We start from the raw sequence: 281,461 nt of genomic DNA, 5'->3' as shown, positions 1-281,461 counted from the left end.
CGTAGAAGCTTACGTTCCACACTCTTAGTTCAAGAAGACTTACCATCATACTTCAAATTGTGATTAAAGGATTAAAGACTCAAAATCAGACAAGTTGACGTGTTATGTCTATGGGAGGTGATTTTTTTAAAACCATGCATTGACTTGACAACGTTTAAGCACCTTTATCTCAGCTGATTTTGCTCCATCTCCTCTGTAACTTAAGTATGTGGTAACTGAAACAATAAGCTGCAGTAATCATGCATTTTATTTTTTCAAATCTCCTCATCAGGTTGATAATTTTGCAGCTAAAAACTGCAAATGAGAATGGAATGCGGACTAAACGATTCTTGAATCATCTTTCACATATAAGCTTACGTTTCTCATATTTTCTCGTCAAGACGTACATGGCCGAGAGTATAAAGGCGACGTCACCAGAGACGTGAGGTTGCACACGTACGGGTTCGAACCCCATAAGAGCACGAAACAAAATACTTATATCTTTTACTTTTTTCTATATCTTTTCACTCCGTTTGTTTTTGTTATACTGCAGATGGGAATGATAACATTAGCATAATCCAACTTGAAGTAGGAATGAAAATTGAATTAATTAACTCTAGGCCAGGTGTATAGCGTCTCGCTCATCTCTTTGAAATTTTAGGTTGTCATTGTTCGACCAACGGAGTTGTAGACAGGCTTTATGTTGCTATAGGGTATCTCGCGCCATATGAGTGGAATGCATATCCTGCTTAGTATTAGTAATGAACTTTTTCTTGTCACTCCCTGCCAAAACATAGTGTGTTTGAAGGGGTTGTGTGTCGTTCTGCCAAAGAAAAGGTAAACTTTTATTTTCAGCATGGCTGTTTCTCTATACGTAGCCGTAGGTGATGAGTGCTGTTGGCATCTGGGCAGTGAAGAACAGAATATCAGGCTCAAATCTCCCTGGGTTATACGTGCTAAGCGTTCAATTTGATATAATCTTTCTTTATGTAGTCAATCACTGCAAACGGAGTTGCAGGATCATTTTTTGAAACGTCTCACTGAAAGTTTGTAAAGTTTATGGAATATGAAGCAATGGTGCATGATTAATACCATTGATTTCAGAGACGAAATTATGGTATGCCTCAGGGGCTGATCCAGGGAAGACCGCAACCGGCGCACGCCCCCCCCCTTATTTTTTGTTGAAACAAAAGAAATAAAAAGGAAAAAATGGGGGAGGGTTGCGTGCGCCCCCCTTTAATTTTGTAAACGCGCCCCCTCTTTACGGAATTCCTGGATTCGCCCCTGTGCCTAAATGTAAGTGTGACATTGTTTTGGAATTGCTGAGACAATATGCTTGGCACTCCTTCCACTTCTAATTATCCCTTTTGAAGATGAGTCGGTCACGGCTGATCGTCATGATTCATCTTTCACGTAGAAGCTTGCGTTCCACAATCTTGGTTCGAGGAGACTTACCGTTTAGTTACGTGGTTAGAAGCGATGTCTCTTTCTTTATTTTGATAGAGGTAATACCGCTTTCGTCCAGGTACAATTCACATTGTCATGTAAACAAACACACACTCTACTTATTTTTGTTTTGTATTGGACGCTTCATCGCTTTTACTGCTGGAAAATTTCACAGGCTTGTCGCTGTAAGGGCTTTCATTATTTTTCTTTTTTCTTAGGCAGTTCAGCTTCACTCCGATGTCATTTATTTCACTATTTCATCAAGTATACACATCCCACCAACATAAACACGCAATTTCCCTTGTTTTGTATCAGAGGTTAGAGTTTTTCTATTGCTCATGGGAATTTTTGGTTATCGCCAAATAACAATTCATTTAGCTGAACATAGATACTCAAGCAGCAGAGCCCTTAAAATGGGTCAGTAAGTAGTTACAATATGTATAGCACCATATTTCGTCCAGGTATAAACCTCATTGTCATGTAAAGACACACATACTGTACTGTAATATGATGTAACAGGATAGGTAGGAATGTGGACGTTTACATAACTAGCAGGAATTGGTACTGAATTGCTGAACTCTATAGTTCAGGTGTATGGCGTCTCGCTCATCTCTTTGAAATTCCAAGTTGTTATTGTTTGACCTAATAACGGAGTTGTAGACAGGTAGGAAAGGAATGGGCTTTATATGGCTTCAGTACGAGGTATTTCGTGCTACAATATGCCAAGTTTGGTGCTTATGACGGGGTTCTATGTCCTTTATTTTCGTCATGTCTCTTTCATTAGTATCCGTAGGTGATAATTATGTATTGTTGGCATCTGGGGCAGTAGAACAGATCAGTATCAAACTGGAATCACCCTGAGTACAGGCGCGGTGGAGCACCCCAATTATCTCGCAGAAATCCATCGGCAGCCGAGCCTCATTTGCATAAAGTAAACAACATGAACTCGCGTAGTTGAGAAAAAGTAAACAACTTCTCAAGCTAATAACAATTTAAGGAAACCTATCTTCGGATTAAAATTGAGTTAGTTTGAATTTGAAAACATGTCTGAATATGCACATATAACTTATTAAAGAATTTGACAATGATAAAATGTGAAATTTTAGCGAAAACCTGGCGAGCAAAATTACCAAAAATATGCCTCGAAAATCATCCTAAAATTCACGAAGTGTGATTGTGGAACCAAAGCGCCATTCGAACAAAGTACACTGATATTTATTTATCTGCTTGCATTTTGAATTTCATACCGTAATATTCCCGGCCATGGTTGTGTCGTAAAAAAAAACCAGAAGATGAAGTCAGAAATGACACGAACGCAAAGCGTACAGGGCGGTCCCATGTATATATAATCGCGTCACTGTAGCGTTGCATGTCACAGCACACATAACGCATTGTTGCATGCAGCGTGCGCGGCAGCAGCTCAGCAGTCACCGCCGTGCGACACTCAGCAAAATTGACTGCGTCACATGCAAACCAACAAGGAGCACGAAATCCTTAATCACGTACCACGCATGCCCAATATTACAGGAAAAGAAATGACGTCATTTTCAATTGTTTCGCTGACTACAATTTTCTATTCCAAACCCTGTAGAAACAAGTTGTTTTACTCAAAAAAGCACAGGTGGAACCAAGCCAAAACTTTCACCATATGTGGATTGAGGCCTGATGAACTTATGTTGCCAATTTCGGACACATTGGAGCCCGGCCATAGTCCAGTCGGAAAAAAAAAAACAGAGAGCATGTTTTGCGAGAGGTGATTTTCAAAACGCTTTAATATCTCAAGTTCTAATGCAGCAAATTTCATAATTTTTCATCAAAAGGAAGGTTTTTAAAAACTTAGATAGTGTGGGAAGTTTGAGTTTACTAGCGGCACGCATAGCGGCACAAGGAGAAGGTAAAGATTTGACTTTTTCACGCACACAGTTTCGGGCAGCCGTGGATGCCCGTTGGAAATTCAAATAGAACGGGGCGATAATGAGATGCAAATTGGGGTGCTCCACCGCGCCTGAGTAATGAGGTAAGCATTCAATTTGATACATTATAATTTCTTCTTTAAAGTCAATCACTATTGATCGAAATACACAATATTATGATATGGCACGTTCGACTGGTAGTTTAGGAAAACGGAAGTTAATGCACCATGAAATCACATGTGCATGAGTGCTGCCATTGATTTCAGAGACGTCATTGTTGCGTGGTAATGGTGGTGGTGGTAAAGGAATCATTGCTTTTAAATCAATGAGACAACCATCAATACCATACGTGTTCTTGCGGACACGTTTGTTATCCTGATGCGAACATTTTTCCTTTTTCTTTTCCTTTTATCAAAAAATGGTTATATCTAAAGTTGTTTCTTTCCCTTAACATGTGTGTGTGTGTGTGTGTGTGTGTGTGTTGTGCGTGTGTTTGCGTGGATGTTCCTAGGCAGAGTGGTAGACCAGCGATTTACGCTACGGTTTACTGCATTTTTAATTGTAAGTTAGTTTCTTCTCTGACATTAAGTTGATGGTTTTTGAATTAGACATTGCCTATTTGTCAGTCTGTGCTTAAGACTATGCTATGACATCTGAAACATTTCCTTCACTTGTATCATGCAAGGATATAAATTGCAGTTGCGCAGTTTTCCTCTTCCCACTTCTTTTTTCCCCTTTCCTCTACTTTTGTTTAAGTTATACTGCAGATGTGAATGTTTCTACTAACATAATCCAACTTGAGTATTGGGAATGAAAACTGAATTAATTAACTCTAGGCCAGGTGTATAGCGTCTCGCTCATCTCTTTGAAATTTCAGGTTGTTATTGCTCGTCTATCGGAGTTGTAGACTGGCTATCTGTTGCTATAGAGGTATCTCGTGCCACATGAGTGGAAGGTATACACTGTTAAGTATTAGTTAAGACCTCTTTCATGACACACACAGCCAAGTACAGTGTGTTTGAAGGGGTTGTGTGTCATTCGGCCTATAAAAAAGCAAATCTTTATTTTCACCATGGCTGCTTCTCTATTCGTAGCCATGGATGATGGGTGTTGTTGGCATCTTGGCAGTAAAGAATCGAGTATAATGCTATAATCCCCCTGGTTAGGTTCTAGGCGTTCAATTTGATGTATCTTTCTTCTTTACTATGTTAATCACTGCTGATGGTATTACAGAATTATGTTACGACACGTTTTACTCATAGCTTACAAAGTTTATGCACTATACAAGTAATGGTGCATGAGTCCTATACCATTGATTTTAGATGCGAAATTATGGTATGCCTGTATGTAGGGGTGTCATTGATTAGGAATTAATGAGACGATTAAGCACTCCTTCCACTTCTAATTGTCCCCTTGGAATGTGTGTCTATCACGTGGGATCGTCAAATAAATTATCATTAACGTATTAGCTATTTTAGAATAACCTTATAGGATGATAAGCAAGAATAGTTGAAGAGTTTGTTTGCAAAAACCGATTAGACCATATTTGCCAAATGGAGATATTTGCAATTAAAGGTAAAGAAAAATAAGGAGGATAATAAAGTTTTTACTTCTTCTGACCATTATTTCAAAAATGTACCTTTATTATGTGGTGACCAATATATCATTTAAACGGTATTATTTTGTACTCTATGACAGAGACCGTACTTCAAAGTCGTCAAAAATGGACTTATCGGGGTTTTTTTGGAACAAACCCTTCAGTTTTTCTTTTTCCCTTCTTTCTTCAATTGAGGTAATGCCATTTGATATTCGTCCAGGTATAAGTCACATTCTCATGTAAACAGACACACTTGCTCTATATGCCTTTGTTTTGTATGGGAGGCTTCATTGCTTGTACTACTGGTAAATCTCACAGGCTTGTACATAACTGTATAAGAGCTCTCTGAACTGACCAATTATGGTAACAAGATTAGAGGGAATCATATTGGTTATGTGAATAAGTGTCAAAGGTGATGTTTTAAAAGGCCAATGTTAATACCAAGATGATTATTAAAACACTCGTCATGTTTAATTTGTTCGTGTCGAGGATCACTGGGTGAATACACTGTACGTACTGAAAAGCCTGTAAATCGACTTAGTGGCACACGCACAGAATTTCCACTTAGTTTGTGTGACAGAAAAAAAAATGATCTGAATAATGTAGGTCCAAAAACAGTTCCACTAAATATCTCGATATAACTTCAAGGTGCTATATCACATTCTTTTCTTTGTCGATCACAGATGACCGACATCTGATGACCCCAGCGTATCACCTAACTCGTCCTCACGGTGACGAGTTACATATCTCGTGTTGGGAATTGGGCTCTTTTGGCATAGAGTTAGGTACGCTGAAACATAACAAACAAACCCACAAACAAGTATAATTCTCAGTGCAAGACCAATAATTGGCATTAAAAAAAATGGCTACCAAATCATCACCTTTCCTCCCATTCTTGCAATCTATCAGCTGTTCATAAAGTCTCGACAGAAATGACAAGATAACACTAATAACATCCACTAACAAGAAGGTGACCAGGGGCCGCAGAAAAGAAGTTGATACTATTCAATCCTTTGTCGTATTATCTCACAATATAGGCCTGTTGTATAGTAGTCTCATATTCTACAATGTTATATTTACCTCATTCTCTGTTGCCTGAGAAATTGAAATGTACATCACTATGTTTTTGTCGAAAGACGAAATAAACTTTGAAATTAATTGAATCCATAATATTTATTAATATGCAAATTATGGGCAAAATATTCAAAGTAGGTACTGCCATGTAGCAACCTACATATAAGGACAGTATATGTGACCCGCTACAACAAAAAGGTCCTAAAGTCGCGCACGGTCGAAGCCGTGAAAATCGAGTTTGAAGTCAGAGCATTAAAATTGGTCAAAACTTACGATTTTCTGATTTTGATATATTATTGGAGTCTAACATGTCTTCTATCATCTGTCAAAATTTTGAAGCAAAATGGTGAAAGAAAAGACCAAAAAATAGCGTTTTTCTGAGCCATGTTTTTTGGCGTTTCAACGAAGCAGAAACTGATTGGAAATTTGGATTGAGCGCCACAGATAGGTTCCGCCTCTAACAACGACCAGAGTGATCTCATTGCACAGTTTCCTGCTTGCTGCCAACCGAAGCGTGAAGCTCGCACACTGCCCAGTCGACTAGTGCGTGCGGGCGGGGTGCGCTATGCTCAGCCACCTCTCACATCCTGGTCACTGATTGGTTGGTGAGGAGACCGCCGACGCTGGTGTGCTTGAATGAACTCTTCGGGGGTTGCAAGGGCTTACCTTCCATTGTCCAGAGGTGAAAACTGACTTGCGTGTGTTGATCGCGATTGCGTCGAAAGGAAGACTTTTAGGGCGCTTTTCTCGAAACAGTGATTTTCCAGACGTCTCGACATGCTCTCTTTTAAACATCGATATCTCCGCAGCCGATTATTTTTATAAAATGTGTTATATATCAATTTAAAGCAGAAAGATTAGGGGATTATACCATGCAATTTTCAAATAATCGACCTCTCCCGACTTTAGGATCATTTTGTTGTAGCGGGTCACATATATATATCATATTGCCCATGTATGTTTTCACTATTTTTATTCATTTATTTTTTGCACTTCATCGTATAGAGAACAAACTTATTATGGTGTTTTCATGCATAGTCATAAGAAGATCAGGTATAGATGTCAGCGAAGTAGGAAATTAGTAACACTTAGTAAAGCATTTATGATAATAATAGGTTTCACTTCTCAGCTTGAGAATGATGAGTTCCTAATACGGTATGACATCTTTAACCACATAATCTGGACGAATCAGATCATGAACAAAAGATTATTCAATTCGATTTAATTCAATTCAATTATTTTCATTCTTCTTTTTCCAACAGAACATAACACAGAATAAATCAGGAATTACATCATGAATGTAAACATTCGCCCCTGCAAGAGATAAAATTATACAGATAAACATAAGAATGCATACTGACAAAAATGCAAAGTTTTGTTTTAGTTAAGAAAAAAAAAAAGAATTAAGAGGTCCACTAAAAAGCAAGCTTGTATACTGTGAACCACTCAAAAAAAAAATCTTATGAATTACTTATCCACAAATACTTATCACAAATATAATTTACGACAGGACGGAACAAAACAGGAGAAACACAACACGATTTGACAGAATTGATGGAAAGAACGGAAGGAAAAAAAAGAAGAAAAAAAAGGATGCCTATACACGCTGAACAAGTGAAATGAAACAGGGAATTGGGGTGCTTCAGAGAGCTGGTGCTGCACACAGCTGTGCAAGTATTATGATGGCTAATTCATTATGAAATAATGAATTCAGTGACTGATTGATTGATGGATGTATAATGAACCCTGAGGTTGATGAGACCTAGCTAATAAAAAAAAAGGATATCAGAGAGGATTTAACAGAAAGAATTTCAACTTGCACTTAAAATAATACAAAGATGAAGATTTTTTTTATTTCACAGCTTCATGAATTCCAAAATCTAGGACCAGTGTATAAATAAATGTATTCTGAGCCAATAAAGTTCTCAGGAGGGTAAATGAAACTCATTAGATTCCCTAGTGGGATATTTATGGGGAAAAAATGGTTTCGTGGCAACATTGAATTGAAAATATTGGAAAGTACATTTGCGTTGTAATCAAACATAAAACTGACCAAGATGAAAAAAAAGTACAAATCTTTGATTTTCAAAATCTTATATTTAGTAAATAATGGATATCAGTGAGAACGTGGCGGGACGCCACAAAATTATAATACGAAGTGTTTTTTTTTTTTTTTGGTAACAATAGTTTATCTAGTAAAGTTTGATTGGCACTACCCCATGCTAGGAGTCCGTAATAAAGATAAGGTAAAATTTGAGAAAAAAAAAAGGCAACAAACAGGATAATGTAATATGAAACTTGAGTTTATTAATGATACCAATTTTACTCGATATTATTGTAGTAATGTCAATAATATGCGGCCTCCATGAAAATTTATCGTCCACCGTGATACGTGCAGAGTCATTAGAAATTATATATGTGCGTAAAGCTTCTGTAAAATTGCTTAAAAGCATATACTCAGTTTTCTGTAGATTAAGTGATAATTCATTAGCTCTTATCCACTGAGTTACTTTTTCTTCCATTCGGAATTAACGATCCGTACGAGAGTATCTGGATTTTGGTGAGAAAAGAATATATTTGAATCATCAGCAAAGAGTATAAATGAGAGTATGTCACATGATTTGCAAAAGTCGGTAATGTAAATAACAAAAAGTAAAGGTCCTATAACAAGCTACCCTGTGGGACGCCACATTTAATGAATCCTATTGTTGCGGCATGAATGAGATGGGTCTGTAATGACAAGACTAAAACTATGAGTTTATGCAAATTTATGCAAAGAAGACCCATTTTCTCCCCTGGTAACAGTCCCCTCAAAGTGAAATAGGCATACAGTTGGTCAAGCCCGATCTTAGCAAGGCCAAGTCCACATAGCAACAGTTTGCTCATTGCATAACACTTTAGGCAAACATGCAAATTAGCCCAAGGCTGGTAGGAGATGCCAACTCCTCACCATAGCCACATCACTAAGACAAAGGAAAGTCCAACGGCCAACATCATCTTTCATGTTTAGGAACTTTTACACCAAGAATTTGTGGAAACCAAGAGGCCAAACAATTGGTGAGTCAAACATTGAATTTAATATATGTCATCTTCATTATTGATGTTAATTGTAGCATTATGTTGAGTGTAATTAATGAGAATTAGTCCTCAAAAAGTTGGTAAGATTCCACCAGAACATAAGAAAGTTTGCATTAGTTATGTGTGCACGGACGGTCAGTGCACTCTGTGTGTGTAAATATTATGCCTGCACTGTGTTGGTATATACTCTCCAGTGTGGAGAGAGAGAGAGAGAGAGAGGCGGAAGGAGAATAGGCCAGTGCAGGACTTTGTTTGTTGCCTAAGTTAGGGTTAGTACTGCATAATTGTAGCTGTGACTAGTAGAATACACTATTATGTTCATTGTAGATATATTCCAATCCATATCCCATGTTTATGAGAGTTTGAAGTAGTTTTAAGAAGTTTCAAAGTTTGTTTGTAGCTTTCTATGAACCTAACTGTGTATGTCAGTGTATTTGTGTGCGTAGTGAAATTAGGTACATGTATTCAGGAAGGAGTACACACACACAGGGGTTCGTTGTTCGGTGCACTGCGCTGTGGTAGAAAGTCCAAGAAAGATACTGTTGCCATAGGAACAGTTCTCCTCCGCAGTGAGGGTTGTTCGCACAGTAGCTTAATCGGGATTAAATTTAGTCTCGTTTTTAGGTGCGTGTTAATTTTAGGATTAAGCACTTGATTGCAAGGTGCATAGTTAGTTGTAAGTAACATTGTATATATAAGTGTTATATACCTCAGACATGTATCAATGCTGTGATACTATTTCATTTATTAGTTATAATTAGTAACTTCATGGTTAATATGTACGTTACATATTAAGTGGTTGTAAACATCCACTTATGTTAGTACAAGATGTTGTATATAGTGTATATTACACGCTGAACTTGCATTAATTATGTTTAACTTCTTTATTGCATTTCAGCGAACCACTCCAATACACTCTACTACATTCCGTGTTTATACTCCATTACGCTCCACGCCATATGACACTTTACGCAACGTTTACACTCCGCGTTTCATTCCATGTATGACTTCCAACAAGCACGTGTTTATTCCATGTTTCATACGATGATCAACGTTTACGTTCAACGACGATTAAACGGATTGGAACCGCACTTGTTGTTGTGATTGTTTGTTATTGAAGGAGTGCGTTCGAATCAACCTCCCTGTAGCTTATTTACGTTGGAGAAGCTACATTAGTTCGCAATTGTTTGGGGACTCTAGTTTGTGATTTCTTGTTCATAAGCTCGCGAATTGTAGTGTTTACTTCGCGTGAAGATAGAACTGAATTCGCAATATGACAACCAATACGGAGCGACTTCCACAAACTGACGACCAAGGTGATGATGATGTCACGACCCTCAAACAGTCGTGCCGTGCTTATGCTGGCAGCCTTACAAGAAGGTTCAAGGAACTGGAAAGCTGTATGTTAAGCACGGACAATTATGAGGCCGTTGTAAATAAGGCTGGCCAGTTAGATGACACCTTCAAATCGTATAAAGAACGCTTTGGGGAGTATCATGCACGGCTAACTGGCCAGGAAGCAGAATCTGCGCTGGAGGAATTCCAATCCAGGCGGAGGAACAAGGAAGAGTTTGACGTCAGGCTGGCGAGCTGGATGGCGAAGGCCAAGGAGAGCGTGCGGGAGACGACGCAACTGGACGAAGGCGGGGACGACGATGACGACAACGCGTCGCTGCAGTCTTCCGCGACCAGGAGCAGTAGGTCATCTCGGCGCTCAACAAGCACCACATCCAGTGCCAGACTGAGGGATGCTAAGATCAAGGCTGAAGTCGCGAAACTTAAGCTCGAACAAATGAAAAGGACACAAGAACTCAAGATTGCTCAAATAAAGCTTGAGCAAGAACTTGCTGCCGTAGAGGTGGCAAATGAAATGCAACAGGCGCAAGTAGAGGCTCAGTTACTTCAAGAAGAAATTGAAGGTAATTGCGCCAGTGAGGTGAGTGCCTCCATAGTACGTAGTGTACGTAACGTAGATGTAAAGAAGAAATTAAATCCTAATGCCCCTGTTTGGAATGCAAATGATCAATCAAATGCCCGTGTAAATGTTGATGTAAGCCCAACCCCCGTAAACGCTAACGTGAATAACTCTACATTGCCTGATATTTTCTCAGCTGTTGATCTGGCCATGAACATGCCCAAGTCTGACCTGACACAATTTGATGGTAATCCATTAAAATATTGTAGTTTCATTAACAAGTTCGAGGCTACTATTGAGTGCAAACCAGTTAATGATAAAATGAAATTGATGTATCTAATACAGTTCTGTGCAGGGAAGGCCAGAGATAGCATTGAGAATTGCACATTTCTAGGTCCAGAGGGGTACAGAAAGGCCAGAGAAATCCTGCATGACCAGTTCGGGCAGCCCTTCCTGGTGACCACTGCCCACATGAGGAAAGTGCTGAGTCGTCAACAAATAAGACCCAACGATGGAGCTGCTCTGTGGGACCTCACCAGGTCCATGCGGCGATGCGAGATGGTCTTGTCGCACATGGGATTCCGGGCTGATATGGACAGCTCGGATAACCTGCTGCAGATCCAACAGCTTCTTCCTATGCACATGCAAGCAGAGTGGGCAAAACGAGCACACATCATGATGAAGCAGCGGGTGTCACCGACATTCTCGATGATGGCTGATTACATCGAAGAGTGTGCCCAGCTCTCCTCTAACATGTTTGGTCAGAACATAGGCAAGGGCAAGACGACTACCCCCAAGGATGGCAAGAAGTTCGCGAGTAGTGTCAAACGAACAACGCTAACCACGCAAGGGCAATCACCAAAACAGGCATCACAGTGGAGGTGCACATGCTGCTCTCAGTCACACAGCTTGACATCATGCCAGCGCTTCAAGCAAATGTCCCGCAATGAAAGGTTGAACGTGATACGACAGGCAAGACTGTGTGACAATTGCTTCAAGCCAGGCCACCTAGCCAGGGAGTGCAAGCAGGACAGCAACTGCAAGGTCGAGAGCTGCAAGTGGAAGCACCACACCCTCCTTCACTTCCACGTCTCAAAGAGCAGTCAAGAAAGGCCACAAGGGCAGAAATCGAGCACAACGACGAATGAAGGTGCCACATCAGCAGAAGAGTGTTCGATAACTGGGGCCGGTAACCAACCAAAGCAAGCTGAAGAATCCAAAGGCAACAATTACTCCAACAGCAGTCACACCAAGCAGTATAAAGTGTGTTTACGAATTGTGCCCGTGAAGATCCAGGCAGGAACGAAGGAGATTAAGACGTGGGCGCTGCTCGATGAAGGCAGCGACGTATCTCTGTGTGATGCAAGCCTAATAGAGGAACTTAACGTAAAGGGGAAGAAAAGGCAGTTCGAACTAACAACCGTAGATGGTGTCAGCTCCAAGAAGGATGGCCTCGAGGTGAGTCTGACAGTGCAGAACCTCAATGGAAGGGAAGAAATCGAGATACCGCGTGTCTGGACGGTAGACAAGTTACCGATATCAGACGTTCTTATTCCTAACAAGGAAGATGTCAAACGATGGGACCACCTCAAAGGAATAACATTTCCATCGATAGATAGAAGAGAAGTCAAACTTCTGATTGGCGGAGACACCCCAGAGGCATTCTGGGTCCTTGAACAAAGAAAGGGAAAAAGAAAAGAACCGTATGCCATACGTTCTCCGCTCGGATGGACACTGATGGGACCGATGTCAACGCGACAAGGGCCTTCCTCCGCCAATGTTCACTTCACATGTCATGATGATCCACTTCAACAGCAGCTAAAGCAGTTCTGGGAGTCAGACTATGGAGGTTACCTAACGGATGAGAAAATCGGCGACTCACTCGAAGACCTCCGCGCACAGAAGATCATGGAAGAAAGCGCTTCCATTACCGGCGGTCATTACGAAGTAGGCTTACCATGGCGCCACTGGCCTCCAAACCTGCCAAACAATCGTTACCTCGCAGAAGCAAGACTGCGGTACTTGAAGAAGAAACTGGAGAAGGATGACGCCCTCAAAGAAAGGTACACGAAAACTGTCGAAGACTACATAACAAAGGGTTATGCAGAAAGGGTACCAATACAGACACGAGAAGCAGGACATCAAGAAGAGAAAGATGAGAAGCCTACCTCAAATACGTGGTACCTACCGCACCATGCCGTTGTTCACCCTCGGAAACCAGACAAGGTCAGAGTCGTTTTCCACTGCGCCGCGAAGTACCAGGGTACCTCTTTGAACAACGAACTACTTCAAGGACCTGATCATACTAACAACCTGGTGGGCGTACTCCTGAGATTCAGACAGGAACCAGTTGCTGTGGTTGGTGATGTGGAGGCCATGTTCCATCAAGTAAAGGTCCCAGATAGAGATTGTGATGCACTTCGATTCCTCTGGTGGGAAAAGGGAGAACTTGCAACAGAGCCAAAGGAGTACAGAATGAAAGTTCATCTGTTTGGAGCAACCTCCTCTCCGAGTTGTGCAGGCTTTGCATTGCGGAAGACCGCAGAAGACCACCAGAGCGAGTATGACGGAGATGCAGTCGACACTGTACGGAAGAATTTCTATGTCGACGACTGCTTGAAGTCTGTAAAGACCAAAGAAGCAGCCATTAAGCTGATTGAAGATCTGAGACGGTTACTGAATGAGGGCGGTTTCCGGCTCACAAAGTGGATGAGTAATGAGCGTGACGTCCTGGCTGCCGTACCTGAGGCTGACAGGGCAGCATCCATGTCGAGTCTAGACATTGAAGAGCTACCAGAAGAACGCACGCTCGGAATCCTTTGGGATGTACAGATGGATGCTTTTGGGTTCAAGGTCAACGTAAAGGACAAACCAGCAACAAGACGCGGCATTTTGTCTGTAGCTAGCTCCCTATACGACCCACTAGGGTTTGTAGCTCCATTTGTACTTCCAGCAAAGGCACTGATACAACGGTTATGTAGACGAGGTCTGAGCTGGGATGAGCCAGTCTCCGCAGAGGAAGAGAAAGAATGGAGAAACTGGTTGGAAGATCTACCCACGTTGACAGACCTAAAGATCAACAGGTGTATCAAACCAGAGGGTTTCAAGGAAGTAGCCTCAGCTCAAATCCATCACTTTTGTGATGCATCCGAAATAGGATATGCATCAGTGGCGTATCTGCGTTTAACAGACGCCACAGGTAAAGTGCACTGCTCCTTCATCATGGGGAAATCGAGACTAGCACCTGTGAAGGCTGTATCCATATCAAGGCTTGAGTTGATGGCAGCGGTCCTGGCAGTGACGTTGGACCAATTCATCAAGGATGAACTTCAGATCAAGGTCACAGACACCACATACTGGACCGACTCCACATCAGTACTACAGTACATAAGAAACGAAAGCAGGCGTTTCAAGACCTTTGTTGCAAATCGTGTCGCTAAGATTCACAACGCCTCCACGCTATCTCAATGGCGTCATGTTGATACAACATCCAACCCAGCAGACGATGGATCTCGTGGCATGAAAGCGACAGAATTAATCAACAACCTACGCTGGCTGGAGGGCCCCACATTCCTATGGGAAGAAGAAGAAAATTGGCCATCACCCCCAGAAGTGCTGCAGGAACTGCCACAAGAAGACGTAGAAGTAAAGAAAGCCAATGTCAACACAGTGGTTTCAACTGACAGCCTAGAGGAGCTGTTAACCAGGTTCTCTTCATGGAACAAACTCAAGAGGGCTTTCGCATGGATACTGCGCTACAAGGCATTTCTGCGACACAAGGGTGATGCAGGAAGTGTGAGAACGGGACACTTCACAGCAAAGGAGCTAGAAGACGCAGAGCTGGAAATAATCAAGCGAGTGCAGAGAAAAGCCTTTCCAGCAGAAATGTCAAGTGAAGGAAAGAAAGGCACACCACCAAAGTCAAGCACACTAGACAAATTAAACCCCATCAACGTTGAAGGAGTGATGAGAGTTGGAGGAAGACTAGGGAAATCCCCGCTCTCAGATGATCTGAAACACCCACTGATTCTCCCTCATGATCACCACGTGACTACCTTGCTCGTCTCCCACTACCACCATGATGTTGGACACTCAGGTGCCGGCATGACGTGGACTGCACTCAGAGAAAAGTACTGGGTAATCCGAGGTGGTGCTACTGTTCGCAAGGTATTGGGAAATTGTCTGCATTGCAAGAAGAGAAGCTCACAGCGAGGTCAACAACTCATGGCTGACCTTCCTACTGAACGGGTCACTCCAGATAAGCCTCCTTTCACCTACACAGGAATTGACTTCTTCGGGCCATTCCGAGTAAAGAGAGGTCGCAGTGAGGTGAAAAGATACGGATGTGTGTTCACCTGCCTTGCTTCAAGAGCAGTACATCTGGAGGTAGCACACTCCTTGGATACCGATTCCTTTGTGTTCGCTCTGAGACGATTCATCAGCCGTAGGGGTTACCCCGCAAAGATATTCAGTGACAACGGAACAAACTTCAGAAGCGGACACAAGGAATTGAAAGAAAGTCTTGCATCGCTGAACAGCAGCAAGATTGGACGATTCCTAAGCCAAAAGGGAATCGCATGGCAATTCACCCCTCCAGGAGCAAGTCATATGGGGGGAGTTTGGGAGCGTGTAATACGTTCGGTTCGTAAGATTCTTGAAGGCCTCCTGAACCAGCAGCTCATCACAGACGAGGCGTTGATGACGTTCATGACTGAAGTAGAAGCCATTCTAAATGCCAGACCCTTGACGCAACTGAATACCGACCCACATGATGACGAACCACTTACGCCCAATCATCTACTACTGCTGAGGAAGAGTCCATCCCTGCCCCCTGGAATATTTACCAAGGATGACTGTTACACTCGACGAAGATGGCGTCAGGTGCAGTACCTTGCAGACCAGTTTTGGAAACGTTGGGTCAAAGAATATCTACCTCTCCTCCAACAGAGGCAGAAATGGACAAAATCCAAACGAAACTTCATGCAAGATGATCTAGTCCTGGTCGCAGATGACTGTGCGCCTCGTGGGCAGTGGCCTTTAGGTAGGATTGTGGCCACGTACCCTGATAAGCTTGGTAGGGTCAAGCAGGTTGATGTACGGGTGGGTCTGAAAAGCTTCAGGAGACCCATCTCAAAGTTGTGCCTTTTGGAGGCACGAGGAGAATCGTAAATTGACATAAGCATCAGTAAACAAACGGTACATCTGTTATGTTTATCAAGTTGTTCATGTAACATTGTGTGATGTACAGTTTGTAAAATAATGTTGAAGCATGTGTTAAGTAGTGATAAGACAATTACGTCCTTCGTTGTGTAATTAAGATGATTTGGTCTTGGTCGTGGCCGACAACCTTCCACGTGGACAATGGTCATTGGGGAGGGTTGTTGAGGTTTTCCCAGGAAGGGATGGTGGAGTGAGACAGGTGGAGGTGAGAGTTGGCCACAAACACTTTAGGAGGCCTGTAGTGAAACTGCATGCTAGAAGAAGGATCAAAGAATTGACCGCTTACAGTAATTGATCTAGTAAATTGAAGTGTATGATCAACACAAAGTCCTTCTAGTATGAATTATATTATTTGAGATTGTTATATTTCTGTATGCTACAAGTTTAATTGAGTTTCATTCATGCTGTGAACGAGGTATGAATTAATGAATGAATGTAATCAGATTTAATATGTATGCCGCTAAGTAAATTTAGGAATGATCTAAATTGATAGTTAGCTCATTGGGGCCGGTATGTTGCGGCATGAATGAGATGGGTCTGTAATGACAAGACTAAAACTATGAGTTTATGCAAATTTATGCAAAGAAGACCCATTTTCTCCCCTGGTAACAGTCCCCTCAAAGTGAAATAGGCATACAGTTGGTCAAGCCCGATCTTAGCAAGGCCAAGTCCACATAGCAACAGTTTGCTCATTGCATAACACTTTAGGCAAACATGCAAATTAGCCCAAGGCTGGTAGGAGATGCCAACTCCTCACCATAGCCACATCACTAAGACAAAGGAAAGTCCAACGGCCAACATCATCTTTCATGTTTAGGAACTTTTACACCAAGAATTTGTGGAAACCAAGAGGCCAAACAATTGGTGAGTCAAACATTGAATTTAATATATGTCATCTTCATTATTGATGTTAATTGTAGCATTATGTTGAGTGTAATTAATGAGAATTAGTCCTCAAAAAGTTGGTAAGATTCCACCAGAACATAAGAAAGTTTGCATTAGTTATGTGTGCACGGACGGTCAGTGCACTCTGTGTGTGTAAATATTATGCCTGCACTGTGTTGGTATATACTCTCCAGTGTGGAGAGAGAGAGAGAGAGGCAGAAGGAGAATAGGCCAGTGCAGGACTTTGTTTGTTGCCTAAGTTAGGGTTAGTACTGCATAATTGTAGCTGTGACTAGTAGAATACACTATTATGTTCATTGTAGATATATTCCAATCCATATCCCATGTTTATGAGAGTTTGAAGTAGTTTTAAGAAGTTTCAAAGTTTGTTTGTAGCTTTCTATGAACCTAACTGTGTATGTCAGTGTATTTGTGTGCGTAGTGAAATTAGGTACATGTATTTAGGAAGGAGTACACACACACAGGGGTTCGTTGTTCGGTGCACTGCGCTGTGGTAGAAAGTCCAAGAAAGATACTGTTGCCATAGGAACAGTTCTCCTCCGCAGTGAGGGTTGTTCGCACAGTAGCTTAATCGGGATTAAATTTAGTCTCGTTTTTAGGTGCGTGTTAATTTTAGGATTAAGCACTTGATTGCAAGGTGCATAGTTAATTGTAAGTAACATTGTATATATAAGTGTTATATACCTCAGACATGTATCAATGCTGTGATACTATTTCATTTATTAGTTATAATTAGTAACTTCATGGTTAATATGTACGTTACATATTAAGCGGTTGTAAACATCCACTTATGTTAGTACAAGATGTTGTATATAGTGTATATTACACACTGAACTTGCATTAATTATGTTTAACTTCTTTATTGCATTTCAGCGAACCACTCCAATACACTCTACTACATTCCGTGTTTATACTCCATTACGCTCCACGCCATATGACACTTTACGCAACGTTTACACTCCGCGTTTCATTCCATGTATGACTTCCAACAAGCACGTGTATATTCCATGTTTCATACGATGATCAACGTTTACGTTCAACGACGATTAAACGGATTGGAACCGCACTTGTTGTTGTGATTGTTTGTTATTGAAGGAGTGCGTTCGAATCAACCTCCCTGTAGCTTATTTACGTTGGAGAAGCTACACCTATAATAGACTTGAGTTGTTCTCGTTCAGAGTTACGTGTTGTTTTCGATTTTGTAGGTAATTCCTGAACCACTCAAAGGCCTTCCTCCGTATTCCATAATGAGACAATTTGTAAAGTAAAATGTCATGATTAATTGTATCGAAGGCCTTGGAGAAGTTCAGGAAGGTACCAATAAGATGAGAATGATTATCAATAGTATGCGCGGTGTGGTCAATAAACTTCAAATGGGCATGAACGGTGCTGTGTTTCTGACGAAACCCAAATTGAGAATTTGTAAAAACATTATGAAATTAAGAAAATTCATTGTTCTTGTAAATATTATAAACCTAAGACCCTAAGAATATGAACCTAACCAGGGAGGCGTCTCACCTCCCTGACCTAACTATTATAGTGTTGATGAAGAAGTGAATATGTACAACATGCATCTTATTCACTTCTGCCCTTGATTAGTTGGCACCTGAGAAACGGCTAAAGGTTGCAATGCACCCCAACGCTTTATGGTACCATACCCCAGAAATAGCCCGAGCAAATCTTCGCAGACAGTTAAAAAGAAATATAAGGTCCACAAAACGTGAATTTCACAAGCAGATATAATGTAATCAAAAGCAATATGTAATACCTTCATTAAGTCTGCTTCGTCAAATTACCATTCAGAAGTATTACGGATTGTGGGGAAAGACACAAAGAAACTGTATAAAGCTGTTATTGCTTAACTTCACAGAAAACACCGATCTCCTTTACCAAAATATCTCACTCATGGTGATCAGACTGAGCTTGAAAATTGTTTTAATCAACATTTTGTTGATAAAATCCTGGCAATTCAACAGTGTTTCCAAACTTCCATTGCACAGTCAGATGACATTGTCTCTGAGACCAAGTAAGAATTGAGTGAGTTACAGTATGTCAGTATAAATGAGATAGAACATTAACTTATTAATTAAGAAGTCACCAAATAAATCATGTGAACTCAATACAATCCCAACAGATTTGGTTAAGAATATGTAGCACAGTTTTGGTAATATACCCGTTATCATAAGAATCACACATGCTAGCCTGAGATAAGGTGTATTCCCACAGGATTGTAAAAGAGTTGCTATTATTCAAACTTTAAAAAACAACAACAGGTTTGGATTTTCTCAAGGACTACCGTCTAATCACACATTTATTCTTTTTGAGTAAACTGCTTGAAAGGGTTGTTTTCTCAGAATTGACTACTATCTGCAAGATTGTTTTTTGTATCCATTTAGATCTGCTTACAATTTGGCCTGGTCGAATGATGTGGAAACACTGTTAGTCAATTTAACAAACATTATTGTGCTCAGAGAATTGGATAATGGGAATAATTACTGCTGATATCATGCTTGATATGAGCTCAGCTCATGGCACAGTAAATCACGCTATTTAGACTCAAAGGTTGAAATATTTGGGTATCGAGGGAACCGTCCTTGATAAATCCCATTTCTCTGAAAGATCTCAGTGGTATGTCAGAATCAGATTTGTTATTTTACCCCTGGTGATAAAGCTAAGTATCCTGCACAAGTTTGGCAATGTCTGGTTTACCAAAGGGTATTGTTGGAGGCCCGCTATTCTTTTTACTTGTGCGCAATAAATCAGTAAAGTATATTTCGCAAACATTGTATTAGTTATCATTGTTATGCAGATGATATAAAACTCTTTTTGTCTTTAAACCTACTACGTTTACCGTGTCATCCGCCATTGCAAAACTTGAAGAATGTTTTCCAAGACCTTTACATCCAATGACCTTAAGCTGACTAATGGTAAAGCTTAATTTTTCTTATTAGATTTAGATAACATGCTAAGTAAGAACGACTATCAATGATGCCATATATGTTCAGACTGGTAGCAATTTTACACCATTCCATCAAAAACAGTCCGTTATATAGGTGTTATAAGGGTCAGAGAAATGTCTTTTCGAAATCAAATTATGATTCAAGTTCAGCGGAGTATCAGATATCATGCAGTTGCATAATTTAAGTTTCATAAGAAAGATTTTCTCTAAATCCGCAGCTTGAATGCTTCTTTCTTTCTTTCTTTTTTAAATATTTTCTCGTTTGGATTTTTTTCGAATTCGCTGCTATGTAATCTCCTCAGAGAGATGTTACAAAACTTCAACAATACCAAAATTATGCCTACCGCCTGTTAAGTTTTACTAAAAAGTTTGATTACATATATATCATCAATCTTCCGTTCTTTACGTTGAAAAAAAAAATTAGGATTCTGTTACTAGTACATCATTTAGTTCACTCTCTTTCCCCGCATACTTGCAAGACTATACGATTCCCATAATACACATTGAAGCCGAGACGAAGCCTATACGTTCTTCATGTGAGATGCACTGTCCATTCTAATACCAAGAAATAAACATGGATGGGGATCGCTCTCTCTCTCTCTCCCAGTTATAGGATCATGCAAACTGTAGAATCAGTAACATATTCCACTGCGCCAACTTTCATCTACAGGAACATTCAGATCTGAACTAAAGACGTATTACATGTTCCTCGCACATTGAGGATTACATAATAACTGCAATCCATAATAAATAGAAAATTGTGTTCTTTATCAGGGGTTATGTTTCCTTTTTGTTTTTTGCTTTTGTCATTTACTTCCCAGTTATGTTTTGTACATGTAGGCCTTTGTTTATTTTTCTTTCTTTCTTTCTTTTCGAAGCGCCTTTGGCACCGAAATTGAACATGTGCGTTTTACAAAATAGTCACTACAGGTGTATTATCATTATCATTTTTTTCAAAAAGAATTCACGAGAGGTATACCCATGGTTGCATTCAGAATGCAGACTTAGAATTTCTGAAACACTGCAGTTGATATGCTAGAACTGCACAAATTCGCGAGGTAGTGAGGGTGGGGTTAACTTTGACCCCCACCCCTCCCCCCCCCCAAAAAAAGTGTAAGCACCAGTAAATAACACAGAAACATACTCAAGTGATACAACGTGTACATACTAATAATGTAATAGGACGATTTTCATGCCCTGCAAAAATAGGAATGTGTGGGACTGAGTGTTATGTAGAACGTAGCAACTTAGTCACCACGTAAGTCTGGAATCAAACATTAATATTCGGTTATGAAGTGTAATTTTGTTATCCAAATCACATCAGAATTCCCACTCAACTATCAATAGATACGGTCATGGACATCAAACAGACAACACTTGATCTGCAGATTTAAAATGATTAAATTTCGACCCAATGTCCTGTACTGTCGCAGTACATAATCGGCTGCTGGCGCTATCGCTGCTGGCAGATTTACTGTGTGGGAGTAGGGACACTATTTCCTGACAGTGTTGAAAAGACCTAGGACCATATCGCCGGTTGAAATCAGGATATTACATAGTAAGACATCAAATCCTGAAATCTGACACGGAGATTTGGCCCCCCGGAGTGTTTCTCCAGAGGGGACATAATCGCCTACTACACCGGAACGGATCGCCTGTGACACCGGCCGCGACCGCGAATCATCAGGTTTTCTAACTGAAGCGGTGCATGGAGCAAGAAATAAGCTGAAAGGCCAGCAGAGACCGCTATCTTCATCAAGGAAAAGCTTACAAGGAAGAGAGCCAAGCTGTTTTGGAAAGTCAAGAAGAGCAACTACGAGTATGTGGATAGAGTTTGGACTCAAGACGGGAGAGTAATGGCCAAGAACAAGAGTGGAAAGAAGGTAGTTCTAACAAGTGAAAGGGACTTTATCAAAATTGGACCAATTGAAAGAATGATTAATTCAATTACAGAAAAATCCATGATATGACTAAAAGTTGGTGGGAGCACACAGGCAGAAAAACTCTGTTTGTCATTTGCTTTTGAATTAGCTGACATTTTCAAACATTAATTTCTTTGCTTTGAGATAGAGTTCTATAAGTTCTAATATAGCCGAGTCATATCTGTATTGCCTGATTTTCAGTCACTGTTACTGTCTATATATCCATGTTTATCCATCTTACTGCCCTTTTCCATCAAGGAAATTAGATGTTATATTATCTATTTGTATCAATTGTTCCAAATTTCTTTAGTTACATGTATTGTTTCGTTTTTTTTTTTATTATAGTACACATGTTCAACATGCTTTGCATCAAAATGAGTAGTAATAAATGTAGTAATGTAGTTGTAGCTTACTGAGAGAGAGAGAGAGAGGGAGAGACAGACAGACAGACAGACAGAATGCCAATCTTAATTTTACTTCAATTGTAGTAAATCGGTAAGGCTTTTTTTTTTAAAACGCAAGATATGTACACAGTGGGTACACATAGTTTGTGGACGGGATCTAAGAGAGACTTATGATTCACATGCACTCTTTGAACACTGACAGTGCCCAAATGTCATCTGCAACCATTACCTTTTTGGAACGATTTAGATACGACTATAGAAATTAAGGATAATAACACTGACAATAATGATTTGGTAATCGATGTAAATGATAGTTCAACTGATGTTAATAGTGATTTTACATTAAACAAATTAAAGGGTATAAAATAAGCTCACCTCAAGAAGCCCAATCAATGAAATTGCTGATTTGCATAATTAACTCAGTAATAGCTGTACGACGTGCTAGGTCTGTCAGAAACTTTGTTGACAGAAGACATCCTGATAGTTTGTTTTCTGTAAAAGGACATGCGTTTGAGAGGAGAGATAGACGCACCCATGGAGGGGTAGAAATAAGAGGCTTAGCGAAATACAATTACGTTTTTTGGGAGTCCAGTCAAACATTGCTATCACCCACGATCCCTGGCGATGTCATTGACATCGACGGATTTTAGCTCACTTGACTGGACAGATCACAGGCGACGACACGGAAGACGAAAGGGGCGCGATCTGCATCTACATGAACGAAATCTTGTGCGGAAACTACACTATAAGATCACAGGTGTGTGAGCAAAATATTGCATACTATGTATATTGTTTCGACTTTCCCTCGAGAGTTTGGCCACGTTCACGTTCTTCTTGTTTATGTGTTTCCTGATGGAGATGCAGAGAGCGCTTTGCCCACGATCTTGGTTAAGGTCAGCCTATTAGCGACATCATCCCCGCACGGACATAAACCACATGATAATAGAAGACTTCAACCACTGCCGACTGGAGAGCACGCTTACGAATTATCAGCAGGTTAATAACCTTGCAACACAAGGTGAGAACGTCCTCGACCGCGCTCGCGCTTGTGCTGTTCCGTACGTAACGCCTACAAGGCAAATTTGTGTCATGGTATTGGCACGTCTTATTATTTGATCGTACACCTTCTACCGAAATATAGACAAATGATTAAAAGGGAGGTTATTACAAAGAAAATCCAAGTGTAGGACAAAGAAAAATGTGAAAATCTTCAGACATGTTACGATATCACAGACTGGGATCTCCTTATTCATTGTGCCTCAAACGTAGACGAAGCAGTCGAAATCATTTATGGTTACACATGGAAGTAAAGCTGTCCCCAAATCAGAAACTATGGGTCACGAAGAATTTAAGGGATATGTTTGTACAAAGAAATCAGGCTTTTTCAAAGAATGATTTTCACGAAGTAATCCATGACATTCGGAAAAAATTGCCAATGCTAAGGTATGTGTTATATAAATATATGTATATATATATATATATATATATATATATATATATATATATTTTATACATATATATATATATGAATATGTATGCCTGGAAATATATGCATCCAATGTCGGGTTATAAAAACAAACAGAAATTTCCCATAGTGTCTGACTCTAGGTCTGCTCTTGACACGGCAAATGAACTCGATGCCTTTTATGCTTCATTTGATGACAAATGTTTTGATGTTCAAAGAAGCAATATCATAAATGCTCTGAATCTAAGTAATGACCCACCAATTGTATTATCACCTCAACGATCCTGCTTTGTATTTCACACGCATCAAACCAAGGAAATCTATGGGACCCCGGGAAGGGACCTCGGGTGCCGGGATGAGACCAGAAGGGATTTGAGGGAAAGTGCTGAAAACATGTGTTTGGCAATTAGCCACTCCATTAAATTTTGTGACACTTTTTCAAGAGTCTTTGAACCAGAACCATGTCCACTATGCTGGAAATCATCGACAATAATGCCAGCAGCTAAAACATCCCAGGCTTCTGAACCTAACGACTTCCGACCTGTATCCCTTACATCACTGAGGCCCCAGTCACATAATGCCCTGCGTCCGGAGCTACGTCCAAAAGAGTCATTTTTTTTTTTTTTTCTGCGGACTCTCGCGGACCCCTTGCCGTCACCAGAAAATTTTACAAAACGTACGAAAAAAAAAAATGCGGGCGATACGGACAGATAAGATCAGATGTGGATACTTGCGTCCACTTGCGGATAATCTTACGAATTGACAGGTAATTTGTTCTTTCGACTTGCGTAAACTTCTGAATACTTGCGGAGAGTTGCGAATAATTACGGAGAGATGCGGATGTTTTCGGATAGTTACGGATAGTTACAGATTGTTATGAATAATTATGGACAATGTGGTTTTTTCTGACGATCCCTGCTCAGTTAGTGTATCTATGACTGCAAGGTTGTCACCTATCGGACTGTCTTATATTGTGCAACAGTCTGAATGCGTGTGGTTGGTCGTACAGACGTCATAACGACATAGTAATTTAACCAATACGACGTCAAAAAAATGACGTCGGTTTGGTTTCTACGTCGATAATGAATATTCATGAGAGAAAATCTGAAACAAAATAAGCTAATGGAAATAAATGATGGCATTAAAAAAGTATTTTTGGTGGGTTTAAACTTAAACTGTGTTAGATATTGTACACTTTATTGTAATGTTATTCAAACTTCCAACTTGAGTTATGAAGACGTATTTGCGTATTTTAATTGACCTCATTACAAAAAAAATGTGATCTAGTTTAGTAACCATGTAAAAAAGCATTACAACTTTTTGCTATAAAAACGTGAAACAGTTTTTTCGTAGCTAATAATAGGATGTAGGATATAAGTATAGGAGTTCGGACTTTAGGAGAGAGACTGGTTAAATACCTATATATCCATGTTTATCCATACCCATAGATCCATAGGCCTATATCATGTTTTCACCTGTAGATGCCCACAACGATAATTAGTTGTTGCAATTGAATCAAACAAATTGTCACGACTAAGAAAAAAAAAACGACGTATAAATGACGTGATATACCTACCAGTCTGAAAACTCGTCCTTGATCGTAGGGACGTCATAAAGACGTAATATTTTAACCAATAAGAGATAAATAACCGTAAATACATGACGACTTATTTTACAAACTGTTTTGCAAACTGTTGTCTTGAGGACGTAAATATTGTATGAACATCACGTCTTACATGACTTAAAAAGACGTAAATATGAAGTCAATATGACGACGACACGACTATGGAAAGATTAAATATGGCGTGTTTTTTACATGTCTGAATACCTGTTTTGGTCGTAAGGACGTCACAATGACGTCTTTTTTAAAAAGACAAAATATAATGGGTCAACTGGTTGATTCTATGACACATTGACAGAGATTGATTATGCTACCTCACTCATACGACTTCAAGCACGATGGAAAAATATGGCACGATATAATTTCATAAACTCATCAGAACCAATTTGGTAGAATTTTCCGACTGTATGAAATAAGAGCTCATCGGCACCGATTACCTCATGAGTTCTATTAGTGCACAGTCGATCGACTTACCTGGTTGTTCCCATTCCCTTCGAGCAGCATTTTCTGATCAATGATTTTCACTCGATCGCCTCCAAGATCGGTCTCCTCAATCACGACTTCCTCCATCATGAATAGATGCGACTCTCATGAATTCACTTGAAATATGACAAAATAACTGGATGGTTTGAAAGCCTTCTCGCCAATTTCAATGCACGCCAATAACAAGAGACAATCGGAAGATAAGATGTCATGTGAGTAAAGAGACAATATGGACCTTTTTGGGTCTCCCTGTAATGTAGACTTTGAACCTCATTACGTAGAAAATGATAATGATTATAAGAGGTACTATAAGGCTCGCCTAGTTACCTCCTTGATAAGATGAAAGCCGGTCGTGAATCAATATTACGTAACAGCTTCGGTGGATCTGGAGGGGGTGTATGGAATGACGAATTCAAGTTAAAGGGTATGGCTAGTAACTAATCAGTGGGAATCAGTGGGAATGCTGGGGGATGACTGTTCCAAATCTTGTGGGATTCATTTAAGAGTACATTATATATCTATTGTTGTTTGAAAATTATTTGCTTCAGAACGGTCGCATATTCAAGTAATGTGCAGTTTAATGCCCCGTCACTGTACAGGCATGCTAATCTGGAAACATTAAACTGCACATTACTTGAATATGAGACCATTCTGAAGCAAACAATTTTCACACTTAGATATACGATGTACTCTTAAATGAATCCCACAAAGATTGGAACAATCACACCCCAGCATTCCCACTGATTAGTTACTAGCCATCCTCTTTAAGCACGTAGGCTTTTTGCGTTAGTAATATTACCAGCCAATTTGTTAGCTTGCTTTTTTTTCTCTCTTATCTATTCCTAGGTGTGTGCGACCAAACGTCCTCCTACTGTGCTAGTTGTTTGTGGAAGTTTGTACAGTATACGGTATATCGCTAACATACTGATGAGACGTATATTCCTAGTTTTTACGTTTATACCAAAGCTCGACTGATAGAGCGAAAACATCTATAAGTTTGCATGATTGAGGAATAGAAAGATGACTTGATACTGAATTGAATTACATTTTCATATTCCACAATGATCGAAATACAATGAATATCACAGGGGAAATAATGTTATTCTCGGCAAAGTTCGGGAATTTTTCATGCAAAATCATTATTATTGTTTTGCATCTAAATTAGTGGAATGTTGCATTGCAACCAAACTCATCATTCCATGCAATTCATGGTCTTACTATTCATTTTGGTATTTTGTTGAAACGAGTATGTATTTTTTTTTTCAATACAGGGAGGCCAAGTAGCATTAGAATTAGAACGTGATATTCAAATTCACATTTACTCAGTGTAAAATGGCAGGAAGGGCCATCGATCTACGGTTGGATCTGTACGTCCTAAAATGCATGGTTCAGGATTCACCGATCATACCCTAACGGGCACTTCTTTCAGTCAACCAGTTCGCAGGATAGTCTATCGCCAGCAGGGCAAGGAGAGCAACGTAACGTTTAAGGTTCTCTGAAATACAAATGCATGTTGATTTGTGTTGATTTATGATACCGTCAACATCACTTCTGCGGTGAAACGAATATCTAGAAACATTCCATATATTTTAAACTAATTTTTTTCTTCTATTTTTCTTCAGGTTACTTGGATACGCCCACAAAAAAATCCTTCCAAACAATGGACTTACTCCACACTGGATCATGTGCTATGAACGGAGGTCTTTCTTTGATCCAGTGTTCACCACCGCCACCTGATTATGTGCATCTTAATGAGTACATTCAGACGTTTGGGCAATGACGTTTGTGTAACCGTGCATAGTCACTGTCAAAAGAACCGTTTCCCTCATTTCGGTCCTATTTGGCTGAGGCGCCTTTTCAGACTCAACTGCCTTTGAATAAACACCAATGATGGGGAGCAGCAAACCTCAAACAAGGACAAATTTTGCGTCACAAAATTGGTAATTACTGAAGCGGACACTTGCGGCCACGCATATAACGCCCCTGAATGGCGAGACAAGCATGTCCTTTACTGTTACTGTCCATGTTTACTCTGAAACAATGTGCGACAAATGGGGAAAAATAGATTACAAAGCAAAGTCAGCCTGCCTAATTATTTGCTTTTTCTTGTAAAGTACTTGTATTTCGCAAATGAAATTGCTTTAGCGATGATTTCGTAATATACACTACAACTGCACATGCATTTTTTCTTGATTTAAGAGAGTTATTATCTTCTGCGCATGTAGTTTTCAGATTTCTCAAAGCGCCGTCTTGTTTTTATCCAGGCTGGCTGTCGGTGGACAACACTGGATCAAAGCAGGAAAGCATGTTCAAAATGTTTTTGTGACGCCTTTGACAGAAACAGGTGCACGAATTAATTAACGAGCGATGAATGTCCATGTGCAGTAGGTCCATGATCCGACAAACATCGTCGAAACCTGATTATAATATTGTGCATCTTGATGAGTACATTCAGATGTTTGGACAATGACGATTGTGTAATCGTTCATCATCACTGACCAAAGAACCGTTTCCCTCATTTTGGTTTTATTTCGCTAAGGTGCCTTTTCAGACTTAACTGCCTTTGGAAAATCGACAATGATGAGGAGCAGCAAACCTCAAATCATGACTAATTTCGTGTTACAAAATTAGTAATTACTGAAATGGACGCTTGTGGACGCGCATGTAACGTTGCTTAATGGTAAGACATACACGTCATCTACCATTACTGTCCATGTTTACTCTGAAACAATATGCGAAAAATGGGAAAATTAGATTACAAATTACAACAAACCTGCCAAAGTACTTGCTTTCTCTCGTTAAGTACATGCATTTCGCAAATGAAATTAACTGAGCGATGATTTGCCAATGTATAATACAACTGCACATGCATTTTTCTTGATTTAAGAGAGTTATTATCTTTTGCTTTTTTTTTTTCTACTCCAGGCTGGCTGTCGGTGATGCACAATGAGATCAAAGCAGGAAAGCATCTTTAGAATGTTGTGACGCTTTTCACAGAAACATGTGTTTGAATTAATAAACGAGCGATGAATATCAATGTGTTGTAGGTCCATGTTCCAAACCAATATTCCTGTTGTGACCTCATCTGTCAATCATTGCTAAAATACTGACATGTAAAAGAGTTTGAAAGCTATTTAACAGATTTGGAATCAGTGGTTTGGAAGGATGCACTAAAATCGTCGAATTCGAATGCAATGAACCATTTCAAATACATGTATTAGATTTGGTGTCTTTAGCGGCAAAAGTAATTTCAGTAATTTATGGGCGGCACCAGGAGGGGTCCGTTGGGTGCGAACGCAGCCCCTTCAGACCCTTAAAAAAAAGAAAGAATCATCACTTCAGTCTGTGATCGACCTCAACGCCGGACGCTAAATAATTATTCTTGCTTGTTTACTTTTTTTATTTTTTCTTTTATTTTGCACCAGGGACAAAAAATTCGTGGGCAAAAACCAATTCACAACCCGGGCTCTGGCAGCACTAATTTTATACATATCTACTAGTATTCTACAGTGTTTACTATCTATCGACCGTACTGTATACATCCGTACGGTACGGAGCACACACACGTTTGCATGTACGTGTGCTATACTTACAAGTATGTAGGGTCAATGCACAGCACGTTACTTCTGACCAATCCATATTAATAATGCGAGCCCAAGTGCGAGCCTTAGCCTCATTAAAAAAAAGAATTGGAGGGGCAAGTAAAATCAGGGTATTAAAGTACCATTCAGTGACCCGTCGAAAACTAGTGACGAAAAATCGAAAATTGCGTGGAAATCCAGTTCCCCGTCGCCTATTCTAACGGGCAAATGAACCAGATGTCAATATCTCAATGTCGACTGAAAACGGAAAATAGAATTACGGGTTTTGTCTGAAATTCTATTTTCCACGCTTCCTCATGATGAAATGTCGAAAAATGACTTAGAATCCCATTTCCTTCACATTTAAAAAAAAAACCCGAAAATGGAAAATAGGATATCGGTTCGATATTCGTTTTCCCAAATTCGTTTTGCAACGAGCGACGGGATATTGAAGACCGCCCCCAACGGCCACTTTATTTCCATACATAATAATAGTGAGAATACAGTAGATCAGTGGTAGCGATTCGACATTGTTTAGTGTCAAGGAGACTATACCTTGGCTAGGATGCACACCCACATAACTCTACCCTCGGTACTACATCAGCATACAGGCATTGAATGCGGTGTAGTCTTTCATGGCGATGTGCAGCTCTGCTGCGAAACGACAAGTTTGTAGAAACTTCCGATCGTAATTACGCGATATTTCATCTACAGAAAACCCTTTTCTTCTCCGACTGAAACTAAGATGAACTGAGAAAATAGTTTCAGATGAAATCCTCAAATTTCAACAACTGCATCATAATGTTGGTGAAAACCGTGAGAAAGGAGTTGCGTTTCGCTTGTATGAATCCGTTGTCACTGTGCCAGGACAACAGGAATAGTACCAATCATAGCTTTTCGTGTTAGCTATTTTTCTAGTCGAAGAACGTAATGCAATGTACTTGTAGGCTTACTCTTCAAAACCTCTTCAGCAATTCTACATTATACAGTTTCTGTTTTGAGTTTGTGTACAGTGTACATATATATATATATATATATATATTAGATGGCTTAGACAGTTTCTGGTATGTGATTGGTCAAGAGCGCGTCACATGCTACTGTTTGCGAGGATCGCAAATGTTATATTTTCCCAGCTCGTTATTCACCAACTGGTCAAATGAATATATTTTTTCCATGGATGTCGCCCTCTTACGGTTGAAATAAGAACAATTACACCAATATAAGGGTGTGGGACCACATCGGTAACTGGGACGAGCAAACGTTTACTATCGATAACTGCAGTCTGGATCGATATAATCTGTTCCCACCCCCCCCACACACACACACACACACACGATGTACGTGAGAGAGTAGACGGCATGCACGGCGCGACGCGGAGTAGCGTCATGCGCTAGGCTTGCCTGGTTGGGGTAGGTACCGTACCAATGTACCGTTTACTACATGCACGTATCACTCGGCCCGCGAAGTTTGGATTCACACTTCCAAATGGAACCCCGTTTTGTCTATAAACGACGACGAGCTCGATAAGAATTTGGAGGATAAGGATTCTAACTCCACTAAACATCTCCTAAAACAAGCGAGTTAATAGTCTGTGAGACATTTTGTTCAGTTCAGTTCTTAGAACGAGGACAATTCATTCATCTTTGTTGACGTAGGCCTAACTTATTTAGACAGTCTAGATCTTACTGTTGGCCTAACGTTACAACGAACAAGTGGAGGACTACGACACCGAATAGACTGGTTTGCAAATCACTGTGTTTCTACAATGTTCATCTCTGCGACAGAGGAAAAAGGAGACTGATTTTGAAATTGCTGCAGATTCCTGATGACAGAAGGTGATTGGTAGGCCTAACGTTGTAATGTCTATACCGGTCCTGGCACAAGACAAATTTACTAAAAATCACGGGGTAGAAAAAGATGATGCACTGGGCATGGGGAGCCAATTTGATTCTAACGTTAGATCTAAATTAGGCCTAACATTTAACAAACATTAGAATCTAACTGTTAGGCTACCTGTACTACGAAACAAATGTCAAATGATAAAAATTGCCCAGTAAGCCATAACGTTAGGCCTAAGAGTGAAGTTAGAATTGTTTTGTGAGTAGACCCTAGAACATCTGCTGATATCTTTTGGACCTGAGCCTAACTTAACTATAAAGCGCCGTTACTGGACTTGAGCCTAACGTTAGTAGGGCCTACTGTCGTCAAAGGACTACATGAGCCTAGTCGCCGCTGTACAAAATCGCGACAGCGCGCACACAGCGTCTGGTCGGGCTAACATGAGCGTATAAACGGTTAGGCTATGCGTCGTCAGTGTAGGCTCTTCTGTAAAGCATAATCAAGGGCAAGGCCATCTAATATAACAGATATCGACTGGTAGGGGGTGGAATGTAACAATCTTTGGAACGCCAGGGAGTTATATTTTCCCTCGTGATCATATTTTCCCTCAGCGCTGCGCGCTTCGGGAAAATATAATCCCTTGGGAAAATATAACTCCCTGGCGGTCCAAAGAATGTTGTTGTAGTAACGGTAGTACTTACCGGCACTACTGGTGAGTTGCAACTGTAACTTGTCTTGTAGCTCAGTCAGTATGTCTTTCAATCAGGTTCCAGGTCACAACTGGCGGGCGCCAGAAGATGTTGCCCCTTTTATATGCTCCCCTTGGGTAGGGAGGGTTAACCAGCAACCACCAGGGGGCGCTACTACTACATTCCTCCCCGTTTTAAAAAAACTAGGGGCATAATAAAAAGAATAAACCACCCGGGGGGGGGGTCTGGTAGCCTCACTTGGCTATGACCGTTAATGGTGGCAGCCACCACTATCTTTACAGGTATTGGGCTGAATCAGCACCAATCAGGCAGGGTTGTACTTCTTACACCCAAGAAAGGTGATGGGATCTTCCTCATCGCCTTTTAAAAATGAAAAACATTCCTACTCTTCCCTAGTGTCCCAACCACCAGGGAGCTACTCGCCCAGTATACTGGGGAGCAATGCAGGGTAAACCCCTACCTAGTAGGTGTGATAAATCCACCTTCCACAATCACAGGAGAAAGCATAGAGGTGGTTTGTTACACCTCTGTTAACTCCTTACAGGGGGGTGGCCCTGATATATATGCCTATCCTATCCCTTTCACCTTACTGCATAAGTAGCGTGGGATACCGCCACGCATACACCCTGCGTAAACTTAATCCCAAAATCTTTCTCTGGCTGGTGTATCACACCAGTAATCCTCTTCAAGGTGTTTGGAGGGATGATTGCGCGTTTCAACAAGCACACGCAAGAAGCTCGTCCATATGGTGACTGTTCACCATGCATCATTGGGATGTGAACATTCCCAATTTCTAGCCGTGAATGTTGTAGGTGCAGTATAATTCTATACTTACGGAGGAGATCTAACCCCAACAGCATTTCACCTTCGATAGGGGCCACATAAACCTCCGTCAAGAACTCACAACCCCCTAGCTTGATCCGAATGGGGTCTACAATCATACCTGGCATCCTCAAATCACGGCCATCTGCGGAAATAAACACATCCCTGATCTTTTGTGGACAAGGTTGTAACTTTTCATACACCTTGTGGGATATGATTGATATTTCCGCCGCAGTGTCCACCACTGCCTTTAGAGAATGGTTACCTACCTTTATAGGTACTGCAAACAAGGGAGTTGATCTCACCTTGCATACAGTCACCTCATCTAGGGGTGTTAGAGGGTCCAACTCCCTCAAGGGACTCATGTTGAAAGGAACTGCCCAAATATGTCCAGACCTAACAACAAGAAGGTGCCACTCAGGAAAACCACAGAATTTATCTTCATCTCTTGACTGACCTGTATTTCCTTTCTGACTAGAGGGTGCATCGCCTACCTGGTTTACTCCCTCTCTGTCTGGTGACAATATAGGAAATACTGGGATAAATTCAGGCTGGCTACTGCCATCCTCATCTCCAGCAATGTACTGGATATCAGTGGAAGGTTGGCCCTCAGTTGTGCAGGTCGGAGCAGGGCCTAATCCTCCGACCCCGACGAGTTTGACTCCTTGGTTTTCCTGAGTGGCACCTTCTTGTTGTTAGGTCTGGACATATTTGGGCAGTTCCTTTCAACATGCCCTTCCTGTCCACAGTGGACGCAAAGGGGTTGCTGTCCTGGAGAGTTTGGAGCTCCCCCAGAATTACAGGGGTTCTGTCTCTCCATTTGTTGATTCAACTGTTTTCCTAAGGAGGACAAGTTGTCTAGCTTCCTTCCCATGGATCCCAGTATGTTTTCCATGGATGCTAGGCGATCCAACCTCTTACTCAGTCGCTCAACAGAGCCTTCCAAATTTGATAATCGGCGCTCCATTGTGGGCAAAGGTTGGCCATTTCGTGTACCTCCTTGACCTGAATGGAAGGGGGCATTTTCCACCCTACAGTCCTGGAATTCTCCCTCATCTTCTGGGTTGAGGGCCATGGTCTTGACTTGGCGTGGCCTGCCATACACTGCTATACGGGAGTGTTGATACCACCGTAAGGCTTCCACTGCGTCATCTACATTCAGGGGGTGTCGGTCAAGGGCATACCACCCTGCCTCGTTGTCAGTACACCCCTGGCATAGACGGAGTACCACCTGTTGCTGCACCGCTCTCTCTGGGAGTTCTGGAAATGCGCGGCTTCCCAGTTTGTTCAAACGATCTGCCCATTCGCACAGAGATTCCTCCGCGCTTTGACGGGCAGTGCTGAACTCTAATTGCGCTGCCTCCGCAGGCTCCTGACGATCAAACCGTTTTGCAAAGCGATACATGACTTCGCAATATTTCAACTCCGGTTCGCGACTCATCAGAAGCTCAAAGAAATTGCTCGCCTTCCCCAACAGGCACCAGCATAATTGATCTAAACGCTGGTCCGGGCTCCAGTTTCTCGTATTCGCGAATGCCTCAAATTTGCGGTAAAACGCCCTCCAATTACCTGTTCCATCGTAGGTAACAGTCTTTGGGAGGGGTTGGTAGCTCCAGTGGTCAGACAAGTCCGTTCCCTGCCTACCCTCGGAGAAGTCAGAAAACTCACTCCTCCTGACCGGGCTAGGATGGCGCGCCTCCTGCCTACCCCACTGGGCCTCGCTATGATCCCACCTCGCTGTACGCGAGTGTGCACGTTCCTTTGGTACGGAGTGAGCATTCTCCCTATCCCCGGAGTACTCTCTATCATTCCCACTCCTCCACCTAGGGGTACCGCATCGCTGAAACCCTCGTCCCACTCCTTCACCCTCGCATTCTTGGGAGTCGGAGGCCGAGGTGTCGTAGCCAACACCACCTTCGCGTGACTTCCCATAACAGATATCTTGTGAGACCCGACGCTGCACGGAATGGTGACTATTCACTGCGGCGCGCGCCTGACCGACCTGGGAAGAAGTGGTCTTCCCTGGCTGTCCCTCCCTGAGGGGAGGATATACATAAGGGTATGGGGAAGTCCCCCGAGACTGGACTCCTCCCCTTGATGTCTCAATGGGATCAGCAGTCGCAGTGTCTGAAGGTAAGGACTCTTCGGGCTCTAACTGCGGACAGAACACAAATTTCGGGATGAGATCCTCGATCCCTGGGATGTCAGAGGACTCCAACAAGTCCTGAGTGACATTTCCATGCTCATTCCGGAGCTTCAAAATGTCATTGACTTGGGTTAATGACAATCCAAGACGTACAAACTCACTACGGGATAAATAATTAATGGGCATCGCCATGACTAGCACCCATGCAAACAACCTATTCACTCAACGAATATGTTTAAAACAGGTACCAATAACTAAACTAAATCAACATGTACTAATGAAGAAAAGACCTTGAACATATACTCACTGGTACTGACCAATGATATACCAATTACCACAATCTGTAATTATCATAATCAGTGACACATCATTTGACACACAAATTATTACTCACTTTAGTTTTTACTACTCAAACACTACCAAAATACTATTCAAAACAAACACCAGATACAATTGTACACATATATGGCTACTAATTACGAACCTAAAATGTGTGGCGCTCCGTCGGAATGAGTCAAAAGTCGCAAAAAATGAAATCGTAGTTATGCCTATAAGTGAATTCTACAGACTCTAAGCTTTACACTGATATGTAATACAACTCATTTCGACATCCCTATAGATCATAAAAACGAATGTTAACCACGTTTGTTATGTCAGTTGATTTTCTAAATAACGGAGAAAATCGCTCTCAAAGTTCAGGCTATGGTCATGCTCACAACCTGTTTCTTTCACGGGACGAAACAATACAACTGTCCTGCTTAGCGACGGCGTTTACGCTCCATCGCACGCACTACCGTATAAGGCGATAGCTTGGGTATGTAAGATAATCAACCAATCGCAGGACAGGTCTATCATTAACGATTCTGACCAATACGGCAGCCCGAATGTAAACTTCGGCGCGTTTGTGTCCGTGCCGATGCCGCCGCATGAATGAGTCGGTACGCGTTGTGTGTCGGCTGCGTTGTGGTTTGCCGCAATTTTTAACTCACAAACAATAGGAAACAGTAGAAAGAAAAGAAGGCACGCAATGCGTCTTACGAGAAGCGTCTTTTAGCGAGGGCGTTGATCGCTTCCATTCTCCTCCCATGTTGTTGTCAATGGAAACTAAAGAGGATGCGTTTAACAAGTACCAATACCTAAATAGAACCTGAGAACCTATTGTAGGCGGGCACGCAATGCGTCTTACGAGAAGCGTCTTTTAGCGAGGGCGTTCATCGCTTCCATTCTCCTCCCATGTTGTTGTCAATGGAAACTAAAGAGGATGCGTTTAGCAAGTACCAATACCTATTAAATAGAACCTGAGAACCTATTCTAGGCGGGGGTTCAAAAGACAGCATCGGTAGAAAAAGTCAATGAAGTTGATTAACGATAGTCGTCTTTTGAGATCGTGTTCTTTGCGTGTACTTAAAACCCTCAAATTACGCACATGGTCGTAATGTTGCAGAGCATCAAAAACTGCTTTCGCGTCTTTTCTGCTGCAACTGTATACAGCCGTAACATTATGAATTCCCGCCATATTAAAGGCACATTTCCTTTATAGGCGTTGCGTGCACAGTAATTATCACTTATCACGCTTGCCAATGCTGCACATATTATACGTATCAGAAGCAAAGGTTGATGTAGGCTTGACAGCTTCACGTTGGGTTTACAATGATTCGCAGTCACTTTTTTAATAGCATAGCATATAAAAAACAATTAACTTGTAGCTTAAGCGGAATTATTTTTTTTTTACATCACATGTGCAGTTACAATCTTTCTGCGTTTGAGAAGTGGATCATAAATTATAATACTGAAAAATATTCGGAATTAATACTTAGGCCTTCTTCACTTCGTTTTGTATTCACAAACCTTATCAGAAAAAAAAAATGATTGCTTGATTACTTTCGGGTAAAGGAACTACCGGAAAGGAACCGCATTTAATTTTCTTGTTAACGAGCCTAAGCTAATAGCAAACCATATTTCATTGTGTGATTAACGAACCTTCAGAATAATCAATTGTATTACCCCCCCCCTCCCCCAAGGGAAAAAAAAAGCATTTCAATATCATGCGTTGTCAATAGCGATAAAAGGCCCGTTTTTATTTCGTAGTGTGTCTCAGTACTCCTGTGCTTATTTCTAAGGATGTGCCTCTCTTAATGATTGCGATTGATGTTCAACTATTTCTTTCACGCGAGCTTGAACAGGAAGAAGCTAAAATTCAGGCAAGGAGACGAGTTTTCTTCCATGAGATGCAATCATTAAGACACATCTATTCACGAAAGTTGTGTGATTGCTTATGTGCTAAAGAATTGTGTCCATTACATGAATCAGGCACTATACAAAACGGTTGAAATCTACTGAAAGTCGAACTTCGTTTTTTTTTTTTTTTTTTTTTTGTTCAATTTCATTTCAATTTTAAGCGGGGATAGACTAGAAATTAGTTTGTCTATACTGGCAGGAGACATTACAGTTTTCCAGTACATGCTCCGCATTTAAACAGTCGCCATATTTTCGTGGTCAGAATCAGATAATGGACACGTGATATATTATAAAAATGAAAATAGCAAACAACGAACACGCCATATGTACAAACATTATGAACTTCAATGAATTAAACTTACCTGTGATATTCTGCATAAAAAACAATCACGCCGATTAAATGATTTAATATAATTAATAGAGCACACAGCGATATCATGCATGGCAGATCAAATCAAGTTCTCAAGCTGAGAAAGCTAAATGAAGTTAAAAAGTTGACTTCTTTTCGTTTCTCTTTCAATTCATGAAAGCAGAATTACATTGTATATCTATTGAAGAGGATTGTCTCTGTTGAGAACGATCGCCATATATAGCACTGTTAGTCTCCTGCGCAAATCCGAATCCCTAAATACTTTAATATTTGCTTGATAATGTAATAACCCTGCTCATAATTTCATAAAGGACTCGCAAATTCAAAGTTTCAAACCGTATACTAAAACATTATATTGTATACAGTGTATTTCAAAAAAACATTTTGAATGCGTTGCGTGTTAGCATGTTAATAGCACCAATCTGCCTTTTATTTTCCGTATACGTAAAGCGCACAGAAACGTAACCAAATGTTACAAAATACAGTGAAATGCATTGTACGGCGTGGTACTATCATTAGAAGTATATCCCATTCCTTTTTACTTTTATTTGCTTGAACCAAACCATGTGTCATTTTCGTAGCGACATCACTAGGAATTAGAATGTATGAAGATAATCGTTACTCATTTTTTTTTTTTGCGCTACTATTATAGCATTTACATTTTCCAACTTTTATTGACATGCAGTACTATGTTACTGTATTGTTACGATTACGAATGTTGTTATGAATTCAAAAGACTGGTTTATTAATCGAACTACAAAGGTAATAGCTGTTTTGAAAGTAGTTCGATACAAGTTCAAAACGCGATCGAAGTCATTGTCATATGTAGGGGAAACTGATAGCTCTAGAAAACTTGTTTAGGCTAGTAAAGATTGCCGTATAGGCAATCTTTGTAGAAAGTTATGACTTAGGCCGTCTATTGAGTATTTTGAGAAATTTAATAAAGAATTATTTGTTTTGATTATGTCAAGAATTAGTTTGAACTATGAGAATAAAAAGGCGCGGTTACCCAAACAATGTCGTAGTTCGATTAGACAGTCATGATGGGTAAATTGAATTCATGACTTGACTAATCCTTACTGAATTGATGATCACTTCTGTAAACCATCAGTTATGTCTTGTAATCGTAGTCAAAATTCTTTTGAGCGATGAGACGAAAACCAACAAACAAAATGCCGTGTATCATCGCTCGAGATTCCAACATTTGGCGTCACCCGACCAACAATAAGTGACAAATCAAATGGAATATTATGTTGTGGGATAGCAGACTGTGTTACGATTTTTAAATGTTTCGAGCAATTGTCTAAAAAAAAGAGAGAAAATGAGGCAAAGTTCAAGAAATTAGAAAAAAGCACGTAAATGCAGGCGATCATGTTTGATAATCAAAGTAAGAGATTACAATCGGCCGTGCGGATGTATATGATTGCCTTATTTACATGTCTGATTTCTGTAAACTGTACTATATTTAAATTTATGTTCCCTTCCCTCCTTGATAAAAGTTGTGTTGGGTTTTCGCTAAGGGCATTTATTAGGAAACGCTGTACAAACGACAACAAATGCCTACTATACATCAAGAGATGACCTATACATACATGAAACACACACAAAAACAAATCTCTACGTTCTGATATAAATCAACTGCTTGTTTGTTTGTTTGTTTGTTTTGAATTACCATGGTCTTTGTCGGGGGAAAGATGAAGAAAAGTAGTAGAGTGTATCACTCTCAAATCCGGATGATTGCGATAAGTGTGTATCCCCGCCCTTTCTATACAGGTAAACGATTTAAGCTTGGTATGCTATTATAAAAGCCTGCATGTGTCACGCGGAAGAACTGATTCCGTAATCACTTTTAGCCTTTCATAAAATTCACGTTTTAAGATGGTAACGATAGCTTGTAGGAGATAGAGTAAGTTAGCGTCACTGACTGTGGTTCTGAACACAAAAGGAGACTGAAAAATTCCTTTACAAATTAGCAGACATAATGCCGATCCTCCAACACTGTTGCTCCATTCCGTCATTGATTCTGCTATCAATGGCGAAGAAAGAATACTGGTTGCGTGATTATCCACCCCTGGCGTGAACATTGCCGTCCGAGTTCTTTCATTCGAAATTCCTCAGAATACGCAATTCAATGGGCAATTAGCGCTGCTACTTGGCAAAGCTGTTAGCCAACCCAATTCTTTGCAGACTTGACCTCTCACATGTCAGCTACACGCAATACACGGCAAACAGCTATCATTACAAACATTCTGATTAAAAAGCAAAACAAAATGAAGAAGCACACTTTTGAGTAGCGACACAGCTTTCTGTCCCTTTCTCAAATAGGTCCTGCTTCTAAAAAAATACACAGATGACTAGAGTCAGAATATCCTCCAAAGGGAACACGAGCTATCTGGGCATTAATAATGTTTGTCTTCCGATTTCTCTCCATGCCGTCACGGCCCAAACCATCATAAGTAATAAGGCAATAAGTTTCATTAACCAGGGAAATAATACTACGCATTACATACATTTGGCGAATTATCACACAAATTGTCGACTTTATAAAAACGAGAATAATTGACAACTTAGGCCCTACTATATCTCCAGAGATGAACTTTAAACAGCAAGTCACATACCAGGGAACGAAAGTTATGATTATTTGAACAAATTCATTAATGAGGCCAATTAATAACCGTTGTAAAAGTACACACACGCATAAAAAAGGTTTCGAGTTCGATATGTGATCATTGTATTAGCTCATAGATAAAGTATCATAAATTTTGCGTGATCGTTCGTTGGAATTATTTTTTTCAGTGCGATTTGTGCGTCATGTCAATCACCACTCATTGAAATGGAGTGCATGTATCAAACGAAACTCGTGGTCATGCAATCAATAGCCTTGGTCAGCTCACTATTATTGCGTAATTCTATAGCCTTCGCCGCTTGGCCGCCGACGCCGCCGCGCGCACCATGCTTTGTTTTGTCTTCAAAGGGGTCAAGAGCAATGCCTCATTAGCATACACCCTAGCAACGGAGGCGGAGTCTCGATCTGGCAAGAACAATAGGTGCGAAACGCAACGCAAAGGCGAGCGTTCGAAAAAAATGTAACCGAAAAAAATTGTCTCAGAAAAACGGTGATTTGGGACACTTGTACTCATTTTCACACGCTGAAATTTTTTGTACAAACAGATAAAACATAAAGGAATCAAAATCCGTCATAAAAAAATTTCGACCCGAGTAGTGCTTCCCCTTCATTTTCGGCTCATTACGGGAAAACTCCCCGTGCGACTTATGACTCATTTTGTCGGAGCGCCACACAAATGGGAAATTACAATTCGTTTGTGTTGCCTGATGACACCTGAAATATAATCACAGCTGTTCCGATCTCACTCCTCCCTTATTATCACAAAAATAGGGAGGTCACAGTAACAACTCAACTTGGGTAAGACTCGGGAGTCTAGGACCTACAAATATAAAACCAGAATAGAATATGGCAATGCTAGAGAAATAAATCTGTGCTTGCAGGAAAACAGATATTTATGAAAACACAATCTCTTTACGCTTTAAGTTACCGTACAAACACAAAAGCAGAAGCAAAACAATCAGTCACAATTAACTTTACCAGCACCAGTGAAAAGGACAACACGCAATCAATGTATGCGACACACCCGACACACAGCAGCAATCCAGCACATGAGCAGTAGGCCTAAGCCAGATGCGGTTACGGATACAAAACTATTTTCGTATCTGCAAAACAATCCAAAATGACAGTAAAAGCATGAAGGTTTATACACTACCGATATTCAAAACAAATAGTTATCCGGATAAACAAATCAAAAGTTAACGGAGCTATGTATCAGATAGTGAGATACAGTGTACTCACCGGAATGATGTCCTTCAACCACGCAAAATGATGCAGAATGAATAAGCCAAATTGTAGCACCAGTCAGTCGAAGAACAGTCACACAAACAATTAAAAAGTATTGTATAAACGGTTGCAATTCCGCACAGCAAAAGGAGAAATGCAATCCAATCCTCCTAAGTAAAGGAGAAAATAATGACAGGCCCTCCTCACCAAAGAGGAGTGAATGGTGCCCACCAACTTCCTCCCTCCTTCCCAATCGAAAAGCTACCGTTACTACAACAATGTTTTATTCCACCCCGTATCAGTCAATATCTGTATAATATTTTTTTTTATTTTTTTTTTATAGGTATAACCAATGTAAAGAAAGCAGAATTGGTGACATTGGAATCAAACTTACTAGTAAAAGTTAACCGCGCAGCAGAATTTTGCAACCGCTGAAATTTTGTGACATCTTTTTTTTTTCTTCTTTTTTAAGATTACACAACAACGAATTTGAAATATAAGTATATCCCCCCTCCGAACTGGACCGCCACGTTTCCTAAAAATACATATGCCCGTGTGTGTGTGTGTGTGTGTGTGGGTGTGTGTGGGTGTGTGTGTGTGTTTATTTGAACAAATATTATGATCGCCTTTTTGGGCCGCAAATCATACCCCCCCGGTCTATGGACCTGTCTACCCCGTTGGCAATGTATTCCAATTTATAAATGTTTTATTTCCGGGAACATGGTTACGAGATATTCCACTAACCTGCTTTTCTTAAGTGATATTCAAATGCTGGAATCCAGTTTGCATATTGCACTTGTTGCCATGTCGGACAAGCCCAAGACAAGCTTTCAGGTTGTCTAGAACAACCTTTGTTTAAAAGGTATGCAAAAAATATGACTATGTTATGTTATAATTGATCTATTGGAATTTCATCAAAATAACGTTTGATGTTATCATAGCATGGTTTTCTGTTTTGCTTGTTTTTTTTTCTTCAAAATATTCAAAGATAATCTAATTACAAACAAGCTAATCATAATCGGAATTATACTATAGACAGCACAATATTAAACTTACTGACCAAAACCTGAAAATTTTAATGCGTGGGAACAAAGGTTGTTTCATCCACGTGTAAGACAGAAACCCGGGCCCCTCCACTTTTAAGGTGAAATATATGCAGATTTTTGTAATTTATCTGAGAGAAATGAAAGCGAAGAAAGAGGAAAAGGAGGAGAAAAGAGAGTGTTTTGTAGTCCACGACCGAATTATAATTTTATATTTTGCCCCCCCCCCAATCAAGGGAAATGTTATGTTATGCACCATGGTCGTAGAAATCCTCGGTGTCTATATCAGATGCATTCAAATGACAACAATGATAATGTTGAGGTTATTGAGACAGTCAAAGAGGAAAAGAATCTCGGGATGTACTTTTCTCCTAACCTCAATTTTACTCTTCATGTACACAAAGTAGCTGCAAAGGCGAATAAAGTTCTTGGTCTGATCAAAAGGACTTTAACTCATCTGACTAGGGAAGAGTTTGTCCTACTGTATAAGGCCCTTGTTAGACCACTCTTGGAATATTGCTCTTGTGTATGGAAAGAACTTTCAAAGAGTGATGCGAAAAAGCTTGAATCAGTTCAGAGGAGAGCAACAAAGTTGATATCAGAAGTTAAATCATTGTCATATCCCGAGAGACTCAAGTATTTGGGGATTCCATCCCTAGAGTATCGACGTGAACGTCAGGATTTTGCATGATATGGAAGACTTTGATCGAGCTGTTCTCTTTGTCATCAATGATCAAGTTACAGGCGGTCATAAGTTTAAGTTGTATAAAGGAAGGTGTCGAACTAGTAAAATGTTGAACCCTTTCAGTCAGAGAGTAGTAAATACTTGGAATAGCCTTTGCGCAGATGCTGTCGAGGCAACTTCAAGTCCAAGCTAAATGATCACTGGAAGCAGAAACATAAATTTAATCTAGATTGCATAAACTGATAATCCCGTGGATACATCACATGGATCTCCTCAGGCTCAGGGTTGAATCCATTGAATGGCCCTCTACGAGTTTTCAACTATACTAGGCGTCATCGTAGGTAATTTAGGTAATTCGCGTAAAAAAAAAAGAGAGACTGAGAAGCAGATCGCAAAGTCCGGACAGGTTTACGTATATCGAGGAAGGAGTTCAGGATATATATAATTGACAAGGCCGTTGGTTAATCTGTAGAGCGGTGTCTGTTTCTTCAGGTATGTGCTTGTGTGAATACATTAATATCCAACATACCGATACGTTTACAAAAATCAATGCAATCGTTTGCTTTTTTTAATGAACGTTAAGTAACACCTCAGAAACACATGACAACTTCCACTTTTATCAAATCAAACACGTTTACTTTAATAATGCGCAGGACAATTTCGCCTTGATGGATTAATGAACTACATCGCAGAATGACACTGAAACGATGATACACCTGATACAATTTGATAGGACCATGCTGATAGTTATCTGTCGACCCTAGAGATGTCTGGCGTCAATGACTGCCTGTGCATTATTTTCCATAGAACACTTTATGATCAATGGAAAGAACGAGACAGTAGTTTTTCTTATTGAGGAGAAATTCAAGGAAACACGTCATAAGCTTAGGGGCCATATCACATTACATTCTCTTAAGGATTGTGACTTCTAAAAAAAACAAAAAAAAAAAACACCACAAAAAAAAACAACAACCCCAAATTGAACAAAATCCCGTAGGTCATAAGTTTGAGCCAATAATGGAAAATTGGTACAGCTAAGACACCAAAGTCTTTGTTCCCTTTAAGTTGGTTATGGCGCCGACGTAGCGCGATGAGCCCATCTGTTATTGCTCTATGGGAAACAAAATGTTTGTGAAATTTTCGTGTGTTGATCAGTACGTACGTGACACTTAGACGGAAGCCGTACTACATCCACTCTCTCCAGGCTTGTGTTATTCCAATGAGACAACAACCGATTGGGGCGCTGTTCGAGTCCCGTTCCTCGTAGATCTGAGTTGTCAAAAGTCAAAGAAGGAAGTTGTATATAAAGCATATAAACAAGGAAACGCGAATGAAAGAAGAATTAATTTGATCATATTTTGAATATTCCTATAAAGATCGTTTCATACTAAAACAAAATCAGATAATTTCACTTCAAACCTCGTCACATTTGAAGACTGAAGTCGGTACTATCTTTAGGAACAAGAGAACAGGTTATTATTCAAGAATTACATAAATCAATGTACTATAGACCCACATTAAGAGCTTAAGAATCTCTGTATTAGTAGTTAAGCGGTGTGGTATATCAAGTGTCGACATGTATTTATCATACCTTTCGAATGCAACCATTGATTGATATATGTATAGGCCTATATTTTTATGCTAAGACCGAGGTGGTCGTTGCATCTTGGGAAGAATAGGGTCCCATGAAATTGATTCACTGACCCACTTACACAGTTCTTTCCTCGTCAACCACAATACAAATTTTTCATCAAGAGATGACATGAGCCATCAAGCTCTCAGCAATGAGAAATGAAACTATTCCTCAAAGGACCTTTCATTGTTTTGCCCGGATGCTATCCCAGTTGTGTTTCATATTACGCAACGATGAATCCATTCTTGCTCATTAATCCTCCATTCCATCCCCACATGACAACATTACAGTTAATATTTTCTTGTTCCTACGGCCCACTGCTTATAGAATCGTTTGTGTCATGTTTTAAACCAGGAAGGGAATTACACCATCTCGGAAGCAACGGGGTAAAAATAATTTACACTTCGTTGTTTTGAAAATACCATAAAGAATGTACGAATGAAGAAAAATTACTATTGATTCTCAAGATTGGACTTTTCATTGACCAAAAATGTAATAAAATAGACAATCTATATCATACATTAGTTGTCTTACCACCATCGACCGCCCCACGACGTTGTTAACTCCAGATAACTCAAACTCTCCGATATCGATTGAAGACCTGAATTCTGCGAATCCTGTATCGTCTTCACTTACTAATGTCAACTGGCCAACTGGTCTAAAAAGTAATTTCAGAGAGGACAGAATATAAATGCTGATCAATAGAGGTTATTCGAGGTGGATGTGAATAAGAATAATGGTCAGAAATGGCTATTTTCGCGAACTACTTGGACCCTCCAATTACTGCTCGAGCCACATTTCTGTATAAAAGTATCAGATGGTTTTAGAGCAAGAGCCTGCGACTGCTCAGTTTACCCCACTAAGCCCAAAAGGTTTCGAACCTTTAAATTTCGATTTCAATTTATTTTCACAAACCATTCACATGTAACACAAACCCCTTGTGGGGACAAGTACACTGTTTTGTATACTTACAAAAAATTGAACTAGGTTGATGTTTACATGGAATGTTGCGGTCCCCCAGGAAGGGAAGGGGTCCTCAGGAGGTGGCGGCGTGGTACCCATTCGTATCAAAATAACGTAATTATTCTCTCACCCTATAATGGATAATGCCTGCCAAGTTGGATGAAAATCTGGCCAAGTGTTTTCACGAGGAAGATGGAAAGTAGGACCCCAATTCCGACCACCATCCGACCCACTCCCTGATCTGCCGAAAGCAAACTTAAAACTGCAGTCGCCCATCTGCTTTCTTGTAGCACTAGCTTGGCTTATCACTTCTGGTTCTATGAACTCACCCCCCCCCCCCCCCGAAGCATTTTGCCCTTGGGGTCCCCAAGCATGCCAAGTGGGGAATGGTTTCCATTTATGCAGTATAAATTCCACACTGTAGCAAAGTTAGGTGAAAACCGGACCACGCTTTTCAAGAAAAAATTGAAAAATTTGAGAACTGGACCAAAACTTGGTTCCCCCTCCCGCCCTAGCCCATCCCCCAATCTGCCTTGAACTTACTTCTGGGGTGGTATTCTGTAAGGGCAATCCTTATTTCGATCCAAGGAGAGCGCGAAGGACAGAAAGTAAGATATCCCTAGGACAGGCAAAATCCGTATTCTGTAAGCCTGTCCTTAGCCTCTCCTAGGACAGTCATTTATAGATAATGAATATTGATAAGAAAAGACAGGCACGCCCAACGCAGTATCTATATTCCAAACATTGTGCTAGTTTACACGCAATACGCTCCCAAGATCGCATTGCTCGAACACGCGCTGCACGTCATAGCTACACTGCGATACGCGATGCATTACTAACTTGCCAGTCTAATTTTACATAGTTATACAATTTCAAAAGTTAATGCACCTACTCATAAAAATAAAGTTATACAGTACCTAATACTGAACAGCGACGGTTGCCTGCACCATTAGTATGGACTAGCATTTCCACCACAATCATAATTATCATACACAGATCGAAGTAACAAAACGAAAACATAACGACGGATCTAATAGCCTTTATACATACATATGCATTTATGTCTTTATGGTAGTATAGATCCACATGCAGAGCAATTATAAAAGAAAATGATGGATTTCATGAAAGGAGATTAATAATTACATAAGCACCCATATAAGCATGGAGCTACAAACTCCATGAAATCCTAAACATATTAGTCCACTTCATTTTGTATTGCAGGGGCGTCACCAGCTTTTTTTTTTTTCAAGGAGGTGCGTTTTGACACTAAATGTAACTAACGAGATTTCTTTTGTATTTTTTTTTTATTTTGATTTATTGGTTCCTGTATCATCATTGTACATGCACATACACTGATTATTTAGGACCTATACTACATTGTTGGTGCCATACATATTCATAAGCATAAGTTGTTTACAAAGTATTTTTCTACATTGCCTTTACAATGTAGGCCTACACAAATTTGGGATGTGAAATTGTGGGATCTGGTGCACACTTGATAGAGTATTAAAACATCATAGAGACATTATTTTGTATTTAATATAGCATTGGATACTTGTCACGGGAAGTTTACATGTACTTTATGTATGGAACTGAAAATTAGCCATGGTTTAACAAACACACATCTAAGGACTACCTTGTAATGAACAAACATGTACAACGAAGAAACAAAACAAAACACAACAATATGATATTTTTCTAACAGGTTGTGGGCACAAGATAGAATGCTCTAATAAATGTAGAGGGCACCCTATACCATGCATAATTATATGCAATTATACAATTATATACAATTGACCAATATGATAATATATTATATACCTTTATATTATATAATTATTGATGATATATCAGTGTGTCCCCAAAATCTCCCATGCATTCGCCCACACACACACAAATATAGATGATATATAAACTGATCATCCTAAAGTCCCGTAATCACTGCCTCTCTTATTCTTCTTAACCAAATTCAGTAGACAACACCACCAAATTAACTGTTCTGTTTTGTTTTTCCTCATCAGTACTTTATTGATTCATATTGTTTGTTTTTGTTTTGCATTTGTTTTGATTATCAATAAATTGCAATAATAGTATATGTAAAACACACATATTGACACAATTAATTCGGATTTCACATTTTCATTAGAAAAATGATGTAATGTATTGCGGTCGATCAGAAGCACAAGCCGCTTAGAAATTAATAATTTCAAGCAAGTGTCAATGAACTTTGGTTAGTATATTTGCAGACACATAGTAAGTGGCTGCTAATTAGTATCGTGCTCTATGATTTTTGGTGAATAGGGATAGCTCTTTAAAAGTTGTTTCTTCTTCTAATAATTCTCACAATAATTAATGATGAACCTTTCATTTTAAAACATTTTTAGCACATGACTTTCTCTGCAGCATCCATCCCAGCAGCGTCGATCCGTTTTCACGATTGGGGGGGGGGGGCAAAATTTGGAGTTGGAATATCTGTACGAGGGAGCGGAGCGACCGAGCCGGGGGGGGGGGGGGTGGGAAGGGGGTATCCCGCCAGGGAGATTTTATATTTTCAGACCTGTTTTCAGACCTGTTCACTGTTTTTTTTTTTTTTTTTTTTTTTTTTTTTTTGGGGGGGGGTCTCCTATAAAAAAGAGGAAAAAGATAACTGCTTAACTAACTCGCGACATCTAAGCTCTTGTTCCACGACCATTGTCGTGTGCAACATGACTGTAGAGGCTTATAGTGATACATGGAAGTTGACAGGGGAGGGTTTTTTTGTTTTTTTTTTAGAATTGAAATAGAACGATCTGATGCACACTTCTGTGGAATATTCCGAAAAATGGTCAGTCCCCAAATGTGCCCAGTCTAAATCTGTGGGTAGGAACCGAGCGGAGGAAACGTGAATCAAAGAGGATGAGGCAACTTTTGAATATAATTTGAACTCAAGTGACAGATATCAAACATGCTTTTTGATGAAATATTCTGCAATTTGTCAATCCCCCAAGTTCGCCAAGTGTACGGATGGGAACCTAACGGAGGAGGGTGTGAGAGGGGGTACCCCCTCCCACGCGACGAAGATTTTGCATTTTCAGAATTAAAATTCAACAATCCGTTGCACAATGAGTGAAATATTTGGAGAGTTTTCTATCAAAAAAGCAAGAAAATTGTCTCATCTCAGGAATTATATGGGTGGGGGAGAGCAAAATGTTTGTTTACCCCTGTAATAGTTTTTTTTTTTAAATTCAGTTCAATTCAATCTATTTCACATCTCTTAAAAATGCACGTAGACGTATGATGTGTATATGTATATAATATATATATGTATATACATATATATATATATATATATATATATATATATACATATATATGTGTGTGTGTGTGAGGGTCACAGTAATATCAGCACTCACCCCCCCCCCCCCTTTCCTGTATGTTTGCACCCGCTCATTGTATGTAATATTTATATGTAAGTTTTATTTATTTCCTATCCACACAATAATGTGTAAGATATATCACAGTAATCTAGTTGGATGGTAGAGGTACATCCACTGTGGTGTAAGGTCAGAGGGTAATTTGCATAATCATGGGGAACATCCCCCCCCCCCATAAGTGGAATCTCCCTGTGAGGGGTGAAGCGTGTCCTGAAGTTGTTCAGAAGGGGCACTTCCTTTGACCATTCTTGAGAAGGCGTCCATATAAGCAGTCAACGTCATTTTAATCAACCTGCTCCTGTGGCTGTAGCAATAGTCCAGTCCCTCATCCTTTGTACTAAGGTATGAACATCTATATGATGTGTCTTTACTATTTTATATTGATTAACATCATAATTTATGTGGCGTTCATTATATTATACATGACAATTTGAGAGTGTTTGGTTCTGCCAATTCACAAACGAGTAGTTAATGAGGATGGCATTTCAGTTGCCCATGAAGTGCATTAGCAACTAAGAATTTGTAGTTTTGTTTGTACCGTATATCTATGCTTCAGTGTTATTAATAATATGAAGTGATATTGGTAGGGAACATCAATTACAGCAAGCTTAATGAAGGACTGTAGATGTTTCTTATTTCATCTTTATTAAGCCTCAGCTTACAAAGGGTGACTGCCTATGCAGGGGATTAAAGCAGTGGCTACATTCAAAGGACTGTGCTTTTTACCTTTACTGCTCGGCAAACTTCCTCTCTCACTATTCCAAAGACTTGGGCTGATGTGTGCTATGTGCTGTGCACCCCTATTGTTGAAGATGTAGACAAGCTACTCTTTGTTTCTATAATATAGGTTCTCCCATCCATTTTCGCACTTTTGTCGTTCAATTTCAAAAATTTATAATTCAATTTCGTCCCGAGAAGCAGGTGGAACGCAAATCCTAACTTCAATTTCGTCAATTGTCTTTGTAATTCGTTTTTCGTCAAACATTTTCGAAGACATAGCATTCAGAATCGTCATTTTTCATTCAAATTCGTCCCTCCCGCTCATGGATCGCTGAATGTGAAGATCAAATTCGTCTTTGTTCACACAATTTCATGGATTTTTCATTCAAATTAGTCAGATGTTGCCGATTCTTTATTTTGATGGTGAACCAACCTTTCTCTCGTAAATAGTATCGTTACACATTATTCCCTAACCATTTGCTTTAACAATACACACGAAAAACAAAACGGCCAACCAAAATTGATTGAAGGATAAACGACAGTCAAGGTCATAACCCAGGACAGTATGTCAGTGTCACATTTTGAACTTTAACTCGTAATGTTCAGGTTTTCGCATCATAATGCATAGAGCAAACTTTAAATTTTGTACCCTGGAAAACAGCAAGCACAATTATGTTATCCATTCTTTGACATTAAACAGGCGACAATTCTACACTTAAATTTTGTCTTTAATCATGTTTGCCTAGAAATCGTTTTTCCGTGTTTTCGTTTGCAAGACGGTACGTCTGTTTGTATCAGTGTGTACTCGGATTGCTTGTGTGTGTGTGTCTGTATCTGCGGTTCTGTGTGTGTGTGTGTGTGGGGGGGGGGGGACACTTGTGTGTGTAGTTTAACTCCTGAATGTAAAATGTGAACGGTTACAGAAAAAAAAAAACAATACAGAATGACTGGAAAATCACACCGGGTAGATATATGAGACGAATATGAATGAAAATTTAACGAAAATTATTGACAAAAGACGAAATCGACCCTGCTGTTTTGAGTGCTGCGAGTGAGACTGACGAATTTGAACTGTAAATGACGAAAATGTATGCCAAATGACTAAATTGAATGGACTTTATTCGAAAATGAACGACGAAAGACGAATTTGAAAGTAAGATTGGCCTACTCCCGACATTCCACGACGAAATTGAAGTAAAAATTTGTGAAATTGAATGAAAAAAGTTTGAAAATGAATGGGAAAACCTATATTAGTGAAGGAGGTAGCTACCTAGATTTAGTTCAGGCAGGAAAGCCTCCATGCCCATTGACACATGCACAATATATTTCAAGTTGTTAGATGGTGGAAATAGAAGCACATATCTCTTGCACACATGCATCTGTCTCTTGTACATAATTTACTGCGCTATTTTAGCGAAGGCAGCTGATCAGTCCTTCGAGTAAATTTTTCAGACTGATGTATATGATGTATTATTGTATAGGTTAATATAGTAATAGCAATGGTTTATTAGTAGATTGGACGATGCTAGGGTCGAATAATTCGCTTTGTTTATCATACACACAAGCACATGTCGTGGCTTCATTTACAGACCCCTAACATAGAGAAAGATTAAAGAAAGTATATTCATTCACATTGTCCATTTTAGAAGACACCAAGACTTCTGTCAAGTGGATGGACCCCAGCCCACTGCACATGCTGTAATGTCAGAGGTGAATACTTTTTCTCAATATTGTGTATCATATGGTAATGAAATCAACAGGCGGAATATTACTATGACATATGTAGTATTTGTTTTGCATTTTTGGAGTTTCTTTTCCAGATGGCTTTACCTTCTTGAATCAAATTATTTTGTTACTGTTGTTAATGAAAGATATAGAGTTTGCTTGTCCTGGAAGTTTGACGATAGCGCATTAACGCTATTGAATTCACGTGACATATGTATTTGGTTGCAGGCGACAATTGCGATATCATACATTCAAATATGCTTCCGCAAAATGAATTGCTTGTTAACCAAAGCTTTAATAATGAAGATATTACCAGCTTTAATTCAGACGATATACTATAATGTTCGTATGTTGAATGTAAATACACTTGTTATAAATCTTAGTGATATGTCGCTGCATTATGCGAGTGTCAAGTAACAATATGATTAATTCACCCTTGTGTTATGTTATGTAGGTTCTGTGGGAAAGGGACACGGACTTGCTGTATTCTGCGTCGGACAGTGTTGCGTTGCCTCTTGTTGTTTTTTAACCGTTGAGTTGTTTTAAAATTTGCTATTAGTTGTTATTAGTTTTAACCGTTGCGTTGTGTTAGTTGTGTCGCTTTTAACTGTGGATTTGTTTTAGTTGCTTTCCGTTTCTTTAAACTCGTTTGCTCAGTGTTCAGTTTAATGTTATAATTTTGGAGTTGTTTGGATTTTGGTTTAGTTTGAATTATTGCAACAAAGCGAAGTAATAAAGACACCTGTTTCTGTAACGGAAACAAACTAAAAAAAAAATCATCTTTGAGCATTCCTTCTTTTCCCAGTCTTTATTAAATTGAACCAGGTGATAGATTTTGTCTGATTGAGTCCGAGCTATTGTAGGTCAACACTGACTGGACTGATCAATTACAACTCTTCATAAAACAGGGCCCTGCACGCGTAAGCCTGGCAGTATACGGCACTGGGGTCTGGTCGCCGCGGGCGCCGCTGCCGGTGAGCTGAGGCTGAGGCCCGCATTTGGGTTCGCATTCTCAATTTGGATTGGTCAGAAGTAAAGTGTTGTACATTATTATACAACCGACATCCTTGTAGTACACGTACACGTACACGCACACGCACACGTGTACGTGTTCCGTACCGTACGGGTGTACAGTACGGTCGGTATAAGTAAGAGTAAACACTGTACTATGTATAAAATCAGTGCTGCAGAGCCCGGGGTGCGAATTATTTTTTCCCCACAAGGTTTTCGTTCCTGGTGCAAAATATCAAATACACTGTAATTATCTAGCGGGGGTCACTCGCAGACTCAGGTGGTAATAAGGTTTTTCTGGGTTTTTTTAAGGGTCTGAAGGGGGGTGCGTTCGCACCCAACGTACCTCCCGTGACGTTCCTGTATTATCAGTAAAAATAGGTCGTCGTGTTGCGTACGTCTACACAATAGATGTGCGAGTTATTTTACTTCTTTACCTAAACTATAAGGGAAGCACTTTATAGAAGCGCATTGCGTACCCTTCTAATTCTAGACTAGATCTACATAGCAACGACTTCTTCGAAGATCACGTAATGTCGGCAGCGAACTTGCACTAAGTTGCATGACGTTCGGGCCGACGTCGATTACGATTCGTGTATATTGAATGGCCATAAATGGGATACCAGGGAATATTGCACGAGTTAGGGCCAATAATGCACAAATCGAAGATGATGAGTGCAATATTGGACCTGATGGGTGCAAAAGTCTCTGGTATTCAATGAAATTAAGCCATCCAATATGGTTATTATCATCTACAATCATTATGTACATAAACTGCACAAAAGTACCGCACTTCTACTCGTCATTGAAGTTGACTCAGCACTACAGTGTATCCTCTACGCAACTATACTCAACAAAAAAGTATAGAAGAGCTAAAAGGGCGTACTATCGCGATTTCGCACGGGTGTAATACGCCATGGAGCTCAACGGAGGCCATGGCGGCCATTTTGGTAACAATGTCGCAAATTGGTAACAATGTCGCGCCTTTACCTACTGGACTTCGCGGTGAAGAAGTTGCCGCCCCGCGAGGAAGTCGCCGTCTTTGCCGAAGGCAATGGCGCAGGACAAAATCACGTAAACCTACTCCAGTTTTCGACGTTGAGTGCGTCAATATCCTGTATAGCGAAATAGTACGAGCAGAGGGTCTGGAAGCCAGACTAGGTCAATATTTGCATAGGCGCTGTGTGTAGGCTGTGTGGCAACTATTCGGAGGACTCAAATTAGTTGTGTAAACATGTTTAAGGCGTTTTTTTGTTTAAATTTCTGGATTGCTTTATAAAATCAAGAATTACTTGTACGGTAAAATGAATTAAGTTGTTCATGAAATGAAGGCTTGAATTTAGGCATAACACTCACCGGTAGTTAGGCCTAGTGCTTCAGTTACTTAACAAAAGCAGGCCAGATCCTGAGTCTGTCTTATTGCTTCTGTCAGCAGTGCCGGATCCAGAGGGGCGCACCGGAGCACCCCCTCTTTATTTGTTGTTAAAACAAAAGAAATAAAAAGAAGTGAGGCGAAAACCGGAAGTAGCACCAGAAATATTGTTCGCGCCCCTCCCCCTCACAGAATTCCTGAATCCGCCCCTGTATCAGTGCTTCCACTTTTCAAAGTCAGTCCTCCTGAAATGAACACTAAAAACTCCTGGAATATACAAAAGTATCCCGCAATTTTTCAAACAGGCTACACTAACGCGATATACTGTTACCATGGCAACACATTGTTCAACAATTATGAAATATGAAGTTTGCGCATGTATGTACTATATTGTGGTCGCATGTGCCAAATTTCAACGTAAATGCTCAAAGACTGAGGGAGTTAACTGAATCCACAACATTTTTGCATGATTTTCATTCAAAATATGCTGTTACCATGGCAACGCATTGATCAACAGTGACAAAAGAGTATGCAAATCATGCAAGTATGCGAATCTACGTACCATAGTGGTCACATGTGCTAAATCTCAAGCTAAATGCTTAAAAACTGAAGGAGATATGTCAATCCGCATATTTTTGTATGATTGGTAAAAAAAAAAAACACCTGCTGTTGCCATGGCAACAGATTTATTCACACACACATCAAAGGTGTCTTGCACAACTACGCCTTATATTGATCGCATATCCCAAATTTAAACTGAATTGCTGCAAAACTGAGTGTACTTCGATCCACATTTTATAAGATTTTCATGAAAATCTGCCGTTGCTATGGCAACGCTTTGTGCAATATTAATGAAAAAGGTGTCTTGCATATCTGCCTGTGATAGCGGTAACACATGCCAAATTTGGAGTTAATTACTCAAAAAATGAGAAAGTATAGTTCGATCCACAAGTTTTAACAAAAATTTGCCGTTGCCATTGCAACACACTACGCGATATTACAAAAAAAAAAAAAGAGCGTCTTGCATATCTATCTTTGATAGCGGTCACAAATGCCAAATTTGGGGTCAATTGCTCAAAAAATTAGAGAGTAGTTGGATCCACGAGATTTTGCAATGGATCGACCGACCTGCTTGAGCGTGCACTGCGTGAAAAATTGACCTAGCAAAATGGCGGTGGTCACGTGCGGGAAACAAGTTTCACCGGCGATGTTATAGCTAGGTGAACACGCATTCCACGTTGTTCGAGTTCGGTGAGTGTAACGCTTTTTTATTTCGCGCTTACTTAAAGGGGCATAGTCCCGGTAGTATAGATGGCGCTGTTGATGATATTGCCGATCACCGTTAGCATTGATACGAAGATTACCGAAGTTGAGCTGTCATCAAGAGTAAAGTGCGTAGGTGTTGCTAAGTAACGTTGCCTTTGTTGTCTTCTTTGCGCATCGCGCAGTCTGTAGTAATGCCAGGGTGCGTGCATATGTGCTTGTTATTATGACATCACAAAAGAAGTTTGCTTAAGCTGTCATCCTCCTCAGCCGAATCATGAACCGAACTGTGATCGGACCACTGACTTCAGTGAATCGGACTTCTTCAGACTCGGGAAAGTGGGCCAAAGCGTAAGCGCCAAAGAGAAGTCGATAGCGTACGTAGGTCTCTATAGGAAACTTGCGCAGTGCGCCCGCGTACACATTTGACTAAAACACCGGGACCATGCACCTTTAAAACTGTAAGTGATCCAAAGAGATTTTCCCCAGTGGTGGGGAGGAGAAAAATCTCTTTGAAGTGATCATGCGTTAGGACTGTGTGGACTGAAGAGATCAGTGAAACAAAAGGGACTATCACCATAGAGTGTAACGAACTTTTCTTCTAAGGTGACGTGATGGGCAAAGCTACGCTTTATCAAGTGATCAGCTCTTGACCAGTCCTATAGCAAGATTCTTAGCATGTCGAATATAAAATCTGATAGCCCCGGAGTCTGGGGTTCTGTAGAAATACATAGTACCGTTAGTGCACCAGTTTTCGACAGGACCCAGATTTCGACATCCAGCAGATAATTCTTATTGAATTTTATACTCAATACAAACGTCTGACTTCAACAATCTAACAAGTTATCAATCACATTTCTAGTCTTATATAAACACCGTTTGTCACTTGTCATCATAATCTGACGGTAGAATATTTAGGAGAAAAGCAACACAGTGTCAGCAGAAATGTTGATGTCAGCCATTTTTAGGGGTTCAAAACAATATGACGCATTTTGTATACATCGCCGTAAAATGAAATTCACCCATGCCGATTATCTTACTTTAGTATCAGTTTGTTTGCCAAATCCTGATGTTTGATTTCATAATCGTATTTAGTAATTTCATGGCTGAATTCGTGATAAATGAGCAAACTTGTAGAAAGAGTTGGCTTTGAGAATGTGGCACCAGATTTCGACTTTCCTATATTAAGACACGTTATAGAGGGTATGATTGCTGGTTTGCGTCCACAATGCAGCGTACGCGTACTGTACGCGCCATGTGATTTATGTGTGATGCGCGCTGTGATTGTGTCGAAAAATGATGCTGGGTGTCAAAATCTGATGCCAGCGACGGCGTGACGGAAATCGCTTAAAAATTGAACACAAGTGCATTCAAATGGGAATTCGTTCAAGGCATATCATTATTGGCCTTTGTAGCTCAACTTCATATCGAAATTTCTAGGTAAAACGGTGCAGTATTGATGGTAAACAAGGAAATGTGCTAAAGTGTCGAAAACCGGTACCCAAACGGTAACTGCGCATGAAGCAAGCAACTCGGAAGATGTTTGCGCGTTTGTGAATTTACAAGATTTAAATTCGCGCACTAGTACCAAGCGTTCGCGCACTCAGTAAGCGCTCGCGCAACAGACGGGACAAAATACTAGTACGGTGTATTATTATCCATACAGAGGATTTTTAGAGCCCAAATACAAGTGTTATTTTGTCGACGCACCTCATAACCTCCGACCCACTTAGAAAGATTGTTGAACTCGACCAATATTTTTTGCCGAGGCGACCAATATTTAAAATATTGGACGGTAAGAGGGGGATTCCCCAAAGTTTTTATAAACTGCAACGTGATTGGTTGAGATATACGAAATGACCCGAAATATGAAGTGAAAACGTCTGTGATTGGTCAATCACGAATTAACCAAAATATAGTTTTTTTTTCTAAAATTCTGTGTTCATTCAAACAAATTTTTTATGTTAGTTAGTTAAAATTGTTTTTCATACTATTTTTTCAAAATATCATTTTCATAACAGGAAATTAGATTTAGGTTTGATGAAAACAAGTTACATTTTTTGTGCAGGCGACGATCGATCAGCTCAGCGCTACTGCTAGATAGCCCGCGATATACAAATACATATAGCCGGCCGCCGCTTGCATTTGCATGCATGTTACGTTACGTGTTAATTCGATCTTTCACAATCTACGGTAGATGTGACGTGAATTGTGTCTCAGATCTCGGATACAAGAAAGGGTAAGTGAAAATATTCTTTGCTAGAATCCTCTGTAGGATAATAATGATAATATTGGATGTCCTATTTTCGGTCAATACAAGGAAATATTGGACTCGCTAAGCAAAATATTGGACTCGTCTTCGACTCGTCCAATATTTGTGCATAGCTCGTCCAATATTTCCTTGTATTAACTTCAAGACCATCCAATATTATATAATTATTGAACGGCAGGTAACAACGGTAGCATAGAACATAGTTCTGGAGACCGTTTCATGAAAGTTGTCAGCCCTGACAAGTTGTCAGTCACTGACAATTACCATGGTAACAGTCAGTGACAAGAGCTTCTCAGCCAATCAAAACCGAGGATTTTGCTGAAATTGTCAGCGCTGACGAAATTGATGAAACACCCCCAGGTTGTGGGTCCCGTTTTTTCATCGATTGTGAAATCAATGATGAATTTGATCGACTTATAATCAGCTATAACTTTCAATCGACTGTAAGTTTCTGTTTTATGAAGTTCGATTTGATAGTCGATTAGGGGTGCTATATAGTTCTGGCTTATCACCATGGCTTATCATTGATTTAGTCACAATAGAAACCACGGGACGAGGCTGGTTTCCGGTACTGTCTGCTTAAAAACAATACAATACATAAAAAACACACGAATGTTCATGACTGTTTGCCACGACCACGGAAGCGTAGTCTGCTAGGACGCCGCAGTAGCGCTACAGCCGCTGCAATTAGGTATGTTTGCAACGGAACCGCAAAATACGTTTTATGTTGTATTGACGAAAGTAGGTCAATAGATGTAGCACACCTCGAGCTCGACAAAAATCTGCGTCCGCGCGTGATAATGACACATGATACCAAAGATCCTACACACTACATAGGGTCTTTGATAATACTATATTGTACTGGTATTCATTGACATGGATAATCTGACACAGAGGATTTCTGCAGTGGGACTGAAGGTGAAGGTCGCCGTGTATGCATTAAGTCTTACTACTGTGATAGGTTTATGGAAACTTGTGAGAGTGTTGTGACCTATTTTTTTTTTTGACAGCTACGGCGCAGATCGGCTTTGTAAAGAATAGATCGCGAGTCTACATGGCGAAATTCTGGACCTAGTACTGTTAGAAATCTACTGTAGTAAGTACAAACGACCCGCTGTAACGTTATAGGCCTAGATAGATCTATATAATAATGTCATACTCGTTGACGTTGTACTATGATAGAACTAAACTCTTTACTTTTTGTATAGACCTACCAAACAATTAAGTAGTATATATTGACAAACTGGCTCTACGTATAGGCCTAGCATACACACGTCAGAAATCACTGTTAGTTTTCCTGGTATACTCTTGGCTCGGTTGCTTGTCCTTGCTGGCTTGATGGGCGGGCGCGCAGGGTGGGATTGAGGCTGCTGTAGGTGTTTACCTGCAGCATTCGCGTGATGAGCGATGCATGTTGACAGTGAATTTCATGCAAGGAAAAGACCATAACAAGATGAAAGAAATTTAACTAAATGTTAGAGAAAGTGAGCGGTTTACATACAAACATAATAATGTGACAAGACCCCAACTAGACTAGGAGAGCGTGACAGTCATCTTTCTTCTGTTAATTGCCTTACAATTGAGTCTACCTAGACTGTCTCTACTCATAGTTGATTTTTTATCCACTATAAAGTTATCATGGATTTGGAGAACTTGTGAAAACTTATAGTTGATTTCGAAGGAATTTAAAATTGATTTCAACTTTGGTTCTCTTCATAAAACGGGTTCACAGTTGATTTGGAAGTTAATCGTTGATTTATGGACTTATAGTTCATTAGGGAGATTAATCATTGATTTTCTGGACGTAAAATTAATTTCATCTTTTGATGAAACGGGACCCAGAACCCGTCTCGTACCATTTCATATTTGCTTGCAATATATCGAAAGAGTCTATCAAAAAACTTACCTGGCTGGCGCAATTTGCCGGGATGATGAGTTGTTTCGGAGTATTTTAAGATCAAATATAAAAGTCGGTATACCGACTTTTATTCAAGAAGGATCCAGGTTAACTCGGTCTCGGGGACAACTCGGCCCTATTTCAGACAATTTATACGCCGTTCGTGATCGCCATATTCTATACAAGGGGCGCACGTTCATTTTGTAGGCGCGCCAAAATGGTTCTTTGATGCGTGCGTTGTATCAACTCGGCTCATAACTGCGACCAGCCAGAACGCGAAACGCTCCCATAGTACAACACTGTAATCCAGAGGGACAACTCGTCCCCGCCATCAAAGTGAGGCCGAGTTGTCCCCGAGTCCGGGTTAGCCTGACCCCGATCGGGTAAGTTCTGAGATGCGAACATTTTTGGATTAATATATCGCATTTTCGTCGTTACCTAACGAATATCTTGTTAATTTTGCACTATGTTTTACCTTTAATATATTGGCATATACATTTAGTTCAATATGCTCTCATATTGAAACGTAAAAATCGAGAGGACCCATACGGGTTTTTAAAGCGCCTTTCGCAAGCCGAGGAAGTGCGATTTATCCGGACTTTACCGAAATAATCCGAACGGAGCGCGAAAAGTGCTTCGTATCGTGACGTAAGTTAAGGGAACTGTACATGTACCAGCATTCACAGCGTTCACTTGTTCATACAGCCCAGATAAAGCCAAATTTCTGAATCACCGTGAAAATGACCAAGCCCGGGCCGGAAATGAAATGATCAGAGTGTCAGCTTTCTGGACATCTCACTACAGGGGCGACACCAGCTTTTTTTCAAGGGGGTGCGTTTTGACACTAAATGTAATGAGATTTTTTTGACAGACATTTGGAATTTAGGAAGCTCTCAATCCCCACACTTTTAGTGTTTTTTAAGGGAAACCAGGCGGGGAAAGGGCACCGGTGTAGCTAGGATTTCATCTTTTTTTAAAATTATTATCATTATTATTATTATTATTATTATTATTATTTTTTTTTTTTTGGGGGGGGGCTGTTAGTATGTGAGGGAGCGAAGCGACCGAGCCCGAGTGAGCGGAGCGCGAGCAAAGGCGGGGGGGGGGGGGGAGTGTGGGAGGGGGTTGTCCCCCCTTCCCATGGTGAAAACTCTTTGCATTTTGATGTTGTAAATGGTGCAATTTGATGCATGTGTTTGCTTGTTTTATCGACTTGCAACAGTCCCACTTGTTTAAGGTAGCAGTATTATTTTGATGTACATTATCATTGAAAAATTTGCCTGTAAAATAGTGTCCAAATAAACTTCCTGTTTTAATATTTACACTGAATATCATGAACGTGACCAAGCAAGAGCGAGCGGAATGAGCGGGGGGGGGGGAGGGTGGTGTCCCCCTCCCACGTGAGAACTTTTTGCATTTTGATGTTGTAAATGGTGCAATTTGATGCAGGTTTTTGCATGTTTTATCGACTTGAAACAGTCCCACTTGTTTAAGGAAGTAGTACATTTTGATGTAAATTGTTATTGAACAATGTGCCTGTAAATGATATCATTAAACTTCTTGTATTAATTCTGACACTGATGTCATGAACGCAACCGAGCCCGAAATTTCGTGAACGCGACCAAGCAAGAGCGAGCGGAGTGAGCAAAGGGGGAGGGTGTGGGAGGGGGCGTCCCCCTCACTGAGAACTGAAATTGCATTTTGACGTTGAAAATGTTGCAATTTGATGCATGTTTTTGCTTGTTTTATCGACTTGCAACAGTCCAACTAAGTCTTGTTTAAGGTAGCAGTATTGATTATTTTGATGTAGATTTTTACTAAATAATTTGCCTATAAAATAGTATCATCCAAATAAGCTTCCTGTTTTAATATTTACACTGAATATCATGAACGCGACCAAGCAAGAGAGAGCGGAATGAGCGAGGGGGGGGGGGGGTGTGAGAGGGGGTGTCCCCCTCCCACACTGAGAACGTTTTGCATTTTGATGTTGTAAATGGTGTAATTTGATGCAGGTTTTTGCTTGTTTTATCGACTTGAAACAGTCCCACTAATTCTTGTTTAAGGTAGCAGTATATTTTGATGTAAATTATTATTTGCCTAGAAAATGGTATAATTTGAATATACTTCTTGTATTGATTCTTGCAATGAATATTATGAAAGCTGTCTGTTAAGCAATCAAACAGAGAAAGCATGCACACGAGGGTATACATAAGGGGCATATCTTCTCCCACACGAAAGTGATTTTGTATTTTCAGACCTGAAATTCAGCGATCTGGTGCAAACTTTTGGTGCAATACTTGAATTTTTTCCAGCCCCCTCCCAAAAATGATAATCTAAACATGTTTTTTTTTTTTTCATTGAAGTGTTAATGGCTCTTATTCCGAGTGTGCATCATCTCTGTGTATGTACAAAGTGTAGCGAGGTAGAGCTTAGGGGAGGAGCTTTTGATTTTTTAGAATTGAAATAAAGCGATCTGAAGCACACTTTTTGTGGAAAATTCGGAAATTGTCATTCCCCATAGTGTACTAAATCTATAGAAGGGACAAGACAATGGGAGGGTTGCAAGATACCTCTCCCATATGCGATTTTTTTGCGCCTTCCAAATCCCCGGTCAAAATCTTGGGGGGGGGGGGGCGACTACCCCATCCCCCCTCTTGGCTACGCCAGTGGGAAAGGGTTAATTGAAAGGAGATAATAGGGAGTTTTCGCTACACGACGCAGCCGGTAGTTGAGCGTGCCGTGTGCAAAATTTGCTTCTGCGCATGATCAAATCCGAGAAACGTCCCGTCCTGGGGATAACGAGTACGGCACTCGGCCGAAATAGTACGGAAGCCCATTCGTGCCACGCAGGATAAAACTTTCAGTGGAGCTAACTGGCGGCCGCCACTTCATTATTATGGCGGCCGCCACATAATTTTCTGGCGGCGGCCGCCACATGATTATCGATATCGATATTATCGATATCGCTAAACGATAATTATCTGGCGGTCTCCACTTAATTATCTGGCGGCCGCTACATAATTATCTAGCGGCCGCCACTTAATTTTCTGGCGGCCGCCACTTAATTATCGTTTAGCGATATCGATAATTATGAGAAATATGAACCACAAGTAGCGTTACAGATCTCAATTCAGTCTACAGCTGGTCGATCGCCTTTATCACCACTCAGACGTCTTTTATATGACGAATTGCTGTCCCGTAAATTTTAATAATTAGATGATTTATTGTGAGTTTTATACACCTTACAAGAGGTATGCACATGTAGGAACCTATATGATTATCATAAAGCATAATAGGTCGTAATTGACATGGATACAGAAATTAGGATTTTGGCTATCAAATTTCAACTGCAATGATAACAGCTAGCAGCAATGAAATTTTGCAAACGGATACGCATTTGAAACGAAATTTTACTTACCAAATAATTACGCAGGAAAACTGTGCAATATCTCGAAATATTTGCGTACTGTAGTTGTAAGCGATATTTGCGATTCGTGTGTTATTCGTACAGTCATGTTTATGATAAGTTTCAATAGCTCGACGTCTAAAAATAAACTTCAAACAAAATTACTGCACGTGTATTTTGAAAAGTATAAACGGACTATGCAACACTTTTACTAACATATGATGCATGAAATCTAGGTTTGCAATAGGTTCCATGACATTTGCTCCGGCGACATATGCTCCGACGAAAAATGCGACAAATGCTCCGCGACATTTGCTCCGCGACAATTGCTCCGCCGAAATTTGCTCCGCCGACAACTATGCTCCGGCGACATTTGCTCCGGCGACAAATGCTGCGGCGATATTTGCTCCAGCGACATTTGCTCCGGCGACGTTTGCTCCTACGACAAATGCTCCGGCGACATCTGCTCCTACGACAAATGCTCCTAAGGTGCGACAATTGCTCCGGTGACATTTGCTCCGACGATATTTGCTCCTACGACATTTGCTCCGACGTCATATGATGCAAAGGTCTGAAAGTACACACAGGTACGACATTTGCTCCTACGACATTTGCTCCGACGTCATATGATGTAAAGGTCTGAAGGTACACACAGGTACGAAATTTGCCCCGGCGACATTTGCTCCGATGACAATTGCTCGAAGGACATTTGATGCAAATAAGGTCTGAAGGTACAGACAGGTACGACATTTGCTCCTCCGACTTGCTCCGGAGACAAATGCTCCGGCGACAGTTGCTCCAGCGACAAATGAAATGTAAGAACATCAAACACGACACCGTCAGCGTTGGAATAAAAATTAAATTAAAATTGAAATACATTAATATTAAGCGCCCCGTCCAGCAGGGGCGAAAATTTTGCAATTTAGTTATATTATTGACAAGTTTTAGACAAGAAAAGTGCCTTATTGTTTAATTTTGTCTTTCATTGACTGATTTATCAATTATTTCTTAACCTTCCGGGGGCACATTCGTTCCCCCCGAAGAAAAATTCTTGGGGGGGGGGGGGGGGAGGCAAGGGCCCACTCTGTCTCCCGCTCCGGCGCCCATGTGTTCAATTCAATTCAATTCAATTCAATTCAATTCAATTCAATTTATTGATCTCATCCAAACAAAAAGGATTACAATAAATACGACAAATTACGACAAATAGTATATGACTTTCATAATTGAGGAAATAACGAAATAATATGACTTTCACAATTTTCAAAATAACAAACTAATATGACTTTTACAATTGACAAAATAACAAATACATGAATAGCAAAATCAGAAAATACGTATCGATGAAACATTACCATTAACATAATTCAGCGAACTGTAACATTGCTAAATCAATTATAGTGTTATCAAAGTAATAAGTGGGGTATCATGATGATTAACTACCGAAATAAAATCGTAGATTTCTTCTGGCCATGTTTTAACACCCCCCCCCCCCCCAGAAACCCAATAACAAATCTATTATCCACGTATTCTTTTTCGCACTAGGAAATAATGTAAATTTTAGATCCACATATGGGTTTATAATCAGGGGGCAATCTTTTTTTTTTAATCCTCGCTCTTTCTCTTCTCCTTTCCCTTTTCTTTTTGTTTCTTTAGTTTTTTTTTCTTTCTCTTTCTTTCTTTTTTTTTAAAGCAAAATCATTGGGGCGCCTTGGCGCCTCCCTGCACCCATACATAAATAAAAACAAACAAACCAGTAAACAAACAAAACAAAAAACCCGTTAGGGATGTTTTGGATTGCGTGTACGCTTTAAACAAATAACCTTGTCGCTGGCTATTTTTTTCAATGTACTCCTGCTCTTAGCATGAAAGAGAGATATCACAAAGGGTTGTTGTTTTTTAGGGTTAGCTCAATGAGGTTATTAGGTGATCTCTTTTAGTTGCAGGATCGTTGACCAGAACAATTTCTATCGACATGTTTTGTGTTGTCTCTAATTCAAATCAACTTCGGATCCTGAAAGAAATTTTGAAATGGTCTTGTAACTAACAAACAGTCAAACAACATCCCAATTTGAGGAGAATTTTTGCTTTGCATTCTTTGGACTGTGTTTCTCGCATATGTTTTGCTTCTGCTGAACGCATTTTTGTAATTTGTTGACGACACCACGCTTCATTCCGAAAAAGAGTACTTATGGCAAAGAAGCGAAGGAGTAGCAATTGCAATGGAGCCATAGCCAGTCATGGACACTCAGCGTGCGGCAACCCTGATGGACGAGAAAAAAGAACTGTAGCTTTTTTTCTTTCCTCTTTCCTTTTATATTACATTTTCCTTGAAAAAAATATTTTCCCTTTCTTCTTTCTCATTTCGTCCTTCAGTTTTCCTCTTCTTTCTTTTCCCTTTCCCTTCCCCTTTCTTTCTTCTTTCCTCTCCTTTTATTTTCCCTTGTGAATTTTTGAATTTCCCTTGTGAATTTTTGAAATTCATTAGGGGCAGTCTAGAAGGAATTAAAGAAAGAAAGAAAGAAAAATAGAAAAAAAAGAAAAGAATGAGTAAAAAGAAGAAGGAATTCAGAGAAAAGAAAGAAAGGAAGAAGAAAGAAAGAAACAAAGAATGAACGAAATAAATAAATAAAGAAAGAAAGTAAAAAATGAATGAAGAAAGAAGGGGAGGAGGGAAGGAAAGGAAAGAGAGAGAGAAAGAAAGAAAATGAATGAAGAAAGAAATGAAGAGGAAAGAAAGAGAGAAAAAGAAGATAAGAGAAAGAAAGAGAAAGAGAAAAAAGAAAGATAGAATGAACACTATCTTAGCATGTATACAAGTTTGAGTTGATGTGAATTACGTGTTATGCGTTGCGCTACGTCATCGTGCAAAACAAATTTGTTTTGTGTGTGTGTGGGGGGGGGATGCGGGTGTGTGGGGGTGTGGGTGTGTGTCAAGGAGGGGATTATCTGCAATAATTCGATATACGTGCGCTATATATCGTATAGTCTTTTCCAAACCGTTACGAATAATGTCCTGAAACAAAAGCTTGACAAGCACACAGTTTGAATATCCAACGACGAACAATAATGGGGGAAATGTGACAAGATTGAATTATCACGTTACGCAGCTTATAACAATGCAATATACATGATTATGAGTAAGGGAGTATACAAAATACGAAGATTACATTCCTGCAATACCAATTATCAATAACAAGAAAATACGATCTAACATTTTTCTTGAAACATTGACCTTCAATCTATTGTGTCACTTTCCGGAAAGTTCCAGAGACTTGGATCAGTATGTGAAAGCGTAATTTGAGTTAATGATATTGTGAGAAGAAGAAAATATGGGTTTCCTTGTTTAATTGTGTATTTTTGTTATTTCGTTTCATTCGTTCGTTATCTTTATTAAGGATTCTCCATTTGATCTTTCAAAAGTAATCAAAAAAGAGTCAATATGCAATAACTATGAATAAAACAAACACAGAAACAAAAACATGTATCATTCTCAGAAGTCCAGGAAGATTTTTTTTTTTTTCCCCGCCGGAGAAATTGTGAGGAGGGCATTTTTCACCCTTGAAATTGTCTCATCTTCTAAACAAATTTCGTCTGATGTAATTTCACCAGATCAATTATCGAACCGTTGGAACGAATTGCCGTCGGAGGACCGTCCGAGCAAATGTCTCTGGAGCATTCGTCGCCGGAGTAAATGTCTTACCTTTGTATAGCAAAGGTGGTACAAGAAGTTTTCGTAGGAGCAATATTGTCGCTGGAGTAAATGTCGCCAGAGCAAATGTCGTACCTATCTTTACCTTCAGACTTTTGCATTATATGACGTTGGAGCAAATGTCGTAGGAGCAATTGTCACCGGAGCAAATGTCGTACCTGTCTGAAGGTACAGACGTACCTTCAGACTTTTGCATTAGGCCTATATGACGTCGGAGCATTTGCGGTAGGAGCAATTGTCGCCGGAGCAAATGTCCCCGGAGCATTGTCGTAGGAGCAATTATCGCCGGAGCAAATGTCGCCGGAGCATTTGACGCCAGAGCAATTGTCGCCGGAGCAAATGTCCCCGGAGCAATTGTCGCACATTAGGAGCAATTGTCATAGGAGCAATTATCGCCGGAGCAAATGTCGCCGGAGCATTTGACGCCAGAGCAATTGTCACAGGAGCAATAAGATTGTCGCCAGAGCAATATCGCCAGAGCATTTGTCGGCGGAGCAAATGTCGGCGGAGCATTTATCGCCGGAGCAAATGTCGCCGGAGCATTTGACGCCAGAGCAATTGTCGCCGGAGCAAATGTCCCCGGAGCAATTGTCGCACATTACCAGTATGAGCAATTGTCGTAGGAGCAATTATCGCCGGAGCAAATGTCGCCGGAGCATTTGACGCCAGAGCAATTGTCACAGGAGCAATAAGATTGTCGCCAGAGCAAATATCGCCGGAGTATTTGTCGCGGAGCAAATGTCGCGGAGCATTTGTCGCATTTTTCGGAGTAATTGTCGTCGGAGCATTTGTCGCAGGAGCATATGTCGTGTCACCTTGCAATAATCATTGTTAATGGGAGCAGAGTTCAGTGTTATTCCATCATTTTTGTGAATGGTGATGTAACAGTTTCCGAGAAATAGTAATAGGGAGCTTTAGATTTGCGGCGCGGACGTTAGAGACGAGTGCGTTGGACATTCTCCTCTCGGGATCTCCTTGCGTCGTGCTGAAAAGTAGCTTTAGATTACGCGGAGGCGCAACCTGTAAAAAAAAATAATAAAATGGCGCCCTTATATTATGATCGGTTCATCAGGTAGCTCTCTGCGTCTTGAATTGAGCGGACGTAAAAACAGCCCAGAACGCGTAGTGAAAACTCAGACGACGCAGGCTATAAATAGATCGAGTTTGATAAGCGATTTTGCGCATGCTCAGAACAGGTTTTTTTTTTTCCCTCTGAGCGTCCCCGTCGCGAAAACCTAAATCTCCATAATATCGGATAGTAAACAGAGAGTAAGAACAAGGGGCCTATAATGCCAGTCTTGAGCGCCCAGTTGTCGCTTTTATCATCATTTCGCTGGATTTTTTCTTTTTTTTTTGTCTTCAATGTCAAAATTCAAATTCAAATATGTACGATAAATGTACTTTAACAAAACACGATCCCTCCATTATAAAAGTTGCTGTGCAGGTAGTCATGAAATTTGTATTAATCTTGTATCTATGACAACGTAGAGTGAATGATACACTGTGTTAAACGAGCGGTCTTTTTGATAGAAATATGATTATATCTGATAATAGCGCTGAGATTTCATTGCACTCGAGTTGTACAGCATAAGCCAGTTCATAGTTTGCTCACTTGAACATTGGCACAAATGACCTCTCTATTTTTTTCCTCAGTTGGTTAGGTACTTCAGTCTTTTTCAGAGTGACATAATGAATCAGAAACTTGCCCAACGTAACTATTTACGGAATTCATCAATCATGTTCAAACAGAGTCCGTCTAATAGCTACCATTTGGGATGGCATCAGTTTCACTATTTTGCATTGAATGTGCTGTACTGACAATCCTTTTCCTATCAATATTGGCGTTTGCTACATACTATAGCTTGCAGTCAGGTCGATGTGTTGGCAAGCGCAATATATAAGGATTACAGGAATAACCATTTATATAAAAATGCTTATCACAGTGAATTTAAAAACCAACATGCCCGTTGGTACAAAAAGATAACCCTTTTCTCCACATGTGCAAAATGTTACTCTGAACTGGCTTATTGAAAACTTTTCCCCTTTTCTTATTCTCTGTGTTGGTTTCACATCGAGAAAACTTCATATTGGTTCCACAAAGCAACATTTAACAGAAAGATGTGCGTTTACAATCTGACAGGACTCGTAATACAGTGTAAACTCAGTGTAACGAGATCCTTTGGACCAAGACAATTTGTTCTTTATAGCAGGTATTTTGTTATATCAGTAGTCAATAAACAATACAAAACAAAGGAAATAAATTCATTGGGACCGGAGAAATTACATGTAGTTTGTTATATTTGGTATTTTGTTACATCAGATCTCTCTATGTCAAGTTTCCACTGTACCATATTTTATCTAAGTGATGGTTACGAAGCATATCCGTTTACAAAATTTCATTGCTGCTTGCTGTTATCATTCCATTTGAAATGCAGAAAGCTTGATGTTTGATAGCCAAGTCCTAATTTCTGTATCCATGTCAATTACGACCTATTTTGCTTTATGATAATCATATAGGTTCCTACATGTACATACCTCTTGTAAGGTGTATAAAACTCACAACAAATCATCTGATTATTAAAATTTACGGGACAGCACTTCGTCATATAAAAGACGTCTGAGTGGTGATGAAGGCGATCGACCAGCTGTAGATTGAACTGAGATCTGTGAACGCTACTTGTCGATATTTCTCATAATTATCGATATCGCTAAACGATAGTTAAGTGGCGGCCGCCAGAAAATTAAGTGGCGGCCGCCAGATAATTAAGTGGCGGCCGCCAGAAAATTATCTGGCGGCCGCCACTTAATTATCGTTTAGTGATATCGATAATATCGATAATTATGTGGCGGCCGCAAGATAATTATCTGGCGGCCGCCAGAAAATCATGTGGCGGCCGCCAGTTAGCTCCACTGAAAGTTTTATCCTGCGTGGCACGAATGGGCTTCCGTAAAATAGCGTTCGGTCCCGATGCTACGCAGGAGTGAGCCCAGCCATCCAGCCAGCCAATCAGCGATCTTGTCCCCACGCCTCCGTCATAACAGGACAGCGAAACTGCTTAGATACTGTATGGGGACGGGAGTCCGAGTACGGGGACTGTCACAGCTGATTGCTTCTGCATATCTTTATTAAGTAAAGTGACAGATCTGGTGCACACTTTCGATGAAACATTTGTAAATCTGTCAATCTATAGGTGCATTAAGTCCATGGAAAATAGACCGTACGGGGGAGGGTGTGGGAAGGGGTATGCCCCTCCCACACGAGAGAGACTTTGCTTTTTTAGAATTGAAATTCAGCAACCTGCCACTTGGTGCACACTTTTGGTGAAATAATTGGACAGATTTCCGTCAAAAAGCAAGAAAATCTTCTCATCTCGGGAATCATTAATTATAGGGGGGGGGGGGCAAAATTATGATATGCGTGCCCCTCAGTGTTTTTATGGGGGCAACTTTTTTTTTCTGTCAAAAAAGCAAGAAAATCTTCTCGTCTCGGGAATTATGGAGGGAGTGGGCAAGGCTTGCCCCTCCAATACTTTTTTTTTTTTTTATAATGAGGCTAAGGCTCGCACTTGGGCTCGCATTGTAAATATGGATTGGTCAGAAGTAACGTGCTGTACATAGACCCTACATACTTGTAAGTATAGCACACGTACATGCAAACGTGTGTGTGCTCCGTACCGTACGGATGTACAGTACGGTCGATAAATAGTAAACACTGCAGAATACTAGTAGATATGTATAAAATCAGTGCTGCCAGAGCCCGGGGGGCGAATTTGTTTTAGCCCACGAATTTCTTTTTTTTTTTTTTTGTCCCTGGTGCAAAAAAAAAAAAAAAAAAAAAAAAAAAAAGATTTAGCGTCTGGCGTTGAGGTCGCTCGCAGACTGAAGTGATGATTTTTTTTTTTTTTTTTAAGGGTCTGAAGGGGGTGCGTTCGCACCCAACGTACCCCTCCTGGTGACGCCCATGAAATATCATGACCATTGATACAATAATTGCAGGTTTATATTTATGTTTATGACGATGAAGCCATTGCGAGTGCACGGGAAATCGATATAGTATAATGTGTGCATCCTATAGTGTGTTGAAGCGAAACTCGTCACGATATATGGATCTCCAGCTTTTCAGGTTAGACTGAATCATACAATTGTTGTACATACATGTGGATGTACGTGTGGGACTATTATCACAGTCGAATCATCGCCCGGCAAGTGTCCAAACCTCCTCAAAAACTGCGGCAGAAAATCCAAAATCGAGCACTCCGTACAGCTGTAGATAGCACCCACAAACAGGCAGCACATGAATGACGTAAAAAATATGAACAATCAAATTTAATTTACCTTGGTATAGTTCTTCCTTCCGTAAATTCCAAATGAATACCAAATTCGGCTCGTGAATTCTGGCTGTCCACAAAAAAAAAATGCAGCTAATCCTAGTCAGTGCAGGTTCGTCGATATCGGAGTCGGAGAATGAGACCGAAAACACTCAGAATGCCGCAAAATTCAGCAAATCAACACGTCCAAGGAATGAAATGTCACCATAAACAATACAACTGCTGGCGTGTGGCAAATTGTTCTCAGAAATAATTAATAAAATCAAATGTAAATGCAAACACTGAGCGAGCTCACATTGACTTGATTTACGAAAAACAATGCACTTGCAAAATGAGGAAAACAAATGAGATTGAGCAGGCTGTGAATGGCTGGGCGCGCGGCGGTCGTCCTCTCGCCGTCGTCAGCTAGGGCAATTTAGGTCATTTTAAGTCAATATTTTGGATAATTTAGAGGGCATGGAGGGAAGGAAACTAGGAAATATCCAAGGTACACTTCAATTGAAATATGATAATCGACCAGTAACTATTTTTTTTTTTTTTTCTGGAGATGGAGGTTCAAAAAGTTGATCTTTGAAGGTAGGGATTTTGATGGATTTACTGTGAACAGCATGTAGTGTAATGACGTCGTGTTCTGCACGACGTCATTCCCTTCAGTGACGTCATTAAAAAAAATCTACCGGACTGTTCCAAAACCGATATACGTGCAATGCAGAAACGAGTCCTAAAATCAGGTTTTCTGTTTTACGTGACTGAATTTGATGTGAAAGCGTTATTTAAACATAATATTCATTAAATTACCTTTCCATAGAGGTATAATATGTTGGGATTCGTGCTTTTTTCAAGATTTCATTTTTAATGCCGCGCTAGAACGTCCTATAAGCCTATATTGATATGATAATTATAATTCTTGTTTATGAAAACACATGTATATCATACGCCCGGCCGGCATCAAGCGCCTGAGAAAGAATGCGTATAGAGACTGTACTTAATTTTGCTCCTAAGGTTGATCCTACTTGCGCATACGAATACTACTTATCTTAGGATCTCATTTACATGTAATAAACATATCAAGTTACGCCTCTATCGTATGCTAGGAGAGAAATAAGAATCTCTGACGTCATTATTCTAGCTCTCATCCTACTCGTAGTAACTATTATTATAGAATACCAGTCGAAGAATACCAGTCGCGTACTTAGGAGCGAGAGCTATCCTAGCATCCTTACAGAAAACCACCCATGAATCTAGAGAAGAAAATCTATTCTTTGAATCTGGGGCACCGGGGGGATAAGTGCCTTTTCGTATATTGTATACAAATTGAGATCATATTTCCCAAGGGATGCTGCCTGCTAATGGTTTAAATCCGTTATGGGGTTACTGTATAGCTTTGAACCTACATACTGTACATGTGCTCGATGTACCAATTCATTCAAAAGGGAGAGGCATATAGTAATGATAGATAACATACGTGTTTGTTTTTTTTTTTCATACAAGAAGGATACACCAATCTACTCATGTGTAAGTGACCCTGGCTGAGAGTGTAGGATTATCATGTACTTGAGAATAATATGTGTTTGTGTGTGTGTGTGTGTGTGTGTGTGTAAGAAAAAGAGATAGATAGAAGGGATTGGGGGTTGGGGTTTGGGGGAGAGCGTATGTGTGTGTATGTGTGTGCAAGTGTTACAACAGCAAATGTATTAACACAATTAAAGACCCCATGGGATACCATGGGGTGTCAAGGCTGGCCCTGCAGGGATATAAATCCCTGTAACGAATAGTGTACAGCTTTATACCTTATCTGTATGGAAGTGCACAAACAGCCGACGAATCTCGAATGGAATCGACCATTACCGATTACCTATTGCTTCGATGCACTTCGATGAGGCTTACGTCGCTAAAACGTGTCATCAACTTGGCCTTTCTGACCATGATAGCAACATCCATCTGATACCGGCATTAGTATGTGTGCCAGAGGCTGAGCCTTGTTTTACCGTCCACCCAATGTTGTTCTTGTCAGTAGTTGTTTTTTTTTTAATAATAGTTTTCGAGGGTGCTGAATCCGAATCTGGATGACGCAACTTTTGCATTCATAAGGATTCGAAGATGATAGAAGATGGCCACCAAAAATCTAAATTCCCATATATTTCCTTTGCTAAAACGTGTCATCAACTTGGCCTTTCTGACCATGATAGCAACATCCATCTGATACCGGCATTAGTATGTGTGCCAGAGGCTGAGCCTTGTTTTACCGTCCACCCAATGTTGTTCTTGTCAGTAGTTGTTTTTTTTTTTAATAATAGTTTTCGAGGGTGCTGAATCCGAATCTGGATGACGCAACTTTTGCATTCATAAGGATTCGAAGATGATAGAAGATGGCCACCAAAAATCTAAATTCCCATATATTTCCTTTGCTAAAACGTGTCATCAACTTGGCCTTTCTGACCATGATAGCAACATCCATCTGATACCGGCATTAGTATGTGTGCCAGAGGCTGAGCCTTGTTTTACCGTCCACCCAATGTTGTTCTTGTCAGTAGTTGTTTTTTTTTTAATAATAGTTTTCGAGGGTGCTGAATCCGAATCTGGATGACGCAACTTTTGCATTCATAAGGATTCGAAGATGATAGAAGATGGCCACCAAAAATCTAAATTCCCATATATTTCCTTTGCAACGGTGAAAAATGTGAAAATATGATGGTCTTAACCTATTTTTGGGGTGCTGAATCCAAATTGGGAGGAAGCAACTCTTTGATCCATGGGATATCCTAAATGGCCACCAAAATTTTAAATTTTGAAATAAGTATTTCCTTATTAAATGCGAATGAGTGGGAAATAAATTGATGGTTTTTTCCTATTTCGAGAGTACTGAATCCGAATCTGGTTGACGCAAGTTTTGCATAATTGAGGTTTTTGAGATATAATCAAGGTGGCGGCCAAAATGAATATAAAAAATCTTGAATACCAAAAAAAAAAAAAAAAAAAAAAAAAAACCGTAAGGATTTAAGGGTTGCATCAACCACATGCGGATTCAGCATCCTCAAAATAGAGTAATACCGTTATTTTTGTATTGATTATTTCACCAATTATGAGGAAATGCTCAGATTGGAATTTCGATATTTGGCGGCCATCTTGGATATGAAAAAAAAATGATGATATAAGAGTTGCATCAACCAGATTTGGGTTCGGCACCCTCGAAATAGGGTAAACCCGTCAATTTATTCTGTATATAGGTCATTCTGCACAAATTTTACAGAAATACTTCATATTATAATTTAACATTTTGGGCACCCATTTACGATATCTTACATCCTCAGGGATGCAAAAGTTGCCATATCCATATTCGAATTCAGTACTCTCAGTTCTATTTGTAGTTTATTTTCACAGAGTGCACTGCCGTTATGATGAACAGGGTTATAACTAAGTTCCGGTTTCAATGAAATAAAAATTCATACTGCAGCATATTATCCACTCTATTAATCTTTATCATTTGATCGTTTGGTTACAACAAAATTTCGATATAACAAAAGAAAACTGCCAGTCCCGAGGACTTTGTTATAATGGGAGTTGTTACTGTACCGTTTATTGTATTGTGAAATATTTTTTTTTTCTTTGAACAGGACTGAAAGGATTAAATACTACAAACATGCACAAAAGGCAAGGAAATACCCAGAGAAATACATCAGCATCATCATTGATGGCATGGATCAAAAGTCAACAAGTATACCCAGATTCTACCGCATGTCGAAGTCCTTGTCAGCAGCCTGGAGACTTCCATCCCACATTACTGGAACTATCGTACATGGAAGGGGGCAGCACATGTTTGTGGACACCAAAGAGTATCCACATGACTCAAACCTCACTTCAACTATCCTTCTGCAGGTTAGTCTAAGTCTGAATACCCTAAAGAAGATTATATCCACTGTTGGCAAAAAACAAACAAACAAGCAAAAACAAAACAAAAACAAGACTTTATCCTTTACACAGATTCAGTCAATGGCCATATTGTATAAAAGAAAAGTGTCAAGAAATTGTTATGGCAGGTACAATTATTATTTTTTAAAAAATGTATAATATGGAGTATTACACAATAAAAATGTCAAAAAAGGGGTTATGTCTTGCCCAGGTCACTTCCTTGGACATGACACGTACTATGTTCAATCATGGGCAATACCAATGATTTTTCTGTTGAGCGGCATGTCTTACGGGTGCCAAGCACTGTTACTTGCTAGTTGATCAGGGATCAATAAGCCAGTTTAAAGTTACACTTTGAGCATGAGCAGAAAACGGTCATCTGTCAAATTTGAGTTTTTAGCCGCCCTACAATGTAGGTCTAAGGTAAAAACTCACAGCTCATATATCCGTCAAGATATCTGTGTGTTAACTTCAGAGATATTGTACAGATTTTGATAATTCTTGTTTATGGAAAGGTTGCATCACTCTGAACTACTGGTCAGGTTCGAATTTAAAGTCTGTATGGGAAAGGGCAAAGGACACAACCACTTATCTATGCATGCGCTCTGCATGGTTTACCCCACAAAAACTTGAAAAATATTAAATGGATTGTGATATTTTTATGTTTAGGTTCATCACACGAAAATGCAGGGTGTGATGATCACATCTAGCAATGTCATCTGTGTCTAAAGGACACATGATATGTCCTTTTCATGCCTCCGCCTGGAAGTGAAGCCGGAGGCATTATGTTTTGGGATTAAATTGTCCATTAATTCGTCCATCCGTCCGTCCGTCTAAATGAATTATATGGACTGCGCAACTAAAAAAAAAAAACATTTGAGGAGGCATCCCAATGAAACTTGGCATGTGTATGTATGAGTAGGCAAAATTATGCCTATCAACTTTTGGGTGCACATGCTCATGGTCAAAGGTCAAAGTTTGAGGTCAAATTCTCAAAATATCACTATTTCCTCCCTACATTGTATATCTATGCAATGCCTGAAGGTGTTTTCTTGAAACTTAGTGTATACATGTATTACCCATAAAGATTCTCCCGAGAAAGTTTGGCCTGACAGTGAGTCTCTTGGGAATTTTAGGGTCATGGGGTCAAGGGTCAAAGGTCAGATAAAAATCTTTCAATTTTACTATTTAATTCTGAAATTATACTTTTCTCCATGCCTTGGAAATCATTCATTGCATAAACTTATGAAATGATCAAAGGTCCAGTTAAAATCCTCAAATCCCCAAACACGTGCTCTCTGATAGCATAGCCATCAATCCAATTAAACCTAGTTCAAGGAAAGTGAACACTCAACACATTTGTGACAAACATGTCATTTTGATATCTTGCCAATTATGGGAAACTTTTAACACATTGTCACGATGTACTATATACCTATTAGGAGAAGCATGCATTATGGCAGAGGTAGCCAGTCGCCATGGCGACACTTCTACTTTTTTTTTGTATCATGCTAATTGGTGTCATTATTATTATCATTATTATTGCAGGTTCTTCATAGATATGCCACTACGCTTCCAGATACTTTGTATCTTCAGATGGACAACTGTGGACGAGAAAATAAGAATCAGTGCATTCTTGGACTGTGTGCTCTGCTGGTGGAACTTGATGTCTTTAAAAAGGTAAGATTATATGAGAAGGAGAATTTCAATTTGTTAAGTAATGGCTTTTATGATTCCCCTTAAGGAAGGAAGAAAATAATAGCCAAAAAAAAAATGATTACAGAATACTGGAGAAAATGTACTTTTTTTCTTTTACTTTATTCTTTTTAAATTAATGATATATTTCCCCCCCAAAAAAATTCACTCTACCAAGATACATACTACCCCGAAGTTTTGTTTGTTAGCCTGCAAATGAAATTGGTATCACCAATTTTTATCGATGACATTCAATCATGCATGAGGTAATCAAAATTAGAGCAGAAAAGTATTTCATTTGTGCATATTTCGTTCAGAAAAATTATGAAATACAACAAAATTTGTTGACAATCGAATCTAGTTTTCTAAAGCTGTATACTTTTCATTCAGAGATACCACCAAAATATATCATGTATATTGGTTGTGAAGGTAAAGAATGAGAAGAAAAGATTTTTGTGGAGGAAGAGGAAATTTTAGTTACTGCAGATATGAAAGCGCAATTGGTTGACATATTTATTTTTGCTTTTGTTTTATTTTTAGGTGAAACTTTGCTTTCTGATGAAGGAGCATACACATGAAGACATCGATCAGCTCTTCAGCCGCATATCAACCCATACATCAAAGCACAACATACCGACACTGTCTTCGTTGTTATTACACATTCCAAAGTCATACAGCAAGCCAAATACTACTGCTGAGAGAATACACATCATCTTCAACATAAGGGACTGGTTACAAACACACATCAATAGGCCATCACATTACAGTCTTCCACACCAGTTCAAGATTACCAAAGTAGATGGAAAGGCTGTCATTCACACAAAGAAATGGAGTAATAGTCCCGAATGGCAGTCAACAACGGGCTGCAGCCATATCCTTTCAGGACACCCCTCTGGCATTCCAAAAGCTGTCCAATGGAAGTTGGAGGAGCTGCACATCACCCGTCTCTACAGAGATATGACCAAGTACAGGCCCTACCTTACTGAACCAGAGCATCAGGAATGGATGGAACTTCTTGGCTCCTTGGAAGCAGATGATAGTAAGTATTATAGGAAACAAACTTCAGATAAAAAGCAGCCAAGTAAGAATGTTTTGTCAGTTGCTCTAAAAATTTATCAGCATAAAGCCTGGTAATTTATGCATATGTTAAATAAGTAGCATGCTTCTCATGCCTAAATAAAGCTTCTAAAATGCCGATTTTTGGTTGAATGACCCTTTGTATTGATATTTGCTATAAATTGTTTTTCCTATGTATTTTCTTGTATTTGAAGCATCTTTTGTACAGTGCGCTTCCATTAAACGAGCATAGTTATAACAAAATTCTTGTTACAAAGAAGGAAAAAATCAGGTCTCCAAACATTCACCTGCACATCTTTGTGTTTTACTGTTCAGCTATAACAAAATTTGGTTTGTATAACTAAAGTAAAACTGCTGGCCACAAGGAGTTCATGAAAGGGAGTGCACTGTATTCCTTTAATTTGTAGACTCATTTTGTTTATTCTGTATGCTTATGAAAAAACAAAACAAAACAAAACAAAACAGATGAAGGGGATTGTTCTGCCCCATCAATAATTCTGGTCAGTCATATTTCTAGTGGCCACTATAAGTCATCCGTAAGGACTATATTATGTGTCTGATTGTGAAATTGTCTTTGAGTTGTAGCAAAATGTGTAAAATTAATGTTTACAATTGTTAATATCTTCATAGATTCCCACCCCCGTTGGATACTGCTGGATATTTCAATGGCCAAGGACTCTACACAGACAGATCAGCCTAGGGAACCTCATTCCGACGTCAATGTGTCCAATGATTAGCAAGATCCCATCCCTCCAGTGAGTTTCAATTTACGGTGAAGTCTCAATCATGAATAGCAGAAATACTTTATAATGCATTAATCATTTATAATCATTTATTCAATGACCAAACTTAATTCACAGCAGATTGAATTATGTCTTTTAAGAGTTAATGAGATGTAGTCCCGGTAACAGTCCATCCTGATAGATTTAAAGTGTAAATCATCTTTTGAAGGATGAATCTCCGTAACATTTCTCCTTTAAAGGGATGGTACAGTTTCAGTTGAGATTGGGCTTTAGGTTTCCAATTTTCGATGATTTTTTTTTTTTTAAATATAGATAATGTGAAAACCCTTATGAAATATGAAAGAGATTATAATTCTTAGACAAATTTAAAGTTTATTTGGTGAAGATTCGGTTTTAAATCGCTGAGATATCCAAACCAAAGCAATCCTAATAAATGGTAAGACCCACCTTTTATTGGGATCATTTTGCTTTACTTTGTTCATAAAGTGGTTTGTAAGTATCTTGCAGAAAGTTAAAAGCTGAATCCATATCTCGACCAATACTATACAATTTCTTTAAATGAGAACATGTCAACAATTTTACAAATAATGGGCAATTTAATTTGATTTGGTATCGTAGGTACAATAAACTGAGATACAGGCTGACAGGTGAAGTTAGCATTCTAAATCCACTGGTCAAAACTCACTGCCCACTATGCAAAGACTACCATTCAATGCTATGATGATTTGAAAAAAAAGTAAAGTTACCTCAGCAAAACACTGAAAGTCTCATTAAAATTAGATTTGAAAAAAGTTATACTAATAGTTTCTGCTTCACCAGCTGTGAGAAATATGTACATGTTTACATGCAAAGTACCTAAAATCAACTGTTTAGCTTAGTGTAGGAGACCCACTACAGAGGTATTGATTTTTTAGCAATAATTTAAAAGATATTGGACAGATTTTATCGATTTTTGGTGTATTGATAAATTACACTAACATACAGGTCAAGTTTGAATCCGAAATTCGCAGGTCAGCACTCAAAGGTCACAGTTCAAAATTTACCAGAATGTGCGTTCATTCCTTGCAATAGCAGCTGGACTTTGATGAATCTTTGGCATTTAAACACAACACACTTAAATACAGGGATTACTGACCACATCCAGCAGGGATTTCTGTATCCTGTAGTATATGGACAGATGACATGTCAGGCTAGATCATCATCTACTTTCACCTTATCTTTCAATATTTTTTTGTTTTTCTTAAATTTGCTCATGTTAAGTTGTTCAGTACACTTGTGTATCCACATTTGTAAATCTTATTTGTTTCTTCTGTGAAATATTAGGTCAACCTGGGGCGCAAGATCGGCCAGAGGGGACAGGCTGTGACTCCTGAAGTTGGAAAGATGGCAGCAGTCTTCCTAGAAGACTTCCGCAATGAATGGCCCCAAGTTGGAAAGATCACTGCAATACACAATGCTACAGTAAATGTCCATTGGTTTACAGGCACCACAACTTCACACTGGGATGAACTCAACAAGCTGGGACGAAACGGACAAAGTGAAGCATACATCTCCACGATTCCAAAGACATCATTTTTAACAGGCTCGTTCAATTTGACAGGACATGGCAAATTACCACAGGAAATTCAACGGCAGTTAAGAGAAAAACGGGAAGAACTGTACAATCAGTGAACATTCAGACTGTTTTTGGACTTGGGCATGCATTGTGACTTTGACACTTGTTTTTCATAGATTTAGCCTCAATACTATAGGGGGGGGGGTGATATTATACAAATATGGAATGGTCATGAGTGTGATGGTACAAGATGTCGCACAAGGTGAAAGATGTAGGTGTTCTATTCAATGAGGCGAAGCAGAGTTGAATAGTGAGCCTCTCTATAAATCTGGACCTGATGTTTATGTATTTAAACCAAACAATTAGACCCAAAGACCCTAATCTCTCAGATCCCAATGTTGAGGTTCTATGCTTTGTCCCCTGCACTTGCTTTGAGATATTGGCATTCAACTTTTTCTTTTTCTCTTCACTGGTTCTGGCAGAGCTGTTTTAGAGACAATTCAGATTATTGCCCCATCACCGCCATTTCATTGCAACTCGTGATACCCGCCGGATCTAGGGCTGTTATTGTCTTTGCGTAAGCCGTGATTTGTGTAGCAGTTGACACATCCAGCAGTCTCACAGATATTCTTCATCTTATTTGCCCTTAAAGCAGAATACTGAAAGAAAAGCTAATATTGTTGGATTATATACCCATTTCAAGCTTAGAGCATGATAAACACAGCGGCTTTTTAATTCATCCATTTAGAAAATTGCGTTTTGGAGAACGGCTGCTTAGAAAAATTGTATTCTGAATCATGTTCAATCGGAAGATCCGTGGCTATTTTGGGGGCGTGTCCATGACGTCATGGGGTGAAGGGCAATCCCGGAAGTATCACACAACAGCCTGAGCTTACCTATGTATGCTCCCGATGAGAGCGAGATGTCGAGGCTCGTACCCCGAAATCCCAAGACATTTTTTATCAGAACGTCACAAAAAATAAAATAAAATTGTTTTCTACTTCAAGTCTCGTGTGAAATCATACATTTCCTCGTAAAAATAAAGTCTGTTACGTGTTATTTAGGCCACGAATACAGAAGTTGTCAGGCCTAGTGCCTGTAGTAGGTGCTTCGTAGTCGATCAGTCACATGCATGCGCCCATCGCCGGCCGCGTATGTCGCAGTGCAGTAGCCTGTGTGTATCAAAGAGCGGAGAAGACTGGGCTTCGTACAAAGAGGTTCTATAACCTCTTTGGCTTCGTACAAAGAGGTTCTATATGTAATAGAGTAATCGCTCACCATTCAGTGCGTACAAATAAAAACGTGGCCAATTGAACAGTGGCGCGCGCACGAAAGAGGTCGACTACCAGAAGCCTGAACCCGGAAGTGCCTATAGTAATACACGTAAAGTACAGCTTCGAAGATGGGGTTGGGTTGGAAAAATCATTCTAATTTTAAGGAAAATCAATATTTGTCCATATGCCTCCGGATTTTATAAGAGAGATACATTCTCAACACAGTATACGTGTTTTGATGAAAAAAGGACTTGCTCTAATGTGTCAAATATGTACCTTAACATGAAGCCAAAATTGCCAAACAGGCATTCATGCATTCATACTACATATAAAGAGTGCAGAAAGGTACAGTGTATACTCTTTGGTTTGGGAGTACTGATTTCACATAATATATGTCACTTAGAAACATCAGACACACATACAACACACACTCCCACACACATACAACATACACTCCAACACACATGCAACACACACTCCCACACACACCCACAACAAACACACACACTCACAACAAACACACACATACCCACACACATGTATACACCAAACCACATTTTTTTCCAAATTCCAACACATACACACACACACACACAACACACTGTACGTGTGTGCGTGTGTTGGAATTTGAAAAAAAATGTGGTTTAATTGGTGTGTACATGTGTGTGCGTTATCAGCGTATGTGTGTTTGCTGTGAGGGTGTGGGTGCTGCAGTCACACACTCTCACACACTCCCACACACACCCACAACAAACACGCACTCACAACAAACACACACATACGCACACACATGTACACACCAAACCACATTTTTTTTTCAAATTCCAACACATACACACACACACACAACACACTGTACGTATGCTCAAATATGTCAACAAAGAAGAAAATGGCGAACAAAAAACAAACAATACCAAATAAAGAATGGAATACTTGGGTCAGATCTGGGGCCTGTTTCACTAAGCTCTGGGATCAATCCTAAAATCAATTCAATTGATCCCAGGGGCAGTTTTGGGATTGATCATTCCCAAAAAGTTAGGAACTGTTTCACTAAGCAATTTAGTCACATTAATATGACGGAAACATGCAAGTTATGCTGAGTCGAGGGGAAGGTGCATTCCAACATCTTTTGTTAAAACATTTCAGCACTTTAGCAATGATTAACAGATGATGTCATCTCAAGAATATGAATATTGATTGGTTTGGAAGGATTTTTTGTGGACGTTCCCAAGTAATCTGAAGAAAAATAAAAGAAAAAATCATTAAAAATGTATGAAATGTTTCTAGATATTCGTTTCACCGCAAAAGTGATGTTGAGGGTATTATAAATCAACACAGATCAACATGCATTTGGATTTCAGGGCCCCCTTAAGATGCAAAATGTTATGACAAAAGTCCCTACGTGGCTACCAGCAATTAAACATCCTTCAACTTCTTTAGCAAATGAACTCATGTGTATCATCTTGTTGAGAAGACGAAGATGAGTAATGATAAAATAACCAGACTATCAACTTTCCTTAACATGTTTTACATGAAATCATTATTGCCTTCTCGTAACGAAATTGAAAAAAAAACCCAGAACATCTGAAATTGTTCAAAATCACTTCTTGATAACGATGAAAGCAAAGGAAACTTAGTGTTTGTAACCACTATGACACGTGTCTACAGATCTGTCATGCTCATAAGAAACGTAACTCACAGGAATATAATTTTATACAGTAAGTACTTGGTTTGGAGGACATTTAGATGCCAGCTTTTCAAGAATAATACACCAGCACTGACATTAACTGATGAAAAAAAAGAAGGAATGCTCAGCTTCTTTATCCAATTAGCTCATAGGTAATTCCTTGTAGTTGAAAAAAAAAAGAGTACACATAAAAATATAGACTTCCCGTAACATGTATCACAGGTCATGATCTCCACATTTGCTCCTCTTAACTTAAAAGAAATAAATATATATTTAAATTTGTTTTAAATGACCTTTAAACAATATGAAGAAAAAAAACTATGTGTCTGCAAAGGCTTGACACGTGTCTAATACTGGGTCACGCTCATATTAAACGTAGCTCAGAGGAACAAGGAATTCACGTGTGTATAAAATAATACTGCAGAGAGGGTGCAAAGTTGAACCCTTTATTGAGGGTGCGAAAATGTTCCCTTGGGTACATCTTTCCACCCACACTAAGTGGTGCTAGATTGCACCTCTTCTCGAGGGTGCATCTTTCCACCCACACTAAGTGGTGCTAAGTTGCACCTTTCTTGAGGGTGCGATCTTGCACCCTTTACCTTTCGGCGCACCTTTGCACCCCGTGCAGCCTTTACATCTTGGTGCAACTTTACATCCTTTCGTGAGGGTGCAAAGAAACACCCAAAGTTCCAAGATTGTGCCTTGTTTTGAGGGTGCAATCTTGGAACTTTGGGTGCTACTTTGTACCCGCAAGAAAGGGTGAAAGTTACACCCTCGGGAGCAACTTTGCCCCCTTGAAAAAGGCGCAACCTCATACCTTTAGGTGCAACTTTATGCCCGAAGGATGCAAGAATGTACCCTCTCTTGAGGGTGCATTCTTGTGCCTCATTGGTATGATGTTGCACCTATGTGGTGCTTATTTGCTCCATGTGTAATGAGTGTTCATTGGAATAGTTCATTAAGCACAAATTCAGTCTGGAAACAAAGACTAGCAATGACATTGAGATGACCTTGAATGCACACAATAAGTAATGATGAGCTATACTTTGTAGTATGGGTGTATATAAAATTTGTGTATACATGTGCTGCACATTAATGTTACACATTCATTGTCTTGGACACACACAAGGACACACAAAGGGCCAGATGAGGATGATGGCTGCTGTATCTTCACACCTAAGTTAGTTTGTGGAAGAAAACTTCATCAGTTTCTTGCATTTTTAATGCCTTTGATTTGAAGAACCTGTGAAGGAGGCAAAGAGGTTTGTTACTAAGAGTTTACTGTGTTGTTTTGTGATGTACTACGTGTATGCAGAAAATGAGATCAGTATTGTTGAACTTGAATCGTGCAACTTTCACAGACAGTAGAAATGTAGTACCTTTCTGGAGAAATGTATGTACCACACATTGCATGCACTCTGAATAGGGTCTAATGACAGTTGCTCAGTAACTATTGTGTATATGTAGCATGCAGATGCATTGCTAGAGCTGAGTACCGAAGTTGTTTTACAGTGCATAAGGCTGCCTGGTTGATTGTGACTGATTGCATACTGTGATTAGTGATATGTTGTTTGGAGACTTTTGTGTGAGATCTTCAGAATACTTACAATAGTTACATGCAATGAGTAATTGTATTGATGGATCAAAGTATTTGTACTGTAGGCCTAGAGCTACACTAAAGGTAAAGTAGCTAGTAGAATTTCTACTAGGTTCTGTGTAGTGATGTGTTATACCTGTATGAATATGAAGAGGCATTCTTAATGATCAATAGCACGGAGAATCTAATTGTTGCTTGCACGAATAGCTCCTGCCAAGGCTTCTGCTTCTGAAGGTTAAGAGAATGATTAGTTACACACAAGTGTATGTTTAAGTACTGGCTAATCAAAGGAATATCACATTGCATCAGTATTGCACACAGTGAGAAGGTTATAGGTATAAGTCTACACATACCAGTATCTCAGTATCTGTAAAGAAAGCAGTGTTGAAGGCATTATAGTGTTTCAGTTATGTGTTAATGTTTGCATGGCATAATTTATATGCAATAATTGCAGTTGTTGTGTTTGCCTTTGAAATTCCAGTTTTCACGGAATGTAACACCGAATGAGTACCAAGTTAAGGTAACAGAGTGTACGAGGAGTACAAACAACAGAAAGAGTGACAGAATAGAAGGAATTGCACACATGCATTGTTACCAGATGGAACAAAGGATAGGGAAAGAAATAGAGAGAGAGAGAGGAAGGTGTTTCTGATTGCGATCCCTAATAAAGTACACTGCGACATTCCCGTAAAAACATTTGTCTGCTTGGAATTCTTGCGATCGACCACAACTACACTTACAGTGAAAACTCTTATCTCAGTGAAAACTGAATAGTGAATACTCTCCCTGCGTCAATTGATATTACGGAGACATCATGGCTGCGACTGAGAGAGATACAGCAGTACCAGTTGATGAGACTCTTGAGAGAAGGGCAGAAGTGCAAGAAGAACGTAAGAGACAGCCTACAGAAAGGGGAATACAGTGGAATTTGGATGTGAGAAGGAGAGGCTTTAGGAGTTCTCTAACCAAGTGGAGACGTTCCTGCAGTAAATTGAGAACGCTGTTGCTGGAAGATGATTATGACGTAACACACTGCAGGATTGTATGGATAAATTGATCGATGCACAGGAACAGTATTCAGCCATCTGCACAGAAGACAATGACATACTGGCTCAATTCGATGAGGTCGAGGCAGATCATGCATCTGTTATGAAGGAAACCTTCAACATCCTCAAGAATCTGCGATGTGATACTTCAAGTATGCATTTGGACTCACCTCATGAGAGATCCAGATCTGAAACCGTCCAAGATGTTCAGATGAAAACTTCAGCGCAAGTTGTGCGTGATGATGTGACTCCTCTTACCCCAGAGACCAAGGAGACTCCTTTGTTAGAAATGGAATTGACCAGGAATCTACAGGATACTCTCCATCTTCATCGGCTTCCATTGCCGGAGCCCCCTGTCTTCAATGGAAAGCCGCTAAATTACCCAGCCTGGAAGTTGAGCTATAACCTTCTCATCGAACATAGCAAGGTTCCACCCCATGAGAGGTTCTTCTACCTACTTAAATATCTGCGAGATGAACCAAGGGAAATGGTAGAAGGTTATGCCTTAGCAGGAGATGACATGACCTACAGAGATGCGATAAAATCCCTGGATGAAAGATATAGCAACACATTTGTGATTTCAAATGCCTTCAGGGATCGATTGGACAGTTGGCCCAAGATAGCGCCAAAGGATTCTGCAGGACTGCGAAGGCTCTCTGACTTTCTGCGCCAATGCCACACAGCATCCAAGACGGTACATCATCTGAATCATCTCGACGACGAGAGGGAAAACAGGAAGATCACTTCAAAGCTCCCGGACTGGTTGATAACTCGATGGGGGCGAACTGTAGTCCAATGGAGAAAGGAAACTGGTGCATTCCCTCCATTTGCAGTCTTTGTCAAGTTTGTTGAGGATGAAGCTGCTATTGCTTGCGACCCAGTAGTTTCATTTGGGAGCTTGAGGGACGACAAAGTGAGCCATGGAAAGCAGTCCAAAGCAAGATCGATGAACACGATGACTCAAGCTCAATCTGCAAACACGGAAGGTCGTAAATCACCCACCTGTTCATTCTGCGGGGCTGCTCATCACACAGACAAGTGTCAGTCCTTTGCGAAGTTAGATCTTCAGGCAAGGAAGGAATTCATCCTAAAGAATGGACTCTGCTACGGCTGTTTGCAGAGAGGACACATGAGCAGGAGTTGTCGACGCAGGCTGAGATGTGCGAACTGCAAAGGGCAACATCCTACGCTGCTTCACGGTGACACCAGACAGACGTTCAGCACTGAGAGCACAAATACAGAAACACGGGTAGGACCTGACAAAACAACGAGCAACCAGACGGAGCACAGGTCCACAAGCTCCTGTTCAAGAAGTGATCACAGCCACATTTCCAGCTCAATGATTGTTCCTGTCTGGCTGTCCCACAGGAATGATGCAGGAGAGAGATTGACGTATGCCTTGCTGGACACACAGTCAGACACGACCTTTTTACTGAAATCCATCAAAGATGAGATAGGGATACATGGTACTGAGGTCAACTTACAGCTATCCACACTTTCAATGAAAAACCAAAGGATAACCAGTGAACGTGTAGAAGGATTGCGTGTACGAGCTCACGATGGCAAGAACAAGATAGCTCTACCACCAACATACACACGTGACATCATGCCTGCAGACCGTTCTCATGTGCCGACTCCCAAGACTGCGAAGTCCATACCCCACCTGTGCAACCTTAGCAGCAAGCTCATGCCTCTCCAAGATTGCGACATAGGCCTCTTGATCGGCTATGATTGCGCAAGAGCGTTGATGCCCAGAGACGTGATTCCTGCACCGTGCAACAACGGACCATATGGAATTCGCACGGATCTCGGATGGAGCATCGTGGGAACGATGCGTAATGACCACATTTGCGAAGATGATGATCACATCGGTACCAGTCACAGATTGATGGCCAGGGAAATCCCAGATAACTTGGTCATAGACAGAAAGGAAGTTTTCCTTTCTGAGAAGACAACAACTAGGGAACAGATCACACCCCATCAAGTAAGGAGCTTCATGGAAGCCGACTTTTCTGATGTGAATGACGAAGGAACAGTGCTCTCACAGAATGACCTCAAATTCCTTGATATCTTGGATAAAGGAATCCACAAGAGTAGCGATGGTCACTATGAGATGCCACTTCCTTTCAAGGATGAGAGGCCTCAGCTTCCAAACAACAAAGCCCAAGCAAGGTCCCGGCTTATTCAACTGGAGAGGAGGTTCAGACACAACATGGAGTATCACAGGAAGTACACTGAAGTTATGGAAACACTCATCAGCAAAGGGTACGCTGAGTGTGTTCCAGTAGGCAATGATGAGAGTACTACGTGGTACATTCCACATCATGGAGTAATACAACCCAACAAGTTGAGGGTTGTATTTGACTGCAGCGCCCAGTACAGGGGACATTCTCTGAACAGTCACCTCCTAACGGGCCCAGATCTCACAAACAAGCTGACGGGAGTTCTTTGTCGCTTTCGACATGAGAATGTTGCATTCGTATGCGACATCAAGGAGATGTTCCACCAATTCAAGGTCAATGAAGAGGACCGAGACTATCTCAGGTTCCTGTGGTGGAAAGGTGGAAACCTTGACGAGGATCCCAGCACATACCGTATGAAGGTACATCTCTTCGGGGCTGGGTCATCACCTGGTTGCGCAAATTTCGGTTTACGAAGATTGGCAATAGATCTTACTCAAGAGTTTGGAGAAGATGTCAAGAATTTCATTCATCATGACTTCTACGTTGATGGACTCCAGTCGATGCCCACAGCACAAGTGATTCAGTTGATCACCAAAACCAAGCTGTTATGCGAGAAGGGAGGTCTGCACTTGCACAAGTTCGTATCCAACAACAGAGAAGTGCTCAATGCTGTGCCTGAGGAGGACAGGGCCAAGAATGTGAGAGAGATCAACCTCCAACTTGACGACCTGCCTATTGAGAGAGCCCTTGGCGTACAGTGGTGTGTCGAATCGGACACATTCAACTTCAGAATGACGCTGCAAGACAAGCCTCTCACCCGAAGAGGCGTATTGTCCACGGTCATGTCCATATATGACCCATTGGGACTGATAGCTCCACTCATTTTACCGGGCAAACGAATTCTGCAAGAGCTATGTAGCCTATCAGTCGACTGGGATGACCCCCTTTCTGAGGAACTGAGGACACGATGGGAGAGGTGGAGAAGAGACCTCCTCACACTTCCCACCGTATCGATCAACAGATGCTACAAGCCAGCTGACTTTGGAGAGGTGAAGTTCTCAGAGTATCATCACTTCGCTGATGCCAGCACCAGTGGGTACGGCCAGTGTACGTACTTGAGAGTTGCCAACCCTGAAGGACAAGTGCACTGTTCTCTTGTGATCGGAAAGGCCAGAGTGGCACCATTGAAAATGGTGACTATTCCTCGCTTGGAATTAACAGCTGCCGTTGTTGCGGTCAAGGTCAAGGCCTTCCTGGATACAGAATTGCAACTTGAAGGTGCTACTCACACCTTCTGGACTGACAGCAAGGTGGTTCTCGGCTACATTAACAATGATGAGAAGCGATTTCATGTCTTCGTAGCAAACAGGGTTCATCAGATTCGAAGACATTCATCCACGTCACAGTGGAGACACATCGAATCGAGGGAAAACCCGGCTGATGATGCCTCAAGGGGTTTGACGGTAGCCCAGCTGAGGGATTCTAAGTGGCTACGTGGACCTGACTTCCTGTGGAAGAGTACACTCCCCGCTCAATCTACAGGAGAGAAATTCATGGTACACACTGATGACCCGGAACTGAAGAAGTCACATATCCATACTTCTCATGTAAGCCCAAGTCTCCTACACTCAAGTAGACTGGACCGATTTTCGACTTGGCACAAGGCCAAAAGAGCAGTTGCCAACTGTATGCTGTTTATCGCTCGACTGAGGCAGCGGTATGAGGAGAAATGCAACAAGAACCACAACCAACGTTCAGAGGAAGAGGTCATCAATGTAGAACGCCTAAAGATTGCCGAGATAGAGATTGTGAGACTGGTACAGAGGGAAACCTTTCCAGAAGAGATCCAGGCCTTGTCAGTGATAAGCAGAGGAGATGACCTGACTATGCGGCAGAAGACGCGTCAAATGAAAATGACCAGTCGTCTTCGCCAGCTCGACCCCTTCTTAGACGACAGAGGAATGTTGCGCGTTGGAGGACGCATTCACAAATGCGACGAGCCATACGAGAAGAAACACCCGGTCATTCTTCCTCGTCAACACGTGACCGAACTTGTCATTCGTCATTGCCACGAGCAGACTGCACATCAAGGAAGGGGTACAACACTTAATCAGGTCAGGCAAAGCGGGTACTGGATCCTTGGAGGCAGTGGCAGAGTGTCCAAGTACATCCGGTCATGCGTCACCTGTAAAAGACTCCGTGGTCCTGCCTTGACCCAGAAGATGTCTGATCTGCCTCCCGATCGAATTACTCCAGCACCTCCATTCGCTTATTGTGGAATGGATTGTTTCGGACCTTGGATGATCAAGGAAGGCAGGAAGGAGCTCAAACGATACGGACTCTTGTTTACGTGCATGGCATCTAGAGCCGTGCATATCGAGACACTCAACGACATGAGCACAGATGCTTTCATCCAGGCGTATCGCTGTTTTGTGTCAATCAGAGGTTCAGTGCGTCAGCTCAGATGTGACAGAGGCACAAATTTCATTGGGGCTGCGTCTGAATTCCAGAGAGCTGGCAGTGGGATGGACCGGACCAAGGTGAAAGACGTCCTACTGAGAGATGGATGTGACCTTGTTGAGTTCAAATTCAATGTTCCCTCTGCCAGTCACATGGGGGGAGCGTGGGAGAGGTTGATCAGATCTGTCCGCACTGTGCTGGATGGGTTGCTGAACCATGCTGGGTCACAGCTTGACGACGAATCCCTACGCACCTTGATGCATGAAGCCGCTGCAATCATCAACAGCAGGCCGCTGACAATAGATGATCTAAGTGACCCCGCACATCCCGCACCGCTGACCCCGAACCAGCTCATCACGATGAAGACCAGCGTCATCCTTCCACCACCAGGGTGCTTCCAGCGGGGCGACGTATATTCAAGGAAGCGTTGGAGGAGGGTGCAGCACCTGCTGAATGAGTTTTGGAGCCGGTGGAGGAAGGAGTTCCTGCACAACCTGCAGACCAGGCAGAAATGGACCGTTCCGCAGTGAGACCTAGGAGTCGGAGACGTGGTGGTGAAGGATGACAACGCTCCTCGCAATGCCTGGCCCATGGGTAGAATAGCCGAAACTTATCCTTCAGGCGACAACCATGTTCGAAAGGTAAAGGTCGCGATGGGTGAGCAGAACTTGAATGGACTTGGTAGGCGGACCACTCCATGTTCATATCTTGACCGTCCAATTCATAAACTAGTCTTGCTCGTCCCCCAGGAAGACCAGGAGTGATTCCCGGACAAGGAGCCAGTGCATTGTTATGCTCTAGATCGTTTCCTGTCAAAGAACCTTAGTTTGAGAAACTGTGACATCTAGTCAAGTTGTTTCATGCATGAATGAAAGCGTTTGTTTTGGACTTGTTTATATATTCAAGCACATATAAGTAGAATTCTTGCTAATGAACAATTCAAAGGCTAAGGAGTGAAGAACTCTGTTTTATGACGCATTTGAACATTGTCAGCTTCAATTCCCAAAAATTGTGTTTGAAACCATACAAACACATTGGAAGTGTTGCGGTAGTCCCAACTAAATGCAAGGTTAATAGGAATCTCACTGTTGTTTATTGAAGTGTATGAACAATTTGAAGAGATTGCAAATGTTGCGTTTGTCATATAGAGCATGTATGACATGTTCCAGATAACGGAAGTTATTGACAGTTCGAGCATAAAACTCAAAGCATTGCTTGATGTGTTATCTTTACAAGACTTGAGGAATGCACACGAGATGTATAAATTGAGTAATTCTGTTACTGGAGAGATCGATTGCAAATAGCAATTTGTGTCGAAATTGTGGACATTTGGTCCAATTTGTGCCAAGGGTTCCAAAATTGTGTGAATAAGTGCAGACGTCTCTAAATTGCATCAGTTCATTTGTTTAGAGATTCCAATTCACATACTTATTGAGTAAATTGCTGTCCAATTTAAAGGAGCCATGTAATGAGTGTTCATTGGAATAGTTCATTAAGCACAAATTCAGTCTGGAAACGAAGACTAGCAATGACATTGAGATGACCTTGAATGCACACAATAAGTAATGATGAGCTATACTTTGTAGTATGTGTGTATATAAAATTTGTGTATACATGTGCTGCACATTAATGTTACACATTCATTGTCTTGGACACACACAAGGACACACAAAGGGCCAGATGAGGATGATGGCTGCTGTATCTTCACACCTAAGTTAGTTTGTGGAAGAAAACTTCATCAGTTTCTTGCATTTTAATGCCTTTGAATTGAAGAACCTGTGAAGGAGGCAAAGAGGTTTGTTACTAAGAGTTTACTGTGTTGTTTTGTGATGTACTACGTGTATGCAGAAAATGAGATCAGTATTGTTGAACTTGAATCGTGCAACTTTCACAGACAGTAGAAATGTAGTGACTTTCTGGAGAAATGTATGTACCACACATTGCATGCACTCTGAATAGGGTCTAATGACAGTTGCTCAGTAACTATTGTGTATATGTAGCATACAGATGCATTGCTAGAGCGGAGTACCGAAGTTGTTTTACAGTGCATAAGGCTGCCCGGTTGATTGTGACTGATTGCATACTGTGATTAGTGATATGTTCTTTGGAGACTTTTGTGTGAGATCTTCAGAATACTTACAATAGTTACATGCAATGAGTAACTGTATTGATGGATCAAAGTATTTGTACTGTAGGCCTAGAGCTACACTAAAGGTAAAGTAGCTAGTAGAATTTCTACTAGGTTCTGTGTAGTGATGTGTTATACCTGTATGAATATGAAGAGGCATTCTTAATGATCAATAGCACGGAGAATCTAATTGTTGCTTGCACGAATAGCTCCTGCCAAGGCTTCTGCTTCTGAAGGTTAAGAGAATGATTAGTTACACACAAGTGTATGTTTAAGTACTGGCTAATCAAAGGAATATCACATTGCATCAGTATTGCACACAGTGAGAAGGTTATAGGCATAAGTCTACACATACCAGTATCTCAGTATCTGTAAAGAAAGCAGTGTTGAAGGCATTATAGTGTTTCAGTTATGTGTTAATGTTTGCATGGCATAATTCATATGCAATAATTGCAGTTGTTGTGTTTGCCTTTGAAATTCCAGTTTTCACAGAATGTAACACCGAATGAGTACCAAGTTAAGGTAACAGAGTGTACGAGGAGTACAAACAACAGAAAGAGTGACAGAATAGAAGGAATTGCACACATGCATTGTTACCAGATGGAACGGAGGATAGGGAAAGAAACAGAGAGAGAGAGAGGAAGGTGTTTCTGATTGCGATCCCTAATAAAGTACACTGCGACATTCCCGTAAAAACATTTGTCTGCTTGGAATTCTTGCGATCGACCACAACTACACTTACACCATGACTGCTGCAAAATTGCTCCTTTAAAGGAGCAAGTCAGTGTCACTGCCTCCTCCTTTATAGGGACAATATTGCCCATCATCTCAAGGTGCAACTTAGCATCACATAATCGGGTACGATTTAGTTCCTTAACTACTCTAAACCTTGAATAGTGCGAACTGATGTAAGCCTATTTGCTCAGTATATAACTTATGTTGTTGTTGCACTCTGCAAAGTAAATAGGATTAGTGTAACTTGGATCTTGTGAATCATGAAATGTGTGTGCGTGTGGAATTTGTGACTTGTGAAAATGTTAAAGTAAAAGTTAACTTAGTTGTGTTTGAATAATATACTGAAACCAAAAATTTACCCAATTACCTTTTCAATAAGGTGAGCACTATATCTATCAAACAGTTAACCTTCTCGGCAAGAGTATACATCTGCATGAAGGAAGAGGTGAAAATATGATATGCAGTTGTCTGGATACGTTTTATTCAAAACGTTCTTGAATGCGTACTTATTCACATAATCTATAAGAATAACATATGCTTCTTACCAGAACTCAAAGCCTCTAAAACAAGAGCATGCTTCTTACACTTCTAAAGTATACACCATATCTTAAAAACAAAATGGAAGAGGATTTAAGAAGCTGTTTGTATGCATTCAAACGAATCCATATTTCTATCTAAAATCTAAAATGTGTCTTGTAAAATGGGAATTCGTTTTATAATGATGCCAATTGTCTTAAAGTCCTTATCACGACATGTCTTGGAGTTAAGGTTATTGAAAACATGAGCTTCTTGGCACGTAGATTACAACTATGGTTTAAAGAGTTAACTGAGATACGCATACCGTACACGGGCATTTCGATGAAAACATTTAAATACAAGGTACTCAGTGTAAATAATATGAAAATCAAACTTGATACCAACCCTTATCGGCAACCAATACCGACCATGGAGGACTGCAGTTATAATTGTGTTCAGATATTGTTTTGGGTGATACACGCATGCCGACTGATTTGGGATCAATTCGAGTCCCTCGAGCTGAGATTCCGGAACTGCAATGAGCAGACCATCATTATGCATAACAAAGTGACTGAGAACAATGCGAGCACCAGTTTCTGTTTCGTTGTTCTATACACAGAAAGTTGTTTCGTTTTCCAATCCTGTGCAGGCACACAGAGATTTACAGAATTCAATCATCTTTGGCTATAACGCCATGGTCGCGTGCAAAATGAATGCAGCTTATCTAACTTAACCTGTAGTTACTGAATAGGGGACTACTGTATATTCAATTTATACATTATTAATCGGATGATAGAACATGTCAAAGAGTAAATTGCGGATATCATATACCATTGTCAAATTCACTTTCTGTTCTATACATAGTATCAATGGAATGTTATGAACCACTTCAGCATTACCAATCATTATTTCCCTGAAACGGCTGCATTTGTATGAGCGGGAAGAGTTTGGCATCATACATAGCAAGAGTCGTGACTACAAAACTAAATATGGCCTACATGTATTATACAAGGTTTTAGGACACTTTGAATCATGCCCCCCCCAAAAAAAAACAAAAAACAAAAAAAAAAAAAACAAAAAAAAAAAAACAAAAACAAAAACAAAAAACAAAAAACCAACAACAACTTAGTGAAATGTTGTACAATGTATGCCCTACTTCCATTAACCTATGATCTTTGACCTTTGAATACATGGCCATACATTTTTTCAACGAATAGGCATTTGGATGCAACGTAGGTATTATATAAAAGAAAAAATGTTTTAGGAAAATACATTTAACCACTTCAGAAATAATTATGGAACAAATAGCAAAATATTGACACGTTCACTTCTTCCGTAATGACATGACAGAAAACTTTCCTCACCGAATCGTTCTGCCGTAATTCATGAGCAAGTCATGGATATATACTTAGTTCGATTAAAAGTATTATATACATTGAGTCATTGCAAAAGCATCTAATGAAAAGTATGCTTCAGAACTACATCATTGTCATTTTATTCTATAACACTAATAATATAGAGCTATTGGTCCGCCATATTGCCTAACAGGTCGTTGTCCTCCTACTACGTTTGTTTAGCAAATAAGGCACAGAATTTAATTTTGCACTTGTTGCCAAAGACTCTAATCTTCTTTACCGCTATTCTCAGACATGTATGCTGGTGCTGTATGAATTAGAAACGGAAGCTTACAAATATTCACCATCTAACAAGGCAAAAGCGAAGTGATGTCTCGTCCACGTATCGACTTTGTGATTACAGAGATTTTCAAATGGCATAGGCCTAGTTCATTGACTTTTTGACTGTTGACGTAGTCGGACTTCACCAATATTAACACTTGACAGCAATCACTAGATGATCTGAGGAGTGAATTTGGTGGTCATAATATAGCTCAAAAGTGTGGAAAGTTATTGAAAGAACACCAGAATACTATGTCGACAGTGTTTATCACGTGAGATACAAACATAGAACACGTTCCAGTGGGTTTCAGGAGGTTACTTTTCCAGCCAGGGCTATAGTCTAGCTGGTAAAATTGGGTCTTTGAGGGCATCTGGCGGCTACCCCCCACTTCTTAAAACGTCTGGCAACGGCCATGCACACATGTATATCCTGTAAGTGCAAATAACAAGTTCCAGTGGGTTTCATTAGGTTATATTTTCAGCTAGGCTAGCCTAGCTGGAAAAAGTTGGGTCTTTAAGGGCGTCTGGCGGCTACCCCCACCACTTAAAACGTCTGGCAATGGTCATGCACTTATCCTGTAAGTGTAACAAACAAGTTCCAGTGGGTTTCATGAGGTTACTTTTTCAGCTGGGCTAGCCTAGCTGGAAAAAGTTGGGTCTTTGAGGGCGTCTGGCGGCTACCCCCCACCACTTAAAACGTCTGGCAATGGTCATTCATTTATCCTGTAAGTGTAACGAACAAGTTCCAGTTGGTTTCATGAGGTTACTTTTTCAGCTAGGCTAGCCTAGCTGGAAAATTTTGGGTCTTTAAGGGCGTCTGGCGGCTACCCCCCACCACTTAAAACGTCTGGCAATGGTCATTCATTTATCCTGTAAGTGTAACGAACAAGTTCCAGTGGTTTTCATGAGGTTACTTTTTCAGCTAGGCTAGCCTAGCTGGAGTTGGGCCTTTAAGAGCGTCTGGCGGCTACCCCCCACCACTTAAAACGTCTGGCAATGGTCATTCATTTATCCTGTAAGTGTAACGAACAAGTTCCAGTTGTTTTCATGGGGTTACTTTTCCAGCTAGGCTAGCCTAATTTTGAGGGGTCCTTTTTTTGGCCCTCCTGGCCACACCCACGACCGATGACCAGCCAGACGTGCATTTCCATACTTAGGGGCATATGTACTAAATTGCTATATACAAAAAAATTGGTAACCTTTTCAGCTAGGCTGACCCCCGCTGGCTCCCGGACTATATGCCATGGTAGACGATATCTCGTTACAAAGCGAGGAGTCTTACGCAGTTCTCATGCAAGCGCGTGCAATTTTATTATTTTTTTTTTTAACAGCACGTTCTGCTATTACACAAATTGCTGCGTATAGATCGCTGTCTTTTCAAGTCTTTCGCGCTGAACTATATGGAAATGGCACTTTCAAAACCATTATCCATGGGCTTCTTGGCAGAATGATTTCGGCGAGAGCTTAATGTCGTATTTTCGCTCATCGAAGCATCTTGCAGGCATGCCAGCATATTTGTCACTATGCAATGACAAAGCAAATTTGGCTTTATATAGCAACGGAATATGAGTGGGAAGTTTCACATCCTCATTCAGTCCCATCTCTCTCTCCACGCACGCACACGCACATACACAGGCCCATCACCGGTGTAAATCCGTACCTAGGAGTGGAAGGGGGATGATTGGCGATAGTCATCACATACAATCACTATTACGAGTCAATAACAGGACCGGCGGGGGGGCATTTAAAAAAAAAAGATACATGGATTGAATGTTTGCATCCCTCACCGTCTTTTTTTTTTTTTTTTGCATGAAATATAAGGTGGGAGGGAAGTAGACGGAAAAAAATATGAAGACTTTTTTTATTCTTGTTTTGTTTTTTTGCTTCTCAGCCGACATTTTTGTGGAATATTGCACCTCAAAAAGATGAAGACTTTTTGTTGTTTCTTGTTTTTCTCGTTTCTTTTGTTTTTCATTTTGCTTGACAGACGATTTTGACACCCCTTCCCCTCTTTCAAGAACGTAGCGTCACCTTGTATAATGCGCAAATGAAATTCTATTTATATGGATATCCATTTCTTTGTAACAATGTAGTATATAGATATTGAAATATCTATTGGATTTTTGAATTTTCTTGATTTAGGTCAATTAAAGCACTCATCCTCATGCAGGGGCGTCGTTCCGTTTTAATGTTTCGGGGGTGAGGCAAAACTTCGAAAATATGTGCGAGAGATCGGAGCGACCGAGAAGGGGAAGGGAATGGGTGGGGGGGGGCAGGAGTGTAGATCCATTTTAACGATGGGGGGCTTGGAGTTGGAATACTAGCATCTGTGTGAGAGAGCGGAGCGACTGAGCGCAGGGAGAGTGTTGGAGGGTATCCCGCGCCTATCCCACACGAGGTAGATTCTGCATTTTCAGACTTGAAATTCAGCGATTTGGTGCATGCTTTTTGTAACATTTTTGATTTTTTCCCATCAAAAAAAGTAAGAGAAATAATGTTCACGGATAATTGAATGAATATTTCGTATTTCCCGAATCATTGAGCGAACGATGAAGACTGATGATTCAGTCTGGATACATCTATGGGCATAAAATACATGTACTTAGGGATGATCAGGGGTGTTGATCGTACAGGGGGGGGGGGGGGGGGGCAAAGGGACATTTTACCAGCCTCCATGGAAATGTTGGGGGTAAACATATCAATTGTCCCCCAAACAATTCCCGAGGTAATTACAAATCACAAACCTTTTTTTTTTTTTTTGGTGGAAAATTGGCCAAACAGGTAGGATGTCTGACATTTGTGGAGAGCATAGCAAGGAGACCTCTCTCTGTGTGCGACCTGGCAGATCCGGAATACGTATAAGCAATTATGGGAATCAGCCAGTACGTGTGTGCGTCAGTGTGTGTGCATTTATGAGAGTCATTTCATCGGTAAGGGGACCCATCTCCCCTCCAACTGCACATCTCCCTGAATATGATTTTTTGTCCCCTACTATCACTTTTTTGATAGAAACAAAAATCAAATATTTCACTAAAAGCGTGCACCAGATCTCTGAATTCCAGGTCTCTGAACTCCCTCATGTGGGAGGGGGTATCCCACCCACACCTTCCCCAGCTCGGTCGCTCAGCTCCCTCACACATATCTTCCAAGCTTAGCACCCCCTCCCCCCCCCCCATCATCAAAACAGATTGACGCCCCTGTGAAAGACCATTTTAATTGACTTAATTCACAGAAATTCAGAAATCCGGTAGAAATAAAGAAATAGGAACTACACAAAAATATCAATATTACTACATGTATTTCATTCCATTGAATTTATGAACATACACATTGCACGGTTGTACAAATCTTGTACTCTTGCTAGTAAGCGATAATGATCATTGATCAGCCCCCCCCCCCCCCCACTCCTAAGTACGGATATACACCGATGCAGTGTTGTGAAGTTCAAATGCAGTTCCAGTTGGGACCAGAACACAACAGTCACTTGGCTGGCCTTCATTACATGTACGATGTACACACCAGGCCTGTAACTAGGCCCCCCCCCCCCCCCCCCCCCCCCCGGCTAGCGAGCAGGGTCCAAAATATACCCCTTCGAGAGTGAGACCCTATCCCGCTTGGTTGCTTAACCCCCTCAGAAAGTTCCACTATTTCCAATTTTGAACCCCCCCCCATAAAAATCTTTGACCAGGGTTGGGTTCTAGTGGGTTCTAAGAGCTGAGAAGGCTGGCAAAGTAAAGCAGAACCAGGTGTTCTCAGCTAGTGACATGGGCATAACTTGCATACGCTGTATGTGGGATGACATTTAGGAATAAACAATGTAGTGTCCACCGAACGAAAAAGGGTCTTTTTGAATCCAATTGAATTATATCTTCACACTTGGAAACACATGAGTTCGGTTCAATACAGAAGCATAATTCAGTAGTAACTACGTAGATTACCAGGACCACAAATGCTGCAAAAACAGCTAACAGCAAAAAACATAGCTATGGCACATAGGAAATACTCTCATCATGAATGTAGGTGATCCAGACATATTCAACACTTTTTTTAATGCAGTAAATGCCACATGAAATCCCCTTATACAGGTACAAGTAGTTCTAAACAGCTCACAAATAATGCGTATCAATAGTGTCAAGGCAAACTTCTAATAATCTTGAGAATGCACTAAACTCCCTGAAAAAGAAAGCATCACAATATGTAGAACTGATAATTCAGTGTATTGAACCGATACCACGAACATACACATGTGTGATTGCAGTCAAAATGTCCCATAGCCCAACATACATGTACTTAGAATTCCATATAAAATGGAACAAAATCTAATACATACTTTCTACTTTACAAACAAGGACTGTTTGATTGATCTTGTCAAGTCTTAAAAACACTTCATGTGTTCAATACTGCTGGTTGACAATATCTGAAACCAAGTTCCCCAGCCTTCACAGGTCACTTTTTTAAATTTAATTTTTTTTTTTTTTTTTTTTTTTTTATATAAAGGTTAGTAGCAAATGAGCTGTACTGCACAGCACACTTTTAAATTACAGTATATTGGACATGTAAGTACCGATGAGAAAAGAATCCAGTAGGGACAATCATTTCTACTCTTCATGACTTTAATTGTGCATTTTTATTGATTTTTTTTTTTTTGCAAGAAAAGAACCAAAGCAGTTTTGATGCCTGTCTACAAATACAAATATACACGTGTATGTACATGTACTGAGAGTACTAAAACCATAAACCCTATTAATTTCACAAAATACATTTTCTCAAAAGATTTCTTGAATTTATGAAACACACACTCATGAGCACAAACCTAGGTAACATGATGATTAAACAGTTTTCATACAGGTAATAGATTAAAATACATCCAACTTCTCTTTTCAAACATGATAAATAATGAAGAGTGCTTAATCTTGTACAATTGTACCTGAAATCAGACACAAATTGGCATGAGTGACAGTTAAATACACGTTGTGGGATTGACGCCAAGAAATCACTATCCTCTCGTACAGTCCAACCTAACTTGGTATCTATTTCCCCCCCCCCCATTTTTACTTGCATCTTTCTACATGCAATTTATTACTTACAAACTTATATAGAACAGTCAAAATATGTTGGAACACAACATCATTGCCACATCAATACTGGATATCATCTTTCCTCAGTCACTAAAATGATCAATGGAAACATATAATCATTTTATACAAGTACAGCACAGTTTAACATTCCCAAAAATCAGTAAGTTAACTGTAAAGCAATTACAATAAGACATAGTTGAGAATCTCACTTCTGTACATCGTGTGCAAGATTTGAACATATAACGGGACATAAAAAACTACAGCCACTACACACATACACAAAAAGGCATATTTTGATGATAAAAGTAAAATGTATTTGTACATATGTGTACATCATATATTTTTGTTAATCCCATAACTACGGAAAGTTACTCAGACTTGATTTTCCAATGAAAATGAAATAATCAACTTAAAGACATGGTACGGAAGAAATGCAAACAGAACTACAGTATATTACAATGATATATGTGTATAAATTGTGTAAAATGGAACATGTGAAAAATACTGATACTGGTACAATACAAGAGACCCAGTGATTCTACCCCTTGGCTGAATGGGGTGCCCCAAAGCAAGGGCATGGAGCCCATGTGAACATATTGAGATCCTATTACCCAAGCGATGCTCCCTGCCAACTTTTAGTCAAATTCCGGCATGGGATTTTCAAGAAGTTGAAAATGGAAAAAGTTTAAGCATGATGCATGATGAATGATTCCAATTAATAGCCCACTCCAGTCTTTCAAACATGTACTGGTCATTGATATAGACAAAGGAACAAGCGGTTCTTCCCTAACTAATTCAATTGGCAAAGGCATGAGTGTGTTTCAGTATTTGTGTGTGTATTTGAAAGCCTTGAGACAAACATCAGTCAAAGTTACAACTTGCTACACAACTTCAGCTGTGCAAAGTCTAGTTGGCCTGTGTAACCTAGTTGTCACTTGGAAAGAAGTTGTCAAGCTATCCTTGGTTTATTTTCTTCCCTAGACTCCCGACTTACAAATGTCACTCCACATTTAACCTATTGAGGACGGACTGATTTTGCTACAACACGCATTTCCCATAGACACCTGCACGAGTATACTCGGGACTCGTTCTCAACGGGTTAATACCTAAAAGCAAAGTGTAGCAAATGGCTTGGTTATAGCTGGTACTTGAGAGCATATATGTGTTTACAATTAAGTGAATACAGATGAATGAAAATTTATAAAACACTTCTTTGAAGCATGCAAACACAAAAATATGTTTAAAATTAACCAGTCCCTGTGCACTGCTATACGTACAATATATCCTCTTTGAGGGCACAGGGCACAAGCCATCTGCTGAGAAAATACAGAAATGGGCAAAAAACTTAACAGGGTTGCATCACTCATGCAACCTTAACAGCTAGTAAAATCCAACAAAATGCTGTTGAATTCAAAAGTACAGCAAGCTGCCATTGGTTGCTTAACTTAACAGATTTTGTTTTACGCACAAACGAAGCTGAAGTTAAACTGCTGGCAATACATAGCTCCTACAGTTCTCGTTTCACTCTTATGATCTCGAGATTAGGTGAATGCTGCAGATGCCTTCAGGAAAGATATTCAGGAGGGGGCCCTGGGGGTACTACCGTTATTTGTATCTTGAAAACTATAACCCCTCACCATAAACAATTTCTGGCATGTTTGGTCAGTATTCAGCAACCAGTTTTGAAGAAGAGGCAAATGAATTGGGTCTTCCTCAGGGGCTCCCCTGAGGTCACATCTTTGATTTGTACAATCTGATTCTCATCCCCTATTGACGAATCCTGCAAAGTAAGGTCAAAATTCAGCTACTATTTTTTTTTTCAAACAAGATAAAGAAAAAGAAAAGATTTAGCTCCTTCATGGTATTTGGGTGCTGTACAAGGGACCCCTGGGGGGGCATCACTATTTGCACATACTATGATCTCCTCCCCTCTTTGTTGATTCCTGTAAAGTGAAGAGGGAAATTCCCAATTTGACAAAATTTAGTTCATTTGGGGTATTTGAGCCTGCCCCAAGGGGCCCAACTGGGTCCCCCTCCCACTAATGGCAATTCCTGCTAAATTTGGTTAAAATCAAGCCATCAAATTCTAGATTTTAATACATTCACAAACATATACAGTGAATGATGGACACTGAATGATGGACAATTGCAACAGCTCACTTCAGCAGTTTGGCTCAGGTGAGCTTTAGAATAATCTTAAAACACTTTTTAAAGCATTTTTTTTTCTGCAAATTTGGGATGGAGGGATTCAAAAAATGTAAAACTTTGAAACTTTCCTCATACAAACAATTTTAATGAAGTTTTTAACAAAATTAGATAAGAAAATGAAAGGTTGGTAGCAACATGAACACTATATGTTCATATGTATGCATGTGCAATGACAAGTTTAATAATTGGCAGCTCTCCTCTACATACAACACACTAAACATAATGGTTAACACCACTTAGGCCTGGCATGCATAAAAGTGCTGACAAGTTTAGGAAAGGTTCTAGAGAATCAACAGCACATTTGTTCTGGATGTTCACTTGTACAGAGGGTATAGAAATCTTCATCGGCGGTCAAGCCAAACGTCAATGAAACAATGAAAGCACATAGTACACCAACAAGTGAATAAGTCTTTAAAAACAAACACATATCTGACTGTGCAGGACATAATTATGAAAAAGGTGATTTACTTTTCTTTAAACAAATTCACTTATGCAGCAACATGATCACATGACTGTATATGAGTCATACAGTTTCTTCAGTATATGCTGCAATAACATTTGTGGACAGCATTTATATCTTTCTCAGAATATAATGAAATAAAATAAGCTCTTCTAAATGTGAGGGGAAACTCCTTCAACATGCTCTTCCCTGGCAAAGGTTGCTGGTGTGGCTTCCCCCGAGACAGGCATGATGTACAGGCAAGCTTGCCCATGACTTCAGTAAATGGTGAGACTCATGCTCCTGTTGACTCGGTTCCCAACTAGTCTTGATCCTGTCCGTTTGGATGCAGGTGGATTCATGGCACAGAGATTATGTTGATTGGCATCACGGGCTTCAGTCAACTGCCTACAACAAAATAAACAGGAATGTTTATAGTGTAGAACATGACTACCTAACATGGTTAAACACTGAAACACGGTTGCTAGCAAACTGAAGTAGAGAATGCCAAATCATATTCTGCAAAATCATGATTAATGATTTTTTTTGGAAAATTTTTTTGAAAAAAGAACTAGACGTAGAAATTTGTCAAGACTGACATAATTACGGTTGTAGGTGATCCGTTCAATTCATGTTTGGGAGAGATTGGCCATGCAATGTCTGATATACAGTCAACCTCGCGTAAGTCGACATAATCGGGACTGAGCAAAACACGTTGACGTACGCGAATGTCGACTTACGTGTAAGTCGACATTTTGTCGACTTATAAATGAAAACTAATTTCCCCTGTACAGAGTAAGATTTGGATCACGTTGCGGATCGCTACACAAATCTTACTCCTTTTGCCGCCAAAACATGCCTACTGACATCAACAACAATAATGTTTTAGTTCATGCATAAATCTCGCGCTGGTTAGTAACGACAACGCACAATTCCCAAATCTCTAGAGAGATTTTGAGAGAGCGGGATCGGAAACCTAGACCCGCTTCTAGACACTTTACGTTTTAAACTTGATTTGAAATATCAAACGTAAATTCCCCAAATTGCATTAAACTTTGCGATTTAAATTCAAGTGCGTTGCTGCGAAGATATGCGTGTGATTTCATATGATTCTGTCGAGATAATTTTTCAGTGCTGACTGAGTTGAAATATGTGTGATTTTCCTTCCCTAAGTCGCTATATTTGTTTTGCTTAAATTTCTATTGCCATACTCTGAAAATGAATTGTTCTCGCGCTCCGATTCGCAACATTACCGCTCTGTACGGCGTGGGCCCGTCTGAAAAAAAAAAAGAAGAAAAGTTTGTTCATCCAAAAACGACATCTTTCGGACTACTAACCTTCGTAAAAACAAACCTCTTTCCATTGTCGGACTAATTTAACTTTGGACTGAGATTTAAACCTTCGGCATAGCGAACTTTAACAATAATTCATAATTTTTTCATTGACATTTCGTGAAGCAGCATGCGTTTCGGTAGTTTGAAACGTGTAAATGTTGCGATGTCTTTCCCCTGCAAGTGCAGACTAAGTTCGAACATGGCGAAAGTTCCGTTACGAAATAAAGAATAATGCGAGTCTTTTCAACAATAACGCACTTCCATAATTTTTTATGCGTTTAAACACAGTTTCTAGCTTCGGACAAAAACCGCAAGTCTTCTCTGCAACGCTCTTGCGTTTAGATACAGCGTTACATGTGATTTGATGGACTTGCATTTGATTTTTAGAGTTGCGTTTAAACGCAATTGAGTTAAAAAAAGCTTCCTACAATTTTCTAGTTTTGTATGATTATCAAACACAAGTTTTTTCAGCGTTCCGTGTGATTTGATGGACTTGCATTTGATTTTTAGAGTTGCGTTTAAACGCAATTGAGTTTCAGGTTCGTACAATTATTTTCTAGTTTCATATGATTATCAAACGCAAGTCCTTTCAGCAACGCACTTGCGTTTAAATGCAAAAGTTGCGTGTGATTTGATACACCTGCATTTGATTTTTTGAGTTGCATTATTAGTTACATTTTAATAAATTTTCTAGAAAGGGCCAGGTTTCTTATACCACTTCGGAGTAATTAACGTAGAATATTCGGATTAACAAAAACACCTATTTCATGTTCGGATAATGAATACCTACTGGGACATATACTAGTAGGTGTACAAAATTTGTGTGTTTTGAGAATAACAAGAGGGAGAAAAGGGGTAAAGTGAACTGCCTTGGGTACTACATGTAATACTCCAGTGTAAATGAGTGTATGCCCTTTCTATTCTGGCATACAAGACAATGGACGCATGGCGCGAACGCTACCGCGCCGTACACTAGCGAATTACCGAGTAGATATGCAGCGAATCGGAACGGGAAAACAATTCTTTTTCAGAGAATGGCGACAAGATTTTGAGCGAAAAATTATGTCGACTTAGACGAGGGAATTAACACGTATTTCAGCTCAGTTGGCACTGAAAAATCAGGTCGACTTACGCGAGTTGTTGACTTATAAATGTCGACTAAGACGAGGAAATTTTCAAGGAATAACAAAGGCAAAAATCGGGACTTTTTTATCGTGTCGACTTAAGCGAGTTGTCGTCTTATGCGATGTCGACTCAAGCGAGGTTTACTGTATGTATATTAGAAAGCAGATATTCCAACCTGGCATCTTAAAGATGATAAGTTACAGGTTCTGCCCATACTATACATGATGAGTATTACAAAATCTCTGTAAATTGAAGCCTGAGTTTTGTATTCAACCACGTTCTGAAATGTGATTGCAACATCCTAATCAATGGCCACATGACAACAGTCCAAAGTGCCAGCTACAACATATCAAAATCTGGGAGAAATGTACCCTGGGATAGCTGAGCAACTTTGTACTGCTCAATAGATAAAATCATGTCAATATGCATTTTGCCAAAAAATGGACTGCCATAGAGATAACACATGTAAAATGGTCAAGTTTTTAAAGGGTAAGATCAACTGATTTTGTCTCCATGATGAAGACATAAAATTGACTAAATGTTAATAATTGTAATAGAGAATCTTATAAGCTACAACATACTAAAAACTAAGTACAAATTGCTTTAGGATAAGAGATACACGCTTGATTGAATTTGAAATCTGATGACATCAGTATGAAATTTCATATTTTTTATTTCATGCAGAATCTGACAACTTTAAATCCTTTTGAAAGAATTACAGACCCATGAGCTGGCATTTACAAATCATCAGCTTTCAGAATGTGCAAAAAGTAATGTGGGGTCATTGCCCATCCTAACGAGCTACAACAGATGTAAATAAGATTCGCTCAATTCCACTCTTATATTGCCACAGACACATACACAAAAATTTAAAATCTCTGTAAATTACAGCTGAACTTGCAATTTCAACCAATTTCAAGACATGATTAAGATGTTTACTCAAATGTTCAAATACAACTGTAACTTACAACATATCAAAATCTGGGAGAAATTCACAGAAAGATATGTGAGCTACTGCTTGATGAACACAGTCATCTCAATTGGCATTTTGAGAAAAAAATAGACTGCCATAGAAATAACATGTAAAATGGTCAAATTTTACCAGGGTACCTTCCACTGAATTTTTGATGTCATCATAACACTGAATAATATTAATATTATAGATAGCTATGATATACTGAAATTTGGGTACATTGCAAAATTTTAATGCTCAAAATGGTCTGATATATATACAAAATGATTTCTAGTGTGATTGAGACATTTTAAAATTCTGACGCCCATAAATTCCAGTCAGGTCAATTTTTTGTATTGGACATATAGATCATTACATGATCTATATTATGCATCTGACAATTTTTATTGAAAAATAATAATATTATTATTAAGAAATGGAGCTAGAGGCAAAAATACCAATCTAGAAAATTATGTTTTAATAATGTCACGGTAGAGTGATCACTTCAAAAAATATGTTATGGCATCTTGAAATCATGAGATATACATGTTAGGGTGGGATTTCACGGAGCACGCGAACGATTTGCGAGGGACGCGAATGACAAAATCCAATATTTTTCCTCCGAATGTTTTCCGACAATGAAGCCGAAAACTATTCTTGCGAAATTTGTGCGAAGTTTCCACGACGTATGTGCGAATGTCGTGTGTATCATTGCTAAAGTACAGCATGTTACGTACACGAAGAACACGCGACGGAAATGCGAACAACGAAAAATTTTCAATAATCATGGGAGAAAATGTACCCAAGGAGAGGTGGAAGCTGTCTTGAGTTGATTTTTTTTCTTTCCTCTATTTCTCCTTTCTTTTTCTCTCATTTCTATATCGTGTGCTTGCCTACATTTTTTTCTTGGACCATATCTCCACTAGTAAAGCATTTGATCTTTTTTTTTGCACATAATCTTTATAGTTCAAATGAAATTTTACATATTTTAGATTAATTTTAAGTGTATTCTGCGATTTTTTTTTGTATATCAAACATTTATTTCTCTTTGCTAGTCTTTAATTTCTTTTGTTACTATAGTTGTTAATAATTGTTTGATGTTTAGATGTATGTTACGATTTTTATTTGTAGAAAACGTATAGGTCATACATCCCCCAAACGTGCGCTAAACGTTCACGAGAATGTCTCAAAAGGTACGCGAACAGTTCGCGATTATGTCGTAAAATGATCGGAAAAACTTCGCAGATTTCGCGTAAGATACGCGAGACATTCTCCAAAGTTTCGGAGTCTGTTTGGGGTTTCACAAACATTTTGCGAACATCGCGCGTGTCTTGCGAAGGTCTTGCGCATATGACGAGGCTTTAAAGACACTTTCAAGAACAATTCACGAGCAAATCACGACCAAGTGTGCGGAAAAGGTTCGCAAAAAATTTCAAACTTTTTTGAAATTCTCGCCGAAGTAAAAACGACATTCGCGAACAATTGACGATGCTTCCGAACCCTCACGTTCGTTTGGCGATCTTTTGCAGACTAAAATACGAATGCTGGATTTTGCTATTCGCGTCCTTCGCAAATCATTCGCGTGCTCCGTGAAATCCCACCCTAAGTGCTGCAATTTGTACAATAACAACAGGCGCTCAGTGAGCTTTCACAAATCACCTTAGGCCAAGAAAAAAAAGAATGTATTGGCGTAACAGGCCATATGAAAATAGGGACGGTAGGTCAATTTTTTTTTTTTTTTCTGCCTCACTTTGCAGTGAAGCAAACACTGTACAACTCCATATTATGGTGAAGAATCAAAAAAAAAATGTTCTAAAGAAGAAAAAAAAAATCATGCTACAGTGAAACCCCGTTATAACGAGGTCTGTGGGACCAGCGATATTACCTCGTTATAACCGGTACCTCGTTATAACCGTACACATCAAAAACAAAGAAAAACATAAACACGACGTCATAATATACCCAACAATGAAAGTTAAGAACATCCTTTGCGTTGTTATTACACAATTATGGATCGTTGTTATCGAGAGAATAAAGGGAAATTATTTGTGAATTAGGCGAAAAAGTCGGGGTTGAAATAGGTTAATTCTTTATTTTTCTTCCGAAAATCTCTTCGCATAATAGTGCACGTTATGTTCTTGAGAAGTAGGCCTATATTATATTAAAATCACACTGTATAAAATGCATTGTTTACCGTTTTACTTGCGAGGTATTTTTACGTTGTTGGTGTCAAGTGGGAATGCGATAATTTCATGAATCATTTCGGCTGTATTCTTATACAAAGTATGATCGTTGCGCCCGAAAGGATTAAAATGCGTTGTTTATTTTCTTCCGAAAATCTCTTTGCGTTTTGTACATCTGTTCTTGAAAAATAAGCGACAGGATTGAATTTAGAAGGTTGTGATCCTTTTTACGCAGATCTGTTCCTCATAGACCATTCTGAAAGAAAGAAAATCTTCATTGTGAAATGCGTTGTTAAAATTGTGATAATGAACAAACCCAGATCTATTCAAATTGTTAAATGCGTTTGTTTCTTTTTCTGAACACCGACTAAGTATGCGTTATTCAACTATTCTTACGCTACTGTCGACCGGCGAGATCGCGATGATTTCAGAGTAACATTCGGGCGTCGTTTAGCATAACTTGCGGGGTATTTTTACGCTGTTGGTGCCCAGCGGGAATGCGATGATTTCATGAATCATTTCGGCTGTAATCTTATATAATGTATGTTCGTTGCACCCGAAAGGATTAAAGATGCATTGTTCATTTTCTTCTGAAAATCTCTTCGCGTTTTGTACATCCGTTCTTGAAAAATAAGCGACAGGATTGAATTTAGAAGGTTGTGATCCTTTTTACGCAAATCTGCTACTCGTAGACCATTTGAAAGAAAGAAAAATCTTAATTGTGAAATGCGTTGTTAAAATTGTGATAATGAACAAACCCAGATCTATTCAAATTGTTAAATACGTTTGTTTCTTCTTCTGAACACCGATTAAGTAACTAAACATGCGTTATTCAACTATTTTTACACTACTGTCATCCGGCGAGATCGCGATGATTTCAGAGTAACATTCGTGCGTCGTTTACCGTAACTTGCGAGGATATTTTACGCTGTTGGTGCCCAGCGGGAATGCGATGATTTCATGAATCATTTTGGCTGTAATCTCATGCAATGTATTATCGTTGCGCCCGAAAGGATTAAAGATGCGTTCTTTATCATCTGCCGAAAATCCCTTTCCATTGTATACATCCGTTCTTTAAAAAAATGCGACAGGATTGCGTTATTCAACTATTTTTACGCTACTGTCACCACGCGAGATCGCGATTTCATTAATTATTTCGGCTATAATCATACACTCGTATTTGCTAACCAGCAAAAGAACTTGAAGTTGGACTACAAATGGAAAGGATATAATGTTGAGTTGCACACGCATTCCATTCCATATTTGCCACTAATGTCGCTACATGAAAAGTCTTTGGGTGCGTTATCTTTTTTCCCTTGTTGCGCTGTGGTCTGACCTATAACATTACGCACGCGTGTGATATCGCGAAAAAGAAAATCGGGTGATTATGTTTAATAATTTAGTAGGAACATCGAATGGTATTAATGTGTTTTTTGCGTGGTTTAGAAGAAAACATGGAAGGAACCATTCTCTGCAAAACGGGAAAAAGACATGGATAGCGTGAATTCGATTTTCAATGTTTCATTTGTCTCGTGTTTGAAAAGCGGCAAGTCAAGAAATGGTACCTCATTATATCCGATCATATTTCTTATGTTTTTCTTTATCATGATGCGCGGAAAATGTCCTCGTTATAACCGGAATCTCGTTATAACCGAACTCGTTATAACCGATTCGTTCTGCCATAGGTTTACACGCAAAGGAAAACGGGACCGACGCGATCACCTTGTTATAAGCGGTTCCTCGTTATAACCGAACTCGATATAACAGGGTTTCACTGTATTACACTCGTGGATTGAATAAAAACAAGCAGATAAATCATTAAAAAAAAGATGGAAGTTGTGAAACTCAAACGAGAAAAGATGGCGACTGTGCCAAAGCGATGATTGTACTCTCAATATCAAAATATTGTGCTATTGTGATCGCGATAGCGAAGTTTTTTTGTTTTGTTTTTGTTTTTAATCTCTAGGGTCAGGGACACTTTTAGGGTTGGTTGCATTATGCCAATACAGTCTATTTATTTCTTCTTGTCCTTATCATAAGCCAGAGCTACTGTTCAACAAGTTTTTTGTACGTTGTGTTTTAGAGGCAACCTCACCCGTGACATCAATGAATGAGATATAATCTATTTGCAGACTGCATACATCTCTTCTTGGCAAAAATTGCAAATCATCCATTAACGTGAGTGTGCTGCTGTTGGTGATGAGCACAATTAATGCAAGTATGATTAAAGTTTTTTGCTCTCTACCTTGAGAGAACAGCATTCTGAAATTTTGCCACATTTAGCTCTCTTTTGAGTTTAGTGAAAGACTGCTTGCTGTCTGGACACAGGAGAGAGTGCTGGACCAAGGCTGAAGCAGATGGACGCTGGGCTGGGTCAGGATGGATCATGCTCTGAGCAAAAGAAAAAAGATAAACAGAGCAATAAAACATTAAACTAGAAATGTCACTATGGCGACTGGTATGCCTCCGCCATAATGCATGGTTCTCCAAATAGGTCTATAGCAAAATGTCTTGACAATGTGTGATGGCAAGTTTCACATAACTGGCAAAATATTAAAATGACAGGCTTGTCACAAATGCATTGAATGTTCACTTTCCTTGAACTAAGGATGAATGGCTATACTGTCTAAGAGTACAGGTATTTGGGGATTTGAGGATTTGTACCCAACTTTTGACCCTTTTATAAGTTTAAAGAAGAAGTGAAATTTAGCACTTTCACTTGACCTTTGACCTTTTGGCATGACACTTTCAAGAGAATCTGTATTGGGTAATACATGCATACACTAAGTTTCAAGAAAAAAATCATGCAGGCATTACATACATGTAGATAAGAAGGAAATAATGACATTTTGAGGAGTTGACCTTGACCTTTGACCCATGACCCTAATCTGAAACACACAAATTCCCTATACCTAGAGGTTTGTTAATCCAAAAATGAAAAAGGGTTCGTTAATCTGAACATCTGTGGCATTATTAAATTCATGAAATTCTTCCGTCGAGATGAAAAAAAAAAATTGATCAGTGTTTTAGTAGTAGCCATGATAAAAAAATCATGGGCGTACATACTCGAGCGGGATTCGAACCCACGACCTCCTGATCACCGGACAGGCGTCATCTCCACTAGACCACCGAGCTTTCGCCCGACAGCAAGTGTTGGTTCCAATCCTTATAGCATGCAGCGGGTACTGAGTATGTACGCCCAAAACTATATGTGCAAGCATTATGAAAGACGGTGTTCTGATTGAGGATAAAGAAAACATTGTGAACTCATTTAACAATCATTTTAGTAAATAGGTTCTAAATTGGTGATAAATATGCCTTCATGTTCTATTGATAATGATTTTTCAGAGTATTTAAGACAGAAGATATCACATACTATGTTGTGTTTTTTTTTAAACCCCATTTCTGAATCTGATTTAATAGCAGCTGTATTAAGTATAAAGGATAATAAAAGTCCAGGGTATGATGGCATAGATGCATTTATTGTCAAAAAAATGCATTCATTTTATTGCATCCCCATTATGCCATATTTTTAATACTTCAATTGAAAAGGGTAATATGAAGATAGCAAAAGTCATCCCAATCTTTAAATCTGGGGATGATCGTCTTTGTTCTAACCACAGACCAATTTCAATCTATTTTGTCCACATTTTCAAAGGTTTTCGAAAAGTTGGTACACAAACAATTTCATTTTTGGATAAAAATGCAATCCTGCATCAAGGGCAATTTGGTTTCAGACAAGGATATAGCACATTCATGGCCCTTTTAGAATTTGTCAATAATGCTACTTTGGCTTTTGAAGAGAAAAATATTATTGGATTATTAACCTTTAGATTTATCAAAAGCCTTCGATACGATTGATCACAAAATTTTGATAAGTAAAATGTATAATTATGGAATCAAAGGCAATGTATTAAACTGGTTTGAAAGTTATTTGTTAAACAGAAAACAATATGTGTCCATCGACAATTGTACTTCACAATTTCAATATATCAATGTTGGTGTCAAGCAAGGACCAGTCTTAGACTTTTAGAATTTGACTCAGCCTCGACAGTTAATGGTCATATTGCTAAGAATTACGACCCAGCTGAATTGGATTCGGACGTCATGCCCTCACAACCTAAGCCTGATACCAAGTTTGATTTTGACGACATATACGACTCCAACTCTGATCTCTGTCTGGCCAAATTTGAAAAATTGGCTGATTTACTAATGAAGGTGGTCACTCTGCCGCATAAGAATGAAAGTCTTGATAAAACGACATTGAATGCTCAAGCAGCTTGCACACCAAAAATTGAGAGCAAAATTTGGGCGACTCTCCCCGGCATGGCCGGGTTCTTGACAGGAGCTTTCAAAAGCTGCAACAAAATGTTGTGAAGGGTCTTCTACCTTATGGGGAAATTCTATCTGAGATTCACAGATCATGCACACAAAATCATCCCGTTGACACAAAGGGAATCAAACAACTTGCCATCGATGGCCTGACACTTTCAGGCTTTGCTTCGTATAAACTGAGCACACGCTGACGAGCTAGCTTGAGACCCTTGAGACCCTTTCTCAACCCCAGATAAAAAGGTTTGTGCAGAAGTTGATTTCACTCGATAGTAAACTGTTATGAAAAGACATCCGAGTGTCACGAAAGCATACAACGTGGATCAGAAAGTATCTACCAAAGCTGGCAAGTTGCAATGACCAAAAAGGATGTGAACCAATCCTTTTCAACCCTATTATGGCTACAAACAGCGACCATCCTGGCAGAACCAGAGGCCCAGCCACAGATTTCCTAAGCAGTAGCATTGCCCCCAGTCTTGGGCAGTCTCAACAGCGCCACGCCCACCCCCATCAACCCAGCACACTTTGACCAATACACATCGCAATATGGTGCCCGCAGCCTTGGCTAGCTTCCCGTCATAAAACTAGTAAGTCCTAAACCGTTCAGAGCTGGAAATCTCAAGCTTTTCAAAGATGATTGGTCAAAAATAACTTGCGATTCTTGGATACTGGACACAATATCTGGCTACAAAATTGATTTCATTTCAACCCCATACCAATCAATTACTCCTCCACAAAGTCTATAGGCCATGGGCTGGTGGGGGTCAACCTTCACCCCTCTGCACCTAACATTCATTGTTTTTTCCATGTAGACCTTGGTCTATAGGGTCAGAAAAGTGATGTTAAAAGGTAAGAAAATGGGGGAATGGGAATTGGGTATTAGTCTATTTCAGTGGTCCCCATGCCTTTATTTTACAATGATAACCAAATATTTTGTTATTTCTAGATACCTCAGAATATGGGAAATATGATGCAAAGCAAAGTTTGGCACTAAAAGCCCTCAGATTGTCGTCATCGACAACAAAATTGGGCAATTATATCGATAAAATTCAACAAAATTTGACAAACTTTGTGCAATCTGTCAAGTTTAAGCCTTTAAAGGGGATGGCTAGTAACTGATCAGTGGGAATCAGTGGGAATGCTGGGGGATGATTGTTCCAATCCTTGTGGGATTCATTTAAGAGTACATTATATATCTATTCTAGTGTGAAAATAATTTGCTTCAGAATGGTCTTATATTCAAGTAACTCTGTACAGGCATGCTAACCTGGAAACATTAAACTGCACATTACTTGAATATGAGACCATTCTGATCGAAGCAAATTATTTTCACACAAGAATAGATATATAATGTACTCTTAAATGAATCCCACAAGGATTGGAACAATCATCCCCAGCATTCCCACTGATTCCCACTGATCAGTTACTAGCCATCCCCTTTAAAGGCTTAAACTTGACAGATTGCACAAAGTTTGTCAAATTTTGTTGAATTTTATCGATATAATTGCCCAATTTTTAAATTTGTATGTTTTGGTGAAAATCAGTTAAATGGCTTGAAAATTGGTCTGGATATCAAATAAATATCCCTTTATAAGAAAATAAAAATTTCTGGCCTAATTGTAATCCTATCATCTTTTCTTGACATTCAAGTGCACATGTGCAGTATCTGGAAATAAGCCTCCCAAATGCCCCCCTTTTTTTTAAATGTCCAAATGTACCAAAATTCCTTTATTATGTAAATTCACAAATTTAATTATGTTTTGCAATCAGCAATCACCTGATTTAACAACAGTTGCCTTAAAATGAGAAATAAGAAGTGATCACAATTCTTTTTAATGATGATGTTAGTCACCAAATTGAAGACGAAGAAGACGTCCAAGACTAGAATTACCACATAGCACGGATTCTTTTAAATCTCTTTTATAGGTACTGTTTACATACCTCTGGGAGCAGTGATTTAAAAAATGTTTGACTTATCACATTTGATGCATATGTGTAGGCCATTTGTGTCACAAAACATCCTACCACTATAAAAATTTGCAATAAAGCCTAAAATATAAGGAGATAACACTATTTCTCTCACTAAACTGTAGACTCTCACTAAACTGTAGACAGTTTAGTCTAGAAACAATTTTATCATAACAATTGTTCACATTTTATATATTTTACCGTTTGACGTTTTGAGAGATATTTAGAAACCACTCTATGAGATATCAAAGAGCATGCAATTCTAAGGGGTATCAAAAATTTATCTGATGTAAATAGGTTTAGAAATGGCTGAAATATCGAAAAACAAGGTGAAACAAATAGATCCTAATAATAGAGGTGGGCTATGAAGGTCAATTTTAGGTCACATTTTCAGAACATGCTCATCACACCTTAGTTTGATGACTTTGTGCCTACTGATGACACCATTTTTGAAAAAAAGAACGAAAAAAATGTGAAATCCGAGGTGCCCCGGCCGAAATCGTTAAAAATCCAAGATGGCCGCCGTTTCGGCTTTAAAAAGACATTTTTGGCTATAGCTTGGCTATTTTTTTGTCTATTGTGATGGTTTTGGTGTCTAACCGCATGTTTTAGGGGTCAAGGAAGTGGATTATGATGATAATTTTAGTGTAAAACCTAATCTTCCACATGATACTAACCTTTTCCCCATATTTAGGGTAAATTTTCCTTGTCCATTACCCCTAGATGTTCAGGAGAGCCAAAAAACATGGCGGCTAAAGCACTATAACGAATGGGACAGCCGTTGCTTTGACGTGCCATGGTGGCTTCATTTTGGGGGTAAGACAACTAGAATTTGGACAGGACATCACTTAACCGCTTATTTGACCATAAATGCAAAAAAGTCATTTTCACCAAAATTGCAGATACAAGGTCTTGTCACCCAAGCGACGATATGTGGCTGGTGCATTCAGGATGCATGGTACAGTGTAACTGTGAAGCCAGTGCTAATACTGTATCTGCTTTGTAGTGCTAATTAACATTTGGTCATTAGACGTGTAGTCATACACTGTAATGCACAGTTCTACTGGAGGTGCACAAACTGAATTTTAAAATGACTTGAATAAGCCTTCTATGATATGCCATTATTATCCAGCTCAAAGGTAATGTTTCGGCTGGATGATGCATAATCCCATGAGCCAATATATTATACAGAATCTGCATCAGCAGTACTGTCTGTACATCAGCTTGCTTTAGGCATCACTAGTGCTGAAACTGATCTGTGCCTTTCATTCTTTCCATGTGCTCGATTCCATATGCCTTATGCTCTTGGTCTCAACACATACCAAGGTACCAGTTTCGTGCACCTTTGTATGTAATCCAATATCACAATGCGGAATCATTGATGCCCAGTTCACTATCAAGAGTTTCTTCAACGTTGGAATGGGCAGTTGGTTGTATGATGCCATTGGTTGACTTTAGATTGAATGCATTCACCATGTCATCTTCAGTAGGCAGATCAGGGGCAGGGAGATTACCAGACTCTCCTCCAGTCACTAGAAGAGTCAAGTTCACCTTCATTTCCATCTCAGAGATTTGGTATCAAGACCTTATACACATGTGGGTGCACAATAAGGCCAAAAAAAAAAAAAAATTGTTTGTTTGCCCTTAATTGTCAAAACCCAAGAGGGTCAGTAGGTCGTTTTTTTGTTTTTTTTTTTTAAATACAGGGTACCCTTTTTTCCATGTCAATGCACTCAAAACTCCAAGAGATTCATTCAAATTTACGTCTTGCCAGGGCCCGGTACGCGAGGCAGAAACACTCACTGACAAACACTTATAACGTTCATCTTTGTTAAATTTTGCAAACAGCTCCAAAAAAGTACCTTCCAGTGAGATGCTGGCAACTGAACTCCAAACAGTTTTGGTGCCATGACAGCTGGTAACGGATGCTGCAAAAGTAGCCATCTTGTGAAGGGCTGCACACTAACCCATTTTTTCTGCTGGTCCGACATGTCTCTGTCGGACCGCTAAATGCCCCGTTTTACCATTTTTTACAGGTCCGAACAGAAAATTTACCGGTCAACAACGACAACATAAAAAACATTAAATGACTTGCAAACTTATTTTCTTGTTTTTTATGGATGTACCCCCCCCCCTCATGTACATTTTACAGCTTAATATTTTTTTTTTTAAACTTGCATTATTTATTGCACAAGAAATTTAAAAATAAAGACAGAAAAAAATTAGAATGTTTGTTTGTGAATTAGTGTAAACTGATAATGAACAAAATCAAATTGTATTGTTTGTGGCTTTTTCCAAACATCAGCGCACGAACTTGCTGCGTAACCTGCTCTTGGTGGTCAGTTGGATTCCTATGATCTAATGAATTATTTTAGCTGTGATATTTTCTGATGCACGTGATACAAGGGGTTCTTTATTTTTCTCCTGATAATCTCTTCGCATTTGTGCATGCGTTCTTGAAAGGTACACGACATGCAGGGCCGAATTCGCAATCCTTTTTGCACCCATTCCCACCTCAAATATTAGCGGGATTGTGACGATTTCATAAATTACTTCGGCTGTAATATTTTACGATGCACGCGCCAAAAGGGGTTGAAAATGCGTCCTTTATTTTTTCCCGATAAACTCTTCGAATTTCGTAAGTGCGTTCTTAAAAGATGTACCACACGGCCGAATTCACAATACTTTTTTGCGCCTATTTCTACCTCAAATGTCAGCGGGATTGTGACGATTTCATAAATTACTTCGGATGTAATCTTTTGTGATGCACGCACCAGCTAGAATGGTTGAAAATGCGTTCATTTTTCTCCCCATAATCTCTTCGCATTCCGTAAATGCGTTCTTAAAAGATATACGACACGGCCAAAAATCATGATTCTTTTTGCGCCTATTGTTTCCTCAACTCTCCTCTCAACTTTCCTCAAACTTCAACGGGATTGCGATGATTTTATGAATTATTATTCGGCTGTAATCTTTATGATGCCTGGGCCAAAAGGGGTTGAAAATGTGTCCTGTATTTTTCTCCCTATAATCTCTTCGCATTTCGTACATGCATATACGACACGGCCGAATTTACGATCCTTTTAGCGCCTATTTCTACATCAAATATCAGCGGGAATGCGATATTTCATTAATTATTTCGGCTGTAATCTTTTGTGATACATGCACCAGAAGGGTTGAAAATGCGTTCTTTGTTTTTCTCCCGATAATCTCTTCGCATTTGTGCATGCGTTTTCAAAACTATACACTGCATGCAGGGCTGAATTCGAGATTCTTTTTGCGGCTATTATTGTTTACTCAAATTTCAACGGGATTGCGAAATTTTCATGAATTACTACTCGGCTGTAATCTATATGATGCAAGCGCCAAAAGGGGATGAAAATGTGTCCTTTATTTTTCTCCCGCTAATCTCTTCCCATTTCGTACATGCGTTCTTAAAAGGTATACGACACGGCCGAATTCACGTTCCTTTTTGCGCCTATTTCTACCTCAAATATCAGTGGGTTTGTGGCGATTTCATTAATTACTTCGGATGTAATCTTTTGTACTGCACGCACCAGAAGGGTAAAAATGTGTTTTTTATTTTTCTCCCGATAATCTCGTTGCATTTGTGCATGCGTTTTGATAACCAACACGGCATGCAGGACTGAATTCAAGATCCTTTTTGCACCTGTTATTTCCTCAAATTTCAACGGGATTGCGTTGATTTCATGAATTTTTATTCGGCTGCACGTACCAAATGTGTCCTTTTTTTTTTTCTCCTCTATAATCTCTTCGCATTTCGTACATGAGCTTTTGAAAGGTGTACGACGCGGCCGGCCGAATTCATGATCCTTTTTGGCACGATTTCTACCTCAAATATGTAAGTGGGACTGCGATGATTTCATGATTTTTTTTTTCTCCCTAGTATTATCTCTTCACATTTTGTGCATGCGTTCTTAAAAAGTACACGGAAGGGCCGATTTCGTGATCCTTTTTGCGCCTATCTTCATTGTGAGATCATTCTGAACGAATGAAAATATTCATTTGTGAAATGACTGTGTAAAATGAAACTGAACGCAATCAGATCCATTTACTGTATCGCTGAATATCGAATATGTTTTTACTTTTCTAAAAATCGACACAAGTAAATTAGTTCTAACATGTCAACTGCCACACTGCGGATCGGATCGTGAGTAAAATGACCCAGAAATGCGTGCGCTTCTAATTCTATCAATGCTTCTTGTCTGGCATGACCGCCGATCGCAAGCAAACGAAAAGCAGTTACACTGTACATGCTTTGCATGTATTGCATGGCATGGCAGTGCGTGAGCAGCGCCAATGCGCAAGCTAGCACGAATAACTGGTCGCCAGTGTGCAGCCCTGTACTAAGTGCATATATACATGCATTGATTGGATTTCGTGCATGTGCACGCATGTGAGCCAAAAAGGTAGCTACATTGTAGCATGCAATGCATGCTATAAAACGTAGCCTGTGGACCCGCCCTTCCCGAACACAATTACGACGGGTCGATGAGATGAAAAAAAAAAAAAAACATTTTTAGACTTTTTTTTATTCTTTCTCTAGCTTAAAATGGATAATTTTGGGTTTAAAACCATTCACAAATTTGTAGAAGATGAAATTTGTGGAAAAAAATAAACTTGAAAGAGCAAAAAAAAAAAAAAGAAAAAAAAAACGCGATCCGAAATTTCCGTGATTTTCGGTCGGTCGCGAAGGGCAAACAAACCATTTTTTTTTTTTTTTGGCCTAATCTCGATGGGATATGAGTCTGTGGTATTACTATACAGCTCTCCACATAAAATAGCTTTGAATTTGGTGAGATCTCAGGTATCCAGGCATTCCTTGAATTCGTCAGCCTATGCACATACTTAACTGCTTGTTGTGCTTGGGCCACATTTTGGAATTGGAAAAGAGAACTGGAAATAACTGATAAAGTCTTAATTACGTACCTCAGCTTTAGGCACTTTCAGTCACAGAGAGTGAGATGATGAATTTACCATTATGATGCTATGTGAGGAACATACATCGTACATAACATTTGTTTGTCATAGATCTGGTTGGATAATCACTCAAATGGTATCAAATTTCCCATCAAACGTGAGGACTCTTGCTGCTTTACGAAAGTACAGCAATATACCGTACATGGAAGGGAAAAGCAGGCATGAGAAATAAGTGGTGATGGTGAAACACAAAAACTAGGCTAAAAGATGAAAAAAATGACTGAGTTATGGAAAAAATGTGTTTTCTAGGCAAGACGGCAGATACAATGTACATGTACATCATCCAGTCAAAACAGATACATGTACCTTTGTGCTGGACAATTCTCGCTATCGCCAATGACGTAAAAAACTCCTGCGCACGCTGAAGAGCTCTGTCACAGGTGCACTGTGGGATTCCTCAGTCCCTTGTTCGCTTCCGGTTGTCTCACGCGAGTCGCAGTTCCCATACGATTCAATGGAGTGCTTTGTCTACTTTTCCGTTGTTAGCCCTTTTTTCCTTGGCTATAAGTCAGCTTAAAAGAGTTGAAAGTGTCTAAGCTTTACTGATTTGCGGTCACTAGAGTCATGGTTCACTACTGCAAGGCTTCAATGTGCTGGTCACATGATGGAAAGTGAAGAAATCTTCAACAAAAAATACCTCTTTATAAAGACAGAGCGTGATGTAAAGTGCATGTGCAGCCAAAACCGGAGCAAGTTTGTCCCATGAGCTATCCCATAATGCATCTAAAACGCTGCTCTGCGCACGGCACCTACGTATTGGCGATACCCTCAATTGGCATATATCATAGGTCTATTCAAGTCATTTTACAAAATTGTACACCTTACAGTAGAATTATACACTTTGACTATTGTTAAAGGTCTAATGACCAACGGTCAATTGGGCACTATAAAGCAGATACAGCATTAGCACTGGTTGCACAGTTACCATGCATCCTGAATACACCAGCCACATACCGGTATCTGCATGACACATACACGTATAACGTAAGTTATTTATAAGTATATTTCTTGTTGTATCTTTGGTAGAAAACACCAGATTGATAGCTAGAACTTGTTATTGAGAGTATGGTAGATAACATGACTTTTAAAAAGAAAATACAGAAAAAAGTGCAAAAAATGGCGGGTGTGGTAGGGGTAAAAGGACAAGGAAAATTTAACCCTAAATATGGGAAAAAGGTGAGTATCATGTGGAAGATCTGGTTTTACACTAAAATTATCATTATATTTCATTTCCTTGACCCCTAAAACATGGGGTTAGACACTAAAACCATCACAACTGACCAAAAAGTAGCCAAGTTCTGGCCAAAAATGTCTTTTTTAAGCCGAAACGGCACCATCTTGTATTTTTAACGATTTCGGCCGGGGCACCCTGGATTTCGCATTTGTTTTTCAAAACTGGTGTAAGTAGGCACAAAGTCATCAAACTAAGGTGTGATGAGCATGTTCTGAAAATGTCACCCTCTATAGCCCAACTCTAATAATAAAAGACGTGGCCTGTTGCCTTTCATTATTATCACTTTTTTGGATATCTCAGCCATTTGAAAACCAACTGTCATCAAATAAACATTGAATCCTTCTTAAAATTACATGCTCTTTCATATTCCATAAGAGGTTTCTCATTATCTCACTAAGGAATGTTATAAACTGGAATCCCCACCTCAATCAGTACTGTACAGTCCCTTTAACCCTAACTAGGCCGGGGGGGGGGGGGGGGGGGCCGCGCGATGTATCGCTAACGTGGAAAGCTATTGCCGCGACGTTTCATGATTTTTTTCTGTCGAGTCTCCCGCATCTTTTGACACCAAATTTGCGATGCCCGGGCGCGCAGTTCCAAAGTTTCGCATAAATATGTACATGCATGTCAGACCAAAAATTGCTCAAAAACGTGAATTCGTGTATAATTTCAATATGGAAACTGTGCTCACAGTCAAATTTCATAAAAGCATGATTATTTTGGGGTTTTATTGATTAAAATCAATTAATAACATATTTTCTTGTTCGGAACAATGTCGCAGACAAGTTTCATAGAAAAAACAATGAAAAACATAAAGTCAAAAAAACAAGGAAATACATAAGAAATTCAAAAAACAATAAAATACTTCAGAAATTTTTTCGGATAGCTCAATTTTTTTCTCTTATATTTGCTTAGGACACTAAAAAGAATATTTAGACAAAAAAATGTGCCCATTTCGAGCTTTATTTAGTGATTTATACCAAATTGTCCGATTTCATGCATCATTATGCATAAATTAGCATAATTTAGCATAAATGACAATTTTTTTTAAATCTAACTTCGTAGTACTTTAGATAATGGCCCCCCCCTTATGATCTCGGCCGCGGATTTCGCGTTCGTTGCGAAAATGGACACGCGAGTGACTCATGATGCAATCTATTAGGCTGTGTGTAGATAAATTTCAATAAATCGCTCTATTTTATTTTATATGAATCAATTATGTTAATTTATGCATAAAATTAGAATTTGGCTGTAAATCATTAAATAAAGCCCCCAAACTTCAAATTTTTTTGCTTGAAGACTCTTTGGTGAATTCTGATTAAATTTAGGTAGAAAAAAAAATTGGTATCAATTTTCATTTATGTATTTTATTGTTTTATAATTTCTTATGTATTTCTTTGTTTTTTTACTTTTTGTTGGTGTTTTGTACACAAAATCACGTTTTTGAGCAATTTTGGGTCTGACAAGCACTTACATAATGTTGTGTCACTTTGGAACCGTGTACCCGGATGTCGCAAGTTTGGTCTTAAAAGTTGCGCGAGGCTTCAAGGTAAATTGTCATGAATCGCCGTGTGGATGGGTTCTCCCGTTGCAGAGATATTGCGTGAAGTGTCGAGGGGGGTCATTATGGCCCCCCCCCCCCCCAGGTAAGTTAGGGTTAAAGGCATCTTTGATAAAAAAAGGAACAAATGAAGCATTATTTTGATCCCGACATCTTCTGTAAACGTTCAGGAGGGCATGTGCTGAGTGTGAAATAAGAACCCCGTATATATTTCATGTAAAATCAGAAATTTAATAGAAAGATTAAATGAGAACTTACCTGTTTGAAATTTGATCTTTATTTTACGAGGGAGTTGTAGGAAGAGAATACATTGAGAGACCCGCTTTGCGCACGCGCAGTCATTTTTCGAAGCATCAAATGTGGCTGCTGGATATTTGAAATATTATGGAGAACTTAGCCTCAAGTTTGAAAACTTTGGGAGGGAGAGGAGGGAATGTATTCTCTTCCCACAACTCCCTCGTAAAATAAAGATCAAATTTCAAACAGGTAAGTTCTCATTTAATCTTTCTATTTTACTTATGGAGTCTCCGAAAGAGACTACATTGAGATTTTGAAGCCCAGCAGCCATATTTGTTTATTAAGAAAGATAACAGAAATGACTCTATGAATTGTCATTTACCAAAAAGGGTAAATTGTTCACCTTGTCTGGTCATTTCTTTAGTAGAGCAGTTGTGAGACACTTGCTCCCATCATCGAGCAAGGGTTTGCTGTAGAACTTTCTGAAAGTTTCTTCATTCGTCCAGCCTGCCTTCTCAAGGATGAACGAAACTTGCAAGTCTGCTCTGTGTGCAGCTGACGTCGCAGCTGCTCTTGTTGAGTGAGCCTTATATTTTAAAGTGTTGATTCCTGCCGCTGCCATAACATCTTTGATCCACCAGGAGATGGTTTGTGACGTTACTTTCGCATGGGGTCTGCGAAAACTAATAAAGGCTCTTGACCTCGAATTTCCTCAGTCCTCCGCATGTAGGCTTTGATGTAGTTGACAACGCACAATCGACGATCTGGGGGGTAGGCTCTCATGCTCAGTGTGAAGCCAGCGTTTCCCGGCCTATTTTGTTTCAGTAGCTCACTGAAATGAAATGTAACTGATGATCCCTTGAGTATCATGTTGTCCAAATTCAGGAGCTGCAATGACTGTGCTCTCTGTGTTGAGATGAGAGCCATGAGCATGCATAGCTTTTTGGTGAGATCTCGTAGGCTCAGTGCATTTGCTGGTGACAGCTTTCTGAGATAGCAAGACACAATATTTACATCCCAAGTATCTACATAGCGAGGTCTTGGGGTTCGGAGATGGAAAACTCCAAGAAGCGGCCAAAATGTCCACAATTTCCTTCTTTAGTCCTGTCCTTTCGAAGGGCTGCCGCATAACCTGCAACAGAGAAGATCAATTTGATCATACAAGGGATGTGGTTCATGCGTTACAGGTTGCGTTAATAGGTTCCTACTCCTTGTAATTAGCACTGCTTCACCCTTTAACATCCTTTTCAGCTTAGGAAACCATGCCTGTGTGGGCCAATTTGGCACTACCATTATGCCTTCAGCTCTATCTGTCCTCATTTTTTGAAGACATCTTGGGATGAGACAGAATGAGGGAAAGGCATAGAATTTGAATTCTCTCCAATCCAACGTAAATGCATCTACGGCTTCTGCATTTGGATCTGGCAACCAAGTGACATATCACTCAAGTTGGTTGTTTAGTCTGGAAGCAAAGAGATCGGTGTCTGGAAGCCCAAAAACTGAAAATAGTTTGTTAAAGGCTTGCTTGTTAAGCATCCATTCATTTCGGTCACTGAACTTTCTAGACCTGCTGTCTGCCTCAGTATTCTCACTCCCTGGAAGGTGTGCTGCAGTAACCCAAATATTACGTTCCATGCACCACCTCCAGATGTCTCTAGCTGCACTGTCACAGTCCTTGGACTTAATACCTCCCATGTTATTCAAATAAGCAACTGCTGTTGTGTTGTCTGACCTAAGGAGGACATGAACATCATGTAAAGAAGAGCAAAAGGACTTCAGTCCAAACCCGGCTGCCAATGTTTCCAGGTAATTGATATCATTCTTTCTAGCTCTTTTCATTTCAAGATCGTTCCATCTGCCTCCTGTTTCCAAGGACAGATTTGTGGCTCCCCAACCAAGCCCACTAGCGTCTGTACGCAGCTCAAGTGTAGGTCTGTTACGCTTAATAACATGATTAATCCACCATTTGAGCTCTTCTTTCCCTTCTAATGACAGCTTCATAGGTCTGTCAAAATGGCCTTTGTTAGCTTTAAGGGCGGCAATTTTGTCATGTTCTAGGCATCTGTAAAAAAAAAAAGGGCCATGTTGGACTCCAGGGAAAGTAGCTATTATCTTCCCGATAACATGTGACAACTGCCTGATTGTGGGTCTAGTATTGTCAAGCAAGTCTGAACAGACTGTGATAATGTCCTGCATTTTCTCTTCTGGCAGGGAGATAGTCATATCACCCGTGTGCAGCTTAAACCCTAGGAATGTGTGCTCTTGTTGGGGTTCTAGCACAGATTTCTCCTCGTGGACTACGAAACCTAGTTCAGACAGGAGATTTGTGGTGGCACGTACAGCCTCCTTTGCTTGTTCTATTGACTCTCCGATAATCATCAAGGAAGCCTAATACTATGTGCCTCATTTCTCTCAGTGTAGCGAAAACAGGTTTCATGAGCTTGGTGAAAAGTCTGGGTGCTGTGCTGAGCCCATTTGGTAGGACTTCGAATCTGTAAAATTTCCCTTTCCATGGAAATTTCAAGAATTTTCTGTATTCAGTGTCTATTGGGATGTAGTAGTAAGCATCTCGGAGGTCGACTGAGGCTAGGAAATCTCCTGAGGAGATTAAAAGGGCAGCTGTATGAATGTTATCCATTTTGAAATGTTGTACGCTCACACACATGTTCAAATCTGACAAATCAAGTATTAGTCGGACACCCCCATTTTTCTTGGGTCGTGTGAAAATGTTGGAGAGAAATTCTCCTTCTTTATGACCACATTCTTCGATAACATTCTTAGTCAGTAAGCTTGCGATCTCTGTCAATACAAGCTGAATTGTGCTGGTTTGGTTTGTATTGAATGAAGGGCTTATCCCTCCTAGGGGCATACATGCTTCTTCAAACTCAATTTTGTAACCCCTGATTGCTGCCAAAATAAATGGATCAGCTGTGATTTGGCACCATCGCCTGTAAAAAAGCCTCACTCGACCTCCGACTGCCACTGGAGCTTTCCTTGGAATACATTGCACACAAGTACATGTACAGATAGCCCCGTTCACCTTCAGTGTAGCGAGGTAAACACAGTTGCTTGGGGCTGGATACTTAGATGCCGTCTCTTCCAACACTTTTTCTTCTAGCGGGTGGCTGATGAGGTAAGCAGTAGAGCTGGCTAAGTCCTCCTCCACCGGTAGCCCCGTATCACCTGGCTTGGCAAATTTTGCTGCGAGAACGGGAATTTCTTGCACGTCTGCCGCGTCTGACGCAAATTCGCCTTCTTCCCTGTTGGCTTCGCCCGTGTCACGCACGTGCGGCTCCCCGCACTGCTGAAAATCAGTTTCCATAGGAATTTCACACTGTCCGGCGCTGTGCGCCTCATCGTACGCCACAAAATGGCGCGATGCCGGTTTCGGCATGGAGTTTACACTGGGCAGCGCGTCGACCACTTTACTCAGAAGACTTTCCAGTCTCGATAGTCTGTCCTCGACATCCGAGGATTTTTCGGCTGTCTTTGGGCTCTGCTTTGATTGCGGCACTTTACCCGCCATGTTAGTATCGGAAACCGTATCCGACTTAACTAGTTTCTTTTTCAGCTTGACATTTTTGTCTGTCAGAGAGGAACGTTCTTTGCAACGTTGATGCTTTCCGCTGCGCCGGGCTTAGCCGGATGATGCAGCTGTTGGAGCTGTTGTGCCTCCATCACGATGTAGCCACCACGTGACTTTCGTGTTATGAGGCCGCTAGAAGAGGCTGTGCTTGCCGCCTTGCTAAGCACCGAATAATCGTTGTACGATATAGGAAGATTGCGGGAATCTAAATTCCACTAACTGCTGGTTTCTAGAACCGCTAAAACGCGATAAAAAATCAGAATTTTCGACTGCGATAGGGGAACTACGTTCAAATACTCGTGCGTAGAAAAGCGATATGACTGCGCGTGCGCAAAGCGGGTCTCTCAATGTAGTCTCTTTCGGAGACTCCAGAAGTAAAAAAGGTTTTTTAAATCAGGAAACATCTGCTTAAATACATTTGACTTCAGTGATGATGACAAAGACAGGGGCATCAATGACAAAAATCACATTGCAAGGGTTGTCGTCTAAATCTCGAATTCAACTGACTCTAGCATTTTGTCTAAAAATGAACCTTAAAGAGTAACACTATTAGCTATGAAAAAAAAATTACATCTGCATTTTTTCTTTTCAATAAACTCAAATCCTTCTTTAAGGAAAACCTGGTGTGTTTTTTAATAATCCTGTAGTCTTTTAAGATGTTAATATGTGCATGCAAGGTGCGTGAAACAAGCCCACCATAAGTTCTTTTCTGCTGTCTAGCAAATCCAATATTTCATCAAAGATCAGAAACTTCAAGTATTCTCATTTGTATTAAGGCGTGACAGATTTACTATCACGAGCGTTCGCCCGCGTCCGGCATGCCTTCTTATCTGTTAAGTAGCCAGCTTGGCTCGAGCTTGGCATGTGCCCATGCCGTCCGCGTTCGGGAACGCCAGCTTAAAAGTCTTTTGTTTAGTGCCTTTGTTTCCAACACAATAGCGTCAACTTCACTGCACCCAATCGACCACGAAGCCATCGCTCCATGTAGCCAGCGTTCGGGAACGCCCGGATTAAGTCTTCCCTTTGTCTTGTGCTGAACACTTTAATACACAGTTGATTTCATGGAAGCTTACAAAAACGGACAAACTAGCAAACAAATGAAACCACCAAAGGCATCGCACTATTACGCATAACGCTGTGATTACCTTAATTTGCGTCGATGAGAGGCGTAATCAAAAAGTAACCGAAATAGTATCCGAAATAGTATTTATTCCCCTTACATGAGCGTGAGACCACTCTTGTAAGCAGCTTCTCAGGTGAAGCAAAATGTGTGTAATGAAGTGACAAGTGTATTAAGAAAACATTCACAATAGCTAGGTAGATTGACGGCAACCTAACACCCATGGCCGTGCCAGCCAGGCAACCAGGCTGGTGGAAATTTCCAGGAACTTCAAAGCAGGTTTGCCGCCAGGCAAAACCGCAGGGTAAAGGAATTTGCGTACGCGCTGAACGGGTCGTAAACATCGTGTCAATTGCATGGGGCCTGGGAACAGGGGCTAGGTATAGTAACCCTGTGCTGTATAATACGTGCATGCTGATGGAGACACGTGCTGGAGTTGGCGAGAGCTAGCTGATGAGAGCTACCTGCCTGAAACCAGGGAGGTACATACACATCTGGCTCTGCTGAAACTATGGAGCTGTAGTACAGTAAAGTCGACACGATAAAAAAGTCCCGATTTTTGCCTTTGTTATTCCTTGAAAATTTCTTCGTCTTAGTAGAAGTCGACAACTCACGTAAGTCGACCTGATTTTTTAGTGCCAACTGAGCTGAAATACGTGTTTATTCCCTCGTCTAAGTCGACATAATTTTTTTTCGCTCAAAATCTTATTGTCATTCTCTGAAAAAGAATTGTTTTCCCGCTCTGATTCGCTGCATTTCTAATCGGTAATTCGCTAGTGTACGGCGTGGTAGCGTTCGCGCCATGCGTCCATTGTCTTGTACGCCAGAAATGAAATGGCATACATTCATTTACATTCTTTGGAGAATTACATGTAGTTGCCTGCCCAAAGCAGTTCACTTTCCCCCTTTTCTCCTGCTCGTTATTCTCAAAATGCACAAACTGTGTACACATAAAGGTCCTAGTAGAAAATCATTATCAGAACATGATACACGTGTAGGTGTTTCTGTTTATCTGAATATTCTAACGTTAATTATTCTGAAGCGTTTTTAGAAAATTAATCAAATGCAACTACATGTAATTAAATGCAACTGAAAATTAAATGCAGGTGTATCAAATCACGAGCAACTTTGCACATAAACGCAAGTGCGTTGCTGAAAAGGCTTGCGTTTGATAATCATATGAAACTAGAAAATAGTTGTACAAACCTGAAACTCAATTGCGTTGAAATGCAACTCTTAAAGTCAAATGAAGTCCATCAAATCACGCGCAACGCTGTATTCAAATGTAAGAGCGTTGCAGGGAAGACTTGTGGTTTTCGTAAGAAACTAGAAACTGTGGTTAAAAGCATCTCTTAACATCTACGGAGGTGCGTTATTGTTGAAAAGTCTTGCATTATTTTGTTTGTTTTTTCGTACGCAAAATCAAAAATTAAACGCAGCTCTGAAAATCAAACGCAATTGCAAGTCCTTGTGATCACGCGGAACGCTGAATAGACTTGCGTTTGATTATCATACGAAACTTGAAAATTGTAGGGAACTTCTTCAAAACTCAGTTGCGTTTCAACGCGATTCTATATTGTAAAATCAAATGCAAGTCCATCAAATCACACGCGACGCTGTATCTAAACGCAAGAGCATTGCAGAGAAGACATGCAGTTTTTGTACGAAATTATAAGAAACTGCGTTTAAACGCATCTCTAAACATCTACGGAAGTGAGTTATTGTTGAAAAGACCTGCATCATTTTTTACTTTGTACGCAAAATTAAGAATTAAACGCAACCCCAAAAATCAAATGCAAGTCCAACAAATCACACGGAACGCTGAAAAGACTTGCGTTTGATAATGATCCGACACTAGAAAATTGTAAGAAACTTAAACTCAATTGCGTTTAAAAGCAATTCTAAAAGTCAAATGCAAGTCCATCAAATCACAAGCAACGCTGTATTTAAAACGCAAGAGCGTTGCAGAAAAGACTTGCGGTTTCTGTACGAAACTAGAAACTGCGTTTAAACGCATAAAAATCTATACCGAAGCGTGCTATTGTTGAAAAGACTTGAATCATTTTTTATTTCGTAACGGAACTTTCGCCGTGACTGAACTTAGTCTGCACTAGCAGGGGAAAGACATCGCAACATTTACACGTTTCAAACTACCGAAACGCATCGTGCTTCACGAAATGTCAATGAAAAAATAGTAGCAAATTATTGTAACTGCAGTTCGCTATTCCGAAGGTTTAAATCTCAGTCCAAAGTTAAATAAGTCCGACGATGGAAAAATATTTATCTTTACGAAGGTTAGTAATCCGAAAGATGTCATTTCCGGATTAACAATTTTTTCTTCTTCTTTTTATTTGAGACTGGCCCGCGCCGTACAGAGCGGTAATGTTGCGAATCAGAGAGCGAGAACAATTCATTTTCAGAGTATGGCAATAGAAATTTAAGCAAAACAAATAAAAATATGGCGACTTAGGGAAGGAAAAATCACACATCCTATTTCAACTCAGTCGGCAATGAAAAATTATCTCGACAGAATCATACGAATTCACACGCATATCTTCACAGCAACGCACTTGAATTTAAATCGCAAAGTTGCATGCACTTTGGGGAATATGCGTTTGTTTTTTCAAATCAAATTTAAAACGTACAGTGTCTAGAAACGGGTCCAGGTTTCGGATCCCGCTCTTTCAAAATCTCTCAAGAGATTTGGGTTTTGTGCAATGCCGTTACTAATCCGTGTGTGCTTGTTTCGCAATAAACTCAAATGAAGATGTACACAGCGATAGAGGCTCAGCTCAGTAGATACTTGCCTCCAGTGACAATATTCATGTGTACAACAAAAGAGTTTGTGAGCCCATTAGCGCAATGTCTATTCATACCTATGTGTACCTGGTGCCCGATCGATACTTTCATTGTTTGATGGCACATGTAGTTGACCATGGAAAGGGGATACATGTATAGGCCTACAGCTTGACTGCTTCCGCACAGGAGGAATACCAACCTGTCCATTCTCAAGTTGACCTGCAAAGAGAATCTCGCTTTTGAGCATTTCAGGCTCTGGAGAATTGTGGGAGGAACGGGTTAAGAAAACTAATTTAAACTATCTATGTAATTATCCCTCTTCCCTGGTTATGTAATGGGCTGTTTAGAGCTCATCAGTGAAGACTGAAAGTAAGCCTACTTTTTGCAAAGCGTATGACAACTTGTGCAACAATAATTGACCTGGCTATTTGTTAATCGGCAAAATGTAATGTGTGGGCCTATTTTCTTATAGGTCAGCAAGACTCCGTGTGATGTCTTTCTATGTCTATGGGGGGTGGGGGAGGATTGGATGGGTTTGGCAGGGATTACAGAGAGAAATCGGAAGACAAGTATAATCAAAGTCCCATCTTCACCTCGTGATACTTGTAACATACGACATTTAATCCTGATCAGCAGAGTCTTTGCACGTGTATTATTTCAGAAAGTGACAGAAGGCTGTGTCACTTCGTAAGGAATGCGTCTTCACTTTAGTCATAGGAATGTTGGAAGGACAGTTGTTTGTTGTGTGTACCTGACGGTCAAGAGATCCATGTCTAAACTGCCTCAGCAGCTTTGCGAAATAGCGGCGCATATCTAAAGTTTGTAAAAGAATTGTTTAGCATGGCAAGGAAACCACAGTCTAAGAACGCGAACTCAGAGCTCTTGCACGCTTTCGTATACTGATAATGTTAACTTTATGAGAGTGTAAAGGTGATGGTGAATCATAGTTCTGGCTCAAGAGTTTTTATATTGGTAGTTTTCTTATAAGTTAACCTGGATAGGAAAGACGAGAACTCAGATATCTCAATCAGTTGGATTTTATAACAGAGTGACACTGTATACAGTGTAGGACCTACTAAGTGCTATTTCATCTTCCGGTCGACCAAATAAAGGTCATCCACAAAGAACAATTATACCACAACGCAGAATAAGCGTGTTTCTCGTACATTATTTGGTGATCTGTCTATGTACGTGTTTGTTGTCATTTTTATCTTCCAATGGCGTTTCGTAATGAGGATTTTCGCGGAAAACCCGACAAAACGTTCATCAAGGGGGGGGGGATTTAAATGTAAATATTGAATAGTTTATAGAAATAACATGTAAATTAAACAATCACATAAAACTGCGTAATCGATTTTAATCTTTAATTTGGGATAACGTGAACATGTATTGTTAGACTTTTTTCACTTATTTCTTAAACTTCTTTACTTTCTTTTTATGTTTCTCGCAATCTTTAAAGCATCTGCAATCGTACAATATTTATTAAGTGTTAATCGTCACATGAAAATCCGACGGGTAATGCAAAGTGTTTGACACTTGCACGATAATGACAGTTTCTTCCTTGCTGTTGACGCTTTTATCACTCAAGAACATGTTGAGCGCTGGTTGAGCGTAATAGTCCATGGGCCAGGCCAGATATTGGTACCATCTGAGGTGGCAAAACCTTTTTGGTGTCATTTTGTTTGTCGGGCATAGATATGCTTATCAAGCTATGATAGCATTTCCAAATGAGTAGCTTAGTCATAATAAATGAATTTTTAACCAATTTGGTCTCGTTGTTATATCCCTATACTTCTGAATCGAAACTAACCACTATACAAAGTAGAGCACTGTCTTCTGTATGTTCCATAGAGCTGTAAAATGCAGCTCTGTGGTATGTTCACAGGTGTTCTGTTGTAAACGCGGTGCGTTTAGTCTTTATTCAAGGCAGCAAAGGGAATATCCAAAGGTTATGATGTCCACAGCGCTTAGTCTTTATTCTAGACGGCGAAGGAAATATCCAAAGCATATGATACAGTGTATATCCTTTTATCTAAAAACAACAACAATAACAAAAGCAATTCCTCGTGAATTTTACCGTATTTTTCAATTATTTATCATTTTCCGGTGAAAACGCTACAGTGAAAACGCTAATACCACGCCAATGTCGCTTTATTTCCTTCCAACAATATAAGATAATGCAAAAACAATGTACCGGTACACTACAATACATTATAATAAATAATATTGTAAATGAACAGAGTGATTTTTGTTTAAAACTGATGTATTTGTTGATAGGGTAGTATAAAAACAGTATAGATAATCCCTTTTATGAGGAACTTTAGATATGATAACGGTACATTGGTCTAAAAAAAGACTAAGCGCACCGCGTGACAGCTGTGGACATCATAGCCCTTTGGATATTCCCTTCGCTGCCTTGAACAAAGACTAAGCGCACCGCGTTTACAACAGAACACTTGTGGACATACGGAAGACAGTGCTCTTCTTTGTCTAGCGGTTAGTTTCGATTCAGAAGTATAGGGATATAAAAACGAGACCAAATTGGTTAAAAAATCATTTATTATGACTAAGCTACTCATTTGGAAATGCTATCATAGCTTCATAAGCATATCTATGCCCGACAAACAAACTGACACCAAAAAGGATGTGCCACCTCAGGTGGTACCAACAACCCATTTTTCGGGTCTTGGCCCATGGACTATAAGAGTTATCTACCTATAACGAGACTTAAATGATGGTATCCAGAAGGTCAGTAATTCAGTACAGATTATACTAAAATCATGAACTCACTTGACACATCGTGGCTAATAGAACTGCAACATTGCTGAGCCAACCACTCTTTTTGACCTTTATAATTCAAACTAATTCGTAAAACAGAATTATTATTATTATTATTATTATCATTATTATTATTATTATTATTATTATTATTATTATTATTTCGTTTTATTTATACAGGGAGGCCCCATCAGTAATCAAGCACTGTTTTCCAGTATCAAAACAAACATACTTCATACACGTTTTTATAACAACATGACTAAGATGCATGGCATGTGTTGATTTTTTTTTCGAAACAAAAATCTGCTATGCCTATCACACTCTACTTATTGAAAATAATTTTTCAAGAGCTATCAGTTATCCTGCATCATGATGTGATTCCGATAACTTCAATTGCGTTTGAACTCGTACCGAGTTACATTCTAAACATCTATATCCTTCATAACTCGATTAAAGGGGAAGTCCGGACGATTATCAGCTGTTTCCCGTGTAAAGAACAATATTTCATGAACCTATTACCTTTTTCCCGACGAGAAAAGACCATCAGATACATTTACTATGATTTTTTTTTTAAATAAGGTAATTCTTCATGTTTGAATCCGTCGCGAGCAGCCCTTCGTACTATCTGTCCCAGTATGCATTGCGCGTGACGTTTCAGAATCACTTTCCTCAGCAGAGCACCGCGAGCGCAGCCCAGCTACGCATCAATCTCCCATTGCACTGCTGACTGTAGTGCGGTATCTGCATGCCTGCCTAGGTCTGCCTAGTTGGCGCTACCGCAGGAGTCCGTGCACTGTTTTAGGAGTGCTGTTGCCAAATGCTGTATTTCTTTATTCAAATGATCTTCGGTATATATCTATATAAAATCCGTCAAAGATTAATGTAAAATAGTTACAATGTTATAACATTTTCATTTTATTGAAATATTATATGTATTGTAATACTGCCATACTTATTAGTGTCCATCCAATCTCTTACATTATTCAATGGCTATTGTTGTCATCAGAGAGATCAGGCATACATTTACGTACCGTCTGCTGCTGCCAGATGCTATCACAATCCGCGATCGTTTTTTTTCGACTTCTGAGTTGTAAAAAATCTCAAATCAGTCTGTCAATTTCAGAATTATTGCCTCTCTTGTTGTCCGAGACTGTTGAGTATATCTGACGGTGGTAAATTACGACAGTATAAACTGCGGAAGAAACGCCAGCGCCAGCTTCATATTAGTACTGCCGCCACCGGTAACTGCGACCAGCAGCCCCATACACATAGCGTAATGGGACTGCGTACTGTAGCATTCAGGATCATGATCGGGTAGCATCGCGGATGAATATCAACTTAAAATCGAAACATTTCTTCAATTTGAAGACTTAACAGTAAAGTTAAAGTATTGACAACAGGCTTTGGGCAACGTTTGGTTCTGCCAATAGTCCTTTTCTGTTCAAATTGATGACTTAATGTGACTTGGTCGAGAGGAACCTTGGAGAGCTACATACACTGAATTATTGACGGCCAGCACAGGTGCACACACAAAGAGACATCTCTGCGCACACATCTCCGGTTATGCGTGCGCTGGCCGTCAACTCGTGTAGCTCTCCCAGGTTCCTCTCGACCGAGTCACATGAAGTCATTAATTCGAACAGAAAGGGACTATCGGCAGATCCGAACGTTGCCCGAAGCCTGTTGTCAATACTTTTACTTCACTGGTAAGTCTTCAAATTAAAGAAATTTTTCGATTTTAAGTTGATATTTATCCGCGATACTACCTTATCATGATCCTGAATGCTACAGCCAGTGCGCAGCCCCATTACGCTATGCGTATGGGGCTGCTGGTTGCAGTTACGCCACCGATCGCAATGGGGAATACTGCATCGAGTAGTATTTGTAAGTTTTGATGACAAACTTGTCAATTAATATATTGGAGAGCCATCTTGCACACCTTTCCCGCTCATTTTCTGGGTTCGGAATGGCAAAAAACTCTTCTTCTGGCCATCGCCCGGTTTATTAGAACACCCAAACGCTTCACACATTGGCATTTTCGAAGTGAGGCAATAGGATCATGTCGCATGCATCCACTGCGTGGCCGGAACCACGCGGAACGCTACCGCTTGCTCGGCCCGTATCGCCGTTGCTCAAGCAGGGCTCCCCGAGCCAGCTGACGCTCCAAACAAAAAGCAATGTGGGGCTATAACGTCACGCCGTCACGTGATCTTTCTCACCGGCGTACAGAAATTGAACAGTTACGATTTAAAATTAGTGACGCTCAAAAATCGATTGTGACGAGTTGGGAGGGTATTTTTCAATGAAACTTAGTCGTTGTGGTCCTTGATTTATGTAGATTATGGTGAAATTTATTCAAAATCGTCCGGACTTCTCCTTTAATGAACGAGTAGCATGTGGCTTCATGAATACATGAAGGGTATACCGAATTAATGTTGGTACGAAAATCACATGCGGTTTGACCATTGCTTGCATCCAGACTGAAGTAGAAATGAATGAAAATGTATTTCTGATAATAATAATATAGATGATACAATGTATATGTTGTGTCGATCGCGTGTCTCCGCATATCAATTACTCTGTATTTTGTTGAATAGTATAATTATGTTCGACCGCGGTTCTGTTTCTCTCTGTAGTAAACAAATCAGTCCAGTGAGAGTAGTAAATACCTCAAGAAATTACAAGTGACATAAGCACTGCTTCTGGTTAATTTCTTCCTCTCATTAATTTTGTATGTTTGTACGTAAGGTGTGCATTCATTGTTTTGTGTCTTTATCTATAATATGATCTGTGCATAATCTGATTTGACCATGAACATTCTTTGGTGACGACGGTAATGCGGATTCGGTAAGGTTTTGGGTAAAACCTAATGTCTCCTGAGAGAAGACCAACTGATTTACCCGCGCTTGGAACGGATAAGTCTACCGACTCTCACCAGGAACAATTTCTTCAGTACTATACATACCGTGCCTGCTACATGTAATGGACACAATATTCTTTAGCCGTATATAGTGTATGATAGGTTATCTTATAACATGCGGGAAGGACGGTACATCTTCTACAAATGGTTTGTCTCTCATGGAAGAAAACCCGTCTCCTTGCGTGAATTTTAGCTTCTTTTTCAAGCTTGCGGGAAAATGGATGGACCCAACGTGATCACAAAGCGAGGAACATCGTTGTGAACATAAATACAAGGTACTGAGAAATATGCAAGAAACAGTAACGGTCATTTTCATCTCTCTCGAGAATGCATGACATTGTGTTCTCGTTGCAATTAATTATTCCGAAATTTCGTTAATCATATAGAATGCAATTAAGTTAGTTTTGATGAATGTTCAAGAACACAAAAAAATAAATAAAAGAGTTATTCCGAAAGTTTGTGAACTAGAAAACGAAATGCCTTTATCTTATTATGATATTTTGTTAGGATAGTATATAATTATATTCCACTGCTCACAACCCAGTGAAGGGGGGGGGGGGTCATAAAGCTGTTCGTAAAGATACGAACGACTTACGAGTGACTGGTGATCAGTTCTTGTGCTGAATTATGGCAATTCTGATAAGTAAAAGCACATCAGAACTGATCACCAGTCGCTCGTAAGTTGTTCGTAACTTTACGAACAGCTTTATTAAACGCCCCCTGGTAACACGAATGTGATACTAAGCTTTAATGTCATGCCGAGTTAACTAACCAAGTCAGTGGTACTTTATATTTTATGTAGTGTTTCAAAGTGACAGAGTATGAGAAAGATATGTATCAATGTTCTATTTGTGTGTATACATTAATTTTGATGGTTTATAGTACATGCAAATACCATGAGCTCGGCAGACGACTGACCAGCACCATTTGGCTCAATTGGCTTTCTTATGCTTTTTTACGTCGCCTACAGAATGGGTGCCCTGGTCTGGTCCTTTGAAGGTATTCATACTTGCTTATAAAGCACCCTCTTTAGTTTTTACAATGGGAGGGGAATAGCAGCAAGAAACACCCTCGTTTAAAAGAGGCTTTTCGTAATAGCAGGTATGCCCTTTTTCTTCTGCTTCCCTTGTTTTGGGGCAGCAATAATTATACAGCCATGGTGCTACAAGCAACAAAACTTGAAGCTCCTTGCTAAAGATGCACCCGACACACAAAAGCGCACCGACGCATTCATTTTGCGGCACAAACATACCGAAGTTCACATCAGGCTGCCGTATTGGTCGATGATAGATACCGTCTTATGATTGGATGATTTTCTTTGACACCTCATAGGCGAATGCTTTCGCCTTATTAAGGTAATATGTACGGAGGAGCGTAAACGCCGCCGTGCGTCGCTATAAAGAACGACTGCTGTATTGTTTTGTTTTGGGAAAGAATCAGGTTGTGAGCTTGAATGGAAACAGAACCTGAATTTTAAGAGATTGTCAGGGTTTTGTTTGTTTTTTTGTTTGTTTTTGTTTGTTTACTTGTTTGTTCGTTTGTTTGGTTGTTTGTTTGTTTTTGCTTTTTAGGAAGTGAACTACCGACAATAGCGTATAAATATTCGTATTTAAGGTTTAAAGGGATGTGGAATTGGGTTGTGTAAAGCTAAAAGCCGCGTTTACACCATGTTCCTGGCAACCATGGCAGTCACATTTCAGGCCATCACGGACAAAACGGGACGGACGTGAAACAACGCTGTGAGAAGAGATAGGCAAATGTGACAGGCCGTGATTGCCGTGATTGATATTCGTTAATGTGAAAAATAAATACGATTCATTAATCCGAAACCGCAGGAATTTTGTGATTCTAAAGGTGCATTTATCAGGATATGAAATTAATTACGTTACTCTGAAAACGAATAACACAACTTGTTCCTTTTAATTTCTGGGATTAACAAAACATCAGAAAGCAGAGCTTATTTAATTTTCAGATTTTTAGTCTGGCATTGGGGGTTAGTAGTTCGGAAAATAAGTATGGAAAATCTTTGAGGCAAGAAAATAAGTTGAATTCTTATTATGGCATCGATATTATGGCATATTATGACATCAGAAAGCAAAGCTTATTTAATTTTCAGATTTTTAGTCTGGCATTGGGGGTTAGTAGTTCGGAAAATAAGTATGGAAAATCTTTGAGGCAAGAAAATAAGTTGAATTCTTATTATGGCATCGTTATTTCCTTTGCCTTATGTTCATTATTCCGAAAGAAGAATAAGGTTCGTAAATCTGATGGTTCTTTTTGCTGAACCCGCAAAACACGCAAATTTGATATGCCTTAACTAATAAATTTGTTAATCCAAAATTGTATTAGGGCTCGTTAATACCATTTGTGGCATTATTCCGAAGGTTCGTAAATGTGAGAATGAATTACGTGCATAGTACGAAACTTATATCATTTTTGGCTAAAAGAAAATTAAAAACGCAGAATCTTTTCCTGTGACAGGAATATGGGTTTATTTCTGAACGTGACATCGTTTACTTCTTTACACGATATTCATCATTCCGGGAAAAAAAAAATATTCAGATGGTTCATTCATCCGAAAATGGAAAAAAGGTGGGTCGTTTATCTGTAAAGAAATTATCATATTCGTGGTAAGAAACTTCGTTTTCGAATCAGCTTTATAACGTCCGAAATTTCGAAAAAAAAAAGAAAAGCGAACCTTCAGCATAATAACAAACTTTAGCGAATCGTAACAGTTTTTTTTTTTTTTTTTAATCGAGCAGTGTGGAATAACAAATATCCGACATTTATTTTAGCATGGTATGGAGCAGAATGTTACTGCTATTCACTTCCAAAAGTAAAAGCAATCATCTGACATTTATTCTGGCATCTTCTGAATGTTATTGCTACTTACTTTCGAAAGTAAAGCAAATATCCGACATTTATTTAATCACCGTATGGAATTGAATATTACTCTTTGATTCATTTCCGAACGTCAGAGGAAACATTCGACATTTATTTTAGCATCTTCCGGAGCTGAATGTTATTGCTATTTACTTTTGAACATAAAAGCAAACATCAGACATTTATTTTATCATCATACGCGTTGAATATTATCATTATTCATTTCCGAACGTCAAAGCAAACATTCGACATCTATTTCAGCATCTTCCGGAGCCGAATGTTATCCTTATTCATTTCCGAATGCAAAATCAATTATCTGACATTAATTTAAGCACCGTACGGAGCTGACTCTTACCGTTATTCATTTCCAAAAGTATAAGCAAACATCCAACATTTATTTTAGTATCATACGGAGTCGAATATTACCGTTATTCATTTCCAAAATTAAGAGCAAACATCTGGCATTTATTTTAGCATCTTACGGAGCCGATTGTTACCACTGTTCATTTTCAAAAGTAAAGGCAAACATCCAACTTTTTTGGTGGCCCGATCGGGCCACCAAAATCTTCATTTCTGAAGTTTTGGTGGCCCGACGTGCGTTTTTGGTGGCCCTGGGCTACAGGGCCACCGTAAGTGTAGAGCCTTGGCTAATGTCATCGAAAAGTAAACCAGAATGCAACTTCTCGTTTGTGAATTATTGCTTGTGAATAATCGCAAAACTTTGGCAAAACTTTTGGAATACCAGTCCTGTTCATGACGCTTGGAAACTGCGAGTCGAGAGAATTTTGCGAACTGGTGCAATGTTACTCCGTAGCGTAGGCGACTGTACTTGACGATTAAAAATGCATGTGGAGTCGCAATCGTTTGTAAACTGTCTGAAGTGCGCGATTTCTCTCACCCTGTTTTTTGCCACGCGATTTATTTTTAACTGGCAAGAACGATGTGGAATTCTGGCGTCCACCGTGAATTGTGCACTTGCCAGCGCAAATTGTTCTTTTCATGGGTGAAGCCGTGCGCGGAAGGCACGTGGTTGGGATAATCCTTGCGTTCCTAAAGCGGAAAGGAACGCCATGAATGCGACTTGTGAGCAAGTCCGTTCTGTTGCGTCCAAGGAACGCCCTCATTAGGCTGATGAATAGAGGGATTAAGCCCCCCATTCTGCACGCAGGAGGAATAGGGGCGTCTCCTAACAAAAGGAGGAACGCGAGCGTTCCCCATGTGGCCGAACGCTCGTGATAGTAAATCTGTCACGCCTTAAAGAAAATAACTAAGAGAAATCAGGCTTCAAATGAAAAATTAGAGGCAACAAGTTCTCTTGTCATCATTTCTGATGATCATAATGACACTGCATATTCTATCATAATCTACCACAACAAATAATTCAATGAAAATATCAAGGCATGTAATCTACTATCATTAGTATCATATCAGCAATCCCCCAATTAACAAGACATTTTCTGAGATTGTTATTAGACAGTAGTTCTGGAGTTAATAAAATTTTTATTTCATAAATCATATAAGGCATATAATACATTAATTCTCTGCTAAAAGTTGGTTGTTTTTAGATACTCACAATTTCCAGAGCCTTTTTTCCCCCAAGAGTATTCTTTTGTTTAGTCAGGTTTTGTAAGTGATGTCTTGAACATATTATCAGTCTTCAGTCAACATATATCAATTATATTAATAGCTCTTTTCTTATTTTCATTCCATCTGAAAGTAGAAAGAAACTTTTTGAATGTAAAATTGTTCACCATGGAATTGCTTGTATGATGTTTCATAATAATATGCAAAATATGACGTTTTTTCAGCACGATTTACTTGAGATGAAATTATTGAGAGCCCAACTTGGAATGCTTTAAACAATTACTCCTGGCTTACTTATATGTTGAAACTGATGAAGTCATCTACCAGCTCTAAGTTATCCTTTCAAAGTCTGACATCCTTTGCTCATGAACAGTGTTAAACTTAAATTCCAATGTCACTATCATTGTAACTTTCTGATTCTATTGTTTAAATGAATTCATTTTCCCTACTTCACTGTCAATATCTGTATCGGGCTCTGATTCATCAGTCATAGTGCCTTACAAGATGTCCACACGCTGATGAGGAATCACCTCCTCATCCTTTCAAAGTCTGACATTCATTGCACATGAGCTCTGAATCAAATTAAATTTCAGTGTCACCATAATGGTTATTTTCTGATTGTATCTGTTGAATGAATTCATTTTTACTCATGTCACTGTTGCTATACCAGTATGGGCTCTAGCTGATTCATCAGCCACAGTGCCTTCCAGGATGTTCAAAAGCTGACGCGGCAGCACCTCACCTTAGACCTTCATCCTTTGTCTATCCATGTCCTTTGCTTGGGTTTGTTGCTAGCTTCCATATTCTTGTTTGATAATTGCATAGGACATGCCGCTCTAAAACCTTTCAGCAGGGTGGTGTCACAGCCAGATCAAAAGTTTTTGCCTTTGTGACATCAGCCACTTTACCGCACTTGGACTGTAGAGAGACACAGGGCATTCACCTTCCTAATTCTTCTGTTACCATACAAGGCACAGATAAATCGTTCCAGTTCATCCATCATCTCAGCTGTAACATTTCAAGATTCACCAAGTTTTGGAAATGCTGCCTGAAATGACTCATCAGTTTCGACAATTGTTATTGCTTTTACCTTCCCCTTACCTTAAAGGCACTAGTGCTATTGTAGCAAGTAAACGCGTAGGGTCCTAGAAAAGATGTACATACAAAGCTGAATCTTGAAATGAGACGGCTGAGGTGATGGATGAACAAGACTAAGATGAACAAGAATAGGCACCCACCTGCAGCAGGTCATGGAGCTCTGTTGAAACATGAGGAAGATCGGGGAGATGACCTTCACGTATCTTGTGCCACTCCTCCCCATTCTTCGGCAGGGCCTCTCCACCGCCAGCAATGTATGTTGTCAGAGCAAGGGCAAAGATGTCTGCTTTTGTCAAGTGGCAGTAGTCCTTAGTTGAGATTTTTTTTTTTTTTTTGAGGGGGGGGGGGCAAACAATAAGAATAATGATTGTTGAGAAACCAAAGACAAGCAAATGAATTACCATTATCAAGTCAACTTAATTGTGGCGTAGCATTGAATTTAAATACATTGCTTGCTCTTAAAGAGGACTTCTGGCACAAATACAGGCACTGTTGCATCTGGAACCGCTACTCTCAATTTCCTAGTCTTTCATGGCAAGTGAGTGAATGGATTAGGCAAGAGTTATGGATTATGCAGAGTAATTTTATATAACAAGGAGTGGAACCAGGAATTACTTGCTTCATGAACATGCTTTGATTAAGCATGGTTCCAATACCTTTTGCACCTTGATGTTTCTAGCTATATCAATTTGGAATAACATACAATGAAGGAAGCAATAAATTTTGCACTGATGCATGTAACTATGGGGTGCCAAGTGTAGCACAGGTGATTCTGTTACGAAATCGCTGATTTTTTAATGGAATCAACTTCTGTAAATAATTTTGTAACAAAATCAATTAATGCAATTTTGTTATGAATTCAACAACTGTAAGCCATTTTGTAGAAACAAAACAAAAAAACTACTGCAATTTCATCACGAAATCAACTACAGCCAATCTTGAATGGACTAGGGGAAATGCATTGTCCCTATCATAGAACGGGAGCATCATGTGGCTCCATCGAATTCACTAGAATGGGCCTACAGAGTGCCCTGGGGACATCGGCATACTGAATGCAAAGTTTTGCAGATGCAGGAAGATTATCCTTTAGATAAGGATAATCTTCCTGAGGGACCCACATACTACAAGCTCTGTCTTTTTAGTGGGTCCCTCCATTTTTCGCATTTAAAACAATGGTATACATGTATTTCGCTTTGATCACTTATGTTTCTTTCTTGCAATACAATGTATGATTACTTTACGTCCTCAATTGTTATACTCTTTTTATTACACTATGTTCTACTTACCTTATTTTCTGTTACTAAATGAAGTGAAACATATGTTTTTTGTGAAAAATGAAATAAACTTTGAACTTTAATTCAAACTGTCATTCACACATTCATAAAAAGAACATACATATGTACGTGTATGTACAGGGGAATCCCATTGTAAGGGATTGTCAGTTCCAGCTAATTTACCTTGCTTTATTCATCTGGACCCTTGTTGTGCTATGCGTAAACCCTGAATAAACTGACAAGAAAGTGCTGGAGTGTCTTTACGACAAAAATAGCGTAATTTAATTCTGTCAGGGGACAGAATTTTGTGTTGAGAAAGTGTACATTGTATTACATTGCACAGGCTTGGTGTGCCTATAGGGTTTAATACAGAGTCCCACAATACAGGGGAACAAACACTCTGTTGTTTTTGGAGAGAGATAGGAACTGGCTAGTGGCAGCACAGAGTTCTGGAGCTGCCATCCATTGCTACTAATCCCCCAGCTAGTTTCACTTCACCACTTTGGGGAATGTGTACTTGCACATGTTAAAATATAGTTCTGTTGGTTGATTAATGTTGAAGTCGAGATGCTATGGGAGACAAAGAAATGAGTATGTGCCTTGCAAATCACAGTTGAGGTTATACAGTATATGAAAATAATAACCAGGAATACAATTTATACGGAAAGGAGGAGTGATACTTTAGTGAGTGATCAGTCACAGAAAGTGCTGAGCCAACCAGTTTTGGTGGCCTTGAGTATTGCACCTTGCTCTGCAGAGAGGGGGATCGAGAGGCAATCACAGGTCACTGGAGGAAATCTGCTCGGCCGTAATCTGGCAGAACTCCCTAAGTCGATTTTGGTCGAATTTCAGGTTTTGAGTGTTTTGTGTGTTTTTTCTCATGCTCTTTCAAGTGGGCCAAAAAATAAGTTGTGATTCGGTACAGAAAGTTATTTTTAGAAAGTAATTTTGGCAAAATTCCTGAGGAGAGATGACGATTAATCTGGCAGAACTGTGTAAGTCGAGATACGAAATGAATTTTCCGATGTTAATCAGGCAGAACTGCGTAAGTTGACTTACGACAACACTTGGACCAAGGTGTTCCTGCATCCCGCACGGAAATGGTATATCTTAACACGCGCATGCGCGGCCTTGGTAGTGACGAACGCGCTGCGCGTTCAAGCTAGCAGTGCCTAGCTAGTTAGCTAGACACGTTGTACGGCTACGGAGTATTGTACACGACAACAGTCAAGCTAAAGCAATGGATCAAAAAGCAATAACCCTCGTTACTCTTGGGGGAAATTGCCTTCAAAACAGGTCAATATGCAGTATGCCTTACTATTAAGTTTTGCTACAATCTAGTGTTTTTTAAGCCTAGAGCATTTCTAGATCTAACAAACGTTATAGTTTGCATCTTGTCTGACATCACGCTCCAGTCAACTTTAGGCCTAGATTATCTACTTAGTACTGCAGCACTTGTCCATTGTTAGTGTACGTGAAATCAATGTACTGTGCGGTAGCGTAGGTCACGCGAACAACAATATCTGTAATCCATAGTTTCTTATTAGGTGATACGCTATCAGCGTATCACCTATTGTGATTGTCAAAATTTCTCTTTTTTTTTTATTCTTCTTTCTTTCTGCCACATTTTGTGTCGTCAATATCTCAATAATGACATTACGGAATGACATGACATTTTCAGTCAACATGTCTCATAACAATATCTAGCCACAATAAGGTTTTCATGACAGTAACATATCTATGACGTCATCTAGGCGCCATTTTGTGCTTTTCGGACCTTGTCACATGATCGATCATAACTTCATAACTAGATATAATTTCTGTATCATTTTCGGTGGACATAGAGTTCAGGTCACGCTCTATCTTACTTTTTAACGCTAGTTACCAAGGTCATCATCACGCGCGCGTCAAAATTTTAAAAGGCTCAAAACGACTTCCCAATGGGAAATCTCGAAGTTTCAGACAATTTTAAGCGTTTCAAACATTTTCTCGCGTGCGCGTCCGTCTGCGCAATTTCGCGCGCAGAGCCCGTAAACAACATGAAAATGCAATTTTTTTGACTGATTTGGATTCCTGATACTCTGAGTAACAATATCCATTGATTTCCCATCGATTTCGACCTATAACAAAGGAATGCACTGGCGTCAAAGTTGAAATTCCGCGTGCGCGTCTTTCTGCAAATATAGTGAAAAAACATGTCTTTGTTTATTTCGCCATAGCTCTTTAAATCGTCCGTTGACCCTATATTTCTATTGCATATTACAAAAGTATATGAATTGTAAATAACATTCCAAGTATCAATATTGCCAGGAAAACGCAATGACGTCATCATATCGTCATTTTAAATAAAAAAAGTGGAATTGATTTTTTTGAGGTACTGTTTCTGACATTCATTTGCTCGTATCTCTCTTGTTTATGCTCAATATTATCCCAAATTCAGATATGTTGTACTTTGAACATTTGCCTCTCAAGTCCATGTGATGGTTTTGAAATATGATGACGTCATCATACTAGAAATTGTGATTTAAGGTAAAGACTCAAAGTCAGACAAGTTTACGTGTTATGTCTATGGGAGGTGATTTTTTTTTAAACCATGCATTGACTTGACAACGTTTAAGCACCTTTACCTCATCTGATTTTGCTCCATTTCCTCTGAAACATACGTATGTTGTAGCTGAGACAATAAGCTTTAGTAATCATGCATTTTATGTTTTCAAATCTCCTCATCAGATTGATAATTTTGTAGTTTAAAACTGAAAATGAGAATGCAATCTGTACAGAACGATTCCCAATTTTTCATTGCAACTGTATATTGATCGAATCCATGCTGCCACTTGTGAGAAGTTGAATAGCGCCATCACAAGTCAAGACATTCACAATAGTATTTAGATTTAAGTTTCGCACTCAATCTTCAGGACAGCCGTGTGGCGTAATCGCTTAGCGCGCTGGGTGTTCATAACGCCTTACCGGAAGGTGAGAAGTTCGACTCCCGCAGGACTTTTTTCCGTTCTTTCTTTTTCTCTCCTTTTTTTTTTCGTCGGCAGTTCAGCATTACTCCGATGTCATTTATCATATCATTTTATCAAGTGTACCTAACCCGTGAACACGGCTGCTCTATTTCCCTTGTTTTGTATTGGAGTTTGGAGATTGGGTTTGCTTGATTAATTTTGTCACACTTACTGTTGTAAATTGCCCCTTGTTACAGTGTCCCGCTTGCCACCTTTCGTTTGCTCTTTCCTTTTCTCTTCATTGGTTATTGTTATACTGTAACAGGATAGGTAGGAACATGTATGTTTGAATAACTTGCAGGAATGGGAGCTGAATTGATTAACTCTAGTCCAGGTGTATGGCATCTCGCTCATCTCTTTGAAATTCCAGGTTGTTATTGTTTGACCCAATAACGGAGTTGTAGACAGGTTTTATGTTGCTATAGAGGTATCTTGTGCCACATGAATGGAAGGCATCACTGTTTAGTAGTAGTAATGAACTTTTTCATGTTGTAAATGATATAAAGATATGAATTTCACATCCAATCTTCGGGACAGCCGTGTGGCTTTATAGTTGCTTAGCGCGCTGCATGGTCATTATGCACTACCTTATTATAGGACAAGATGTTCGAGACTCGCAGGACGCTATTATTTTTTTTTCTCTCTCTCTTTCCTTGTTTTTCTTTTGGCAGTTCAGCTTCATTCCGATGTCATTACCCCACGACACACAGTCACTCAAGTTCCCTTTTTTTTTTGTCGCAGGCTGGAGGTTGGATTTGCTTCGTTTATCATACGTAATGTTGTAAATTGCCCTTGGTATACAGTGCCCCGCTTGCCACCTTTCGTTTTCTCTTTCCTTTTCTCTACGTTTGTTCCTGTTACACTGCACAAGACAGGTCGGAAAATGATTTACATAACTCAACTGGAGCAGGAATGGCAACTTAATAAATTAACTCTAGGCCAGGTGTATGACGTCTAGCTCATCTCTTTGAAATTCCAGATTGTTATTGTTTGACCCAATAGCGGAATTGTAGATAGGTTTTATGTTGCTATAGAGGTATCTTCTGCCACATGAGTAGAAGGCATCACTGTTTAGTAGTAGTAATGAACTTTTTCATGTCCCTCCATGTCAGTTATAGTGTGTTTAAAGGGGTTGTGTGTCTATCTGCCAAAGAAAAGGAAAACCTTATTTTCGTCATGGCTGTTTCTCTATATGTAGCCGTAGGTGATGAGTGTTGTCGGTATCTGAGCAGTGAATAACACAACATCAGGCTAAAATCCCCCTTAGTTATACGCGCTAAGCGTTCAATTGATATTTATTATCTTTATTTATGTAGTCAATCACTGCTAATGGAGTTACAGAATTATGTTATGACACCTTTCACTGAAAGTTTGTAAAGCAAAGTTTGTGGACAAGGCAAGCAATTGTACATGAATAATACCATTGATTTCAGAGGGAAATTATGGTATACCTAAATGTAAGGGTGTCATTGCTTTGGAATTGCTGAGACAATATTATCTTGGCACGAGGGCTTCCACTTCTAATAACTGATCCCTTTGAAGATGTGTCAGTCACGGGTGATCGTCATGATTCATCTTTCACGTAGAAGCTTACGTTCCACACTCTTAGTTCGAGAAGACTTACCATCATACTTCAAATTGTGATTAAAGGTAAAGACTCACAATCAGACAAGTTGACGTGTTATGTCTATGGAAGGTGATTTTTTTTTTTTTAAACCATGCATTGACTTGACAACGTTTAAGCACCTTTATCTCAGCTGATTTTGCTCCATTTCCTCTGAAACTTAAGTATGTGGTAGCTCAGACAATAAGCTGCAGTAATCATGCATTTTTATTTTTTCAAATCTCATCAGGTTGATAATTTTGCAGCTGAAAACTGAAAATGAGAATGGAATGTGGACCAAACTATTCCTGAATCATCTTTCACATATAAGCTTACATTCCTCATATTTTCTCGTCAAGACGTACATGGCCGAGAGGATAAAGGCGACGTCACAAGAGACGTGAGGTTGCACACGTACGGGTTCGAATGCCATAAGAGCACGAAACAAAATACTTATATCTTTTGCTTTTTTTCTTTTATGGAGTATTCACCTTCGTCCATGTAGAAATCACGTTTTCATGTAAACGTACACACACACAGGCACACACACACACAAACACACACACACACACAATATCCCTACTGAATATCAATGTAAATTTGTGTTGTGTATAGCATACATAGATAGATTTAAGTTTCGCACAAGATCTTCGGATCTTCCGTGTGCCAGAATCGCTTAGCACGCTGCGTGTTTATAATGCCCGACCGGAAGGAGAGAAGTTAATCGAGTCCCGCAGGACTTTTTCCTTTTATTTATTTTTTCTTTTTTTTTTCTGCAGTTCAGCTTCACTCTGATGTCATGAACACAGCTACTCTATTTCCCTTGTTTTGTATTTGAGTTTGGAGGTTGGGTTTGCTTCATTAATTTTGTCACACGTAATGTTGTAAATTGCCCCTTGAAACAGTACCCCGCTTGCCACCATTCGTTTTCTCTTTCCTTTTCTCTTCATTTGTTCTTGTTGTACTGTAGCAGGATATTTAGGAACGTGTACGTTTACATAACTAACAGGAATGGGAACTGAATTAATTAACTCTAGTCCAGTTGCATGGCGTCTCGCTTATCTCTTTGGAATTCCAGGTTGTTATTGTTTGACCAAATAATGGAGTTATAGACAGGCAGGGAAGGAAGTGACTTGATATTGCTTCATAATGAGGAATTTCGGGCAACACCTTTCCAAGTGTAGTGATTATGACGGGGTTCTCTGTGATTTATTTTCGTCATGGCTGTTTCACTAGTTAGCCATAGGTGATATATGTTGCTGGCATCTGGGAGAATAGAACAGATCAGTACCAAACTGGAATAGCCCTATAAGCAATGTGGTAAGCGTTCAATTTTTTGCATTATCTTTCTTCTTTAAAGTCAATCACTACTGATCGAAATACACAATATAATATGACACGTTCCAACGGTAGTTTAGGAAAAGGGAGTTAATGCACGATGCAATGATAAATGTGCTACCATTGATTTTAGAGACGTCATTGTGGTGTGGTACTGGTGATGGTAAGGGAACCATAGATTGCTTTTAAAGTAATGAGACAATCATTGGACCTTTGCATCAAGACCGTATTCCCATCTAGAATATAATGCATGTTCGTGCGGTGTTTTTTTTTAAATCCTGACGTGGACATTTTCTTTTTCTTGCTTTTAATTTAAGAATGTTATATCTAAATTTGTTTCTTTCCCCTAACATTTTTTTTTGTTGTTGAATATAAAGTTGGACGTTCCGGGACCGAGTAGAAGAGCAGCGATTTAGTTACAGTTTCAATGCATCTTGTTTACCATCTTCTCTGACATTAAATTGATGGTTATTATATTTGACATTGTCTATTTGCCTGTTGATGCTCATAAAACACTGCTATAACAACTAATACATTTGCTTCACTTGTCACACGCAATGATATGGATTGCAGTTGTGCATGGAGTTTTCCTTTTTGCCACCTCTCGTTTTTCTCTCCCCTTTTCCCTCACTTTGGTTTGTTATACTGCAGATGGGAATGATTACAATAACATAACCCAACTTGAAGTAGGAATGAGAACTGAATAAATCAACTCTAGGCCAGGTGTACACAGCGTCTCGCTCATCTCTTTGAAATTTCAGGTTGTCATTGTTCGACCAACGGAGTTGAAGACAGGCTTTATGTTGCTGTAGAGGTATCTCGCGCCACATGAATGGAATGCATACGCTGGTTAGTATTAGTAATGAACTTTTTCATGTCCATCCCTGCCAATAAAAGTGTGTTTGACGGGGTTCTGTGTCATTTTGCCTACGAGAAAGCAAAGTTTTATTTTCGCCATGGCTGTTTCTCTATGCGTAGCCGTGGGTGATGGGTGTTGTTGGCATCTGGGCAGTAAAGAACCGAGTATCATGCTATAATACCCCCCCCCCCCCCTCTTAGGTTCTAAGCGTTCAATATGGTGATATATCTTTCTTCTTTATTATATCAATCACTGCTGATGGAATTACAGAATTATGTTATGACACGTTTCACTCAGAGCTTAAAAACAAAGTATATGCACGATACAAGTAATGGTGCATGAGTCCTATAGGCCATTGATTTTAGATGAGAAATTATGATATGCCTATGGTAGGTGTGTCATTGATTAGGAATTAATGAAACGATTAAGCACTCCTTCCACTTCTAACTGTCCCCTTTGAATGTGTGTCGATCATGTGAGATCGTCATAAATTATCATTCACGTATAAGCTTACGTTCGAAGTGTACTCTTAGTTGGAGAGACCTATAGTTACATGGTTAAAGGCGATGTCTCTTTCGCTGAAAACGTACGTTTGTCCCGTTTTTCTTTTGCCCTTTTCTCTTTAATTGAGGTATGACTTTCGTCCAGGTATAAATCACATTCTCATGTAAACAGACTCACTTGCTCTATATCCCTTGTTTTGTATCGGAGGCTTCATTGGTTTTACTGCTTGTAAATCTCACAGGCTTGTATATAGCTGTAAGAGCTCTCTGAACTGATCACTATGATAGCAAGATTAGAGGGAGTCATATTGGTTATGTAAATAATGGTCACAGGTCATGTTTTAAAAGGCCACTGTTAAAGCCAGGATGGTTATAAACACTTAATTGTCATGTTTTATTTGTACGTGCCGAGGATCACTTGGATCCCGTTTACAGTGCGAGGTTCGGCCGCGGCTCGGCTGTGCCGAGCTCGCCTTCATTTCGGTGTAAACGCGCAAAAGGCCAAATGCGGGGCCAAAATGGCCTCGCATTAGGCCACGCTCTGGAGGTGGTCTCGGCCGCGGCCGAGCCGCGGTCGCGCCCGGCCTTTTTCTCAGTGTAAACGCAAACTGGGCTAAATGCGCGGCCAATTTTAGTGTGGCTTTCAAACCCTCACCTGTATTATTTTGCTATTCAGGATATTAACCACTTCAACGTCGAAAACTAGTATAGTTTAAGGTGGTTTTGTCCTGCAAAGGATTTTCTCCTTCGGCAAAGGCCTTTGCCCGAACGGCGACTTCGTCGCCACGGAATTCAGTTGGCAAAGGATCTGAAAACCAGACAATACCAAATTGCGTTTGTTTACAAGTAGAGCGCCACTACGACAAAATATTGAAAGGTTTGAATCAAAAGCGCGGCCGAGCCTGGCAGTGTAAACGGACTAAATTGCGGGGCTCGGCCGCGCAATTGAGGTTGGCCGAGTTTTGAATCAAAAGCGCGGCCCAGCCCCGCACCGTAAACAGGGTCTAAGTTTATGCACTGTACGTACTCAAAAAGTCCGTAAATCGACTTAGTCGTACACGCACAGAATTTCCACATAGTTTGTGTGACAGAAAAAAAAAATGTGATCTGAATAATGTAGGCCCCCAAAAAAGTTCAACTAAGTATCCCATTATAACTTCAAGGTGCTATATTACATTCTTTTCTTTGTCGATCACGGATGACCGACATCTGATGACCCCAAGCGTATCACCTAACTCGTCTTCAGTGTGACGAGTTTCATATCTCGTTTTGTTTTCCATTGTAATAAGCGGTTAGTTGGCTTGGATCTATGGGATTGATCTCGAGAAGTTTAATGAATATCTAGGATACCGTCCATAATGATGGCATTTTCGATCCAATCCTACAGACGTCAGAAATTGACCAATACTAACACTTTTACAAATTTACGTTTTAATACCGGTACCGTACCGGTGCTCCCAGTAGAGTTGTGCAGTAGGGGCCTACTAGACTACTGGGGCCTACCGTTACTTAACTTAGGCTGAATTGCCGGTTATTCTGTCTTTACTCAGTTTTCAATTGTTCTAGATTTGATTCGGCATAGACATTCTTTAAGTCTGTAATATGAAGAATCAAGAATCTACAGGTTAAAAGCTAAATTATAACCATTTAGCCCTAAAAATGGATCTGAAACTTAGATCTAGATCTGTGATCTATACTGCTATTACCTGTACTAGACATTATAGGCTATAGACTTGTAGACTTGCCGTTAGTCATTAGATAGGCAGGTTAGGCTTTACATTGTTCTTTGATCTACTATAACATTAGTAACATTAGTACCAGGCCTATATCCCCAATAGACAGTCTAGCTCTAGATTTAGCCCCTACCTGGATATAGAGTCTAGATCTAGTGTCTAGACTAGAAACTAAATTTAATTGATATTACTAGTCTGTTAATGATGCCCCAAAATAGACGTCTGGATGTTACATAGACCTAGACAATCGAGTAGAAAGAGTTCTAGTACGTTTTAGGCCTGCGTAGAGAGTAGCGGTTAGAACACTAACATTACTACCCTAATGTTAGTACTGTAGTAGGCCTACAGTAGGACTCTAGGAGTCGACACAAACGAAACCTAGGGTATATTTTTTTACTTCTAATAAAGCTGTAATAAACTTTTAGTCAGGCCTAGCTCCTAGTATTCTTTAGTTTAAATAGAGTTTAGGCCTTCAGCCAAAAGGGTCTAGGCATACTCTTACTTTGGGCATAGAGTAGGAATGATGAGATCAGCAGGCCTATCGTATGCAGATCCCTACGTACCACTCTATTAGTCTCTAGATGTCTAGTGTATCGTTAGGCCTGAATAGACTACGGTCTACACGGTCTACAATGTACTACCTGTAGTCTTGATGAACAATATAGCTTAACATCTAGTCTAATATTATTCTTAATCCAAGGGGCAAAATGCAATGCTTCATGAGATCGACAATAACCCAAGCAGCAGCCAGGCTTTTGATGTATCGGTACTTCTTGTGCCGCTAAATAATACTGACACATGAACACAGACTGACAACATTTGGGGAAAGCAAGTTATTTTCCACATACGAATGAATGGATAAAATGAAATTGAATGCGAATCAATAATGATGACTTTATACAATACAAATATTTCAAAAAATTGTACTCGATCTAAAATATTCATTGTTTTGACACTGCATCCGCTGAATAGTAAGGGGGGTGGATGGTAAAATCTGATAGACAACCCGTAGAAAATAAACCGAGATACATAGTTCTGGCTGATAAACGTGTTTATCAGCCAGAACTGCGTATCTCTAGGAGATACGCAGTTCTGGCTGATAAGCATGTGGTCGGCGACGAAAAGAGATACGTAGTTCTGCTTGATGAAACACGTGCTTATCAGGCAGAACTGCGTATCTCCTAGAGATCCGCAGTTCTGCCTGAAAAAACCCCCGCATGGCCAAAGACATACGCAGTTATGGCTGATCAACCCGGGCACGTGACCAGAGATACACAGTTCTGCCAGATTGCAATCGCAAAAATTTGCCGACGATTAATCTGGCAGAACTGCGTAAGTTTTTTAAATTGGTAATTACTACTACTTAAAAAGGTCAAGTTGTCATTTTTTTTTTGCTGGAAATGAATTCTTTAGACCGATTATGACCAAGAAAAGAGGAAAAATGCAACTCATCATATCCCAGTTTAGAAAGGTGTAACACTGAATCTTTAAACCCGATTTCTGGCGTAATGTGTTAAAGATAATAAAAAGTTTTGGTACCTCAAAAGTTTCCCTGAATTTCCGTGTTTCAGGTTAAAGTATCTATAATATAACTAACACTGTGAGACTTACTCGCCCCAAAGTGCTCTCATTTCTTAGTAATCATGCAATTTACTGCGACCAGCAGCCCCATACGCATAGCGTAATGGGGCTTCGCATTGTAGCATTCAGGATCATGACAGATTTAGTATCGCGGGTAAATATCAACTTAAAATCCACAAAATTCTTCAATTCGAAGACTTACCAATTAAGTTGAAGTCTTGAAAACAGGTTTCGAGCAACGTTTGGTTCTGCTAATAGTCCCTTTCTGTTCGAATTGATGACTGAATGTGACTCTGTCGAGAGGACCTTGGGAGAGCTACATACACTGATTACTACGACCAGCGCATACGCACACAATCACATGCGAACAAATTTCAAATCCATGAACGGATAAGATTTTTGTGTGCGCATGCGCTGGCCGTCAATTCAGTGTAGCTCTCCCAAGGTCCTCTCGACCGAGTTACATTCAGTCATCAATTCGAACAGAAAGGGACTATTGGCAAAACCAAACCTTGCCCAGAGCCTGTTTTCAATACTTCAACTTAACTGGTAAGTCTTCAAATTGAAGAAATTTTTGGATTTTAAGTTGATATTTACCCGCGATACTAAATCTGTCATGATCCTGTAAGCTACAATGCGAAGCCCCATTTAGCTATGCGTATGGGGCTGCTGGTCGCAGTTAGCTACACAGTATGCGTATGGGGCTGCACGCTGCTGGTCGCAGTTATCATGCAATACTCGCACAATACGTGTACTACCTCGCGGCTCTGGTACGAAACCATTATTGCATGATTACTAAGACATGAGAGCACTTTGGGGCGAGTAAGTCTCACAGTGTTAGTTATATGAAAGGTACTTTAACCTGAAACACAAACTAAGACAAGGAAATTCAGGGAAACTTTTGAGGTAATACCAAAACTTTATATTATCTTTAAAGGAGATACGCAGTTCTGCCAGATTATGGCCATGCTGTAAGTAAGCTTGTATTTTGTTTTCTAAATGATATTTATGTTGAGTACATGATTTCTGTATGCATATGCTTATTTTGTGAAGTTTAAAAGTAATCTGAATGCATGTTACAGCTTTATAGAGTAGATGAACAGTTGAGGTGAATGGAGTCTTTGTCCTCTTAGCCATTGACCCTGTGTGTTAGCTGCACAGATTACACATCAGTGCACTCAACCACGCACTTGGCACAGAGTAGTAGGAGTGAAGAGTTGTGTAATTTACACCGTGCAATGGAGTTTGTAAAGTGGGTAAATATTGGTTTGAATGAATGGAAGTTATTGTAATAACCGTTATTATTGGTTCAGTTAGATATCATGTTTACATGATTAGAGTGTGTATCATGCATCATACCTTTACAATTATGAGTAAGTTTATAAGTGAGGATAAATGCCAAACAACATGTGAGGTTGGCATGAATGCACGTCATTTTGGATCTTAGGTTATATTGTGGGTATGGAGAACATTCGACATAGGGGGTGCTTTCATGTAAACAATGAATCAAAGATGGCCGCGCCCATGGTATCGGCATGTGTATTATGTGTAACTGCCTACCAGTCAAGGTACTATCTGGTTGGGAGCATATCAGTACTTGCTTATCTGCCATTTAATCCTACAACAATGTTGTATGAGATGACATACAGCTGTACATGTGAATGCTATGGTTTGAAAATCATTACGATAAGGACCATCGGTGTATGTATGTTTCTTTTATTTAGGATGATTTCCGTTGTGTGTCAGCAGTGAGGAAACAGCTTATCTTACGAGGCTGATAGCTGTTGTGACCTGTTTGCAAGACAAGTGGCGTTTGACTTTGGGTATAACTATGTTTCATTTTCTTTTTTATATATACATTGTATGCAAGTTTGTAGAGTGGAACATGTTGTATACGTTTTGTTGTTGACAAGTTGCATTTAATTTTAGTAGTCAGTGATAATGTGGGTAACAGTACATGTACATCAAAACTAAGTGCAGGTTTTATTAAGTCAATGAAGTGATTACATTATGGATTGATAAAGGTTAACATAGGAGAGGAATAAGTTTGTTTTATGATTTCATACATAAATTATTGGTATGACATGTTAGTATTTGATGTGTAACTTTAATAGTAAACTGGAAGTTTTGGTATGGATGGTGTTAAGTAAGGTTACTGGGGAATGAAAGCAGTTGTGTTGCACGACTCAGTGGTATCGTAAACCCATGATGGGAGATTATTATAGATCACCGGTCACTGAGGAAGAATTATGCATTTTGAGTTACAGTTTAAATAATTGCAGCAAATCACATGGACTGAGACAAACAATTTAAAGCTTTGGTGATTTGTGTTAGAACCAAGTGGGTTTTGTGTAACAAGCCAACATATTGATGGTGTAATCATGGCATTATATATACGAAGTGTGTTATGATGTTTGTTTGTTTTTTTCTCTGCTTGTTCTTTGCAGGGTTTCTTTTTTGTTTCTGTTTTATTACTTCGGTAATAAACTCACATATCACTGCAGATCAACTGGTACGCTCATTCATTTACGAGTACTCCCCGCGTGTCTAAACCAACCCACCCTTAGGGCACATCCCAGCCCCCCATCCCCCAACAGTTCTAAATGCTTGCTCTCAAATGTTTTAAACATGATAATATGTGTAGAATGTTAAAGAACAAGTTTACTTTCATACATGTGGATTGAGTGAATGCAACAATATCATTCAGTAGAACACATAATTTGTGACGTTTGAAGAAGATAAGACAATCCGTTCAAAAGTTATGAATTTCTTAAGTTTCTGTGCAGTCACTGCTGGATGAGAAGAGTACCACAGTCTGTGAATTCACACATGTACAGTAGAACGATATAAGGAAAATATAAAGAGAATTCCACAAAATTTCATTTCTTTTAAAGTATACGTTCCCTCAAGTTGTTATAATTATATCTTTGGTTTCACCATCAATTGCTCTTTTTTTCACACCTGAAAGTGAATTCTATCACTTATTTCAATCATTTATCATTTCAGCCCACACTCACTGTACTGGAATACACATCAATCAGCCTGTTTGTTTTTCATTTTTCATCTGACAAGAGAGCTGGATAGCCAATATTCAACTGCAATAGCTAGTCTTCCATGGGGTTCAGGGGGTCGTGACTGCTAGGGGCTGACCACCTCACCGGGTTATGCACCCTGCTCTTTGCAATGAATTATTGAAGTGGGACCTTTTATGTTCGTCAACACAACAGTGCAAGAAATAGACACACTATAAACAAACAAATTTAAATATGTACAGTGTATACTGAACACAGGACAACTAACACAACTTACCTCCTGAAGAATCTCAACAGGCAAGAACCTGACATCTCCCTCCTCAACCTTAGGATTGGTTATTGAAGTCACATGACCCAAATCACCTGATGACAAGAACATGGTACAAGATTTCACAAAATTTCATGAAGGAGCAGCCCACATTATGCACACCAAATCCTGACCTACTCCCACTAGTCAGGTCGCTTAATGAAATTACCGTTACACGGTGGATAAAAGCATCAAATTTGGCATATATGGATTCCTTTAGGACTATTAAACAATATTAGAGTAGGAGCCCTCTGGAATTTTTTGATTTTTAGGGTGAAAATGCTAAATTTTGATATTTCTTTATAATATGATATATACATGTACTGTATTGCGTAAGTAGGGCAGGTCGCTTAGTGAAATTACCATTACACGGCGGATAAAAGTATCATTTTTTTTTTCACATGGGTTCTTTGAGGACTGTTAAACAATATTATAGTAGGAGCCCTCTGGAATTTTTCGATTTTTAGGGTGAAAATGCTGAATTTTGATATTTCTTTATAATATCATATTTTATATCGTAATTTCGTGAGAGATTACGTCGTATATGAGATCCCGCTAGTGCGCGCGCCACTCAATTCGTTAGTCGCCGCCATCTTGCTTACACACGAATTTCTGTGCATCGGAAAATTCGCCGCAATTGCACTTGAAAATTCAAGTTTCGTTCGAGTTGGATTGACATAATAGCTAAAGTTACCTCAACGGGAGGTTTTGCCAGGTTTTTATGGTTTTAACGATCATTCTTCAGCTGAACAACAACGGTATTTATGTCTTCAACCAACGTTCCAAACGTGGGCGGCGTCCCCGGCAGCCACCGGCGGGGGTCGCGGAGACCAACACGCACAAGAGTGCAAGCAGAAAACTGCGACAGCCAAAGGTAAAACGCCTACTAGAGCCGGCAAGGTAGGTACTAGTAATAGTACTACTGCAACTACAAGCAGTGCTAACCCTAGTGGTAGTACCGGTGCAAACAAAACAGTGAAACCACCTGCCAAACTGGCTTCTAAAGTTTCAACTTTGGAGGATAGACTCGGCAAGCTTGAAGGCCAATTAGCTGTGGTTGTTCAATTTGTGGAGGCACAGTTGGCAAAGCAGACACCAGCCCGTGAAGGCGGTGGCAATGGAAAGAGTATCAGGACTCGTTCTGAATACTCCCCTTCAGACTCGGCAGATACTGACTGCCATTATGATGATGAAAATGCGGCACCATTTTTGGGCCGAGATATGGATGAAAACTCAGTGATTATCCAACCAGGTCAAGGGGATCGTTGTCAGGATGACAAATTTGATATTGAAGAAGGCGAAGTTCCCCCTCCTGTAGTGGAAAAAGTTCCAAACATTGCAGCCAAATTTGCTGTGGCTGAGGAAGTTGGTCCCCCCATTGACCCAGAAATTGCTAAGTCTACAGCCTACCTTCTGACCCACCAGCTTGAGCCCAAAGTGGTAGATGAAACGATCACTAAATACCCCATTCCCAGCAACTGTGAGCTGGTGGATGTGCCGAAAGTCAACCAAAGAATCTGGAATGGGCTACCTGCCTTTTCAAAGACACGAGACCTCAAATTTCAGAGACTCCAAAAGAATCTCACGAGAGGCATCAATGCCTACATACATACAGTGTCGGCACAGAATATTACTGAACAGCAGCAAGATGCACTAGCACTTCTGTGCAGTGCGAACTTTGAGCTAAATTCCTTACGTAAGGAATTCATGAAACCAGACATTGGTTATCAATTCCAACACCTCTGCAAGCCCTCTACACCGGTCTCCAAATTCCTTTTCGGTGACGACCTGGGAAAACAAATGAAAGACATTAGAGATGAACAAAAAGCAACTGAGGGTGTCCTCAGGAGTGAGCATAGCAGACAGTACAAAAAGCAGCGTTTCAGCCCATATGACTATGGCAGGAGTGCATATGGCAAGGGCAGGAGCAAGATTACATCAGGAAGCTCGAATTTGCCCCAACAGTACCGCGACGCGGGCTGGACTACATCTCGTGCAAGCACAAGTGATGTGACTAGGCCTACAGGTGCAAAAGGACCGTGGACTGGAGCTACCAGCCATGCTTTTTTAGGCCAGCGCCCCAAGGGGAGGGGGAAGCCGCCAGCTCCCCACACCTTCACACATCCCAGCCAGCACCAACCGCACTGCGGCAGCAAGCAAGGCTCAGGGATGAAGAGAGCATGATAACCTCCAGTTCAACTGACGAGGTAAATATAACATCCTTTTCTAGTGATCATGCAAAGCTATGTCATCATGATAATGTAGAACCTGTGGTAGGAGGTCGACTGAAGCAATTCTTCCCAAAGTGGCGCAAAATTACTTCAGACCCACATGTGCTAAATGCTGTAAGTGGTTACAGGCTTGAATTCAGTAAAGAGATGGGTGCACCATCTAGAACTAAACCCCCTTACATTTTTCGATGTGATAAAGCCGAAGAGGCTGATATTGATCTTGAAATTTCTAAACTCCGTGACAAGGGAGTAATTGAGCAGTGCCAGAGGGAAACTGGAGAATATGTGTCTAATATTTTTACATGGCCTAAAAAAGATGGGGGTACACGCGTTATCCTAGACCTGTCTGATCTCAACAAATATCTCCAGTACCAGCATTTTAAGATGGAAAATATCCATACTGCTATTGAACTCATTTCAGAAAATAGTTTCTTAGCTTCAGTCGACCTTCGGGACGCGTACTATACAGTACCTGTGCACCCAGCACACAGGAAGTTCTTGAAGTTCTCCTGGAAAAATCAACTTTGGCAATTCAAAGTACTGCCTAATGGCCTGAGCACGGCGCCAAGGTTGTTCACTAAACTACTGAAACCTGCATTCACATTACTGAGAGAGCAAGGGCATGTAGTAATTGGATACCTTGACGATATCCTCATTATTGGAGAAAGTGAGAATCAAACTTTGCAAACGGTTTTGGAAACCACTAGCATCCTTGCACAACTTGGGTTCTTGGTGCACCCAGATAAATCAGTACTATGCCCCACTCAAGAAATACAATTTCTTGGTTTCATTCTCAACACTCAGACCATGACAATTCGACTGCCTGATAACAAATCGGAGGAAATACAGTCCTTGTGCACTGAACTTATGCAAATAGCAAACCCCAGTGTCAGGCAGGTGGCTAGAATTATCGGGAAAATGGTAGCACCATTTCCCGCAGTCCAGTATGGACAGCTCTATTACAGGGCTTTAGAAAGGGACAAAATCAAAGCACTCAAAATGAATAAGGGGCATTTTGACAGAAAAATGAGCCTATCTTTGGAAGCAAAAGAAGAGCTGCAATGGTGGATAGACAATGTGCAGTCTGCTTTCTCACCCTTACGACAACCTAAACCTATGCTCGAATTGTGCACGGATGCCAGTGGCAAAGGCTGGGGGGCATCTGATCATACCACCCATACAGGGGGTAGATGGAATGAAGACGAACTGCAAAAAGCCAGGGAGAATAAGATTAATTATCTGGAGACCCTGGCTGCTGGCATGGGACTCAAGTCCTTCTGTTCTAATTCACAAAACATTTATGTCTTGTTACGGCTAGATAACAGTACTGCTGTTGCGTAGATACTACATTAATAACATGGGAGGCATTAAATCCCTTGACTGTGATCGGGCAGCCCGAGAGATTTGGCAGTGGTGCGAAACTCATAAAATTTGGGTCACAGCAGCACACTTGCCAGGAAAGCTGAATGTGGAGGCAGACCGCATGTCTAGAAAATTCAATGACCGCACAGAATGGATGCTTGACCGCACAGTTTTCCAAGAAATAACCTCACGTTTTGGGACACCAGAAATAGACCTATTTGCCTCCAGACTTAACAAGCAGGTAGAGAACTATGTCACATGGCTGCCCGACCCACATGCCAAGGCTGTTGATGCCTTTACTCTCGATTGGGGAAAGTGGTACTTTTATGCATTTCCACCTTTCTGCTTAGTTGCTAAGTGCATTCAAAAAATCAAATCTGATAATGCAGCTGGGATACTAGTAGTCCCAAATTGGCCAAGCCAGCCATGGTTTCCTCTCCTAAACAGGATGATGAATGAGGAACCACTTGTTATTCATAGGAGTGAATCCTTACTAACATTGCCAGTTTCTAACACTCCTCACCCACTTCACACTCAGATTGATCTTCTTGCTTGCAGGTTCTGTGCAACCCCTTCAGAGATGCGGGATTGAATGCACGGATAATTGCTGTAATGGCCTCTTCTTGGAGAAAAGGGACTAAAAAACAGTATGCAGTGTACATAAACAAATGGAAAGCATTTTGTGACAAGAAATGCAGCAACTACTTGTATTCAGATGTTCAAGCTGTCCTGGAATTCCTGAGTGACATTTTCTTCGAAAAAGGGGCAGATTACAGTGTCATAAACTTAGCACGGAGTGCTCTATCTTCATTTGTGATACTTCGAGATACTATGTTTATAGTTGGAAACCATCCCTTTATCCAGAGGTTTATGAAGGGAGTTTTTCAGCTACGCCCACCCAAGCCTAGATACATGGAAACGTGGGACGTTAACCTTGTTTTCAATTTTCTTCGTTCTTGGTCCCCAGCGCACGTATTGGACCTGAAAAAATTGACGCTTAAATTGTGTGTGATTATTGCATTAATCTCAGCACAAAGGATTCAATCATTACACTACCTAAGCTTGGATGATATGGTGTTAAGAGAGAATGCAGCCACCTTTCACCTTCATGATCTCCTAAAACAGAGCAAGCCTGGAAATTACTCACACAGTGTCAAGCTCCAGGCATGCCCACCAGACAGGAGACTTTGTGTGGTCAGGTACTTGCAGGAATACATCAGAAGGACCCACAGGATCAGAGCTAGTGAGCGGTACCTTTTTGTTAGCTACAAGAAACCGTATCACAGGGTATCCTCTCAAACAATCGCTCGCTGGATTAAGGAGGTTTTGGAGGCTGCGGGTATTGATACAGGGATCTACAAGGCGCATTCTACTCGGGCAGCGTCTGCCTCCGCAGCCAATAAAGGAAATTTCCCAGTATCTAAGATACTTGCGCAAGCCGGTTGGGCCAACGAAAGAACCTTTCGCAAGTACTACAACAAGCCCTGTCCTGCTGAGAAAAATTTTGTAGAAACAATTATCAAAAAATAGACTGTGAAGCCCTAAGATTTGAGCAGACATGTCTTGAACTGCCTGAACTTGTGAACTCTTGGAGACACAATATCTATGCAGCATTCAGCCTGAATGAGAATGGCAATGGAACCTCTATCTAAGGTATGCTCCCTACCCCTTTCGGGGGGGGGGGGGGGGGGGGGGTTGCCTCGAGAATGTAACCACTGGCTTTGAAATCTCATATATGACGTAATCTCTCACGAAATTACGATATAAAATGGAAGATTAAACGAGAACTTACCGTTTGAAGTTTAATATTAATTTTATGAGTAATTGGAGGGTGAGATTACGTCCCACCTCACCCTCCCTTAATTTCAAACGGTAACTTAATCTCTCGTTATCTTCCTACATCAGTGGTCACATTCTTGCTTCTAATATTGAGTGGCGCGCGCACTAGCGGGATCTCATATATGACGTAATCTCACCCTCCAATTACTCATAAAATTAATATTAAACTTCAAACGGTAAGTTCTCGTTTAATCTTCCATTAGTAATAGTCAGGTCGCTTTGAATAGTGAAATTACCATTACACGGCGGATAAAAGTATCATTTTTTTTCACACGGATTCCTTGAGGACTGTTAAACAATATTAGAGTAGGAGCCCTCTGGAATTTTTCGTTTTTTAGGGTGAAAATGCTGAATTTTTATATTTCTAATGATATATATATATATACTGTATTGCGTATAAGTAATAGTCAGGTCGCTTAGTAAAATTACCATTACACGGCGGATAAAAGCATCATTTTTTTTTTTCACATGGTTTCCTTCAGGACTATTAAACAATATTAGAGTAGAAGCCTTCTTTAATTTGTCGATTTTTAGGGTGAAAATGCTGAATTTTGATATTTCTTTATGATATGATAATTTTATATATAAACTGTATTGCGTAAGTAGGGCAGGTCGCTTAGTGAAATTACCATTACACGGCGGATAAAAGCATCATTTTTTTTTTCACATGGGTTCTTTGAGGACTGTTAAACAATATTAGAGTAGGAGCCCTCTGGAATTTTTTGATTCTTAGGGTGAAAATGCTGAATTTTGATATTTCTTTATAATATCATATTGCGTAAGTAATAGTCAGGTCGCTTTGAATAGTGAAATTACCATTACACGGCGGATAAAAGTATCATTTTTTTTCACACGGATTCCTTGAGGACTATTAAACAATATTAGAGTAGGAGCCCTCTGGAATTTTTCGATTTTTAGGGTGAAAATGCTGAATTTTTATATTTCTAATGATATATATATATATACTGTATTGCGTATAAGTAATAGTCAGGTCGCTTAGTAAAATTACCATTACACGGCAGATAAAAGCATCATTTTTTTTTTCACATGGTTTCCTTTAGGACTATTAAACAATATTAGAGTAGAAGCCTTCTTTAATTTGTCGATTTTTAGGGTGAAAATGCTGAATTTTGATATTTCTTTATGATATGATATATATAAACTGTATTGCGTAAGTAGGGCAGGTCGCTTAGTGAAATTACCATTACACGGCGGATAAAAGCATCATTTTTTTTTTTTCACATGGGTTCTTTGAGGACTGTTAGTGTTAAACAATATTAGAGTAGGAGCCCTCTGGAATTTTTCGATTTTTAGGGTGAAAATGCTGAATTTTTATATTTCTAATGATATATATATGTATTGCGTACAAGTAATAGTCAGGTCGCTTAGTGAAATTACCATTACACGACGGATAAAAGCATAATTTTTTTTCACATGGTTTCCTTTAGGACTATTAAACAATATTAGAGTAGGAGCCTTCTTTAATTTTTCGATTTTTAGAGTGAAAATGCTGAATTTCGATATTTCTTTATATGATATACAGTGTATATATACTGTAATGCGTAAGTAGGGCAGGTTGCTTAGTGAAATTACCATTACACGGCGTATAAAAGCATCATTTTTTTTTTCACATGGGTTCTTTGAGGACTGTTAATATTAGAGTAGGAGGACAATATTAGAGTAGGAGCCCTCTGGAATTTTTCGATTTTTAGGGTGAAAATGCTGAATTTTGATATTTCTTTATAATATAATATATATATTGTATTGCGTAAGTAATAGTCAGGTCGCTTAGTGAAATTACCATTACACGGCAGATAAAAGCATCATTTCTTTTTTCACACGGTTTCTTTTAGGACTGTTCAACAATATTAGAGTAGGAGCCCTCTGGAATTTTTCGATTTTTAGGGTGAAAATGCTGAATTTTTATATTTGTAATGATACTGTAATGCTTATAAGTAATAGTCAGGTCGCTTAGTGAAATTACCATTACACGGCGGATAAAAGCATCATTTTTTTTCACATGGTTTCCTTTAGGACTATTAAACAATATTAAGAGTAGGAGCCCTCTTTAATTTTTCGATTTTTAGGGTGAAAATGCTGAATTTTGATATTTCTTTATATAATATGATATATGTACTGTTGCGTAAGTTATAGTCAGGTCGCTTAGTGAAATTACCATTACACGGCGGATAAAAGTATCAATTTTTCACATGGGTTCTTTGAGGACTATTAAACAATATTAGAGTAGGAGCCCTCCGAAATTTTTGTAGAAAAACACTAAAAAGATCAAATTTCAAAATGGCCGACACTTAATTGGGAAAACCTTCACTTTTCATGTTATATGGGTAATACGATGACAATATATTGCATTTGTTTTTGTATTTTGGGTTTCCTTTAGAACTTTGGCTTGAACATTGCGTCAGGAGCATTATATTCTTGCATAATGTAAAGTCTCTGAACTAATGGGGGAGAGGCATAAGGGCAAAAGATGAGAGTTCACAACAGATCTGAACTTATACATTGTATGTTATCACTTTTCCTTACTTACGCAATACAATACAATATATATATATATATATATATACATATATATATAATGGTATTATTATCCGCGTGTTGGAATAAGAGCATGAAGACGATGAAGACAAACAAGTCGACATAATGCATTAGAATCCAACTTCATTTATTTGTAAACCAAATTTTCGACCCTTGCACGGATCTTCCTCAGGGTAACAGTCTTCCTCAGGGTGACTGTTACCCTGAGGAAGATCCGTGCAAGGGTCGAAAATTTGGTTTACAAATAAATGAAGTTGGATTCTAATGCACTATGTCAACTTGTTTGTCTTCATCGTCTTTATATATATATATATATATATACATATATACATATATATATATATATATATATATATATATATATATATATATCATATTATAAAGAAATATCAAAATTCAGCATTTTCACCCTAAAAATCGAAAAATTCCAGAGGGCTCCTATTCTAATATCAATGAGTAGGTCCTAGAGGATCACTTTCCAAATTTGGTGCTTTTATCAGCTCTAACTAACGGTAAGCCCAAATGTTGACAGTAAGCGACCTGACTAAGGAAATGTGATAACATGTAAGTTCATATCTGTTATGAATTGATTTATTTTGAATTTGATTTCGTTTGTGTGTGTGTGTGTGTGTGTGTGTGTGTATCTTTTCCTTAAAAGTTGCAGGAGGACTCCTAATGAGGAATCCGTGCGCCAAATTTGATGCTTTTATCCGCCGTGTATGTAAAGCAAGACGATAAAAAAAGTAGGCAACAGAACAAGCGAATCACCACTTTTTAAGTTGAGGGTCGCCCCCTTTGCCCTACCCCTCCCCCAGCTGGTCAAAGACTTTACATTACGCAAGAATATAAACAATGCTCCTACCGCATTGTCCTAATTCAGGTTTTAAGCCAAACCAAAAATAAAGATATAAATTAATATTTTCATCGTATCACCTATCCATAAGTAATGTCACATGAAAAGTGAAGGGTTTGCCATAAGTGTCGGCCATTTTGAAATTTGATCTTGTGTGTGTGTGTGTGTGTGTGGTTAGTCTAATATTGTTTCCTAGTCCTCAAGGAATCCGTGCGCCACATTTTATGTTTTTATCCCCAGCGTATAGAGCAAAACGAGAAAAAAAAAAAGGCACGCAAAAGAACAAGCGGACAACCATTTTTTTAAGGGGGGGGGGGGGGTCCAGCCCATTTTGCCCTACCCTTCCCCCAGCAGTTCATGCAGCGAGACTTTACATTATACAAGCATAAAATGCTCCTAACGCAATGTTCAAGCCAAGGTTCTAAAGCAAAAAAAAAAAAAAAAATGTAATATATTGTCATCGTATCACCCATATGACATGAAAAGTTAAGGTTTTCCCAAGTAAGTGTCGGCCATTTTGAAATTTGATCTTTTAAGTGTTTTTCTGCAAAAATCTCAGAGGGCTCCTACTCTAATATTGTTTAATAGTCCTCAAGGAATCCGTGTGAAAAAAAAAATGATGCTTTTATCTGCCGTGTAATGGTAATTTTGCTAAGCGACCTGACTATTACTTATGCAATACAATAAATATATATTATAAAGAAATATCAAAATTCAGCATTTTCACCCTAAAAATCGAAAAATTCCAGAGGGCTCCTACTCTAATATCAATGAGTAGGTCCTAGGGGATCACCTCTCCAAATTTGGTGCTTTTATCTGCTCTGTAACGGTAAGCCCAAAATTTGACATTAAGCGACCTGACTACAAGGAGATAAATGCACCATGGATGCACCATGGATGACACATGCCAGACAACATATGTTGCATGCTGAACGTAATAGCTCATTCAGCTCAAGGTGTGTACAAAATTCAACACTTTCAAATACTTCTTTAATGTTCTGCTTGGCATTCCTTACTCAAAATGCATATCTTTCTGTTAACATTTTTTTTTTTTGAGGGGGGGGGGGGGTAGCCCGCAAATAATCTTGCTATTAAGTGCAAAGAACTGAATACAATACCATTCATTCCAAATTGACATTTCTTTTCTTTTTTTTTTTTACCTATTTTGAAGGTCAGAGGTGCATGGATAGTCTGACCAAACTCAATGTCATCTTCGCCATCACACATCCTCTCCATCTCCAGGCCTGGTGTTGACTTTGGCAGGACTTCCTTCCTTGAGATAAATATGTTACCTGTTCCACGTAAAAAAAAAAAAAATACAAGAAAACTATCACTGACTATGATTGACACCCCCACTGACAAGTAAAACTGAGGGAATTAGCTCAATCTTAACAATATTTTTGTTTGCTTTTTATTGAAGAAATGCTGTTACCATGCAACACATTGTAACAGCAATGCAACAGAAATGTTTTGCTTATCTAAAAATCATTCGGTTCAGATGTGCCATATCACAAGTCAAATGCTAAACTAGAAATGTTGCTATGGCGACTGGTATGCCTCCGCCATAATGCATGGTTCTCCTAATAAGTCTAGAGTACAATGTCTTGACAATGTGTGATGACAGTTCCACATTACTGGCAAAATATTAAATTGACAGATTTGTCACAAATGTGCTGAATGTTCACTTACATTGAACTAGGTTTAAAGGGTGTGTACAGTTCTGGTTGAGGTGAGGATTTAGCTTTTAACGTTTTGTGAGATATTAAGAAACCACTCTATGAGATGTCAAAGAGCATGCAATTCTAAGGGGTATCAAAAGTTTATTTGATGAAAATTGGTTTTGAAATGCCTGAGATATCCAAAAATAAGGTGAAACAAAGAGATCCTAATAAAAGGTGTGGCCTGTCGCCTTTTATTATTACCACTTTTTTTTGATATCTCAGCCATTTGAAAACTAATTTTCATCAAATAAACGTTGAATCCTTCTTAAAATTACATGCTCTTTCATATTTCATCAGAGGTTTCTCACTATCTCCCTTAGGATTGTTAAAAACATGAAACCCCACCTCAAACAGAACTGTACAGTAGATGAATGGCTACTACTGTAAATTGTGCAGGTATTTGGGGATTTGAGATTTTTTACTTGACTTTTGACCCTTTTATAAGTTTATGCATTGGGTAATTTTCAAGGTATGGAGAAAAAGTATTAAATGGTAAAATATTAGCATTCAAACCTGGCCTTTGACCCTTGAACTTTGACCTTATGAATCCAAAGTTTCCAAGAGAATCACTGTCAGGTAGAACATGCATTAATATGTACTAAGTTTCATGATGATACCTTGAGTCATTTTCGAGATATGAAGAAGAATAGAAATTTAGCACTTTCACTTCACCTTTGACCTTTTGGCAAGAAACTTCCCACAGAATGTCTATTGGGTAATACAATGTACATAAAGTGTATATCAAGTTTCAAGAAAAATCCTGCAGGCATTGCATGAATACGAGGGGAATAGTGATTTTTTTTTTTTAAAGTTGACCTTGACCTTTGACCCCCCAAATTCCCTAGATAATCACTGCCAGATAGTAAATGCATATATACTAAAGTCCATGAAGATACCTTGAACCATTTGCGATATATTTGGAGAAAAACATGAAATTTCACAATTTTGACTTGATCTTTGCCCTTTGACCTCATGACCCACTGCTCCCTCTGGAGAATTTTATTTGGTAGTACATGTATACACTAAAGTTTTAAGAAAATACCTTCAGGCATTGCATGGATATAGGTGAAATAGTTAAATTTTGAGTATTTGACCTTGAGCACGTGCATCTAAAAGTTGATAGGCACAACTTTGGGCTAATCAAACTGAGACATTGTTGAGCAAATGCACTTTTTTATTTTCATTTATCAAACTAATCTGTAACAAACAATGCAATTAAAAATACTTCACATACTTAAATATATATTACAAAAATACTTCATATACTTTCAAAAATTATTGTATGCTCTGAAAATGGCATGAGTTAAAATTTTCAACCAAGATTGTATTATGGCTGGTGACACGACATTTGCTCCTGCGACAATTGCTCTGGTAATATTTCTCCAAGGGTTATGGTTGTGATAGGGTCACCGGTGTTAGGTTTAGTTTGATGTGAGGATTAGGAGTAAGGTTAGGGTTGGGCGATTTCATAAATTTGTCAACCAGAGGGCAAATTTTTCAAAATGAAATTATCAGCACAAATCATATATCATTTTGACAGGAATTGTTCAAACTGACCATGGTCAAGGACAGGAGAGTGATTTCAATAAAGCCATTTAACTACTGTTCTGGAACTACTTTCATAATGCACTATTCACTTTGGGGCATTTGTAAAGGAAAAGAAAACTTCATATCATATCATATTGGCTGCACTTTGACCATATGGCATAAGCCTTCAATTTGTGCAACATGGTAGCAGCACTGACGACACATTCTGGTGTTTCCCTCATCAGGGCCTGCCAATATCTTACAGAAATTGAAAGGCTAGTATTGATGAGGATATTGAGAATGTGTCAAGTTGTATAAAGACTTGACCCTCACCTGGCTTGATGTCCATGTGGACGAGACCTTGTGAGTGGATGTACTGTAGTCCCTGGGCCAGTTGGCATAATACCTGCTTGAGTTCTGTCTCTGTCATGACACAATATTTAGTTCTGTTTGTTGAGATGATATCGGCCAAGCTACCCCCTAGTCAGAAAGACAAAAGTTAGGGTCTACATTGTGCATGGATATTTTAAGCAGCCATTATGTCATTTTCAAGGATACAGTGGCAAATAATCTCAAAGAGTTAAAGCCAATACAGACAAAGAAATATAGAAAGAGAAAGAATAATTATATAAACTAGGAATGTCGCTCGATGGTGACTGGTGTGACTCCATCATAATGCATGGTTCTCCCAATGGGTCTAAAATCTTGACAATGTAAGCTGACAGTTTCATATAATTGACCTGTTTGTCACAAATACATTGTATGTTGAGTGTTAGCTTTCCTTGAACTAGGTTTCATTTGAATGGATGGCTAAATTGTTTGAGAGACTGGGGTGGTATTCTGAGGCCGTAATTAAGTCTGTAATTAAGTCGATAAGTTAATAGACCCTTAATCATGGGCAAAATTGGTATTCTGAGGACGTAATTAAGGTATGATTATTTAAAGTCCCCTATGATTATCTTAGTTTCCTCCCATCTAATTGTTATTCCATCCAATCAGACGTGTTGTTAGAAGCCAAAATGATGATCACGCCCGCAAATATGCCCTCAATGCGCGCTCCTCCACACACCCCCCGTAATTACAATGCAAGAGCTCTGTGCGCACACTCCAGATTTTTATTACAACCCTTCACCTATGCACGCGAAGAGCTCACATAAAATGACAAAATTCCTCAAAGATCGCCTATATTTCTTTTTTCTCTGAATTATATGGATACCATGACAACAAGACTCAACTGCACCTCGGTTACCGAAGACGGTAAGCATCGTTTTGGCCGAGAAAAAAACGCTGAAATGCGTGATATCGGAGTAGTTAATGACACTCTTTGGTATCATTAAGTTTTCCATTAACTTTCATACTTAATCACACGCTCAGAATACCGATTTGTAATTAACTCTATGATTAAGTCCTCTTAGAAGTGCAAGCGCATCAATACGATCAAGCGCGTAAGACTTTCCCGCCAAAACGCTTGTTGTCATGGTAGTTAATAGACCCCCTACTTAATTAAGCTCTCAGAATACCAATTTGATAATTAAGTGCTAATCAGACACTTAATAAGCCCTCAGAATACGGCCCCTGGTATTTGGGGATTTGAGCATTTTCACTTGACCTTTCACTCTTGCTCTTTGACCCCAGTAACTGCTAACATCCATTTTCATGACAATACATTGAGCTATTTCCAAAACATGGGAAAATTGTAGCATTTGAACATTTTCCCTTGACCTTTGATCCATGGTCAAGAACCTTTTCTCTTTGCTGTGCAGTACGTCATGTATACATGCACCTACTTTTATCATTATGTTAAATGAAAGTATGGAGGAAAAAGTGCATTAAACAGGTGCGGCGATATAGTGCAATTAACTCGCCAAAAGCAGTAATGTATGTAACCATGCATCACAAAACCAACACAAAGTCACACCCCTTGAATTTGCATGAGGACTCAAAAAAGTGAAATGGGTCAACCAAGTCAATTTTGAATTTTCCATATTTTCTGAAAGACCCATTTTTCTTCTACATTATTTTAGAGTCTGGGATCATGAAATCAATGTGAAAGTGTTTTCAGCAGTTTTTCTACAACCCTTTTTTTGGCAGAGTAGTATGACCAGGTATCTCTTAGAAGTCCCTCTTTATTTCCTGAAAATGCTTTGCACACTCTCCACTTTCAACTCAAATAACTTTTTAAAGAATGATGCTACTGCTTTGAAAGTTTACTGCACTCACGAAGAGAATATGGTAATAGAGAATGCTTAATTTCAGCTTAATCTGATAATCCCTTCATTGTTGTTGCTTTGGTGGTTAACATCCTGTTTTTTGTCCCATTAATCGCTCAGGTAGTATACTTTTGTATGCTTTTTAGTGAAAAAAAAATGTTCAGCATTGCTGAAAGATGGTTTTGGTACATACTGACTGACTGACAGGCCACCCAACCTCAGAGTGAGCCCTAAATAACCCCATACACACATGAGTGGGTGGGGGTCTAAAAAAATGCAGAATGAATATTTGCTGTCCCGCTTACACAAGGAACCTTGGTGAATCTTTTTCCTGTCCCAAAATTAGGGCTGTGTGATTCTTTGAATAGTGTCATAGAGTGTTTTTTTTTTAATATCAAAATGACCACTTGTATCAAAACAAACGTAAAACTAGCGTAAAATAGGTATTGAGATACAAAAATGGAAAGTTCCTTGTGTGAGCGGTAAACCATGGTGTCCCATTTACACAAGGAACCTTGTTTTTCCCCAGTACACTGCTAATTTGTATGCTGACTTGCTTCCTTTTTAGTTTAGAATGTTAGTTTTCACTCACTTTTTTAAGGGATTTGCTAAATATGAAATGTTTTTAAGCCAATGTACCCCTCCCCCCCCCCCCAAAAAAAAAAAAAAAAAAAAAACACAACAAAAACACCCAACAATAACTTTTTTTTTTTCTGGTAGAAAAAAGAACAGCATACAATGTCATATCATTTCTGGCAGAATGAAATCTTCAAGATGATGATCAGTCAGGGTATACAAGTGTATATTAGGGTTTGATACTTTGCATGATCGTTTACTACTATGCCTTACACGTACCATTGCAATATTCGTTCTGTATGATCATGTGACCATCCTCCGACCAGGCAGAGTAATACCGCACCACATGGATGTGTGTTCCTAGCACTGCGTGGGCGTAAACTTCATTTAAGGCCATTTGCCTATATATTGTACACAGGAAAACAAAAAGGAATAAACATATTATTTATGTATCATTGACATTGTTGGGGACAAAAAAGTCTGGAAGATGGAAGATGGAAAACAATTTTCATATTTACAGTATTTGTTTGGCAAAGATTAGCAGCAAAAATTTAAACAGCACAGTTTCATTTCAAACTTGATCTTTAAATCTCACATAACAGAACAAGAGACCCGGGGGTCACGTGCTCACCTGAGTATCGCAATTTCACCTTCCATGCATTCTTGCACACTCTTACCTGAGAACATTGGAAACTTAGGTCTGCATACGGATCCCCCCTCCTATCATCAATCATCAATTGGGGGGGGGGGGGGGGGAGTTGGAACTAAAATCATCAATGGGGGGGGGGGGGGGAGTTGGAACTAAAATCATCAATGGGGGGGGGGGAGTTGGAACTAAAATCATCAATGGGGGGGGGAGTTGGAACTAAAATCATCAATATACAAACTCATGGTATTAACTTTGCTTTATCATTTCTGGTTCTAGAGTAGAAGATCTTAAATATTCCTTAATGTTGGGGGGGGGGGGATAGGGCCCCCTAGGGGCCCCCCCCCCCAAGAGGGACACGGTGCCCATTTGAAGGAATTCAGATTCTATCCCCCTAGGAATGCTCCTTGCTAAGTTTGGTCAAAATTCATCATGAGGTTTTCAAGAAGATGAACATGAGTACAAATCAGGCCCCATTAGAACCCCTCCCCATCCCCTCTCCTGGGTCCCAAGGGGGGGGGGGGGGGCACCCCTGATTCCACCATGAACAAACTTGAAACTACAGTCATCAGTGTACTAACTCATAGTATTAACTAAGCCCTATCACTTCTGGTTCTAGAGAAGATTTTTTTTTTTAAAGATTCCTTGATTTCGGGAGGTTTGGGCCCCCTGGGGGCCCCTAGGTGGTGCATGTTGCCCATTCGAACAAATTGAGATCCTATCCCCCTAGAGATGCTACCTGCCAAGTTTGGTGAAAATTGGTCATAGGGTTCTCAAGAAGATGAAAATGTAAAAAGTTTACGCACGCCGGACGCCGGACGAAGAGCGATCGCAATAGCTCTCTCGAGCCTTTGGCTCAGGTGAGCTAAAAATGGTAAAGTAATGTTTCATCAAGATGGCTGGTTAGATTTCATGTCACTGTGTTGGAAACAAACTTGGGAAGATAATGTCAAATGAAAGAAGTGACTCACAAAGAGACAGCTAGACGACGACCGATGCACGACTGACGAAGAGCGATTGCAATAGCTCACTGGAGCCTTTGGCTCAGGGGAGCTAAAAAGCTGCCCACGGTTGCCCAGGTGGCAACCAAGCTAAATTTACTTCAATACCCTCCTAGAGCATGAATTAACAAAAGAACCTTATACTTAACAACTTTTCAAGGTCTGAAAAAATTCTACGAGACTATTACATGCAATGCATTTCTGTATCACAGTCCAATAACTGAGGTTCACTACCTTTTTATAGAACATAAGGCAAGTGCCAAAATGTGTCTCACCCATTCGCATAGAAGAAATTAATGCTTTTCTAACTCCTGGAAGTTCATTAACCCCTGTCTGTGACCTTTGACCTTGTGGTGACCTTGAACTCCCCAAGAAACATCTACCATCCAAGTCTGGTCACAAACGGACATATACATCAAAAGTTATGAGCCATAATCGAAACACGCTGTAAAAATTGAACATTGGGCCCTCTAGTTCATTGACCCCTGCCTGCGACCTTCATGTTTGGTAAAATGTGTAACTTAAAGTAGAAATTCAAAGCGAAGGCTCAATTTTTGCAATAAGACATCAATGAGAAGCTCAGAAGTCATAGAATGTAATGAGGTGACGTTCCGTCACTTGAGCTATTCTAAAAGATGTAAAACGATCACAGATATGGTAGATATGGTAGATATGTTTTGGTAGAGCCTGAGTACCCCCAATTCGTCAAAAAAGCCGCACATTTCGCCTGACGTCACGCACTGGATTTGCGAACTCTGCTCGGTGAATTTGTGCGCATGTAAATGGAAGTACTACGTATCTCTCTAGCTTTATATTTTCTTATTGCAAGCTTGAATGGGGTCAGTTTTAACTTGTAAAATATAAGCAACTAGAAATGTCGCTATGGCGACTGGTATGCCTCCGCCATAATGCATAGTTCTCCGAATAGGTCTATAGCACAATGTCTTGACATTGTGTGATGACAGTTTCACATAACTGGCAAAATATTAACCCATTCGCGTAATACCCCACATCCAACGTGGGGTGCATTATTTATGACCAAAAGAGGGCGTCCTACGACCTCAGACTTGGCCAGGAGCTGTAGAATAATTTCAGCCAATCACAGAGATCCTTACAGGGACTCTGAAATATAATTTATGCAAAGAAATCTATTTTAGAATGTCTCTTATTGGCTAAAACACCTACCAGGGGTTCGAGCCTGCTGAGAAACTAATGAATATTCATGTTTACAGCGCGCATGTATCTTTGTTGCCCCAGCAACTGCAGTGATTTCTTACGCGCGGTATCGTGATATCGATCTCCTCTAGAGTGTGTGATATCTGTTTACCTGTGTGTCGAATTACGTTAGTGAGTGTGGCATAACTTCTCTAGGTTTCCCGTCCATTTCTCTCTTTTTTCTCTTTTGCTTTCATATCATTCTATTTCTTTTATTCTCAGAGTACAATCGTACTTCTGAGAGTGTTTTGTTCATTAGGTGATACGCTAGCGTATCACCTATTGTGATTGTCAAAATCTCTCTTTATTTTTTTTTATTCTTCTTTCTTTCTGGACAATTTTGTGTCGTCAATATTTCAACAATGACATTACGGAATGACATGAAATTTTCAGTCAACATGTCTCATAACAATATCTAGCCACAATAAGGTTTTCATGACAGTAACATATCTATGACGTCATTTAGGCGCCATTTTGTGATTTTCGGACCTTGTCACATGATCGATCATAACTTCATAACTAGATGTAATTTCTGCGTCATTTTCGGTGGACATAAAGTTCAGGTCACGCTCTATCTTACTTTTTAACGCTAGTTACCCAGGTCTTCATTACGCGCGCGTAAGAGCGCGTCAAAATTTTAAAAGGCTCAAAACGACTTCCCAATGGGAAATCTCGAAGTTTCAGACAATTTTAAGCGTTTCAAACATTTTCTCGCGTGCGCGTCCGTCCGCGCAATTTCGCGCGCAGAGGGCGTAACCAACATGAAAATGCAATTTTTTTGACTGATTTGGATTCCTGATACTTTGAGTAACAATATCCACTGATTTCCGATCGATGTTGACCTATAACAAAGGAATGCGCTGGGGTCAAAGTTGAAATTTCGTGTGCGCGTCTATGTGGAAATATAGCGAAAAACATGTCTTTGTTTATTTCGCAATAGCTCTTTAAAAAGTCCGTTGACCCTATGTTTTTATTGCATATTACAAAAGCATATGAATTGGAAATAACGTTTCAAGTATCAATATTTCCCGAAATACATTATGACGTCATCATATCATCATCTGAAATCAAAAAAGTGGAATTAATTTTTTTGAGGTACTGTTTCTAACATTCATTTGCTCGTATCTCTGTTGTTTAAGCTCAATATTATCCCAAATTCACATATGTTGTACTTTTAACATTTGCCTTTCAAGTCCATGTCATGGTTTTGAAATTTGATGACGTTATCATACTTTAAATTGTGATTAAAAGTAAAGATGTAAAATCGGACAAGTTTACGTGTTATGTCTATGGGAAGTGATTTTTTTTAAAACCATCCATTGACTTGACAACGTTTAAGCAACTTTATCTCAGCTGATTTTGCTTCATTTCCTCTGAAATTTAAGTATGTTGTAGCTGAGACAATAAGCTGCAGTTATCATGCATTTTGTTCTTTGAAATCTTCTCATGAGGTTGACAATTTTGCAGTTTAAAACTGAAAATGAGAATGGAATGTGGACGAATCGATTCCTGATTCATCTTTCACATACATAAGTTTACGTTCCTCATATTTTCTCGTCGAGACGTATGGCCGAGTGGTTAAAGGCGCCGTCTCAGAGACGTGAGGTTGCACTCGTGCAGGTTCGAACCCCACAAGATCACGAAACAAAATACCTAGCTATTTTACTTTTTTTTTCTTCAATGGTGTATTACACATTCGTCCATGTAGAAATTACGTTCGTATATAAACGCACCTATACACACACACACACACACACACACACACACAATATCCCTCTGTTTTGTGTTGGAGACCACATTGCTTCGACTGCTGCAGAATGTTGCATCCTGACTCTGTCAAATAGTATGTAATGACGACAACGGAGGTGTTGTACTTTGAGCAATTGTCTTTCAAGTCCATGTCATTGTTTTGTACTTTGATGACGTCATCACACTGAAAATTGTGATTAAAGGCAAGGTATCAAAATCAGCCGATTATAGGTTTTATGTCTGCGGGACGTATTTTTCCGAAATTGCCAGAAATGGCACAGCGACCTCAGTCGTTACAAGGCCGCATTTCCTTCTAGCAATGCAATACATGTTCACGCGGCCACAATTGTTGAGTGGGCATTGACTTTTTCCCCCTGTAATATCTATACATTTTTTTTCGGCCTTACCGTTTCCGTGGATGTCCCGTGGCCGAGTGGTTAGAGAAACCGTTTTGCATGCACGCTCAATATAACTTCAAGGTGCCTATATCACATTCTTTTCTTTGTCGATCACAGATGACCGACATCTGATGACCCCAGGCGTATCACCTAACTCGTCAGTGTGACGAGTTTCATGTCTCGTTTTTTAAAGTGATTATCTCGTTTTAGAATTTAGAGGTGAGTTTTTGTCCGAGTGTTTGTTGAGTTTTTTGATTGAACACGATAACTAGGTAGATTATCTACGTGTGTGCGAGAACATCATACTTTGTATGGTACCCACTCGTTTGTTTCCGTGTAAGCATTTTTACTGTAAAGTGTCTTCATCGTTCGTCTTCCAAGCATCGGGTTTTCACCCTAGTTTTCCTCATTGTAGTTTTTACCTCAATTTTTTTTTTTTCCGGTGCAAGATGTTCTGTGTATTTTTTTCTACAGTAAAATGCCATCGTTGATAGACTTCGTGTATTCATTACTAGTTTTCCACCTCCGTTTCATTTTGTATACAACTTATGTCTAGCTAGGTCTGCGATGTCTGTATCGTTTGCTGACGTGTTTTGTGAGAGTGACTATGATGGGAGTGATATTAAGGGTTTTGCTGTGGTTGAGATTATAGTGATGATGATGATAATGATTCTGGTGATGTTGATACATGTACGAACCCTTATGATGATGCAATTTATTTTGTGTGACCATGAGGTTGACGATGGCGAGTACGACACGATCTGCGAGTAGCCTAGGCCGATGACGAGAGTGACACTGAAACGGGGGCTGTGCTCGCTTGTGCACAGGAGTGGTCTAAAGACCTGCATTTTATCATTTTTTTTTTCCTTTTGCTTGTTCACTCAGGGTTTAGTACTACCCAAATTCATGTATCTGAAGAAACTCAACCAAAAGCTTGACAATAAGTTTGCATCAGGTCTATTCTGTTCTAGTAAATATTGGATCTATTGTGTTAAATCAACAGGCATGAGACAGAGAAATGTAAAAAAAAAGAGGACTTTGCGAGGGAGCGGAGCGACCGAGCGGGGGGAGGGTGTAGGAGGGGGGTGTCGCCCCTCCCATGGTGAGGACTTTTTGAAATTTAAGGTATGAAAAAACTCATTTTAATGCATTTTACAACTGAAATTTACTATTGTTATGAGGTACATTTTACAGAGAAACATTGTGATAATTGAACTCATGAATGACACTTGCAAAATCTAAAGGAAGGAATTATATGCTTAACTGTTATACCTACTCAAATGTGAGGCCATAATACATCACAGTGAGTAATGTACACCCAGCTGACGTCTTGCTGGATTCAGTTCATACGGGTACAAAAAAGAAAGTGTTATAAATCACAGCTTAGCATTGTTGGCTATCTTTATTAGTCCATACAGTTTAAGGTTGTTACAGTGCGCAGACCAGGCAAAGTATTGCTGATCTTGGTCCATGTAGAGAATCATGTATGTAAGACAGCTGAAAATAAATCATACATGCAGCTCAGCATTGTTGACCGTCTCTACGTTCATGTAACAGCTGTACCTTACAGGAGGTATACTTGTAGACCCGGTTAAGTCCATAAACAGCTAATGTAGACCAGGTGAAGTATTGTTGGATGAAGTCCAGAATGTAAAGCGAATCCTTGCGGCAGATGAAGTAGAATCTATCACAAGTTCGAGGTTCCGAGGAAGTCGATTGACACGCTGGCCTAGAAGACGAAACTGGTGCTGGGAGATCAACTTCATAGTCCAACCACTGCCACTTGAACTTATTGGAGACATCTTTGTCAATATCCGCTACAAGCTACACGAGGGTCATCCTTATCGAGGGTCTTCATTTTCTCGTTGAAGAAAAAAAATACTCTCACCGGTCCACAAAATCTTGATGACAAATGTAGGTCACGCCAACATAATCAGCGGGAGGGATACAAAAGCAGCGCATTGCGCTGAACGCTGCGGCAGCATGCCGAAGCTCCTTGATAATACGCAGCTACAGCCTCACACATGTGTGCATCATATCACACCACACTGCAAGCTAGCTAGAAGTTGATCGACACGCACGTTTCACATCCATTTCACGCATCATCGTGCATGCAACATCGCACAGCTGCCCACTGACAAATGCACTCACCACCATTCACACAATGCAATGCCGATACATCACAGCTATTACGGTATCACACACGTAGCATCCGTTGCTTTATACAGTACTCGTCAGAGGTATGGTGGCTGCAAAAAAAAAAAAATAAATAATTAAGAAATCACGGAAAGTTTCCCGACTTTGTATTTTCCCCCCAGAATTTCAAAATCCGCGGAAATCCGCGGATCCGCAGAGAAATCTCATGCCTGAATCAATAAAAAAAAAAGAGCCTGCTGCGCAGGTGTTTCATTCTATCCTTTTCATTTCCTCCCTATCCTTTTTGTTTCCTTTCTGCCACTTTCTTCTTTGACCCTGGATGGAAAAAAAAAAAAATCCCATCTTGCCATGTAAAGACAGAACACATACCATCATGAAATATTATGACATTAAACTAATAAAAAAAAATAAGCGATGAAATTTCTTGTTGGTGAAAATAAATTATAAATCAAAAGTGATTTCTTATGAAGCAGTTCTTTCAAATGTCCAACAGCTTCGATAATGAAGCAAGTGAAATCTGAAAACTATTGTGGCAACAAGACGTCGTCGGTTGAGGATGATAAGGGCGTTAAGTGACCACAAAACCCATAGTGTTCGAGAAGACTTAAAGCCCTTCTCATTCTCAACAGACGAAGTGATATTGATAGGGAATTCTGACAAAAACTGTCACACCATTTGATGTTTGAATATGTCTTTTTTCTTATTGGATAGGGTTATAAAACTAAACGCCACCGATAAAATCACAATCGCTCTCAATTACAATCTAGCAGGAGCAGTAGGGTAGGTACAACTCTGTAAACAGTTGATTACTTATGCATCGTATCCATGGGCAACTGCGGGGTAACTGCAAGAAGGCGCATGGAAGTCAGACTCGAGTCAAGAACTATTATTAGGTGATACGCTATCAGCGTATCACCTATTGTGATTGTCAAAATCTCTCTTTATTTTTTTTTATTCTTCTTTCTTTCTGGACAATTTTGTGTCGTCAATATCTCAAGAATGACATTACGGAATAACATGAAATTTTCAGTCAACATGTCTCATGACAAAATCTAGCCACAATAACGTTTTCATGCCAGTAACATATCTATGACGTCATCTAGGCGCCATTTTGTGATTTTCAGACCATGTTACATGATCGATCATAACTTCATAACTAAAAGTCATTTCTGTATCATTTTCGGTGGACATAAAGTTCATGTCGCGTTCTATCTTACTTTTCAGTGCTAATTACCTAGGACATCATTACACGCGCGTACGCGCGCGTCAAACTTTTAAAAGGGTCAAAACAACTTTCCAATGGGAAATCTCGATGTTTCAGACAATTTTAAGCGTTCCGCGCGTCCGCGTCCGTCCGCGTATTTTCGCGTAAGCAACATGAAAATGCACATTTTTTGACAGATTTGGATTCCTGATACATTGAGTAACAATATCCATTGATTTCCGATCAATTTTGACCTATAACAAAGGAATGCACTGGCGTCAAAGTTGAAATTTCGTGTTCGCCTCTATGTGCAAATATAGCGAAAAACATGTCTTTGTTTATTTCGCCATAGACTCTTAAAAACGTCCAGTGACCCTATGTTTTTATAGCATATTACAAAAGCATATGAATTGGAAATAACGTTTCAAGTATCAATATTGCCAGGAAAACTCGATGACGTCATCATATCATCATCTGAAATCAAAAAAGTGGAATTAATTTTTTTGAGGTACTGTTTCTGACATTCATTTGCTCGTATCTCTATTGTTTAAGCTCAATATTATCCCAAATTCAGATATGTTGTATTTTGAACATTTGCCTTTCAAGTCCATGTCATGGTTTTGAAATTTGATGACGTCATCATACTTTAAATTGTGATTAAAAGTAAAGACACAAAATCGGACAAGTTTACGTGTTATGTCTATGGGAGGTGATTTGTTTTTTAGATCATGCATTGACTTGACAACGTTTAAGCACCTTTATCGCAGCTGATTTTGCTCCATTTCCTCTGAAACTTAAGTATGTTGTAGCTCAGACAATAAGCTGCAGTCATCATGCATTTTATATTTTCAAATCTCCTCATCAGGTCGACAATTTTGTAGTTAAAAACTAAAAATGAGAATGCAATCTGTACAGAAATATTCCCGATTGTTCTTTGCAACTGTATATTGGTCGAATCCACGGGGCCACTTGTGGGAAGCTGAATAGCGCCATCTCAGGCAACACTGTCACGATAGTGTTATTATACATTTAAGTTTCGCATAAAATCTCCTGGACAGCCGTGTGGCGTAATCGCTTAGCGCGCTGGCTGTTCATAACGCCATAACGGAAGGCGAGAAGTTCGACTCCCGCAGAACTTTTCTCTTTCTTTTTTTTTTTTTTTTTTCGGCAGTTCAGCTTTACTCTGATGTCATTTATCGTATTATTTTATCAAGTATACGTAACCCGTGAACACCGCTGCTCTATTTCCCTTGTTTTGTAATGGAGTTTGGAGATTGGGTTTGCTTCATTAATTTTGTCACACTTAATGTTGTAAATTGCCCCTTGTTACAGTGTCCCGCTTACCACCTTTCGTTTGCTCTTTCCTTTTCTCTTCATTGGTTCTTGTTATATTGTAACAGGATAGGTAGGAACGTGTGCGTTTAGATAACTGGCAGGAATGGGATCTGAATTGATTAACTCTAGTCCAGGTGTATGGCGTCTCGCTCATCTCTTTGAAATTCCAGGTTGTTATTGTTTGACCCAATAACGGAGTTGTACACAGGTTTTATGTTGCTATAGAGGTATCTTGTGCCACATGAATAGAAGGCATCACTGTTTAGTAGTAGTAATGAACTTTTTGATGTTGTAAATGATATAAAGATATGAATTTCATATCCAATCTTCGGGACAGCCGTGTGGCTTTATAGTCGCTTAATAGCGCGCTGCATGGTCATTATGCACTACCTTAGGACGAGATGTTCGGGACCCGCAGGACGCTATTATTTTTTTTTTTTCTCTCTCTTTCTTTGTTTTTCTTTTGGCAGTTCAGCTTCATTCCGATGTCATTACCCCACGACAGACAGTCACTCAAGTTCCCCTTTTTTTTTGTCGGAGGCTGGAGGTTGGATTTGCTTCATTTATCATACGTAATGTTGTAAACTGCCCTTGGTATACAGTGCCCCGCTTGCCACCTTTCGTTTTCTCTTTCCTTTCCTCTACGTTTGTTCCTTTTACACTGCACAAGACAGGTCGGAAAATAATTTACATAACTCAACTGGAGCAGGAAGGGCAACTGAATAAATTAACTCTAGGCCAGGTGTATGGCGTCTCGCTCGTCTCTTTGAAATTCCAGGTTGTTATTGTTTGACCCAATAACGGAATTGTAGACAGGTTTTATGTTGCTATAGAGGTATCTTGTGCCACATAAGTAGAAGGCATCACTGCTTAGTAGTAGTAATTAACTTTTTCATGTCCCTCCATGTCAATTATAGTGTGTTCAAAGGGGTTGTGTGTCTATCTGCCAAAGAAAAGGAAAACCTTATTTTCGTCATGGCTATTTCTCTATACGTAACTGTAGGTGATGAGTGTTGTTGGTACCTGAGCAGTGAATAACACAGCATCAGGCTAAAATCCCCCTTAGTTATACGCGCTAAGCGTTCAATTTGATATATCTTTATTTATGTAGTCAATCACTGCTAATGGAGTTACAGAATTATGTTATGACACCTTTCACTGAAAGTTTGTAAAGCAAAGTTTATGGACAAGGCAAGCAATTGTACATGAATAATACCAATGATTTCAGAGGGAAATTATGGTATACCTAAATGTAACGTTATCATTGCTTTGGAATTGCTGAGACAATATCTTGGCACGAGGGCTTCCACTTCTAATAACTGATCCCTTTGAAGATGTGTCGGTCACGGGTGATCGTCATGATTCATCTTTCACGTAGAAGCTTCCGTTCCACACTCTTAGTTCAAGAAGACTTACCATCATACTTTAAATTGTGATTAAAGGTAAACGACTCAAAATCAGACAAGTTGACGTGTTATGTCTATGGGAGGTGATTTTTTTTTAAAACCATGCATTGACTTGACAACGTTTAAGCACCTTTATCTCAGCTGATTTTGCTCCATTTCCTCTGAAACTTAAGTATGTCGTAGCTCAGACAATAAGCTGCAGTAATCATGCATTTTATTTTTTCAAATCTCCTCATCAGGTTGATAATTTTGCAGCTAAAAACTGAAAATGAGAATGGAATGTGGACCAAACGATTCCTGAATCATCTTTCACATATAAGCTTACGTTCCTCATATTTTCTCGTCAAGACGTACATGGCCGAGAGGATAAAGGCGACGTCACAAGAGACGTGAGGTTGCACACGTACGGGTTCGAACCCCATAAGAGCATGAAACAAAATACTTATATCTTTTGCTTTTTTTTTCTTTTATGGAGTATTCACCTTCATCCATGTAGAAATCACATTTTCATGTAAACGTACACACACACAGGCACACACACACACACACAATATCCCTGTTTTGTGTTGGAGACCACATTTTGACTGGCAACTTCGACTTGAAATTACAAATGTTAAAGGGCAATTCCACGGTAACTCGCGTTACAAATAATGGGTACATTTATGGGATAATGTGCCAATATCTTTGTAATTGGAAGGATCCACAAGTTACTTTTTTCATCATTGGTTAAGTAGACATACACCAACTAAATGAATCCAAAAAGAAAAATAAAGGACAAACATGTTGGGATTCTTGAATCATTTAATTTTGGTAACTCGCGTTACACAAAAAGGACGTGGTCAATTCTATAAAGGCCTCTTTTTGGAAAGTCTCCTCATACTAGACAATCCTGATAAAAGTTTTCCTACCTTGAATTGATAGTGGGTTAGGACTCATGAATTAACACTATCAAAGTTGAGTAACAATGACCTGGTAAAATGTAGGGAGCCTTTATATCGGTAACTCGCGTTACGGTAACTCGCGTTACATTATGTCCACTAACACAGGGTAACACAAATTGATGACATACAACTGTTCTGATGGCACTGAATCTTGTGTTGAATATTTTGAGAGATGCTTAGTACATAGTAAAATGAATAAATGTTTTAAAAGCAAATATTTTACTAATCAACCCAATTAATAGAGAAGAATGTTTTTAAGACTAAAAAGAGCTTCACTCCTCAAAGAGACCCTGAATATGTTTTAATATATACCCAGATGATTTAGGTGTATAAGTACATAATTTTCAGGGTGTAAAAATGAAAGATGTTGAAATTCTTTTAAAAACAAAACATAAAAGTATCAAACCCTATTGACAAGTTTACAAAAAAGCCTACAATCTTTCAAAAATTAAAATCCTGTCTTTTTGAAAACTCTAATTTCTTTGCAACTAATTGACAAATAGACCAGTTCGTAATTCCACTTTTGCGCATGAGCAGAAAAAGTTCATTTGTCCCAACAGGCATTTTGGCTTGTACATTCACTGATATAAGCATCTGTGATGTGATGATTATTCATGTGATCCTTATCTAAATGATGCTTGCCAGCACATCCACCTGACAGCAAGAATGGTATTTTGCAATATAAAAGGAAATAAGCTGTTACTGCATTCAATACAAAACAATGAAATGGATGCTTGCTAAATTATAAACTGATGGGAGTATTCTGATCCCCTGATCCAAATGCAAGTTCATTCTTTTTTTGAACATGAATTCCATAAATTGTTATGTCGGGCAAGTTTTATGCATTATGCCACTTTGAAAAAGAGTGAAGTGCCGAACCAACTGAGAGAAAAGAAAGGTCATTTGTACCAATGTGTACAGAGTGTACATGAGCTACAGTGTAATTACGAACTGGCTTATTACCCTACATCAACTTAAATAAGCACTCAATTGATCAGTGTTTTAGTAGTAGCCATGATAAAAAAAAAGTCATGGGCGTGCATACTCGAGCAGTATTCGAACTAAGACCTCCTGATCTCTGGACGGGCATCATCTCGCAACTAGACCACCGAACTTCCGCCCGACAAGAAGTGTTGGTTCTGAATCCTTATATCATGCAGCGGGTAACTGCATAATTATTCAAATTCATGAAATTCTTTCGTTGAGATGTTATTATTGCAACTAATTGACAAATTGCCCTACATCAACATAATAAAAACTGAATTGATCAGTGTTTTATTAGTAGCCATGATAAAAAATCATGGGCACACATACTTGAGCAGGCCGGATTCGAACCCACAACCTCCTGATCTCCGGACAGGCGTCATTTTCACTAGACCACCGAATAAGTATTAGAACCAACACTTGCTGCTTTATAGCATTCTGTAATAAAAATTCTGTAATACTAATGCAGGAATTTCAGAAGATAAATTTTAGGTTTACCTCGTTCACTGCTGGATGTACATGTACATGTACACATGCAGTGAAAGCCTGGCTAGACTCCTCAATGTGGCATGTGATCAGTGGCCTTGATGCTAGTATTATACAATCACAGTTTATTAGGCTACTCTCCTTTGTTTCAGTCCAGCATAGCATGTATAACACTAGATTTGATTGTTTTCACCATGATATAGCTCAATTAAGTGTTAAAATTTGCTTACGTTGGTGGAAACTTGTGTTTATAGTCGGTAACTCGCGTTACATACCGGTAACTCACGTTACATGGTAACTCGCGTTACACTTTTCATTGACATTTTTGAATGTGATGACAGTGTTTATTCAAGTCAACATCCTGTGTACAGTATCAGGGTGTGATGAATTTAGAAAATTATGATTCCCAACAAATTACCTCCACTGCTTCCTTCAGAATGAAAAATATTTTTTGTTTCGGTAACTCGCGTTACATGGCTCAAGGGCTGAACTTTCAGGTGGTGATAAAAATTTTTTGAAGGTGGCATAGAAATTTTCTCATGGGAGACTGAAGTAGAACCAATTTGCTTCTTTAAAATGATTTAACTGAAGTGCTAGCAGGATTTTTCTTTTAAAAAAAATGTATATCAAGTTAAGCATGCATTTTAGCAATTTGGATGACTGAAAAATTGTCTTGAACATTTGTAGCTGTTTCTCGGGAAATATTTGACCGATTGATATAATTCTTTGAGTTTCTTCAACTTCAATATATGGGTAATACATAATGAGTAATTCTTTTGCAATATAATAAACTTGAAATTTTAGTGCCATGTCCACATTCCCATGGAATTGCCCTAAAGTGAAGATGACTCTTAAAAGACCGCATGGCCATGTTTGATTTTTTTTTTTTTACATTATAAAGACCTATTGGTAAATATTCATTCACATATCCTTTTCAATCAACTTACTTGGACACGCCGACACCACACGAAATTTTCAATTGGTTGCATGACAGAAACAATTTCATCTGAAGTATGTAGGACTGTATAAAGAATTGGACTTCACGAATATTTCTCAATATTACTTCAAGTCGCTACTTAACATTATTTTCATTGTCGATCACTGAAAATGAGAATGGAATCTGGTCGAAACGATTCCCGATTAATCTTTGCAACTGTATATTGATCGAATCCACGCGGCCACTCGTGGGAAGTTGAATAGCGCTATCAGTCACTTGACGTATATCGCCGAAAAACTGAATATCAATGTAAATTTGTGTTGTGTATAGCATACATAGATAGATTCAAGTTTCGCACAAGATCTTCGGATCTTCCGTGTGGCAGAATCGCTTAGCACGCTGCGTGTTTATAATGCCCGACCGGAAGGAGAGAAGTTAAGCGAGTCCTGCTGGACTTTTTCCTTTTATTTCTTTTTTCTTTCTTTTTTCTGCAGTTCAGCTTCACTCTGATGTCATGAACACAGCTACTCTATTTCCCGTGTTTTGTATTGGAGTTTGGAGGTTGGGTTTGCTTCTTTAATTTTGTCACTCGTAATGTTGTAAATTGCCCCTTGAAACAGTACACCGCTTGCTACCATTCGTTTTCTCTTTCCCTTTCTCTTCATTGTTCTTGTTATACTGTAGCAGGATATTTAGGAACGTGTACGTTTACATAACTAACAGGAATGGGAACTGAGTTAATTACCTCTAGTCCAGGTGCATAGCGTCTCGCTTATCTCTTTGGAATTCCAGGTTGTTATTGTTTGACCAAATAACGGAGATAAAGACAGGCAGGGAAGGAAGTGACTTGATATTGCTTCATAATGAGGAATTTCGGGAAACACCTTTCCAAGTGTAGTGATTATGACGGGGTTCTCTGTCGTTTATTTTCGTCATGGCTGTTTCACTATAGTTTAGCCATAGATGATATATGTTGTTTGCATCTGGGAGAATAGAACAGATCAGTACCAAACTGGAATAGCCCTATAAGCAATGTGGTAAGCGTTCAATTTTTTTGCATTATCTTTCTTCTTTAAAGTCAATCACTACTGATAATAATAATAATAATAATAATACATTACATTTGTAATGCGCTTAATGCAATGTTTCTAAGCGCAAAACTGATCGAAATACACAATATAATATGACACGTTCCACTGGTAGTTTAGGAAAAGGGAGTTAATGCACGATGCAATGATAAATGTGCTACCATTGATTTTAGAAACATCATTGTGGTGTGGTACTGGTGATGGTAAGGGAACCATAGATTGCTTTTAAAGTAATGAGACAATCATTGGACCTTTGCATCAAGACCGTATTCCCATCTAGAATATAATGCATGTTCGTGCGGCGTGTTTTTTAAAATCCTGATGTGGACATTTTCTTTTTCTTGTTTTTAATTTAAGAATGTTATGTATAAATTTGTTTCTTTCCCCTAACATTTTTTTTTGTGTTGAATATAAAGTTGGACGTTCCGTGACCGAGTAGAAGAGCAGCGATTTAGTTACAGTTTCAATGCATCTTGTTTACCATCTTCTCTGACATTAAATTGATGGTTTTAATATTTGACATTGTCTGTCTATTTGCCTGTTTATGCTCATAAAACACTGCTATAACAACTAATACATTTGCTTCACTAGTCACACGCAATGATATGGATTGCAGTTGTGCATGCAGTTTTCCTTTTGCCACCTCTCGTTTTTCTCTCCCCTTTTCCCTCACTTTGGTTTTGTTATACTGCAGAGGGAATGATTACAATAACATAACCCAACTTGAAGTAGGAATGAGAACTGAATTAATTAACTCTAGGCCAGGTGTATAGCGTCTCGCTCATCTCTTTGAAATTTCAGGTTGTCATTGTTCGACCAACGGAGTTGAAGACAGGCTTTATGTTGCTATAGAGGTATCTCGCGCCACATGAATGGAATGCATACACTGTTTAGTATTAGTAATGAACTTTTTCATGTCCATCCCTGCCAATTAAAGTGTGTTTGACGGGGTTCTGTGTCATTCTGCCTATGAGAAAGCAAAGTTTTATTTTCGCCATGGCTGTTTCTCTATGCGTAGCCGTGGGTGATGGGTGTTGTTGGCATCTGGGCAGTGAAGAACCGAGTATCATGCTATAATACCCCCCCCCCCCCCCGTTAGGTTCTAAGCGTTCAATACGGTGATATATCTCTCTTCTTTATTATGTCAATCACTGCTGATGGTATTACAGAATTATGTTATGACACGTTTCACTCAAAGCTTAAAAAACAAAGTTTATGCACGATACAAATTAGTAATGGTGCATGAGTCCTATAGGCCATTGATTTTAGATGAGAAATTATGATATGCCTATAGTAGGGGTGTCATTGATTAGGAATGAATGACACGAATAAGCACTCGTATCCTTCCACTTCTAACTGTCCCCTTTGAATGTGTGTCGATCACGTGAGATCGTCATAAATTATCATTCACGTATAAGCTTACGTTCACAGTGTACTCTTAGTTGGAGGAGACCTATAGTTACATGGTTAAAGGCGATGTCTCTTTCGCTGGAGCCGTACATTTGGTCCCTTTTTCTTTTGCCCTTTTCTCTTTTATTGAGGTATCACTTTCGTCCAGGATAAATCACATTCTCATGTAAACAGACTCACTTGCTCTATATCCCTTGTTTTGTATCGGAGGCTTCATTGGTTTTACTGCTGGTAAATCTCACAGGCTTGTATATAGCTGTAAGAGCTCTCTGAACTGATCATTATGATAGCAAGATTAGAGGGAGTCATATTGGTAATGTAAATAATGGTCAAAGGTCATGTTTTAAAAGGCCACTGTTAAAGCCAGGATGGTTATGAACACTTAATTGTCATGTTTTATTTGTACGTGCCGAGGATCACTTGGACCCCGTTTACAGTGCGAGGCTCGGCCGCCCACCTTCATTTCGGTGTAAACGCGCAAAAGGCCAAATGCGGGGCAAAAATTGGCCTCGCATTAGGCCACGCTCTGGAGGTGGTCTCGGCCGTGGCCGAGCCGCGGTCGCGCCCGGCCTTTTTCTCAGTGTAAACGCAAACTGGGCTAAATGCGCGGCCAATTTTAGTCTGGCTTCCAAACCCTAGCCTGTACTATTTCGCTATTCAGGATATTAACCACTTCAACGTCGAAAACTAGTATAGTTTAAGGTGGTTTTGTCCTGCAAAGGATTTTCTCCTTCGGCAAAGGCCTTTGCCCGAACGGCGACTTCGTCGCCACGGAATTCAGTTGGCAAAGGATCTGAAAACCAGACAATACCAAATTGCGTTTGTTTACAAGTAGAGCGCCACTATGACAAAATATTGAAAGGTTTGAATCAAAAGCGCGGCCGAGCCCGGCAGTGTAAACGGACTAAATTGCGGGGCTCGGCCTCGCAATTGAGGTTGGCCTTGGCCGCGGCTCGGCTGCGGCTCGGCCCAGCCCCGTAAACGGGGTCTAAGTTTATGCACTGTACGTACTCAAAAAGTCCGTAAATCGACTTAGTCGCACACGCACAGAATTTCCACTTAGTTTGTGTGACAGAAAAACAAATGTGATCTGAATAATGTAGGCTCAAAAAAGTTCAACTAAGTATCTCATTATAACTTCAAGGTGCTATATTACATTCTTTTCTTTGTCGATCACGGATGACCGACATCTGATGACCCCAAGCGTATCACCTAACTCGTCTTCAGTGTGACGAGTTTCATATCTCGTTTATCATTACTTTTTTATTCAAAATATTTTTTTTTCTTTGACTGAAAAAAAAAAAGCCGAAATATTTTATATTACGCTTCTAAAATATATAATGAATATATATGAAGTATCTTTATTGTGATTTTATGAAGAATAGAATTATTATACAAATATAAATACTAGACGGGCTGAACAATGAAGGCTAATTTCGCCCCAAGAATTTGCAGCACACCATACCTGGTGCATTCCTAGCGTTCTTGCCGCATGCAGTCACATGTTCTATACATACAGTACACGTTATATGAGTAGCTAGTTCACCGATCTCATTCCTGATCTCGTGCGAGGAAAACCTTCAATGTGTAGAAAATCCTCTCAAAACTAAGCCAAACATGATTTTGGAACATACATTACAGTGTCAAGACCTTTTCAGTGGACTTTGATTTCGACATTTGTCTGTTTTAGCTCTTGAATGTACAACTTCTTACGTCCGATTCGTTTGTACCATGCCACGTGCTGCGTGTTTTTTCAGCCCAATGCTTCCCCACACGTACCATTACCATAACACACTAGCCATCGCGATCGAAGTTTGAGCGATAGCGATAACACGTGCGGAGCAGACATGTGGATTTCAGCACAGGGTAAATGAGTAGTTGAACGTATCAAGATTGTAAAACAAATCATTTTCTATGTCTCTGCAAATTTGGATTAGGTTACTAAGCATAGATAGATTATGAAACATTATAAAATAGATTAGCCATAGCAAGAACTTGCTTACATGAGAGTTATTTGATAACGTTGCCAATAAAAACTCCGTCATTGAATGGAATGTCCCAGAGCTATCTCTGGAGGCTCGAGGACGTTATGGACACGTTGATTTGCAAGTGGGTAAGATGTGATTACAAATGGGTTGAAATGAAGAGGACATGAATAAAATACCCAAAAGCATAATGTTTTTTCATAATTCATGCACAGTTTATTATTTTCTTTCATAAAATTCACATAAACTAGTGCTGTATTGAGGTAACTAAGTGCACATTTGCATAAGTGTACACGCATCAACCCTCCTGCCTAGTGGGAATGACACAGTCAGTTTTTCAATGACGTATGAATGCCCTTCGTGTATAGATCGCGCCGTAGGGAAGATCGCGCCCAAGTTCACGGCCAACTTACTAGGCAGGCACAAAATTACAGATTACACGGAGGCCCATACATGGATGGGAATGACAGGTTTGTCAAAAATGCATTGAGTGTTCACTTTCCTTGAACTAGGTTTATTTGGATGAATGGCTGTACTGTCTAAGGCCGTGTTTATGCTTCCCCTTTTCGGGCCAGAAATGATTAGTGCAAAATGCTGTTGCGTTCATGCTCACTTCGATAGAAACGCTGATTCAAAACACCGATCCAAAATGCACAAAAAGGTGCGTTTATGATCGGCATTTCTGACTAATCACGTTTGACGGGGAAGCATAAACGCGTTTAGAGTGACGTCATCTAAACGCCTTTCCGGTTCACGTGAAAAAGCGCGCGCCCGGCCAGCCAGCTACCCTTGCCTGTGCAGTTTTCCCATGTACTGTGCATATGAATGTCTTTCCCAGCTGCTCTCCCAGGCCAGGCCATGGATCACAGCGCGTGCCCAAATTTGACCTGCCTCTACTGAGGTCAGCGAAGCAATCGCAAACGCTCTTTCCAAGACTCGAAGAAAGTGAGCATAAAAAGTGCTCCCGTGAACGGCGTTTTGAATCAGCGTTTTGAATCAGTGTTTCAAAACGCTGATTCTGCCTTCGCAAATTGAGCATAAACACACCCTAAGAGTGCAGGTATTTGGGGATTTGGGAATTTGGGGATTTGTACCCAACTTTTGACCCTTTTATAATTTAAAGAAGTGAAATTTAGCACTTTCACTTGACTTTTGACCTTAGACCTTTTGGCAAGAAACTTCCAAGAGACTCTGTATTGGGTAATACATGTGTATGCACTAAGTTTCAAGAAAAAAATCCTGCAGGCATTGCATAGATAAGAAAGAAATAATGGCATTTTGATGAGTTGACCTTGACCTTTGATCCCTGACCCCTAAATTCCCTACATGATCACTGCCAGTCAGTACATGCATATACTAAGTTCCATTAAAATACCTTGAAATATTTGTGAGCTATGGAGAAAAAAGTAAAATTTTAACATTTTCACTTGACCATTGACCCTTGACCTTATGACCCAAAGCTCTCTCTGGGGAATCTTTATTTGGTAATTCATGTACACACCAAGTTTAAAAAAAAATACCTTCAGACATTGCATAGATATAGGGGAAATAGTGAAATTTTGAGCATTTGACCTTGACCTTTTGACCTTGAGCATGTTTTTTAGACTCGCTGTCCACAAAATTGATTACGGACGGAAGGACGGAAGGACAGAAGGATGGACAACCTGAAAACATAATGCCTCCAGCGACACTTCGTATAACTTCGCATAACAATGAAGGAACCTTTCTTTTCCCACCTTTTTTTATTCTACTTTTACTCATATTTCTCCAAATCAAGAGATTTAGATGACTACTGCACAGTCGTTTGATGTTAGTACGTCGTACTTTATACGAGTCATATTTAAAACCCATATAAACGCAAAATCATGAAGATGGAAGGAAAAAGATTGGTAACTGAACATATCATGATATGTGTAATGATGAGCAGACTTCCAAAAAGCAACAAAATATCAAATAAGGGGAAATTTTAGGACATATTCAACTGTGAAAGTGATATGTGCTGCAGCTCAGGCAGCTTGCGATCTCATGTAGGCGATATTAATCCGCGCGGTGATGCGGCTCTGCACTTTTCGGGCGAAAACCAGCTGGCATGGCAGCGCTCGCTTAGTATGATGTGCATAATACGCACGTGCTTGTATCAAGGAGGCATGAGTCGGCGAACGTAACGCACCACGTATTTCTGCTTGGCATGTGCTTGGTGACTTGACTGAATCGAGTGGTGGGTTAGTCTCAATCCTGAGTTATGTTACTTTGTTTTGATGCTCTAAGAGGAGGAAAAAAAGACCCACGATGGACTCGTTGATCAGAGGATGGAGCTACAATAGCTCCATGATCAGAGTAGGCCTGATTTCAGTGAAGAGTTCAAATTTTTAGCATTGACGTTCAGATCACACAAGGGAGGTTCTGATCACACGATTGTGCTGGTACATTGTGTAGCTGGGAGTGGGTCCCCCTAACCGGAAAATGTATAAACTGTACCGCATTGATACAGCATGCGAATGTGACAGCTAGCTCGTTTTTAATGAACTTGCCTTGGCGTACGAGTAAGACTTCTCACATTTTTTTGTAAAGACATGTGATTTAGTTTTTCTACTAAAGTGAAAGTTTCAACTTTCAAATACATGAGTCGACAGTAGTGTTCAGTCCAATAAGAGAAATATCAAACTCCGGTATTTGCCGTAGGTCCTATAGGGGGCTTTTTAACCCGTTGAGGACGAGTCCCGAGTATACTCGGGCAAGCGTCTATGGGAAATGCGTGTTGTAGCAAAATCAAACCGTCCTGAACGGGTTAATTAGACTAGCATCTAGCATCTCTTACAAGAACTCCCAACAAGATAAAGAGCGTGTTTCTACTGAGCGACGAAAATTTGAGGTGACGCCAGGCGATGTGAGGTGATTCGTGGTGATATGTGGTGATGCGTGGTGATGCGTGGTGACATCTCGAATTTTTCCTCAGTACAAACAGATCGGGTAGTGGCCGATGCGCAGTGATGCGAGGTGCTCCGTCGTCCACCTTTTGAGGTGGTCGATGCGTGGTGATGCGAGGGACGATTCTCAGTAGAAACACACCGGGTAGCGAAATTCGCGGTGTACCGCAAGTCTGGAATTATTGGGAGCTTTCGCCCGCGCTTTTCAAATCGGTTCATCGCACACTCCGACACTTGTGTACACAGCGACCGTATCTCGCGTAGTTTCGCACGCATCAGTACCAACTCCTGCTATACAGGAGGTGGTATGGTACATGTTGTGAATTAGCGTGCATTCATCGTCTATTGTTTGCGTGCCCAACAGCCTATCATACTATATACTCTGATTTTTACACTGAGTTCATTTTCCCATAATATCGTATCGTCTCGAAGTTGTAGATTCCCTAATTCGTTTTCTCTGGAATACTAATGTTAGTATGTCGGAGCCCCGGGAGAGCATTAATTGGACCCTCGACCTGCAAGGATTCCTAATAACCAAGTGGCAGGAAATGTTGGTGAGGGGCATTTTGGACGGAAAGACTAAACAAAATTCAGTGGCCTACCACAAAAATGGCTGAGTCAGCACGACCCGATCTGTGACCTGAAAATGTGTGACTTCCGGATTTACGGCATTTAGCATGTCACATTGTATCACCACATATTTTATCGCTCAGTAGAAACAGCTCGAGTGGTCGTAAAATACGAGGTGATGCGGGAGACAAAATTTGCGGTGATGCGAGGTGCTCTCAGTAGAAACACGCTCAATGGTCCATACATGTTGTACTCCACCTCCAGCCCCCCCCCCCCCCCCCCGTTTGTTTTCATTCTGTTCCGAACCCGAGGAATGCAATGTGAACTCATCTCCTGGGCAGACCAATTTTTCTGTAAAGGGTGCTTTTCACAGAGGTGTTCAGCTCAAATGTAAATGGTGATGATGTCTGATGAAAGTGGATAAAAAAATAAATAACGCGAAGTTTGCATTGGAGACAAGGCAACACGAAAACAAATACACGGGGAACAGGTTTGAATGTTCTTTCCGTGCACATTGTCACACAGTAATTATGCAAACACTCGCCTTTCAATTGCAGCAAATCACGTAATTGGGTCCTACGTAAAAACACTCTTACAACACTCTCAAAAGTGTGATCGAGCATGGGAAAGCAAAAGGATAGTTCAAAAGAGGTAGAAGAAAAGCACATTAGGACAGAAAAGGGAGCAAATTGGATTCAGAAGGGAGACCTTAGGCCTATATTGCTCGGGACTGAACACACGAGGGTCGTACACTTCTCTTCACGATAAGCTGCCATAAGAGCTGACAGTTCAGCAGCAGAGCTACAGTACTAGTACTTGGAATCCCTGCATGATCGTTGGTACGGTGGGAAGCTTCATTCATTTTGTGTTTGCTGCATATCAACGTAGCGAGTTCACGCTTACGCAATCGGCGCGCACAAACACACACACACACACAATCACAAATCCCGCAGATATACACGAAGTGAACACAACTCTACACACATGCATACACATACACATCCACCAGTCAGCGCACTGCATGCTGCTGAGAGCGGGTGAGAGCGGTGGCGTGCCACTACCGGACCTGCTTTTTAAGAGGTTTGACTGGAAGCGAATGCTATGATCTACATGTAGATGTGGAAGAAATGTACTCAGAGACTGAAATATTGAATTTATCAGGCTGTAAAGACATACTTCAAACAATTTCCTGGTCTTCTCCATATGATACCTAGATGGAACATGTAAACACTCGGAGACTACGTACCCAGTGCGTGACGTCATCACAAAAGAGCCTTCTGGCGGACCGTTCAGCGGGGTCTTCCGAACGCTCCAACGACCGAGTTTTGAATAGGGAATATGCAGTAGCAAAACATTTTTTCTCTCTTGATATATGACTTAATACCTTCATTATACATGGGAATTCCCATATTCCAAGTTCTATTGCTATCAAATTCCTACAAATGTCTACTTTAACCACTCTTCCCTCCAAGTTTGATTGAAATTGAAGTCCTCAGTAAAGAGTTATTCAAGTTTTTGTAGCATTACAGACGGATGATGGACAGACGGACGCGGCAGGCGATCCCTTAGTCTCCCCTCACCTCAGGTGGGCTCGACAAAAACAAAAACACTACATACAAGTTACAACATACAAAGTCTGTATATTGTTACCATGGGCTGTAATTCAATGGTCAATACAAACATAAAAAGACATTGCATTTAACAAGGAAAATTCATCACAAAATGCAAATTGGAAAAAAAAAAAAAAGACTTCGATGGATGTTGAATTTCTTGTAAGTTGAAGTTTTCGTCAGTTCCAATAGATTATATGTACACATTTGTAGGCATGATTGACTGGTTATAAGCAATGCTTGTATTACAATGTAGTAAGAGTCAGCTCCTAAGATTGAATGTGTTTCACAGAATGTATAAAAGAATGCATAAATAGCTAAAATAATAAAGATATTTAATTTCTGCTATCAGGAGACATGTCATCTGACCTTATTTCAATGTATTCTGTGTAATACATGTAATTCACATTGTATTCTTAAAATGTTTTTCACATCAATGTGATCTATATGTTGTACTTTTTTTTGTTCATTTCTTTTTTAAAGGTGTGAAATAAACTTGAATTGAATTAATAATGAAAAAGAAAAATTAAAGTTGGAAAAAGAAGAAAAGTAAAAGTAACATCTGCATTTTACTCCAATGTACAAAAAAAAAAATGTCAAAAAAAGTCAAAATGTCAAACTGAACTCCGCCTGCCTTAATGCCAAAGAATGAAGGAAAAAAAAGTCTTGTTATCTGCATGTAGCAGATGAAATAAATTCAATGTTGTACATTGTACCTTCTTAATACTGAAGATTTGAATTTGCTTTTGAATATAAGGAGGGGGTGAATAATAGTGATGTAATAATTTAGAAGATATATCATTCCAGACTTTTGGATCACATCATTCAATTTTTTTGTTGTTGGCAAAAACTGCTCCTGTTAATGGTACATTTATGCCAAAAATGGCTTTGTCAGGTAGGATAAACATGAAATTGTGAAACTGAACATCCTTAGCAGGATAAAGGGCCATACAGTGTATGTATAATAAGAGATAGCAATTGCTTGTGTAGGGGCAGTGATTTTCCGTTTCAGAAAATCATGAATTACGTTTCAACATGGTGAAAAAACGGAAATTCCGTTTTCCCATATGAATTGTACATATAAAAAATGCAAATTCTGTGTACATGTATTTGCATGCAAAAATGAACAAAAATTAAATGATTGCTATTTGAAGTTTGTGTACCTGTATACATTCATACATGTTATGCATAGTGTATACCTGATGATTTCCAACCTTTGTACCACACACCCATGAAGACAAATGAAATGAAACATCAGTATTACAATTTATTTATTTTGACTGTCAAAACATGCACAGGGCTCTCACTTGACTTTTTTCCTTGGTTGCCAGCCGAGCAACCTATAGAGTTTTTTAGGTTGCCAAATGGCGGTTTAGGTTGCCACAGTAATAATGTTCGAAGAGTATTGCGTAATGTGTAAATCTGCAAGGTTAATTATGGCGATGATAAAGAGGGCTGTTTACACTGCTGTTTACACAACTGTTTACACTGCTGTCTACAAAAAAAAAATAAATATATAAAATATATAAATAAAAAAAAAAAAATATAAAAAAATATAAATAAATAAAAAAAAAATATACAAAGTGAAATAAGTCTCTGAGTCTCAACTAGTGACTTACTAGTCAAATGTTTTTATTCCTTTAGAATCTGCAAACAGAATACATGATAATCAGTTTTAAAGCAGTGTTGATAAAAACTTCAGCACTAAAAGAACAATCAATCTATCTAAATCTTTCTTCAGTCAATACATTGTAATCCAGTTAATCATGCCATGGGACATTACATATTTGTGTATCACTATCAAAGCCTGGCCTGCAGTATCAACGACTATCATTATGTTCTCTTTCTTGACTTGCTAGTCAAGTGACTTACTACTGTCTAGTCAAGTCTTTTTATTCCTTCAGAAGGTCTAAACAGATCAAAAAAAATTCAGCACTAAAGGAACAATCAATTTATCTTTCTTCAGTCAATAATCCAGACAAGAAACTAGGACCCCGTTTACAGTGCGGGGCCGGGCTCGGCCGTGGCCGAGCCCGGCCTCAATTGCGCGGCCGAGCCTCGCAATTTTGTCCGTTTACACTGCTGGGCTCGGCCGCGCTTTTAAATCAAACCTTTCAATATTTTGTCGTAGTGGCGCTCTGCTTGTAAACAAACGCAATTTGGTATAGCCTGGTTTTCAGACCCTTTGCCAACTGGATTCCGTGGCGACGAAGTCGCCGTTCGGGCAAAGGCCTTTGCCGAAGGAAAAATCCTTTGCAGGACAAAACCACCTTAAACTATACTAGTTTTCCACGGTCAGGGGGTTAATATCGTGAATAGCGAAATAGTACGGGCAGAGGGTCTGGAAGGCAGACTAAAATTGGCCGCGCATTTGGCCCAGTTTGCGTTTACACCAAGAAGAGGCCGGGCTCGGCCGCGGCCTAACCACCTCCAGAGCGAGGCCAAATGCGAGGCCAATTTTGGCCTCGCATTTGGCCTTTTGCGCGTTTACTCTCTTAATTTCTAGGACTTAAATTTTAAATCTTTCTTATGACTTAAAATATTTTAAGTCTTTAAGACTTATTTTAGGTGGCTTCGATTAAAAGTTGAGTGTCGAAGCTGTTCGCAATCTAAATCTAACAAGGACTTAAACTTTCAGCCAATCAGATGACTTATAAATGACGTCATGCGCTATCTTGAACCGCCTAAAACCGGTATTGGCGCTGGCCGTCACTTTGCTTCATGCGATGCTAGATAGCGTAGTCATACACACACATTCAGTGCACAATATGTACATTGTACATGTACTATAAATAGTACTTGTACAGTCGACCATTTACTATTGCAAACAAACGCTATTGACTCGAACAGTTGAGTTGGTCTTGAAGGCAGAAGTCATGCAGGCCGGAGTTTTTTGAGGGCATGATCTGACGGAAGCTTGACCAAGTTGCTTAAAGGTGAGCATATTACTGTATGAATGCTTAAGAATGTGTTTGATAACTCTGGGACTCAGTAACCAAAGATAAAAGATGTTAAGATGTGCACTAACCGCCCTACATTTTTGGCGAGTTTGAGCCTTGCCGCTGTATACAGCGCTGTCCATCCCTGAAGCGCCAGTGCTAACGTTAGCTGTTCATGGCTAATGTGTCTATCCAAACATTGTAACATTAAACAAGTTACATGTAGGCTAACGTTATACTAGTATTGTGGGGGCTCTATTTCGGTGAAACTGCAAGTACAAGTGTAATAATACAGGGACTCTTATAAAGCGCCCATTCTACCTAATGATTTACGATGTTGGTGTCTTGACTGAAAGGTAAAGCTATGGGCATAACAGGCTACTGTAGCGTAGGCCTAACTGTCGTCTAACACTAAGTAACACTAACAGTAACAAGTTAGTGTCAGTTCACCCCTTCCTACACTCTTGTAAGGTTTAATTTATCAATTTCTACGTAGAAAGGCACAGTTCTAGGCCTTATCATGCCCCACTATGCCGTGATAAAATGTAGGGCATATGCTGTTAGATGGGTTTTATTTTTAATGTTGTGTTTAGGCCACCAATAGTACGTAGACCCTATGGGCGCTACAATAGAAGTACTGCGACCAGCCCAAACACGAAGCCCCCTATGTGATGAGCGCCCCAGGGTTTAGGGCGCCAATGTTGCAATGCCAGTGCAGTGGCGTCAAGCTCTGAACTGTAAAAACTTCTATCGCATGGGCCATATTGGCTGACATCACCAATTTCCATTGACTCCCATATTAAAATAGGGGGTCTACAATTAATAAACAGTTTCTGTTCCATTGCATGACTAGGTCTACTGAGTCTGATGTCACAATAAACAATTACCTTTGGCGTGTGCACTCAACACTCTTACTATCAAGCGTGCATCATGTCACTCATTTTACTGGAATAATCAACTTCAATGCTACTTGCACTCGGCTGCGTACATGTGTATGTAATGTGAATGCGCTACTGATTTGCATTCCATGAAAATACTTCTACTATTATTACTACCACTCAGTAGTAGGCCTGGACACCTGGGCCTTATGGTTGCCATTTCTGCACTGAATTCAAGACTCTTTCTTGAACTAGTAAGTCTGTTAGTGTTATTGTTGAAGGCGTTGTATGAAACAAATAATGTATGGGATTAACTCGTGCAATGGAACAAGATTTCGCACCTGGATAAAGGTATTCTACTCCAGTCTTTCTCTTTGTAGCATAATCAATGTGGTGATCTGTTTTTGAGTAGAAGGATCTAGACTTGAAAATTCTACAGATCTACACTTCTGGCTGAGATGTATGCATTAAGCATCACATACACCAGTGAGAGAATGTAGTGAAGTTTTACAATATATGAGGCCTTTTTTTATTTTTTACTTTTAATAATTTTTAAGATAAAGGGAATGCAAATTACCTGTTACAGTATTTGTATATTTGTACTCCAAGGAGTACTCTGTCAGGAATATCCCTTCTTGGTGTTTAGATATGCAAGACATCCCTGGTATTTCTAAGAATTGATTTTAACGATAACATCTGAAGCAAAAATCAGAGATATCGGTCTCATTTTTTCCTCCAGCATGAAATACAACCCTTGAGACCAATAAGAAATAATTAATTACATAAAAATCTAGAAATGTGGCTATGGCGACCGTTTATACCCCCGAAGCATATTTGTTTTCTTCCTTTTTTTTTTGTCAAGCGTTTCTGTTTTTCATTTTCCACTTCCTTATCACTGATATTTCACAGTTTTTGTGTTTATTTTCAGATCAATGCGGACTTTGCCCAGTTGTACCGAGAAAAGTGCAGGAGATGGTGAACAGATGGGGGCCATTTTACGTCAATAGAATCTTGCACTTGCCAAGCGAAACCACCCTTAGTTGCAAGACATCGTAAGAAGATGTGAAGACATGGATGGAGACAGTAAGTCCTTCCGCCAATCCTCATAGATCTTGTGGCATTGACTATAATTACTGGAACAATTTCTGTCCAAAGTGTAAGAGTCAAACTCACTCATTTGTTTATGCTTCATTGCTATTACACCTTTCAGGAAAGTGAATGTGTACGAGTTTGCTCTTCATAGACTGATATTGATAATAAGTCGAAAACTGAATGTTAGGGATTGTCAGAGCTGATACAATACGTCATATCTAATATGTTAAAGAGAATGGGTGAAATACTTAAAGTTGAAAAAAAAAAATGTATTGTGTTCCATTCTATAGGAATTTTGTGGAATGTCACTACTTGCAGCGATGCTTCACAGACCCAACATCCCCATATAGAAGAAAGGGAGAGGACCTCTCATGCTCCCGGGGGATGCCCAGCAGTACCTGGTGCAGAATGACTATGTGCCTGTAAGTACAGTATATGCTTAATGTTTATAGACTTGAAATCAGTTTATGATCAAATCATTGAGCTTCCAATTTTGAGAATTATCAATATGCATGTTTCATTGGGCTTTTAAGTACCAGCTCATGTTTTGAGAAGAATATTTGAGCTTCGTATCTTACAAAGCAAGACTCGTGTATCTGCATGTACTCAGTAACAGGTGGAATTAAATCTGAATTTCTCATGCTGTCGTGAGAAATGCAAAGTTTTCTTTTCTGATATATCAGTGTTTTTGAAGCGATTCTTCTCAAACAAACTTTAGAACATTCAGCAATGAGTATTGTGTAGGGGTATCTACTGTGTTTTGACATTAAATTACGGATTAAAAATGCATGCTGACTTCTATTGATTTGTAATAATATGTACATCAAATATCTTATGAGTCTGGAACATGTAAATATCAAGTAGGCCCCACCCCGATGACGGCAAAAAGCATGGACCTACAACGAACCATGCAAAAAGTAATCTGATTTCTGGGAATTTTTTTCAAGGCTTTGAGGTTTACCAGATGAGACAAAATGTTTTAAAATAATATGTTCCGAAATATATCAGAAATATTTACTTGTACATCACAAACTAAAAGTTATGTGATGAATATGTTATTAGTACATTGTATTTAAGATCAATATGTAAAATTATATTTTAATATTTTTTCCCTCCAGAGTGCCCTCTCACTGAGAACTTAACTTCCCTTTATGTGATGCAAAGTTTATTTGATAATAATTGTAGCCTTTGTCATTTGCTCAAACAATTCAAGTGAAATTTAGTTTGAAATATCAGTAGTGCTATACATGTTTAATCTCTTTTCAGGTAGGAACCAATGTTCATGGCATTGCTGATGCAGAGACTCCAACCCCAGCCCCAAGCATCTTCTGATCTGGAGATTCTCCCACCTGAAAGCCCTAGCAAACGGGAAACGCCAAGTTGATCCGCGTGAAACATATACATCACGAGCGAGAATCGCGAAGTTCAGTGATGCTAAAGATGCCACCTTCAGCCAGCTCTGCTTAGTCAGATAAGGGAGTGACTAGACATACATCCAGTATTTTCTCATCCTGGACAAGACCATACTAAGTCCAGGCTGGAGATGACCGGAAGCAAGAATTTGACAGACTCTTTAAAGCCCACTGTGTCTTCATCGTCAAATATGCTTGGGTGCTTGAAGCATTCTTTGATTTTGTGGCGGCATATTCATGTACTGCTACAATCCCAAGTGAGGGCTTCGTTCTGGGCATTAGCCACGAACTTCAAGAACATGTCATTGTATGATGCTAGTAAGATTTTCCGACATTGTGCAACAAACCCATGCACACAAGAAGCATATCTGAGTTGCCCTGATGTGCAGCAAAGTTTTCTTAATTTTCAATGAATTCTTAAATCAAAGTAACACAGGTAAAATGCTGCAATGTTTCCTTTGAAGATACTATCATGCATAATGTTTGACTCATGGATATTGAGTTATGTTATGTGTGCCTCACTTTTCCATTTATATTGAGCTACAAATCAATGCACACAAGAAGCATGTCTGTCATGCCCTGGTTGTAGTAAAGTTTCCTTGTAATTTTTTCTTTGTGTGCATTTTTAAATGAAAATAACACAATAAGGAAAGTTAATGCCGCAATGTTTCCTTTAGAGGTGCTATCATGTATGTGTGTGCCTCACTTTTGCATTTGCATTGCTACGTGAACATTTAAACAATATTTCAAGTTTTTATACATGTCCAGCTTCAATTTATTTATTGTTCATCTTTGGCTTGTTTTCTGTATATTATGTCTGGTTGATGATGAAAAAAAAAAAAAGTAATGCCAGATCAGCATTGATTTAAATTGAAAGAAGAAAGTTTAAGTTCCCCTGAACACTTTTGTAATTATTCAACGATTACCTAATTTTCATCACTCCCACAGTGTTGTTGAGCCATTGTCCATCACATTTATTGAGCGCTGATTTGTTGCTATTTTCAATATGACATTGTGGCTAAACAATTTAATATGAAACTCTCTATTTATAAAGAAATAAACTTTGGTTTTCCAGCCAAAGTATGTGCTTGAACCCACGAGGAAGGATAGATTCAGCGCAGATGGGCACCTTAAACAAATTTAGAGCATTTGACTTGAAATTTGGCACACATGACCACTATGGTATATAGATATGGAAACAATGTGGTTAGCAATGCGTTGCCATGGTAACAGCTTTTTTTAAACCAAAAAACATACAAAAATATTGTGGATTCAGCTAACTTCCTTTAGTCTTCGAGCATTTAGCTAGAAATTTGGCACAAAAGACCACTGTGGTATGTAGATGTGTAAACGTATTCTTTCGTAAGTGTCGATCAATGTGTTGCCATGGTAACGGCATATTTTGAATGAAAATCATACAAAAATATTGTGGACTCAGTTAACTCCCTCACTCTTTGAGTAATTGGCTTGACATTTGGCACATGCAGCAACTTTAGCATATAGATGTGCAAACTTAATCTTTCATCAATGGTGAACAATGTGTTGCCATGGTAACAGCATCTTTTCACTAAAATGCATACAAAGATATTGTGGATTCATGTCACAACCTCAGTCTTTGAGCATTTAGCTTGAAATTTGGCACACCTGACCACTATGGTACGTACATGTGCAAACTTAACCTTTCGTCATTGTTGATCATTGTGTTGCCATGGTAACAACATAGTTTGAATGAAAATCATACAAAAATATTTTGGATTCAGGTAACTCCCTCAGTCTTTGAGCATTTGGCTTAAAATTTGGCACATGCAACCATTGTAGTTCAGAAATATGCAAACTTCATATTTCATCATTGTTAAACAATGTGTTGCCATGGTAACGGTGCATTTTCAATGAAAATCATACAAACATTTCGATTCTCCTGTCTCTGTTTAGAGCATTTTGGCTTCAAATTTGGCACATGTTACCTCTACATTACCTAGATGTGCAAAAAATCTTTTGTCAGTGTGGAAAATGTGTTGCCATGGTAACAGTATATTTTGCATGAAAATGATACACTAATTTGAATTCAACTAAACCCCTCACCCTTTTAGCATTTAGCTTGAAATTTGGCACATATGACGGCTATGATATAGGGCCTATAGTTGTGCAAACTTCATTGTTTTCTTAATGTCCAACATTGTGTTGCCATGGTGACACAATTTTTAGTAAAAACCATAGAAATCGTCAGTTTATTAATCTTGCTCACTCAGTTTTTGAGCACTTGATTTGAGAGGTGGAACAGTGCATTGCCATGGTAATTTTTTTCTTTATTAAAAAGTAAGAAAAAATAATCCTGGTTGAGCTAATTCCCTCAATTGTGGGTGGGGGTATATTAATCACAATGAGTGATAATTCTAGTTAAAAATTCAGATTGCATCACTTCAACATAGTGCTTTGTTACGAGATATGACATCAAAGTAATTAAGAAACTAGTGGTCCATCTCACTTGAACAGTCTCTTGAGATGGTTCCCTGTCATCAGTTGAGATGGATTCTAAAATATCAATAGATTAAGCAGGAATTTGTATATTCTTTTGTCAAACATTTTGTCTACCAAAATGCAGTATGGAAATGTACTTATGTAAATCCATTTCAGTCGTATTTCATTTTTTCTGGAGCCTACATGTGTATGACAATCATCTGTATATTTTGTAACTTATCGATGTTTGTGAAAAATGCATCAGTTTGATTTTGTTAAAATAAATAGACCTTTACATGTGAAGAAAGTGCATCAATTGGCTGTCATTTTCAGTAGTCCGAGTTTAAATCCATGATGGATTTATTTGAAATAAATCCAAGGAAGGCTTTAAATAAGTCTTTCGTCGTTTAAATCCAAGCTGGATTTATTCTAAAAACAAGTCTAAGAAAGATTTAAATGTAATCTAATAAGACTTAAAAAATAAATCCTATAGACTTGAAATTTAAGTCGAACATAGACTTAAATTTTTAAATCCTAGCTAAGACTTACTTTTAAGTCCTACGGTATTGTCTGTATTTACAGTCCGCTAGGACTTAAAGAAATAAATCCTTAGGACTTAAAAATAAATCCTAGAAATTAAGAGAGTACACTGAAGCGGGGCTGGGCTCGGCCGCGGCTCGGCCACGGCCAAGCCTCGCACTGTAAACGGGGTCTAGCACTCATTTCACTCTGATCTTTCCCCACTCTGGCCTCGGCCCCCCCCCCCCAAGAAAAAAGAAAAAGAAAAAAGAAAAAACGAGGAAACACACACACACACACATTGCAACACAACAAAAACCTCTCCCCTACACCAGGGAGGTGGAAGAAAGATGGAGATGGCACTCTGAGAGCTTCCCTCAGAGAAAAAATCAAGTGGTCTTACACCGATTAACGTCTTGAAATCCAACCCTCATTCTGTGATAAATATGTCAAAATCTGGCCTTATCGGTCCACCCATCACCCTCCGGCGCACTAGAGTGACGCAACATGATCTCCTTTCCAGGCCTTCCATAAACACACACTCGTAAAAATCGGGCTTTGAAGCGATGCGTGGCACCGACAATATGACGTCATATTCAAAATTTTGGCAGTCTATTACATTCAGTGAAAGACGTCCCCCTTCGAAAGCTACAACTTATGGCTCAAGAATTGGGTAGCGTGGTATGTCTATACCTTTCGCTGGTTCAGCAGACTGTGCTGAGGAGATTGCCGTTTGAACCAGCGAAATCGGTACACAAACAACGGAGTTACTGAGCAGTAAGTTTTGTGCGCTAGAGATGTCATCATATTGTTTCTGTATCGATTATGAGAAATCCCGCACATTTCCGCAATTTTTTTATAGTTAGAGAGGTAGGCCTGACCTTGATCTTCAAAATGATATAAGTTACATGAGCATGTTCGGGCGTGTTTTCAAACAGTTCGAGTGTAAAAGTAGTGCTTCATAGAGACCGAGGCGGTTTTTTTTTCGTCTGCACCCGAGCGAGCTGGGGCTTTTCAGCGTACTCGTCGGGTTGTTGTAGGGCCGCCGCGTAGGCGTCGGGACAGCGTTCGTTGCCGTTGTTTCGGTGAATTTGAGTTACTAGTAAATACATATTGGAATAGAAAGTTGAGTGTTAAAAAGTGTAAATTAGACATATCAGCCTTGATTATAATAATTTTCCGTAGAGAATTACAGATGATATCTATAAAAGCCTAGATGTATGATGCTGTAAGTATATTTTAGGGGGAAAAACAGAGCTTAGTATACAGTGTTTCGCCTCACTCTCCCTCGATCATTCATCGGTAAATACCGGTAATCGGCTTGACTCTACCCCATGCTAACGTTACAAAAAATTGAATTAAAAAGTAGTAGAGAACACCTCTGGAGCTAGTAGAATCTAACGTTTAACAGTGGTTAGATTCTAGTTTGTGAAATACTAGAGTCTACTAGCTAGGACTAACGTCAGGTATGCTTTTGCTAGGCAGCGTACCTGAGGTGACGCTGCGCTATTAAACAGTGTCCTGAGCCTTGCCCTTGCCTTGGCCTCCAATTTCCAAGCCAAGGCCCTGTTAGGATTAGCTTTATTAATAAGGTTCTTTGTTGTTATCTCCCTCTACAGGTCTGGTGGGGCTTAATGTATGCCAGTAGTTAGAGTTAGACAAGATAAGGAACTACCTATGCAAGTACTAGAACAAGATAAGGAACTACCTATGCAAGTACTAGAAAGTCCCAAATAGCCATCTACTTTTCATGGTAGCAGAGCGAGGTTACTAGAACAGGTAGACAGAATCAACAGTAGACATGGCTGAAAAGGTAAAGGACAATTTTGTGGCCCCACCAGTATGGAAGGTGGATACCACTTCATACGAAGATTGGAAGTTTGATGTATCACTGTGGACTCAATTCACCAAGACAGAAAAACGTAGACGGGGCTTCCTGTTGTACAGTGTTCTTCCTACAGACAAGGGAGTCAACGAGAAAGTGAGGCTGGCAATGCAGAATGGAGAGATCTCCATAAATGATGATGATGCAGTCAGTCAGATCTTTGGTGTACTAGACAAATGGTACAAAAAGGATGACCTCAGTGTGGTCTGTGAAGCGTGGTCTTCATACAAGAATCTACAGAAAAAGGACACTGAAAGCATGGATCAGTTCTTGAATGAATATGAGAAAAGAGTGAAAGAGCTCAAAAAGGAAGGAATCACTCTGCCAGAGGTTGTTCTGGCTATGCAGTTGATTGACAGTGCTGGTTTGGAGAAAAAGGAGAAGCAGATAGTTCTTACTGCAGTGGACTACTCAAAGAAGGAGGAGATGTATGATCAGATGAAAAATGCCTTACGAAAGTTCTTTGGGGAACAAACGATGCAGAAACAAAGAGGCACAACATACAAGGAAGAAGCTGTATTCAACACTGAGTCAGAAGAAGCCTACTACACTCGAGGAAGAGGTACAGGCCGTAGAGGTGGTTATCGTGGTAGACGAGGAGGTCGCTGGCCTAGATGGGGAAATCAGCCTGGTAGAGGACGTGGACATGACTACGGACAGGAGAGAAACAAATCACAAAATGAAAAAGGATCCAACACACTGAAAGGAAGTTCAGTGAGGAAAAATCCATGTGATGCAGATGGAAACTTCTTGAAATGTCATGTGTGTGAATCTATCATGCACTTCAAACAGGACTGCCCTCACCACAGTACAGGCAAATCAGAAAATGTCATGAAAACTGAAAATGAAGAAGCATACAAAGTCCAAGACTATTCTCATGAAGACAAGCAGGTGCTTATGACAGAAGCAGCTCATGCAGCCGTGTTGGATAGTGCTTGCACAAAAACTGTCACAGGACGTGCATGGAAAGAGTCATACCTGGCCTCACTGTCCTCAGACGAGAAGATGCATGTGAAAATTCGAGCCAGCGATACTAAGTTCAAGTTTGGAGGAGAAAATACAGTCAGATCAGATGAACGGATGGAGTTTCCATGCACCATTGCTGGTCAGAAGACAACAATTGTGACTGATGTGATAGAAAGTGACATTCCACTGCTGCTCAGTAAGCCGGATATGAAACGGTTGGGATTCACTCTGAACATGGCTGATGACACCCTAGAAGTCAATGGAAAGAAGCTAGACCTTGATACCACTTCATCTGGCCACTACTACTTACCACTGAGAGATTGTGAGATGCAGATTGAAAGGGTGAATATGGTTCTAGAAAAGACAACCCAGGAAGAAAAGAAAAAGATGATCACCAAACTTCACCGCCAGTTTGCTCACCCCACGGCAAAAAGCTTGAAAGCTATCATGAAGGATGCTCTAGATGATGACTATGCCACCCTCATTGAGGAGGTCAGTAACAAATGTGAGGTGTGTAAGAGGTACAAGAAAACACCACCTCGACCTGCAGTGAGCCTGCCTCTGGCTAGACAGTTCAATGATGTGGTGGCCATGGATCTGAAGCAGTTTGGCGAAGTGTACTTCTTGCATTTCATTGACCTGTTCACTAGATTCAGTAAGAGCAAAATGATCAGAAGAAAAACACCCAAGGTGATTGTAGAGAGCATCGCAACTGAGTGGATTGCAGCCGGATTTGGGCCACCCAAGAAATTCCTGGTTGACAATGGAGGAGAGTTCAACAATGCCGAATACAGAGAGTTGGCAGAGCAATTCAACATTGAAGTTTGCACCACAGCAGCATACTCGCCATGGTCAAATGGTATTTGTGAGAGAAACCACTATGTTGTGGATGTGTGTGTGCAGAAGATGATGGAAGATGACCCTCAGATGAACCTGGAAGTGGCCCTTGCATGGGCTGTCAATGCCAAGAACTGCATGCAAAATCAGAGTGGATTTAGCCCAATCCAGCTAGTTTTGGGGACAAATCCAAACCTTCCTTCAGTCTTGAACAGTTGCCCACCAGCACTAGAAGATGTTGAAGTCAGTGAAGCTGTGGCAAAACATCTGAATGCCCTCCATGCTGCCAGAAGAGCGTACGCAAGGTCTGAAGCTTCCGAGCGGATTCGCAGAGCCCTACGTCACAACATCAGAGTTCCAGAAGTCCCGTTTCAACCTGGTGAACGTGTGTACTACAAACGCGATGACAGTAACAGGTGGCGTGGTCCGGGAAAAGTGATAGGACAGGATGGCAAGATTGTCTTCATCAGACATGGCAGTCAACTAGTCAGAGTGGCATCCTGTAAATTGATCAAAAGCAATCACGACACTGCCTCTTCAGATGACATGATAGACAACAGAAGCAAAGATGACACTCAAATCAAAAAAACTGGAAGTGGCAAACTGACTGTCCTGGCAGAAATGGATGATAGCGAATCTGTGGAAGAAAATCACAACAAAGATGATGTCAATGTGTCTGAGCCAAATGAAGGAAGCGACAATGATAGCGTCCAACAACAAGATGGAATTGAAGAACAGGTTGATCGAATGAGAAATGAGGAGAATGCACAAGTGCTGATACCCAAAGTGAACGCAAACATAAAGTATCGGCATCCAGGCACAACAGAATGGACAGAGGCAAAAATCCTGAGTAGAGGAGGTAAAGCTACTGGAAGAAACAAGAATTATGTCAATGTAGAGACCAGTACAGATAAGCACAGATACGGCATTCACCTTGATCAAGTTGAATTTGAAACGATGCCTGATGGAGAAGGAGAGCAACCAACAGACACTGATCAAAGAGGACAAGCTGAAGGGGTCAATGTCATCTTCATACCTCCTAATCATCACAATGAACCTGAAGTCATAGAGGCCAAACAGAAGGAACTTCAAAATTGGAATGATTTTGAAGTGTACCATGAAGTTGAGGATCTTGGTCAGCAGACGTTGTCCACAAGATGGGTGATTTCTGAGAAAACAATGCCAGATGGAAAGAAAGGAGTAAAGGCTAGGTTGGTAGTCAGAGGATTTGAGGAACAAGACAAAGTCCCTTCTGACTCACCAACTGCTTCAAAATCTGCACTCAGACTAGCAATGGCAATAGCGGCAAGCGAAGGATGGAAGTGTGAGAGCATAGACATCAAGGCGGCCTTTCTACAAGGCAGAAAAATAGACAGAGATATCTATGTCACACCCCCCACAGAAGTAAGTCAAGAAGGAGTCCTGTGGAAACTCAACAAGACAGCATATGGCTTGGAAGATGCATCTCGCAACTGGTATCTCAGTGTCAGAGAAGAATTAGTGAAGCTTGAATGCAAACAGTCAGAGCTGGATAAAGCTCTTTTCAGATGGTACAGTTCTGGGAAGATGGAAGGCATTTTCTTGATGCATGTAGATGACTTCCTATGTGCTCGAACTGATGACTTCAATAGGAGAGTCATTGATCCCTTGTTCAGAAATACAAGGTTGGAAAGCGACAGATTGACAATTTCCAGTATGTTGGGCTGGAGATCTCTCAAGACGACAATGGCATCAGAGTACAGCAAAAAGCATACGAGGCAGAAATGGAGGAGATACCCATCACGTTCAAGAGAAAAACTGAAAAAACCTCCTCTCTGAACAAAAGTGAGATGCACAATTTGAGGACGACTGCAGGTCAGCTCAACTGGATGGCAACACAAACTAGACCAGACTTGAGCTTTGATGCTCTGGAACTAAATATGACTAGAAACCACCCGACTGTCGACCAGCTGCTGAGAGCAAATAAAGCTGTGCGACATGCCAAATGTCAGGGAGAAGGCATACTTTTCCCACCACTAGGTCCTTTTGAAGGATGGAAACTTGCTGTGTACTGTGATGCATCCTGGGGCAACCTTTGTGACGGAGTGTCAAGTGCTCAGGGTCATGTGATCTTCCTCCATGGACAAGATGAGAAAAGTTGTCCTGTGAGTTGGACGTCAAACAAAATAAAGAGGAAAGTGTCAAGCACTCTAGCAGCAGAAGCATTGTCCATGCAGCATGCCCTTGATGATGCAGTCTACCTTGGAAGTCTGATAACCGAGATCTACAATGACAGCTATGCAGAGAACGTGGTTCCCATCACTGTATATACGGACAATAAGTCTCTGCATCAAAACATACACTCCACGAAGCAAGTGTATGAGAAGCGTCTGAGAATCAACGTGGCTGAAATCCAGAGGATGTTGTCGTCTGGAGAAATCCGTGCCGTCGAGTGGTTGCCGAGCAAGCTGCAGCTGGCGGACTGTCTGACCAAAAGGGGTGCCGATAACAGACTGCTTCTGGAGAGTTTCAAGAGTGGTGGACTGCCAATGGACTATTTTGACATTTGAGATTCCCAAGGAATTATAGGAAAAGGACCTAAAATGTCTTGTACGTGGTTTTGAATATGTGACATTAACAAGACTACGTTTTGTAAAAGAAAACTGCCAGATGTCAATGACTGAGAACATTGGACAGTATTTAAGAGGACTCTACCTGGATTGTGATGGACATGTGTTTTCAGGGTTACCTGAATAAATGACTGAGAACATTGGACAGTATTTGAAAGGACTCTACCTGGATTGTGATGCATGGACATGTGTTTTCAGGGTCACCTGAATAGACCTTTTCGTGTTATACTCTTTATTGTATTGTTGTAGTTTTGGATGTGAGTGTTCTTCTATTCATGTATGATGTACCTCCCCAGACCTCGGTTTTAATCAAAAGAAGAAACAAGGGGGAGTGTGTTAGGATTAGCTTTATTAATAAGGTTCTTTGTTGTTATCTCCCTCTACAGGTCTGGTGGGGCTTAATGTATGCCAGTAGTTAGAGTTAGACAAGATAAGGAACTACCTATGCAAGTACTAGAACAAGATAAGGAACTACCTATGCAAGTACTAGAAAGTCCCAAATAGCCATCTACTTTTCAGGCCCAACTAACTTTCTGAGTTTCAGTTTCAATTGCAAATCAAATTTCGTTAAGTTGCTGTGTCAATGTGATTTTGAATTTGCTAAAAGCAATTCCTCCTCAACAAACTCGTCTCCGTCAAAATCACGATCGCCAGAACCACCACCACTGCTTACACCACTGCTTTACAGAATACACTCTATGAGTTCTGTGCTTACACCGTAGGACACCATTTTATTCCCCGACCACAATGCATTTCGCGTCGTGATTTCCGCCACAAGATTTACGACTTGCAGTGCGCCGAGCGTGAGTAATGGGATTACGGGAGGGGGAAAAAAACGCTGTCGGGGCCACGCATGACTTCAAAGGAAACTCAGAAGAGCACACTCCATCTTTCTTCCACCTCCCTGCCTACACCTTCCCGATTTCCGTGTTTCTGTCAGGTGAAACAACATGTTCAAATACAATAATAAAACAACAGTAGATATTTATAGAAACTCGATACCCATTCATGCCAGCCAGGCGCCAGGCTGCCATGTAACTTCAAAGCACATTCCGACAGCTGGCTGGCAAACCACATGGCAGAGGAATTTGCGCGCACGTGTAAATTGCTCGACTGGAGGGAGGGCCTGGGAACAGCCCCTTGGTGATTAGTCTGTGAGTAATGTCTGTGAGTTATCAATAGCAGACCTTTTGAACAACTGCAAACGTCATGATACTATTCTGTCTTCCTTTTGGACTGAAAGAAAAACATCAAAAAGACGAGTTGAGTGTCACAAATTTTTACATAGCCATGCAAAAAGATTACTACACTCATGTCATGGCAAGAAATGAATCAATATTCCAAGACAATTACAAAGCAGCCTCGGGTACCTACAGACGGTGACATTGAGGCGCCATGCATTCAACCATGCACGTTGGGGAGCAACATGTTGGAGTTGGCAGGGAGGGGTGATGATTGAGTTTGTAATAACTTCCCGATACTCAGTGACAACACGATTGTGACAATCTCAAAACAAAGCTGAAGCTTCTTGTGGTCTCACGCCCAGCAAATCTGTGTGCTACAGTACTTCTCAATTCGAAGGAACTTTATCTCTGATCTGTTGTTTTTGCTGATTCTTAGGAACTTTTCATGCCTGAAGTTCAAATGGATGGTTGCCAAAAATTTCATGATTCACAAAGCTTCAGAATTTACTGAAACATTGCCTACTATATTTATTTGAAATGTCAAATTTAGAGGGTACAAATCAATGTGGATGATCATCCACATAGATTTGCATCCTCTAAATTTGACAAATATTTCAAATGCATTTAGACAATATTTCAGTAATTTATTTTAGACTGTTGATGCTGCAGTAAAGACATCAGAAATTTCATATGAACTTGGAAGTGTTAGGATGAAGACAAAAAAAAAATCTGGGCAGAAAACAAATACAAGTCTTTTTTATTGTCACTGGTAGTCACATTTGTGTTTTACAGATAGATAAATCAATAGGTATTATAGTATTGTATTACACATAGTTACAATCTCATGAAAAAATTGACATTCTAACACCTAAATTAAGCTCATCAAATATCGCAGGAGAGTGATTTTAAGGAGCTTAAATGAAAGAAATATAAAATCATTACATTTGTAATCCTGGGTCTTTGCCCTGGGGCTTCGACTTGAGCTATCTTTAATTAAACATTCTTTCCCTGTTCATCTCCAACACCCCAGACAGTTCATGACCTCCAAGAATGCGCCAGTATGCGCGCTTTCTTCTGTTGATTGGTCTCGCTCGCTCTCTCTCTCCACCCCTCCCCATTCCCCAGTCTGGCACCTTGGCATCGTGGGATTTTTCTTTTTTTCTGCGTGAACTTGGTGTTCACTCTTTATCTACTGAATCATGCATTGTGCGCTGTGCTCTACACACGACACATGTGGAGCAGGCAGGCATAGCAAGTCACCACTTGACTCACCTGCTGGCAGCTTACCGCGAGCAGAAAACAGCAGTATCTTCTGTTGCCGCTACTTTTACTGCCAAAATACTGGCTTTATCATCACACATTATTCGGCGAGACACACATTGTGTTTTGGAATATAAATGGACTTTCTTCTATGGTTGTGTTGATTGTTGGTGTTGGATTGAGTAAGTGTTCGACAGTTATTGAAACTCAGTCTCCGTAGTCTGTGAATATCGTGGACATGTAATAATGATTAATTTATAGCTTCTGTTGGATTTATTTTTTACTTTTATGTGTTTTATTTTGTTGAAAAGTGACTTTCCGTGTGGATTATTTTTTCCGTTTCTAATGGCCGTTTCCGCGTTTTCCGTCAGTTTTCCGCGATCGTGGAAAATTACTGTCCCTACTTGTGCTAGCCTTTTGCTTGAATCTGTATGCATAAAAACAAGCAATAGCTTTAGTGATTTGCTTAAAAATGAATGCAGGGTCTGATCCAAAAATCAAGGGAGTGCGACGGGACAGAATTTGAATGGGTTTTTCATTCAAAACAAAAAGTTTAAGTGTTAGCAGCCATATATATAATTATCATTACGAATGTGTCAAGCATACATGAAGGCATCACACTGCAATATAGACAAGATCGACATCTGTTTTGTTTTCATGGCAACATATTTTACTAGCGCGATGGGACAGACTGAAAAACTCACTGGTTTTCTTGAAGAAAATTCAAAGGAGAATTATAAGTTAATGACCAACACAGACCATGTCAAGTGGTGTTTGTTTGTCAATGTTCCATACATTACTTGCACAAATAGAGAAACATCTAGATCTAATAGATTTTATTTTTTAGGTAATTTTCTGAAAAAGCTGTTGAAGTCCGTCCCATCCCGCGAAAATCAAGGGACCGTGGCAGGACGGAATTTGGTAGAGTTTTTTGCTCACAAAAAGAAATGTTAACATGATAGCAGCCATATATCCCTACATGTATCAAGCTTACATGAAAGCATGAAAGTGCACTATACACAAGGCAGACATTTCTTTTGCTCCCATGGCAACAACAAATTTTACTGGTGTGACGGGACTGAATAAAAAAATCACTGGCTTTTGTAAACAAAATTCAAAGAAGAATTATATCAAAGTAGATGAGGCAGACTTGCCATGCTATGTGGTGTTTGTTTGCTACTATTCCCTACATTACTTCAACAAAAGAGCTAACATACAGATCTAATATATTTTAGTTTTTAAGTAATTTCCTCGAAAGGTGTCGAATTCTGTCCCGTTGCATGATGGGACAGAACAATATGCACTATGTTCAAAACAAATTGACTAATTTTCATCAAAATGTGTTCAAACCTGTGTTTAACACAGTTTTATAGCATTTTAGTGTAGAGTTAGCATACCAAGATTTAAACTACTGAGAAATGATGGAAAATATCACTAACAGTTATCACTACCGGTACTTAAATAGTCAAAAAAATTTTCTTCAAACAAAAATCCTTACACTTATGGTTTACACCAATAATCCTTGATTACATTTTTTCCAAGAACATTGTTTTTTATGAATGAAAATGAGACTCATACATTGAATGTCGTTTGCACAATCCTTGAATTCTGCCTCCATGATTATAATGACTGTGCTATAAAGTCTAGATACAAGTTTTCAGCAGCAGCAATGCCACTCAGAGTAGTGGCAAAATGGTTTTGGGGAAGTAATTTTGTGATAATCTTGGCAATTGTGGATTATTTTTGTTTTTGTTTGAATTTCCATCCACAAGGGGTTGAGCATCATACATTGGGATCACAGTTTTTGAAAACATGCTGATAGTTTTTCAGTTGTAAAACGTCACCTTTTTTTTTTTTGAGTTGCAGTAATATTACTGACATTTCTTTGTCATACAAATTGTGCTTTAAAATTTTAATGTCAGAAGTGTCTAAGAATTGAAACAGGTAAACATGTATTTTTAGATGAAAATTTTTGAATTGTCACTTCCCCATGTGCATTCCAACATGGGGATGCTCAAAATTAATGTTTCAATATTGAAATCCAACAACTGTCCAAAATGCTTTATTTCCCTTTTTCGCATAAGGCCAAGTAAAAAAAGAAAGCAGTTTCTCGTCCGGGTTTTTTGAGCAAGGCGATGAGGGAGGTCCTTACTATTTGATATCTTACTATTTTTTCGAGGATTGTCAAAATGGAAGTAATATGTGTTTCTCGTCCGGTAATTTTGAGAAAGGTAATGAGAGAGGGCTTTACTATTTTCTATATCCAATATATGAAATGACTATCACTCTGGTAGCTGTTTTATGAGAGACCAGGTCCCAAGTATATGTCTTGCCTGCACTCTGTGCATTTTCAAACAAATAGATATATGTACCATACTTGAAATGAAACTTCATGCATGCAGAAATACATGTGCTTTTTCTTTCCACTACAGATGTCAAGGGAAAATGACCATCTTAATACTGGTATCTAGGCCTAGTGTTGTAATGGCATTTCTGATACCCGGTACCAGTGTAAGCTTGCAATTCTGATGTATTGTGCTATTAATTGAAACAGGTATAAAATATGTCTTTCAACAGAATACCAATGTACGACTGAAATAATTTCCATGATATTCAAAACACTGATTTATTTATCATTGGTAGTGTGACTTTTTGTGTCCACACAGCTGGTATGTATATATCTGCATCTCTTCACAGTACAAATATATTGTAGAACATTCAACTGGAAACTGGCTTGTACAATTGCAGATGTCAAAATGATACTTGCTGATATGGCATTATAGCATTAAACCTTTAAAGATGTTTCTTCATGTTCGACATTTTGATGAATGATTGTATACTACACTACAGGGGATACGACTCACGGCCGTGTCCTTGAATTTACATCGTAAAGAAAAGTACATGTATCCCGCAGAAATACGAGACAAACCAGAATCCATGGAAAAGTTATTTATTTTGTGGATACACCCATTTAATAATTCTACATTTGCTGGAAAAGCGCATTCATTTTCTCTTCAAAATAGAACAAATCCGTCATCGCCGTCAGATGCAACGTTACAGAGCAGAGTGTACGGGCTTACACCTGGTGCCTGGTACATAGACAGTGCAGTGCAGACACGCATGCCATACGCGACCGGCACGGCCACGGTGCACTGGCACCGTACCTCGACACTGCACACACATGCACATAGTCACAATGACATGAACATGTATACAAACTCGATACAATCCTCACAAGCATTTGTACAGCACAATTCAAGGGAAAATACGAACAATGCGCGAAATATGCGCGGAATATCAGCGATTGTTCGAAGAAATGTTGCCGCTATCGCGTTCACGACGTACCGAGTGCGCTGTATTCATCACAGCCCAGGCCCGCGCCCGCGGCCGCCCGCGCCCTTCCAACTACAGTTCGACTGCTTTGTGGGTCATTCCTTCTTCTTGCCTAGCTCGCAGTATGAAATGCATGCGTTATTACATACGCACTACGGAAGCTACAGCTATACTACAGATAAGTAGAGGACGCAAGGCGTAATTAGAAATGAGACATCACGATTGGTACTGGTAGGTGAACTGTCGATCTTTTTTTCGGCGGCCGAAAAATAGTAAATATCAAAAAAGTCGATGCGGCAACTGAAAATCGATGCGGGCGGGGAGCGGGCTGGGACGAAAATTATGAATTTCTTGGTATTTTCAGCGCAATTTTGAAAATAGTAAATAGTAAAAAAATCGATGCGGCGGCCAAAATCGATGCGCGCGAGGACGAGAAACTGGTTTCTTTTTTTACTTGGCCTAACCCCTTTTTTGTGGCAATTTTTCTTCCCTATTTCTCAGACATGGTAAGAATCTGCATGATGATTTAAATATCAATCTCAATGAAAAAAAAAATACAGTTTCGAACGCATGAACAAGAGACTCCTACAGCATTAATGCAGTATTGTCTACCAGAGTAGACTGTGCATTCATCAACGAAATGACTGATTTCGTAATAATGAAATATTCCATGCGACCTTGGCCTCCACGGTTTTTGTCCATGGTTTAAACCATGGTTTCATTTGTACCCCCTTCGTGAATTTGGGCCTAGGTGTTTGTGTATAGATACGTGTGTGTGTGTGTGTGCATGTGTGTGTGTGTGCATGTGTGCGTGTGTGTCTGTGTGCATTTATGAGTGTCATTTTATAGCACTTCTGCTATGTCAGGATATGTTCTGCACACACATGCCCTTCCAAATACATCCCATCAAACCTGCCTTTATTCTTGTTTAGCACAGGCATGATGTCCCTTTTTGTTGAAACCGCAAGCAAAAAGGTTCAAGTACAAGCAAAAGGTTTATGAAAATGCATGTAGATTTTAAAGATAATATAAAGTTTTGGTACCTCAAAAGTTCCCCTGAATTTCCTTGTCTTAGTTTGTGTTTCAGGTTAAAGTACCTTTCATATAACTAACACTGTGAGACTTACTCGCCCCAAAGTGCTCTCATGTCTAGTAATCATGCAATTAACTGCGACCAGCAGCCCCATATGCATAGCGTAATAGGGCTTCGCATTGTAGCATTCAGGATCATGACAGATTTAGTATCGCGGGTAAATATCAACTTAAAATCCAAAAATTTCTTCAATTTGAAGACTTACCAATTAAGTTGAAGTATTGAAAACAGGCTTCGGGCAACGTTTGATTCTGCCAATAGTCCCTTTCTGTTCGAATTGATGACTGAATGTGACTCGGTCGAGAGGACCTTGGGAGAGCTACATACACTGAATACTACGGCCAGCGCATGCGCACACATCACATGCGCACAAATTTCAAATCCATGAACAGATAAGATGTTTGTGTGCACATGCGCTGGCCGTCAATTCATTAAAATTAAAATCTAATCTTGACAATTTCTGTGAGTGGTTTACCGTAAAGTTCCGTGTATAAGACGCACCCGTGTATAAGACGCACCCCTACTTTCGGACCTAAAATAAAAAAATTTAAAAAAACACGAAAATTTCCACGCAAATATTGCGTGTGTCATACGGCGGCAGCTCTGGAAGGAACCATTACTGCTTGATGAGCTTAATTGTGCTTGTGCTTGAAGCAATAGCTTGCAAGCAACTGTACTTTTCATGCATACGGCCCAGTCGTGTGCAAGCCCTTAAAAGAAAACTGTACTGACATATTCTAATTGTCTGATAATTCTAATCTACATTTTTTGATGCCTACTACTGGAAAGAGAGGATTGTAAAACCCAGGATAAGCCTGCAATGATTTTTTGAAAAAAATGAAAACGAGCAAGCCATGGAACGATCCACACAATTTGGCCTACGTCACAGGTGCTCTTGGTGCACAACTCCAACACTAGCAAGACGAACTACATAATGCCAATTTACTGATGAAATCTCACACGAAGTACTGCAAAAGCTGTTATTTAGTATAATTGCAATATGGAGCTATAATAAACATGTTAAACAATATCTATTAATCTTTAAAAGCAATCTCTTCAACAGCTTTTTATTTAGATAAAACTTGTGGGGAAATTCCAGATATGCAAAATGAAATTGGCATCGTTATCCGAACGTGCTGCCCGTAGAAGACTGTGTGTAAGTAACGTTACGCATTGATGATCATGATCGAGCGATGGTCCGCCAGTTCAAACTATCTAACGTAGATGAGGGTTGAGTGAATCTAAATCCAAATGTAGATAGACTCTCTTCAACGGCACGCACGATTTACGCTTAGTAAGATGAAAACGGTACCCAGTACACATAGACTCTGAAATACTAGAACTAGGACTAGGACTACTGAGCAGTCAAGGAGTAGGTTCTACGTGGCAGTCCAAGTTTTGATGAGTAGGCCCTACACTCACTCACCGTCGACACTGCAGCTGTAGGCCCTATGCGCACAGCGCTAATAAGGCACAGCGTAACGTTACATACCCCTGCTGCCAGAACTTGAAGAAAGTCCAGACGAAAGTCCAGACTCCAGATCTAGATCTGGACCCTTGTCCTGCAGGCACTGTTGTTCCTGTGCTGAATTTTTCAGGTAAGGTATCTGCTTTACGGATTTCCGATGTTTTGTAGTCGAGATAAATCTCATAGTGGTGTTATTTACACCAAGGACTAATGTTAGATCTGACAGTTTGTTTCAGTAGGCCTACTAGGACCCATATCTCGGAAGAGTGGCCTGACCATAGAGCTGTATTTAAAGCTCTATGGGCCTGACCACGTAGATTGCAACACAGTGTCGCCGCTTCGCGATTCCCAGCGCTGGTGTAGGTATAGTGCTAGCGTACTTCCGTATCCATGTAGATATCTCAAAATTCACCTTGCCAAATGGCACCAAACTCACAGGAAATACTTTATGATTCATATCCAACAGCTCACGTTAATTGGAAACAAATCACATGTCGGGAAGCGTAAGTGTAGATGTCGACTTTCCTGTCGGCGTTGCTAAAAATAATCTGCTCTACGACTAACACGAGTGATTGCGGCCAGGCCCTACCTACCTGCTGCGCACGCACAGACTGAGGTTAGCCATTTAATATCATGAGACAAATCTTTCAAGTAATTGGGGGCAATAAATAAAGTTACAAATAATTTGAGGTAAGTTCAATGAAAAATGTAGTTCCTATATCACACAAGTCGCAAAAATCATTACACTTTTGAGTTTAGTTCTCGCGTAAATTCCCCGTTCGCACAGTACTAGTCGGCTAACTTCAGTTCTAGATTGCGCATCTTGCGTTCGCCAAGATCTCTCGCGAAGAGTGAGTTTTTTTTGAGTGACGACTTGAAAGTCGACGTCAATATTGATACTTCTCGATTACTGATTTCGTTCAAATATAAGAGAATACTTTGAAATATGCTATGAAGTATATCCTGATTTTGGTGCAATTTGGTTTAGTGAAATTTGAGATATCTACATGGATAGAACAGTACACAAGCGCCGCCTGCTAGCTAGATTAGGCCTAAGCGTCGTCTGCTACTCGATACGAATTAACGCACACGTATGCGAGCACTTGTAATCAGTAATAGTGAGAGCACCTGTGACATCATAACATCCGGGCTCGTCAGCCCATTAGCATAATTCTCACCTAAAAAGTTCCATTTTTAACATTAAATTACGGACTTAATCGTTATGAAATTTTGATTCTGTTTGCACCGCTGGGTCTTTTAGAATTAAAAGAACAACAAATAAAAAAAATAAAAAACCGGTACAATGCCCTTTTAAAGGATGGAGGTACTCACTCAAATGCTGATCCAGCAATGGGCCGCTTGGACTTTTTGACTGCATAGAGACACCCATCCAGCTTGTTGATGCATTTGTAGACAGAACCAAACTCCCCTGATCCAATCTTACATACCTCCACAAACTCAGCCTCGTACCGTGAAATCCCACTGTCACATAGGGCTATCCTCTGTTGTGGAAAAAGAAAGAAGTAGAGGAAGAGGATGTAATTAAAATCTAATCTTGACAATTTCTGTGAGTGGTTTACCGTAAAGTTCAGTGTATAAGACGCACCCCTACTTTTGGACCTAAAATAAAAAAAAAATTAAAAAAACACGAAAATTTCCACGCAAATATTGCGTGTGTCATACATATTGTTTCAGCTCAAAATTCAAAATTTCCCTAGAATGCAGCATGTATTTGGCGGGGAATGCTCTATTTTTCGTTTCCTTTTATACTTTCTTTTAACGGTATTCATCAGACATCAGGAAAATATGGAAGACGCAATGTGCGAGACTTGTCTCGGTACTCACTTGCTATTGTTTCGCCTTTCAATCGTGGTACATGTGTCATGCATATCGTACTCATGAGTGTACAGTACGATCTTTGCTGTCATACATAGCAGAGGGTGTCTCGCATATTGACGCATGTCAGACTGGAAGGTTCATTATGAAAAATAAGAAAAACATCAACAAGTGTAGCAGAGGGATCATATGGCGAGACGTACGGTGCGTACGGTAATTACACTCACTGTTGTTTCGCCCGGAGGGATTACCAGTAACATGTGTGTCTCTTGTACCATGCTTGTATGCACAGTGCTAGCCTTTTGCAAAAGGCAGCTCGCTATAATTTCAGCACACGCACACAGAGAGCAATGGACTTGCACACACAGCGCGCAACGGGCAAGCGCGCTCCGATCCGATCGCTGTGTGCACGCGAGTCCATTGCAAAAGCCTCTCTGCAGCTGCTGCCTTTGCCAAAGGCTTGCTAGCTAGCTGGCTAGCTACAGTGTAGCTACGCTATCCTAGCTGGCCTCGTGAAATGAAGAGCAAACGAACGACATGGATATGCATGCATGCTTCACACATTGTTCATATTTACGGTGACATAGTGGCGAACCTACTCCGTATTTTACAGCTTTTGTCTATGGCCATATTGATACTAGTACATTGATAAGTTTTACGGTATCGGTAATTTAGTAATAATACCTGTACATCGCGTATTCCAGCTACTAGGTTGGCTGTTGGTAGCTTGGTAGACTGACATCGGTAGCATACAGCAGTGCTGTTACAGCTGTTGTCTATGGCCAGATTGATACATCGTTACTGCACAAGGCCGATGTAAGTTTATCTCGTATTTGCAGCTTTTGTGTGTGTCCAGATTGAAAGATCTGTAGCGGTTTTCTATATCTATGTTTCATATTGTCTGGCACTCTGGCTGTTGTAAATTACGCTGTCTGGCGGCCACAGTATTTTGTCAACATCCACGCGAGCTTTCTTTGTGCGCCGGCACATGACAGGTGCGCACTACATTCCTCGCTTTTGTCATCGTGCCGAGGTACGCGTATTTCACATTCCAACAGTAGTCGGATTTTCATAAACACACCCCTTGTTTTGCTGTCACGGAAACAAGCTACCAATTAGTGACGAGCTACGCATCTCCATCAGCCAATTACCACTCTCAAAGCTCCTGTCCGTGACATGTTTTCTCCGACCACGCTGTTTCATTTTCCACGCTTCCTCACTTCACGATTAGCTTTCATCCAGAGAGCACGATCTAATCGTCGAAGTCACGTCCGCATATCATCCTTACTTACGGATTATATTCAATTCGGAATATCACACCTTCCCGGATTTTATACTTCGCGACTTTCGCTACATTTTATACCGCGATTCGCCCTTTCTTCATACTCTACACTCCAACCTGGGGATTTTTACATCACTACATTCAACGCGATCAGCGCTTCGTTACATCACTTCATTCAACGCGATCTACCTGCGCTCTATCACATTGCACTGCATCGGTCCTGCTAGCGTTCTGTTCGTGGTGTGCAGGCTCTACCAGGGACCTCGCAGTTTCATCTATCCAGCGCCTCAGCGGTGGACTCTACCCTCGCTTGTGCTAGCCGCGGCACCCGGAGGATACTCCACGCTGCTGCTGGATATTTTGTACATATTTCTATGGGACACTGTCGTCTTCGGACACCCTAAGTGCATTCGGAGTTAGTCTATATAATTTCATATTATTTCGGGAAGTGCAATACCCATTTCAAGGACACTGTTCACCTCTACTGGTGCCCTGGTGCTTCCTACACTACTCTAAGTGTCATACGGTCGTCTACCCTTCCTGCTGGTGGTACCCCCAGTCCTGTCGTCCTGTTCGCCATTCGGTGAGTTGTTAGGTATTACATCATAGGCCCGTACCATAATACCTAGAGATTGCTCATTTATCCGTAAGTTTTAGTGATTGCTTACCTTCCAAACGTCGATGGGCATACATGGCCCCAAGTTGGCCTTATAAGATTGGGTGTACATGACAGATTTTTTTTCCGTGATTCGACTGTACCCGTGTATACGACGCATCCCCGATTTTCAATGTTTTCCGACGAAAAAATAGTGCATCTTATACACGGAACTTTACAGTATGCAACTGTCAAAATAATAATGCCTCTTGTGACACTTCGTGGCGGAGGCATAAAAAGAACAGTCCAATAATGACTTTAAAGGGAAGGTATACAGCTGTAGTATTAGTTGAGATGAGGATTGAGCTTTTTTTTTTGAGATAAGAAACTACTTATGAAATGTAACAAAGCATACAATTCTAAGAGGAATTCAAAGTTTATTTGATAAAAATAGGTTTTGAAAGGGCTGAGATATCCAGAAACAAAGTAAAACTAGAAATTTTGCTATGCGACTGGTATGCCTCTGCCATAATGCATGATTCTCTTTGTGGATCACAGTCACAAATCATCCTCACTGTACTTCTTCCTCAAAGGCTAACACTACTATCACTTGGAATTTTTCTTCCTTACCTTTACTACTGTAAACGTTGATATTTTTGTGTGATTAATTTTTGTGCTGAGCGGCTCAAAAACTGCCAACCCATTCACAATGTGCAGAGAAAATTGTGAAGATATTTTCTAAGACTTTTCTTAGAATTCGAAGTAGCAATCCTCGAAAATGTATGTACCGCAAATATTTCTGCATTTACAGTACCTGCTCGAAGATTTTTTCCTTTACCAAAACTTCCTCACCTCCAATTTCCTTGCTATTTCCTGTGAGGTAGATGTACCAACCCCAGCCTTTGGGCTGGCTGGTGCCGAGTTGTTCACTGTCACTGTCATGTTGACCATGCCCATACTCACCCCCAACCTCAGTTCCTAGACACGAGTGGTCTTCAGGCCTGCACCTCTACCACAAATTTAAGTTTTTAAATGTGATGTCAAACTAATTCAGGAAGGCAAGGATGTTTCTAACTGACACCCCCCCCCCCCCTACAGAAGAAATGTGGAAATTGTTTCCCACTTTGCTCCCCTGGATCTGACATGAACACACTTGAATTTGCACTAATGAACATACTTTCCTATAGCATTGTGAGTACAATCATTTCTGGTTTTATAGAAGAACTAGAACTGTTACTAGCCTCTAAAGAGATGGTACGCCAGAGTGCAGTACAGACCCTGTGTTATGGTTGCCTACAATTGTATGATTGGACTACATATTTCCTGCCTTGTTTCCAAACTGTTAAAATCTAAAGATTTATGCTATCAAGCTATTCATACGAGAGATATGAAAAAATACCTTAGTAGGGTTTCCTGTGAAGCTGTCATCCATGTCTTCACCAAGGTCATCATCATCATCAAGAATGCTCCTGAAAAAACAAAAAAACAAAAAAACATTACACACAGAATACTGTTGTTTGGTGTAAGCTGAGAACCTTCCTGTGTGAGACACACATGTACGATGATACTAATCTATATAGACTCCAGCATCACAACAATTAAAAAAAAAAAATTAACTTGAAATTATGTCAATTCTGACAAATTAAATGATGCGATGTATCCAGGAATAAATGTTTTGCGCCTGACCCAAATTTGGATGACCCTATCTGTGACATGTACACGTAGACTGCAATTGGGGGCGAATGACTCCACTTGTATAGCCAATGTGGCATCTGAGCAAAAAGGCGTTATTTTAATGAAATGATTCTTGCATTATGGTCAACATGCATGCAAAATGTGGGAGTGACAGGACATGTACATGTATTCACCAAGATACAGGATGAAATATTAATGACCTCTGACCCTAATTTACAAAGCCAAGATAGTATCTGATGAAGTAGTTATTTTATGAAATGATGTCCATGACATGAACTAAACATGTGCAAAACATGGAGGTGTAGGGCCTGTTGTTAATGAGCTATTGCACAGAACGTGGAAGAAACAAAGAAAAAAGAAATATGAAAAGTTAATGTACATGTATACAGGGTAGTATAACAATTTAATTTCAGAAGAAAAAAAATAAGGTTAGGAAGGTACGATGAGACTTTACCACAAAAAAAAAGGGAAAAGTGTAAGAATTTCAAAAAAGCATAAGAAACTACATTTGAAAATTGTCTATACTGACAAATCAGGTGATCAGATTTATCCAGAAATAAATGCTTTGAGCCCAGACCGCGATTCAGATGACCCTATCCGTTACATCAGGTCATTTTCAAACGTGAGTGACACGACAATCTGAGAGTTAGAAGGGCACATATCTTCCCACCTGGAGGTTATGAATGGATCATGACTACCATTTTAGGTTCAGTGTAGGACTGGCATGTACCATTACCAGTTGGATTTGAATTCTCCAATTAACAAGTAAATTATGATTAAAAAATGATGCGTGAGTGACACAACAAATTTCAGACATGGGTTTTTGACCATTAAAGGGGAAGTCCGGACGATTATCAGCCGTTTCCCGTGTAAAGGATAATATTTCATGAACCTATTACCCTTTTCCCGACGAGAAAAGACCGACAGATACATTTACTATGATTTTTTTTTAAAATAAGGTAATTCTTCATGTTTGAATCCGTCGCGAGCAGCCCTTCGTACTATCTGTCCCAGTATGCATTGCGCGTGACGTCACAGACTCACTTTCCTCAGCAGAGCACCGCGAGCGCATTGCACTGCTGACTGCGGCGCGGTATCTGCATGCCTGCCGAGGTCTGCCCAGTTGGCGCTACCGCAGGATCGAGTCCGTACACTGTTTTAGGAGTGCTGTTGCCAAATGCTGTATTCCTTTATTCAAATGATCTTTGGTAGTATATCTAAATAAAATCCGTCAAAAATTAATGTAAAATAGTTGCAATGTTATAACATTTTCATTTTATTGAAATATTATAGGGCAATTCCACGTTACTCACGTTACACTTTTTAGGCGTCTCTGCATATTGTAATTGTCATATTTTTTATACTGGAAGGTTTGACATACTCTCTGTTATACAATAGATGCACAAGTCCTTAGTCTACCATGCAATATTAATAGAATTTTACTAACCACATCCATACCGGAAATAAAGACAAAATACTTTCGTTACTCATGTTACATTTTTTGGGACGACATAAAAAGCCAACATGCCTTTATTCAAAAAGTGTCCTCATACTGGGCAGTATTTCAAACAACTGTTGTATGATTTATATAACTCATGTTGGGGTACTCAAATATAGGGGGTCAAAATTTTGAGAGCATTGGAAATATTTGACAGCGATAGCAAAATTGTCGTTACTCATGTTACACGTTACTCACGTTACATATTAGCTCACAATCACTACCACATAATTGACCACGAGAATTAGCTGGAAACTAAATGCTTTTGATGTATCTAACCTCTACAGATATTTTATCCCTAAAATAAAGCAATATTGGCACTCTTTCATACTTTTCCCACTATCATACGGTCCTATATTCCACATACTTTACTTTTCAGAATCCGAGTAACCACTATAAACCAAAAGCAAGAAAATATAAAGTAGTAGATACTAGTTCATGCAGTGAATTAAACTATTATCCTTCTATTCCCTTTCACAGGAACTTAAATTTAAGTCGTTTTAATCATGAGTGAAACATTTGATTTCATAAATTGTAAACTACTTTAGAAATGTGTACAGTACATATGTCTACAAATTACATCCAACTACTGTTCCAAGTGTGGACTTTCCACTCTATGTCAGGGCTGCCAACTCTCGCGCAATTAGCATTGAACTCACGCAATTCATCAAATACATGTATCAACTATCTCTGATAAAAGAATTCTCACACTTAACCCCCCAAACAGCATACAAAAAGAAAAAAAAAAGTAATGTCCCTAAAATCCCTGATTATCTGAACATGCAATTATGCCCAAGCCCAAACTTTTCAGATTTTCCCACAGGCAAATTTTCTCTATGGCATGTGTTGAAATCTTTACTAGAGTATGCACCAAATCCACCAGTTAAAATGCAAAATTGATGAAGTTCACTCCAGTGAAAAGGGGGGAGGGGAGACAACCCCCTTCCACACCATCCCCAACCCCCTCCCCACCACTGTCACTTTGATTAGTCGCTTGCTTACACTTCACCCCAAATTTTCACTCTAGTTTGGCAGCCCTGCTATGTACAGTCTTAACTGATCTACCTCTTAACCCAAAAATATTCTTGTATCTTCTGGTAGTGGTGAATTCTAACTTTGAGTAAGTTATTGTAGTTAAGCAATTGTCATTATTTGGGGTTGATAATCCCAGAGTATAATGTATAAAAAGCTGCAACACCGAATATTCTTGTAAATGTCTTAAACACACATGTATGTGTATTTACCAGCTGCCAGAAAATGATTATTGTTAACCCCCACTCAAAAAAAAAGAAAAAGAAATAAAAATGGCATTGTAAAAAGAGACAATGCCAACTCTTGCTCAAAATTACATCAGATATATACAGATTTTTGTTAATCTATTATGCTTACATAAATAAATTGCATCGAGATGCAACATTAATTCCCATTTGTCTTATGACAGCTCCACTAAACAATTCCCAAAATTGTACAAATTACAACCTTAAGCATTAAAAAAAGATGAAGCTGGCTCTAAAAGGGATTTAAAGTTATCCATAGCTGATATCTGAAAAGATATAATGTAAGGCTTAGAACTTAACCAAAAAAAAAAAAATACAATTTCCATGATTATTAGCCACATCTGGTTTGTCTAGTTTGCCAATCAAGATTTTCTTTGAATAGCAGTTGTTTAGCCTATTAGATAACAACCAATTCAAGCAAGGTCATGTAAGGTTATTTACAAGACCATACTCTCTTTATGCTCCCTCAGCTTACTCAATTCACACAAAAAATTTTTGCTGTCATTGGTGTAGAAATATATTTGTATTTCATGATTTTTTTGTCGTTACTCACGTTACACCCTTGTTACTCACGTTACATTGTTACTCACGTTACAATTTTTGAACCTCTCTCATTATAATACAACTGCATGAACACAACTCTTTCACCATTTTTCATATTAGGTAGAGGCAGTATGAAGAGAATTTCCATTGGCACTTTTTAAATCCAAGGGAATATTAAGATATGAAACTATTTGAGTATTTTCGTTACTCACGTTACATTAGTTTTAGCAGTTTGGCAGTATGCATTCTACCAATTCATGGGAATACGGATCATTTTTCCTCACTGACAACTAGTAACTGATACCCAATACATCATAAAAATCAACAAATCAATTACATACCATTCTTTTATATTCTATGGATTCAACTCAAACATTCAAATAAATTTTCAATGTAATTCTCAATGAAAATGTAATTTGACTTTAAAGTGTAATATCTGCCATTCTGGAGGTATATTAGTGTAAGAAATGGCTGTTCCACATGCCCAGACGTATACTGAACAAAATAAAATAGGTGGCAAGTTTCAACGTAACAATTTATTTTTTCACCCCATGACACCAATCTCATGGAATTGCCCTATATGTATGTAATACTCCCGTACTTATCAGTGTCCACCCCATGATTTACAATATTGGCTATTGTTGTCATCAGAGTGATCAGGCATACATTTACGTCTGCTGCTGCCAAATGCTATCACAATCCGCGATCGTCTTTTTTTTTTTTTTTGACTTCTGAGTGTGAACAATCTGAAATCAGTCTGTCATTTTCAGAACAAGGAAAAGCAGAAATTACGCGGTGCGTAATATATGTCCCCGCCGGAAGTAGCATTTTGTAGCAAAATGTACAATACAGGTAAAAAATCAAGGTCAAAGGTCAAAGAAGTCAAAGGTCAAAATTCTGTGTAGAAGTTTTGAAGCTCTCACCTAATGCCATCACATAAAGCAAACGGAATCGAAATTGGGTTAGAAATGGCGAAGGAGTAGCATTTTGTAGCAAAATGTACAATACAGGTCAAAAATCAAGGTCAAAGGTCAAAGAAGTCAAAGGTCAAAATTCTGTGTAGGAGTTTTGAAGCCCTCACCTAGTGCCATCACATAAAGCAAACATAATCGAAATCGGGTTAGAAATGGCGAAGAAGTATCATTTTGTAGCAAAATGTACAATATAGGTCAAAAATCAAGGTGAAAGGTTAAAGAAGTCAAAGGTCAAAATTCAGTGTAGAAGTTCTGAAGCCCTCACCTAGTGCCATCACATGAAGCAAACGGAATTGAAATCGGGTTAGAAATGGCGAAGGAGTAACATTTTGTAGCAAAATGACCAATATAGGTCAAAGGTCAAGGTCAAAGGTCACAACTGAAATTCTGTGTAGAAGTTTCAAAGCTCCCATGTAGTGCTATCATATAAAGCAAACAGAATCAAAATTGGCTCATAAATGACAGAGAAGTAGCAAATTGAACATTTTGATCACACACGGACGCACACACAGACGGACACACGGACGCACGGACACACACACGGACGCACGGACACACACACGTACGGAGCCCGTTTCATAGTCCCCTGCTCGAACTCGTTCTGCGGGGACAACAAACTTGAAACAACAGTCATCAATATACTGACTCATTATATTAACTTAGCTCAATCACTTCCAGTTCTAGAGAAAATCTGTAAAGATTCCTTACAGGGGGGGGGGGGGGACCCCTGGGGCCCCCAGGTGGGGCATGGTGCCCATTTGATGGAATTGAGATTCTATCCCCCTAGGGGTGCTACCTGCCAAGTTTGGTGAAAATTAGTGATAGGGTTTTCAAGAAAAAGATGAAAATTTACAACTGCAGTCCAAATGTAGGCCCCCTGGGGCCCCCCAGGTGAGGCATGGTGCCCATTTGATGGGAATGAGATTCTTTCCCCCTAGGGATGCTACACTGTACCTGCCAACTTTGGTGAAAATTCATATTGGCATTTTCAAGAAAAAGATGAAAATGTACAATTTGGGCCCCATTAGGACCCCTCCCCACCCCCCTCCCCTGAGTCCCAAGGGGGGCACCCCTGATTCCGCCATGAACAAACTAAACTACAGTCATCAATGTACTAATTCATAGTATTAACTTAGCTCTATCACTTCTGGTTCTAGAGAAGAAGATTTTTTAAGATTCCTTAATTTTGGGGGGTTTGGGCCCTTCTGGGGGCCCCCAGGTGGGGTATGGTGCCCACTTGAACAAACTGAGATCCTATCCCCCTAGGGATGCTACCTGCCAAGTTTGGTGAAAATCGGTCAAGGGGTTCTCAAGAAGAAGATGAAAATGTAAAAGTTTACGCACGACAGACTCCGGACGAAGAGCGATCGCAATAGCTCACTTGAGCCTTCGGCTCAGGTGAGCTAAAAAAGCAGAAATATAAGTTGTTACTCCATGTTTAGCTGCACAGCAAGGGTCAAAAGGTCAAAAGTAAATTAGCCAGCATTACACTCCTACCATGACAAGCCTTCAGACCTCATAACTTTCTCCAGCAGAATGGTTCACCGTTTTTTATAGCATGCAAGGGATGTTAGGAAAAAATCCTTTAATTTGATACCAACACATCTATAGGGGTAGTCTTAAAATTCATATCTGAAATCTTGATTTTACTTACATAAGTCGTAAAACAGTTTTTTTGATGCATTACATGGGTGTTGGGGGACTTTTGGGTAATAAGTCAGCAGTAATTAACAGTAAACGAGAGAAAATCATCAATTGTGACCGGCGACAACGGTTTCAGGCAAAAGTCAGGAATTTTGAAAATTCATTTTTTCATTGAATCACATTGCCTATTTCCTAAGCTTTATATTGATTACACTGTAAAACACTTGTACTTATCGGTACTGTAAGTGGTCATATAAAGCGAAATATAATGCACTTTTTGATTTGTTAGCCTGACAAAATTGCAAGAAAACGGGCTTTGAAGATTCCCCTCATGCTCGAAGACAATGCCCAGTGGAGATGCGAGGTGAGAATCACCCATCCGTACAATGGTGACAATCAAGATAAAGCTCTGCCTCTAGCAACCACAGCGGCTTCTGATTGGCTCACTGAGAGAGTCAAATTTCCCGGGCACCTTCCTCGGAGCTCAGCATATGGAGCCGAATGCACAATGCGGTCCCCTCGGGTTTGTTTACCAGTACGTCTTTCAAGATGGCGGATACGATAATTACAAGCTGCTGGTTGCGTGTGTATGGTGCACTTATTACTCAATGGAATCCACATGCTATGCCTGTGTGTATACGTCAGGGGAGCGGGTGGCACATTCGTATCCACATTTACAAATTACGTTTTCATAGCGGTTGATTTGTCTTGTAAATTTCATCATTGGGACCCTTTCGAAGGCAGAAAGATGAAAAGGGTCACGCTTCCTGCTGTTTTGTTTTGTTTTTTTCAAGCCGTGCATGTGTTGTATTGTGCAGTAAACAAGCAAACAAACAAACAAACAAACACGACTTTACTTTAATAGGTGCAATTTGGACGTTTACTACGAATACTGGTCATTTATGACCACTCCTTTTCTCTCTTCTGCTGTCTTTTTGAGTCAACCTGCTGTCATATTTACTACAAGCACAATTAACAAGTCAGTTTCCGATCGTATGTTGCACGATTTGTGTGGCGATTTGCCACTCTGATACGCTAAACCATGTTCCCTATCGTATCTATTTTCACGTTAAGTTAGTGCTGCCTAAATGTTGCTGTTCACTTTTTGTTTCACTTCCGTTGTCGAACATTGTGGTAGAAAAGCTCCGATAGAAAGCCAAACGAAGAGCATACAAATGTACACTGAAGACTGAGAGTACTGGTATCTATTGTAGCAACAACAATGGAGCATGCATGCGTGGACAAAACATTTCCAACACGCTGCGAGGCGTATCTCCGAAAGCCGAACTATGTAAATGTGCGCGATGCACTATCCAATGGCACGCGAGATGCCGCGCCGTAGCAACACTGGGCATAGTGGCGCGGCGTTCGAAAGAAGATCGAAACTGACAAGTGCAATCCAACATAGGGTGTTTAAAATTTCATTTTCGGTAGGAAAAACTTAAGTGTTATGCTGTGAAATTTAGTGTAGATGTAGAAAACATATCAAAGATTCAATTTCTGCAAAAACCCAAAATCAACAAAAATAATGGTCAAAATCTTGTACCCCGCCTAGGAGGGAATTTGCTCTTGCGACTTTTGCCTGAAACCGTTGTCGCGGGTCACAATTGGGTTTCCACATGTGATAACTGATGTCTAAACATGCAGCATGTGAATTTTGAAGTCAGTCGGTGTATTCTTTGAGAAGTTACAACAGTTTAAAGTGAGAAAAACACAATTGCACACCCTGATTGTGCTTATCACCTTATATGTCAAGAAATGGAAAAATGGAGTTTTCTTAAAATTAGCTCCATGCTTCAGTTTGCCTCCCTGTAATCTCCTTTTCATTGAAACGATAGCTCTGAAACTTTTTTCCCATTAAATACCAACCCTAAGTGAAGTGAATGTCCAACAACATTTCAAAGCATGAAAAACAGTTCTAAATTTTAGCCATTTTGTCCCTCAGTTACACCATTGATCTGAAACAAGACCTTATGCATACATGTACATTGTATAACAAGTGTGTTATTATGGAAGTCAGACTAGCAACTATTTACCTGGTACGTCTGTTATTGGAGAACCTGACTTGAAAGTTATCATGTACAATGTAGATGTTTCGGGCATGATATGTGTTAACGGAAATCGTAAAATTCCCAGAAAATTTTTGTTAAAAAGCAAATACTTTCCGAATTTTCACAGACTCTTATGAGAGTAACAGTGGTGATTTAGAAATGGTGAAAAATGTTTAGCTACCGGTACATTTTTTAGTATTAATTATCTCAATTTGAAATCTGTTTTGGACAGAAAATTGTAAAATTGTTAACAAAAATGTATTTTGGCATGTTTTTTTTTTCAAGCATGGGTGATACATGTACCTTCATACTGCTACATGTAAATGTGCATATCATTGACCATGCATTAAACAATGATTTGATGCTCTCTTATTCCAAGCACTGATTCTACAAGACCCTAAATTGTTAATGGAAAATGTCACGTCCGAAACACCAATTTAAAGTTAGTGTCACATGTACATAGCGTGTACATGAGATGTACGTTTATGTAGTAGTGTTTCACTGGTGATCTGATAAGTATTTAGTATGACTCCTCTTCTTCTACAACAGAAATAATAAGATTTTAATTTTGGAAAGCTTTGTTACATGTAATATTGATTACCCTGAAATCTTGCAAAATTTGTCCCTGAAGGATGGCAGTTTTGGACCCCGTTTACAGTGCGAGGCTCGGGGCGGCTCGGCCGCGGCCGAGCCCTCCTTCATTTCAGTGTAAACGCGCAAAAGGCCAAATGCGAGGCCAAAATTGGTTGCGCATTTGGCCACGCTCTGGAGGTGAGCCGAGGCCGAGCCCAGCCTCTTCTTGGTGTAAACGCAAACTGGGCCAAATGCACGGCCAATTTTAGTCTGGCTTCCAGACCCTCTGCCCGTACTATTTCGCTATTCACGATATTAACCCCCTCAACGTCGAAAACTAGTATAGTTTAAGGAGGTTAGTTCTGGAGGTGAGCCGAGGCCGAGCCCGGCCTCTTCTTGGTGTAAACGCAAACTGGGCCAAATGCACGGCCAATTTTAGTCTGGCTTCCAGACCCTCTGCCCGTACTATTTCGCTATTCACGATATTAACCCCCTCAACGTCGAAAACTAGTATAGTTTAAGGTGGTTTTGTCCTGCAAAGGATTTTTCCTTCGGCAAAGGCCTTTGCCCGAACGGCGACTTCGTCACCATGGAATCCAGCTGGTAAAGGGTCTGAAAACCAGGCTATACCAAATTGCGTTTGTTTGCAAGCAGAGCACCACTACGACAAAATATTGAAAGTTTGAATTAAAAGCGCGCCTGAGCCCAGCAGTGTAAACGGACAAAATTGCGAGGCTCGGCCGCGCAATTGAGGCCGGGCTCGGCCCTGCACTGTAAACAGGGTCTTGGACCACATACAAGTACATTTGTACATGTACAGTGTATGCCTCCTTGGCAAGGAGATGGATGACCACAGAAGTTTGTTATGCTATGGGAGGTACAGTGTAGCACTTTTGGTACTCTTGCAAGCCACCAAAGAAAAAGACAATACGACTTTGTACTTATTTTCTATAGTTCAATAAGTAGTCACTTTAAAAGTTACACCATTGTGATTGATCTGAAACAGCACCATACATGCATGTAGAACAATATAAGGAAAATATAAAGAGAATTCCATAAAATTCCATTCTTTTTAAAAATAATATACTTGTGCATTCCCTTGACTCACTACTGATGTAGGCCTATGTGACGGTTGTATGTACACGGTTTGTAGACTTCTACACGGTACCAGTAGTATGTTAAGGGTAATTAATTCCACTGCCTTCAGAAATAGCAAGTCAAGTGCTCTTTGTTTTAAATGCAAGAAAAGTCAAAATATGAGTTCTTAAAAAATATTTTCTTAATACCATCCTACGCATGTGACACCAAAAGCTCTCTTCTCATCCTGTGATGGTGGCATTGAAACTTCAAAAATGCATAACTTTTGAATGGATTGTCCAATTTTCCTCAAAACTGACATGCTCTTCTCAATTCTAGAGAACCTAACCTGGTTTACTAGTATAATGAGGTACCCGCAACTCGTCAGGGGCCCTATCCTATTTAAATATCGTCACCCTGCGTAAAATGACTACAAGTGCACTGAACTACAATTTATGCCCCTGTGTTCGGTACAATTAAAACTTTGCAGGGTTACCATTTAACCAAGCAAACTGAGGTGAAAGGAATACATACGTCGGTATTACGTGTCATCAGTATCATCACGTTCACATGCCGCACACGTCTTTTATGTGCTTTGTCTATGGCAACGTGGGGTGGTGAGGTGCGCCAGGTACAGCGACAGGGCTGTGTATACTTACATTCGTACAGTTGGACCTACACTGTAATACTACCCATCGACCACTTTTTGAGTAAATACTTTTATCTTTATAAGTAATCGCGAGAGCGCCGGCCTCATGCCTTCCCATGCTTTTTTTTTTTTGTAGAGCTATCTCCTGCGAAGCCATCGGCTCCAGGCCCCTGAGACTGGTGCCATCGGCTGCGGGAGGTCTCTTCTATTCGGTTGACCAGGTTTCGTCCGTGCTCCGCCTCCATGTCGACGTCAAGAGCAGAAAGAAAAAGGTGCGAGCTGTATGGGGCACTAAATGTCGCATGGCCCATTTTGTTACGAATTGGTCATTTTGTCAATGAAATGTTGTCATTTTCTAACGAAATGAACATTTCATGATGAAATGACATCATTTCGGAATTAAATGATCATGTTACGAAATGACTGATTTCGTAATGAAATAGATCTACGTCATGCGACACTTGCGTCCGATATAGCTAGCGCCAGCTCACAGGCTCAGGTCGCACACACAGAACTCTATACAATATGCCATGTGTATAGAGTTCTACAGTCGCACAGTGGGCATTCGGCTTTTCTCCCTCCCTCGCCCAGCTGATCGCTCAGATCACGGAGACAATGGATATACACACACTATGGGTACGGGCAAAGAGATTTTAATATCATTATAGCGGAGAGAGGCCTGTATGTATTGTGCCTGTGTTGTATTGCATATCATGATAAGTTCTCGGTACACGGGAAGCTATGAATGCCTTATTTTATGGTCTTTTCGCACAACTGCAGGATCCTCTGCACCGCAGGTGAGTCATTGAGTTTTACTCTCACATCAGATGTCATTGTACACAGACTGCTGTATGGCTATTACATCCATTTTACTAGACATGCCTGTGTCAGGAACAGACAATTCCATTCGTGTACCCAGTAGGCCCTACTGCTCGGCGTACTGTATGCTGAACGAGCAGCCTGGGTCAGCCGGTTAGAATGTTGCTGTATACTGGACATGCATTGCGAATCTAAGCGTTGGTATTTTATCAAATTTTAAACAAATCCATGTTCCTCACTGAATGTATAAGGATGTTGGAGTGACGGGCATGTCCTACAATCATGGTGTTGGTCAGTACAGGTACAACTGTTAGTGTATAAAAGATCTGAGACTTGCGAGATTTCACTCGGCGATTCGCCTGCTTGCTCCGGATGGATACTGTATACAGTAACATTGTATGAATATGTACACAGGGGAGGTGTGAGACGCCTCCATGATCACATGTCGGCTGTGTGTCATGGACGAATTAGGTGATCCGAGTATCCTCTCGGATCACCTTCTGTATCTGTACTGATTCTTTCTTCTTTCTTTGTTTCTTTCTTTATTTCTCCTCAAAAGTTGTGCAGAGGTTAGCTCAGAAAGTGCATTGCCTATCAATGTCAAACTTATACCATATGTGTATCATGTCCCAAAGACGACAGATCTAATAAAATCATAGTGATCAGTCGACCATGACGTCACTATGACGTCATTATATGAAAACACATTCTCATTCATAGCTCATTAATGGAATGGAATTTTTCAATGAAATTTACGTCACATATAGTTCAAGTCAAGTTAATTCTACTCATGTTTTCAAAATTCATCTATACCCTTAAAACGTGCGCGTACGCGCGCATTGAAATATTTGTATGCTCCAATCGAGCTCAAAATTTTTTGCAAACGTTTCAGACCATTTGGAACATTTTTTGAAAAATTGAAAAAATTGGACGGATGTGTACGCGCGCGAGCATAAACGCACGCACAGCTCATATGCAATAGAAATTTCCCATTTTTTCACTTTGATCGGATGTCTGAAATGTCAAGGAATATTTCTACCAAGTTTCAAGTCAATCCGACTCAATATGACGTCATACGGGCCCGTCAAAGTTGAAATTCCGCGCGCGCGTCAATGGCGATATACAGTGCAACTATGCCAAAAAACCGCCAATTTTAAATCCGATTTTACTCGTCAGGATGGACGGTGACCCCCCATTTTCTTTACATATTTTGAAAGAGACGAAGAATTAGGATTATTCCTCGATCTGTTCCTCGATCTGTGGGCAGCTAGAGCCTGAATGCCACAGCTTATCGGAAAGTACATTTGTATTCACCGAAATAAAAACGTAAAGGCCTGTACAGTTGGAATGAGGGGGTCTGGCTCGAGTTGCAGAGACATGGCCAAACTGCGCAGTGCGCTGCGCAATGGCAAAGGATGAGCTGAGCCAGAATCAGCGTTGCGAAAGCTCGCATGAACGCTCTTCCGCTGAGATCGTGATTTGAAACGCCGTTTTGAATCATGATTCATGTTTGTGATTCTGGCTGCGAAATTCGCATGAACGCGGCCTAAAGCTTATCTTCGATGCATTGAGATCTATCTTTCTTTCTGTAACTTTCTTTGCAATAACTCATGAAAAACAGCCCCTATCACCCCCATATTTTGCATATGTTTAGTTCATGTCACATACATTATTTCATAAAATAACAACTACTTGATCAGACACCATCTTGGGTATGTAAATTAGAGTCAAAGGTCATAAATGTTTCATCCTGTATCTTGGTGAATACACGTCGTATCTTTCCCATATTTTGCACACGTATAGATGATGTTGCGAGAATCATTTCACAAAATAACCAGCTTTTCCTCAGATGCCATCTTGGGAGCGTAAAGGTGGGTCAAAGGTCATATGTACTTGTTGCTGTATCTTCGTTATAGTGGATACAGATTTGGTACCAAAGATGGCAGATATGACTCCCTTTTCTAAATGAGAATCCAAACATCACACGGCCAATGTCTCTGAACACAGATGAAACCTGCATGGTCATGCCTATTGCGATCAGGACTCGAATCATTGATTAAAAAAAAAAAATTGGATCACCTTAATTTGTCAGTAATGACAAATTACAATCTCTAGTTAACTTTTTTTTCCTTCCCTTCCCTTTTATTTCTCCCTATAGAATAATTTTGTTCTTTTTTGCTGTTTTTTTTTTTTTTTTCACTGCACATCCAAACCCTCTCGGCCCTATTCTTCGCAAAAAAACAGAAAAGAAAAGAAAAGAAAAATGACAAGACAAAACAAACCACAAAAATTAATCAAAAAAAGAAATAGAAAAAAAATAGAAATATGAAGTAAAAAACAAAAACAACAACAATCCAAGTCAGATGAACAGGTGATTCTCTGAAAAGCCTGAAATTTCTTTGATGCAGACACATATATCGTCGCCGGTCACACGAACCGACGAATCCCTCAGGTTTGCGTAAGAATGACAATTAGAGAAAATTGCGTTTGAAGTTAACCCATTTTTGACTTATGGTTGCTACACTTTCATGTCTATAATTTCCAATTATTTTTGTAGTACATCAGATTTCAATTCTTGCTCTAACTTGTGAAGTTTTTATCGAATTCTATTGTTAACAAATAAGCGGAAAATCGTCAAAGAGCTGCATGCATGTATTTTCGGTCTGCAAAGAACGTTGTCATTTTCCATGTGTGTCCATATGTACATGTACATTGAACGTTGTCATTGTCAACGCATGTATTACATAGTACGCGCACTGTGCGAGCGGACAATGAACTGTTGAATCTCAAAAACTACATGCAAGTCAATGCGCACTGATTCGTCGGTTCGGTGACCGCGCGTACTAGTACGCGCGGTCACCGAACCGTTGAATCGCCTGATTGTTTAACACACGTGTCTATGGGGAAAACAAATAATTTTCACAAATGGAATTACATACTTCTACAAAAGTGATAACTACGTAAAAATTACACTGAATTACACACTGAGAATTTCAGAATATGTAGTATGGAATGTCTACTATCGAAATGATTGAAAACCTCAAAATCGAAAATTTGACCCAAAATCGAGTGATTCTTCGGTGCGTGTGATCGGCGACGATATGTTCTCAAAAGGGGAAAAAGAACAATATTATCAGAAAGAAAGAAGACAAAGAGGAAAGAAAACATTCTCTGGAAATTTGCCTCTCTCTCCCTCTCCCTCTCTCACACACACACACACAATTTATATCCTGTACAACTGAGCAGTGGAATAGTTAGTGTATGTTTTTTTTTTTTTTTTTCAGTGACAATTCTATTATAGAAAAAAAAAAACTAGATATATCGCTACGGCGACTGATATGCCTCCGCCATAATGCATGGTTCTCCTAATAGGTCTATAGTACAATGTCTTGACAATGTGTGATGACAGTTTCACACAATTGGCAAAATATTAAAATGACAGGTTTGCCACAAATGTGCTGAATGTTCACTTTCCTAGAACTAGGTTCAATTGGATGAATGATTAAAATGTCAGAGTGCAGGTATTTGGGGAACTGAAGATTTTTACTTGACTTTTGACCCTTTTATAAGTTTATGCATTGAGTAATTTTCAAGGTATTGAGAAAAAGTATAATTTCAGTATCAAATTGGAAAATAGCATTATCTAAACCTGGCCTTTGACCTTTGACCTCACAGCTCCAAAGAGAATCACTGTTAGGTTGAACATGCATAAATATGTAAGTTTCATGATGATACCTTGAATTACTTTTGAGATATGGAGGAAAAAGTGCAATTCAGCACTTTCACTTGACCTTTTACATTTTGGCAAGAAACTTCCCACAGAATACATATTGGGTAATACATGCATACATCAGGTTAAAACAAAAACAAAAACCTTCAGGCATATTGCATTTTAAGGAAAGTAGTGATATTTTGAGGAGTTGACCTTGACCTTTGACCCATGACCCCAACTTCCCTAGATAATCACTGCCCATCGGTACAAGCATATATACTAAGTTCCATGAAGATACCTTGAACCATTTGCGAGATATGGAGAAAAACATGAAATTTCATTTTTTTTCACAAAATAACCTGTGACCTTTGACCTTTGACCCTGTGACCCTAAAATCCACACAAAGTATTATCCCCCAAGGATATACCCTCATACCAGGTTTGATGTAAAACCACCACACGGTTCTTGAGATATCGACAAAAACAAAACGGGACGGATGGACGTACGTACGGACGGACGGACGGACGGACGGACGACCCGACCCGGCCACTTCGTTGCGGAGGCATTAAAAAAAAAAAACCAAACGCAAAAGTCACAATTTCAATGATGAAAACATACCAAATATATATAAAAAAATGAAGTAAAAAAATAATACAACAAAAGACCGATTCACATGAATGCTTGGTTCTATCAAAGGTCTGATTTTGTCTATAGATACACACACATTATGTTCTCGAGTGGGAATGAAAGAACATCACAAAGAAAGAGAGAGGGAGGAAAAATGATGAATGATCCATCAAATGCATTTCAGGAACAACCCACAATAGATGGGATTGTCATTGGATTGAAGGGGCATAGATAAACTCAGTTTTATTTTTCAAATAAAAATGTGGGAAAAGAAATATAAATGATGGTATAACCAATTTGAATCTTTTTAATGAACCGAAAAGGTGTGTGTGTGTGTGTCTATGTGTGTGTAATGATCCATCAGTCAAGTGTACCAACATTAGGAACGGACGACAACCCACTTAGATGGGATTGACGTCGGGTGGGATTTTATTTTAAAACAAGGCAAGTGCCAAATTGTGTCTCGCCCATTCACGTACAAGGAATTAATATTTTTTATAACTCCCACAAGTTAATTGACCTGCTTATGACCTTTGACCTTGTGGTGACCTTCAACACCCCAAGGGACATTTACCATCCAAGTTTGGTCACAAACGTATAAAGGGATCAAAAGTAATGAGCTATAATCGAAATGCGCCATAAAAACTTAACATTGGGCCCTAAAAATTTGTTGACCCCTTTCTGTGACCTGGGACCTTGTGATGACCTTTAACTCCCCAAGGGACATCTACCATCCAAGTTTGGTCACAAACGGACATAGGGATCAAAAGTTATGAGCCACAATCAAAACGCGCCCTAAAAACATAACATTGGGCCCTAAAAGTTTGTTGACCCCTGTATGTGACCTTTGACCTTGTGACGACCTTCACCTCCCCAAGGGACATCTTCCATCCAAGTTTGGTCACAAACGGACAAAGGGATCAAAAGTTATGAGCCATAAACGAAATGCACTCTAAAAACTTAACATTGGGCCCTAAAAGTTCGTTGACCCCTGTCTGTGACCTTTGACCTTGTGGTAAGCTTCAACTTCCCAAGAGACATCTACCATCACCCAAGTTTGATTGCCATTGTAGCAACATGTGTCGAGTTACGTGTGATAAGAGTCTTGCAAGTAAATTTTAAGGTATGACCTCAAATGACCTTTGACCTTATCCTGTGACCTCCAACGGCACCATAACATGAAGGTATCCCCAGTGCATCTATGACCCAAGTTAGATTGTAATCCAAGCAACTTATGTGAAGTTATTTGTCAAAAGAGAGTCTTGCAGGTAAACTTTAACATAGAAAAGAGAGTCTTGCACATACTCTTTAATATATGACCTCAAATGACCTTTGACATCATCACATGACCTCCGACAACACCATAACGTGAAGATACCCCTAGTGCTTCTATCACCTAAGTGTGGCTGCCATTGCTGTAACAGTTGGCAAGTTATGCATCATAAGAGAGTCTTGCAGGTAAACTTTAACATTTGTGACGGACGACGGACGGACGACGGACGGATGACGGACGGACGGACGCCATTTGGATCCCTTAGTCTAGCCTTCACCTCCGCTGGGCGAGACAATGAAAACATGGTGAAAGAAATATTAATTATTGATGACATACGCCACTTTTCAGGTTTCTAATGAAGAGAAAAGATGTGTGTGCGTGGGGGCCGGAAAGGGCTCATGTTTCGATGGGAAAGAAACCCGGTAAGTCATAAGCATTATGGGGAACATTTTTTTCTGATTTTGCAATTATCATTGTTTATTTTGTAGCCAAAAGTGTGTGTGGGGGGGGGGGGGGAGCAAAAAAATAATCCATGGATTACCACGGGTATTTAGTTGGTGCAGGAAGTGTCTGCGTGAGTTGGGGGGAGCAAGAAGACAACCCTCAAATTTCCACGGGTGCTGCTAACATCTCAAAACCCAAGTTGATCTGTGATAAATGTAAGCAGGGCTGTTTTACAGTCCCATTCGATGGATCAGGTCCTCATACTCAGCTCAGGTGTTAAGAGGGAATGACCATGGGTACAGGTAGAAGAGGGTGCAAACGAAGGAAGGAGAAAATAGTAAAGTTCTTTCTTCTTCTTTTTTTTTCACCGTGCAGGGAGACCGAGGGTAAATGGCATGGGTGAGGGGGAGCTATGCAGGGCAAATGTCAAGTTCCATTCGATTGATCAGGTCCTCATACTCAGCTCAGGTGTTAAGAGGGAATGACCATGGGTACAGGTAGAAGAGGGTGCAAACGAAGGAAGGAGAAAATAGTAAAGTTCTTTCTTCTTCTTTTTTTCACCGTGCAGGGAGACCGAGGGTAAATGGCATGGGTGAGGGGAAGCTATGCAGGGCAAATGTCAAGCCGTACCGGGGGGGGGGGGGGTGGAGGGCCTCCGACGGAAAGAATCTGGGCAAAAAAAAATAAAAATTGAGTAATAAAATGGGGAAAGAATGCATTAACTCAAAAAATATGAGGCCCTCAGACCCGTGGATATCCACGGGTGCTGCTAGTCTTAATATAATTTGACTGGCCTTGAGGGCAATTATAATTAATGTGGTATCTAGCTACATTGTATATAAAGGTGAACTTGCCCTTTATAAGAACTTGGAATTTTCTAGTAAAAATGTGTACTTCTGCAATTTACAAATTACTATTTAAATCTTTTATTTCATTCTGTTGTATCTCACATGAGTCACTTACTCACAGATCTCATAACAATACTATTTTTGATTGCTCTAACTATAGTCTAGTCTAACGTTAGACGTCTAAATACTGTTGTTGTTGTTATTTAAATCTATTTGGTGTTTGTCATTCCTCTAGGAATATTTACACCAAATCTATATACATAAAATTACTTTAAAATTTCAAATTTTCCTTTTATTGAAAATAATTCAAAAATAATATATTATATCAAATAAATCTCCCTCACTGGCCTTGGTTTGAGCTGCCCAATCGACGATCGTATTTTCTGGCCAGCCCGGCTTGGTACCTTGAGCAGACTTCTCAGCAAGGAGGGGCCGTGATTGGCTGTCCGCCTGCCTAGGCCACTCCAATACACAAGAGGGGCTCGATCGATGCTCGTGATTAATCGGGAGTATTTAACGCGAATTTTATCACAAATTTACATTCTTAGAAAACAAAACAATGCTACGATATAAAGCAAACATCTGGGCTGTGTGCAACATGCAGAATAATTAAATTAAAACATGTATACTTATCTAACAAAATTTTGTGTTAGAGTGAATCTTCTTGTCCTCTGGACATACTGAACAAAAGCACGCATACTGTAAAACATGATATATTTGCGGCATGAATTTTTCGCGAATTGGAGCTGACAGCCTGTTTTGCGGCATGAAATTTTCGCGAACTGCCACTGGCATTCAATGCATATAGTGTAGAAAAGAACTTTCGCGTGCATTTTAATTTCGCGAATCTTCGCGCTCGCGAAATTCGCGAAATTAAATTGCATTCCTCGTTTTACAGTATGCTTTGAGTTAGTAGTTCCTACAAACAGCAAAATATGATGCACATCAGTGATATCTATTTCTGCTAATAACATACTTCTTTCTATTATATACTTTGGACTTTCACATAAAAAATGGGCAACTGTTTCAAACATTTGAGGACAATTCGGACACATTCCATTTTCATGCATATTCAATCTAAACAGATCATAATTTAAAGAAATATTTCCCATTCTCAATTTATGCATAATAGACTGTTCCTTCCACTTGCTTAGCAAACATTGAAAAGTTTTCTTAACTGTTTTTTGTATCAACTTCAGTGGAGATTCTGCTTCTTCCCATCGTTTCTGCCATTTTTCCATAAAATACTAAGCAAATGTTTACATTCTGACATATTCAGACCATTTTCAATATCAATAACATTCCGATATAAAGCAGCTTTTGCCTCTCTGTCTGCAACCTCATTTCCATTAATACCACAATGACTGGGTTTCCATTCAAAATTTACATTTATTCCTCTATATAAATTTCAATTCCGTACATCTTATAACAATTTCACTTACAAGACTTTCCAGCTTATTTGAATTAATAGCCTGTAAAACACTTAATGAATCACAAAAAATAACCACTCCAGCATACAGATTCGAGACTTGTTCTAACCAGATCAAAGACATAATAATAGCAATCACTTCCGCTCTGTACACAGACGTAAAGGCTTGTACATGTACAATATGTATGTGTTTTGCTTGTGCATACTTCCAATGAGGAACATAAAAAGCAGCGGACACTTTGCAAGTTCTTGGACACTTTGAGCCATCAGTGTATACATGAACATAATTTTGCCATTTCCTGTTTATCAATTCAAGAGCGATTTGCTGCTGATGTACAATGTATAACATGATCACACTTTGACAGTATCATGTCTGAACTTAACTCCGTGGACACTGCTGGCATCTGCCAGTGCCAAAACGGTTGATGAAATTAAGGTTGTACTTTTTCCGTATATTGGGAAAATAATATGTCTTCACTTTTCATGATTCTTTCACCTAAAGGGGTGTGGGGATTTCCACTTTTGTAGAAATTAAATTGCCAGCAATTTTTGATATCCCGTATTAAGGGATGGTTTGGAACAGTGTCAATATGCTTACGGAATTGAGCAGTCAACATTTGCCTTCGTAGATCTAGTGGTAATTCACCTGATTCTACTTGCAGGGTTGTCAGAGAGGTGCCTATACTGGCTCCTACACAGATTTTGAGAGCTTGGTACTGTACTGAAATGAGAATTTTTTTTTTACATGCGATGAAGTCGAATCATATGCTTCACAGGCATAATCTATCAAAGAACGAATTATTGCTCTATATACAGACAGTAAATCATTTGAGCCTCTAATTCATTTCACATGAGTTAAACTCTTCAGAATATTGATTTTACATTTGCATCTGGATGCCACTTCATGTATATGGGCTCTCCAATTTAAGCTCTTACCAAAAATTACTCCTAAATATTTATGTTCATCCTTTGTCGTTAAAATATCTCTCCCTATCTTGAGGGACAAAATAGCTTCCTTAGGAGCGTGAGAGAACAGCATAGGTGTGGTTTTTGTGTGAGAGATTTTAGGTCCCCACGATGAAAACAAGCCATTCAAGGTGTTTAAATGTTGTTCTAGAGCGTTGCTCATTATCCTAGTGTCCTTTCCCGACTGCCAGATTACACAATCATCAGCATACAGCAAGGTATGGATGTCGGTCCTGAGCGGAATGTCAGACATCATAATGTTGAATAACAATGGGCTCAATGTGCTCCCTTGCGGAAGCCAATTCGGTAGTTTCATTATTTTGGATAATTCATGCCCCACTCGAACTTGAAAAGTATGTTTCAATATTGACAAAGAATGCTCTTAGAAATATTTCCACATACGCCAAGTTTCGATAACTTTATAAGAAGAGTTTTATTCAACACAGAATCAAATGCTTTCTCTAAGTCAATAAAAACTGCCAGGGTCTTGACGTTCACTTTCAGATGTTTCTGAATTTCGTTTTCCCAATTAACAATGTTATCCACACATATTCAGTTTTTCCGAAAACCTTGTTGTACTGGGATCAAAATATTATGTTTTTCTATGTACATACTCAAACGTTCTTTCACCATCCCTTCCACGATTTTCATAAAACGTGAGATGAGAGCTATCGGTCGATATGATGTCAGTTTGTCTGGCACTTTATTTGGCTTTAAAATGGGTATCAATATGGAATGCAGCAGAGACTCAGGTATGACTAATGTCCCCTGTTACCCATATCTTGTTACATATTCATAGCAGTACTGATTTTGATGATTCAGGTTTACCAAATGCTGATATACTTCATATCCTACCCTGTCTTCTCCTGGGATACACCTTTTCCTGGATTTTAGATACAATGTGCATGTCCAACTCCGTCATATGAAAAGACTCATTTCGGACGGACAACATTGAAGTATTTTTGGAATATTTCACTTCTAACCCTGCATTTATGTCATCAGATGTTTCTAATTCTTGTCCACATGATCTATGATATTCTCCTAAGTAATCTGCTTTCTCTTCCACAATGGGAAGCCCATTTACAATGTACCTTTAAAGTTGGGATGCTTGGTATACCCGTGGAAAAGGTTCCGTTGAGGGTTTTTACCGTTTTCCAGATTTGAGATACTGACGTGAAACGATTAAAACTGAGTTGAAAAGATAACCAATAATTTCTCTTTGCTCGTCTTATAGTTCTCTGAGCCTGAGACTTTTTCAAGTGACAGTCTTCTTGCAATTTCTTAGTCCAATGTTTAGCTAACTTATTTCTAATTCGGTTACACTCCCTTATGATTGTAGAGCACTCTTTTGTCCACCATGGAACTGGTTTGCATTTGCCCTTTGATTTGATCGGATTTACATCTTCTAAGATTTGTGTCAAACAGGGCATGAATTTACAATGCAGGTCTGATGTGGACATTTCAAAACTTCCGAAACACGTTTCATTTAATTTTTCCTCACACTTTTTCTGAAATATGCCCCAATTTATATTTTTCGTTGATCATTTCCTTTCCACTTCATTTTGTTCAGTGCGGGATTTCAGCACATTTCCTAAAAATAACTTTGTACCAACTATAACATACATACATATTATAATGTACAATGTTGCCTTCGTTTGTTTTAGTACTATATATTTTTGGGTTTTCTTTACCTCTCCTTAATGTTATTTTTTTTCTTCTCTTTTCTTTCTCTTTTTCCTTCTTCCTATCTGTTTTCCTCCTGCATCCTTAGCTTTAGTCTCTTGTGTATCTGTACTTCGTCTTGTAAATGTATATCAATGTCTTTTTAGCTATGTTTCAATCAGATTCAATTACGTTTTCAAATGTTAAAGGTGTAAGAGAAGGTGTTTTGGGTATAAAATGAAAGCTAGATATATAAATTAACATGTGTCAAAATATCTTGGAAATTGGAGTCTCCTCAAATGTTTTAAAAAGCGAAAAACCAAACATACTTTTCTGGAAAAAAAGATCCTTCGATACGATGGCGATACGTATTTGAATTGCGGAATACTGCTTGTTGACTGCAAACATCAAGCCAACTTACAGCGAAATCAAGCCAACATGCCGAGTGAGCTGTGGAACTACTAGCAGTCGATGCGTAGCTAGCTAGCTCTATGGCTGGCTGTGCCTATGGGCGCAGCGAGCGCTGGCCGCACTTCACTTGCCATAACTCGCATCATACACAGTGTGCAGTGCTTCTAAGCTCGAGCTGTACGATTGCATGCTATGCTGTAAAACTATGTATGTACAAGACATGTATAGCTAGCTAGCTAGGACTAACATTAGTGTATAGAGTTTGCGTTGTGTTTTCATTTGATGAGAGCGCGAACCTAAAATCAAAGGACTCCTCCGATTCTGATTCATATGTCCTTCTTCCAAGATACCATGAGAGCTAGTTCTATCGTCGGGAGACTCGGTAGGCTACGTATAGTAAAAGCCATCAAACTCCATGACAAGATTCTTCATTGAGAAGTACTGAAAGCGGGATAGGTGAACACGGTACATACAGTACTACGTAGCCCGACCAGACGCCGGGCTATTTACTGTGAAGTATGCAGCGACTGGGCTGTGTACGTAGAAACTATTCCGGGTAGGCCTACACACAGCATACAGCCCAGTGGGTGCCGTGCTTTGCACGGCGTCTGGTCGGGCTACGTAGAAAAAAAGAAAATCATCGAAATCTCAATTATTGATTACAACTACATGAATCACTAACGGGTTGTGTCATTACATGTAGGCCCTAAATGTAATTTAATACCTCGGTACATATCTTAAACTTTTCATGCACATTGTCAAGAAATGCAATCTTCATTGCAAAACCAATTTTTTTTTTTTTTTTTTTTTTAGATCTTCAAAGATTTGTAACACAAGTAGAGAAGTAGGCCTACCATGTTATATCCAAACTTACATTGGATCTAACCAATATTTCATTTTTATTACCGGTACATATAATTGTAATTTCAAATGTGACTTGGTTGTAACATTCATTGTGGATGATTTTCTTCACAACTGACACATGCACTGAATAGGTCCGAAAGTTGGTCATTGCATGTCTTAGGCCTATAAATATACATGTATGTATGAATAGGGTTAATTGGAATTATTTCACAGATAAACACAAAAATGTTGGGAATCGGATCATTTTCAGTCTTCTAGACTGAATAATGTGACACCTGTAGTCGTCTAATAACTGATTCCAACAATTTCTGAGGCTATCTTATACATTTTCTTATTTACCGTAAACAATGCAACCATGCATGATGCAATGTCTTGTTCATCTACAAGGAGAAAAGACACAAGAAATAATCTGTTCATGTCGATTATTTCCACATAGGCCAACAACATTCACTCTTTCAGTTTTATCTAGAACCCTAATAAGGTTTCTATCATCAGAACACATTTTTTTCTCAGTGGTAAATTGATGCTTTACAATTAGGTCTACACAGGTAATATCTGTTCACATCATTAACTAATATGTCTTGTTCTGATATTTCAGTGAATAAAAATCTAACACATTACTTATGTAGGGCGCGGGTTCGCTCTCTCTAGCACTCATCACACCAAAACAGACTAGGGCAGCACACATGTGTTACTTGGAAGAAGTCCCCTGGCTAACTAATTTGTAGGCAGTTTATTCTTCACATTTAGCAAGGGTTTACATGTAAATCTGGGTTGTAACATGAATATTAATATACAAAATCAACATAACAAAACATGCAAATAAGGAAACAAAGATTAAAACTAAATATTCATAAAATGTAAATGATGTGTAGGCTTGGGTGATTTGGGCATGTTTTCAATATTACAGGGACCAATGGGTGAGAAGTGAAAGAACGGGAAAATATCAATGGTTCTTTTTACAAGGGTGTCATGTCCGTTATGCTAGTGTATAATACTACAGTATCAAATATTAGGCCATAAAGAAAAAAGTCACCACAGTATAAGATAGTTATATGTCCTGTTTTGCTATGGTGGGTGGTAGTAACTGGAAATTTCTCACTAACTGTAGCTAGCGGGTGCAGGAGCGAATTTCTTTTATATTTGTTTGTTTTGTAAATATATAAAAAGACCAACCCCCCTCAAATGATGAAAATACAAGAAATATTACATGATTGCAGTTATGATATCTGTCCCTATATTCTGACCTCACTTTGTCAACAATTAAATATCTGCTATTCCTTGTAATAAAAAAATTCTGTTAGCTTAAAACTGTCATGTCCGTTAAACTCTAAGTGTCATGTCCGTTACGCAATATTTTAAACTATTAAAAAAGAATGAACAGTAAAACTACTATAAAATAGGACTTTATGAGTAAAGCGTGACCTTAAGGTTTCATCAAGACCAAAACCAGCTGCTTCTTATCCAAAAATTCACAGGAATTTTCATAATGGTAAGTAGATCAAAATGCCTTGTCCATTTTGTGTCATGTCCGTTACGCTCGCAAAAAATGCAATTTCTCAACAACCACTTGATAAATTTCCATGAAATTTACTGTGTATGTTACATATACTTAAATGTGTCTGATGAACTCAATTATAATCTTTTGGAGACTGCCAATTTCACTGTGTGATGGTTTGAATTCCAAAAAAGTTGTCTGAATGTCATGTCCGTTACGCTGGAATTGACCTAGGGCGTGTGGATGCATGTGGATGTGAATACTACAGCATGTGTGAGTTGACGTATTTATGTGTAGAGGGGTGGTACCTATTACTGTATACGCTATAATTTTCGCGTACATAAATTTTCGCGAATTGCCGCTGTCACACATTTTCGCGAGTGGTTAAATTCGCGATTGGGGGACCAGAGAAAATATGAAGTGGCAAAGAAAGTGTGAATTTTCAACTTACTAGCAAATAAGTATGATACTAGTTATACACTGCATGAAAAAAAACTTACCAAACTCTGCGAACTAGTAAGTTAGAATTCAACATTTTTGAAGTGGTTAAGTCCATCGCGCTAGATTTCTGACGAGTGGTACGAGGGGTTGCGATAATGGATTGGCTCTACAGTATATGTAAGTCGACGTGGACTAGCCCGACCACCCCAGACGCTGTTAATATGCTGTGCTGTGCGAAGCTACTTACAGCGACTGGGCTGTGTATACTAGTTAGTAGTTAGACGTGGACGTGCTATATGTACGTAAACAAGCTTAGCCAGTATGGTCTGTTCGGTAAGCCGTGACATGCCGGTACGGTATACATATGGTATACTTGTACTGAAATGTTCGTATCATCAAGGCAAGGGATTCATTTTGGAAGGTAATATTTTCGCGTGTTGTTAACCCGTTGAGGACGGACTGATTTTGTTACAACACACATTTCCCATAGACACCTGCCCGAGTATACTCGGGACTCGTCCTCAACGGGTTAATTTCGCGAATAGCTCCCGACTCGCGAAATTCGCGAAAATAAAACCCATGCGAAATATATAGCGTATACAGTATAACAGAAGGGGGGATACACTTATAATAAATGGTTCAAAATAAATTCCTACACTTACGTTATACTACCATGCATACATACAAATTTGATGTGTACATATAAATTGCATGTGTACATGGGACCTACGTTAAAAGTTGTCTGTACTAGGGTACATTGACCTTACATTTTCTTTTATCTTTGCATGTATATTTGCATTTGTTGTTGCATCATGAGCACAGGTTCTAATTGCAAATGTGCTACATGTATTTAGAAACTGCTCTCACAGTAATGTGATATAATATACAATGTAGAGATAACAAATCCGTGCTGACGACTTGCATGTAGGCCTATATCTTTTAAATATATGAAATGTCATAATAGAAATAGTTGTATAGCAAAGATTGCCAATTTACACAGGTAAGGTAACCATTTGCCCCCCCCCCCAAAAAAAAAAGAAACTGCTCAGCATTCTGTCATTAGTCAACTTTGGCATCTACACATTATACTCCTATCATATTGAACAATTATGATAATAATACTATGACATGTACATGAAAAAATCTAACAAATGCAACCATTTTCAAATACCTTCCACATTTGCAAGGAAAAAAATATTGAAGTGAAAGCCCAAGAATCAATGTCATGTAGTTAATGACTTCAAGTACAAAGAACACTACACTATTTCAGTGTGGAGACCTTCTACATATTGCATTGTCAACACACATTTGGTTTAGGGTTTTAGCGTACAGTCAACCTCGCGTAAGTCGACATAATCGGGACTGAGCAAAACACGTCGACTTACGCAAATGTCGACTTACGCGTAAGTCGACATTTTGTCGACTTATAAATTAAAACTTATTTCCATTGTACAGAGTAAGATTTGGATCGCGATGCGGATCGCTACCCAAATCTTACTCCTTCTGCCGCCAAAACATACCTACTGACATCAGCAACAATAATGTTTTAGTTCATGCATATATCTCGCGCGGGTTAGTAACGACAACGCACAATTCCCAAATCTCTAGAGAGATTTTGAGAGAGCGGGATCGGAAAACTAGGCCCGTTTCTAGACACGTAACATTTTAAACTTGATTTGAAATATCAAACGCAAATTCCCCAAATTGCGTTAAACTTAATTTGCGATATAAATTCAAGTGTGTTGCTGCGAAGATATGCGCGTGATTTCGTATGATTCTGTCGAGATTTTTCAGTGCCGACTGAGTTGAAATATGTCGCCTAAGTCGCCATATTTGTTTTGCTTAAATTTCCATTGCCATACTCTGAAAATGAATTGTTCTCGTGCTCCGATTCGCAACATTACCACTCTGTACGCCGCGGGCCCATCTGAAATAAAAAGAAGAAGAAAAGTTTGTTCATCCGAAAACGACATCTTTTGGACTACTAACCTTCGTAAAAACAAACCTCTTTCCATTGTCAGACTAATTTAACTTTGGCATAGCAAACTCGAACAATAATTTATCATTTTTTCATTGACATTTCGTGAAGCAGCATGCGTTTCGGTAGTTTGAAACGTGTAAATGTTGCGATGTCTTTCCCCTGCAAGTGCAGACTAAATTCGGTCACGGCAAAAGTTCCGTTACGAAATAAAAAATAACGTGAGTCTTTTCAACAATAATGCACTTCCGTAAATTTTTATGCATTTAAACGCAGTTTCTAGTTTCGGACAAAAACCGCAAGTCTTTTCTGCAACGCTCTCGCGTATTAAATACAGCGCTGCTTGTGATTTGATGGACTTGCATTTGAATTTTAGAGTTGCGTTTAAACGCAATTGAGTTTAAATTTCCTACAATTTTCTAGTTTTGTACGATTATCAAACGCAAGTCTTTTCAGCGTTCCGTGTGATTTGATGGACTGGCATTTGATTTTCAGAGTTGCGTTTAATTTTTAATTTTGCTTACGAAATAAAAGATAATGCAAGTCTTTTCAACAATAACACACTTCCGTAGATGTTTAGAGATGCGTTTAAATGCAGTTTCTTATAGTTTCGTACAAAAACCGCAAGTCTTCTCTGCAACGCTCTTGCGTTTAAATACAGCATTACGTGTGATTTGATGGACTTGCATTTGATTTTTAGAGTTGAGTTTAAACACAATTGAGTAAAAAAAAAGTTCCCTACAAGTTTCTAGTTTCATATGATCATCAAACGCAAGTCTTTTCAGCGTTGCGTGTCATTTGATGGACTTGCATTTGATTTTCAGAGTTGCGTTTAATTTTGGTTTTGCTTACGAAGTAAAAAAAAGTAATGCAAGTCTTTTCAACAATAACGCACTTCCGTAGATGTATAGAGATGCTTTAAAACGCAGTTTCTAGTTTCGTAGGAAAACCGCAAGTCTTCTCTGCAACGCTCTTGCGTTTAAATACATCATTGCGTGTGATTTGATGGACGTGCATTTTATTTTTAGAGTTGCGTTTAAACGCAATTGAGTTTAAGTTTCCTACAAGTTTCTAGTTTCGTATGATTATCAAATGCAAGTCTTTTCAGCGTTCCGTGTGATTTGATGGACTTGCATTTGATTTTCAGAGTTGCGTTTAATTTTTTATTTTGCTTACGAAATAAAAAAAAGTAATGCAAGTCTTTTCAACAATAACGCACTTCCGTAGATGTATAGAGATGCTTTTAAACGCAGTTTCTAGTTTCGTACGAAAACCGCAAGTCTTCTCTGCAACGCTCTTGTGTTTAAATACATCGTTGCATGTGATTTGATGGACTTGCATTTGATTTTTAGAGTTGCATTTAAACGCAATTGAGTTTCAGGTTCGTACAATTATTTTCTAGTTTCATATGATTATCAAACGCAAGTCTTTTCAGCGTTCCGTGTGATTTGATGGACTGGCATTTGATTTTCAGAGTTGCGTTTAATTTTTAATTTTGCTTACGAAATAAAAGATAATGCAAGTCTTTTCAACAATAACACACTCTCCGTAGATGTTTAGAGATGCGTTTAAACGCAGTTTCTTATAGTTTCGTACAAAAACCGCAAGTCTTCTCTGCAACGCCCTTGCGTTTAAATACAGCATTACGTGTGATTTGATGGACTTGCATTTGATTTTTAGAGTTGAGTTTAAACGCAATTGAGTAAAAAAAAGTTCCCTACAATTTTCTGGTTTCATATGATTATCAAACGCAAGTCTTTTCAGCGTTGCATGTCATTTGATGGACTTGCATTTGATTTTCAGAGTTGCGTTTAATTTTTTATTTTGCTTACGAAATAAAAAAAAGTAATGCAAGTCTTTTCAACAATAACGCACTTCCGTAGATGTATAGAGATGCTTTAAAACGCAGTTTCTAGTTTCGTAGGAAAACCGCAAGTCTTCTCTGCAACGCTCTTGCGTTTGAATACATCATTGCGTGTGATTTGATGGACTTGCATTTTATTTTTAGAGTTGCGTTTAAACGCAATTGAGTTTAAGTTTCCTACAAGTTTCTAGTTTCGTATGATTATCAAATGCAAGTCTTTTCAGCGTTCCGTGTGATTTGATGGACTTGCATTTGATTTTCAGAGTTGCGTTTAATTTTTTATTTTGCTTACGAAATAAAAAAAAGTAATGCAAGTCTTTTCAACAATAACGCACTTCCGTAGATGTATAGAGATGCTTTTAAACGCAGTTTCTAGTTTCGTACGAAAACCGCAAGTCTTCTCTGCAACGCTCTTGTGTTTAAATACATCGTTGCATGTGATTTGATGGACTTGCATTTGATTTTTAGAGTTGCATTTAAACGCAATTGAGTTTCAGGTTCGTACAATTATTTTCTAGTTTCATATGATTATCAAACGCAAGTCTTTTCAGCGTTCCGTGTGATTTGATGGACTGGCATTTGATTTTCAGAGTTGCGTTTAATTTTTAATTTTGCTTACGAAATAAAAGATAATGCAAGTCTTTTCAACAATAACACACTCTCCGTAGATGTTTAGAGATGCGTTTAAACGCAGTTTCTTATAGTTTCGTACAAAAACCGCAAGTCTTCTCTGCAACGCTCTTGCGTTTAAATACAGCATTACGTGTGATTTGATGGACTTGCATTTGATTTTTAGAGTTGAGTTTAAACGCAATTGAGTAAAAAAAAGTTCCCTACAATTTTCTGGTTTCATATGATTATCAAACGCAAGTCTTTTCAGCGTTGCATGTCATTTGATGGACTTGCATTTGATTTTCAGAGTTGCGTTTAATTTTTTATTTTGCTTACGAAATAAAAAAAAGTAATGCAAGTCTTTTCAACAATAACGCACTTCCGTAGATGTATAGAGATGCTTTAAAACGCAGTTTCTAGTTTCGTAGGAAAACCGCAAGTCTTCTCTGCAACGCTCTTGCGTTTGAATACATCATTGCGTGTGATTTGATGGACTTGCATTTTATTTTTAGAGTTGCGTTTAAACGCAATTGAGTTTAAGTTTCCTACAAGTTTCTAGTTTCGTATGATTATCAAATGCAAGTCTTTTCAGCGTTCCGTGTGATTTGATGGACTTGCATTTGATTTTCAGAGTTGCGTTTAATTTTTGATTTTGCTTACGAAATAAAAAAAAAGTAATGCAAGTCTTTTCAACAATAACACACTTCCGTAGATGTATAGAGATGCTTTTAAATGCGGTTTCTAGTTTCGTACGAAAACCGCAAGTCTTCTCTGCAACGCTCTTGTGTTTAAATACATCGTTGCATGTGATTTGATGGACTTGCATTTGATTTTTAGAGTTGCGTTTAAACGCAATTGAGTTTCAGGTTCGTACAATCATTTTCTAGTTTCATATGACTATCAAACGCAAGTCTTTTCAGCAACGCACTTGCATGTAAATGCAAAAGTTGCGTGTGATTTGATACACCTGCATTTGATTTTTTGAGTTGCATTATTAGCTGCATTTTAATAAATTTTCTAGAAAGGGCCCAGGTTTCTTATACCGCGTCGGAGTAATTGACGTTAAAATATTCGGTTTAACAAAAACACCTATTTCATGTTCGGATAATGAATACCTACTGGGACATATAGGTGTACAAAATTGTGCGTTTTGAGACTAACGAGAGGGAGAAAAGGGGTAAAGTGAACTGCTTTGGGTACTACATGTAATACTCCAGTGTAAATGAGCGTATGCCCTTTCTATTCTGGCATACAAGACAATGGACGCATGGCGCGAATGCTACCGCGCCATACACTAGCGAATTACCGAGTAGAAATGCAGCAAATCGGAGCGGGAAAACAACTTTTTTTTCAGAGAATGGCGATAAGATTTTGAGCGAAAAATTATGTTGACTTAGACGAGGGAATTAACACATATTTCAGCTCAGTTGGCACTAAAAAATCAGGTCGACTTACGCGAGTTGTCGACTTATAAATGTGGACTAAGACGAGGAAATTTTCAAGGAATAACAAAGGCAAAAATCGGGACTTTTTTATCGTGTCGACTTAAGCGAGTTGTCGACTTATGCGATGTCGACTTATGCGAGGTTTACTGTATACAATTATATCAGTAGAACATCATGTAGGAACGTACCAAAATGTACCCAGTATACTATTTTTATATTTATGTGAATGAAAATAAACATCTTGTTTGAAGTACTTCCAACACATTTGTTTATCAAAATTCATACTTTTTTTTCTGGCTATAAAATATAGATCAGTGATGCAATGAATATTACACAGGCACAAATTAACTCCATTTACCACAAAAATATTGTCCTCATAATAATGTGACGTGATAGAGTTATCACAAAATCATGTGCTGAAAGAGTGTCTTCTAAAATGCTGAGGGACAATGCTACTGTGTAGGACCTGATGTGCCACTAGAATGTAACACATGGCATGATATCAGTGATCACATAAATGATGATGAGGATAATAATCATTACGAAGATGATGATAGTAATGAAAACAACAGCAACAACAACAATAGTAATAATAATAATAAAAATTAGAGCAGTAATGAAATGGAGAAAGGCCCTTTCAGTGATGTACACTGCTGTGCATGAGAACCCTGCTTAAGTTCACTTTAAAACACTGATGTAATATTTTATCATAATGGAGTAGTTGTAGCTTTTCATCACTGAGACACCTGGGAAACATAGGGGGGGAAAAGGCAAATGAAAAAAAAAGGACAAAACACTTTGTGCCTGGATATTGCAGTCCTTTCAGTTTCCAGTAACAGTTTAGCACATGCAGTTAAAGAGTTTACAGGATTTATATTCCCTACTTGCCACATGGGGCAAGAACAAATTTTCTAGGCAATCAATTCACTGTTTCATTCTGATTCACACATTTGAGTACTAACATGTTTGTTGTTACCTCACAGAAAAGACAGAAATAGAGAGTTCAGAGATATAAATGTAGTGTCAAATCAGTTATCATTGCCATCACATGAAGGTAGTCTATGATTGGAATTGAAGTTATTCATGTTCAATGTGCATTTATCAGAATCCCCAACAATCCTGGTACAGAGGTGCAGCTTTTTCATTTAATACTAACATGTATTTTGCTATTATACACAATGAAGGCATAAATTGACAGTAGGCCTACAGAAAGAGCTGGAGTCAGAGCTCTTATCATTGCCATCACTAGGATGCACTCAACATAATTATGATATTGAAGTCATCCAAGTTCAGTTTTCAAACATTTGCCAGCCACAAAGAAGAACATGAGAGGGGATGTCACTGGCTTCATGGAGCTAAGTAGCTGGAAAGGCTGGTTCTGATTGATGAGAGGGGATGTCACTGGATTCACTGAGCTTGGTGGCAGAGAGGGCTGGTCTCCACTGGCGAGATCGATGTCACAGGTTTCACCGAGCTGCGTAGCCTAGAAGAGGCAGTCCTATTTGGCGAGAGGGGATGTCACTGGCTTCAACAAGCTGGATATCTGGGATGGCACTTGGATGTAACGCTAGCTGTTCCACTGCAATAGAGGCAAATAGAAGCACATTCTACTGATCTCTCATCTAATACGACTGAATGTAGGTAATATAGTGACTACTACACACTTACAATGAAAAATAATTTTACTACTCGTATAGACTCAATTAAAGACCTAATAAAATGCTTGCAAAATGTTTTAATATGCAAAAGAAATGTAAAATATATGTCATGATTATCAATGTAAATATGTTTTCAGTGCCGTTCCGGTTTTTATCTCTTCTAGAAACTCCCCCAAATATCACATTTTTGGAGGACCTCGTTGCAGTTTTTGCGAAAAAATATGTCACGTGACCAACACCCCTGAACCGATTGATGACGTATAAGCACGGAGTTTTGCTCAGTTAGCAGACGCCGCTCAGCACTAGCACTTAGATTACTAGCTTGGTACATGCGCGTACACGTTAGCTAGCCCGGCCAGGCCCGGCGCCCGGGCCCGGGATGTGTGCTCCCGATCGACCCACTGACTGTCGACATGTACGCATTAGTACCACCTACATTACCACTAAGTTAGCTTGCACAAATACCTGGTACCTCGAGCATGTCTTCCCATATATGGGTAAACTTCGACATTGATGATGATGATGAAGATTGCAGCTCTGATGATAGCGGAGAAAAAGAGGAGTCACACGAAGTTGAAGGGGAAGATGGCGAGGGAGAGGCAGCCGATGAACTAGAACGTTATCGTGGGGCTGCACCTTACCGATAAGAACCAGCTGCATCTCCCGCTGCCAGTGCAAGAGCGAATGAACATGGCACCAAGTCCGAGAATATAAGACCTCACAGAAATGATCGCCTGGGAAATACAGAGTGGTATGTGCGGTATGCCCCCATAGTTTAACATTAGAAAGGATATACTGTATTCTACATGAATGTTTGTCTACATAGTACTAGTAAAAGAACAGACCCAGCTCGCTCACAAAGTGAGCGGCTACTCCGGCCACCGCAAGCGGGAGTGTCCCGGCTGTGGCCTGGCCTGTCGGCCGGCGCTAGCAAGTTAAACTAACACGTAGATCTAACGTTAGTAGTAGTCTACTAATGTTAGTACTACTACTAGTAGTAGTACTAGTACCACTAGGTCTAGTAGACTAGTAAGTAGTAATAGTAGCAGAATCTTTGGTAGTAGTACAGAGGCTACACTCTATACATTAGGGGGGTTAGAGTATGTTACAGGGTGGGTCGTGGCTCAAAAAAAAAAGAAAAAAAGAAGGGCTAGGCCTAACCAGTTTCCCAAGGTCAGTTTCTGCAATAATTATCAGTCATTTAGATGCGCCATTTTCTAAGAAAAACCATACCAAGATTAAGAGTGACTGTCAGTTTTGGTCGAGTAGTTTTTGTTTTATGATACAAATCATACTGTGGAAGGAAGCCCCACCGCCGTGCTTTATTCTACCGATGAATGCCACGGTGGGGCTGAATTCACGAGTAGGCCTAGGCCTATAAACAGGCGAGTCGCCGTAGTATTAGTACAGACACGCAGTGGTGGGGCTATCGTGAAATAGGCCTCACCGCAGTGCGCGTGCACCCGTGCGTTTATAGCAAGCAAGGGTAGGTCCTAGGGTTAGGGTTTAGGGTTACAAATGTAGGTAGGGTTGCATTTATGGTTAAATTGGCCGTTAAATTAGTCGAGGGACATATTAGGAAGTCCTTTTCGCCGCATTCACGAGTATTATACTGTGGAAGGAAGCCCCAGCGCCGTGCTTATCTACCGATGAGAGCCACATGGTGGGGCTGAATTCACGAGTATAAACAGGCGAGTCGCTGTAGTATTAGTACAGACACGCAGTGGTGGGGCCTATTTCACGAGTTTGCCTACAAATCTATGTAAGCTTAGCGTTGTCCGAGTGCGAAGTATCCTTTTCTCGCCACAGTCTTCATGGTCTTACAGTGAAAATAATGGATATTAAAACGTACCACAGTTGTAATCTGTATTATTGGCAGTATTAAATCCGATAAAATTAATTGAATATTCTTTTGTCCAAAGGCTTACCCAATGACAATAGTGCAGCGCAACGCTAGCTATGCGCTCGTTAGCTCGCTCCCCGGCCAGCGCTAGCCGCCGGCGCCGGTGCTGTCGCTGCGCTGCGCTAGCCTTGCTAGCTCGCTGGCTATGGCTAGGCTGGTCGGACAATCGATATCGACGACTCCGTTCTTTGACGTCATCACAATTTAGAAGTGATAGTGCGCCGCATGCGGCGAAAGTATAGAAAGTTTTCCAAAACCGAGGAAATTGCATCCATTATATTAACAAATATAGAACAAAATTCAGAACAGTAAAAAACCCGCACGGCCACAGAATTACTTAGAATTTAACATTTAATATTATTACATCATTAAGAAAAAAATGTCTAAACCATTTTATTAGGTCTTTAACTATTCAGTATTACACATAGTAAATATTCTCTTTAAAGACTATAATTCAAGCAATGACAAGTTTAGTACTGATGAAAGTAATTATTTTAGATGATATAAGTCCAATGAAAATAGCCCACTTTATTTATGATGTTTACATAAATTCCCAAATATGCACGCCAACGGGTCGTCTTCATCATCTAACCTGTTATCTTCTTACATCTGCCCAGGTTCTGATAAAAACAATACCTGTCAGCACTCTCACCAGGTTCTGATCCACTTCAATTTGACCCTAGGTCCCTTCCTTGGAGTAGCATTTTCCTCCACAACTAATTGGAGAAGGCAACGGCATTCACGAACTTGTCCTTTTCCCATTTCACAGGGGCATCTGGACTGGAATTCATCTGTACATCAGACATAATGAAAGGCATTAACACTTACAATTAGGATAGTCCCATTAGTTCTTCACCAATCTGTAACTTTAGTCACAGAGCTTGCTATCCCATTTATTTCAGATTAGAGTCTACCAGGTAGTTACATCTTGTAGTGCTCCCATATATGCAACAGAGAAAACTCCATGAAATATGTTAGAAATAGACTGTCTACTGTAGAAGTAAAATAGCAGAAAGGAAAATAAGACCTATAGACCCTAGCCAAATTTTTGATGAGTTGACACTGCACATGACGTTGGGATGACCTCAGCCTCTCATTGTGCATCTACAAAGTAGGCCCTATCTATTTATAGGTTGTGTATACAACCTCACATATGTCTTTAAATCCAGCCACATGCATGGGATTTGGGGGTCTGTAATTCCATAATCACACAGTAGGCCTACGTATGTGGCTGCAATGTACAAACTATGTAACTACCCCTGTGGTAGTGGTTTATAAGATTATGGTTGTCTTGAGTTCATCCCGACATCATGTGCAGTGTAAACTCATCAAAGTATAATGATCAAGACAACCATAATCTTATAAATCACTACCACAGGGGTTCTGAAAAACAACAACATGTTATCAGTTATTACAGCAAGAATAATACAGCAAAGTTTGAGAACACAGAGTTAATCGAAAAATTCATCAATGTTTTGTTTACTAAATATCAACATTAATATTCATTTGCAGTTTCAAAACAGTTGTTGGATGTAGCTACGTGTATTAAAACAAGGAAAAGTAGAAATTACGCGGTGCGTAATATATGTCCCCGCCAGAAGTAGCATTTTGCAGCAAAATGTACAATACAGGTCAAAAATCAAGGTCAAAGGTCAAAGAAGTCAAAGGTCAAAATTCTGTGTAGAAGTTTTGAAGCCCTCACCTAGTGCCATCACATAAAGCAAACGGAATTGAAATTGGGTTAGAAATGGCGAAGGAGTAGCATTTTGTAGCAAAATGTACAATATGTAGGTCAAAAATCAAGGTCAAAAGTCAAAGAAGTCAAAGGTCAAAATTCTGTGTAGAAGTTCTGAAGCCCTCACCTAGTGCCATCACATAAAGCAAACGGAATTGAAATCGGGTTAGAAATGGCGAAGGAGTAGCATTTTGTAGCAAAATGACCAATATAGGTCAAAGGTCAAGGTCAAAACTGAAATTCTGTGTAGAAGTTTCAAAGCTCCCATGTAGTGCTATCATATAAAGCAAACAGAATCAAAATTGGCTCATAAATGACAGAGAAGTAGCAAATTGAACATTTTGATCACACACGGACGCACACACGGACGGACAGACAGACGGAAGGACGGACAGACGCACAGACACACACACGTACGGAGCCCATTTCATAGTCCCCTGCTCGAACTCGTTCGGCGGGGACAAAAAGATAAAGTACCAGGTAATTAAAGTTAGTTTGTACAAACCTTTTGCACCAGTGCAAGGGCTGGTCTCAATGGGCAAGAGGGAATGTCACTGGCTTCATCAAGCTGGGTTGCTGGGAGGGCTGGTCTCAACTGACAAGAGGGAAACGTCACTGGCTTCAAGCTGGGTATAGCTGGGAGGGCTGGTCTCATTTGATGAGAAAGGATGTCACTGGCTTCACCGAGCTGGGTAGCTGGTTGAAACTGACGAGAGGGAATGTCACTGGCTTCATCAAGCTGGGTAGCTGGGTAGCTGGTCTCAATTGACGAGAGGGGATGTCAATGGCTTCACCGAGCTACCTAGTCAGGATGGTCCTTGAATGCGATGCTGGCTGTTGCCCTACAGAAGATACCCACAATAATATCTGATAGACCTTTCTCAACAACTAGTGCCTACTGTGCTACAAAGCATACACCATTAACCACTAGGGACTGAGTGAACTGCACTACAATGCATACGCCATTAGCCATTTATGTATACGCACACTACACTCAAAACATTTTAACATTGCAATGCCATGAGTACCTTAATTTTACCAAACGTGAATTCACGTTTTTGGTCCGATCATAGTTGCGGTGACAACATACACGGTTGACTCTCCACAAACTATTTGTGAAAACCGAGAGTGACCAGATGATCACTCTTCGCTGACACTTTCAGTGTTGTTTTGTAAAATTTGATTTCTTGCCTATCGCCGATTTGTAACAAACGTCAGTTCTGATGAGTGTTGTAACTTTCTTATTTCGACATTATGAGACCGATAATTTTACATGAAGGTAGAATAGGGCAACATAATCCAGAATATGGTAAAATAGGAATTCGCGTATTTACATGCAAAACACTTTAGCAATTTACACTGTATGTGCAATTGCCAGAAGCACATCTCAAAAAGGAGAAATTTTGAGCCGAATTTGGGATGTTATTATGCAAAAAATGTTCCAGTTATCTACAATCTAGTATCGGCAGAGAAAATGGGCCTAGGACTAGGAGTGGTAGAACATAGTCATAGGTGTACCATACCTCAATCGCATTCTGAATACACCTTTGTGAATCTAGCCTTTAACATGTGAGTAAAATCTCAGGCAAATTGTGATATATCTTTTAACTTGTTTAATAAAAAAAAAAAATGTTAGGGTGTGGGTTTATAGGACACCTAAACTGTACTAGGCCTACTATAGTATTACTAATAATACTAGTATAGAAAGCTAGTGTGTGTAGATCCTCTAAGTCCGGTAAGTGACATCTCTATTCCGAACATCAGCAATGTTACACTAAACACTTGTAACAGTATTTACTCACACTGAACTGAATGAAGTCTTCTGAGTTTCACATTACCGATCCAGCAGAAGTGAAAATGACATCTCTTTCGTTCAGCCCCTCGTTCAGCCCAATACTCTTTATCCTTCTTAGTGTCTTGAGGGGAATTAGGACTGACTTCATTTATTTTTCTGTCACCATCTCCGTACTCTGTCGCTGGTTTTCATGGTCTTCGTCTTCTCGGAGACCGATCTCTCGCTCTCCACCTGCGGCTCCATTGTTGTGTGGATGGAGTGGTAGTGGCAGTCTATGGTACAGTAAGTAGGGCCTAAACTAAAGCTACGCAGCCAGCCCCCAGCATGCAGAGTTTGAGCGGATCCGTGCTAGCTAGCTACCAGGCGGATCCCTACCAGGCGGATCCCGCGAAATGCACCGATATAACGCTCGCTAGCCAGTGAACAGGCACCCGGGTTTTGCCTCGCGATCGCGGCGATATCTTGGGTTTGCTTTTCGCCGAGGAGAAGGCAATACATCAACGCTGTGCCAAAATCAGACAAAAGAGGGAGGCAAAAACAACACTTGAACGGAGAGCCTCGAAGCCGACCCCCTGTTGATTTTGGCAAGCGTTACAGTAACGCTCTTCAACAAAATCATAGATATCTTCATAATGCCGTATTTTTCATCGATTCTTTTTCATTGTGCGTGTTTATACAGGAGCCTCTCGCATCGGCGCACATGAGCCGGTATTTTACCTCCCGCATGAGCGCTTATTTCTCGTGTTTATACAGAAAAAATACAAAATACCGGCTCATGCGAGCCGATGCGAGCAGACCTCAGCTGAACCGGACCTCTCGAATTTTGGGGTCAAGCATAGGTCACATTCGTAGTGCAGTTTATTGCATGATGAAAAAAAATGAAAAAAATCAAGATGGCACCGGCAAAGTCATCAGGACCACCAAGCTTGAAGGTCATTCTTGTAACGTTCTTCTTGACAACCACCCGACCAAATGATCAATTGAAATTCAGTTTTTCAGTAAGAAGGAGAAGACGTGGTTCGATCATGACAGATATTAAGATACGCGCTTTCCGGTTACCTCTCGAATTTCGGTCGTCTGTATACGCACACAGCAAAATATGCGAGGCTCCTCTCGCATCGGCCACCTCAAAAGGTGGCGGACGGAACCTCTCGCATGAGCCTGCATTTGCCGGCGTATGCCTGCATACGCCGTGTTTATACAGAGCAAAATTCGAGAGGTCCTCTCGCATGCGCCGGCATGAGCCGGCATGAGCCGGCATGAGCGCGTATTTTGCTTCTCTGTATAAACACGCTCAATGTCTAGTCCTTTCATAGGCATTGGTCCTTGTTTTTGCCCGTTTTACTTCATAGAATAGCACTTTTGCATTCTGGGTTCCAACACTCCTCACCAGTCCCTTTAAAACAACAAAATTTGTATTTAACAAAAACTCTTCAATTATTCTTCCACTGGTATCTGTTTTTACACTGTCCCATAAAGTGTTGTGGGAGTTAAAGTCCCCAACAATGATTACTTTCTTGGGGTTTGTTACATACGTCATTAATGCATTTTTGGTTTCCATGCTGATCTTTTTGCATGAGTTATATAGTAGTTAACTATTGAGATTTCTGAATTTTCTATATGGGCAATTCCACGGTATGTAGGACACAAATGCAGAAAATTCAAAATGATATTTGCTTCAAACACCATACATTTTCAGACAATACTTGAGTTGAAGTTTTAAGAATCATTATGTTTTTCAATAAAAGTGGCCATTTTGATTTTCAAAATGGCTGCCAAAATATGCCTATAACTCAATGGTGAGAAAGAGTGTATTGTCGCATAATTCACCCTTTACTTATCCACTTTACTAGTACTCTAAACAACAATCTTTTACATGTATGCAGTTACCAGACATGTCTTTTACCACATGATAGAAAGAAAAAGCTGGTTGCTTTAAAGAATTTATAAAAACTTTTAATTAGTTTGACAATGATGGATGTAACGTCAGTTACCAAAAACAAGGAATTTTTAACTTTATTCATCAAAGAAAGTGAGCTGTATGATGTAACTTAGGATTTCTAATGTATGCCCATACATATGCCTTCCTTTCAATACCAGAAAATAAGGATACTTGGCATACTGGAGAGTCAAATGAACACATCAAAATGTGTAACGTCAGTTACCGAAACGTCATATACCAGTATGTAACGTCAGTTACCATGACAGTAATTATAACTTAGGCAATTTTTTTGACTTTAGGCCATTCAATATACCTGGGAAGTCAAAGGTTATCAACAAAGAGCAGCAATTCCTTTGATAGGGGATGATGTCATCACCATGGTACACTAGCTGTATGTCCATGGATACATTTTTTTGTGGTTCATTTTATCTTATTCATTTATTTATTTATATTTTTTTTTTGGTGGAGGGAGCTTGAGCTTTTGATTTTCGGTTCATCACAAGTTTAAGGTTAAATCATCTGGAAGTTTAGGTTTACCACATGCAATATATAATGCACTCAAATTACTGTACAGTACATTCACAGTCCTACGGGATAAAGCTACCAAATTTGTAGGCCTAATCAGTGATGTGGTTGCATGGTAACCACCTTTTTAAAACCTTTTAAAAAGCTTGTGTACAGCTGTATACCAACAGTTTCATCATCTTTAATAATGACTACTTTTGCTAGCATTTTTCGTTTTTTCTGGAAGCTTAGTGAAGTTTCTATCTCAAGGCAAATGCAGGAAGAGATATATTTCTTCGCTTGTACTTAAATGTTTGGTTTAATTAATATGGCACATCTTGAAATGGTACATAAGCAGGCCTGACATAAGGCATTTACTGTCATTACTGTTTGAAACTAACACTGATGTTGCTCAACGTTTAACAATAATGTTGCTCAAAGTGAGAGGTGATTCTAGGGTAAAATAAAAAACTCTTCATATTTGTTGATTACTTTATTTCATTCATGCAGGGACATTTTTGTAATACATGATAATCATGAACAGGAAGATTCGTTTATATTGATCTTAGAATTCTTTCATTGCAAAGTCCTATTTCTTGGTATCTGGGATGTTTTCGCAAGCCTTGATATACCAGTGAAAAGGAAAAGAAACACAATTACATTCCTTCAAGCAAGGAATAAACAAATGCCCCTTTGACCAAAAAAGCATAAATTAAAAGTGTAACACTATTCATTTAAATCATTATTGATAATGGAGATAATTTTGTTATTCGGGGCCTGAACAATGCCTTGAGGGAGAAGGAGTAATATAAAGAAAAGAAGAAAGTATATATCACAGTGGATTGAATATTTTTATTTGTATGTGTTTCTTCCCCATGACCTGAAAGATGTGTTTTTGTTTTTGTTTTTCACAAACAAAAATATCTGTGTTTTGTGTAGTACTGCAGGGCATTACGGGTGGGGTACTCTAGATAGAAACTTTTCTGTTCATTAAAAAAAACACAAAAAAAAAACTCTTAGTTATGTCAATATTAATACTTGGAACTGCTGAATCTAAACGGCTCTGTGTAATCATAAATGTTGAATAAGCATTCAATCTTAAGACAAATGTCAAGAAATATCCTCTGGTGCATTTACATTATTTTTGCTCAACTGTGCTATGGCATGGGGGGGGGGAGCTTGCCCTCTAAGGGCCCCACCCCATTTGTGTCTTTAGATTTTGTTTTAATTTGTTGCTAAGTAAATGCCTGGGATTGTTACTGGTATACTGCAGCAGTATAATAACCTGTTAAATAATTTAGTTCTTTGTAAACCCCATAGCAAAAGTATGTGTAACGTCAGTTACGTAACGTCAGTTACTGACATGTTTCCCTTTAAGTTTTCATTAAACACAAAGAAAATGGACTAATGTTTTATTTCATTTGGGTATTTGTAATTGATGAACCAAGGTATGATTCCATATCAAACAAATCACTCTGAAAGGTCAGAATTATAAAATATCACAAAACTATTCCTAATCATGATTTTCCATGTGTAAACCCTATGGCAAATGTAAGCGTAACGTCAGTTACGTAACGTCAGTTACCGTCATGCCTTCACTGAAATTGGCATGGTGCTAAAAGGAAAGATCTAAAGTGCACATTATTTTGCACACCTGTTCCCAAGGACCTAGGTATATTGCCATATAAAGCACATAAAGTTTAGAAGTCAGGGACATGAGATATTTCCATTTAAATCTACACCATAATTTCCCATGTCCTTTTTCCGTAACGTCAGTTACCGACACATTTTCACTTGCTGTGTGATAAGAAATGCAGTTTGAGAGAAAAACTTTCCACCCACTTCTTCATTCTCATGAACTCATTCATCAATGCTAATCACAAGCCCCAGGTGCTTTCTTTCACAAAACTACAACATAAACAATTTCATGAAAATCCTTACGTGTAACGTCAGTAACCGTGGAATTGCCCATATACAGCTTAATCGTCTGCATTTCTACATCACTTTCATCTGTCAAATAATCAAAATATAATGAGTTATGTACATGAATGTATTAAAGCCACGCCTCCTCCACACTGGTTTGTGCAATTTTTCGAAAGGCATGTACATGTATAGGTTGTATAATTCGGAATTTGGAAAGACTGGTTACAGTTTTTGTATGTGCAAACCATGTTTCTTGTACACATGACATGGACTGTTTCTTGACATTCAGACTGTAAATATGCTATTAGATCTCCTCCATGTGAGTGTATTCCACTGGAGGATGAATAAACTTGTTATCACACAATGTGACTTTAGACTAGAGACATGGTAAGAATTGCTGAGCTATGGTTGTTATTATGGTGCACAGTTCTGATTCTGACTTATCTTTGATTAAAGTCTGAATCACGTGAATCATAAAACAGATAATATCTTCGTCTGATGCTGACATGAAAAAATTTGCGTGCCATTTGGTGGGTTCTTCGTTCTTTCGTACTTAGTGGTGGGCTTCTGGCTCAGGCTGTCTAGGGATGGTTGTGTCCTTTGCCAGTTGAATGCCAGCACCACGGTTTTGTTCAGTTAAATCATCCTGCTTATTCTGGTTGGGAGTAACAGGTGCTCTTGTCGATTTGTTTAGCCTGTTCTTCTTTGTGACTGCTTGTGTCATATTACAATGACTATCTTTACCTAATTGAATTGGTTGGTTGTGTGTGATTTGCGTCTTTTCTTCTTTTTCCGGCATTCTCATACTTTGTCCCCACCTCAAACTAGGTAACATTTTCTTACCATTTCAGACAAGACAGTGTCGCTGGTCCTCATCACAAACGTATTCCTCCGCTATAGTAATATTCATCCGCGGAACTACATTTTTATCACTGCGTTCTTAAAATTGCAAGACCCTCGATCTTTTCTAAACCTTGATACCTATCCTTGTCTCTCTTATTATACTCGTACTTTAGGTCCCCCCCCCCCCACTCCCCAAAGGACAAACAAACCCGCGTTTGTAGGCCGGGCGCAAGCCAAACAAAAACGCGTGGTCAGGATGAGCACGCAGCCACCTAAAAGAACGCATCTTGATTGCCATACAAACGCATCGGCCATTGCAGGGTTAGTTAGGGCTTTCAGGCCTTTGATCGCGTAGCACCAACAACTCGATGGCGCATTCCGCGCATTTAACCTTGATAGCTAAAGCCAACTCTCTTATTATACTCATACTTTAGGTCCCCACCCCCCCATTCACATCAACAAAGCAAGCTGATGCGCGTTCCGCGCATTTAACCTTGATAGCTAAGAAACCTCGATAGCTATGTACAGCCTCAACTCTCTTATTATACTCATACTTTAGGTTCTCCCCCCCCCCCCCGTCACATCAACAAAGCAAGTTTGTATGGCGCGTTCCGCACATTTAACCTTGATAGCTATGTAACCTCGATAGCTTAGCTCAACTCTCTTATCATACTCATACTTTAGGTCAACCCCCCCCCCCCCCCCCCCGCAATATATAGTGGCGCAGTAATCAGCAAGTATAATTCATAAACCCCGTTTTCCCTGTTTTTCAATTCAAACCGCACTAACCGTCTGCCTAATACAAATTCAGCTTGATAGCTAAGCTCAACTCTCTTATTATACTCATAATTTAGGTCCCCACCTCCCAGTCACATCAACAAAGCAAGCTGATGCGCGTTCCGCGCATTTAACCTTGATAGCTAAGAAACCTCGATAGCTACAGCCTCAACTCTCTTATTATACTCATACTTTAGGTCCCCACCCCCCATTCACATCAACAAAACAAGCTGATGCGCGTTCCGCGCATTTAACCTTGATAGCTAAGAAACCTCGATAGCTACAGCCTTGACTCTCTTATTATGCTCATACTTTAGGTCCCCACCCCCCAGTCACATCAACTAAGCAAGCTGATGCGCGTTTCGCGCATTTAACCTCGATAGCTAAGAAACCTCGATAGCTACAGCCTCAACTCTCTTATTATACTCATACTTTAGGTCCCCACCCCCCAGTCACATCAAAAAAGCAAGCTGATGCGCACGCGCATTTAACCTTGATAGCTAAGAAACCTCGATAGCTACAGCCTCAACTCTCTTAGTAAGGGTACTAGGTCTCGCGCAGGGACCTAATGATCGCGCATAGCGTAACTGCGTATAGCAAGCGATATTACGCGTAGGACTAAGCGCAAAATTTGCCGATACGCCCATGGAATAAACATACCTGACTTACCGCTCAACATGAAAAGGAAGCTGGTAAGAAATTTTGATTTCCAACAAATTTTCCACTAAATTTCCAAATTTTTACCTTGTACAAACCTACCTTCCCTTAAAATCTGTTCTAAGGATGTTGTAGCCTAGACGTGTCGTCTCGCTTGTCTCGTTCGTAGTCGATAGAATTCGTAATTTGTTCGATCGATCGTTTACCACGTGTCGTCATCATACACAAGAACAATGTATGCTGCCAGCTACGCTGAAATACTGTTAATAAATGTTGTTTTAAGTCAAATTTTAACACAACGATTATAATATGTATTATGAAGGAATAAATATTTCAGTCTATCGAAGTTGAAGTGTGATTTCAATTTGAATTTGCTTGTGATTTCTTGCGCTAACTTGTGATATATTTGTGACAGGGGAGGGCCATAATGATACTGAAGAAAACAAATTAGATGAGAGTGTGACAAATGGGTGACGAAAATGAGAGGGTGACGAATGAGTAAGCACACACACAAACACACACAAAGTATATGTTCATATTTTACTTTTTTCCCATTTTATATTACGTGTATATTATTGGTTAAAGTGATTAGAAATATTGTAAGAAAACTTTATAAATGATTATATTTATAAACGATTATGAAAATATCAATGATAAACATAATGATAATAAGAATGATAAAATGATGGTGGTGGAAGTGATAATAATAATAATGAAAATGATAATGATGATGATGATTATGATGATCGATGGTGGTGGTGATAATAGTAATAATGATAATAATAATATAAAAAAATAATAATAATGATAATAATAACACATACAATAATAATAATAATAATAACACATATAATAATAATAATAATAATAATAACACATATAATAATAACAATAATATACACAAGTTAGGTAAAACTGCTGTTGCTTAACAGGGACAAATTTAATATCAAGTGAAAAAATATTCTACGAAAGCCGGAGCACGTTACAGCCGCAGAGGGGCAGACACTTTCACGCATGAAACTACAGAGGGCAGCTGCGCGATCTTTACGTACCCCGAGAAATTGAACGCATAAAAAAAAGTCTGACATACAAACGGCGACAGCGCACTACTCCGTCATCGTATCATCAGGAGATTCTGGGAGGTGATTTTTCTGCATTTTCGTGATATTCATTGAGAAATTCAGGTACGATTATGGAATAACTTCTATTATAAGATCATTTCAAATTTTCGTGCGCGATATCTAGACCCCTCAACCATACTCATACTTTAGGTCCCCACCCCCCAGTCACATCAACAAAGCAAGCTGATGCGCGTTCCGCGCATTTAACCTTGATAGCTAAGAAACCTTGATACAGCCTAGACTCTCTAGATACTCATACTTTAGGTCCCCCCTCCTCCCTGCGGCAGATCAAAGAATGTTTGTGTGGTGCGTGCCGGAACTACTTTCTCACAATCCCGTCGCGAGGATAGGGTACTTTCTTGCTGTGGTGAGTTTGAGGTGGGGACATATGAGATTGAGAATGCCGCCTTTAATTAGCCATTTTACAACCACTGTATGCTGCGGAATGTTTTCCGCCACAATTCACACATTTTGGGTCGTCCTTCTGTTGGCACTGGTCGAGTGTATGCATCTCCCCACATCTGACGCATCTTTGTTTACTACTTCTCTTACTAGTCTTAGTCTTACATTTGACTGCCCTATTTTTTACCTACCTCTCTTGCCGCAGCCTTTTCTTCGTAGCAGTTTGAAGAATGGCAGATGGAGTAAATGGGTTTACATTTGCAACAATCTGTCTGGACAAGTCTTCCCTGCTATGCATAGCCATACTTCTTGCGGTAGGAGCGGTGTGTGGTCTTTTGGTGAGACCTGGATTGTCACCTGACTGAGGAGGCTTGTCTGTGAACAATCTGCTTGCTAAGAGCTTGTTCCGTCTCGCACTTGCATTGGCCTTCTGTATCAGAGACTTGGGCGTGTGTGGAGAGTCAAACAGGCGAAGATTACGCAAGCGCTTGTGGGGAGGTGAGTCGTAACCTCCAAGTACTTCCCCACTAGGCCTACCGCCTGAAAGAGAACCAGGACTACTCGTAGTCGTACTTGTACATAGCATCGGAGACGGGCTCGTACTAGTCGTAGACGTAGTCGAAAAAGACTCACTAGTTCGCCTGAATGTTTCGGCAGCATACGATTCGTCGTCCTGCAACAGTCTTGATGTTGGTCTACTATTAACGTTACGTTGCATCCGACGCCTAACGTTACATGGACTGCTCTTTGGTGTTGCTAACGCAGGGTCCCATTCGGAGGTCAAGTTCAAAGAATCATCGAAGTCATCACGATCGAAAAATGAACTCGCATTGGAAATACTACCAACGGCAATGCCATCGCCATTTTCCCCTGATATACCCGAGTCCGGAAGAGCTGCGAAACTCGCATCGCTTTCGCCTTCTGAACCGAGCGTGTCACCGAAATCAAGTCGCTGAACCGGAGATTTAGGCAGACTTCGATACAGTGACTCCATCATGTCCATGAATGATGCTGTCCGCATAGGTCAGTTCCCAGATTTGGCACTGTTTAGCGTTAGAGTGGAGTTAATTTTTCATGAAGCATTCACTCCCTGATTGATTTTCAGCGCTGGTTTATACTGGTGTGGTCGCCGAGAAGGCAGGAGTACTTCGGAGTGCAGCAGCTAGTGAGTCGACTAGACGGAGACGTGTCCGCTCGCACGCTGTGTGTTTGGTAAATAAACTGTAATAAACGTGTACGTATACGCTACGTTAAACGTCTATGTTCGCGCATTACCCAGTAAATCGTACAGTAATCAACGTCGGCATCATATTCAGCGCGGCGAAAATGGGGGTATACCAAAGACGCTGACGTCACTGGGCCGGGTACTACTAGAAGTACATCAGGCGGCCCACCACGTACATCGCGTACGGGAGCGCCTTTTTCCACTCGGTACAAATCTATGCGGTGAAGAGTGTCCCAATGTGCATGCATTTTGTGTGAACAGCCGCGTTTCTCTAGCTCAAAATGGCGCGCCCATTTCAGAAGACTATGACAATGAAGCTGTAACAGCCAATCACTTTCCAGCATCTGGGTCTAGTGTACATTTACAATTTTATACTAGTAAATCAAAGAGTATAGACCATAGAGCTCTATTATACGTACTAGAGTGCAGACTCGTCATACGCGCGCACGTTAAAGATGATTGTGGCAATCATTATGGGATTCATTCAAGAGTTCATTGTATATCTATTGTTGTGTGAAAATGATTTGCTTCAGAACGGTCTCATATTCAAGTAATGTGCAGATTAATGCTCCGTCACTGACCAGGGACGCTAACCTGGAAGCATTAAACTGCACATTACTTGAATATGAGACCATTCTGAAGCAAATCATTTTCACACAACAATAGATATACAATGAACTCTTAAATGAATCCCATAAGGATTGCCACAATCATCTCCCAGCATTTCCACTGATTCCCACTGATCAGTTACTAGCCTTCCCCTTTATTAAGGCCCTGTGATCGCGAGATCGCATGGAGCACGATCCGCCATTACTAAGAGTGGCAAAACTTCAGTACAGTGCGAATCGCTTGTGTATTAGCAATGTACCTTTGCGTTGACAACCGGGGTTGACAACGCCGGATTTGCTCCTTTGCAAGACGTACATGCGATGAAAATCAACGATTTGAGTGATAATTTGATAATCTCATTCACAAAAGCACGCGTTACGCAATATAATGGCTATTTTTAATGTAAATTAAAGCTAAATAATTATCTCCTCAGTAGTGTATCAATTTTCATACGCTGAGCGCTGATTGTTCATCGCGGACATTCAAGTGCAGCTACGCAGCTAATTAGCTCTGATTGATCGAGTGGTGAACGCGACTTGGAGATAACCCCGGGGGCGGGAATCAGTGGCATAGCTAGGATTTCTCCAGTAGGGGGCACTGGGGGCCTCGCAATTTTGAAGGGGGCACCCTGAACTGCTACTGTGATTATTTTTTTATTCAGCATATTTTTTTTTTTTTTCAGGGGGTGGGGGCCGGTGGGAGGCACATGGTGGCATACATTTTTTTTTTTTGTTTGTTTTGTTTTTGTTTTGTTTTTTTTTTTTTTTTGGGGGGGGGGGGGGGCAGGTCTCCAATACCTCCAGCCCTGGGGACACTGCCATTACAAGTCCTGTATTAAACAATGCGTGTAAAAGGGGTTGTTTTTCACGGACGAGCGATGTACGCGCGTATGTGAAAAGGGTAGCAAAATCGCTGAAATCAGAGGAAAAAGCCATACTTTTACAGAAGTAGCTGGGATATTAAAGGGATGGTACAGTATTGGTGGAGATGAGAATTGGGCTTTTAACTTTTTGCGAGATACCAAGAAAACACTTATGATGTAATACAGAACATACCATTTTAAGAGGAATTCAAAGTTTATTTGATGAAAATCGGGTTTGGAATGACTGAAACATCCAAAAACAAAGTAAAACAAGGAAAAGTAGAAATTCCGCGGTGCGTAATAAAAATGTCCCCGCCGGAAGTAGCATTTAGTAGCAAAATGTACAATATAGGTAAAAAGATGAAGGTCAAAGGTCAAAGAAGTCAAAGGTCAAAATTCTATGTAGAAGTTTTGAAGCCCTCACCTAGTGCCATCACATAAAGCAAACGGAATCGAAATCGGGTTAGAAATGGCGAAGGAGTAGCATTTTGTAGCCAATGTACAATATAGGTAAAAAGAATCAAGGTCAAAGGTCAAAGAAGTCAAAATTCTGTGTACAAGTTTTGAAGCCCTCACCTAGTGCCATCACATAAAGCAAACGGAATCGAAATCGGGTTAGAAATGGCGAAGGAGTAGCATTTGGTAGCAAAATGTACAATACAGGTCAGAAATCAAGGTCAAAGGTCAAAGAAGTCAAAGGTCAAAATTCTGTGAAGAAGTTTTGAAGCCCTAACCTAGTGCCATCACTTAAAGCAAACGGAATTGAAATCGGGTTACAAATGGCGAAGGAGTAGCATTTTGTAGCAAAAATGTACAATATAGGTCAAAAATCAAGGTCAAAGGTCAAAGAAGTCAAAGGTCAAAATTCTGTGTAGAAGTTTTGAAGCCCTCACCTAGTGCCATCACATAATATAGGTAAAAAGAATCAAGGTCAAAGGTCAAAGAAGTCAAAATTCTGTGTACAAGTTTTGAAGCCCTCACCTAGTGCCATCACATAAAGCAAACGGAATCGAAATCGGGTTAGAAATGGCGAAGGAGTAGCATTTTGTAGCAAAAATGTACAATATAGGTCAAAAATCAAGGTCAAAGGTCAAAGAAGTCAAAGGTCAAAATTCTGTGTAGAAGTTTTGAAGCCCTCACCTAGTGCCATCACATAAAGCAAACGGAATCAAAATCGGGTTAGAAATAGCGAAGGAGTAGCATTTTGTAGGCAATGTACAATATAGGTCAAAAATCAAGGTCAAAGGTCAAAATTCTGTGTAGAAGTTTCAAAGCCCTCACCTAGTGCCATCATATAAAGCAAACGGAATCAAAATCGGGTTAGAAATGGCGAAGGAGTAGCATTTTGAAGCAAAATGTACAATATAGGTCAAAGGTCAAGGTCAAAGGTCACAACTGAAATTCTGTATAGAAGTTTCAAAGCTCCCATGTAGTGCTATCATATAAAGCAAACAGAATCAAAATCGGGTTAGAAATGGCGAAGGAGTAGCATTTTGAACATTTTGATCACACACGGACGCACACACGGACGGACGGACGGACGGACACACGGACGGACGGACACACGGACACACACACGTACGGAGCCCGTTTCATAGTCCCCTGCTCGAACTCGTTCGGCGGGGACAACAAAGCGATCGTAATAAAGTTTGGGTCCCACACTTTATTAGAATCGCTTTTTTGGATATCTCAGCCATTTCAAAACCAATTTTCATCAAATAAACGTTGAATTCCTCATAGAATTACATGCTCTTTCATATTTCATAAGAGGTTTCTCATTATCTCACCAAAAAATGTTTGAAACCTGAAATTAGGTCTCAACCAAAACTATACGATCCCTTTAATTGAACAAAGGCAGCTTCAGAGTGAATTTGGTGTATTTTGAGATCAAAGGATCATTACTTGTACACCCACACACACACACGCGCGCGCGCGCACGGGTGACACAAACACACCCACACTATAACAAACATATAAATACACACACATACACATCCATAACACATCCATAACAAACACAAGTAGGCCTACACACACACACACACATACACATCCATAACACATCCATAACAAACACAAGTAGGCTTACACACACACACACATACACATCTATAACACATCCATAACAAACACAAGTAAGCCTACACACACACACACACACATACACATCCATAACACATCCATAACAAACACAAGTAGGCTTACACACACACACATACACATCCATAACACATCCATAAAAAACACAAGTAGGCCTACACACACATACACATCCATAACAAACACAAATACACACACACCCACACTTACTGAAGGCCCCCATCTCCTCAACCTTAATTAGAAATACAATAATTTGAATGGGACATAGTGAATATGCCTGCACACACAAACACACACACACACACACATACTCTCTCTCTCTCTCTCTCTCTCACACACACAAAGTCCTGAACATATCACACAAATGAATAGATGTACTACAGAGTATATGAAGGGTTTGTTTGCAAAAACCGATAAGTCCATTTTTGAAGATTTTGAAGTACGATCTCTGTCATAAAGTACAAAATAATACCTTTTAAATGATATATTGGTCACTACATATAAAGGTATTTTTTTGAAGTTATGGTCAAAAGAAGCAAGAATTTTCTTATTATTCTCTTTATTTTTCTTGACCTTTAATGGCAAATATCTCCATTTGGCAAATATGGACTTATCGGTTTTTGCAAACAAACTCTTCACATATTCTATGCATTTAAACTTGTCATGGGATCTTCTCAAATTATTCGACATAAATCATAAATGGCTGTTAGAAAATCTGTAATACAAAATACAAAATTATTTAAAGCCCAAGTACGCACTGGCAATATCGTCTGCATGCACAATTTTGGCAAATGCAGTGCGCGTACATAAAATGCACTTGCCACTCTTAGTAATGGCGGCGAGCTCTCCATGCGATCACAGCGATTTAAATGAGTACGCCCTCTAGCGATATGTAAATACAGCTCTGTGGTATAGACCGATTTGGGTTCGTTGAGGGCAGCAGACAATTTGTGGCTCTGGGCGCAGCCATTAGCTCATTTTGCGGTGTCCCAGGCGGCGTGTTTTTTTTAGACGGCACAGATTGGGGAAACTAAAAAACTATCGGGGACCCTATCCCTAAACCTAACCCTAATCCTAATCCTAACCCTAACCATCAAACCCTAACCCTAACCCTAACCCTAACCCCAACCCTAACCCTAACCCTAACCATAACCATAACCAAAAACCTATAACCTAACGTTTTTCCCATAGGTTTAACACGCGCCATGCCCCAATCTGTGCCGTCTTAAAAAAAAAACGCTCCCAGGCGACCCCCCTCCTCTCCCCCACCCCACGGGCAACATGTTTATCGCGCACTCAGTACGAGACGCCCATTGGCTAAAACAACCATGCATCAGTTTTTCATTCCGTGCGCGTGAGAGGGGTGGGGAGAGAGGGGGGGGGTCGGCTGAGACACTGCAGTAATGGCGCTGCCCATGCCAAAAATACACATAGCGCGTCACAGAATCGGTCTATACAGACCGATTCGGGTTCGTTGAGGGCAGCAGACAATTTAGAGCACTGGGCGCAGGGCGCAGCCATGAGCTCATTTTGCGGTGTCCTAACCGACCCCCCCCCCCCCCTCCTCTCCCCCACCCCACGGGCAACATGTTTATCGCGCACTTGTAACAAAGGTTCGCGCACTAAGTAAACATTCGCGCACTCAGCACGAGACGCCTATTGGAACTTTGAACTTTGAACTTTATTGAAAATAACACCTTTTTGCCCCGTGGGGGCATATAAAGGCTTAAACGTACATAACATGCAATGTAAACATAGTATCATACTATAACGATATAGAACATATTTACAAATAGTGTACAAAATATATACATGTATATACAGTTGTCAGCCGTCACTCAATCTGTGAATCAAGGCTTTCTTGGCAGTAAGCAAAATTAATTACTATGTAGTTACTTAAAGGGAAGGTTCAGCAGTGGGGTAGAGGGAGGTCTAAACTTAAAAAAAAAAATGATTTATGATATCAAACAAAGACGATTATCATTTTTTAATACTTTGTATTAAACAAATAGGTTCTAAAGTAACAAAGTTACATTTTAATCGTAGTATACAATAACAAAGGGTTTTTTAAAGCAGTTGAAAGCTTCGATTATGTTCCACTATTGAACCATCCCTTCAAGTCGGAACCGGATAAATAATAATGGTGCATAAGACATTATAGTTTCTAAGTAAAACAGTAATATTAAGAGTCATGGAATTAGGAGGGGGAAAAATGTATTCTACGGGGAGGGGAAGGGGAGAGATGGGGGTGGGGGGAGCTAAAATGGTGGCTTAGAGGACTTGAATTCCACCATAATAGCATGGGCAAACTTGGCAAGTATGATCAAAATCTTTCTATCTGCAACATTAAACAGCTTTTCCATTTTATATGTATTTGGCTTAGTATAATAATAACTTGGTAATAATTCTGACCTGGTATTTTCTAATGAACTGCATTCAAAAAGGACATGAAATTCATCACCAATCTTTTCACTTTTACACAAAGTACAGTGCCTTTCATCATAACTAATCTTGACCTCATTTATGATGACCATGACGCTTCATTCCATCCGAAACTAACAACATCTTGTTATATTCTACCGCAACACGTAGCACAGCTTAAGTCTTTCAGAGCGGAGTATACTTTCTCAGTTTTGCATTATAATATAAGGAGTTTGATTAAAAATTTTGACCAGTTACAATTATTTCTTGACATTTTGAATGTAAAACTGTCAGTTTTGGGATTATGTGAAACTTGGCTGACTGAAAATTTCACTTCCCTTGTACAATTAGATGGTTACACACTGGTAACAAATAACAGAGTTTGTAAACGAGGTGGAGGCGTGGCATTTTATGTGAAGAATAATTTGAAATTTGAAATGATAACCCACTTAAATTATATGTCTGATTCAATTGAAAGTATTTTCATTGACATAAGTATGCCAGGTGGTAAAAAAGTATTGATAGGAGAAATTTACAAGCCCCCAAATTGTAATTATTCTGACTTCATCTCAAACGTAGAAATTATTTTAGATTCGCCCTATCTCCGCAACAAACAAGTGTACATAATGGGAGATTTTAATTTAGACTTACTTGATTATGGTAAGCCACAAACACGTGATTTTCTTGATACTATGGTATCATCCTCTTTCACTCCTTGTATCACTAAGCCTACAAGATTATTTGGAGCCTCCGCAACACTGATTGATAACATATTTTTAAACAGCTATGATTATGATGATCAATGTATCGCTGTTACGGACATATCAGATCATTTTCCCGTTATAGTTTCTTCCATTTCTACTATACCTGAATCGTATAAACAAAAGGTGTGTAAAGATTTATCGCAATCACGAGTGTTCTCCGATCATAATATCCAGCTGTTCAAACAAAGTTTATCCGAAATTGATTGGAATGAGGTTTTAAACTCCACTGATCCGAAAATGAAGCGTACGACAGATTTATGAATATTTTGGTACCTTTATATCACGTGCATTTCCCTTTGAGAAATCAAAGAGGAAACTACAAAACAGTTCCGCGCTCACCCTGGATAACAAAAGCTTTACTTAGATCCATAAACAGAAAAAATACTTTATTTTACAGATATAAATCATGTAATACAGTTTTAAATAAATCAAAGTACATTAAATATCGGAATGCTCTCACGTCCCTGTTACGTAAAGCAAAGAAAGATTATTTTTGTTCTCTGTTTGAACAGCACAAGTCAGATGCAAAATCTACCTGGCATGTAATAAATAGTGTTATTCATAAACGTGTAAATAAGGGTAGTATTGATAATATCCTTTGTGAAGGGAAGAATTTAACAGATGATGTGGAAATTGCGGAAGCATTCAACTCTTTTTTTTGTTAATATTGGTCCGAATCTGGCCCGCAATATTTCATCTGTACACAGACCCTTTCATTCTTACCTTTTAAATTCCAATCCACAGTCCTTATTTTTTCTCCCAGTACTTGAAACAGAGGTCGTAGATATTGTCAATTCTTTTAGCCCCAAGAAGAGTACAGGTCATGATGGGATTTCTAATCACCTCATGAAAAGTATTGTAAACGAAATACTATCACCCTTAGTTCACATTTTGAATTTATCTTTATTGACTGGTATTGTGCCCATTAAAATGAAAATTGCTAAAGTTATCCCAATCTATAAGAAAGGCAGAGAGGATGAGTTGGGAAATTATCGACCAATATCGCTTCTGTCATCCTTTTCTAAATTACTTGAGAAGGTGATTTATAATCGTTTAATCAAATTTGTAAACGATTGTGATATTTTAGCTGATAATCAATTCGGATTCCGGAAAAAACATGCAACCACCCATGCTATATTACTTCTGGTTGAGAAAGTTGTAAGAGCTATAGACACAAAGTCGCATACAGTCGGTCTGTTTCTGGACTACTCCAAGGCCTTTGACACAATAGATCACGAAATTCTTTTGTATAAACTAAATCATTACGGTATTCGTGGAAAGGCCTTGGAGTGGTTCAGAAGTTATCTTACCGGTCGATCTCAATTTGTTTTCGTAAATAATCATGAATCTGATACAAACTCGATTTGTTGTGGTGTTCCACAGGGCTCCCTCTTAGGTCCTCTTTTATTCATTTTATACATCAATGACTTCCGTAACTCATCCTCTCTGCTGTCTTTTCTTCTGTTCGCAGACGATACAAGTCTCTTTTATTCTCACTCAGATCCTTATGTTTTGCTCGATTCTCTGAATAATGAACTTAAGTTGGTGTTTGAGTGGATTCAGGCAAATAAATTGTCGCTTAACATAAATAAGACCAATTATATGGTTTTCAGTAACACAATAAAATCTCTTCCAGGTTTAGTCTTAATGAACGGTTTACAGTTAAATCAAATAGATTCAACAAAATTTTTAGGCATTTATATTGACAGTAACCTTTCATGGAAGGTACATGTTGATTATTTATGTAAATTGTTGTGCAAGAATGTTGGAATTATTCACAAACTGAAATATCTCTTCCCAAAGCCAATATTGCATTCTCTTTATACAACTTTATTATTACCTTACTTGAATTACGGA

General features: G+C 39.6%; 4 protein-coding genes and 1 pseudogene across 4 annotated transcripts; 4 read left to right on the top strand and 1 right to left on the bottom strand.

Annotated features, from left to right (window-relative positions):
* The first annotated feature begins 10,360 nt into the window (after nt 1-10,360).
* LOC140228779 (uncharacterized) lies at nt 10,361-16,171 on the top strand. Its single transcript, XM_072309053.1, has 2 exons — nt 10,361-11,023; nt 11,348-16,171. Exons 1-2 carry the CDS (start codon nt 10,361-10,363, stop codon nt 16,169-16,171), a joined length of 5,487 nt encoding a protein of 1,828 aa, XP_072165154.1.
* A 37,535-nt stretch (nt 16,172-53,706) lies between these two features.
* Nucleotides 53,707-80,153, top strand: LOC140228778 (uncharacterized; annotated as a pseudogene).
* A 5,409-nt stretch (nt 80,154-85,562) lies between these two features.
* LOC140228776 (uncharacterized) lies at nt 85,563-90,737 on the top strand. Its single transcript, XM_072309052.1, has one exon. The coding sequence runs from the start codon at nt 85,563-85,565 to the stop codon at nt 90,735-90,737; it is 5,175 nt and encodes a 1,724-aa protein (XP_072165153.1).
* An 8,117-nt stretch (nt 90,738-98,854) lies between these two features.
* On the bottom strand, nt 98,855-272,710 carry LOC140228636 (wee1-like protein kinase 2). The gene is made up of 10 exons (XM_072308884.1): nt 271,815-272,710; nt 224,889-224,958; nt 221,109-221,278; nt 172,075-172,196; nt 169,343-169,489; nt 166,922-167,053; nt 156,891-156,976; nt 141,823-141,990; nt 110,827-110,972; nt 98,855-103,395 (listed from the first exon to the last, which is right to left on the bottom strand). Exons 1-10 carry the CDS (start codon nt 272,642-272,644, stop codon nt 103,266-103,268), a joined length of 2,001 nt encoding a protein of 666 aa, XP_072164985.1. The 5' UTR covers nt 272,645-272,710; the 3' UTR covers nt 98,855-103,265.
* On the top strand, nt 158,142-159,104 carry LOC140228637 (uncharacterized). The gene has a single exon (XM_072308885.1). The coding sequence runs from the start codon at nt 158,142-158,144 to the stop codon at nt 159,102-159,104; it is 963 nt and encodes a 320-aa protein (XP_072164986.1).
* Nucleotides 272,711-281,461: the final 8,751 nt, after the last annotated feature.

The sequence above is a fragment of the Diadema setosum genome, chromosome 5 (assembly GCF_964275005.1).
Source record: "Diadema setosum chromosome 5, eeDiaSeto1, whole genome shotgun sequence".
NCBI classification, from domain to species: Eukaryota; Metazoa; Echinodermata; class Echinoidea; order Diadematoida; family Diadematidae; genus Diadema; species Diadema setosum.
Note: the sequence above shows the minus strand (reverse complement) of the source record. Positions and strands in the feature narration are given on the sequence as shown.

Excerpts from the sequence above, each read along its gene's own strand:
- LOC140228776 (XM_072309052.1), top strand. The coding sequence starts at position 85,563 with ATGGATAAATTGATCGATGCACAGGAACAGTATTCAGCCATCTGCACA.
- LOC140228779 (XM_072309053.1), top strand. The coding sequence starts at position 10,361 with ATGACAACCAATACGGAGCGACTTCCACAAACTGACGACCAAGGTGAT. Across the intron at positions 11,024-11,347 it reads AAGGTAATTGCGCCAGTGAG|TTCTGTGCAGGGAAGGCCAG; the intron begins GTGAGTGCCTCC and ends TATCTAATACAG.
- LOC140228637 (XM_072308885.1), top strand. The coding sequence starts at position 158,142 with ATGGATGAAAACTCAGTGATTATCCAACCAGGTCAAGGGGATCGTTGT.
- LOC140228636 (XM_072308884.1), bottom strand. The coding sequence starts at position 272,644 with ATGCGGACAGCATCATTCATGGACATGATGGAGTCACTGTATCGAAGT. Across the intron at positions 172,197-221,108 it reads ATTGCTGGATCAGCATTTGA|GCAAATGGCCTTAAATGAAG; the intron begins GTGAGTACCTCC and ends TACAATATATAG. Across the intron at positions 169,490-172,074 it reads ACAGAACGAATATTGCAATG|GGGGTAGCTTGGCCGATATC; the intron begins GTACGTGTAAGG and ends CTTTCTGACTAG.